General features: G+C 30.5%; 32 protein-coding genes across 48 annotated transcripts; 17 read left to right on the top strand and 15 right to left on the bottom strand.

The window, feature by feature from the left end:
- The first annotated feature begins 4,088 nt into the window (after nt 1–4,088).
- Nucleotides 4,089–12,316, top strand: LOC113849373 (auxin response factor 8-like). 2 transcript variants are annotated; one of them, XM_027479245.1, is made up of 14 exons: nt 4,089–4,728; nt 4,940–5,055; nt 5,211–5,309; nt 5,398–5,454; nt 5,551–5,706; nt 5,784–5,868; nt 6,986–7,076; nt 7,170–7,334; nt 7,420–7,542; nt 8,153–8,228; nt 8,690–8,837; nt 10,292–11,295; nt 11,366–11,556; nt 11,742–12,316. In XM_027479245.1, exons 1-14 carry the CDS (start codon nt 4,686–4,688, stop codon nt 11,917–11,919), a joined length of 2,532 nt encoding a protein of 843 aa, XP_027335046.1. In that variant the 5' UTR covers nt 4,089–4,685; the 3' UTR covers nt 11,920–12,316. The 2 variants fall into 2 exon arrangements, with proteins under 2 accessions (XP_027335046.1, XP_027335047.1); XM_027479246.1 differs by having other exon boundaries at nt 4,146–4,728; nt 4,943–5,055.
- A 1,968-nt stretch (nt 12,317–14,284) lies between these two features.
- LOC113849375 lies at nt 14,285–15,284 on the bottom strand. Its single transcript, XM_027479249.1, has one exon. The coding sequence runs from the start codon at nt 15,147–15,149 to the stop codon at nt 14,589–14,591; it is 561 nt and encodes a 186-aa protein (XP_027335050.1). The 5' UTR covers nt 15,150–15,284; the 3' UTR covers nt 14,285–14,588.
- Nucleotides 15,285–16,580: 1,296 nt separating this feature from the next.
- LOC113849374 lies at nt 16,581–18,258 on the top strand. The gene is made up of 2 exons (XM_027479247.1): nt 16,581–16,749; nt 17,621–18,258. The coding sequence occupies exons 1-2, from the start codon at nt 16,656–16,658 to the stop codon at nt 18,256–18,258; spliced, it is 732 nt and encodes a 243-aa protein (XP_027335048.1). The 5' UTR covers nt 16,581–16,655.
- Nucleotides 18,259–19,218: 960 nt separating this feature from the next.
- LOC113851501 lies at nt 19,219–20,509 on the bottom strand. Its single transcript, XM_027482003.1, has 3 exons — nt 20,339–20,509; nt 19,508–19,599; nt 19,219–19,464 (listed from the first exon to the last, which is right to left on the bottom strand). Exons 1-2 carry the CDS (start codon nt 20,477–20,479, stop codon nt 19,531–19,533), a joined length of 210 nt encoding a protein of 69 aa, XP_027337804.1. The 5' UTR covers nt 20,480–20,509; the 3' UTR covers nt 19,219–19,464; nt 19,508–19,530.
- Nucleotides 20,510–22,242: 1,733 nt separating this feature from the next.
- LOC113851249 (mitogen-activated protein kinase kinase kinase 17-like) lies at nt 22,243–23,067 on the top strand. Its single transcript, XM_027481718.1, has one exon. It carries the CDS (start codon nt 22,243–22,245, stop codon nt 23,065–23,067), a length of 825 nt encoding a protein of 274 aa, XP_027337519.1.
- A 948-nt stretch (nt 23,068–24,015) lies between these two features.
- On the top strand, nt 24,016–27,319 carry LOC113851555. Its single transcript, XM_027482068.1, has 7 exons — nt 24,016–24,357; nt 24,468–24,552; nt 25,374–25,429; nt 25,612–25,776; nt 25,969–26,052; nt 26,923–27,036; nt 27,197–27,319. Exons 1-7 carry the CDS (start codon nt 24,016–24,018, stop codon nt 27,317–27,319), a joined length of 969 nt encoding a protein of 322 aa, XP_027337869.1.
- Nucleotides 27,320–29,884: 2,565 nt separating this feature from the next.
- LOC113850354 (probable metal-nicotianamine transporter YSL7) lies at nt 29,885–35,415 on the top strand. Its single transcript, XM_027480869.1, has 7 exons — nt 29,885–29,911; nt 29,974–30,280; nt 32,393–32,556; nt 32,794–32,891; nt 32,989–33,123; nt 33,426–33,615; nt 34,315–35,415. The coding sequence occupies exons 2-7, from the start codon at nt 30,046–30,048 to the stop codon at nt 35,413–35,415; spliced, it is 1,923 nt and encodes a 640-aa protein (XP_027336670.1). The 5' UTR covers nt 29,885–29,911; nt 29,974–30,045.
- A 746-nt stretch (nt 35,416–36,161) lies between these two features.
- LOC113850353 (lysine-specific demethylase JMJ25-like) lies at nt 36,162–46,228 on the bottom strand. 3 transcript variants are annotated; one of them, XM_027480867.1, is made up of 11 exons: nt 45,490–46,228; nt 44,597–44,696; nt 44,359–44,500; nt 43,836–43,899; nt 43,002–43,743; nt 41,926–42,255; nt 38,481–39,422; nt 38,054–38,126; nt 37,883–37,968; nt 37,579–37,698; nt 36,162–36,824 (listed from the first exon to the last, which is right to left on the bottom strand). In XM_027480867.1, exons 1-11 carry the CDS (start codon nt 46,116–46,118, stop codon nt 36,759–36,761), a joined length of 3,294 nt encoding a protein of 1,097 aa, XP_027336668.1. In that variant the 5' UTR covers nt 46,119–46,228; the 3' UTR covers nt 36,162–36,758. The 3 variants fall into 3 exon arrangements, 2 of the variants coding, with proteins under 2 accessions (XP_027336668.1, XP_027336669.1); XM_027480868.1 differs by having other exon boundaries at nt 36,452–36,824; nt 43,836–43,884; nt 45,490–46,200; XR_003502194.1 differs by lacking the exon at nt 38,054–38,126 and having other exon boundaries at nt 36,609–36,824; nt 45,490–46,200.
- Nucleotides 46,229–47,507: 1,279 nt separating this feature from the next.
- Nucleotides 47,508–47,975, top strand: LOC113851248. Its single transcript, XM_027481717.1, has 2 exons — nt 47,508–47,676; nt 47,761–47,975. Exons 1-2 carry the CDS (start codon nt 47,508–47,510, stop codon nt 47,973–47,975), a joined length of 384 nt encoding a protein of 127 aa, XP_027337518.1.
- A 1,138-nt stretch (nt 47,976–49,113) lies between these two features.
- LOC113850356 (protein ROOT PRIMORDIUM DEFECTIVE 1) lies at nt 49,114–51,590 on the bottom strand. 3 transcript variants are annotated; one of them, XM_027480875.1, is made up of 3 exons: nt 50,065–51,590; nt 49,498–49,825; nt 49,114–49,400 (listed from the first exon to the last, which is right to left on the bottom strand). In XM_027480875.1, exon 1 carries the CDS (start codon nt 51,337–51,339, stop codon nt 50,089–50,091), a length of 1,251 nt encoding a protein of 416 aa, XP_027336676.1. In that variant the 5' UTR covers nt 51,340–51,590; the 3' UTR covers nt 49,114–49,400; nt 49,498–49,825; nt 50,065–50,088. The 3 variants fall into 3 exon arrangements, with proteins under 3 accessions (XP_027336676.1, XP_027336674.1, XP_027336677.1); XM_027480876.1 differs by having other exon boundaries at nt 49,145–49,400; nt 49,498–49,794; XM_027480873.1 differs by having other exon boundaries at nt 49,144–49,400; nt 49,498–51,554.
- Nucleotides 51,591–52,601: 1,011 nt separating this feature from the next.
- Nucleotides 52,602–53,483, bottom strand: LOC113850357 (NDR1/HIN1-like protein 6). The gene has a single exon (XM_027480877.1). It carries the CDS (start codon nt 53,481–53,483, stop codon nt 52,746–52,748), a length of 738 nt encoding a protein of 245 aa, XP_027336678.1. The 3' UTR covers nt 52,602–52,745.
- A 1,957-nt stretch (nt 53,484–55,440) lies between these two features.
- Nucleotides 55,441–59,657, top strand: LOC113850355 (WAT1-related protein At3g02690, chloroplastic). 3 transcript variants are annotated; one of them, XM_027480870.1, is made up of 7 exons: nt 55,441–56,177; nt 56,250–56,297; nt 56,678–56,800; nt 57,086–57,235; nt 57,671–57,842; nt 58,051–58,111; nt 58,486–59,657. In XM_027480870.1, the coding sequence occupies exons 1-7, from the start codon at nt 55,584–55,586 to the stop codon at nt 58,586–58,588; spliced, it is 1,251 nt and encodes a 416-aa protein (XP_027336671.1). In that variant the 5' UTR covers nt 55,441–55,583; the 3' UTR covers nt 58,589–59,657. The 3 variants fall into 3 exon arrangements, with proteins under 3 accessions (XP_027336671.1, XP_027336672.1, XP_027336673.1); XM_027480872.1 differs by having other exon boundaries at nt 55,571–56,177; nt 56,250–56,311; nt 58,486–58,951; XM_027480871.1 differs by lacking the exon at nt 58,051–58,111 and having other exon boundaries at nt 55,474–56,177; nt 58,486–58,844.
- A 636-nt stretch (nt 59,658–60,293) lies between these two features.
- On the bottom strand, nt 60,294–63,345 carry LOC113851545 (uncharacterized protein At1g65710-like). Its single transcript, XM_027482056.1, has 2 exons — nt 61,651–63,345; nt 60,294–61,514 (listed from the first exon to the last, which is right to left on the bottom strand). Exons 1-2 carry the CDS (start codon nt 63,001–63,003, stop codon nt 60,678–60,680), a joined length of 2,190 nt encoding a protein of 729 aa, XP_027337857.1. The 5' UTR covers nt 63,004–63,345; the 3' UTR covers nt 60,294–60,677.
- Nucleotides 63,346–63,500: 155 nt separating this feature from the next.
- Nucleotides 63,501–72,378, bottom strand: LOC113849259 (protein TIC 40, chloroplastic). Of its 2 annotated transcripts, none has more exons than XM_027479029.1 (14): nt 71,921–72,378; nt 71,049–71,160; nt 70,820–70,877; nt 70,714–70,731; nt 69,011–69,287; nt 67,970–68,073; nt 67,823–67,886; nt 67,306–67,378; nt 66,674–66,714; nt 66,252–66,297; nt 65,699–65,793; nt 64,803–64,906; nt 64,684–64,731; nt 63,501–64,270 (listed from the first exon to the last, which is right to left on the bottom strand). In XM_027479029.1, the coding sequence occupies exons 1-14, from the start codon at nt 72,114–72,116 to the stop codon at nt 64,211–64,213; spliced, it is 1,296 nt and encodes a 431-aa protein (XP_027334830.1). In that variant the 5' UTR covers nt 72,117–72,378; the 3' UTR covers nt 63,501–64,210. The 2 variants fall into 2 exon arrangements, with proteins under 2 accessions (XP_027334830.1, XP_027334831.1); XM_027479030.1 differs by having other exon boundaries at nt 63,925–64,270; nt 71,049–71,191; nt 71,921–72,041.
- Nucleotides 72,379–74,587: 2,209 nt separating this feature from the next.
- Nucleotides 74,588–76,979, top strand: LOC113850458 (probable 2-oxoglutarate-dependent dioxygenase At3g111800). Its single transcript, XM_027481013.1, has 2 exons — nt 74,588–75,450; nt 76,480–76,979. Exons 1-2 carry the CDS (start codon nt 74,608–74,610, stop codon nt 76,726–76,728), a joined length of 1,092 nt encoding a protein of 363 aa, XP_027336814.1. The 5' UTR covers nt 74,588–74,607; the 3' UTR covers nt 76,729–76,979.
- Nucleotides 76,980–99,191: 22,212 nt separating this feature from the next.
- LOC113851247 (deoxyuridine 5'-triphosphate nucleotidohydrolase-like) lies at nt 99,192–99,716 on the bottom strand. Its single transcript, XM_027481716.1, has 2 exons — nt 99,509–99,716; nt 99,192–99,436 (listed from the first exon to the last, which is right to left on the bottom strand). Exons 1-2 carry the CDS (start codon nt 99,714–99,716, stop codon nt 99,192–99,194), a joined length of 453 nt encoding a protein of 150 aa, XP_027337517.1.
- Nucleotides 99,717–102,596: 2,880 nt separating this feature from the next.
- LOC113851246 (protein ASPARTIC PROTEASE IN GUARD CELL 1-like) lies at nt 102,597–104,255 on the top strand. Its single transcript, XM_027481715.1, has one exon. The coding sequence runs from the start codon at nt 102,597–102,599 to the stop codon at nt 104,253–104,255; it is 1,659 nt and encodes a 552-aa protein (XP_027337516.1).
- A 13,902-nt stretch (nt 104,256–118,157) lies between these two features.
- LOC113850040 (transmembrane protein 56-B) lies at nt 118,158–123,030 on the top strand. Of its 2 annotated transcripts, none has more exons than XM_027480359.1 (9): nt 118,158–118,279; nt 118,747–118,881; nt 120,155–120,243; nt 120,335–120,473; nt 121,186–121,260; nt 121,411–121,532; nt 121,620–121,695; nt 122,557–122,616; nt 122,717–123,004. In XM_027480359.1, exons 2-9 carry the CDS (start codon nt 118,759–118,761, stop codon nt 122,849–122,851), a joined length of 819 nt encoding a protein of 272 aa, XP_027336160.1. In that variant the 5' UTR covers nt 118,158–118,279; nt 118,747–118,758; the 3' UTR covers nt 122,852–123,004. The 2 variants fall into 2 exon arrangements, with proteins under 2 accessions (XP_027336160.1, XP_027336159.1); XM_027480358.1 differs by having other exon boundaries at nt 118,170–118,397; nt 118,733–118,881; nt 122,717–123,030.
- A 2,574-nt stretch (nt 123,031–125,604) lies between these two features.
- On the top strand, nt 125,605–128,557 carry LOC113850046 (calcium uniporter protein 6, mitochondrial-like). Its single transcript, XM_027480369.1, has 3 exons — nt 125,605–125,662; nt 125,854–126,495; nt 127,926–128,557. The coding sequence occupies exons 2-3, from the start codon at nt 125,986–125,988 to the stop codon at nt 128,409–128,411; spliced, it is 996 nt and encodes a 331-aa protein (XP_027336170.1). The 5' UTR covers nt 125,605–125,662; nt 125,854–125,985; the 3' UTR covers nt 128,412–128,557.
- Nucleotides 128,558–129,854: 1,297 nt separating this feature from the next.
- LOC113849276 (probable ATP-dependent DNA helicase RecQ) lies at nt 129,855–140,547 on the bottom strand. 2 transcript variants are annotated; one of them, XM_027479053.1, is made up of 19 exons: nt 140,453–140,547; nt 140,003–140,115; nt 139,823–139,898; nt 139,562–139,704; nt 138,627–138,797; nt 137,417–137,624; nt 136,709–136,794; nt 136,308–136,539; nt 136,071–136,194; nt 135,617–135,753; nt 134,394–134,502; nt 133,569–133,611; nt 133,230–133,389; nt 132,878–132,948; nt 132,683–132,776; nt 131,522–131,731; nt 131,226–131,432; nt 130,256–130,648; nt 129,855–130,150 (listed from the first exon to the last, which is right to left on the bottom strand). In XM_027479053.1, exons 1-19 carry the CDS (start codon nt 140,477–140,479, stop codon nt 130,025–130,027), a joined length of 2,730 nt encoding a protein of 909 aa, XP_027334854.1. In that variant the 5' UTR covers nt 140,480–140,547; the 3' UTR covers nt 129,855–130,024. The 2 variants fall into 2 exon arrangements, with proteins under 2 accessions (XP_027334854.1, XP_027334856.1); XM_027479055.1 differs by lacking the exon at nt 140,003–140,115 and having other exon boundaries at nt 140,453–140,531.
- Nucleotides 140,548–141,575: 1,028 nt separating this feature from the next.
- Nucleotides 141,576–143,691, bottom strand: LOC113849618 (bifunctional bis(5'-adenosyl)-triphosphatase/adenylylsulfatase FHIT-like). Its single transcript, XM_027479643.1, has 4 exons — nt 143,560–143,691; nt 142,175–142,327; nt 141,814–141,912; nt 141,576–141,692 (listed from the first exon to the last, which is right to left on the bottom strand). The coding sequence occupies exons 1-4, from the start codon at nt 143,689–143,691 to the stop codon at nt 141,576–141,578; spliced, it is 501 nt and encodes a 166-aa protein (XP_027335444.1).
- A 1,592-nt stretch (nt 143,692–145,283) lies between these two features.
- Nucleotides 145,284–147,689, bottom strand: LOC113849617 (bifunctional bis(5'-adenosyl)-triphosphatase/adenylylsulfatase FHIT). Of its 3 annotated transcripts, none has more exons than XM_027479640.1 (5): nt 147,586–147,689; nt 147,400–147,510; nt 146,440–146,588; nt 145,691–145,789; nt 145,284–145,598 (listed from the first exon to the last, which is right to left on the bottom strand). In XM_027479640.1, exons 1-5 carry the CDS (start codon nt 147,677–147,679, stop codon nt 145,482–145,484), a joined length of 570 nt encoding a protein of 189 aa, XP_027335441.1. In that variant the 5' UTR covers nt 147,680–147,689; the 3' UTR covers nt 145,284–145,481. The 3 variants fall into 3 exon arrangements, with proteins under 3 accessions (XP_027335441.1, XP_027335442.1, XP_027335443.1); XM_027479641.1 differs by having other exon boundaries at nt 146,440–146,565; nt 147,425–147,510; XM_027479642.1 differs by having other exon boundaries at nt 146,440–146,565; nt 147,586–147,642.
- A 792-nt stretch (nt 147,690–148,481) lies between these two features.
- On the top strand, nt 148,482–150,354 carry LOC113850018 (50S ribosomal protein L17, chloroplastic). 2 transcript variants are annotated; one of them, XM_027480323.1, is made up of 2 exons: nt 148,482–148,832; nt 149,522–150,354. In XM_027480323.1, exons 1-2 carry the CDS (start codon nt 148,583–148,585, stop codon nt 149,929–149,931), a joined length of 660 nt encoding a protein of 219 aa, XP_027336124.1. In that variant the 5' UTR covers nt 148,482–148,582; the 3' UTR covers nt 149,932–150,354. The 2 variants fall into 2 exon arrangements, with proteins under 2 accessions (XP_027336124.1, XP_027336122.1); XM_027480321.1 differs by having other exon boundaries at nt 148,488–148,830; nt 149,517–150,315.
- Nucleotides 150,355–153,025: 2,671 nt separating this feature from the next.
- LOC113849706 lies at nt 153,026–159,318 on the top strand. Its single transcript, XM_027479799.1, has 3 exons — nt 153,026–153,493; nt 153,880–154,112; nt 154,711–159,318. The coding sequence occupies exons 1-3, from the start codon at nt 153,215–153,217 to the stop codon at nt 154,901–154,903; spliced, it is 705 nt and encodes a 234-aa protein (XP_027335600.1). The 5' UTR covers nt 153,026–153,214; the 3' UTR covers nt 154,904–159,318.
- Nucleotides 156,285–159,263, bottom strand: LOC113849705 (reticulon-like protein B5). The gene is made up of 6 exons (XM_027479797.1): nt 159,063–159,263; nt 158,705–158,885; nt 157,724–157,868; nt 157,572–157,641; nt 157,071–157,236; nt 156,285–156,405 (listed from the first exon to the last, which is right to left on the bottom strand). The coding sequence occupies exons 1-5, from the start codon at nt 159,241–159,243 to the stop codon at nt 157,073–157,075; spliced, it is 741 nt and encodes a 246-aa protein (XP_027335598.1). The 5' UTR covers nt 159,244–159,263; the 3' UTR covers nt 156,285–156,405; nt 157,071–157,072.
- Nucleotides 159,319–160,905: 1,587 nt separating the features above from the next.
- On the bottom strand, nt 160,906–162,944 carry LOC113850195 (NAD(P)H-quinone oxidoreductase subunit N, chloroplastic). The gene is made up of 4 exons (XM_027480611.1): nt 162,398–162,944; nt 161,842–161,958; nt 161,631–161,716; nt 160,906–161,244 (listed from the first exon to the last, which is right to left on the bottom strand). The coding sequence occupies exons 1-4, from the start codon at nt 162,803–162,805 to the stop codon at nt 161,181–161,183; spliced, it is 675 nt and encodes a 224-aa protein (XP_027336412.1). The 5' UTR covers nt 162,806–162,944; the 3' UTR covers nt 160,906–161,180.
- Nucleotides 162,945–198,848: 35,904 nt separating this feature from the next.
- On the top strand, nt 198,849–205,197 carry LOC113849143. The gene is made up of 6 exons (XM_027478817.1): nt 198,849–199,332; nt 200,229–200,405; nt 200,991–201,116; nt 201,686–201,883; nt 203,334–203,498; nt 204,503–205,197. The coding sequence occupies exons 1-6, from the start codon at nt 199,054–199,056 to the stop codon at nt 204,875–204,877; spliced, it is 1,320 nt and encodes a 439-aa protein (XP_027334618.1). The 5' UTR covers nt 198,849–199,053; the 3' UTR covers nt 204,878–205,197.
- A 2,160-nt stretch (nt 205,198–207,357) lies between these two features.
- LOC113851608 lies at nt 207,358–208,302 on the top strand. The gene has a single exon (XM_027482137.1). The coding sequence runs from the start codon at nt 207,358–207,360 to the stop codon at nt 208,300–208,302; it is 945 nt and encodes a 314-aa protein (XP_027337938.1).
- A 5,063-nt stretch (nt 208,303–213,365) lies between these two features.
- LOC113849704 (KH domain-containing protein At3g08620-like) lies at nt 213,366–217,758 on the top strand. Of its 2 annotated transcripts, XM_027479796.1 has the most exons (8): nt 213,391–213,469; nt 214,246–214,438; nt 214,616–214,704; nt 215,507–215,652; nt 215,998–216,114; nt 216,350–216,466; nt 216,621–216,764; nt 217,318–217,758. In XM_027479796.1, exons 2-8 carry the CDS (start codon nt 214,347–214,349, stop codon nt 217,462–217,464), a joined length of 852 nt encoding a protein of 283 aa, XP_027335597.1. In that variant the 5' UTR covers nt 213,391–213,469; nt 214,246–214,346; the 3' UTR covers nt 217,465–217,758. The 2 variants fall into 2 exon arrangements, with proteins under 2 accessions (XP_027335596.1, XP_027335597.1); XM_027479795.1 differs by having other exon boundaries at nt 213,366–214,438; nt 217,318–217,711.
- A 6,111-nt stretch (nt 217,759–223,869) lies between these two features.
- On the top strand, nt 223,870–227,776 carry LOC113849160 (metal tolerance protein 4-like). Its single transcript, XM_027478852.1, has 7 exons — nt 223,870–224,179; nt 224,524–224,693; nt 224,983–225,181; nt 225,845–226,023; nt 226,105–226,255; nt 226,909–227,039; nt 227,410–227,776. The coding sequence occupies exons 1-7, from the start codon at nt 223,960–223,962 to the stop codon at nt 227,587–227,589; spliced, it is 1,230 nt and encodes a 409-aa protein (XP_027334653.1). The 5' UTR covers nt 223,870–223,959; the 3' UTR covers nt 227,590–227,776.
- Nucleotides 227,777–228,267: 491 nt separating this feature from the next.
- LOC113849162 (60S ribosomal protein L10-like) lies at nt 228,268–230,354 on the bottom strand. Of its 2 annotated transcripts, XM_027478854.1 has the most exons (5): nt 230,308–230,339; nt 229,960–230,182; nt 229,681–229,809; nt 229,219–229,300; nt 228,981–229,122 (listed from the first exon to the last, which is right to left on the bottom strand). In XM_027478854.1, the coding sequence occupies exons 1-5, from the start codon at nt 230,315–230,317 to the stop codon at nt 229,054–229,056; spliced, it is 513 nt and encodes a 170-aa protein (XP_027334655.1). In that variant the 5' UTR covers nt 230,318–230,339; the 3' UTR covers nt 228,981–229,053. The 2 variants fall into 2 exon arrangements, with proteins under 2 accessions (XP_027334654.1, XP_027334655.1); XM_027478853.1 differs by having other exon boundaries at nt 228,268–229,122; nt 229,681–230,182; nt 230,308–230,354.
- A 943-nt stretch (nt 230,355–231,297) lies between these two features.
- LOC113851446 (probable LRR receptor-like serine/threonine-protein kinase At1g06840) lies at nt 231,298–242,276 on the bottom strand. 2 transcript variants are annotated; one of them, XM_027481933.1, is made up of 21 exons: nt 241,860–242,276; nt 241,597–241,771; nt 240,870–241,020; nt 240,378–240,449; nt 240,128–240,199; nt 239,710–239,853; nt 239,495–239,566; nt 239,303–239,374; nt 238,681–238,755; nt 238,076–238,144; nt 237,869–237,937; nt 237,643–237,714; nt 237,345–237,431; nt 237,120–237,188; nt 236,438–236,925; nt 234,835–234,993; nt 233,687–233,970; nt 233,197–233,248; nt 232,714–232,964; nt 232,307–232,441; nt 231,298–231,973 (listed from the first exon to the last, which is right to left on the bottom strand). In XM_027481933.1, exons 2-21 carry the CDS (start codon nt 241,700–241,702, stop codon nt 231,617–231,619), a joined length of 2,856 nt encoding a protein of 951 aa, XP_027337734.1. In that variant the 5' UTR covers nt 241,703–241,771; nt 241,860–242,276; the 3' UTR covers nt 231,298–231,616. The 2 variants fall into 2 exon arrangements, 1 of the variants encoding a protein (XP_027337734.1); XR_003502210.1 differs by lacking the exon at nt 241,860–242,276 and having other exon boundaries at nt 231,426–231,973; nt 232,307–232,964; nt 238,076–238,135; nt 241,597–241,842.
- Nucleotides 242,277–244,040: the final 1,764 nt, after the last annotated feature.

The raw sequence follows: 244,040 nt of genomic DNA, 5'->3' as shown, positions 1-244,040 counted from the left end.
AATGAGAATATTTTCCAACTGTATTTTTGTATACATTCAAAATCAAACACAAGACCACATGTTTATGAATCCAAAAACCCTTTTTAGTTGAACTAATTAACAAAATTAGATTGAATAGTTTTCCATTCATTAACTCTTAGAGAAATTTTTGCCACTCAAAATTAATATGATTGAATTATAACTTTCAATGATTAATGTAACTAATTGTTCACCTATATAATTTGTACAAGTAATTTTATTTCTTACTTTGAAATGAAGGAAATTTAATTCGCATTACATCCTGGTTTGAAAAAATTAAAATGATCATTCATTTCTATGTTTAGCTAGATCGTCATATGATCATTTTTACATTGTTAAGAATGCGCCTTATATTCTTATTCAGTTTTACCAAAATATATTTATACATAATTCATTAAATTTACATATTCAATTTTTTAAATTGTAAATTTAAATTTGCTTAAGACTAAAACAAATTAGCTTAGGTGAATTAGGCCCCCACTAGTTAAAATTTAAGGTAGTGTGTGATCTAGTATTTTTTTACTTCCCTTTTTCTGAAACTGGGTCAAACACAACTTTAAAAAAAAAACACAAAACAAAAATATAACTTTTTCTTAATGAACAAATTAAAAGTCTAAGAAATAGAACTTTTATAAAAACTAATATAAAAAACTTCTACTTAAGAAGAAGAAAGATCCCAAAAAGTTGAGTCAAACACTACATTAATCCAATATTGAATAGCCAATTTGCAAATTTTTTAAGACTACAACAATTAGCTTAAACCAACATTTTCAGTTTTCTCACCATTTATTTTTTCCCACCGTCATGGGAAATAAGGAGGACCATCATTTGGCTTTACGTAATTGATTTTCCTTTAAAAATTTATGCTTTCCCTTTTCTCTTCAAAATAGTATATTAAGCAGTAAAAGTAAAATAGAAGTTTCATTAAACACGCCGTTAACTCATTAACTATCATTTATTTAAAACCCCACAACAACTCCACTTATATTTGGTATACGTGAATTAACTAAGATGTTTCCTTAGCAAGGAAAAACGAGCAATGTCTCCTATCAACAGTACCTTTATTAATGCGAAAAGATTGATGGAAACAACGGAGGAGATTACAAAAGTACAGAACTCAATTATTCTTGTTAATGTCATTAGAAACAACATCAAAACCAAATAGTAAACACAAATATCACACTAATTTTTAAGCCAACAAAATCAACCTATTCATGTCTCACACAGCCACGACAACTTTCTTCCTTGCCATGCTTGGTCTTGCAATTTTCACACTTCTAATGCTACTCCAAATTTAAACCACAATAAAAAAGTACTGTTTATGTGCACACTTGGACTAGATTTTCAACAACTTTAACGTTTCTATTTTCATTTTATTAAAAGAAATTGTAACAAATTAAACATTACACTAACATGTTTCCTTGGCATAGATGACAGTTGGAAGTGTTTGGAATGAGTGACCCACAAGACAAAGATGCATGTGAGCCCCAATCCTGTGTTTTTGACTTCTTTTCACTGTTTCCCTCTCTGTAACGTTCAGCATTAAGAAAATAAAATAAAATAAACTGCAATTAACAGTGTTATAAATGTTCAATTTAATTTGTTGCAATTGTTCTTTTTTTAAAAAAATTAAAGAGACAAAGCTAGCATATATTTTCTGAGAGAACTTGACGAAATGAATTTTAGCATATTCTGGATATGCCAGCTTGCATTTAAAACAATTTAAAACAAAAAGGGCTGCAATTAATTGTTACAATTACTTCATATTAATGAATAACAGAGCAATATTATATTATGTGAGAAAAAATTACAAAAATGAAATCAATAAATCTTTACAGATAACTAATGGTGAGTTTTACTGTATTTATTTTGTATTATTTCTTCTTATGAAGCATAATGTCATAAAAACCAAAATTGGTATATTAAGAGAGTGATAACTATAGCAACCCCTTAACATAATTTTGAAGCAAAGGTCGAGCAGTTAATCTATTGTTGTTCTGCGTCATGTTCATGTTAAAAATAAATTCATTACAAATTACTTATTTTTAATTGAAAGTTTTTATAGTTGTCATGCTTGTGGGGTTTCTGGTGTATATTCGTAGGACAGTGTATTGTTCATTTGTTTTTCCAAATATGAGTTTAACTGTTTAAGATTTTGCAAACAATAACGTTCTATTGTAAGATTCTTTTGAAATAAAGCATCGATGCTATTTTTTAGTGGAATTCATGTTATTATTATTATTATTACTGTTATAAATTGCTTATATACCATCATTGAGTTTGTCAAAATCCAAGTTAAATGCTTATTTTAAGGTTGCAAGACAACATGATACAAATATAGTATGCTTTTATAACTTCTCACTATATATTCATCATTTATAAACTTTAGTTTTACGTGGAATGATTGAGTGCATATTTGGTTACAAAATGTTTTTGAGAAATAATTATTCATTTGAAAAAGTTTCAGAAATTTAGTAAAAAGATTATTTAATCAAAACAAGTTAGTCTGAAACACACATTTAGTTGCATGGTTTGAATTAGATTATTTCAATGAATTATTAGTTAACACTATAATTCAATCTTGCATTGACGTTTTATTTCGTTATTGATTTGATTATGCTTACAAATGTACGAGATATTAAATTTCAAATTAAATTTTATGGTTTTTTCATCAACCAAATTTACTCCGTTCAATTTAATTGGAACGTTTAGTAATTTTTTTAATACGACTCGTTTTTTTATAGTTGTAGTTATTTTTTTTAACATCACATTGTCAAGAGAGCTAGACCTCTCAAATATTTTTTTAATAGTAATCAAACTTCATAAAACGGGTTAAAACTTTATTTTCGACACAAATATTAGTAAAATTAATATCTATTTTCTTAATCGCATATTAAATATTACTAATTTCTTTCATAAAATTGTATATTTTACTTTGTTTAACAACACATGCAATGCATTGATATTTTATTTTAAAATAAGTGTATATATGATTTAATAATTGAAGATATTTTATAAATCATTATATATATATATATATAATAAATTTATTTAAAATAGTATTTTTTAAATATTATTTTGATTTAATTTTTTGATTATAAAAAATATGCATAAAAATAATAAATTTAATAAAATAAATAATTTTAAAATATAATTTATTTTAAAAATAATATTTTTTTATCATATAATGTCAATTATTTTAATTAAATATTAACAATCACTATATTAATAATCATAAATTTAAGAGATAATATGCTTAAAATTAAACTTTAATAATTAGTATATATTTATTTGTATTTTGGTAAGAATAATTCTATAAAACATATATTTTTTAGTCTACGAATAATTTTTATTTAAAATAATCATATTTAAATAAGATATAACTGTTATAGACAATGAAAATTTTCTTTTAAATATTATAAAAATATTAAAATTATAACTTATCCATATATATTTAAAATAAGTAAATATAAATTAATAAATCTCATGGATCATAATAGTTAAGATTTTTATTCATATTTTTAATATTTAATTTAACTCTTTTAACCAGCCTAACCTCATTTATGTGTTAAAATATTAAATAATAAAACATGTGAAACAAGAATTAAGTGTAAACTATGGCAAAAGGGGGAAAAAATGGAAGAAAAAGTGGTAAGGGTAGACATAGCTATCAATGATGATAATCTCTCTGCTTTTAACTTTTTCTTCTACTTATTACCCTTCACATCCATTTGCGTAGCACGCGCTTACCCCTCTCTCTAACTTTCTCTTTCTCTTCAGATATTTTAATTTTCTAAAAAACATTTAATATTATTATTATTATTATTATTTTAAGATACTAATAATATTTTTCTCACAATACTCCGTACTCCTGACAGCGACCGGTGAAGGATGGTGGCACATGCCTGCTGTCACATCACACTAAATCAACGGTCGTGATTTTGAAGTACGGATGATCCAACGGTTCAGATTGTTTCTTCAGCTCATAACTCGTTAACATGGATTTTCTCTCTCCTACGCTTTCTCTCTCTACTGTACCCATGTCCAGCTTGGTCGGGACCCCCTTATATATGGCAAAAGACCCTTCTTTTATTTTCTCTCTCTGTCACTTTCTCTCTCCTCTTTCTCTCTCTGCATTGGTTCAAAGCCAAAAATCCTCACTTGGGTCTCAATCGAAAGTGATAGGCCACAAAAGAGAGTCTATAGTTCCAACACCGCACTCCATTCTCAGCTTTCATGGCGATCTCGAAGGACGTGCCACCGTTGCAGGTTAACTCCATTTGGGTTTGCTTTCTGGGGCATGGAGATGCTTGAAATTTGCCAAAAAAAGAAGGGTAAAAAAATAAAGAACTTTGCTTCTTGTTGTTGGAAGTGTGTAGGGCTGTTTCTGGGATTCTAACTGAAGTGGAGTTGTTGGGTTGTTCTGAATTTGTTGGGATGTTGGGGTGTTTGGATTTGGGTTTTGTTTGATTTTTTTAAGGTGATGCTGTTTGTGGGTATGAAGGGTGTGCATTGGCACGGTGGAGGAAGATTTTGTTGGGTAATGCAATGGCTTGAGGCAAATTGAAGGTAGTGGCTTTGAGTTAGGGTTTCGTGTGTTTATGTGATTGCTAAATATACTACTTTGTGTTTAAATAAAAGAGTGATAAAGGGTAAAGCTTGATGATATGAAGCTTTCAACATCAGGGTTGGGTCAGCAGGGACATGAAGGTATCCATTCTAGTTCTCTCTTTTTGCCTTTTTGTTTTTCATGTTAAATTGAGCTAACATTCTGAACTCTTAGTTTGGCTTCTTCTCATACATGTGTGTAAATAATGAATGTCCCTTTCATACCCCTTTTGTGTTGCTTGAACATCCTTGTAAGTGTTTTTTATTTTTTCCTTTTCTCTTTTTGAAAATTTGATGCGAGTAATGATGGTAGGAGGGGAGAAGAAGTGTCTGAATTCTGAGCTATGGCATGCATGCGCGGGGCCCTTAGTGTCCCTACCAAATGCAGGGACTCGTGTGGTTTACTTCCCTCAGGGTCATAGTGAGCAGGTTTTTTGTTTTTTACTCCCTACTCTAATCTAGATTATTTCGATTTGCATAATTCAGAAGTTACAGAAAGTGTCTTGTAACCTTTGGATTGGAACCAATTCTATAAGGATTCTATAAATGGAAATTGAGCTGAATATGTTAAATATTGATTCCAGGTTGCTGCCACAACGAACAGAGAAATTGATGGACACATACCAAATTATCCTAGTTTGCCACCCCAGTTGATTTGCCAACTTCACAATGTGACTATGCATGTGGGTATATTTTGCCTTTCTTTGAGTGTTATATGATAGTTTAAGCTAAGGTTAAACTCAGTGAACTGGAGCATGTGTTAATTTTCAGGCAGATATTGAAACAGATGAAGTATATGCTCAAATGACGTTGCAGCCATTGACTCCGGTATCCTGGTGTTCTTTGATCAGCTTTATTTATATTTTGAGAAGTTCTCTTTTAAGATTCAGGAAATGAAATTTGTGTTTTTAACTTTGGATTTAGCAAGAACAGAAGGATACCTTTCTTCCCATGGAATTGGGTATTCCGAGTAAGCAGCCATCAAATTATTTTTGCAAGACATTAACAGCCAGTGACACCAGCACTCATGGGGGATTCTCTGTTCCTCGTCGTGCAGCTGAGAAAGTTTTCCCTCCACTGGTAGTGTTCATCCTTTGCTTTTGGTGTTTGACTCTGGTTGGATATTGCCGTGTTTCTCTTACATTTGTGCCATACAGGATTTCTCACAGCAACCACCAGCACAGGAACTAATAGCTAGGGATCTCCATGATGTTGAATGGAAATTTCGACATATTTTTCGGGGTAGGATTATATTTTCTTATTGACTCTAGTCTTATAATCTTTATAGTTTATTGTGTAGATTTTGTTGTATTGAATAGAATTTTGATAAAGATATATTTTCCTTCAGAAACATATGCCTTTGGCACCTATAAAATTCTTGGAGTACTACTGGCTTTTGTTGTGTTTATTTACACTGTCATGCCTATTAAGATTCTGCCTTTCAGGGAGGGTTTTATTCTTAAGATTTGGAGGCAACTAAGGCACTCTAGTAGCAGCACCGTCTTGTATATCTTAAAGATTAGTTTGAATCTGACAAGTTCCTTGTACTTTTTTTGGAAATTTATTAACAAGTTCCTTAAGGTTATAAAACTACAAATAGGTCTTATAGTTTTAAAAACGTTTTCAATGGGGTTCCTGAATCTAGATTATTGTTAGGTCCCGAAGGGACTAAATTTAAAAATGTCTGAAACTTAGGACTCATTTATAATTTTTAAACTATAGGTGGACCTAAAGGAAAATTTTCAGAGTACATGGAAGTGCAGATTAATGTAGCCTATCTTAATGACTATGATTTGGGAAGCCTCCTGTTTGTACATGTCAGATATATATTGCTTATTACTTGTGGGCATTTTTCTTCTTACCTTTTAAGAGATTCACAAAAATATATATGCACATCCATCAGCTTCAGGGTTTAATCCTAAATTCTAATATCAACTAGCAGGCACACAATCAGAACCTTAAAATCTTGACTGGTTCCAACAGCGGCTGTCCTCTGTTGTAACTTATAAAAAGTATCACTAGAACTGTTACGAACAAATCTTGATCCTCTTCTAATATATGGTAATTGGTAGTTGTACTGGTTAAGAGAAAATTGAGTCAATAAATGTAAGAATTATGTATTTTAAATGGTTTTTTCCCTTGTTATTAATTAATATAATGAATTTCCTATTTAATTTTTTGTTTCAGAATCATTTATTCTACTACAGCAGAAGCATCAAACTTTAAGTGCATTTTTTTAAAATTAAAATTGTGTGCCAAAGCCATTATTAATTTCCCTACTTATAGGGCACCACAAACTTTTAGATCAATAATACTTTCTGCACTTGTTAATGTGTCTGTTGCTTGCATATTATCTCAGGACAGCCAAAACGACACCTTCTTACTACAGGCTGGAGTATATTTGTTAGTGCCAAGAGACTTGTGGCTGGAGATTCTGTGCTTTTCATATGGTATTTTTACCACTTAGCAACCTTTTCTCCCTGTGCCCCCTGACCGCCTGAGATTGATCCTTTTTAAGTTTTCCTATGTATGCTTGCTTTTAGGAATGAGAAGAATCAACTTCTTTTGGGAATACGTCGTGCCAATCGACCACAAACTGTAATGCCATCATCAGTTCTATCCAGTGATAGTATGCACATTGGACTTCTTGCAGCTGCAGCCCATGCTGCAGCAACTAATAGCTGTTTTACTGTGTTCTATAATCCAAGGTTGTGAATTTTGCCTAAGTTTTCGCTTGTAGTACTTCTTTATACGAGATTATGTTACTTCTTTTGACAGTCACATCATGGGCAGGGCTAGTCCATCTGAGTTTGTCATACCGCTTTCAAAATATATCAAAGCTGTGTACCATACCCGTATTTCTGTTGGAATGCGTTTCAGGATGCTTTTTGAGACTGAAGAGTCAAGTGTTCGCAGGTACATGTACACATCAGTTAATATTTCCTTAATCAACTGTAATTTTTTTTGTTCTTGAAACTCTAGAGATATTTATCCTGCAGCCTTTAAGATAAGTTAATTTTTTTTTTTTTTTGGAGATAGACATACTTAAAATGCAGAAACTGTTCCTTTTAAATAAATCAAGACAGTAATAGCTTGCCTTTGCCTACAAGGTTGGTTTTCATGTGCATGTATACTATCTATTGACACAATTTTAATGAACTAATGAGTAACTTGAGCCTTGTTCAGTTATAAAAGCCATGCAGCAATTGGCATAATAGTGGGAAAGACCAAATTAATAGGTCAGTTTCATAATTGACCAGCTCTAAATTTTGGTATGTGAGAGAAAATAGTTAGGCAGCTGCAATCTGAAGAAGGGAGACGTGAATTGCTATTCTTTGGGAGTCTGGAACTGTACTGTTTTGCCTATAGTCTTACTTTAAATTTTAGTTTTGGGATATGAGACAAAAAACCAAGGGATTGCAATCTAAAGGCAGTGCAGACCTAGTTGAAAAATTTTATTATCTGTTAGTGCTGCATAACACTATTTTGCCTCTACTTATCCATGTGTCACCTTTATTTTTTGCAGGTACATGGGTACTATAACTGGCATAAGTGATCTGGATTCTGTTCGGTGGCCGAATTCTCATTGGCGCTCTGTCAAGGTATGAAGAGTGTAATGCAATGTATTCAAAAAGTTAAATATCAGTATTTGTAAAATTTAATGCCTCTTTGCAATTATTTACCTTGTTCTGTGGACTGTGTATAAGGAGGTAGCCTTCTTAGATATTTAAGAAAAGTGTTATTTGAAGGCTATGAACAACTTTATCTGTTTTTTTACTTGTTTTTGAAAAAAAAAAAAAGTTTATTATTGCTTGTCTGATGCTTCAGAGAACCATGTACCAAATCTAGGTTATTTTTCATTTCCTTTTGTCTTGTGTAATAACCTACACTGAATTTTGGTTCTGATTCCTCTTACCGCTACTACTACTATTACTGCATAAATAAGAAAAATGCTAGGTATAACACTATGGTCCTTTGTGATTGTCCAGAAAGTTTCAGCGTTTGATTTCATTAGATGTTTTAAAAGTTGCTTTTATTTGTTCCTTTTATCTGTTATGGATAGGTTGGTTGGGATGAATCAACAGCTGGAGAGAGACAACCACGAGTGTCATTGTGGGAAATTGAGCCATTAACAACATTCCCGATGTATCCATCATTATTTCCCCTCAGATTGAAACGTCCATGGCATCCTGGGTCCTCATCTTTGAATGGTATGTATATTCTCAATGCTGACTATTTTTACCAACAAAAATGTTGTAAGATACTACATGATATTTTTCAGTAAGAGGTAATTTTATCCAAAGAGGAGGATCACGAGGTGAAAGAGCAAGTATTTTGCTATAACAGTGAAATATTTTCTCTTTTGGATGTAGATGGGGCCATGAATTGTTATTTTACATTATGTAACTGGAAGTTGACTGTTCATTTTTTAATAAAAAATAAATTTCTCCTACTGATCTAAGCACTACATTACCAAAATGTTGACATTTTGGTTCCATGTCTAGCATGGTTAGCTGTGCTGTGTTACCTATCAAAGACATATCCTGTCCTTCTTTGGACCTTTTTCTATTTAATTTTTTTTGTGTGTTACTAAATGCTTAAACAAGCTGAGACAGCCTTCAAATTATCATTTTTTTCATTTTAAATGTTAGTAGTTAGGACCTTTTTAATTAACCCATAAATGTGTTGACTTTTCTAAATATATTTTCTATAAATATATAAACATTTAAACTATGTCTGCCACCAACTGATTATAAGGTCCAGTCTAACATATACTTTTCTAGCATTAATCCACCTTATAATGAGATAGTGATACCATGAGATCAGAAGTGAGATAAGTACACTGCAATAAAACAATGGAATCCCGATTGTGATTTTTTTTTTTTCTATGAAACTGACACTATGTTTGAAGTGACTAAACAGCAATACTTTAACATAGTTATCGAATTGAAATATTTATATTTAGTAATTCAAGTGTACTACTGGATACTTCTAACCTGAATTTTTATATTTTGAATTTTTGTATCAAATCCAGTGAGATACCTCAATGATTAGATAAATCATAGTATTTTGTAATGTACACAATGGCTAAGAGTTATGGAACATTAACATCTTTATTTGACTTATGATTTGAGTTATGTTAATTTCATTTAATTTTTGTTGTGTATTTTGCCATAGCTTCTTATAATTTTTAAATTTTGATATTTTAATTTTTCATATTCCATATTTTATCTTTGCTTTCTGTGTTTGAAGTGAAGAAAAAATTGTCAAATATTGAAATTTTAAAGTTCATATACATATTTACATTCCTGTCTGCCTCCTCCACTCATTTTAGAGTAATTTTTACATTTTAAAGTGTCTTCCTTTTGTCTAAACAAAATATGATTTTTATTATTTATATTTTTGGGGATCAAAAGTTGTGTATACATTGGGAAATGTTCAAATTATGTTTTCTCAATTCTGACAATTTATTATAAATGGAAATCAAGTTAGCCAAATCACGTTTTCTTCGTGTACATAAAACGGGAATTAGATTTTCTTTTCTTAATCGACATATTGGTGTTGTGTTGTCTCTTATCTGTTCTATTTCCAAGCAAATGGATGTGGCTATTTCAGTGGTCTTCTTTTCTCTCTTCTTTCTTTCTTACCAAGGATCTTGTTACAGATGGCAGAGATGAAGCAAATGGGCTAATGTGGTTGAGAGGTGGGCCTGTAGACCAAGGACTCAATTCCATTAATTTTCAAGGAGCTGGTATGTTGCCCTGGATGCAGCAGAGATTGGATCCAACTTTACTAGGAGGAAATGATCCGAATCAACAGTACCAAGCCATGTTGGCAGCTGGTTTGCAGAACCTAGGTAGTGGATATCACATGAAGCAACAAATGATGAGTTTTCAACAGCCTTTCCCTTATCTTCAACAATCAGGAAACAACAATTCTCCCTTGCAACTTCAGCAGCAGCAAGCTATTCAACAATCGGGGTCTTCTAATATTCTGCAACCACATGCCCAAATAATGGGAGAAAACCTGTCTCAGCACCTCCTTCAGAAACCACATAACAACCAAGAAGTCCAAACACAACAGCAGCAACATACTTATCAAGAAACACTTCTAATTCCGAGTGATCAGCTCCATCAGAGACAACACTCAAGCATTCCTTCACCATCATATTCAAAACCTGATTTCTTGGATTCGAGCATAAAGTTCCCTACATCAGTTTCCCCTGGACAAAATGTGCTTAGTTCACTTTGTCCTGAAGGAAGTGGCAGTCTCTTGAATTTATCTAGAAGCAGTCAGTCCTTGCTGACTGAACAGTTACCCCAACAATCATGGACTCCAAAATATGCACCTTTGCAGGTCAACGCCTTTGGCAGCACTGTGCCACATGCACAATATTCTGGAAAAGATTCTGCAATGGTGCTACCACATTGTAATTCAGATGCTCAAAATCCAACTCTCTTTGGTGTCAATATTGATTCATCTGGCCTTCTGCTCCCCACCACTGTTCCTGGTTACACCACTTCATCAGCTGATACCGATTCATCAACAATGCCATTAGCGGAGTCTGGTTTTCAGGGTTCTCTATATGCTTGCATGCAAGATTCATCTGAGTTGTTGCGAAGTGCAGGGCATGTTGACCCGCATAACCAGACTCAAACCTTTGTAAAGGTATGATTTTTAAGTATGGTTGCAGCTTTTATGCTCTTCTTTTTATTTAATCTATTTTGTTATTTCACAGGTTTACAAATCAGGGTCAGTTGGGCGCTCACTTGACATCTCTCGGTTCAGCAGCTATCATGAACTGCGGGAGGAGTTGGCTCAGATGTTTGGAATTGAGGGGAAGTTAGAAGACCCTCTTAGATCAGGCTGGCAGCTTGTATTTGTCGACAGGGAGAACGATGTTCTTCTCCTTGGAGACGATCCGTGGGAGTAAGTACTAGCTTCTAATTTCAATCACACCACTGACACTAGAGTTTTACTCAATGCTCTTGCTTTGTGATTAAAATATTCTATCCTTGATTTTTTCAATAAAAAAGACATACTATAATGATTTATTTAACTCGGTATATGTTTGATGACATTTTCCTTTTTGGCATGCATTTTACCGCTTGTAGATCATTCGTCAATAACGTTTGGTATATCAAAATACTTTCACCTGAAGATATTCAGAAGATGGGAGAACAAGCGGTAGAATCCCTTGCTCTTGGTTCCGGACAAAGGCTAAATGGCACTGGTGCCGAATCTCAGGACATTGTTTCTGGACCACCATCAATTGGCTCACTTGAATACTGAAAAATTTAAACATGTATTCCTTCAGGTCCCTCAGTCAAGACAATCTCTTCATGTTTATTATTTCGGTTCGAATACTCTGTGTATGATCTGTTATCCTTTTTGCCATCTTTATTATTTCTACCAGGGTTGATAAAGAAAATATACATTTATGATAAGAAACATAGGACAAGTTTGTGTGCCATTTGAACTTGGCACACTGCAAGCTAGAATTAGTGTTGCTGTTATTTTAGCATTTGATTAAACTTTTGCATGAACTAATGTAATCTAGATAGCTAGAGAAAGCTCTTTATGCTTGAGCTGTCTTTGTATTCTACAATGGCATTACTTCTTGAGTGGTAGAACTTTTATCTCAATTGTATGAGTAGTATTTTACTATATTGTCATTGAAACCATTACCATATTCCTTTCTGAGATGTCTCCTAATTGCTAATTCACTGTTGTATTTTGTTCAGGGTTGAGTAATATTGTTCATAGCTTTTTATAAAATACTATGTTGAGTAATACTCTTTTGCGAGTATTTTTCATTTTTGAAAGTTACCATCTACGCAATACATGCATGCTGGCTACGTTTTATTGTCGCACTTACCCCATGACTAAATTTTCTGCCGGTATTTTCTGTTTATATTATGGGATATAGCAACGTTATCTGTTACGATGAAAATTATTACGATTAACTAAAACGCAATTATGTGAAGGGAAAAAAAGTAGAGTATACCTTTGATGTGTTGATAGTATATATATTTTTACATTATCATTTTGTTAGAAAAAATAAATACTCGCACAAGCACGTCTGATTTTTACCTTATTTTCTTTTATTTTGTTTTTGGTGGACTTCATCACAGCCTTTTAAATTAAATACGAACAACAGTGTAATTTCTAGATGGGTTAGTGTAACAATCTTTAGGTTAGTGTTAGTACCAGTAGCGTTTCTTGTTAACTTCGCTTGTCAATTTCAAATTCATCTCAAACTAGGCGAAATTAGTTCCATAATTGTATTTAAAAGTGCATGGTTTTGTCATTTACTATTTGCGAGTACATACACACTAATTTTGTCATTTATTATTAACTTTACCAGGCAAAATTTTTGATACGAAAGCTGATCTTACATGTTTGCCAAAATATCTTTTGAACGAATGTCCCCACAACCTAAAGAATACTCCAATTAAACTATAAAAAATAAATTTGTTTGTAATAAAAAAAAGTTCTAGAATGCGATTATTGAATTGAAAATAATCACAATTAAATCGGAGGAGGGTAAATTAAGTAGATTTTTCATAAGGCTTAATGAAATTACATGGACATCTTCGGCTTTCATACTTCAGATTTTTCATCAGATGAATAAATATCCTCTGTATTTAGGTGTTTTTAATCAAGATATGGTGTCCAAATTACAAACACGAAATGGCCAAATAGAGTATAATGCCAGAATGTTAGTGATTGTGTCTTTCCTCTAATATAGTCGACATATTTTCGCCGTATAAAATATATTCTTTCAATTGCTAACGAGTATGAGTTGATAATATAAGAACCAATTCCATGTCATTTTTATATAGCAGATCTGAGAATCAAATTAAGGTTAGCCACATTCATCCTTAACAGAAATTCACACCCAACAGAATTTCTCTGGTTTTCTTTCCTATCAGTAGAGCCTTGCTTGACAGATACTACTACTACGAACTATGAAGGTTTTCCTTACAAGCTGAAATATTCTACCAATGACTTGTGGGTCCCCCCATAAAGATGTTCTAACAAATCCATATATTAAAACATAGCTCCTACTTCTTCCACGTATGATATTTTATTAAATGGCTACTTAGGCCACAACCATAACAAAGAAGGACTTTGCCCTCCATAATAAACAATTCCATCGCAGTGTCTACCAGTACCACACTAACCAAGACGGGTAGGTTTCATATTCTTTAATGTCAACCTTCTATGAACCCAAATAGACCGTTAACCCAAACACACCTCATTTTTAACACCTAACATACCCAAATGCATCTTTCATTTCCTCTATCTTCCCTTCTTATCTTTCTTTTCCCCTAAAATGGTGATCATGGGTGTCAAAAGATCATTTTTCATACTCAAGTAAGATCATTTGTCAATCGTTATTAATGTTATATAAGGCTGCAATTTTCTTCATAGCTTAAGTAGATCATGTCCTCTCACCTGAACTGAAATGCAAAAAACTTGCATTATTTCCTAGATGCTGATTGTCGGGATAGGAACTACTCATAACAAAACTAGATACATGCAAGCAAAAATTAAGACCCCAATATGCGATTCCAGCCACAACTGCTTTACACCAAACATCATCATATTGTAGAAACAATGGAAATGCAAGGCTTCAAGATAAAGCACATGATTAAATAAATAAATACTACTATATATATTACGATTCGTTCCACATCCATGGCTCCAGCATCGAAATAATCAACACAGAAAACCAACTTCATGAAAACCAGGGTTTGGCAATTAAAACTAAAATAACGCAAATACATCAAATTCAAAAGTAAACATGTAATGTAGAAACAAACAGATACAAGGCCAAAGTTTGCACCATTTAGCATTTTTTTTTACCTTTTCTATTCAATTCAACTGTGATTATTAACAATCCACATCAAACACACGGTTATACTACGAAGATATATTCTCAATTTCAGATTTCCTCATACCGAACTCTTAGCCGGTGCCGGAGCGGCGGCTTCCGCGGCCGGAATTTTCACATAGCCTAATTTCTTAGCGCTTTCGATCTCGTCGTCGTCCGAAAAATCGTCATAATCGGCGGTGCGGTAATCGTGGCGGGTGGAGAAGACGGACCAGACCAAGTACATGGTGGCGGCGGTGAGAGCGCCGCAGCCGACGCCGAAGAGCAAGGCGAGCGCGACGCTGAGGATGTCCTTGGTACGGTCGCGGAGGGAGGAGAAGTCATAGGCGGAGGAGAACCCTAAGGGAGCGCGTGGATGCGACGCGCCTTGGTCGTCATCGATTTGAGCTAGGTTTTGGCGAGGGATTGGGTGGAAGAAGAGATCGTAGGGTTTGTCGTTGATGTAGTAGAGAGGGGTGAGGGATCGGATCTCGGTGATGGTGGCGAAGGTGTTGGAGGAAGGGTTGCGGAAGGAGTAGGAGGAGATTATGAAGGTCCTGCAGGGACGCGCCGTCGCGGTGGCGAAGAGAGCGAGGAGAACGATCGCGACGGCGATCGGAAAACGAAGGAGGAGATTGGCCATGGCGGAGAGAGACGAGAAATTGAAATTGAAATTGGAAGAGAAATCAAAAGTGATATTATTCGTTGTTATTGTGGCAGAAGATAAAGGGAAAGAGATAAGAAATTAATGAAAAAGAGAAACGAAGGTGTTGTGTTGTGTTGTGTTGTGCTGTGAGTTCCCAAACATTTTGGTCAAACTCAAAAGGACAAAGTCAAAATTAGTAATTACCCTCCAAAAGGACTTCTGATTCCTGGTTTGATTTTTAATAGTTGGTTTTTATCCTTTTTTTAATGTCTATTTTTTAACACTAAAAGCTCAAAAAAATTAAAATTAATGGTACTAAGATTCAGCTTTATATATACATAAAGGTCTTACTTTATGTTTATATAGGTTTTATTAAGGTTTGTTGCATATTTTAACCTTAAACAGGGTAAACATTATTCACCCCATTTTATTTTAATCCCTTAAAAGAATGTTTAAGAAAATAGACTGTTGGTGTTTATTCTTAACCTTTATATAAATATATATATATATATTCTAGAATATTTTTTTAGAAGTTAAATTACTAAATGAACCTGGCATTACACATTAGGTTAGGTTGGTATCTTTAAAAATAATAAAATAAGAAATTTGTAAGAAAAGTAAGTGTAATTTTTTAATAAAATAATATATAGATATATTTATCACTACCAAGAAAGATCAATGTAATTATTTCATAATATTATGATGCATTACCCAAAGGAACGCAAATTAGTAACTGTTCAAAACATATGACATCCAAAAAAAGAAAGAAAGGAACATAGATATCTTAGCTTAAAATCATCACTTGCATAGGTACACTATGGCGTATAATAAACTTCTTTCCTAATGAAAAGTTCAAAGGAAAAGTGAAGGAATTTTATGTCCTCCAATCATCTTCTTTCATTCTTACAAATACAGATAATAAGACAGTAGCACATCAAAATGTAACTGTAGAAAACAGAATAAAAGCTGAATTCTTTCACATTGTATCATTTATTATTACAATGTTTTTACATGCAACTTTCAATTAATTGTAATTGATACAGAAAATTTGAAATTCAAAAAATAAAATTAATTGTAATTTAATTTGGTAATAAATAGGAGATGATATTGTGCTATGTTAGCACTCCCACAGTAACATAATAGAGCCCTCTTGCACATGTCACAGTTCTTTGCCTTGAAAGCATGTGGCTCATTTATTTATGACTTTTATTAATGAAAGCATGTGTCTCATCGGTTACTGAACTATAATGAATTATGAATGCATCAAATTTAATTTAATAAATTTAATCTTGAAGAAAGTGGAAGGTGCAGAAGCCAAGCAAGCGGTTGCCTGCGTTGGAATCCAAGAACTTGGTTCTCTTTCATATTTATATTTGTAAGTTCATGCTCATGTTCATTCCTTTCTTATTCCATTCATAACCTCTAATAAGCAACACATTGAGATATCTGAATCTGCTAATCTGATTGTTGTTGGTATAATTGGTAATCAACAATCAAAGGGAAATGGGAGTGCTTTCCAATAAGTTTGATCGGAAACAATTGAACCCGGGTGATCACATTTACTCTTGGAGGCAGGCTTACATCTATGCCCACCACGGTCATCTCTTTTCTCTTCTATTAGTCTTATATTTGTTCTAATGTCCCACTTTCTAAGATTTTTTTCTTCTTTATAGATAGATACATAGAAAGAAAGAAGATTTGTTAATACTACGTGCGAAATTAACTCATTTTAATTTTTTTTATTAAATATATCAATTAATAAAATTTTATAAAAAACAAAATTCATAAATATTTCATTATATTATGTTATTTTAACAAATATTATATTTTTAAAATATAAATAAAATCAAATTTTGAATATGATTTTTATAAATATTTAAATTGTGTGAAATTTAATATATACGATTGTAAAAAATTATTAAGAGATGGAAATATTAACAATTCTAACTCACACACGCACATATATATATATATATATATATATATATATATATATATATATTAATCTTAATTTCATGTCTTTTGTGATACCCAGTACACATTCTAAAGACAGTTAATGGCAGAAAAATGTAAGATTTCTGCATCATCGTGTTCAAATTTACTAACTTTGTAAGTTGCCTACTTATATATTGTATCAATATATGAAAAGTATCAACATGGGTCTAAGCAATAAATAATATTAAACTTAGCTGAGATTAACAAAACCCTTATTATATATATAAAAATTCCAAATTCACTTATCTTTGGATGTCAAGAGAATTCAAAATAAAGAAGATATCATTTAGAACAATTCTAGAATAAAAAAGCATTTTTTTAAAATCAAGATTAATGTATGTAAGATTTTGTAATATGTATTTTTCACACCAACTTCAAATTTGACTGGGAACCTATGTTGTCAATTTATAAATGATGGATGATACTGAAATCTTCATCTGTGTTCTGCCAACTGCTTTGGTGTAAGATACCAGGAATATATGTTGGAGAGGGAATGGTGATCCACTTCACTAGAAGAGTAGGCCAAGAAACTGGAACAGGAACTATCTTAGACCGTTTCCTTGTAAGTTCACCACCCTTTGGTGGTACCATTGGCACTTCATGCCCAAAATGTGGTGAACAAGCAAGCACTGATGGAGTCATCTCTTCATGTTTGGATTGTTTTCTTTCTGGTGGTGATCTATACCTCTTTGAATATGGTGTGTCACCTGCATTTTTTCTAGCCAAAGCTAGAGGAGGTACATGCACCACCGCCCCTTCTGATCCAACTGAAGCCATCCTTCACCGTGCTTTCTTTCTTCTTGATAATGGATTTGGTGGCTACCATGTGTTCAAGAATAACTGTGAAGATTTTGCAATTTACTGCAAAACAGGTTTGCTTGTATCCACAAGCATTAGTGTAGGCAGAAGTGGACAAGCAGCATCATGCTTGGCTGCTGCTAGTGCTATAGTTTCTTCTCCACTTCGATTTATGACTGCTAGTTTTGGTGGTCTTGCATTGGTTGGATGTGGCATGTACTGTGTTAGCAGATATGTTTCTGATATTGGAGTACGCAGTGATGTAACTAAAGTTCCAGTGGAGCAGATACATGAGATGGCCAAGGAGGACTAGTGGGGCTGCACAAAACTCCGTTGCGTTTAATGTTAAGATTGGTTATTGTTCTGGAAATGCTTTGGCTAAATATTTACAGGTTAAGTTCCCTGTAATATGTGGAGGTTTCATTTGTTATGTTTTAAGATATCTAAGATGATCTTCACAAAAAGATTGTCATTTTGGTGTTCAGCTTGAGTTAACTTATTTATAGCCATGCCGTAATATAATTTACAGTATTTCTAACATGTGCCCGAGAACATTCAACAAGACCTTATGTATAGTTTATTCATAAAATATTTGAATGAATTTCTGCAAAACATATTAGAATTTTAAAAAAGATTTTTGACTTGCATAAACTCTTGACTTTTTACAACAAGCTTTTGTAGAACACATCAAAATATTTTTTTTATTGAATTTTATAATGAAATTTATGACAAACTTATGTATGAAAATTTATTGACTTAACTCGTAAACAGGCCCTTGAGTCATCTGATCCAGACAATGTAAGTCATAGCTATGTTGTGCATGAACTGTATTCCATTTCACAAACAGATCGAAGTTTTAGTCTGCCTTTCGTACAAGAACACCAATAGAGAAAATTAAAACCTTGGAACACTAGTTGCTATTAAAATGAATAGTCATAAAAAACGGCTAAAACCCGGATTGAATCCACCTTAAACAGTGTCACTTTTTAATTTGGGGACAGAGAATGGGACAATAAATGAGGTCAGTTGCTTCATCAACTTAGATAAACAAAAGGGTCTTGCGGAAATCACGGGTTAAAGTAATTTTCCGATTCAAACATTTTACTTTTGATTCCTTAACGGACATTGGTTAGCATTTGCCATAAACAATTATTACTATAAATGAAAATCTCATAATAAGTTCAAATATTTAGAGTGTTCAGATTTTGCTTCATCCTTTCGCATAAATTATAAGCTTTTCCTTCATCTGGATAGGTTCTAATTAAGGTTTTCAATATCTTAAAACACAGATATGCCACATATCTAGGGGAAAGGAGTAGGAGATTATGAATGAGACAGAAAGCTTCACTTCACCAAAATGAAATAGAGACATGAGAAAAACAAATTCAGCAAACCTTTTCACTCGATTTTGCTATAAATAACTGAAACGGTACTGAACATTATACAAATTTCTTAGTTTCATGTTTTCCAATAAGGTTACATTTACATATAAACACAAAATAAAAAAAATCCACAAATCATCCATTGGTGTGCTAAGAATACCTCTATGGACAAGGACAACAAACCTGACCTAGCATCAATTCTTCTAAAAAGGCCAAAATTCTGGTCCACCAGGTTTCTTCACAAAGATTTGATTGTATTCAGGCCTTGATGTCTGCAGTTGATGTAAATCGGTTATTAGAACTCAATGCCAAAAACACATTGACGAGATAAATGGAACAGGAAGTAGGGGAATTGGGCACAGAAACATGTATCGTGTTGCCAACTGTTTAGGAATGCATTTAAATAAATAGCTTAATTAAACAATAATTTCAGTACTTCTTATCACATTAGAGCTTATGCCAAAACTTTAATCATAAAATTTTTGAAATATGTTAAAAAATTGCAAATTTCATAAGCTCAAATATGCTTATATATAAATTCCTCCAAACGAATTGAATCATCAGATGCTGAAAGTAGAAATAATATCAGGGCTTATTGAAATTTCATGCTGATCCTAGTTTATTAGTTTCGACTTTTTCTAATCTGTTCAACACAGTATACGATTAAAAATTAATAAATAGTATTTTTTTTATTCAAAATCATAGTATTTGAAGCATCACTGCATGAAATTGTAATGATTGGAAAAGCCGTAATTAAATCATTCATTCACGAGACATTTACTGCACTTCCCAAGAATATAATATCAGGTTATAATTTAATTAAAATTTCAATAAATTTCCTATCAAGCGAATTGAGATTCCCACATATGAGGTCAAAATTTCAGCCTAATTTTAATTACATAGCTAAAAACATGAAAATACAAACACGATACCCACATAGAAAAGAATGAAAAATTGAACACAAACGGGTAATCAGAAAACAAAGAGAAGAAGGCTATAATGAGAACTTACAATATCTTTGAAGACGAGATAAGCAATGAAGAAGAAAAGAAAGAAAAGGATCTCAAACTCGGCGTGTCTCACAAAGCCGAAGACCGCCCCAACTGCCCGAGTCAATAACGACTCGTTCCGAGTCTCGACTCGCCTCGCCATCGCCGTTCTCTCTCACTTCAAAATCCAACAATCTCTCTCTTCCTTCTCAATGAAACCATAAAAATTGGCAATGATCCTCTTCAAACGGACTCGGGTCAGTCACCATAATGGCCCAACGCCCTAATGTAGTGTCTACTTAGGCCCAAAACGACGTTAGCGTTTGACGTTTTCTTCGTCCTGAATCGTTATGCCTTTTTTATTTTTCATTTGTGTGTGAGACGTTTGATTAAGGAAACATTTTTTGAACAATAATATGTGTTTAGTGAGGCATTTTTAAGATATATATATATATATATATATATATATATATATATATATATATATCTAGTGTTGCGTATATAGTAATTTTTTAGTGATTTAAATAATAAAAATTTATTTAAAAGTTTTTAATATATATTTTTAAAATAATTATTTTATAAATTTTTTTAGAAAATGAGAGTTTATAAATTGGTCTAATCTAATAATAATTCAAAACATTAATAATTATTTATTTATTAAATTGGATTATTCTTTGAATGCACTTTTGAAAAATAATTCCTTTTGATTAAAATTCAATTTTTGTGTGTATAATATATTATTTGTACAATTATTTTTTTTTACTCACACTTATATAAGTATATATTCACGAAAATTGTAGCATTTAATTTTTTTTTTATGATTTTTTTAATGCATGAAAATCGAGACACGAAATAAATTAAAATAATACTCTGCTGATTGATTCTTGTGTTTGTTAGTAATTAAAGTCTATGTTTTAATTTATATTTAAATAGTTATACATTTATATTTATTTGAATATTATTAATTATAAGTTTTTTAATTTTAGATTATTCAAAATTTGTTCTTGTGTATTATATATTTTATATAATTTTTTCTATAAAAAAATTATTTAACACCTGCTAACAAAATTTAAAAAAATATAAGAATTTGAATGATTCAATATAATTTAAATTGTTTGTTTATCTAATGGAACTGAATTTAAATTATACACGTATTATTTAATTAAAATAAAATTTTAAAATAAAAAATTTAAAATATTAAACAAATATTTTTATATTTTATAAAAATTATAAATATAATATTATAATTACTAACAACAAATATTTTATCATATAAAATTATATTTATAAAAGAGATAAAATTTTTAAAATCAGAAAATTAAAAATTTATATCAACATTGAATTTTAAAAAATAAAAGCTCAATGTGAAAAAGGCTAGATGGCACTTGTGATTTTATATAATTAATAAAATAGGTGGAACTGTGATTTTATTTGTAGTTACTTTTGTATTTTTTTATTAATTAAAAATTTAATTATATATTAAATATTTTATCAGTTTGTTATATTAAATAATAATTTCTGAACCAGAGAAATGTTAAAATAAAAATATTATTTTACTAATTTATAACACTATTATACAATAAAAAAAATATTAAAACATTGGTTATAATAAAAATAAACATACCTAAACGATAGCAAGTAAGTTCAATATATCACAAATTTAGCATTTGTATTATAGTATAATTTCCTATGATTTTATGTTTAAATTTTAAATTTTTATAGAGTAAAATAAAAACTAACTTGATACGGTTTTTTTTGAATTATTTTAAAAAAAAAATTAAAAATGATAAAAGTTTGTTATTTTATATAATATTATTTTAAAATTGTAATCTTTAATTCATATTTTAGATGATATTATCTTAGATGATATAATTAATTATATAAGTAGAGTTTGCTTTCATAGTCGAGTTTGTGAATTAGCAATCAATGGTTAGGTGGGTGAGGACTAAGGTTCTGGGGAGTGGTACCTATGGCACTGTGTATCAAGCTATTTGTGAGGGTTATCACAAGCCCATAGCTCTCAAAACTACAGCACTAAGCTCGTCAGAAACGTTGGAGAAGGAGAACAAAATTTTGGACGCTTTATTTGGTTGCCCAGAAATCATTAATTCACATGGCACAGAGATCACGTGCGAGGATGGAATCATAGTCTCCAATCTCATGATGGAGTACGCCCCTTATGGCACTCTCGGTGACCTTATCAAGAAAGGGCCACTCATGGAAACAAGGACTACCAAAGTGTACATACAAATGCTTTTGAGAGGGCTTTCATTCATGCATCAAAGGGGTTACGTTCATTGTGATCTCAAACCCGATAACATCCTCATGTTTCCACCTTATAAGTATCATGATCAAAGGTTTAATCAACTGAAGATTGCGGACTTTGGATTGTGTAAAACTCCTGAAGAGAGTTTGAATGAGGAGGACTGGAAGTTCTCTTTTAGGGGGACTCCTTCTTACATGTCACCTGAATCCATCGCATGTGGCCAAATTGGACCAGCATTGGATATATGGTCTTTTGGGTGTGTAGTTTTAGAGATGTTCACTGGCTACTCCTGGTGGGTTATGGAACATTGCTCTCTAGAGGACATAATGGTTAGGGTTGGGATCAATAACGAAGCACCAAGCATTCCTAGTGGACTCTCCTCTCTATGCAAAGACTTCTTACAGAAGTGCTTTATCGCCAACCCTAATGAAAGGTGGACTGCCGACATGCTTCTCCATAATCATCCTTTCACTCATATCTGTTAGAACTAGCATTTAAGAAAGTTTGTAGTGAATATTGTTCATTATATATGCATTATGTTTTTGCTTTTAGTTGGTACTCGTTGTTGTTCTTGATAGTACTTTAATCATCAATCGTTTCCCTTTAGGGATCGGATCTATTAAATCACCCTGCAATATATTTCGGCATCTCTTGTTCATATGAATAAACATTTATTATGATAAATTATACTTGAAATCTTCATCACTTTGTCACTTATATTATATATTCTACATTCTATGTGCTTGTAATATAAGCGATTACTCTAAGTATATAATAATAAATCTTAATAAAAATTTATAATACATGAATTCATGTATAATAAGTTAAATTATAATATAAATTTAAAGGTGTATATTATACTAATAAAGGTTGGTGACATTGCTTAAGCAAGATTTCGATTTAAATTTTTGTACATAAAAAAATCTCTAATATAGATTCCCCTATTTATTATTAAAAATTATTATTTAAATAAGTGTCTAAGTATTATTAATAAAAAATCTTTCTGGCAAGATTCCCTACAAGTTTTCAAAGGTAGATCAAATTTACAAGTTGAAAAAGGTAAGAAAAGGCTAAGATAACTGCCTCCGCTAATATTGCGTATAGTTATTGTTTGAGATTATTTTTTTAATCTTGAAAAGAAAATGAAAAGAATTGAAGACATGCGCGCGCTGAGGATAACGGGTTTCTTAAATTAACGGTAGAAACGAACGAACGAGTTTGAGATCTTCAATCTCGGACACATTCTGATCGCAACAAAATCAAAGACATCCCTTAACAAAACATGTTTTAGATCGAAAAGGACCCCGATTTTTCTCATAATAAGATTTAATATTTCATGTAAATTACGTGAAAAATTAGAAAGTTCTTCCACTAAATACATTTAGTTGAATCCGAGGCTTCATTTTTTGCATGGTATTGAATGAAACTACAAAATGGGGTTGTCGCGAAGATCTGTTAGTGATACCGCTTTGTTGCTTCTTGGGTTGTTGTTATTCACTTACAACCTTGACATGGCTTTGGCCTCTTCTGGAGGCGTGATGGGAGGGAATTTCTTCAGTTCAGATTCTGAGTCTTCATCCTCAGAATCTTACACAAGTGATTCAGAATCACAAATGGTGTTGCATGATAACCATCCCACTTCTCACGATGCTGAACTTGCAAGTGGAAGTCACGGTGGAGTGTCTATGTTCTTTCTCATATTCATATTTGGTTTGTTTTTGGTTGGATTTTGTAAAGACACCAATGGAAATACAGTAACTGTTCTCAAGCTTCAGGTGGATATAAAATTTGTTGCTGAGATTACATGCACCACCAAAGTCATGCATGAGTCAAAGTGTTTTTTTTTAAGTTTTAGTTAATCATATTTGGCTGTGCCATATTTAAGGTTGCAATGTCTGGTGGAATGGGAAGCTCAATACAAAGGGATCTAACTAGGATTGCAGAAACTGCAGATACATCCTCTCGAGAAGGTGTGAGCTATCTTTTGACAGGTAGGTTTAGGAATTGCTTTGTTATATTTTCAAATCATCACGAGGGTCTTGTTATGAGCAAGGTAGTGTTCATATCGTTTGTTGAAAATCTGTGTGCTTAGCAGTCTCTGAGTGCATGTATCTATCTGAATTAGTATGCAATAGAATGTTTGAGAATGTCCAATTGCTTTCTAAAATTATTAAACATATTTTGTGTATATTCTGAATATATTAAATAGTAATAATAGACAAATACTACAATGTAGTGGTGGAATAATTCCATGCGACAATGTTATTGATAGTGACTCGGTGTATATAGAACAAAGGCTATACATACTTTAGTCTCTTCCTCCTTAGCCATGCTTAATACTCACTAGTTTTAGTTGATCAACTTCATGATCACTATAATTTTGCAAAATAATGCTTCTTGCACTTCCCTAAGAAACACTTCACATTTGGGTATAGCTACTCAAAACAAGGTGGACACCAATGTGATTAGAAGTGTGAAAAATGTGCAAATTTGAAGTGACGGTGTGAATACCGTGCTCTTGTTTTGGATGTGTTTGTTTTGACTTTTGGGAAAGATATGTCCTTTGTGATGTCAATGTGCACTTGGGAAATTAAATTTTCTTGTCGGTACTCCTACAAACTTTGATTACTACTACAAGCTAGTGTTAAAGGTCTTTGGTAAGAGAAAATTTTAATTGATGATTGGATACTAGAGATAGATTTATATTTTGTTCTATGATTTAGCTAACATTAAACTTTCATTATTTATAAGAGGCTTTGTATTTGATGCATTTTATTTGACCTTCTGACAGAGACAATGCAGAGTTTGGATCGACATCATGGTCATTGTATTTCAGGATATTCATCAGTAAGTCCATTCCTTCTCCCAATATCAAAGTGAAAAAGCAGTTTTTGGTTATAAATTAACATATATATGTATCTATGTTTTATATAGCTTGCAGTTGTTGGCTTGTTAGTGTGTGCATGTACTATGTGGCTTGGAAATTGTTGACTGTTAAGAGGACATCATTGATGAACAATCTTTGGCAGGTGGATTTAAAGCGGAGTAAGGGGGATGGGGAGAAATTCTATAATCAATTGTCAAATGAAGAAAGGGCAAAATTTGATGAAGAGACTCTGGTTAATTTGAACAACACAGAAAAGAAAAGTACAAAAGGCCAAAATGTTGATCTGTTTAGCAATGAATACTCAATGGTATGGTTTTGTTATCAACATACTATTATAAAGTGTGCTTGATTTTTTTAGCATCTAGCATTCAGAATGGTTATTTTGATGCAGCTTGCAATAAGTTTTCACTTCAATTTTAGCTATTGGACAAGTAGATTCATAATTTTGCAACTTAGTTTAGTTATAGAGCTATAACCAACTAATAATACTCTATTGCAGTTTGATGCAAAGGAGAGAAAAGAGGAAAGATATAAATTTGAAGAAGAGAAACTTCTCAGTGGGTTTGGCAATGAGTACATTGTGGTATGGTATGATCTCTTTATGCATATATTATTCCGAATTAAAATTTTTTAGTGTACCATTTTCATTCCTAATTTAAGCATTATAATATTAACTCTCGCTCTGATTGTAGAATTTTGTATACTTCAGTTCCTCAATATTTTCATCCTTGCTTAAATTTTATCATCTAACAACTGAGTGGCACAAGAGAGAGATTTCACATTGGATGCAGAGTTCAATTTGTTTCTAGACGTAACTCATTCCTTAACTTTATTCCACATCTAACCTTTGCTAAAAATGAGGGGATAAAAAAAAAATGAAAGAATAAGAAGAAAAAAGGTTCAAAAGTAGACAAAATATATAATGTTTTGCATGATAAGGAGAAATTTTTCAAATGAGTCTCATCATTTTTTTTTTCTTTTCCTGTATTTTTCTCCACAATCAAGAAAAAAAAAAAAAAGGTGTAATTCTATCATTTCTCCCCCACATCCCTGTTTTTCTTTTTTCATTTTTTAACTCATCCAAATGATGCCTTAGAAAACAAGACTATAAACGCTATATTTCATGAATTTGAATGAGTGAAACATCCATCTTCTATTATATAGACTCATTATTGAGGTACATGTCTACATATCAAAGAGGCAAGTTCCTTGGGTACTTTATAATATCCTCTTATCATCTGAATAAACATTAACAAGAAAGGATGTGGTCCAACTCAATCAATCACCTCATCGTTAGGCACACATTGAAGTTAATTTATGTCACTTTTATATTTGTATTGTGAAATTTGAATCCATAACACATATCTTCCAAAAACCATTTCTTGTCAAAGTTGAACAATTCAAAAAGGGCAAGTAATGATCCGTTTCTTCTTACACTATGTACTTATAACAGATAACAATTTTGGTAGCTGCTAAAGGAGCACACAAGTTTCCTAACATCAATGGAGCTGAAGATTTGAAGGAAGCATCACAAAAGCTTAGATCCCTTCTCTCAAGCAAATTATTAGTAAGATGTCAAAGACACTTTTAAGTTATTCTAATTTTACATTCGAATTATGGAAGTGTTTATTGTCATTATTAATTTAATTAACTAACAAAAATTATTTAAAAAAGAATAACAATCAACATTTTAGAATGATAATAGACTAAAATTAATTTCTCTACAGGCTGGTGAGGTATTATGGACCCCACAAAATGAGGAAGACACTCTTTCAAAACGAAAACTACTTGAAGACTACCCTCAATTGGCAAAGGGCTTGAAAAGCTTTCAATTTAAGAAACATGAATGAGAACAAATGGGCAATGGATATATGTTTACGTTTTGTATGTTAAATTGTTTCCCTTCTTAATTTTTTTAAAAAATTGTACAATAAATTCAATTTCAAAATCTCCTCAGGTTTTAAATGTTAATTTATTTTTCTATTACATATAATTGTAATTTGTATTGCGGATCGTTAAATAAATTTAGCTTATATTGCAAATTTTTATATGGTTGAATTTTCAGTATTAATACTTCATCAAATGATTTATAAACATATTTAGTAAAGAACTGCGTAACTGGAAAATAATTCTCAAGAATTAATTGATAAGGCTGATGAGGCTAAATCTCAAAAAATAATTCTCAAGAATTTGTTCCACAAACGATGTTCTATAACATTATATTTTTCTATTTATTAGTTAAATAATAAATTAAATTAAAATAAGATAGAATAATTTATTTTATTTTCTTTATCTTATCCACCAATCAGAATTTGAATAAATTTAGTAACTAATATTAAAATTGATAATCGTGTATGATTGTAACACCAATATCTTTATTTCAACGGCATGACATATCAAATAAAATTAGCTTTTCTAAAATATTATTACAATATAATAATTTTATTTTTTTAATATCATTAAATTTATTATTAATATTTATTTTTAATTTTTAAATTATATTTATTAAAAATAAATAATAAATAATAAATAATTTATAAAAATTATAAAGTGTCTCACATTCTAAAAGTTTTTAAGTATTTCTAAATTTATTTATTTATTTGATTTTATTTAACATGTATTTAATAATATATGTCAAGAAATAAAAAATATTAATTTATATTAAAATCTGTAATATTTAATATGAATAATGCATTGAATTTTGTTTTTTTTTATTTTAATAAAGATTTATTGTATGTAAATTTTTATTATATACTCTTAAATACATATCCAAAACATTATTATTTAATATAGGAGTGACTTTCTCTGTATAATAATTTACTAATAAATATGTAAAATACGTTTATTTCTTTTAAGCTTATTAAAGAAACCTAATCTTCTTCTATTAGGAAGACAATCACAAAATTCATAGAGAATTAAGAAGTTTATCCTCTTTTAATACATTGATATCTAGAACTTTATTGGAAATTGATAATATCAAGATAAATGCTATTAAATATTCACTTCAATTTTTTCTTTAATTATCTAAGGATATGTCCAAAACTTAAGAAAATAATTTGATAGTCTAAATTTACTAAATATTTTTATGTGATTTTCTAATATACTTTCATCATAAACGTTTTCTTTAATAAATTTGATTGATGGATTTAAAAGTTGTATCCACTGAGCAATACGATTAATGTTGGATTACAAAAATAATTAATGTATAAGATTACACTCTGTTATAAAATTAGTGTGCAATCTAGCTATTTATTGGACAAAACACAAGTTTCTAGTAAATTTACGATAATTTACATGCCAAAAGGTGGTGCACAACCTTTTATTTTCTATATACGCACTTACATGCACACGACTCTTAACCTTAAACAAATCACACTCACACTCAACTTGAGTATCAAAAGAATTTGAGAATTACCTCAAGATCTATGGAGCTAAATCTTTCAATATTGATGAAGTGATTTTCTTTGATACTAAAATGTGGAGTCATGGTATATAAGACAAGAGATTTTTTATATGATAACTTATATAAGACTATAGCCTCACCTCATGTTATAGTTATATGAGAGAAAATACATGTTAAATGATACTAAAATGTTTAATACACTATTACTAAAAGAAAGAAATTTCAAAAGTTTTGGTAGTTAAACCAAAAAGTAAACAGAAACTTTAATAAAGTAGTAAGATATAATTAGGAGTAATATTAGTAAAAAAACTAATTATCTACGTTTTAAACAAATTACATAAGTTACAATGAAAATGATAAAGAATTATAGATTAAATATAAACTTAGTCAAATAAACAACTCATTATTTACCATTTCAAATTAAAAAATAATACATTAACGTAAACTGTAAGTGTAGTATATTTGACGCAAACAAAATCAATTTTATCATTTTTTAAAGCTTCTTAAAAGACACCAAAATTTGAATAAAATTAAGTAAAATTATTCATAATCTATTTACTCACTTCCCAAATCATGTTCGAGGCCAAAAGAATTTATTTGTATAGTTAGTTACTTGGATAATTTTGAGAAAGCCTCGTGTGTTTTTCAAAAAAAGTTGAAAACCTTCGTTATCATTATCTCAAAGCATTTTAGTAATATCCAGAACTCTTTTTCAAACAAATTAAGAAAACAGGACATAATCAATTAATTAATTAATTAATAATAATAATAATAATTATTGACTATGTCTTTGTTTAAACTAAAATCATGACCACACACACACAAACGAATCAACTGAGCTTTTGTTGGCATGATAACAGCAAAGATAAGCTGAAGAGAGAGATTCAAAGATGTCGTCAATCCTAAGAGAAAAATGACCCTGGATTTCAACCAAACACATATTTATTAATTTTAAAAAGAAAAAAAGAAAAAAAGAAAAAGTCAAAATATTTTTGTTAGAAATACAGAAAAAGAAAAGGAGAGTGAAAAGGAAGAGAGAGCGAGTAACAACACAGAATGGCTTTGCGAAACGACGGTGATGTAGAACTCGGCGGCAATGAGGAGCCGTCCGTGGAGAAGACGTTTGAGGGGAAGGTCGTGCCAAGGTGGCAGGCACAAGTCACGTTCAGAGCGATGGTGGTGAGTTTCGTGTTGGCGGTGTTGTTCACGTTCATCGTCATGAAGCTTAATCTAACAACGGGGATTATACCGTCGTTGAATATATCGGCGGGGTTGTTAGGGTTCTTCTTCGTGAAGACGTGGACTAAGCTTCTAAGCAAATCGGGTTGGCTCAAGCAACCGTTCACGCGCCAAGAGAACACCGTCATTCAAACCTGCGTCGTCGCCTCCAGTGGCATTGCATTCAGTGGTAACCTCTCTGTATATAAACATCGGAATATTCTTTCCGATCTAATTCACGTTTTGCAATTTTTTTATTTGTTAAAATTTAAAGAGAAATAGTTAAAATTTAAAATGAAAAGAGTAATCAGCGAAGAGTGTTATTAACATAACAGTTGGTTTGATAACATACTAAAGTAGAAGTGTAATTTTAATGGAATTGGAAGAACAGTGTTGAAAATTTAGAAATGAATTGTGTTCATAAATTTTATTCGAATTAGTGTATTTGGATTTGAATTACAAAATTATTTGGCGTTCATGGTTGTGGGTTTCTGGCTTTTGGGTTCGGCATTGCATGCGTTTTCCTCAGTAGTCACGTTGCGGGTGGGTCCCACTGTAAATTTATAAAATATTTTAACCCAAAAAATGTTGTGTCTAGTATAAACATTTATTCAGGTGTTAAAATAACATGTCTGAATCTCAAATGTCTATTATGTTGAACTGTTGTTTTTTTTTCTTCTTAAAATATAATTATATTATTAAATTCGATTTTTCTAATATATTTAAGGTACATAATAACAATTAATAAATATTAATTTTTTAATTAAATATTTTAATATTCTGTATTATGAATAGATTAATTTTTTTCCTAAAAATTAACTATATATACATTTTTATTATATGTTGTTAAATATACATTAAAAAATTATATTATTTTTCTTAAATGAAGTGATACTCTCTGTTTGTACAGAAAATGATGCAACTGGATGGTAGAAAAAGACGTTGTCTTTCTCTTGATCTTTTTTTTGAAACTGGGAAAGCTAAGAGTATTTATTGATTGTTTTTTAATAGATTCTTAAAAATTGTTATTTGTGATGCTTTGACTTAAAATGTTTTGTTTGTACACATTAATTATCTGATAAAAGCCTATTTGTTTTAAAATTGAAACTCTGTTTGCACAATTTTCTTGCATAAAACTCCTTTTGATACCACGCATATGAAAGGGAGGAAAAAAGGGGTATCCAATTTCTATGTTCGAAGGAAATACAAATAGATCCTTAATAAATTCAAAAAGATATTTTAATAAACAATTTTCTTAAGAGTTAAGACTATCAATAAAAAAATATTTTTTATAAAAAATTATGATAAAAATGTATTAATAATATTTCTTAAAAATATTTTAAATGTTTAATTAATATTTTAGGATATTAGTTAGTATTTGTTGAGAAATAATTTATGCAACTTATGTAACATCTGTTTTAAGAACATATTTATTTTAATTTTTCTCCTTGTTGGCCTTAATAGAATATGTTACCGATTATTGAAGTTGCACTAACGACAAATATCATTTTTACACAATCTATCATTATAATAATAATCATATCACGTGCATTTTTAAAATATAAAATATTATTATTTTACACAATCGACCTAGGATCTATTAATATAACGACGAAAAAGAAAGAGACAAATAAAGAGATATGTCACACAAGGAGTTAGAGGTTTCTGTAGTTTTTTTCTTCTTCTTGTTATCTTACCATTGGTATGTTTATTCTCACACCTATATAATTATTTTATGAGTATTTTTATTTAAAATATTATTTTTTCTCTTACAATGATATTAATAATAAAAAAGTTTTACATAATTTTTTAAAATTAAAATAACAGTAGACAGATGAACGTGAAAACATGAAATCCCACAATTCAATGAACATTATGATGTCCTTTGCATGTAGCCATCCCTATCCTGAGAGAAAAGACTCTATTATTATGATTAATTTACTGTTTAACCCTTGATGGAATGCTGTGTAATGGCGTCAACAAAACAAGAACAGAACTTAAGTGTACTTCCTTAAATTTTTGTGGAGTTTTGAGTGCCTTATAAGTTAAACTATTTTTAAGTATTGGAGTTACATGGATTTTCAGTGTTCTACATTTGCCAATTTAGCCTGTCCATCATTTCACCATATTGAATCTGTGTTGTCTATGTCACGTTTGATGTCATACATTTTGTAGTTTTCACATTCATTTTAGAAGAAAACTGTGCTGAAATTATAGTCAATGCTCTAATGGCTAACTGCAACTCTGATGGAAAGAACCTTCGTAGTATTTGACGCTTCTTTGCCTGGATTTGCTTGGGTAGGTGGTTTTGGTAGCTACATATTTGGAATGAGTTCATCTATTGCAAATCAATCTACTGAAGCTAGCACTGCACGGGATATTAAGGACCCGGGTTTGGGATGGATGATAGGATTTCTATTTGTTGTTAGCTTTCTTGGCCTCTTTTCTGTGGTTCCACTTCGCAAGGTACACACTGTGACAAACCTAATGGCATCAAGTAATGAACACCGTATTCGTGGTAAAATAGTCATAATAGTTACCTTTGTCATTCATTAATTATAACCAGCACCATTACATGTTAGTTAAGGTTGAAATTTGAGTGTATGTTTGCATGGCATATAGCTTTATTATGAATGAAGTTGCTCATCCGTTACTGCATATTGAATTTGACTTCTATGTTTTCTTTAACTTTCCTTGTTACAGATTATGATTGTAGACTTCAAATTAACATATCCTAGTGGTACTGCAACAGCCCATCTTATCAACAGTTTCCACACAACAGAGGGTGCCAAACTGGCAAAGTGAGGATTCAAGCCGTTATTATTGTACAAGTTTCTTTTTCTTTATAAATACATCAATAAGATGTATCATTTTCCTTCTAATTCTTTTCGTTTTTAGGAAGCAAGTACGTGCACTGGGAAAGTTCTTCTCCTTTAGCTTCTTGTGGGGTTTCTTCCAGTGGTTTTTCACTGCTGGCGATGCTTGTGGATTTGCAAGCTTCCCTACATTTGGTCTCAAAGCCTACAAAAACCAGTATGTGACTCTCTATCTTACTAGTGAAATATAAAAGGAAAAATGACTGGAGTCTCTTATTTGAATGAAGGATATTCGATATAAAAATTAGGGAAAACCTATAACTTCTCAAATATAAGCTGAATGGATTAGCAAATGATTTTGTTTTTCTCGTCTCCTCAAAAGGAGAAACAGAGGATTATGCCATTTACCTCTATAGTTTAATAAAAAACAATCAAAAGTATTAAAATTGATTTATTTTTATGCAATTTTATATGTATTTTTGTTCCCTTTATTTTATCATTTATATATCTACGTAACAGGTTCTTCTTCGATTTTTCGGCTACCTATGTGGGGGTTGGGATGATATGCCCATATATAATCAATGTATCCCTGTTGGTTGGTGGAATTCTTTCTTGGGGTATCATGTGGCCTCTCATTAATAATAGAAAGGGAGACTGGTTCTCTGCAGAGCTCAAACCAAGCAGCTTACACGGCCTTCAAGGTTACAAAGTAAGTAGCCTTTCCACGTTTAAAAATTTCAATTGGTGTGATTCATTATGATTGAACAGTCAACTTGCAGTTAATTGGAACAATATATACATGGACAATATTACTTCAGAGTTTTTTTATCTTATAATCTCATGCAGGGTACGCTTTCGAATAAGTAGTGAACTATTTGTAACATTGTCCGGCTGCGTGTCTCAAGGAATCTACAGATATAGATCACAAAATTTAGAAATTTCTTTTGAGATCCTAAGAACTCACTCAGTACTGATAATCAAGTAGGGATTTTCTATTATAGAGTTGTGGTATAACTTCAGGTTTTAGTCAGAACCTATCATAAAAATTGCATTAGCAAGATTAAGATAAAGGCAGGACAGAAAATTTGGATGTTGTTTATTATTGCACCAAAAGTTATTTATGGTTTAAATGAACAATGTGAAATTAACTTTAACAAAGTTATGACTGAACATAAAACATGTATTGAGAAGGTAAGGGAGACACTAGAAACGCTCTCAAATAATAAGAAACCTACCTAAACGACAACAATATAACTTGGACTGAATTGATAGATTTAGTGTCGACATATGACAGAATGTGCTAACTACTAGCGATTTTATCATCCTATCGTTCTCTTAATGACATTGTAACTAATTGGGGAACATTTTGCAGTTGATTGGTCTTATTAATGAATTCTTTAAACTGCAGGTTTTCATAGCCATAGCAATGATTCTTGGTGATGGTCTATACAACTTTGTTAAAGTTCTTGGCCGCACTCTTATTGGTTTGTATGACCAATGCCGCAAAAACATGGACATGGTTCATGCTTCTGATGATCCACAATCAGATATCCCACCAATTTCATATGATGATGAGCGTAGAACCGAGATGTTCCTCAAAGACCAAATTCCGACCTGGTTTGCTATTACTGGCTACGTTATTATTGCAATAATCTCTGTCGTTACCCTTCCCCACATTTTCCACCAGCTAAGGTGGTATTATATAGTTGTGATATACGTTATTGCACCAGCACTAGCATTTTGTAATGCTTACGGGTGTGGACTGACAGATTGGTCCCTTGCATCCACCTATGGAAAATTGGCCATATTCACAATTGGTGCATGGGCAGGGGCCTCTCATGGTGGAGTTCTTGCTGGTTTGGCTGCATGTGGAGTGATGATGAATATTGTTTCCACAGCATCTGATCTCATGCAGGACTTCAAAACAGGTTACATGACACTGGCTTCGCCAAGGTCCATGTTTGTGAGCCAAATTATTGGAACAGCCATGGGCTGCATTATATCTCCTTGTGTTTTCTGGCTTTTTTACAAGGCCTTTGGCAACCTTGGGCTTCCTGACTCAGCTTACCCTGCCCCTTATGCTCTTGTTTATCGTAATATGGCAATACTGGGAGTAGATGGCTTCTCAGCTCTGCCAAAGTTCTGCCTCACCCTTTGCTATATATTCTTTTTTGGAGCAATAGCTATCAATCTTATTCGAGATTTGGTTGGAGAAAAGTGGTCCCAATTTATTCCTGTTCCTATGGCCATGGCAATTCCCTTTTATATTGGAAGTTATTTTGCCATTGATATGTGTATTGGGAGCTTGATATTATTTATTTGGAGGAAAGTTGACAAGGCTAAGGCTGATGCATTTGGACCAGCTGTGGCTTCTGGTTTGATATGTGGGGATGGAATCTGGACGCTTCCTAGCTCATTTCTGGCTCTGGGAGGAGTGAAGCCACCCATCTGCATGAAATTTTTGTCCAGCAGGCAAAATGCAAAGGTCGATGCATTCTTAGGATCTTGAGGTCAACCCATTGGTCGTGCAGATTCTCTTTTCCAATTTCAAAGCTTATTTCATTATGTTTACATATATACATTTATTTCGGCAACATTTTAGAAAATGCAAAAACTTGGATATCAATTCATGAGTATGGAACAATTTTATCTGTTTCTTTTTATGAATTAAGAAAGATAAATGTATAGTGTTATACATACATGTATAGAACAGATATTTGGACGAAATGATCCACATAAGAAAAAGAATCAAATTACTGCCATGAAAGCCACTTTTTTCTGAGTTTCTTTCAGGTGTGTTTTCGTCTTACATATGCTCTTGATGATTAACTCATGAATTGTGCTGTTTGGCATCCTTGATGAATAATCTGTATATACAATAGAAGTATTATTTCAACAAAAATATTATGTTTACGTAAGATGGTCCCTGAAATCGGTGTAAAATTTTCTACCAAACATAGTAATTGATTTCACAAAATCTTTAAGATATATAATGGCCAAGAAGTGCAAATAAAGTGGTATACTTTTGGTCTAAGTTGGCTTTCACTAGAGACTTTTTGCTGGATAGCGGAAGGCCCCATGGCCGTAATTCCTCATTGCTGAATGAAGTACTAGCTTTAGCTATCTCTTCAAGACCGAAAAAAAAAGCTACTTCTCCAGTCCTAATGAATTTTATTTTGTATAAAAAAATATATCTAATGGCCAAGAGGCATGAAGATTGGCATTCGTAATAATGCTTTTTTTTTTTTTTGCTAAACCGTAATAATGCTTAAATAGAACAAGTTGGAGAAAATTTTTAGTACCTGCTTTCTTGCAACAATATTTCTCTATTTAGTAGTTTTTCTTATTTTTTTTATTTTAAAAAATAACCATACATGTCAAATGTCTTATTTTAAAGCAAAAAGTATTTAAGTACCGGTTTGATTTAAAGTCGAGTAAAAATAATTTTGATAAAAATAATTTTAAACCGTTGAATGTAATTGAGATAAGTGCATTATTTAATCTTGAATCACATTTTTATTAAAATGTTTGTGTACATTTTATTAAAAAAATGCAAAAAATAATTCGTATAATTGTAAAACAAGCAAGTCCTTATTTACAATAATTTACAATGGCAAACATTCATTTCAATAGAAAAGATAAACACAAAGGAGAATCTCGAGTTATGCCTTCATTTCTAAAAGAAAAGAAACGCGTTAGGGGCAAAAACACCATTAACTTATCATTCATTCCTTTGCGTGAGGACCATCTACTAACAAGTTGAAAGTTCCAAGTATCAAAATGCAAGATGATGTACGTATCAACCTGGTTATGTACCCGTGCTTCTTAATTACATGTTTATTGCTACCCTACTCATCCTACGAGCTCCTCCAAATTGTCTGCAGCCATGCTTAATGCATGGAGACACATTTTCTTCACCTATATCAAACAAAGAATTAGAAAGAAAAAGGCAATGTCAGTTGCCATTACCATGACATGGAAGAGAGAAAGAGGGATCCACAAAGTAAATTATTCAAATTTCAACATCACCGAATGCCCAGATAATTAGTGTGATTTATAGATGTGAAGAGATGCCCACGTTAAGCAAGGAAAAGAGTTCCTAAAACTCATAAATGATTAAATTCATCAGTAGGTAGCAAAACTGCCTAGTACAAAGTTTTGCGCAGCCCTTTGCCAGTAAATTTGTGTGAACAATGCCCCTTTTAATGTCATCAATGCCTGTAATCGACCATTCTCTGGTATTCTCATTTGTTGCTTTCATATTTGAATGTGTAATTAAAGTCAATGCAGGAATGATCATGACAAAAAGAAAATCACAACTTATGCCCCGTTTAATTGCGATAAATGCAGGATGTAGTAGAAACAGTTCCCAAAGCACATAGCTTTATTTATTTTACAACTTGCTAGATACACAATATCAAATATAAATATCTTTTTGTCAAGGTTGACTCATGGCATACACTATATATATAATCATAGTTTAAGTAGCCAAATACCTCAGTAACCCAGAAAATTCATACCCTCTTATTCCACAAACAAATGAAATGTCAAGAAAATCATGTCACAACATCATGAAGCAAAATTTAAAAAAATAAAGAAAAAAGAAGAACATATTAGAAAAATGTACCAGAAAAGACAAGTCTAGAAAAATACAAGGCAGGAGAATGCATACCCCAAGTTTATCTTCATTTGCTTTATGGCTTGGGGGAAGAGAACGAAATTCCTCAGTCAGACGAATACACTCTTGGACATTTTCAGGAGAGACAAAATCTAAAGCAACCTTTATGCATGACTGCCAATAAAAACATCAATACAAAATTAAAGTGAACATTACAACCAAAAAGCAATTAACATGGAAAAGGACAGACAACCTGGTAATTTACTGTTTATAGGCGTGATTGAAAGGCCCAGAAAAATTAATCACAACACAAAATTGCATCAAGACATAAATGAACATTTAAATTTAGAACTCACACCTTTAAGTTTCTAACTTGATGGGGACACCCAGCCGGAATAAAAACAGCCTCACCAAGGTTTTGTACAAAAGTCCAAGGTTCAACGCCTGCAACAGAGCCCCAAAATTGCATAAATAGGAGGACCATGAAATTCTATCCAAGGCCACAAAATAATATAGAAGAAGTGCTAACCAAATTCTTCCTTGAGTTTCCTTTTATGATGAGAAGTCAGATAAAAAACTTGATCATGAATTGGGTGAAAAACCTATTCCATCAGACAAAGATCACATAACAATCACAACATTCATCCATTAATTGTGAAAATATTCAAATAAAACTAACATTTGAATTGAATCCCAAAATTAAGAAAGACTAGTATGAAGACAAAATCATTCCCAAAAAATAAATTCAAATATATTTTATTTAAACAAGAAAAATTATTATTATAATGAGATGTTGTCAATTAATCATTAAACAAATCAAGAGCAAGTAGAACAGAATTTTGTTTTCTTTTAAAGGTACAGTAAGAAAAGATATATTTAACGGGAGAAAAAAATCAAGAATAAACTATTCAAATGAAAACCTTACCTAACATTATTTTCAAAACTTATAAAATTACCTTCTCCACTTTAGAGCAATGGAGATGCCTGAATTCCTTACAATGCTTTCTAAGGTATTCCTCAAGCTTGTGCACATCTTGTCTCCGAAAAATATCCCAGACAGCACCTCCCTTAGCTAAGTCTTGTTCACTATGCTTATTTCCAGAATCCACTGGTTGACTAAGGCATTCTGCATCCTGCTGCAGCACCTCATTTGTTGAAGTAGGCACAATGGCATATAATTCTGATTTCATATCTAAATCATGCAGTGACTTGACTACATTTTCACTCACAATAACTACATTCCCTTCTTTAGACTTTTTCATTTCACCAGTTTCCTTTTCCCGTAAAATTCCTGAATTTGCTCCTTTTTTGTTAATAATGTCATCCTGCAATTCATCATTTCTTGTCCTACTAACTGAAGAGAGAAACTCTTCCTCGTCATCTCCAACCTTAACGTCCATAGGGCTGCTCCATCTCTTTTTAGCTTCAATACCCATCTTGTTAACATCACACTTGCTGATCTCGTCATTATTAGCAGTTACAGCACTGGAGGAATTTATGCCAATATTCTCATGCAGCCCTAGAGCACTATTGCGTACTAGAACTTCTACTCCAGGTGTAAAAGTTGGTTCTCCTTCAGAAGCCTCAGCCTCGCTGTTTTTTTCAAGAATCCTATCATTTAGTGGTTTAGCAGTTGCATGCTTTCTGTAGAACTCATCATTTTCCATTTTTGACATTTGAATAAGGGAAGACCCATTCATAACTGATTCATCTACTGCCTGCAATGAAATATTTTCTTCTTCTAGTGTTGATTTGCACTTTACCGCAGAATTATCATCCTGTAAAACCTCAAAAAGTTCACTTTGGTCTTGAGTAGCATATTGTTGTTTCAACATCTCTATTTTGGTAAGATGTTTAGAAGTGAAGCTCACATCTTCTGTATGTGTCAAGATATTTACCTACAAAATAAAATAAAAAAACCAATCAAATATGTGCAGAAGCTGGAATTAAACCAAATACAATGTTATGCTAGCCTTGAACCAGTGGTGCTACACTACTGTATGACCAATGATCCAGAATCTTAGTAGAAATAAGTACAAGGTGAGGGAGTATAACATGTATGTCATACCATATCATATCATCACATTCATATATTAATATCATTCAAGCTCCTGTTCTCAGATGTTCCATCTAATCCCCACTAGTTTTTTACATGAAAGTTCAAGGAGTGGGGAGGTTTCCTGATTCCTATATTTCATCTAATCCCTATAATTTTAACAGAAACATACTAAAATGGATGATGAAAGCTTTTTGATTCAAGACAACAAATTGTCAAGCATCATGTAGCAATGTGGAATATATGATACTACCTTAAGTTGGTTTGACATCAAAAAGCTCCATCAGTTACACAATTGACCATTCTTCTTTCAATATTGCATATGGGTAGCCTGCAGCAGTACCTCTTCCTTCATGTTTGCATAAGAATGTATTCATTCACTTGCACACACAAGAAGAAACATAGCAATAGATATGTCAAAAGATGACCAAGCAGCAATGACTGTTATTAGGCAGAGAAGTACACAGAAGATTAGTTCAAAGAACATGTCTTGGTCATGGTTCCCAAGTGGAGCAAGGAATTTGTTTAAGAACTCACGATAACTTGATTCTATAAAGGTTAATACTTCTTAAAGAAGATAAGATTTATGAACAGTGCTTCTGTTATTTCTGCATAGCAAAGCTGCCTCCTTTTTACGCAAAAAGATTTTTGGGATTTTTACAAGCAATGGGTGAGCTCCACTTTAGAGTAGTTTGTGTTGGTTGGATTCAAGCTTTTGGCAAAAGCAAGGAAGACAAAATTCTAGCAGTTGCAATATATGTCATTCTTTGGTGCATTTAGATGAAGAAGAATGCATGCATCTTCAAGGGTGCTGCCATTTCCAATATGAAAAGGCAATGAACAGACCGGCAGTATTCCTAGTCCTCTTCTATATGAAAATTATGAGTGGTTCTAATTACAGGTATAAAGTGGAAATGTATATTGATCATTACAAGATTTGTTGCAGCTATTACAACTTGCAAAAAATCAGTAATTCAATCAATTCTGATAACTACCTCTCTGGTGGCACTTCACATTATCAGCTTAGATGCAAAACAGGTGTACCTTAATGCTTTCAAGTTTCAACAATATTGTTTTACAAATCTACCTAGAACCTGCATGCCCAAAGTTCACAAATAAGCCCCCAAGCCCACTATCGGCACACAGCACACAATTGACAAATACCTTCATTGCCTCCGAAAAATATTGGGTTGGGGGAAAGGAACAACATATATAGGAGGAGGAGAGAAAGGTGAAAGGGCAAGAAGATTTTGGAAGAGTTTGTACATCTTGGAGTGGAGAGAGATTTGTCATGTTCTCCCCTCCTTCACTCAGGAATCACGTTCACTCCTATTCAAAGAGAGGAATCTTCAAACACAACTAAGCCCTTTTTACATGGATCAAACAACACCATAATGCTGCTCTATCATAAATCATTTCTGTAGATAAACTATTGATTTCTAAATCTTTTATAATGGTTTTGTCTACCATATTCCTCGGTCTCCCTCTACCTCTAGCAATAGGTCTACCCTCCATTTAATCTACTCTCCTTATGAGAGCTTCCACAAGTCTCCACACATGACCACCCAAGTTGAACTTCCACCATCTTTTCTACAAAGAGTCTTATCCTAGCTTTCTCTTGAATACATTTATTCCTAATTATCTCATCAAGTATGTCCACTCATCCAATGCAACATACCAACAAATATTCAATTCCATACAACATCACAAGTCTAAATTAAAGCTATGCATTAAAATTTTTCCATAAGCTTGGCTGGTACCTTTCTGTCACAGATAACATCCAAAGCACTCCTCCATTTCTTCCAGCCCTACTTGTGTTCTATGCTTTACCCAAGCCACATACTTAAATCATGTAACTCGCGATATGGTATGATCTCTAATTTTCACCTCTAAGCTAGGAATGACACAACTCCTACTAAACTAACGATTCTTCATTTAATGGTTCTTTCACTTCTATAATTTCTGATTTTCTATCCTGTTCCTATTACATGGTTGTCATCAAGCATCAACTTATATATTTAAACAACTGTTGAGGAAATGTTTGTTGCTGTTGTGTGTGTGTGTGTAGACCTCACAATTGTCACTATGGTTATACTTATAAAACTAGCTTTAAAAGGCCAAATGACTACAGTTAGACTAAAACAATTGATGGTGCTACTGAGCAAAAGCCTTAAACATAAATGCCGACCATGCCTTGCAATGACCTTAAGAACACCAATCTATCTATAAAAGTAAGGCTTGTTGCTAAAAAGAATTACAAATGCAATTAAAATTGTGCATTCACAACTTCAGCTTTTGGTTCATTTAAAATCTAACCAGAGCTCTACTAAATGACTTTTACATACCGCATCTGACATGTCACAATGAAGCTTGGTCACAGAATCTCCACGTCCAAGCTCTTCAGCAAAACCATATGCTATGTATGTCTTGGGCCCCAAGTCAGGTTTCAAATAATTTTCTGGCAGCTTTGTGGCCATGTTAAGAAAACCAGAGCGAGGATGTGTATACTCTTTGTATGGTAAGGCACTAATAAACTCCATACAATGACGTGGTAACCTCTTCTCAAATAGATTGGACGGAGGCCAATCTTTGAGCTTGAGCATCTCAGGCCAGGAGTTACGATGTGCACGACCATCTGAGTATCCCTTGAAAAATTGATGGATATTTATTTCAACCTGTATATCGACAAGGCTTAATATAAAGGTTGCATCCTACCAGTTTAAATTATAATGATTAGCAAATGCAAACAATGCTTACTAAACATTTAAAGAAACTAGATATGGTAGGAAACTCTAAAAAACTAATATTTTTGCATAGAATATTGGGAATTTGTATTTCTAAATCTGGGTATTTACATAATGGAGAGAATGACAACTAACCTAACTTCAGAAATAATCTATCTGTTCCATCAATTACTGGGCTAACAATCTTTTCATATTTCCAAGACTGCAAAGACTTTTAGGGAAGAGACAGTTTAAATCTAGAAGTAAATAGTAAATGCCAAAATCTACAGTATCCTTTTAGGGATAAAAGAATTTGTTAAAGATAGCAAAATTAAAGGATACAAATTTTTTTCTTAAGTCAGCAAGAAAAATTAAGAATTGTTCTTAAGCCAAACTAGAAGGCAGTAGCACAAAAGGGGGAAGGGAAATGCATATGCACATAAAAGTTTTCACATTCCCCTTCATATCAAACAACAAAAGCAGAGACCATGAACAGTTTCTACCTAGTTGTTTACATAAATGCCTCATGCGTTATGAGTGTATCTCCAAAACAGACCAAAGTAAACAATTACAAAGCTCAATTTAAAATCTCTTATCTTTTATTTAAAAATCAATCCTCCGGCTAAACATTAAAGTATCAATCCAAAAGACGACAGCTTATTTAGAATTAATTTCTACAAATATATAATATGACTGACCTCACACCAATCTAGGCAGTCAACTGCTTTCACATTCAGATGTTTGGAACCCTGATTAGTCAATTCACGCATTGCACGCCACATTACCATTGGCTCCCAGCTTAAGCCAGAGGTTAACTCAAGAGCATCCCTAACAATAACTGGTTCTCCCTTAATCCAATGGCCCTGAAAATGTTCCAGATCCCCACATCTGACATCACTTGCTGAAGGACAATACAAATAGTTGTCACTCGATGCTTCTCGAGAGGCAGCTTTTCGCAACTTCCTGTTGCCAGAGTCAATTTCATCACTTGATTTGAAGCAAAAATTACACCGTGTAGAAACTGTGGGCATATTTTCCAAGCCACGTACTTCAACTAAACTTTTCACCTTTTCCCTTAACTTTGAAATCCAATTTTGTGGAAATAAACACTTCAGCTCAAGATATTCATATCCACAACCACCATTATCCGTTGGTGGACAAGGGATGGCACCATTTTTTATTGCCCTCCACACATTTTTTGGTCTCATAGAATTCTTAGAGCTTGATTCATGACAAATGCCTGATGATTCTTTCTTGCATGAGTGCTGGTGTAAAGGTTCTCCACTATCCGAATGAGCATTGGAAACATCAATACATTGCTCAACTATTTCCTCTTGGCAGATATTACCACGAATTTCCCGGCAACAAGCAAGGCAAAGATCATACGAACAGTTTGGGCAGCTCTTATGAAAATCAACTATAGAGGTTTTGCAATTGTTGCTGCACATGATAAGCATTGAGCAGGTGACAAGAAGGTAAAAACACAGCAATTCACTTAAAATAAAATCATTTGATTTTGGATGGAAACTAACCAATAAATACGTTCATATTTGGAACAAACAATTTGGTTTACTTCTACATCTGAAAGCAATAACCCTGCCATTAAAGCAACAAATTAACAGGGATAATGAACTTGCATGTAAGATAACAATCAACTACACTTCTGTAGATTCAATTAAAAAACTACAAAATATGTGTGTGCATGTACACAGTCTAACTCCCCAGTCTCTACAAATAAGTTTGGCTACCCAAAGAACAAGAGATTTGGAGTTATAAGACCAGAGTAAAATTGTACTTAAGATGCAACGAATAATAAAAATACCACACTATCCAGAACCTCCCATATGACAACAATGGCTAACATTGATCATAATATGACCAGTCTTTAATTATTAATAGAAACTGATGCCATTCTTGCTGTAATAAAATCACATGATCAATATTTCAGGCATCATCAAATAGAAAAAAACACACTCTTTTAAGCACAGGTTTACATCACATCAGCATGCTGTTTTTTGTTGGGTTGAAGCTACAACCTACATAATCATTACATACCTTTAGTTTTTGCTTCCATCTCCAATTCTAACTGCTGTTCATGATTGAATTGTTCTAGGAAAGGATATAATGCTCTCACCAAATGCTTCAAATGTCGAATCTTTTCATCTATATTTTGAGGCATCCCTAAATCTTGAGAATCCTAAAGTACATAGTCAGTCAATCACACTATACTTGTTGCTCACATAAGAGAAAAAGTGAAATGGAGAAACAGCATATCCATTCAGCAAGTACTAACCGCAATTGCATCTTTTCTACGTAAACATGCCTTGCAGTTACAATTGCCTTGACAATATGGACAAGATTCTGCTATTTCCTCCTCAGACATTAGCGGATACCTACATTAATTAAACAAGTCAAAATTTTCAGTCAGAAATTTTCAATGAGAAATAAAAAACTAGATTTATATACTCATATTGGAAAAATCAACACACACTTGAACTTCCAGAAACTTGCAGACACGCTACCTCAGAAAAAGCCAACCCACAAATTCTAGCTGTTTAACAGAGTATCTGGATACTCGTTGAAGAAGATGATTCACACTTTTCAAACTCGTAGGCTACTAAGGAGAATGTTTGGATAAACTTAGATTTGGCCAAAAAAAAAAAATATATGAATCCAAACATATACTAAATTGACATCTTAGCTGTAATAAAAGCCCCACTGCCTCTACTATGTTCAGTTTTCTTTTTCATTTTGCTTTAACTACAAATTGTTGCCCAAAATCATACCACAATGAAGTTATACGAGATGACATAAAATACAAGACGCCTTGTATTATTCAGGATCCAACGTGGCTTACAGATACCAATGGTCAGTCTCAAACCAAAAAAATACAAGACAACATAAAAGCCTCACTTCCAGTTGCTAAAATTAGTTCACACGGACACTGTTCAAAGTTCAGTGGTTTAAAACAGAGCACACATTGGAGGAAAACATTGTAAACCATAGAAGCAAACATTCATTCTACTACCGATACCATATTTCAGAATTTCCATTGAAATGATACATCATGCGTCGTTCAAACACCAAACGCCGTTTAATTTCAAGTTTTCAAGCAGCAGCAGATACGAAAACACGAAGAAACAAAGACAAACAAAGTTTAAGAACGTAATAAGTTTGCAGCGATACCATCTCCGAATGCAAGGAACGCAGAATCGTTTGGCGCTGCATTTCCGGCATCGAACAACGGTCCTATCACTCTTCTGACACTGATGACACATCTGAGACTGAGAGAGAGAGACACTTAGCTTTGCATCGTTGGATTTGGAGGAAGAAGACTTGGTCCTCGTTGTTGTGGCTGGTTTTTCATCATCTTCGGTATCGAAATCTTCATCCAACTGAAGAAGCAATCTCCTAATCTTCTCTCTGCTTCTGGATTTCCTGTCCAGTTCCTCCCTCGGTGATTCTTGTTCCGCTTTAAGTTTCATCTTCTTCTTGCTTCTGTTTTTCTCCTGAACACTCGCTTCGTCTTGTTCTCGAAGCCTCTTCGAAATATTCTTCTTCTTCTTCTTCTTCTTCTCATTGTCACTTTGCACGGAAGCGGAAGAAGAAGAAGAAGAAGCTTTAGGTTTCCTTTGTTCATGGTAGTTAACGTGAAAGGACCGAGCTCTGTATGAAAGGTAATGTTCCTCGCAGTAGCTCTGGCCGTGAATCCTCCAGTGGTAGCACCGCCATGACTTGCCGTCGCTCCGCCGGCATCGGAGGTCGTTCGGCGGAGTAATTCTCGGAGGTTTGTTCTCTCCTTCCCTTCCACGCATCACTCACTTCTGCGTTTCTCTTTTTGTGTTTGCCTGTTTGGAATTGATAAATGCCAGACACAGGGTCGCACTATTCCCCTTTGCAAAATTTGATTCGACAAAACATTTATAAATAGTTTAATATTTTCTTTTGGTATTTAAGAATATTCCCTTCGTTTTAAAATTATCAACTTTTTTCTTCAAAATTATTGTGATCTTAAAATCCCGGTTTTTTGAAAAAAAAACATTAAAATAATATAAAAATAAAACTACTAATCAAAATATAGTTTTTCAGTCATATCTTTGTTTAATAATTGCATCAACAATTAATTTAAAAAAATTAAGTAAGGATGTTTTGGTTAAGTAATAGTAATATATTATTTTATTAATATATTTTTAAAATTTCTGACTGACTAGTTAAGAAATAATAATTTTTTTAAAATTTATGTTAACATCTATTAAAAAAAATATCAAAGTGTGTATTTTTTATGTTTTTAAATAAATTTTTTTACTTTTCATTTCTTGATTAATGCTTTTAAATTATTAATTAATTTTTTTCTTAATTTACGTACACGTCAACTTTAAAAAAATAATATTGTAAGCAAAATTTTCTTACATTACGTTTTTTTAATAAAATACATTTTTTATTTTTAATTGACTTGCATTTACTCAATTTATTAAATGATATTTTCAAATATAATATAAATTTATGATATGTCGTATTTTTATTAAGTTTGATAAACAATATATTTTATGAATAAAAAATTTCTTATATTATATGTTATTTAAATATATTTTTACTTGTCTCAAATTATTTATTATTTAAAACATGAAAAAAAATTAATTACTTTTTGATAATGTTAATATTTATTAAGGACAAATTTTGTAAATTAACTATTATCAATTAAGTGTTTTAATAACTTTAGCACTTTTGATAAAATCATTTTAATAAATTAATTTATTTTATCACAATAACTGATTAAAATTAATCTTTTTTCTTAAAATACATGCATCAATACTAAATAACATTCAAAATAGAATAAAGAGATTGTTATCTAATTTTTTTTCTAAATATTATATTAAAAATCATGAAAAAAATATTAATAAATTTTGGTTAATGTTGCACAAGACTTCTCTATACTTATTAGTGTCTAGTCCTTTTTGGCACTGATAAAACTATTAAATTCTCGACCAAATATGTCAATAAATAAATAAGTAACCTCGGAAACCCCAACAGAAGTCGACATAACTTTCCAAATTCCAAAAATCCAATGGCAGTACCCAATGATGATGGTTTGGTATTGGTTTGCCTGTTTTTCTGCCTTTTGTTGCCACTTCCATCACTTCATGCCTTTCGGTCCATATTTTATCAGTGCTTCAAGGTAACGGTAGAGTCACAGATATCAAGTGATGGTAGAGCGTGCAATGGAAGAGTTGAAGATGCTTGAAACCAAATATCCCAATCAACATGAGTTTCTAAAGCAACAACTCAGGTCCTTCATTCTTCAACACCAGGAATCTCAAATGCTTCAAGAAAACAACCACTGCACCACTTTCCTCGCTTTCTGTGATACAGAAGGTCTTTTTCTTTTTCTTCTTTTATTTTGTTGTGTTAAGAGGTGTGGATTTGAGATGTTTTATCATTATTCATTTGTGATTGCAGAGTCCACCAATTATGGTTTGAATCTTGCCTTAGCAGACAGAGTTGTAATGAAGGGGAAGATTGATGAAAGTTCTGAGCTTGAATCTCCAAAGGGTGTTGTAATGTCAAGCAGGAAGAGCAAGAGGAGAGATAGGGTGGATTTGGTTCTCGAGAGAGCACAAACTTGTCTTAAAAAAATACGACATTTGAAAACATCTTTACTATCTCCATCCTGAAATATGGATATGAATATCACATACATGCAAAGTATGGGTTGTTACTGTGACATGGTGCTCTATTTTTTGTGATTGATTGACAGCATTTTGGTGCTATTAAGTTGTAACGTACGGTTCATAGCATAGCCAAGCAATGGTATTAGCATAAAATGGTTCAAAAGATTCTTGTAGCTCTTTTTGGCTTTTTGCCAAGCAACAAAGCTGTCAATTTTCTCTAGTCCCCCGCGGCAAAGGTCCACTGCAACCGTGCATAACAATGGGTCCATATCTGTGTTGTAATACGCTTATGGAAAAGAAAAGCAGGCACAACTTTCTTTTTTTGTAACTCTTTTTGGCTAGACCAACTTGAACCTTAGAATTGGAATGGTAAAAGTTGGCCTCTAATAACGTATTCAAATGAGAAGTGAATTTACAACAGTCAGAAAATGGTGCATTTGACAAATTGGAACCGTTGCATGAACATTGGACGGTTCACATTCTGAGTTTACATTTTAAGTCCGATTAATGAAATTAAAACCTAGGCCCTCTGATCTTCATCGAACGGTTCTAAGTTACTAACTACACCAAATGCATCACTTCTACTGCATGAAAGCCAAATCCATTCTATAACCCTGCTTGTTTTGGCACTGTCACATATTTTTAATAAAAAGCATACCTTTTCATGATTCGTATTAATTTAAATTTAAGCATATATATTAATTATATTTAACAATTAAAAATTAATTTTATTTAACTTCAAAATAAACGGATCTATGATTATAGTATTTGCTTGTCAAAACATATTGCATTATGTTTTACAATAATTGCACATGTATAGTGTGCACAGGGATTAAATTTTGCACACTTCTGGCTGCATCTACGTGGGAAATTCTCCAACATCCAAAATAAAATGATTTTGTTCTCAACCATGATATGGTGACCCCAATTGCACTTAAGAGGGCACCGCTCTACATCATATTCTATGGGGGTGGAATAAAAGTCATTTTTTCAAATTACTAGTATGAAATACCATATTTGTTACCAAAAGATTGACACTTCAATTCTGATGAGATATATTTCTATTTAGGATGTCTAAAACTAAGCTCATAGATGTTGGTCACTGCAACATGTAATTTCAAAATGTGTTGCACATCTCCAGGTCTCAGCAACATTTGTTCAACTTTCATTACCACAAATCTGATAGCACTTCTTATTGAAACATGAAAATTAGAATCCAAGTTCGGACTTCTGACTTTAACTACTTAAAAGGATAAAAAAAAATTTATACTTCGATTCCGTAAGTTTCTCTGATTTACCAAGAAGTCAATTACACCAAAATGCAAACAAACGAAACTTCATCTGTGAACTAAGTATATCAGCAAAACTTGAACAACTGTATTAGGCCAGAATGCTAGCGATGTTGCTGTTCCTTACATGCCTCTCTCGCTGAAAGTTACAACGGCACAGCAAAAAACATTATTATATGTATAAATTAAATATTACAATTAGACATCTAGATTTGAATTGCAAGTTAATAACGCACCTTAACATCAATGAGAAATATAAACTTCCAGCCAAAGAGATGATGAGCACAAACAGTAAAATCCGTGTCCTCAACAGTCACTTCAACTAGTTTACCACTCTCCTCAAGGGCATAAATTCTGCAGATATCAATGAAACCAGAAAAGCTAATGAACTCACGATTGACCTGCTGGTAAATCTCAAATTGGAAAGATAACTTAATGTTTTGCAATCTTGAAAGCCAGTTCCCATTCTTGTTTACTAATGCTCGCCTTGCTTGGACTATTGCCAAATCATCGATCCTCTTCAGTGTCATAAGCTACAGTTTCACAAAATGTTGTCAAATCAAGCTGAAACAAAGTAACATGATGGAGTTAATTTATACAGAGAAATAAATCCATCTAGCTTTTCTAGCACAGAAGAGAGCTTCCCATTAATTAGGACATCTTCATATATATCAAACTTGTCTATGCAGAATTGTATAGCAATTACCCAAGTTAGAATCAAAGTTGTTATTTTTCCATTTATAGGTACATGTATGCCAGAAGCAACACACAAGAAAATAAAAAACTCTAGGCATACAAAGCACCTCAACAAAGCTGTAATGCTTTAGTCAAGATGGTAACAAGCCATGTTTTTGCTGGTTGTCCTCTTGCCCAACCTCATTGCAACTGCTTCTATCCAGCAACTTCGAATTAACAGCAGGCAGACCCCTACGCCCTAAGACAACAAGATCAAGTAGCCTCCTCCTTGCCTCATAGACAGGATTTGGTTCGATTAAACACCCCCGTTCGTAAGCTTCCCTCAAGAAAACGGTATGCTTTTTACCCTTAGTTGACAAATAGAAGATCCCTGGGTGATCCAAGAACAGATCCCTTATATTCAAATCAATTCCAAACCATTTTCTAAATTGGCTGATCTTCTCAACCTCCACCATCTTCTCCACTGTCAAACTTAGGAACTCATGAACAATAGACACCGCTCGCTTCTCCATAGCCATCATTCCAGCCTTAGACTTTTTCCCCTCACCCACCACCTCATACGGCCCCACATATGGCAACCTCTGCCATTCCTTCACCTTGGCCCTGAAATTCTTGGTCAGCCTCATCCCCGGAGGATGCCCATGTTTGAAACTGAACCGCATTTCCATCCTATCAACACTGCAATCCTCCTTGCAGCACTCAACAACCCTCCAATCCTCAACAATCGCCCTAAAACCATTGCTTGGAACACCATCAACCAGCTTCAACAAATGAGTATTCGGTTCATGCGCATCACACAGCTGAAAAACACTAGAATTTGCAGATATAACTGAGTCCTCAAAATCATCAGGCAGGCCAAGTTCCTTCCAAACCTTAAAAATTGCTCTAAGAGGCACCATTTTGGATGCAGACATTGACAATATCCTAACAAGCCTTTCAACAACAACAGGCAAAGAAGCATTAATGGCCTCCGATTCCTGACGCGAAACATCAAGAGCAGCATCAGTTAACCTGCAAAAAGGCTTCAACTTGGAAGGCTCATAGTAAATGTGGAAGATGCGAGGAAACTTGCGGAGGAAGGCAGTGGCACCGCGGTTAAGGTGAAGCTTCTGGGAGAGCTTGGAGAGGAATTCAATGGAGACTGATGGGTTGTTTGGGTTTGCAAGAATGAGGTCTTGAATGGAAATGACTTTGACAAGGTTCTTGTAATTGTCCATGAGTTTCTCAAATGTAGGGTCGCGAAATCTTGATGCTACATACTGAGAAGACGTTGTTTTTGATCGAACACACGTGGAAACACAAAGTGGGTGCTCGAGTTTGGTCACAGTGTGGGTACCCGTTAGTGTCAACAACCCCTTTTTGATGCAAATTCGGTTGGACATTTCGTCGAACACTTGAGAGTCAATTATCAGCAGAACAAACAAAATATTCTTAATGCAGAAAACTATAAATGGAGGGATTACTTCGACTAACACAGTTTTCCCCGGTGAGGAGATGAAGGTTGTGATGCAAAGTTCCCAGCTTTGTTATCGGAGAGTGTTGGGTAACGACCCTTCTGCGCTGAAGATACTGTTTGTGATTTCTGCAGAATTGGCTTCAACAGGAGCCAACACTTGCTGTGTAATCACATTCTGACATGGAATAAAATTATGTAACTATTTATATATAACTTTTTTTTTAATTATAATACTGATATTATATTTTATATTTTCTTTTTATCTTTTTATTCATATTATATGCGTCTTCTGCAAAAGAAAATTTCTTTTATATTGAAAACATTTATGATACAGTAATATTAGCCCTCATATAAGAATTTTTATATATAAAAATATATAATTTAAAATTTTATTTTGAAAATTTAAACATATATATCACGAATCATCGTCGTTAATTTCTTTTTCTTTTTCTTTTTACACTATTTGATCCGGCAGATCCTCCATTCGTAACCTAACAGTCCATTTTCTTTTAAAAAAATTATCACAGAAAATTTAATTTTAATTATGTCCGAGGCAAACAAAATCAGCTCAACATTTGATTTTTTTTACTATGTATTCTGTCATTACTGTGAAGGAAGCACTTTAGAGATAAATACAATAAAATAAAATGCAGTAGAATAGAAAATGAAATAAACTTACGATTCAAATATTTTATGATGAAGCCAAATAAAGTCTTAACTTTATTGTTTGGAATAAATAAAACGATAAAAAATTATATTTTTAATTCTTTTTATCTTTAGTAAACATATCTTTTTATATTAACTTATAATTAAAGTTGTAATAACTACTGCCTTTTTAATTTAAGTAACTGAATATCATTGTGATTTAAAAGTTATTTTTTATTTATGTCAGTACAAGTGGATTTGTTTTAAAAAATATATATTTTAGATAAAATCTTACCATTTGTCTTATAATTCCATCATATTTTCTTCTTCTTTTGGCCCTAAATAAAATATAGCTTTTGACAAGTTTAATACATCGTCCAAACATAGCTGGATGTTATGTTTTATGTTATATAATGCAGAAAAAACCAACAATAATTGGTCTTAAACCATAAAAGATATACAATATTATATGCTAACGTGTGAGTAAGAAATAATGGCTGAAAAATTAGAATCAAAGTACAAGAACTGTATCTCAAAGTGCTGATGGAGAGGAAAACCCACATCTAATCCTCCATCCCTTATGAAAAATCTCAATCAGACAGAAATCATAGAATTGAAACAAATAGTAATATAACAATGACATATAATTCTACTAATTAACACTAATAAATGTATGCACTAAATAATTCACAGCCTAAGCCTGAACTTACACTTACTACTAGCAATTCTAATATCATTATTAGCACCAAGACTATCCACCACAAGCCTGCACCTAACCCTGAACTTGACTTTGAAGAGCTTCAACTTACCAAGCTTAACCCTCACAGGTTGATCCACCTTAAGATTGAGGGGTATACTATTTGTTTGTTGCAATTGCTGCTGCAGTTCATTTTCAAGCCCCGTTGCATCCTGTGTTTGACCAGTCAAAGGAAGATTAAGCACAGTGGTGTTCCTATGACCTTGGTAGAATTTTGGCAAAGACCCTTCACACAATTGTGTGTTCCTATACCAAGCACTTATGTGGCTTCCACCATCATAGAATATTCCAATTTTCTTGTTTGGATTTCTTGCAGTAATAGTCACATTGAAGGTAGCATAAAGACTATTGTTCTCAGAAACATTGAACTGGCTTATACTAAGTTGATCCACTGAGTATTTTGGAAGCTTTGGCCTAAACACAAGGAATAGTATTCCAATTGTGATGGCAAGAGCAATTATAAGAATCAACAACATGCTTAGTGTCCAACACAAGAACCTGCAGCAACAGCTTCTTTTCTTTGGTGGCTTTGAATGCGTCACAGGAAAGACACGTTGAGGAAGAGGTGGATCATAACCTTTATCAGATTTTGCAACATTTCCTGGCACCAAAGGTCTATGTGGTGCCTCCACATCATGAACAGGATGAATTCTTTGATGATCTGCCATAGTTTTTTATATCACAAAAGCAAGAAGAAATTAATATACCATATATTATATATGATCAATGTTTATATATGGTAGACACAGCTCTTGATTATAGATTCCTACTCCTTTTTCTCCTTTTATTTTTTGGTTTGCTATGTATGACTAATATATAGGTGGATGGATCAATAGGATGTAGCAAGAGGGTGTGGGAACATGACTAAGTATAGGAGCAGGTCATGGCATGTGAGAAGGCTTGAAGCTTTCAATTAATGTTTGACTTGAATGGTTAAAAGGGTACTTTATCAATTACAAGTGCCAATTATTCAACCTTGTGTATTTATTATACTAATGCAATATGCAATGCCGTCGAAGTGGTCGATCTAACTTTCTTGCTTTTAAGTATTTTTAGCTAGGGGTTTAAAATGTTTCTACTAGTTTAGTTCTTTGCATATGATTAGTTTATTTCTGCATATGTCATCTTACATTTGCGATCTTATGTAAAATGTCATGATCCAATAGTAAAAAAGTTATTTGAAATAGTAAAATATAATAAATTATATCTATAAATAATACTTTTTATGCATACTATTGATGTAAGATATATCATTTGATTTAACAGTGGCATGTATTATTGAACAACAGAAAAATATTAACGTAATGATTATAATATTTTGTGGTGCTCGTAAATATGATATTTTTCTCTTTTGATCTAAGGCGTTTGGTTCTGAACAATTAGAAAAAAAGGACTATACTATCAGAAAAGGAATTCCCTATGTAATAAACCATTGAAAAGGTGTAGCCGTGCACTCAAAACTGTTCATGAGTTTCAAACCCAAACATCACAAATGTTTAACAAATTATCCCTCGTTGGAATATGGATCAAGTCTTGCACGTATAAGTAATACAATTTTAACTAGATCATAGCTAATTCTATTTCACACGTTCTTTTTATTTCTCCATTTTATCTATGTTGAGAGCCATAACATTTCTATACGTTTAATAAATTATGGGGTCAGTCCAAATATAATGGTTCTCAAAACATTTGAATTGCTTTATAAGCAAAACACAAAAGGAACATCAAACACTAAATTTTAATTTCAACCCATTGCAGAATGTCTTTCTCATCAATAGTAGAGAACAAAGTTCTTTTCTTCGAAGGACCCTCAAATCTAATAATAGATAATATGTTTTCAATTGTTCATAAGTTGAGTGTCACGTTACACTAAAATATATAATTTGAAAATACATATATATATCACATGAGAATTTATTTTTGTTTATTATAATCAACTTGTGATCTCATTGTTGCTTAAGTAAAAGGCATGCACCTATATTTTATGTAAACAAAGGTTTTAGAGATGATTTTTCAGCTCCGAATAACACTTTCAGAAGACAAAGTCATAGGCTCTTACGTTTGATTGTTAGAACTTATAGCTCCAAAAAAGTAAAAAATAAAAGAGAAACCATATAAGCTAGTGAACATGTGTATTAATTTAATTTTAATATATGCTTTCGAGTTTTGACTCACCTAATCATGTGGGTCCAATAATCTCTTGGCAGCCATCATCTCTATGTCTTTTCTTGTGCGTCAATGTGTATAATTATAACCTTATCATCATAAAGACAATAGAAGTTGGATTAAGTAGTGTTTGGAAAACGTCAACTCTTACTTTTTCGTTTCTTTGCTGAACACTTCTTCATTTTATAAGCATTGTTGTTAGACACTGAAAATGAAGTTTTTTTTTTTTAGTTAATAACTGAAAATGAAGATAAATGCATTAGTATTTTTTGGGGGATGGCATTTTTATTCATGAAACTTTGTTGGATTTGGGAAAAGCCTTTTCCTTCTCCAAGCTTAATGGATCAGAATTAGACCCAACTAAATTTGAGACCAAACCAACTAATAAAAAAATATGTAAAATTTAAAAGACTAAAATATTTCATCTGTTTAATCTCAACTACGAATGTGATAATAGTTACTCCCTAAAGAAAATCCATGTTTCATGTTAGAATTTTGGCTTTCCAAAAGTACCCTTACACTAATAACTACCACAATTTTTCTGTTACTGTTTCTGATACAAAACACAACACATCACAGAATACCACCCACTCACTACAGTCATGGCGTCGTGGTGGTGCTCCTCACCCTCTGCCACCGTCAGCGCCACCGTCAGCGCCACCATCCGCCGATACTCTCTCACCCCTCACTCTTCACAATTTCGCATCCAACCCCTCCCATTCTCACCTTCTTCCTCTCCTCGCAAATACACCGCTCCATCTCCGCTTCGATTTAGGGTTCCATGCTCCAACAAAACCGCCTTCAAAACCGGCAAAGAACTCGACCTTCCGGATTCTCCGCCGCCGGCCACGGTGGATTGCGTGGGAACGGGCCAAGACGTGGAGTGCCTTATCGAGGCAGAAGAGAAAGAATCTGAATCATTGTCATCATCATCATCATCAACTCTCTGCCTCGCTGAAGCGTTGTGGGAATGGGCGGTGTTGGTTTCGCCGTTCTTCTTCTGGGGCACTGCTATGGTGGCGATGAAGGAGGTGCTACCGAAATGTGGTCCCTTCTTCGTTTCGGCGTTTCGGCTCATTCCCGCTGGGTTTCTTCTGATTGGGTTCGGTGCTTGGAGAGGAAGAGTTTTTCCATCTGGCTTCAACGCTTGGCTTTCTATCACTCTCTTCGCTCTTGTCGATGCTACTTGCTTTCAGGTCCTTCTTCTTCTAAGTGTTTCTCTTGCTGTATCTTCTTCTTTGTTTTGAACTTTGATTTTGTTGGAACAGGGTTTTCTTGCAGAAGGGTTGCAGAGGACTTCAGCTGGTTTGGGCAGCGTATGTTATTCTCAGTTAATTTCTTTATCATTTTCACTGTCATTAATTATTATTATTAGATAAGTGCTAACTAGTGTTAAAATGTTAAACAGTACTTCTAATGTAATTTTTAATAAAAAATTTCTATTTATTTCTTAACTAATGTCTCCTAACAAGACGTTTATTGTCATTATTTACTCATGACGGATGACTTAAGTTTAATGTTGAAACTGGTGAAATGAGAATAGGTAAAATGCTGTCGTTTTGTATGCGCATTGTAGGGGTAGAAATGAGAATAGAATTACCGGATAAATTTGCTTTGAGTGAACTTCGTGATGATTCAGATTCTACTTCCCCATTCTGACTGCAAGGGTTGTTGCTGACTTTGACTATAATTGCAGGTTATAATTGATTCACAGCCTTTGACTGTGGCTGTGCTCGCAGCTTTGTTGTTTGGCGAGTCCATTGGCATTGTTGGAGCTGCTGGGCTTGTACTTGGTGTCATAGGACTTGTACTACTCGAGGTAAACTTCGATTCTTCATTGAATAAAATTTTATAATGTTGGCCAAAATGCAGTAAATTAATTATTATACCCTTTAAGGCACAACACAAAATTAGCAGTTGGATTCTTATGTATCTAATGTGGAATATTAAGAATATGTTTTGCAATAGTTTCCACCAATACACGTTTCCACAATTACACTTACCTAGTTTAGGTTCTTTATTTTGAATTATGTTATTCCTCTTTGCCGGTCAAATACCTTGTATATATTGTTTAGTAATGCAAGCGCTAATGATTTTGTTGCAGTTACCTGCCCTATCATTTGATGAAAGCAACTTCTCACTGTGGGGAAGTGGTGAGTGGTGGATGCTTCTTGCAGCTCAGAGTATGGCAGTTGGCACGGTCATGGTTCGGTGGGTCTCCAAGTACTCTGATCCTGTCATGGCAACTGGATGGGTGTGTTTCAAATTCCATCTTGTCTTGTAGTGTTTATTAATTATGTTGATCACCATTGTTAAGTACCTATGAACTTAACTGAATGATTAATATTCCGTATTACACTCAAAACCAATATGAATTTATTTAAATCTACAAATATCCATGCTTTTTACAAAACTATGGATATGCTGGACTCTATTTTATGTTTCATGATTGAAGTTGCATTGATACTTATTTCAGCAGATGCATTTGGCCTATCATATATTTTAACAATAAGTTGTATCTGAAATTAGTGAAACGTATTGATAAGTCTTATATTCATTAAAAAAAAATTCTACTGTCTAAGAAAAGAGGAAAGGATGGGCAAATTTAGGAAGCTATATAGCAGATGACATTATGGTTTAAGAAACTCTGTCTAAACATTGCTCATAACTTTACTCTATTCTGATGTAGCATATGGTTATTGGTGGTCTTCCACTCGTGCTGTTCTCAGTTCTTAACAATGACCCAGCTTTAAGTGGGAGTCTTAAAGAGTACAGTTCAACTGATATATTGGCACTCCTCTACACCTCCATTTTTGGAAGTGCCATAAGCTATGGTGTGTTCTTTTATAGTGCAACTAAAGGTCTGTATGTCTGTCCCTCCATGATCTTTCCCTTGCTTTTTTTCATCAATGAATTTCCTTTTATTGTAATCACTATGTTATGGATACATCTTTAGCTATAATTTGTACACTTGCAGTTATAAAGATTCTTTTTGTTTTTGAAATTCTACATTGACCTCATGAAAAAGAAAAAACACCATATTGATGTTGCATTTGTGATGCACTGCAGGTAGCTTGACCAAGCTCAGTTCGCTTACCTTTTTGACCCCAATGTTTGCTTCAATTTTTGGGTAAGGCTGGCTGACAGTGGGACAGAGTCAAAAAGGATTTTCAAGTAATTTTAGATTTTAGAAATCATGTAGCTGAGAAAAAAAATCAGAAATAACAATTGATGGTGATTTAGATATTATCTCTTCTTTACTAGTAAGGTCATTAATGAGAAAAAACGACCACCTTTTGCAACTACAAGATTTTGGAAGCAGTAACATGACAGTAGCATCCTTCATAATTTGTCATAGTTTTGTGCCCTCACCATCATAAATATTTTATGTATACCTTTTGCTACTGGTATTTCATCTGGCAGTTTGCTTTTTCTATCATATATCAGGTTTATGTATCTTTGTGAGGACCTTTCTGTGACTCACATTTTGCTTTGGTATTTCAGGTTTCTATATCTTGGTGAGACCTTCTCACCTGTACAACTAGTTGGGGCCCTTATCACTGTTGCTGGAATATACATGGTTAACTTCAGAAACACTTCTGAATGAATTGTCCATTTTTTAACTGGTTCTTTCAACCCATCAACCCAGTGGAAAAGAATTGTTCGGGAATTACATGTTCACCATAAACTCAAATTGGGAACACGCTAGAAGCAAGTTTGGGCGTGGAGCGGAGAAATTTGAGTGATATACAACTCTCAGCCCTTGGGATCGTGCTTTATAGTGTAAGTACAATTTTGTTTACTTGTTAGTTTAGGCTTCGAGACTCTTGGCAATTATACCGGAAAGTTGGAAGTTACATGGGCAGAACACTAGCCTTTAAAGGTTTTCTTTGCTGTGTAAGATGACTCGAGTGTAAAATTATGCCTGTACAAGAATGTATATATTATTATTATTATGATTGGTTTATGGCTAGTTTTGGGCTTAATGAATTTTTTAATAACTATTTACTAGAATAAAATTAAAAGCAAATATATTCCTTGTTTGGAATAAATTTTTGCCACGTTAGTTATGTTTCGTATTTAAGTGAGATAAAATTAATTTTTTTATTTTTAATTTATTCATTTCATCTAAAATAAAGATGAAATTAGCCAGAATGTGACACGCATTTCGTATACAATATGGACAATTTATTTATTAAAAAAAGTTACGAATACATTTATTTTTTTATTTTTTTTCTTTCTTTTCATTGATATAATTTATTTATTTTTCTTTTTTTTTTACCACAAATCTCATTTAATATCTTTTTATGATTCTACGCGATTTACATAGTATTAACTCATTTATTTTTCTCTTTTTTTCTATTATAAAAATTTATTTAATTTTTTCATCCTCTTCTAATTGAGTCACGTGCATTTATGGAATTGTAAATTTAAATTTAAATTTTTATTTTATTTTTTGTTTTTATTGTATACAAGACATGTTCTGGCTGATTTTGTTCCTATTTTAGATGAAATAAGTAAATTAAAAATAAAAAAATAATTTTTTCACTTAAATATAAAATATAGTCTAATGTGACAAAAATTTATTCCGGACAAAGAATATGTTTGTTTTTAATTTTATTTTAGTAAATAGTTATTAAAAAATTCATTAAGTCCTAGTTTTGTGTTTGGCGAATCTATTAATTTATTAAAGAAATGTACATCTTGGGCCTTGACTATATTCAACAAAGTATCGAGTAGGAAGGCTATAATTGTGATACATGATGGATTGTCGGAGGAATCGCATATGCAAAAATTAGTATTGGCAGTTAGGGTGCTACGAGGCTCTGTTGTGATTTAATCAAACTAACTAAATAATTCTTGCATTGTTAATTTATGCGAATAAGCTGTAGAATACTCGATCAATTAATAATTGTAGTACACATCTTTTCGAGCATTCTTAAGTAGTGATCAAGAATTTGTTTCAACACGTAATTATCTGAATTTATAAGAAGAAAAAAAAAAAAAAAAAAAACTCGTGTCATGTTGATTGCATGATTCAGCAGCACTAATCCAAAGCAACAGCTATATTTTACATAAAGCATTGCAGCAACCCCTTTTAACTTTCATACTAAACCATTTTAGATTGTAGAACAATGCAACTGTTATTGTTTATAATTTATTTGACGTATCAATTTTTATTTCCATTTCTATTAGGAAATTGCAAAATATACTAAATGTATGTTTGGGAACACGTTAAAAAACATGTAAAGATGGATTCAATGCAAAAACTACATCTAATAACGTTTAAACGTAAATCCATATGTATTTAAACGTAAAACCAAACATGTTATTATCCTCATCGGCTTTGAATGATGTGGAGTTGTGGAAGGCCTTAAAGAACTCAATTTGTAGTTATCAGTGTTTGGAAAGCTAGACCATCCTTTTTAAGAGCATAAATGGAGCTGAAAGTGTGGCTGATCATCCTATTTATACAATTCCAATTTGAACAAATAAAAAGCACAAAGCTACAAGAGAGGAGAGGCAAGCAGTGTTAATGTGAACCTTGATTAAATGAGAAGTGGTTGCAAAGTGTGCAACTCCAAACAGAAGGAATGTCAAACTGATTGAGTATTGAAGACACAAGATGAAGGTGATTCATTTAACACTTCTATGTGGATGCAGTAGCAGAGACAACAGGTATGGTGTGAAGAACTTTATTGGCACCAAGCCTGCCACGCCCTTAAACCACTGCCATGCTGGTGATCACACTCTCTCCTTTTGCTGTTCAATTTCTTCCCTTCCAATGAACTTTTCAGACCCTCCTCTCTGGAGTAGTTCAATCTTGAAGTCCAACAATCTTTTGAATCAACAGAACTTGGTTCCCATGAAGAAGAAGAAACACCCCAATGCTGTTGACCACTACTGACAGTGAAGCTATTGCTTCCTGAAGACTCTTGGTCCTCCATGTCCACTCCACCCATATTCATTGTCACATACTTATGCAAGCTTGGTTCCATCACATCATCATCATCCACAACAAACATAGATTCTACAACTGGTTCCTCAGTATCTGTTTCCCTTTTCCCATAATCATTGATACTCAATGGAACATTGTATTCATTCTTACTAGATTGAAAAGCAGGTGGCTTTCTCCTGTCCTCAGCACCACAGAAATTTAAGCTGGTGTTGGAGTTGAGATCAGCAACCGCTTCAAGGATAGAACAAGCTTTGGTGACACAAGCTGGGAGAGAAACAGAAGGTGGGTTCTTTTGATGGAAATTCTGGATATCTTCAAGCAGCAGGGAAGCGTAGGACTGTGGAGGATTCAATAGAGCTTCAGGATTGAGGTCTAAGTCCCGTGATCGCCGAGAAGATCTGCTTCGTGTTAATGAATGAGGTTTTAGATTGTCAATCCCTGGTGGTACCACTGTCTTCACAACAATGTCATCAATCATTGAACACTGCACTTTGACATCTTCCTCTTGTTGCAACTTTGTCTTGCAATTTACACTTACACCCTTGTCCAATGCAATTTTGCTTCCATTTTGTTTCTGCATTGGGGAGAGAAAAACACCATTGCATTACACCAATCACTTAAACAAGACTAATCAATTACTAAATATGAAAGATCAAATCTTTGAAGCTGAGAAAGTCATGACCTCATATTAAAGAGTGAATGAATAATACCTGATTAGCTTCTGTTTCAAATTCCTTTCTGGGTCTGTTTTGCACCCTATTGCTGTTATTATTGACTGTTGATTGTGGAAGAGCAAAGGAGTTTGGTTCAATCTCACTCAGTGGGTTCCTTCTATAAGGTGATTGTTCTGCTTTCCTTGAAGAGTTGCGGCTAAGGGATGGTTGCTGCTGATTCTCATTCAATGCTTTATTAGAATTTGCTGCATTCCCATTTGCTCTTGCAGGAGATTGAGAACGTGGTGATGCAACACCAACATTTCTCCTAACTGTGATCCTCTTGATGCCTGTCGTTGCTGCAGATTCTCCTCCACCAACACAACCATTGTTACTCTTATCCATCACCAAGGATGAAACAGTAGCAGGCACAGAAACCATCTTTCCAGGCCTAGAACTAGTGCTACCATTGTTTCTTGCATTGGCAATTGTGGTTGTCTCTGATGATCTTCTTCCAGGGGATCTACTAACTCTCCTCTCTCTGCTACTTGAACCTTGTTGCTGTTCTCTTTCCCTACTAGGTGTTCTTCTTCTTCTTTCCTGAGAAGAAGGCCTTGAAGACTGGCTGCGATGCCGCGGCCGGTGTTGATGCCTTTCATCAATGGCTTTCTTTTGGTCCTCATCAGTGGAAATGGTGTCATTGTCACAGTTATCAAAATCAAAACTTCTCTTTGAACCTGAGTACTTTCTCCCACGTTCCACAGAAGCAGCAACAGCATTACCTGAAGAGCTTCTGCTGAGTCTCCCACAATGTATAAGAATTGCATCCACCTCTTCTTTGGTGCAGCTGGAAGTTCTTACTCCAACACCCATGTTTGTTGCTGCTGGTGGTGCAGTTTTGTCACCAATAGATTCAGCTGTTTCAACGGTTGTAGTAACTGGTTGTTGTGGTGCATTCTGCTGTGGGAACTTGGAATTTCTCTCTCTATCATCATGGCTCCTCCTGTGCTTGATAATGAATATCTCCTTTTTCACTTGCCCTTCACCTTCTTGCACTGACGCATGGTTCTCTTGCAGTGTCTTATTCTCCTTCTTCAGTTTCACTTGTGGCTCAGTTTCCACTTTGGTTTTGGAAACAGTGACACCACTAAGAGAAGGATTTTTCAGCTCAGACACAACAGGTGCTGTTGTGGAGGAGGAGATGGGAGACCCTTTCTTCTTACTCAAACATGCACCCATGGAACTTTGTGGTTTCGCCTTGAGAAAGAGATGCTTGAAGAAAAATGGAAGGAATTTGGTGTTATGAATGAAAGTTGGTTTTTTTATTACAGAGATAGAAAGAAAGAAAGAAAATGAGAATAGGATTAAATTAGAATAGGGAAGTGGTGTGAAACGCTGCCAAAGAATCATTTTTTATAAAAAAGGTTGTAACTTTTTTATTAATGACAATGACAATGAGAGAAAATATTCAAATTTTGAAAAACAGGGCGGGCTGCAGTTCTGTAACACAGATCCGTTGAGGGGTTGTCTGTGCAGCTGACCCCACTATGTCACTAAGCTTCAATTTCATAACCCCTTTTTATATGAAAAAAGAATGATGGGTCTATTTGACCACGGATAGATGTCTCCCACATTACATTTTCTGCTTGGCCCCTCTATATTTTGTCAGGTTTCAAATTTACACAACGGTTTTGGGTCAACAAAAATTTAACATAAAATTTATGTATGCGTGTAATTTTTTTAATACTCCAATGTAGCATATTTTAATTCAAGTTTAAATAATTATAAATTCACATTTCCTTTGGTACTATTAATTGTAACTCGTGTATTCAATTCATGTTTACAAACTCTTAGAAGTATTAATTAAACACACTGTTGCTAGTTAAACTTGAAGAAATCAACAACGGATACAAACGTTTGGATTTTCATCATGAACGAGAATGTCCACAAGAACCCTCGCAGACGAAAGGATAGAGTTTACCAACATGTCACATAGGCTTTTGGTTTGGCCACATGTCCTTTTTTGGTCTAGTAATTGCCTTTACCAACCAGTCAACCACGAAGTGTGAAATACAACATGAAAGGACAGTCAAACTTCTAAGCTACAAAAATCAATTTTATACTAAGATCATTGATATGTCCAATGAATAATAACCCTTGATTATGTGGTTCGCTATGAAGTATTGAGCAATTGACGCGCGTGTTTGGTCGCTTACAATATAGTTTAATCTCATGCAGCTCATGCTTTATGAAAGATTATGTGAGACATTCACATATTTTTTTTGATACCTAAAGTCCAAATTAACTACGTCTAAGAACTCATCGCAAGTAGAGAAAACTACACTGCATTTGCAATGCCTCAATGATTTTAAATTGATCAATATACAATCTCAACTATTTTAGCAAAACCAAAAATCCAAAAACTATGGCAATAATTAGGCCAGGCCAGCCACAGTTATTGTCCCTATGTCACAACGGAGCTGTAACCATGAGCCTGCAGTGTACAGCCATGAGAAGAGTTTTTCATAGTTCCATGTGGTTAGGCAGAGGAAATCCCATTGTTTCATCAGGGATGGCATGAATAACTTGACCCCGCAAACAGCAACATAAGAATGAATCAAGGTGAACCTGACACTCCAGGGAAGAGTTCTGATATTTTATTGAAGACATCCATGACCTGAAATGTTAAGAGGAAAAAAAATCATCAGATAAAACATACAAGAGCCAAATCTTTAAAAAGGCATTATTTATATTCATCAGGAATTACTGAGAGAGAGTAATTATTATATCTTTATTCATTAGAAAAATAGTGAACCACCCATAAATTCAAAACATTTCTATTAAAAGCTCCTTTCTGCATTAATTCATAAACTATTAATGCACGCCAAACATAAACCTAAAATCATCCAAAATCATTAAAATATTTCACCTGGCATAAACCTGAAACTAACTACAACCTAGACCAAAAATCAGGATCTGGAGGTAGAATGTGGAACAGAGAAAAGGAAACATGCAGAGAGAAAACTAAACCCAGAAAAGTACATTCTTCCAAGAAAGTACCAAATTGAAGTCAGAAAAGTATCAACATACCTCCTTATCATTTTGATATTTAGTAATATTCATTGGATTCTGTGAACACTGCAACCAGAAGAAGATGCAGTTAGAGTTTTGATATGAAATACTAATAAAGTATTTGAATTAGAACGTACATCCATGATAGCTGCTTGAACTTTAGGATTTTGAAATGCCATTGCAACTTCAGGATTGGCCATAATCTTTGAAATGACTTCTTCTGGAGAAAGCCCAATTTGATCTGGTGAAAGTAAAAAATATGTTCAGAAAACACAGAAATGGGAAGAAAGATTCATACTTAAACCATTGACAACATTTGAAGGGAAACATACAAGGTAATATTATCAGACTTTAATCATCATACCTTCTGAAAATTGGATAAACTAAACCAAGAGACCAAAAAAACTGATGACGTTCACAGGCATGCAAAGACTAGAAAAACCATGTTAATGAGCTCAATCACACACCAAATCAAAATACTATTCTTTAATAAATTAGCACAAACTGTGACTGTGTTTCCGAATGAGAACATGGCTAACATGTCAGAATATTCATCAAGTGTGCTTCTAGATGTGATGATACTAGAACATGTAGCATCCACAAGGGGAAGAAAAAGTGATCAATGCCAAACCTCAGCTTTCTGTGTGTGTGACTTAACAGGGCATTTATGAATTCAATAAAAATTCTTATTATGAACAAATATCAGTATCTCACACCATAAAGCAGAATTATAAGCAATGATATGATTAAGAAAATATTTTAATGTTAAGTACAAGCTATGAATAAAGAAAAAGTTATAGGCTCATATGTAACGCAAATTAAAAAAAATGTGATCAATTAGTGTTGATCATCAAGAAACAAGATGATCAACTAACTAGAACATATAACTCCCATAGAATGGAGAATATTTTCAAACCAACAAGAGTAGCAAAAATTGAACTACGTTAAAGTAATCAATTGCATAGTTGATCCTGTTCTCATAGAAGACAGTGTCATATCTTAATAAATGTACGGCATAATGACAAAAACTTACCAAATTGTTGCTTAACTTCAGGACTATTAAGGTCAAAATTCTTTAAGGTGTCCATCATTCGGCTGTCCCATTCAGTGCTTCCGCTCATGTTGTTTCTGAAATCAGATTGCAGAAAAAAAGGAAAAGGATATGTGAATCCATGACCACCATTTTTTTTTATTTCCAAACTGGAGGTCACGACATATAAAGGATAGACAACAAGAATCAAATTTTATCGTTGGTTAATCGAATTCACCAAATGAGAGGCTAATAACTGGACTGTGAGTGTTGGAAAAACTGAGTAAGATGGCCCACAGAAAGCAGAGGCTAACAGCCAGTTGTACTTGAGTGTGTGACAAACTAAAAAGAAAGCCTGAGCTAAATGCCAGAAAATGATGGCTTCTAAAAGAGGAATTCACTATCCTCCGCTGGAGATCTTTTCATTTCACCAGAAAACTAGTTTTTGTTGAAATGTGTTAAACAAGTTTAACACAGGCAAGCATTTCACAGAAGCTTATTTGTCCAAATAAAAATATAACAAAGAAGCTCCCAAGAAACAGTATGAAGAACTTACAGCATTTCTTCAAGTTGTTGACGGTACTGTGGATTCTGCAGCATCCCTATTAAAAACAACAGTACAGCAACTATTACTCATTGGCCAAGTATATTAAGATGTCATGTAGAAATTAATATCTACCAGTCAAATGAAAACAATACTTTTAACCTAAAATCTATTTTTAAACAACATAAAGTATTTCCATTCTATGATATTGGTAACAAATGAAAAAGGCCGTCCATATAGAAGTGCTGTATATAGACAATATTGTACATGTAAACAAATGGTAAGTATATTCAGCCTTGTGGTTACAAATGATTTACATCAGGGAATATGCAAAACAATGAAAATTACAGCTTCCAAAAATAATGAATCTTAAAACTTTGATTAGCACCACAGAGAACTAGGAAGTCAGAAAATTGTTAAAAGTAGAGAATTACATTTGAAGGTAGTAGGGTTCCTCATCTCCTCAGGTAAATAGCTGCAACAGAACCCAAAAAATTAATTTATTTTGGATGACAAGGGAGGAAAGTTCTTAAATAATCTAAACAACCATGTAAATCATCTCTTTAAATTTTCATCAGGTAATATTGATGGAAAAAACATCAGGAATCAGTTTAATGTGAGAATTTAAGAACAAAAACTAAAGTCACTAATCAAGAATTAAAATAGTAGTAAGAGGACACAAAAAAAATTAGAAATGGAAGTGCCAAGAAATAAAAGGAAAGAATACAGAAGTAGAGGTTTCCCGACACAAAAGTTAAGAGCTCAAGTAGAACTTTAGACACGTCCAAACTTTCAAAGTGATTCAATAGCAATAAGTAAAATAATGGAATGGAACTACTTCAAACTCCATTTCTGAGCATCACAGGTGTTACTGTATTAGTACTACCATCATTGGCAATCCTAAGATGAGACTTTTACTGTTTAATGAACCTTTTTCAATATATTTAAACTGGGATCTACTTAAAGCTTAAACATATCCATATTCATATCGACAAAGCTCAAATAAAATATTTATAAGAAATGCAAGAAACATAATCATTATTAAGATGAAAGGAACGAATATTACGGATACACCATCTTCTGCACTGTTGGGTCGTCCATCATTTTTTCCAAAGCATCCACTGATAAGACTGATTTTCCTATCCAAAAATAAACAATGGCACATTTAGGACATTTGGTTAACCCAGAATGCAGACACAATAGATATTTTGTGATAACAAGCAAGGTTTTAATTGATTTCAGCCCATAGTATCAATATGATTAGAAAACAATGCTTCCGGGAATCATATTTAGGAACATCATTTAAATCCAAGGATAAACTTAACAGTAAACAAAGATAGTTGACAAAGACACATGACATGCACATGATCCATCATAAACACAACAATATAGCAACATTAAATCAATATTTACAACCATAATATCAGCCAAAACTCATTTATTTTTAGGAAGGATCTAAAGCCATGTCATGACAATGCATTTCCTTGAATTTGAGGCTTGAATACACTTATCAAAGTACATGGGGTTTTCCCATCAATAAATCCAAATCATAAACATTTGCAATTTCAACTGACTCTACTTACTTGTAGATTGAGAACCAGGTGAAGCACCAAAACCTTGGTTAAAGGGAGCTCCATTTTGAGAAGCCTTCAATAAGTGCACATTACATATTAAGAACAAATCAAATCAATAAAGTTCTTTAGCAATGACTTTTATCTTAAACAACTCACTTCCTCTGGAACATGGGCTTCCTTGACTGAATTTGATTCATCATCTTTAAAACTTTCAAAAGGACTCTTCTGCTCAGTTTCTTCCGGAGAAACATCTACAAAAGCTGTAATAGAAAATGTTAGGAATTTTAACAAGAAAAGTTCCAAATTTTATACAAATATAATAGCTGACAACATCAGATATCATTTTCTACTCTCTTTTTTCTCATTCTTAACTTCCCAATTTCTAATTTATATTTCTCAACATTATCCAATTGTCTATATTATTTTAGTTTCTGAATGTAAGATTGGTGTGGTTCACCCTCTAATTTGTTATAACACTATATAGCCATTACACATCACTATAAAAAACTGTGGGCCAATGAACTGGCATGCAAGCAAGGTAGAGAAAATAATAGGGATGCATACACTTTGAACTCATCTCAAATATTACATGTACATGAATAAGGAAGCTAGAAGACAGATTCATGTGAAGTCTAGGGAAGCACTCAATGCCAAGTTAAACCAGAAGTTTAGGAAGGGTGCTCTAGTTTGTATTAGTTAATACACAGTAACTTGCATTAAAAGTCATTAAGTTAAAAATAATTAAGAACCAATAAACTTGCATGCAGGAAGGATCTCAAACAATAGAGTGACATACATTTGTCTCAAGCACTACAAAAATAAGAAATCTTAAGCATCACTATCAATAGCAACACTAAGGAAGCAATCATGGTAGGCTGATCCAGTCCACAGTACTCTTTGGAAGACCATGTGGAAAAAAAATGATCTCAAGTTCAGCATAGCGATATGAAATCACCCATTGATCTTGTCTAGCATGTCAGTGGAGTTGTACTAATCAAAACAGTGATCCCACTTAAAAGCCAAAACGAAATAACTGTACTAAATCAAATAACTAGGTCAAAATGTAAAAATGAAGAGCCCTTCTTGGCTTTTATTTAATTTACCTACACATACATCTCCTACAGGACACATTACCTCACAAGTAGTATGTCAGTATCCAACGAGAAAGAAATAGGATGCTAAGCAGAGATTAGTTACCAATTCTTTTGGGTTCTTTCTTTACTTCCACTTCATCATTAACATTGGTAGTTGGGCCCGCTTCTACTTTTGCTGCAGGTACATCTACTGTGACAGTAGATTGAGCTGCACTTGGTGCAGAAGGTGCTCGAGATTCAGCAGCTGTAGAAGGCCCTGAAGCTGAAGGCATTGAGAAGGGAAATGGTGATCCAGGAGAAAAGGCAGCACTGTCGAATTGGTTATTTTGTGAACTCATCTGGCCCATCATTGTCTTGAAAGCTTGTTGCATTGCATATTTCTGAAAGAAGATTAAAAGACAAATGTTGAAATTATGTAAACTTTCAGTGTTAGATCTTACAATTCTACAAAGATTCCAATCAAAATCCTTGAAAAATAAGATTAGACAGCACATCTGCAACTAAAAACAATATAAAAATAATCAAAATGAAGGAACCAGATTCTCATGAAAATAAATCAAAATCTAAAATTCAACAAAGCTCTCAGAATCCAGTATACTTGCTAGGCTTCCAAAAAATTAAAAGAGTGAGTTATAAGCAATGTAAATAAAGTACTGCCAAACTGTTAGCTACATGCCGATACATTATTTAAGCATTGTAAATATCCCCCACTACAAATCAGGAAGAAAGGTGAGCCGTTCAACTGCAGAAAAACCTAGAGTTTCTTTTACAAACATTGAAGGTATAACTTGTATTTTTTTTATTTAGTTGCTTAAGTTCCTAAAAATAGATACAGCCAATCTGCATAATATATGCATTTCTGTCTCTAGAAGTTAGACTACAATATGTCTGTGGATACACATCTTTCAACTTCCAAGTAATTTATCATAAAGACAATTCATGAAAAAAATGCACAAACACTTCAAAACTATCATTGTAGTGGTGTTGGATCTTTGGATACACTTAGTGGCATTTAGCCATTTTCTTTATTTTTTGGATGTATATAATAAATTATAGCATCTTATTATGACCACATTGACTCATGCTACCTTTAAAACATTTGATTCAATTTAAGATTTGTGATCTTATGTCAATTTTATACTGATTTTACTTTATGTTAAACTATAGTTTTGCCATGTCCTATAATTTTTTAATTCTGTTGTATCCATGGGTCTGTGTTGTATTGTATGCATCTCATATCATATTTGTGCTTCATAGATTCTAGACAATCCATATAAAACCAGCATTCAATTTGTAACAAAAATAGGATAACACATGTTTTCAAATTATTGATAATTATATATACAACAGACTACACATGAGAAAGTTTTATCAGATTATCATTCAATTTATAATTATCAACTCTTAGTAGTAAAGACTAAATTATCGATTTGTCTTAGCTTAGATGGTATAAAAATGGTTTAATGTGAAAGGTAAGAGGAGCTATTCTTGACATTTAAATCATAACATGATAGTCAAGATTAAAAGTTATTTATAGGTCACATGTCACTTGAAAAGGTCACAAGATGTTACCTTCCTATATTGACTATTCATTTAAGATCTATTGGTGAAGATTTGCTCTTCTCACACTCACAATAAACCACTCCTCTGCCTTGCTACAGTCCTTATACCTTAGAGCAGAACGCAAAGAATGCACCAGCTTATACCAATGACATGCAAATTTTTCTTACATCTTACATCCATAATTACAGTGGAACACAGAGCACACCAGCTTATATCGATGCCTCACAATAAAGTGGCACTCACCTTTAATCTTGTAGCTACCTGCAAAAACACATCATTTATTAAAATTCAGCAAAGATAAACCCTATCATCAGTGTATATAAATTAGAGTTGTGACTATGGTTCTCACCATTGAAAATATTGCAGAAAGCCCAACACCAACACCAATCCAGAAGAGAGGTGACCCTCTAGAAATAGACAAATAAAAATGTGAATCAAACAAAGGACATGAACAAATTTAAATCAGGAAAACATCTATTCAACCCCTCCCCCTGGTAGTTGAACATTATCAAAACATGTGAACAAACAATTTGAAGGATATAAAAATGCAAAAAAAAAAAAAAAAAGTAAATGATTACATAGTTGAAGATGGAGGTGGTGATAATTGTGGATTAACTCCAATTGATGTTGTTTCTTGACCTTTTGAAGAAGAAATGCTGGCAAAATGATTGACTATCAGCTTCTCCTGCACTGTATCCCCCACCATGTATTAATTGTGCTTCTTCAAAAATGAGCAAAAATATTGGCAGATATTTAACTTGTATAGCAAGTATTCGTCCCACCCAAATGCATTTTCAATCATGGATTCAACATGCTATGTACAATTAACTTTGAGCATAGCCTTGCTCCAAAAGTCACGATACACCTTCCCACAAAAGCTATATACTAATCATAGAGCTAATTGCAAAAAGTTTTTTTGTATTTTATATTTAAAAAAAAATAGGGCTAAGGGAAAGAGTGCTTTTTTTTAATTGAAAACATTTTAAAAATAAAATTTTAACATGTTTTTTAAATCAAAAGCTTTGGCTCATAGGACTTACCAAAATCCCAAAAAAAATAAAAATAAAAATAAACTTTTATCAGAAGTTAAAAAATGTTGGTTCCAAAAATATAAAGCTTATACATAACAAAAGTGCCCTCTCTTTAACTGCTTATACAAATACTCCCTAAAACCCTTGAAGATGTAACAGAAGCACTAACACGTCAAATTCGCTTCTTTCTTTTTTTTTCTTTTTCTTTGGTGAATTGAAGAAGAAACAAAAAGATAGACAAACACAGCAATAACATCATTAGACCATTCGACTCAGCTTCAAATTCAATAATATACATTGCATTAGACTCCATCAAACTCCAGTGAATCTTTTCTGCTAAGCATAAATACCAACGAAAAATAATAATTTCCAAAATAAACACACACAACAGAAGAAGAGAGAGTTTCATAAAAGAATACCAGATTTTGGGTCATATTGGGATTTAGAAGCAGCCCTGGTAACATGAGAACGAGAGAAAGCAGAGACACGGTATCTGGAATGGTGAGGGGCAATTAAGACCCTCCCAAAAGAGAAGGGTTTTCTTCTGATTGCAGAAAAATGTCCCAAAAGCAGAGGTTTTGGGGAAGAAACAAGAGCCAAGTTAAGGTTCTCCATTTTCCTTCGGTTTCCAAGCTATGAAACCCAAATTCAAAACTATAAATCAGTGGTAACAGTAGATTTGGGAAGCAAAAGGGGGTCCAAAATTTTGGGAAATTTATGAACTTTGACACAGTTGAGTATGTGAGGTTCCAGTTGAGGTTGTGCAGAGTGAAGGAACAAAGGGGAGTGGCAAGGGAAATGTTGGGTTTTGGCCTCAGCGTTGATAGGGATAAGTGAAAAACCTCAAAAACTTTAGAAAGAATGATGTTTTGTCTTCACAATATACCTCTTTTACTAGCATTTTAATTCCATTTTTATATTTTGTTGTTTAAAATAGTTTTGTATTTTTTTAAAAAAAATAAGATTGTTTTAACTATGAATTGTTGTTAGTATCAAATGATTAAATGGGAACAAATTCCGTTGCTTAATCACAAAAAAGGGTATAAGATAATGCATAATCTAAATTTTAATTTCGTCTCTAAATAAACAAAATACAAATATTTTTTTCTCTTCGTATATTTTAAAAGTTCTTTACCGATAAAATAAATTTATTTATCAGTATGTAATGAAAAGAAAATTTTAGCAGTAGCATTTTTATCGCTTGAAGTCTCAATTATAAAAAATTGTAGGAATATAATGTAAATACTGTTACATAATTAGTTTTAATAGTGAGATCAAATTCTGCATCTCTCGATCACCAATAGTAGAATTTAAATACAACAATAAGATTTTTATAGGAGAATATTATTATCTTTAAATGTTGTTTTAGTTTTATTTTTTAATTTAACTTTTACATTAAAAAAAAAAGGTTTGTAATCAGTCTCAATATAAAAACGTTTTTTAGCACTATCAATAAAGCTCTTGCATGACAGACGAAATATCGACATAACTAATAAATTTGTGTACAAATTCAGAAAATATTGATTTTTTTTTTTTTCATCTTTTGACTTTTTTTCCTTGTTTCTATCTTGACACCCAAAAATAAGAACATAAAGCACTTGGAGACCGTGGAAGGGGTTAAGAATGAATACTAACATAAAAGATTTATTTTTTTTTGTTTAAACGAGAGAGAATAAAAAACATTAACTCACAGAAAAATATTATTCAAATCTTAGGAGAATTATTCTAACATGACTTATAATTAATACAAGATATTTTAATGTACCATTTTCGGGTTTAAAAGACATCTAGTATATAAAGTTTTATAAGGTTCAACATTTATATATAACTTAATGAAATTAGATATATGTAAACAGCTTAATATTCACACTAAATCAGTTCTAATATTATATTTTAAAAAATAAGTCTAACTTATTTTCAAATATTACTTTATAAGAAAAGACCTATTAAAGTCATATAAAACATGTTCTATTTAACTAACGTGAGACAATTTAATAAATTTTTATGAGAATTCATTGTGTCAGTTGATCACAAAATTTTACAATAAGTTATAGGATCATCACCATTGATTACTATGTTTTAGAAGAAGTGAGATATAATATCTTCCCTACCATCTTGTCTGTACCAAATGCTTAAGTCTCAATTGTTACATCATTTAATCTGGCTTGCCCCCTCCATCGTTGATGAGCTTGATCACATGAAGGCGGTGAAGACATATTGCTCCTTTACGGTGGAGTAAAAGCTTTTAGGTGACAATGTTCATGGGTGATAAATTCTGTTTGCACCTTGTAAAAATTGTTTATGTTGATAGATAACATCTTACTTTGCCATAATTATGCTGATAAACTCACTAACTTTGACATCGTCAATTGATTTTTTATGCCAATAACAAAACACATTTCAAATATACTTCTACCTTTTTTTAATAACTACTTAACATTAAAAAGTGATAAGTAGCATTAAAATCAAATTAAGATAGGACAAATAGGTATTTTATTTGCCACACAATGATTTTTGTTAATGTTATTATACCCACTTATAACATGAACTAGAATGAAAACTTTTTAAAATATATACAAATTATACGATAAACTTGTTTTATATAAGAATTACATTGAATTTTTTTGTCAAATATAAAGACAAAAATAATACTTAAATCATTAATATCTGACATTTTTAATTGAATAAGTTTTTAAAAAAACTTTGATATGACAAATAAGTACAACCAGAATGTGATGTGAGCTAGATCATGAGGTTCAAGTGCAACTCATCTTATTTCAAAGATTAAAAAAGTTGTCTCCTATATACGATAAAAAACAATTTAAGTATTCACTTTCTTTTTTTTATAATTTTGGCACCTCAAAATTTGAGACACAATAATTCTTATATTTAATAAATGAAAAAATAAAATAAATCTTATTAATACTTTCAAAGATTTATGTAATATTTTATTTCTAAGAAATGAATTGGATTAAGCAAATTTTTTCAAGAAATGAATACTTGCTCAATCAAAAATACTAATCAAAATTGATCTGAAAAAAGTTTATTATATACCAAACCGTAGACAGCGCCTTACCATTATGATTTGATAAACTCAGTTTCATCAATGCAAGTCGCCGGTGACAGCGAACCCATTAGGGTACAATCCATAGCCCAATCGGGTCTCTTTCGAGTTCCACCCCAATACATCCAACCCCTTCAGAACCGACCCGTTTCCGATGACCCACCCGACCCAAATTCTACAATTCCGGTCATCGATCTCTTCTCCTTCGACCCGAATTACCGCGATTCGACCCGACAAGCCATCGCTCGGGCCTGCCGTGACTGGGGCGCCTTCCACGTCACCAACCACGGCGTTCCGAAGTCTCTCCTCGACGCCGTCCGGCGCGTGGGCCTCACCTTCTTCAACGACTGCCCCATGAACGAGAAGCTCCGATTCTCTTGCCCTGCCGGCGCCGCCGCATCGGAGGGGTACGGCAGCAAGATGCTGGTGAGTTCCGATCAGGAACGAAACGACGCCGTCGCGCAGGTCCTCGATTGGAGGGATTACTTCGACCACCACACTTTTCCCCTTTCTCGCCGGAACACCAATCGGTGGCCCGATTTTCCGTCCGATTACCGGGAAACGGTGGCGAGGTACGGCGATGAGATGAAGGTTCTGGCACAAAAGTTGCTAGCTTTGATATCGGAGAGTGTTGGGTTGCGATCGTCGTGCATTGAAGATGGTGTTGGGGAATTTTATCAGAACATTACTATCAGCTATTACCCTCCGTGTCCTCAACCGGATCTAACGCTTGGTTTGCAATCACACTCTGATATGGGTGCCATTACCCTTTTGATTCAAGACGATGTGGGTGGTCTTCAGGTTCTCAAGAGTGGCGGTGACAAGTGGGTCACTGTTCAGCCCTTGTCAGATGCTGTTCTTGTTCTCTTGGCTGATCAAACTGAGGTATATCAAATCAGTTCAGTGTGTGATTTTAGCATTCTGTGTTGTGTTTTTTTTTTCCCTATGAAGTAAGCGCTTCAGAGAATCTCTTTTGTGTTGGTATTTATCTAAGTGCATTTTTGAGAGTGAAAAACAGCAGCTTTTTGATTCAGTAGAGCATGTTTAAGAACTTTTCGGGAAATATTTTTCTTATAAAATTTAGATTTTAGAGCGTGGCCAAATGGGCTTATGGGAGCAAATCTAATGGCATGTTTGGATTTGCATTTGAATGGGTATGAATTTATATTTACCTCATGCTACAACTTGTAAATTCTGTGTTGAATCCACATAGATTTTTTAACGTGTTTTTGAAACACACCTACAAATATATGTCATGAATATAATTTATCATGAGTTCTTTTGAAAAAGAATACTCGTGACTTGTTTTAACTGAATTGATAACAGTTGCAGTGTTTTTGAGTCTTCAAGAGAGGGGGATTCAAGGGGGTGAAAAGTATTGGTTTTATAAGGGGAGACAAATATTGGTTTTTATGGGGTATTTAAATTTGATATGGACAATAAATTCGATGGGGGTAAAATATATAATTTACTGTAATGTATATGCAATCACTTCAACTCTTCAAGGTCAAGGTGAATGGTAGGGACTAGGGAGCACAGATATGAGTGGATAAGAGATAGTGTTTTTTGTATAACGGTTATTAGAACTGGTAAATGTGGCAGTCCCTCATTATTCATAAGTGGCTAAATTGGCACCATTACTACACCTCTGTTATGGAGAACAATGTTTTGTCTGTATTCTAAGCATTATTTACTGTCATTTTACTTGTAAATATGGTATTCGGTATTCTCTAATGTGGCAGCTTATTTTAGATTTGGATTCTTATGATTTGTGATTTCTATATGCATTCCTGATAAGTCGTTCATTCATGAAAATAAAGTTGTTAACGAAGTTGAATTAATTTGGATTTTAATTTGAACAAGAAATAAATATGATGCAGCTCTTCCTCTAATGGAAATTTCTTTTGGCACCAGATTATAACAAATGGAAAGTACAGGAGCTGTGAGCATAGGGCAATTACTAATCCTGATAGAGCAAGGCTCTCTGTGGCAACATTTCATGATCCAGCTAAGACAGTGAAGATCTCTCCAGCTTCTGAACTGATCAATGAGTCATCACCAGCCAAATACCGAGATGTTGTCTATGGAGACTATGTGTTATCATGGTATACCAAGGGCCCTGAAGGAAAACGAAATATTGATGCACTTGTGCTGGATTCTTAGGTTAGTGTGTTTTTTCTCCTGGCCTTCGGCTGCACCTTGTTTGATTTAGCCTTGTAATCTTTTGGGTAAAAGGAAGTAAAATTACTTTATCATGCAAAAGGTCAGGTTGACAATAATCAATATATTGATTCAATGTACCTAGAAATTAATGGATGGGGTAAGTGCTTTCCACCAGTTTGATGGCTAAGCTTTCCAGATGTTGAAATGATCATCAAGATATTTTCTTGGTATGCGAGAGAACTGAATTCAATGATTTCCACATCGTCAATTGGTTTATATCCAACTATGTGTGGACAACTGAAATTTTTTATGGCTAAAAACTGAATTTTAACTAAAATTGTAACTTTTAATAACAGTAACAACAATTATCACATTATATTCGAGTAAAGAATTACTTATATTGTTCCAAAAGTTCATAGAATGGGTTTCATTTTTTTCAGACTGAGGTTTCAAATATTGAGTTCTACTTCCTTCAAACTTAAGAGAATATAGAGTTTTTTATATTTGAGGTTATAATTTTTTTTATTTCTTTATTTTTTTTTAAAGTCCATAAATGTTATTTTAATGGCCCAGAGCACAAAAGCAATCAACATTAGCTCACTTTTACGAAGATTACAAACGATGAATCTTGATAAACTCCCTTCTTAGTACTACCCCCTTCTGTTTGTATCAGCACAACACGAACAAATTTAGAAATAAGTACTCCTTTCAATCTTTTTTTTAATGTATAAAAAGAACCACTTATAATTTTTAAATCTAATTATAGGAAATAAAAACATATTTTTATTTGCATTAATCATTAAAGTATTTATATATTTATATTGACAAGCTCAGTCGTCCAACATTCAAAGGACATCACTATACTTTTTCAACTAAAAAGGCACCATAAGCCCTCTACTCTCTAGTCGTTCCTCTAAAGAGGTTTATCATAAGTGCTACTTGTTATTTTTTTCTTCAAAGTACAAGGTTTAAAGTTTTTCTCAAGATACAGAGTTCGATGTTTTCTCCATATCCAAATGCACATACTTTATTAAGTTAATGAGAATCTAAAAATGATCCCTAATTGGAAACCAAGCTAATAATATTTTATGTAAAATAGTTCTGCCCCCATGGACACGTATAGCGTTGAAGTCTTTTATACATGCATGCAGCACAAAGTCATGGCTAATTTATTCATGAATGGTTTGTTTTGTTTTATTTTCTATCACCAATTCAGATTGGGTACGTAGTAGTTAAGAAAAAAACTCTTCTAATTGATATATAACTTTAGAATTCCAATTACTGACACTAAAACCAAAATTCATTTAAGATCGTAGTCAATTTCTATTAACACCCTAACCAAACTGCTAACTCTTGTTGTTATGTTATCGTCAATTTTTCTGTTTTGCATAGATAAAATTTCTGATTCATATTCTCACTTTTCCTTATAAATCTTTTCTTTCATTCTTATCATACCACCTACAAAATCCTTTAGCTTTACTTCTTTTCCATTTTGCATTCTCTCTCTCCCTCTCATCTATCTTATAATCTATAATGATTTTAAATTATAGTTTAAAATTAAAATATTTAAATTTAATATGGTATGTAATATTATAAAATTAAAATACTGATACATGAATGTTTGAAATTGATCACTTAGTGTCCTCGATCTTCTTCTTCTTCTTCTTATTTTTATTACTATGACGTTTCCTCTTAATGAGAACGGTATATTTTTATAGCATACGTGTAGAGAATCCTTCCAATACTCACTAGGTTGTATAGAATATAATACTTACATATATGCTACACAGTTAATACTTTAGTTTAATTTTGAACATGAAAATTAAAAAGCAAACCAAATTGCTTATAAAAATGTAATTTTTTTTATTAATTTAGTGGCTTAAAAAGTTAAATTACATCGATTCTTAAACCACCCTAATTGAATATTAACATATTTTAAGATGTAAAAACCATCATATTAGAAGACCAAAAATAAAATAAAATTGGTCAGGTCAAATGAGCTTCACCTTCTCTTAACAAAATCTTTTCTTATGTACAAATGGTTTATAATTGGATTTTCAACAAGTTAGTTATCAATTTTCTACTTCTAAGTAACTTCTTAATTTTCTATTAGTTTACTTTCTAATTTTGCTAAATACATTCTTAATGTATGAAAATAACTATATCCCAAATAGGAAAGGTAGCTCTTGAATTCAGATTTATATGCCACTGCCATACGTTGACCACGAAGCTAAATTGCTCACTGTTCGTTTGGAACTTACAAACGATGAAACTTGATAAACTCCCTGCTTCGTACCATGCCCCTCTGTTTGTAACAGCACAACACAGAATTTTAGAAATAAAATCAATATATATATATATATATATATATATAAGATTGGAATGTGTATACTACTGCTTTGAAGCAAGAGCAACAAAGGCAATATATTAAAGTAAAAAAATTGCTTACTCGCACAAGGTAAGTAGAAACATCCCTTACGTGATTTCCGTAGAGTTGTATGACCTGCATGCACTCAATACCCATACAAAATTCTCATTTAATTAGGCATTCTTTGATTAAGATACTAATATATATGCATTCTTATAACTGAATTTTATTTATGAATTTTTAATACAGAAATGAAATTATTGAAATTAAATATATATTTTTACAAAAATATAATAATTACATTATACATTTTTTATGCAGAAGAAAAACAAACCCTGCCAAAATCTGCGTCGCAGACAATATAACCATCACAGTGGAACTCTATTTTGAGGTCGTCGAGTATTCTGGTGTAGTTGTAATCTTGCTTTAATCCTTGGACAATTGTGACACATGTCCTCGAACTTAAATGTTCTAAGTACACATGAACGTACTTCTTCACTCTAGTATACGGGTTCTCATCCTCATCGTAGGGATCTATTCAATTATGAAATCACATCAGTAATGAATAATCAAATATTAAGGAAAATGTGTTGGAGTTAAGAGTTGAAGTTTTAACAATTAAAAAAATAGAGAAATTAAACATAAATAATTAAAATCACATATAAGGACTAAAAATGCAATTAAATCTATTAAAGGGTTGGAGTTTATTGAGAAATTAATACCGGAATGAGGGCGATGAGTGGCATTGTGATGATAAAAAGAAGGTGGAGGAGGTGGAGGAGGAGGAGGAGGAGGATGATATCTTAATCTTGTATCTCTACCATAGTAAAAAGGGTCATCAACATTGATGTTGTGTCTCAACCTTGATGGGTCATCATCAAAGTTGTATCTTTGACTCGTTCTAATTCTATCTGAAGCAATGAAAGGGTCTTCAAAATCTTGCTTGATATTGCTTTTTCTGTTGAATGAGTCCCTCTTAGAAGTAAAATTAACAGCCCAATTAGGGTCCCATATTTGTCTCCTCCTGCCAGAATCTTCGTCATCAGACAACGTTAGCTCATCGCTATTCCCATGAATGTCCGCAGAAGTGAAATCTTGTTTTCCGCTACCTTTGTTGTTGAATGACCCAGTTGTAGAATTATCATAAAATACATTGTAGTTATAATTGGTAACCATTCGCACTTGCTCACTTCGAGGATCTTTCCACTCCATGTTCATCTTACTCCATTCCCTTGGTTTGTACTTTTTCTTGGACTCCATATTATCTCCCGTGTATTAATTCATTTGTATTTTCATGTTTCCTTTTATAATTATGAACACCACATGTAGCTCTAAGTTGAGAATCCATCACTATATGTCGCTTCAAATCCAAGCTAATTAATATTCTTTTATGCATTCCAATACTTTAATCGCTTCCACGTGGATTGGGTTCTTAAGTCTCGAAGAATATACTTAGCACCCACTCTTAGATAGAGCTCTTAAAAGCCTTGGGACTAGCCGTACCCAACTCAGAAATAATTCATCTAGCCCTGTTTCTATATTTGTTAAAAAAAATTAACTAGGCCTTAGATTATTTAGCCCTTAATATGTGGGTTAGGGTGAGATATTCATGGGTTAACCTTGGACTCGTGTTGTTTTTCATTTTCTCTGTTATATCCTATATTTCATATGCACTTAGTTTTGATGGCCTTTTAGATTTCAGATTCGGTTTGTTCTAAAGCTTGAGTAAGCAGACTTGATGATAAACGAATGGCATCTCCCCAAATTGTGAGGTCGTTAAAAGCCTGCTTCATATACCCACTTGTGTTATCTGCCAATTTTTTCTGTTCTGTATAGATAAAATTTCTGATTCATATACCCACTTTTCTTTGTAGATATTTTATTTTATTTTATTTTTCTTCCATTTTTATCATATACCACCTATAAAAGCTTTTAATTTTACTTCTTTTTCATTTTGCATTCTATCTCTCCCTCTCATCTATCTTATAATTTATAATTAGTTTAACATTATAATTTAAAAATAACATATTTTTTTTATTTAATATGGTATGTCAATATTATAAAATTAAAAAATTAAATTAAATAAACTTAAGAAATAGTATTACAGATCAATAAAAAAATATTAAGTAAAGAATAAATCACACAATTTAATAAAAAAATTCTAAAAAATATCTCCATTCAAGAAAATTTGAATTTGTAAGATACAAGTGGATCATTCTTTAGTGGATTTATTCAAAAAGATAAATGTTTAGAAATGGAAATAAAACATATTCTACCACATAACTCAGCCAACAACCATTCGAACTGGGTATCAGAATCTGATTGCTTGAATTCCGATTAAAAGCTACTGTTATCCATTGAAAATGAAGCAAATTCCTCACTTTTTGTTAGGCCTTACAAACGAAATCTTGATATGCTTCCTCTTTGGTACATAGCCGCTCTGTTTGTGACACAAAAATGTATAAATATATTATGAAACTGTTTTGTTGCAAGACTAACAACGTTAACATATTACACTCAACAATTTGCTTACTTTCAAAAGCAAATTACAAACATCCCTTACGTGATCTCCATAGAGTTTTATGACCTGCATCCATACAAATCTGTCATTTAATCAGCCTTTAAGTGGTAACAATTAATAGTTTTTAAGTATATTTTTTAGTTTTTAATAAATTTTTAGTCAATAATAAAGAGTGTGTTACTAGTATTTTTTTATTAATATATTAAATTTATATAATTATATTTTAAAATTCTATTAAATTAAATATATTTATTTCAAATGAAAATTCATCTTTTTTATTATATTAACCTCTAATTTCAATTACTAAACAGTATTAACTGTGATTAGAAAAACACATTATTTTTTTTCCCACTCATCATAACTACATCATTCTTATGCAAAAGCAAAAGACAAACCTTGCCAAAATCTGCGTGGCAGACAATTTGACCTCGACAGCGTAATTCTTTGATGAGGTCGCCGAGTATTATGCGATAGTCGTAGTCTGGCTTTAATCCTTGAACAATTGTTACAGATGCATTTGAACTTAGATATTCTAAATACACATTAACATACTTTTTCATCCAATCATATGACTCCTCATCAACATCTGAGTTCGAGTCTTCTGAATCCTCTTCGTAAAGATCTATTCAGTAATCAAAACCCGTAACAGAAATTGAAATTTATGATTAACTAAAAAGTATTGAAATTTATGATTAAGAGTTTGGTAAGAAATGAATACCAGAAGGGCAGCGCGTGGCGGCGGCGCGAGGAGGAGGAGGAGGAAGAGAAGGAGGAAAAGGAAGAGAGCGCGGAGGAGAAGGAGGAGGGGAATGTCTGAAACCCCTTGTGTCTCTACCAACATCATAGTAAAAAGGGTTATCAACATTCATGCTATTCCTCCTGGCTAACTCATGTTCATAGTATCTTCGGTTCCACTTATCCTCATAAGACAACCTTTGGTCCCAGCTATTCCCAGGCCCGTCAACGTTTTTATAAGAAAAGTCTTGCAAGTCATTGCCGTTGTTTAATTCGTATGACCCTTTCTTAGTAGATTTAAACCAATTAACATCCCAATATTTTTGGTTCCTTCTGCCGGAATCATCCTCATCATAGGACAGGTTCCTGCTGCCCCCAAAAATCTCTGAAGACCTGAAATCTTGCTTCCCGCCACCTTCGTTGTTGAATGAACCTTCGACCCAATTAATGTTGATGTCTAACCGTGGTTTCCCCCGACCATGTTGTTGTTGTTTCCTCCCCGTGCTCATCTTACTCCATCGCTTAATTTCTGTTTTACTCTATCATCTCTCCACTATGGTTCCTCTTAATTATCATGTTAAATGTAAATTAAGAATCAAGTTCCACTTAGCTTGGAAATTAAGCTAATTATTTATATTCTTTTCTGCAAACCAAACTTCAACCGCTTCCGGTAGAATATATGCTGCATCCACTAACTGCTACAGTTGCCAAGCTGATTTATCCAAACGCTTGTGCAACACTACGGGTGTTTGCTGCTTATTCTTCACTTTTCCTAACCTGTCGGAATTGTTTATTGAAGTTGTCATGAATCTGTGGAATAAGATATATACTCACTTTGATACTTGTCTTGAAATTCTTCTTCTAATAAACTAGTTTTCATACTGGTCTCTTACCACGTGAATGTTGTTAAAGCTTAGTCTCGAATTTCACTTTACCCAATTGTGTTAACTACTTGAAAAAAATAATTTATCATCTACATGATCTGTCTAACTTAAATAGAATTTTTTTAAAAAAATATTTTTAGTTTAAACTAAAAGACCAGTATCTTAGATTAGACTCTCTTACGTGTTTAACTTATAAAAGAAGTATTATTAGTTTTTTATTTCTAGTCGAAGGATTTAGGTTTAAAATTAATTTTTTGTTAAAAAAAATTTTAGGTTTGAACTTGTGTATTTTTTTTAAAGCAATTTCTATTAAGAGGGTGGGTATTTTATGTTCATGTAAAACAATTATTATCGTTAAATTTGTATTAATAAATAGTGAAATTAATAATTTATTTGAAAAATAATATTGTTTAATTTAAAGTAATTGAGAAATCACAATCTCCATTTTAAAGATAATATTAAATGTTCTCTCAAATTCATGAGTAGCATAGCAAGTACACTTTTTTTAATTATAATATTTTACTTAACTGTAAGATTTTTTTTAATTTTTAACATCTATATTTAATTTATTAATTAAATCAACAAAATTAATCATCATATTATTATTATTATAAAATGTGTAAAAGAAAATTTTTTAGGTTTTGTTTAAGAATTTAAAGAAAAAAGAGAAGAATTTGAAAAAAGAAGAAGAATAAAAGTATGAGGGAAAATGATTAATTTAAAAATTTTTAAATTGAAAGAATAAATATACAAGATTAAGAAGATTTATATAAACTCTTTTCATTTTATTTTAAAACTTTCAAATATAGCTAAATGTTACATAAGTTTTTCTCTTCTTTTGCTTTTCTCAAAAAATGAACTTCCAAACATAACTTTAAAAAAATTGTTTGAAATTGCGTGAATTTACAGTGCAACAAACCATTGTATAGATGGCAAAAGGTTGTTTTTTGATTTTATCTTGTTATATCATATCTTCAACTTCTCATTCAGTGACGTAAAACGCGGGGGTAACGTCATATATATTAGTTCTCAAGAAGTACAAAAAATCGACAAATTTTAGGGTCAATCAAAATTTGAAAAGATTTAATGTTATTTAAAATTTTTTAATTAATTTTTTGGTTTAAATTTATAAAAAAAGCAACTACTATAAATTTATGATTTATGATTTATAATTTATGATAAAATTGAATATTTTTAATTAATTTTTTATAATTATTATATATTTTTATTTAATATGAGTTATCTCTTAAATAAAAAATTCGTAACTAACAGAATTTATGTAACTATTAGTCACGTATCCTCAATTATTAATTTAATTAATAAAAAGGTTAAATATATTTTTAATTCCTTTGAAACTATAAAAGTTTATTTTTAATCCCTATAATTTTATTCTATCAATTTTTTTTACACTTTCACTTTTTTCTTTTTTTTTTCTTAGCTTTTTATCAAGATTGTTATCTTTATATATATATATATATATGAGAGACATTTCAAGTAAGAGGAATTTTCTTCTCTCTTACCAATTAATTCTTTTCTTTTCTCTCACTTCTTATAATAATAAAGTCCTTTTACTTGAAATGTCATATATATATATATATATATTCTGTTAATTTTCTTGTAATATTACTGTTACAATCATGTCTGTAAAATTTTGTGCAATTTATTTGTTTGTAGTTATATAATTCAATAATAGTTCTTTATTATATCATTTATTAATATATTAATTAACAATAAAGTGAGTTTATTCATACGTAGAGATGTTTAGGAGCAGAAATATAATCCTACAACATGAACCAGGAAATGATCCTCCCAAAAAGTGACAGAATCTTGCTGAAGCTGAACTTGAATTCAGATTTATAAGGTACTAGTATATATACATTGAACGTGAAGCTAAATTCCTCATTGTTGGTTAGGCCTTACAAACGATGAATCTTGATATAGTCCCTCCTTTGTACTATGCCCTTCTGTTTGAAACAGCACAAGAGAAAGGAGCTTAGAAATAATGTGTAAAACTGATTTGTGGAAAGAGAAACAAAGGCAATAAACAATTGCTTACTCGGACAAGGAAATTACAAACATCACTTACTCGATCTCCATAAAGTTTTATGACCTGCATCCATGCAAAATTATCATTCAATTAATAATTAGGCGTTCGTTGATAACAGATGCTAAGAAATTCTGATGCACCCAATGATACACATGTTCAAAATCACATAAAAAATGAAAAATGCCCCTATATGATAAATATCATGTTATTTTCTTCTCATGTGATTGCAAAAGTATAATAACTATATCATACAATATATTGCATATGGAGAACAAAACACAAAAACACAAACCCTGCCGAAATCTTCGTCCTGGCAAACATAACCATCACAGTAGAATTCCATCCTGAGCACGTCGAGTAAATTGCTATAGCTTTCTTTCTTTAATCCTTGAACAATTGTTATATGATTCTCTGAATATGTTAGATGTCTTAAATACACATGAACATACTCAGTCCTCCTCGCACCTGACTCCTCGTCATCTGATGAGTCCGAATAAGAGGGATATATTCAATTAATTATTAAACCACATTAGTAATCGATAATAAACTATTGTCTAAAATATATTTACAAGTAGGGTGTTGTTAAAGAAGCTGGTTAAGTATTTGAAAGTAATTTTCTTTTTCTTATAAAACAACCTTGAAAGAAATGTTTATTAATTGGATATTTTAACCAATGCTTTTAGTGTAATTGCCTTACATGTGATGTGAGCTCTTGTTGAGGTCATTTAGCAATATTATCCTAGTAATTAATAAACAAAAAGGAACTGAAATTCAAAATCAAGTTAGAGTTTGTTGAGAAATGGATACCTAATCGACGGCGGCGGGTGGCCAGAGAAGGAGGACGGGGATAATAATATTCGTAACCCTTCTTCTCTCTGCGAAAGTAAAAAGAATCCTCAACAGTCATGGTATCCCTGCCAGGAACGAGGGCAACACTAGGAGCTTCAATTCTTGCACGAGAGAAATCTTGATTCCCGGTGCCTTTGTTGTTGAATGAGTCCCTCGTTGAATCATCATTAACCCAATTAAAGTGGCATCCTGCTATACTCATAAGACACGGTGCAATTTTCAAGTGTCTTGGAGAATCTTTCCACTCCATCCCCTATAATTATTTGTGCTTCGTTTCTCTTTTATTGCTACTTTTCTTTATCCATGTTAATTTCCTCCTATTTATCAATCGTATGAACACTCCATGCATGTTACTGTAAATTGAGAATCGGATGCTACGTCGCTTGCAAACCAAGCTAATTATTGATAATTTTGTATGCTATTCAATCACTTGCACTTAGATTGGGTTGTTAAGTCTTTGATGAAGAATATATGCAGCACCCCACTGCTAAAGTTGTCATGCACAGTTTATATCCATCCAATTTTGTGTGTGCCTTTTTTCATCTTTTTGCTTAATTTGTTGTTTTCAAATATTGACATTTATACTTCCCCGCATCGGATTTCTCGAACATTTAATTTAACTTTATAATTGAAAATTATAAAATTTTAATTAACATTATTCAGTTTAAGTGGGTTCACACTATGGGTGATGACTCTCTTTGTAGAATTCTTGAATCAAGTAATAAGGTTGGGAAACAAGAAACAAGACAATGTATACTCTTTTGTTCTTATATGGTTAATACTTTTTTAAGGGAGTGTTGTTGGAGTGTATGGAAAAAAAATTGAAAGAAAAGAGTAAATGATTTGATTGATAATGTAATACAAAAACGATAGGGAGAAATAAAAGGGAAAAGTGGATGAAAATGAAATGTAAGAGAAAAAAATGTGAAAATTATTATTGTTGTTGAAAAATTAATATGGGTGCAGATTATGTGGGAAAAGAGGTGTATAGAAAGAAAAGGAAAAAAAAAAGTGAAATGAAAATATAATCCATGTTGATACAGTAAAAGTAAACAGAAAGATTAAAAAAATATTCAAAAGTAAAATATAAAGGTATATAAGAGTTGAATTGTGTTATATGACATCGTACGTCAACTTTTCTTTGCGTTACGCAATATGGTAAAGTCATATTGACTTTTAAAAATTGATAAAAAGGGACGAATTTTGAAACCAATCAAACTTTTTTGGTATTAACATTAAGACTGCAAAAAATAGGGATCATATAGACCTAGGTTTAATCTTCTTAATTTTACGTAATAGATTTTGTGGGTTTCTAATAATATTTCAAAATTAAATTATTTATTTTACATAAAAAAAATAAAAATTTAGGTCATTAATGACATAATATGAATTTAATAAACATGTTTAATTGTTATTAAGTCATTTAACAAAGTCAATGCCTTTCAAAATTTGTAAAAATCAAAGCCACCAAAATAATACTCAAATTAATTGAAAAATTAAATTTTACATTTAAAATTATTTTTTATATTCATTAATAAATTAATTTTTATTTTTAATGTATTCATTTTACAAACTAAAATTTAATAATTAAAATTTATTCATCTCATTATCACATAAAAATGTTAAATTAAATATGTCATCTATATATATTAGTCAAAATTAAATAAAATTAAGGGTCAAACATTAAAAATTAAAAATACCTTCAATAATTTTTGTTATTAATAATGAATTTTATCAAATTAGATGTTAATTTTTACAATATTATTATGAAAATATTGAATATTGAAAAAATACTACTGTACATACTATATTACAAAAAAAAAAAAAAAAACACATTCTTTACTTTTGAGAGTGTATTTCGCTATTAATAAAAATAAAAATAACTAAAATTGTTTCATTTTCAAGAGTTATAAGTGATAGATATATAATAGAGGTAAATATATATGAAAATATGTCTAATGATAAAACTATTTAATTTATAAGATACGCGAAAAATAAATTTGAACTATAAATCCATACATAAAGTATCAAAATTAAAAGTTATTTAATGTTGATATACTCACTTTAAAAGTATAAAACATTATTTAATGGTTTTGCAAATATATTTTAAAAATGGGATTGTAATCTCAATTATATATATATATGATATTAACATTTATGTTTATTGGGTTAACTTTTTTAATAAAAATATTTATAACTTAATCAAAATATAATGGATAGGTAATTTATATGCAAGTGTATTAATATTTAAATTATAGAACTAAACTTTTAAATCAAATCAGAATGAAATATTTAAATTAAAATATATGGATATTTACATTAAAAGTATTAAAATTTATATTACCATCAAATCATATTAATATCTAAATCACAAAAATTAAATATTTATGTCACATAAGAGTTAAACACTTTACATAAAAATTATATTAATATTTAAATTAAAAGATAAATATTTGCATTACAACAACAACAAATTAAACACATAAGTGTATTATTATTTAGATTATATTCATAAATATTTATATTTCGTATAATATCTTAATAACATAAATAATTATTATTTTAAAATTATTTCTTCATAGCTGTTATGAATTTAACACAATGATATTGCGCACTCCTACGTTATTTTTGTGGTGAAGATTATACTCTAATATTTACTCACCCTTAACAAGAATCACTTATAAATAAAAATATATGATTGGCAAATTAAATATAAAAGTTTACAAACCTTTCTATACATAATAATATTAAGTGCATCACATAGGTCAGTAAATCACCATGCATGCTACTTATATGTAACTGCAGATTAGTTACAATATAAAATTAGGTTAATTCTTTTGACAATAAAGTGAGTTTATTCAAAGAAAGATATTTAGGAGTACCAAATAGCTAGGTAACAGAATGTTTCTGAGATTGAGTGCTTGAATACAGATTCATAAGCTAAATATACTATACATTGAACACATGAAGCTAAAGCTAAATTGTACACTGTTGGTAAGCCCTTACAAACGATGAATCTTTATATAGTCCCTCTTTGATACATAGCCCATCTGTTTGTGACAGCACAACACAAATGAATTTAGAAATTAATATTATAACACTGCTTTGTAGCAACAAAGCCAATAAATTGCTTACCTGGACAAGGGAAGTACAAACATCCCTTACGTGATCTCCATAAAGTTTTATGACCTGCATCCAACAAAATTATCATTTCATTAATTATGAATTCATTGATTACATGCCAAGAAATTTTGATGCATCCAATGGTGCACATATATTTTTTAATAATTTAAAATAATATATTCGTATTAAAAACAGAAAGAAAAATGTGATGATAAATATATCGTGTTTTCTTCTCCTATGATTGCAAAAATTAATATAATAATTACATCATATATACAATATATTGCTTATGGGGAAGAAAACACAAACCCTGCCAAAATCATCGTCCCTGGCAACATAACCATCACAGCTTAACTCCATCATGAAGTCGTCGAGTATTCTGCTATAGCTGTAGTCTTTCTTTATTCCTTGAACAATTGTCACATATTTCTTTGATCTCAGGTGTTTTAGATACACATGAATATACTTTTCCCTCCTCGCACGTGAGTCCTCGTCATCTGAATCTGAGTGTTCTGATGAGTCCAAATCAGGGGGATCTAGTCAATAATCAAACAACAAATGAAATTAATATAAATAAGCTCTTTTGGAAGTACTGATTTAACAAGATTAAGCTAACAATTAATTAAAAAAATGGATTGAAATTTATAATAAAGTTAAGAGTTTGGAGTTTGTAAAGAAGTGCATACCAGAAGAAGGAGGGCGGCGAGTGGTGTTGTGACAAACCATACTTCCGCCGGCGGCATAGGAAAAAGAATGGTCAAGAAGCATGCTACTCCTCTTACCCGATGAGTCAGGTTCAGAGTAACACTTTCTTCTTCTTCTGCCAGAAACAGTGACACGTTCTTCCTCGTAAGACAACCTTTCTCTTCCTCTGCTGCTCCCAATAATGTCTGAAGAAGTGAAATCTTGGTTACCGTTCCCTTCGTTCTTGAATGAATCCGTCGTTGAAGGAGCATTAAGCACATTAAGGTTTATAGTCATAATCATTGGGTGAGGCAAGTCCATTTGTTTGCGTCTCCGAGGATCTTTCAACTCCATGCTCGTTACTCAATCACTCTTTCTATTACTACTTTGATCTTTCCCCTTAATTATCAACACTGCATGTTGCTGTATATTAAGATTCCACTCAATCCACTACTACATCGCTTCCAAACTAAGCTAATTAATATTCTTTTGATGTTACTTATTATCTTTCAATTATTTTGTAAAAAATATTAATAATCTCAACTTTAAAAATTGAAGTTAATAAAATTGCACTTTAGAAAACAGGTCTTAAATGAATATATATTAATTTATTATCTTAATAATATAAAATGTATTTAATTATATCCTTTCTTGCAAGCCAAAGTTCAATGCTGACACGTAGATAGGACAGTCAAGTCTTGAAGAATATATGCAGCAAGCACTGCTACAGTTGCCATGGTTGATAAGTCCATATAATAATTGTGTGCGCCATTTTCCTTATTTACCTTTTGTCTTTCACTTGAGGTATTTATACTTACCCTAGCTAGCACTGCTTATTTTTTTAAGTAAGGAAAAACCTTCTCTTAAATTGTTAGATAAATATAATATATTTTTACTCTCTATGAACATAAGTGAATTTAATTTTTAAATTTTTTATTTTAATTTTCGTAAATTTTTTAATTTTTATTATTACTTATTCATAACATGATATACAACTAAATATGTTATATTACTTTCACGTTTTGAATAATTATTAATGTAATATAATTATGATTTTTTAATGTGTGTCTAATGCATGTTTAAAAATTATATATAAATTTTTATTAATAATAAAAATATTTATTTCAAAATTATAAAAAATATTGTATCTATATTTTTTTATAATCATTTAAAATATTTAATGTGGTTAATATTTCTTAACATATAACTTTTAGTATATATTAAAAAATTAATATAATGAAATACACGGTAAATTATTATATGACAATAGTGAATTTTTAAAAATTTTAAATTTACAAATATTCAAATTAAATTAAAAAATCATATTTGAAAACTAAAATTAATCATATTTATAATGATTAAATAAAAATTTATGTATTTATTCTTTTAAAAATATAAAAAATTATACTTAAGAAATATATGATCATAAAAAGTAAGAAAATTTAAAATATTCCTGATTAATTACTTCTAAACCTCTAATGAAACCTACCGTTAGATTGTCCAAAATGTGGGCTTTTCCTTGTTGTAGTGTGTTATGACATCGTCATTTTTTCTCTGTCTTACGTAACCGTTAAAGTCATACAAATTTTTAAAGTTGAAAAAATGCAAAAAAACGTTGGAATCAGTCATAATTTATTATAAAAAGTTACTTGCACACACTATAACCAAAAAGCTAACTTTAAAGATATTTTTATTTGAAAAGAAATAATTTTTTTAATGTCTTGAAATTAAAATAACTTTTTGTTGCAGTCTGATTGGATATGTTTCCTGTGTATGCATATGTCTCACACTTGCACTAAAAATGGAATACGAAAAACTATCCAAGGAAAAAGGATGGTCCAATGATCATTACAATTTCTGTAGATGATTGATTACCTGAGAGAAGATTGGCATCAGATTCTGAGATTTTCTCAATGGCCGGTGGAGAATGATAGTTGTGTCAAAAAAAATTGAAGAAAAATCATCCGCAGAGAGACAGTGGGAAGGAGAAAAAAATGAAGCAAATGATAAATAATTAAATATAGTTTTCTGTATTCTTCGTGCAAAGAGCACTTTCCAATCTTGTTTTCCATTGTTCATTTAAAAACTTCTGGGATTTTTCCTAAACAACGAGAAAGCAGCACTATGGTCATGAATATTTCCCTTATTACATCAACGTACATTCAGCATTTGAGAGTTTGTACCTAAAGCAGCACTATGGCATTGAAAAAAGAAAATACCATAAACCATGTTAGGATAATTGTTTTCTACATATTTATAAATTATTTTCAAAATTGTAGTTTTAAAAATATGAAAACAAAAAAAAAGTCTTTTATTTTTAAATCTGATCATATTTTTAAATAAATAAATAGATAAACTTTCATTTTAGTTCTTAAAATATGTAATGTCACTAAAGTTAGTACTCAAAATTGTAAACTTAAAATTTTAATTTTTAAAATTAATAAATATTGATCACTTTAATCTATGTCATTAATAAACGTTAAAAATAGATAATAGAATACTAATGTGTCACATCAAGTAATATATAAATATTCACATAAATTCAAATAATGTTATTTTTGTACTTTAATTTAAACATTCAATTTTTTCTTTCGTTGCATTCATGATTTCATTAAGCTAAAGCATTTTGAGTAAGTAATAAAAAATAAAATATTAAGAGTGAAGAACAAAAAGTGGCGTTCCATTAGATTATGAAGGAACTACTTCATTAGGATTGAAGAATTGCTATGATTCTTCTTAAATAGTTTGGATTCTCCGTTGAGAGACACTTTGAAAATATTATCTAAACTCTTCTTTTCTAACTAAATATGATAAAGTCTACAAAATAACGAACTACTATTGTTTCTTTATTATAGATTGAGATCTTCTTTAAATTTAATATATAAATAGATGAAATAGAAGCAAACATATTTCTAGCTTGCATATTTTCCTTAATCAAGTACTTCAAACTATTACTTCTTCTCATCTACGATAAGACTCCAATAATAATATGTATTTTCAGTGATGAATTCTTTGTCTAGCGCATCTCTGCCCAATCTACATCATTGTCTCCTATCATCTAAAGGGGACCGAAAGATAGAAAAAGAAGATCTTTTCTAGGTGGACTCTTAAAATTTATGAGAATTCTATATGCAACATCTACATATATATATCGTTATTGGTTTTTGCATAAATTGACTCATGACTCCAAGAACATAGAAAATGTTGGCTCAACGTCTTTATACTGGTAGAAGGAGGTAAAGCACGAGTGGGTAGAGAATTTGTAGTGACATTGGAATGCTTTGTCACTCAATTTTCCTATCTTAGATGTCATGTTACAGCCATAAACATTAGTCAGTATTTTGGCCATCTCGAGCTTATCTCTTTTGGCTCAAGTTCCGATGAATATGGTATTTCCTTAAGATCTGCAACAAAATCAATTGAATAAAATGGAAAATAGAATGAAAAAGTATAGTAAGCGTATCGATTCAAGCAAGTCTGACTAGTTTAAGGACTACTTTCTAGACTTTTGATGAACTATCGGGTTAATACTTGTGAAGTTGTGAAAGTGATGAAGAAAAAATTCGATGTTTTCCAAGGACACACAAAAATGATGTCGTTTAGATCCATGTGAATGTTTACATGTTATTTAACAGACAAATTAATATTATATTTTCTATTTTTAATGTATTTAATATAAAAAACTAAAATAATCAATGTTTGTTAATTTTTAAAACTAAATTTTTAAATTTATAATTTTAAAAATTTATTTAACTGACCATACATGTTACAGAGACTAGAGTGAACAGTTACTCTAAATAAATTAAATACTTTTTTAACTACAACATACAGTTAATAAATGTTGATGTTCTATATCTAAAAAATATTTTTAAAACTCTTTTCACAAATGTTTTTTTTTTTTTGTATTTAAAACCTATTCTGAAAATAAATTTTAAAAACTGCATGCTTCTAAATAAGTTTTGAAAAAAAAAAACTATGAATCATTTCAAATAAATCCTAAACGTGTCTTTCTTCTCGTTTTTTTAGTTAATTCATAGGAACATTAACAAACTTAATTATTAATTCTCTTAATATTGCTGTGAAATAAAATATTCACGGATTAATTATTGCTATAAGAGTTTTAAAATTAGCACTCTTTCCTTGATTGATTTTCTTAAAATGTTTTTATTTTGAAATTTGAGTTGACAAAGGAAACCAACTTAGACAAAACAGTAGTTAATCATAATGAAACCCCATCGAGAAAGGGCACACAAATTAAGTATAGTGGTTAAGAAGAAGAAAAAAAGTGATTGACGAGCTTAAATCTAATTAGCAAGATCCATTATTATCAAGAAAAATAATAAATTTGTACATTTGGAAATAACATAAGTAAGATTGTCGAAATACTGAGACATCCTATACAAAGGTGACATTGAGACAGAAGAAACATTTGAGCATTGAAGTTCCTTGTGGGTAAGTTAGCAATGTTCCACACGCTCCGCAAAGAGATTGACGCATTTCCATTCCTGTAGGTGTAAAAGTTTAATTTATCACACTTATTTCAATTTTGTTAATATCAATCTTAAAGATCACTAATTTCACTATACAATCATGAAAAGTGCCATGTTAATAATTTTCTTTTTACTAATAGAAACAGGAAACATGCTTACCAGATGAAGGAACAGGTGTTCTTAGTAAACACCGTGGACAACCAACACTGGTTACTCCCCTTATGTAAAACAAAAGGAACCCACAACCCATACACATAATTTGCCTTGGCATTTCTGCAACCACAAAACTCAACCATGTAATGAATCAACCTATGTGTCACACGCAAATATTCATTCAATAATCTAATATCAATTTCATCACATGAGTGCGTCTCATGCAGAATTCAAGCAGTAGAAGGCTTGCTATAACCAATTCAAACCATGCAATATACAGGAATCAAAACAATTTTCATTTGAATTGAAGTTGGTTGAGAAATGGATACCAGGAGAAGGCATGTTCGGAAGACGAGGAAGAGGAAGAGGAAGAGAAAAAGGATTACGAGGAGGAGCACCGGGAAAACTTCCGAATCCATTATTCTGGGCAGGAGGTGGCATATGGTTCCACATGCCTAAATTGTCGTCGTCGTCGTCGTCGTCGTCATCGTCATCATCATATGTATGATATACCCTTTGTTTCCTGATGCGCAAAACTGCATCGGTAATATCTGAAGTAGACAAGTCTCGGTTCTTGTTGCCTTTGTTCTTAACTAAGTTGCGTGAAACAGAACCACCTTTTTTACTGTCTGAATCAGACGGGATTTGTTTCTTGCTACGTGAAACAGAAAGAATGTCTGAAGCAGAGAAATCCTGATTGCCATCTCCTTTGTTGTTGAAGGAGTCGCTTGTAACACTATTACGACTTTCTCCGATCAAAATAAATGCTTTGTCATGGAGGTTTAACTGCACGCGCCCGCGAGATTTTTTTTCCTTCTCGGTGCTCATCTTATGATACTCCAAAAATTGCTCTCTATCTCTCACTGTACTGTTTTCTATTTCAGTCCAAATCCTCACTTTGTTTTGGCGATTTGATGAATGATGATAAGGTTGATCGAGATATATAAATCCATTTAAGGAACACCGCATATTATTACACAGTAAATCCACTACGTTGCTTGGATTCCAAGCTGATTTATGCAAATCAATTTCTGATGCATGGATAAATGTATGGTTGTTGAGTCTTCTTAGTCTTCGAAGAATATATGCACCACCCAAAACTACAGATGCCATGGTTGATTTATTTGCCATTTCAGATTGAAGAATACCTTTTTTTATATATCATTAATCGTATACATAAGTTTAAGTTATAAGAAACTGTAAACATACGATAAAAAAGCTATCACTAATTGATAAATAAAATTTGTTACGTATTAGAATGGCTTTGTTGACGTAGTTCTTATCTTTAGAACTTGAGGGTGCGTTTGGTAAAATGACAAGAAAAGAATGGATAATTTATAAAAATTAGATAAAGATAAAATATAATAAGAATACGAAATAATAGGTTTGTTCAAGGATCGATCGTGCTTTTCTTTTTAACTAGTTGGAGAATCAATTTTAATGGCTACCAAGTATAGACCAAGGCTTAAATTACATTTAAGTCTTTGAATAAGGTTTTATAAAAAGCACTTATAATAAAAAAAAATATAAGAAGAGATAAAATAAGTATATAATTTTAAAATATTAAAATTGTTTTATATGCATTATAGTTTAAAACTGAAATGATATATTTTATGAGATAAGTTTGAGTTGATCCGGTTCAACTAGTTCATTTTATCGATTTTACTTCCTATATTATTATTAAAGTTAATATTTATTGAGACTAGATATTAAATTTATATATTTATATAATGTAATAATTTTATACGTAAAGTTAACTAATATTTTAAATATTAATTATATTATATTATTTTTATAATAATGTATATTAAATTATATGTATATAAATTTAAATGATTGTAAGTATATTATTCAAAATTTGATATTTATTTATATTTTAAAATTATATTATACATTAGGTCCAAAACCACCTTCACCTCTGAGTGTAGAATCCAAGTCCTAAACTTGAGTAGCATCAGGCGTCACAATCTTCACAATATAAACCCAACGTCACCCTCGTCGATCGAATCTTCAAAGCCCACCCTCATCTCGGCGCTGCAACACCCACCAGAAACATTAAAAAATTTCCCGGAAAACCCACCAACAAAAGATGAAAGACCAAATAATATTATACGCAATTTAACTCGAAAAGAATCAGAAGATTGGTTTGCATGGTCGTAAATGCATCATACAAATAGTTGTCTACGATTACAGGAACGTGGGATGTTAGATTAAAATCTTGATATTTGTTTTTATATCAGAATATATTCTTGGTTGACAGCAGTGTTAACGTGTGACCAATATTATCAATTAGTAGGTACGTGTGGCATGTGAAAATGTTAATATAATTGGAATTCTACATTAGTACTTAACAACCTTTGAGGGTCCAAGCAAGAAATTAATCCGAACAACCGAAGCTCTCATGTGATGGCTTATATTTGTATCCTATATACATCGTTGTCGATGCACATGTAACTTTTCCATTGTTTTCTTGGTAGTAATTCTAGTATCGGTTTCAACACAAGCACGGGGTTGTTGATTGACAACTTAGTGATTTCTGCACGTTCAAAAAGTTTGAAAAGGAACCACCCCATTTTAGAAGTAATCGTGATAGCACTCCATTCATTCATTGCGTTGAAAATGTGTTACTAACGAAGGAAATGTTTGGGTTAGAGGCACAAACTCCAGTTTGCATTATTAATAAAAAAATATGATTCTCTTTTTCTATGCTTACTGTTTGAGCGTCATCCTGACCCTACACAGGTTCTCTCTTACAGTGAAGTCCAAACAAGGGAACTGTGTTATTTTCCTCGGAAATCACTTCCCCTTAATTCCTTTTCCTCCAATTACAACAAATCAAACAAGTCATAAGTTAGTCTTGTACTGTTTATAAAGAAGCTCTCCCACCCTATTCTCACAATGTAGTGTGCACAAAAACAAAACAAATCCGTGTAAGGGGGTGCTATAAATGTGTTAAAGAAGTCTCACTTTAATTAAAAATACAATTATAATACTCCTTAAGATATTTAGACAATTTTTTCCCCTCCAGATCGATTTAACTTTTAAAGATAAATTAGATTCCATGTAAGTCCCTAAACTCTAAAAAATTGTAAATAAGTCTTTTATATTTTAAGAGTTTTTAATCAGATGCCTAAACTTTTAAATTATTTTTAATTAAGTCTTTAATTATATTTTCATTAGAGTTTCGTATAATGCCGGGACTTAATTACAAAATTTCAAATACTTATCAGATGACAAGTTTAATTATTCACTAAATATTGAGAAATTTATAATTAAATCTCTACTAAATGGAACTCTGACAAAAATGTAATCAAGAACTTAATTAAATATAATTTTAAAATGTAGAGGTCTGAATATAATTTTTCTAAATATACAATTTTTTAATAACTTTTTCAAGAGTTCAGAAGCTTGCCGTAATCTTTATATATATCCACATAACATTTTTTTTATCGTGTTAATAATAAGAAGAAGAATTAAAAGAAAGCCAATAATATACTTTTTAAAACACTTTCGCTTACTCTTACACACTTTTTTTTAACTAAAATTTATTTTACAAATATACAAAAAAAAAAGACAGTACAATTAATTTTAACTTAATAATAGAAATTGTATTGCTAATGATATTTTTTTTAAGAATTATAGTGATAATGACTATGATAATGAATATGGCGATCATGATGTTGATAAGTAACGCCGCCATACATGTCATGTGAATTAGAATAGGTGGTGATTGTTGCAGAGGCATCATGGATATTGTTGCTGCCGATGGCTGCATGATTGAAGTCTTGGTTGCCGCTACCTCTTTTGCAAAATGACCCGTGTACCTTCACTTGCACCTTCACCCTTTGTAGCTGTGTTCATCCCTTCTACAATCACAGACGTATTTTCGTCCTGGAGGTCTCCGCGAGATTTCTTTACCTTCTTGCTGAAGATCTTATGATGAATATAAGTAAGATTACATTACTGGCAATTGCATCACTCATATTACGATTTGTCGCTTGCAGCAGAGTGTTAATGCCTTCTCCAACAGTTTCTCTCTATTGCTCACTATGCACTGCTTTCTATTTCGTTCAAATCCACACTTTGTTTCAGAGGTTTGATAACATATAGTTCCATTTAAGGAGTACCGTATATTATTGTAAAGTTAACCCACTACTTTGCTTGGAAACCAAGCTGTTTTATATGCAGATAGATAAATGTGAGGTTTCTCTTTGAAGAATATATGCCAAAATAAATATACCATGGTTGACCTCGCAAAAAAAAATTGGACCCATTTCTAATTGGTAAAAATTGTGTCTTGACCATTTTTATCAAGCTTTAGGCAATTTCTATTAAGTTAAATCTAACTTCACCTCAAATTTTAAAACTTGAACTCTTGTTATTTTGTTGCTGTTATCATTATTTGCAATAAAACTAGAGATAATACCTGAAAAAAAAAAAGCAATTATAACCTCACTGTAATATTTCGTAGTTCTCAATATTACATAAGAGAAAACAGAGGCGCCCACATATACTGCATTTGTACAAAAATTGCTCAAAAAGCATTCACCTCGCAGATCGATAATCCTAAAGATTAACAAAAGAAACAACGATCTTAACAGTGAGAGAATCAAACCCCAGTAGATCCAAAACCACCTTCACCTCTGAGTGTAGAATCCAAATCCTCAACTTCAGCAACCTCAGGCGTCACAATCTTTTGAATTATCATCTGAGCAACTCTATCAGCCATTTTCACTTCAAAATCAACATCCGAATGATTCAACAGTATAACCCCAACGGGACCCCTGTAATCCGCGTCGATTACCCCCGCACCCACGTCGATTGAATGCTTCAAGGCCAACCCTGATCTCGGCGCTGCAAAATCCACCAAAAAATTAGAAATTTTCCCGGAAAATCGTAAGAGAAAATTGGGGAAACGGAAATTACCGATTCGGGCATAGGTCCCTTCGGGGATAGAGATGGAAAGATCGGTGGGGACAAGAGCTTTCCCTCTCGCCGGAATCTTTGTCTCCACGGCGCTGGAGAGGTCGTAGCCGGCGGAGAGAGGGGAGGCCCTAGAAGGCAAAACGGCGTTGTCGGAGAGCTTCTTTACTCGGAGAAGAGTGGCCGAAACGACACCGTTTAGCTCAGCCATTTGTAGTTGAAATGTAATGAAACAAACGAAGATAATGGATAGTTGGAGGGTTGGGTTTATATAGAACAGAGTGAGACTCTGTTACTCTCATGGCGCCAAATGTTCCCGCCATTATTTCACTAAATTTTTTACTTTTTTTTTTCATTTTCCTTTCTTGTGTGTATTGTGATCTTGGGTTGGAGGCTTGGAGGGTGGAGCAAATAAAAAAGAAGATGACTACAAGAGTATTTTGAAATTAAAAATTATAATGATTTAACTATTTTATTTTTTTTGGATGTATTTAACTTTTTTTTATTAAAGGGATAAAGTCAATTTAAGTTAGTTCGAGTAAAAAAAAAAAAAACTTTCTTTGACTTAAATTTTTCTAAAATTTGTTTTTAAAATATAAATATACTAGTTTATATTTATATGACTGGTGTCTTGCATGGGTTTTAAAATTTTTCAACGGTTAATGATTAATTTTTTTATGTGAACTCCAAGAATCAAAAAACAATTTTTAACTAAGTTCAAATAATATACCACCTTAATGACCTAGCTTCAACTTCAAAATACCTTCTTTGTTTTTCTATTGTCAACCCAAATTGAAGCTTTTAAACTGATTTGAACCCTTCTCTTTTCTCTTTCCTCAATTTGATTTGATCATATAAAATATCTAGTCACACAAGAGTTGTGTGTGGGTCTTGCCGCAGACTTTATGTCCCATGAGTCATTAAATGTAATGGAAATTGGTCTGATTTCGTGTATAATTGGAATACTATTGAATCTCTTGTTTCCTTTATTGGTTAATTTGAACATGTCCAGAAAGTCTTGACATGTCTTACAACTTTTTGGAGTGAAACAGAATAATTGTCTTTGAAGAACTCCTCAAAACTTGTTGAATCGAACAACTGAGCAAGCAATTGGGATTTTCCAAGAATTACAATGCCAAACTCAAAGGATCAAGGTACTATATGAACAAAAACCACTGTTTTTAGCATCGTAGAGTCAAAAGTCGCTTTGGGTGATGCAATCTCGACGTTGAACGCGCACCAACTCCTCCTGTTTTTCTACATGTTCTTGCCTTATAATATGACTGTTTTAGTTTTCTAGTCTTAGACACTATTAATGCCTAAAACTAGCACATGCTATTAAGATTTGTCGAAGACTTTTTGAAGTTTTAATGTTTAAGCCATAACGTGCCAGTTTCAAATTCAGAAGCATTCCAAAGAGAGAAAAAGGAAAGAACTCAGAGAAGAAACTACGAAGTTCAATTTGTCAACGAAAAGAAACTCTCACTTAAAGTATAGCATTTGATTTATTTTATTATGTTCCATGTAAACATAGATAGAATTCGAAAAGAATTTGAAAATAGAAGAAATTCAGAAGTATATTATATGTCAACAAAATAAGAAAGCAAATAGATTTTAAATTCATATATAATTATTCTTTAAAATAACTTTTATGGGTTAACTAATATCTTGAATCTAACAAGGTGGATTTTTTTAATGGAACTACAAAATTGTAAAAAGCTTTGATATTCTCATTAACAAGTCAAATATTGATTTTTTTTTTATGCCAAAAGAAAAACAGGAAAAGGAAAGAAAGTCAATGACCCAATATCTATTCACCCGTCCTAGATTAGTTTAAGTCTGCCTACGTTTATAATAAATTACAAATGCTGATTACAAAATCTAACAGGCAACACTTGAGTTTGGATTTTATGGATTTCATTTATATGACATCTTTGAGTAGTTTGGGTAACGAAGGTTGACTTATTTTGTGGCATTGGAGATTAAAGAACACAATGTCAAACCAAGAATTAAACCACACATTACTGGGATGAACACACTCGGATAGTGTAATATTGTCCTCTTCAGAAATGGATTTTAGGCTTCTAAAGTTGTAAGAAGACTAATGAAGCTCTTGACTTTTGATGTAAAATTTTTACAAAATTAACTTCACTCACTTATAAAAAATAATTTATCGAAAGAGAATTACTCACACTTTATAAGGTGAATTCTGATAATATTTTTAGCCAATATAAAATATCTTAATATATACTATTCTCATGTTACTAAATATTTAATGTTGGAAGTTTGCAAGTTATGAATGATTCAACATTTCAATTACATAGGATATATACCATATTTAAAAATTGAACATAATTCACAACTAAAAGATAGTTCATAAAAAAAAAGATTATCTAAATTTTGTAAGATATATTCTGACTAATTTTCCAACTACATCTTAACAAAAATTAAATTGAAAAATTGGTCTAGCACTGCTGAACACGAGTCAACAAATAAAGTGACAAGAAAAATCCTTTCCCAAAAATTCCATGTAAAATAATCTAAATTAGTAAGAAAAAAATAATGCAACCACTATCCAAAGTGACAGACAAAACTTGATTTGAAGTCCTTGTCATGTCAGCTTAACCGGCAGATACTTGATTCCCAAATTGGCAAATTCAGACTACCATAATTTTCCACCTCTACCTCTCACTTTCCATGGCTTTTAGCCCTCAGAAGTATATCTGTATCACCTAATCAAAAATGTGTATTCAGGTAAAAGCCTAAAACTTCATTGATTCCCTATTTTCCTTCCCCTTCATGTTTCATGTTCTACTTTGCATTTAAAAGTTTCTTTCTTCTGGGTTTTTTTCTTAGACCTTTAAATAAGTTATACTTCAGCTACTTCCAGAGATTTTTTATCCTTGTTGGTTCTGTTTCTCGATTTTAAATTTGTATCTGTTGTCTCCTAGTAATTGATAGAAAAATCTGTGTCTATTCCCGTTGTTACGATTAGTACCTCAATCTTATTTTCCATTGTTCAGTTATAAATTTTTGGGAATTTTCCTGACTTCATATCGTATATGCCATCAAACAAGGAGAAGGCATCACCATGGTCACGAAAGTTTCCCTTATTTTGGTCTTCCTTGCAATTTTCTCTATCAATTTCAAAGCATACACTGAAGTTGATGATCAAAATGATCACAACAATGATCCACCTCTCACCAACTCAGAGTATACAAACTGCCTGAATTTTGATGCCTTGCCTTGTCTGAATTCTTGTTGTGACAAGAAAGCCAAAAGTTCAGAACCAACAAGATTAAATAAGGAAGAAGATAAAGATGATGCTATATCAACAAAGCCTCACAGAAGGTCAGTGAAGTTACACCTAAAGCGCAGGCCAATCAAGGATAGGAATGAGCCTAAAACACATGTACTGGACTCTACAATCAAGGATTTGGTCAGAATTCAAACTCTTCACAGAAAAGTCTTAGTGAAAAACAACATAAACAACATGTCAAGGGTGAAGGAAGTTAAGGAGCAACTCCAACAGCAGATCAAGCCAGTTAATGCTTCTGTAGAATCATTGGAATCTTCAGAAGATGAGTTTTCAGGTAAGATCATGGCAACCCTTGAATCTGGGGCCTCTCTTGGCTCAGGAGAGTACTTCATAGATATGTTTGTGGGTACACCTCCTAAACATGTTTGTTTGATACTTGATACTGGCAGTGACCTTACTTGGATTCAATGTGTTCCTTGTTATGATTGTTTTGAACAAAATGGATTCCGTTATGATCCCAAGGACTCTAGTTCTTATAGGAATATAACCTGCCATGATCCCCTCTGTCAACTAGTTTCTTCCCTAGACCCTCTTCAGCCTTGCAAAGTTGAAAACCAAACATGTCCTTACTTCTATGGCTATGCAGATGGTTCAAATACAAGAGGAGATTTTGCATTAGAAACATTTACTGTGAATCTAACATGGCCTAATGGGAAGGAAAATTTCAAACATGTAGTAGATGTGATGTTTGGTTGTGGTCATTGGAATACAGGCTTTTTTCATGGAGCTGCTGGATTGCTAGGACTTGGGAGAGGACCTCTCTCCTTTTCCACACAGATGCAATCTATTTATGGAAACTCATTTTCTTATTGTCTGACTGACTTATTCAGCAACACAAGTGTCAGTAGCAAATTGATCTTTGGTGAGGACAAGGAGCTATTGTACCACCCCAATTTGAACTTCACTTCATTGCTTGCTAGAGAAGAAAGTCCATATGATACATTTTACTATCTTGGGATAAAGTCCATCTTGGTTGGAGGGGAAATGCTCGATATTCCTGAACAAACTTGGCATTGGTCATCAGAAGGTGATGGTGGTACAATTATTGATTCTGGCTCTACCTTGACTTTTTCCCCTGGCCAAGCTTATGATGTTATAAAAGAAGCATTTATGAAGAAAATTAAACTGCATCCAATTGCTGAAGATGGTTTTATTATGTCTCCTTGTTACAATGTGTCAGGAGCACTACTGCAAGTGGAGCTACCTGATTTTGGGATTCATTTTGCAGATGGGGCCGTGTGGAATTTCCCAGTTGAGAATTATTTCTACCATTATGAATCAGATGAAGTTCTATGTTTGGCAATATTGAAAAGTCCTAATCATTCTTCTCTCACAATTATTGGAAACCTACTGCAGCAGAATTTTCACATTCTGTATGATACAAAGAAGTCTAGGCTGGGATATTCCCCTAGGAGGTGTGCTGAGGTTTAGCATCATATTATTAGTTGTTAGAAGTTACAAAGAGATGTCAGTGGGTTTTGATTCCCTTTTATTTTCCTATTTTCTTCAAGTTCAGATAATTAGAATAAGATGGAAGACCAAAGTATATTATTATTTGCAATTTCACTCAAAAGCAAAGAATCAGAAGAGTGGTTTGTTTGGTTCTATATGCACCAAACAAATAATTGTCTATAGTTAGAGGAATGTGGGATGTTAGATTAAACAACTGATGTTGGCTTCATATTAGAATATATTCTTGGGTTGACAGAAGTGGTTACGTGTGTGACCAATATTATATAGTAGCACAAGTCAACTAGTAGGTACGTGTGGCATGTGAAAATGTTAATATAATTCAAATTCTACACTAGTATTTTAACAACCTTTAAGGGTCCAAGCAAGAAATTAATCCAAACAACCGAAGCTCTCGTGTGAACTTTTTTAGATTGCTTCTATCTGTATCCTACATTGTTGTTGATGCTCTATTGTTTTCTTGGTAGTAGCTCTTTTATGGGTTTGAACACATGCACGGTGTTGTTGATTGACAACATGGGATTTCTTTGCGTTCATTAAGTTTGAAAAGGAACCCATTTTGGAAATAATCATGATAGCCACTCCTCCATTCATTCACGATGTTATAGTGTTTTCTTGGAAAATGTGTTACTACTAGTGAAAGAAATTATAGCCTTTATAGGCACAAATTAACTCCAGTTTGCATTATTTATAAAAATAACATTTTGTTTCTACGCTTACTATTTGATACACATCATCCTGACCCTCCGCAGGTTCTCTCATTCTCTCTCCCAATTATGTTTATGTTTCATTAAATCAATGTTAAAATTTTGTTCAATAGGTTTTAAATTCTTAAATTGTTTTAAATTAAGTCATTGATTTTTTCTGTTAGAATTCCATTTAGTACTGTAGGACTTAATTACAAATTTTAAATAATTCAAAAATTTATTAAATAATTAAACTTCTAACTTAGTCCCTAAAGCATTTAAAAATAATAGTTAGGTACCCATATTTAGTGAACCTTAATAGAACCCCAATAGAAATGTGATCAGAGATTAGAGTTATTAATTTGAGTTAATCAACTCAGCTTAGCTTAAAATAATTCAAATTTCTGAAATGGTAGTTCAAACTTAGTCCCATATGGGTTTAGATAATAATAATAATAAGTTCAAGAATTGACAAACTGACTTAACCTATGTTCTACTATAAGAAGTACAAGCTAAAAGTATTCCATATTACTTTTTCCCATGGAGAACTTAACTTTATGTTCTATAAAATAAATTTACATCAATTTAGTTGAATACTGATCGAATAGGCTATAATCGGCTCACGGATTGAACTAGTGGTCCTATTTTAATAACAATATGATGATTTTTTTTTAAAATTTGAATTAATACATACCTTTAAACTTAACCAATTTTCAAATCAATTCTATTTATCCAATTTGTTTTTTAAACTAAATAAAGTCACCATAAATAATTATCTAATTCTGCACAATAGCAGATCCAAAAAGACGAAAAGTACAAGTTTTAATTGCAGTTGAGCTCAAAACTAAATAAACACAAGATGTGAATAATTCAAATACGAAAGTAAACTAAAAGAAACACTGACTAAATAAAATTTTACGGTATTTTCCGTAATAAAAAAAGAAAACAATAGATAAAAAGATATTGAAAAAGGATGTAAGTATGAGATAAAATTTTAATGCGAATGATGGAGATTACAAAATATATAAAAGTTTAAAGTGAGAATTCACTCTCTCACATATACACATGTTTAATATTCATTTTCATACTAACATTATTAATAATAATGACGATGACAATGAACATGACAATGATGATTAACCGGAATATGATGTTCAACAGTAACTTCGTTATATCCGTCATGTGACCTATGCAGGCCACTGGTAGGTTTTTCAGATGCATCATCGATCTTGGCTTCATTAGAGAAGTCTTGGTTACTGTTCCTTGCGTTGTAAAATGAACCGTCATGTGGATCAAGATTACCTATTTCTTCATAATCATAATCTACCACTCTTATACTTAACCGTTCCCTCCTTTCTCTAAACCTTCTTCCCTGTGACCAAAGAAATTTGGACATTGTTTTTAGATAATAGCACTTGTGTTTGACGATGTTATGGTGTTAGGCTATACACTATTTTATAAACGCATTATCAATTGCAATTAAGGGAATCCAACTTTTTGCTTAGAAACCAAGCTAACAATGTTTCATGCATAAATTCGTTCACGTGCTGCACACCCAAAAACTTCAAGGCTAATATATCCACCAGTTCTATCATTTGTTTAAATGTGTCGATTTTTTTTTTATCGTGTTATGTTATTATTGAAAATCAAAAGTATTGAATTAAAAATAAAATAAGAATTAAAAAATATTTAAATATATAAAGAATAAAAGAAACAATTTATAGTTGTCTACAAATGTTGATTAAATATATTTGTTTTACCTGTCCATACAAGTTGTTCGTTCCAAGCTGTTATTTGATCATCGATTTTTGTTTGGGTTACATGAGACGGTAAAGTCATACGAATAACAAAATGATGTGACCAAATGCAAACACGAATGGATGGTTATTAGCCTTCTGAAAATAAAGTGGGGGGAATAAAGTAGAAAAAAATGCCATATTTTGGAAATTTTGAAAATACTCTCATTAAATTTATTTTTTAAATCCTTATAATTAATGAAGTATATATTATGATTATTAATAGTGCATTTAATATCAAAGTCCAATTAATTCAAGACTATGAAAAGTTATTAATATTAATATTTTAACATTTATATTATTATAACTAATATACATGCTAAAAGTATTTTATATTTTTTTATAATTTATTAAATATTTTAAATTATTATAAAAATATACATTAAATATTTTTTATTTGAGATTAAATATTTTTATTTTTTATTTGTCTTTTTAATTTTAACTTTTTAACATGTGTTATTAAACATGCATTAATAATCGTTTGTATAATGAGTTCACAGCTGTTTAGTTGAACAACCGATCAAATAGATTATAATCAGTTCATGGGGTAGAACCGTGATCTGACTTTAATTACAATATTGATTTTTAATTTAAATTAATACACTGATATTATAATTTTATTTTCATTAACTGTTTGTTTTATCTTTTCTTACCTAAAAATCCACCAAGTTTTTAAATCAATTTCAGTCATACAATATGTTTCCCAGACCAAATAAATTCACCATAAATAAATATTTTATTATAACACACCAGCTCCAAAAGAACGAAAATTACAAATTTCATTTCACATGAACTCCAAACTAAAACTCAGGACGTGAATAATTAAAATAAAAAAAGTAAACTAGAGGAGAGATTGGGTAAACAAAACTCTACTTATATAAAAGATATAAGGATCATATTGAAAGAAGAAGTACTGAAACATTACAGGAGTTTCACTTTCAAGTGAAAGTTTATTCTTTTACATATAATATGCGGATAATATTAATTTTTTTGACATCGACATTAACGTTAGGGACATGATATTCTTGTGGGGAGAAATTTAAAAAGTTTAAATTAAATATAAAAATTTTTAAATTTAATATTAATAATAATGATAATGACGATCATAATAAATACGATCAGAATGATAATGAGTGTGATGATGATGATGAAAATCGCGAGAGGGAGCATAATGATCACAGTACTGGTTACTAATGCAATGGCTACTTTTGTCAGAAGTATCGAAGTTATCGTAGTTGCTGTTGATGGCTGAATTAGAGAAGTCTTGGTTACCATTTTCTCGGTTGTAAAATGACTTGCGTGAGCTGTAGTATGAATCATCATTTGAATAACGTCTCCCTTCATAATCTACCATTCTCATACTCATCCAGTCCATCCTCTCTGATCTCTGTGTTCGTGACGACACTGTTGTGCTTCGATTTTAGCACTTGTACGTGTTTGATGTGTTTGATGATTTTGTGTTGTTAGAGTACACTCTTATATAGACGCATCGATCATGCAATTTTTGCAACCAAGGGAATCCCATTTCGTTGCTTCAAAACCAAGCTAATGATATTTCATGCCAACCAATGCAATTATTCTAAAAGCATAAATTCATTCATGTGTTTCACTCCAGTTACTGTTCTTGCTGAGGCTAATCTATCCACTGGTTCTATCATTTGTACGACTCAAATTTGATGACTTTTCTTTTATGCATACTTTTTTAAAATATATTTAAGAAAGTTTAAATACAATTTTAGTTTTTATAAATAATTTTGCAAAAACGTAGTTTTAGTCTCTCATTTTTTTAAAAAAAAATTTAACACTTTTAGTTATTGATGAAGTACCAAGCAAAGAAGTTGGCATGTGTTTATTTTTTTATTGTTTATTCTATTTATTTTAATGCAAACCACTATTTCAATTATATTTTTTATTTTTGTATATAAATAAAAAAAATTACTATTATCACTAAATCTCTAATAATAATATTAATTTACTACAATGAAACTTAGTTCCTTTGATATCAAAAACATCACTAGATATGAAAATTTCTTAATTGTAAAGAGTACTATAGATTTTATTTTTTGAAAGAATTATCAAATATTTGTTATAACTCTCAAACAAAAAGGTTAACCTCTTTTAATCCATCCCTTTCTTTTTTTACTACTAAAAAATCTGTAAATATAGATAGATTTACAGATGAATTTTTGTATTATTACAGACAAATTTTAGTATTACTAATGAATTTATAGACAGTTATAGTCTGTCTGTACTATGCGCGTAAGTAAATAATTATAGACAGATTTTTAAATTCATTTATAATTTTAAATTCATCTATAATTTACAAACGGATAAATCCATCCGTAATTCATTTATGAAATTTTAAAAAATTATTTCATTTTTTTATAAATATAATTATTCCTTTCTGTTCTTAATTATCACAATTTATAAATATAATAAAAACTAAAAAATTTATATATTTAAATTAGAAATTATTTATAAAATATAAAATTAAAATATCATTACAAATGAAGAAGTAAACATATAAAAAAATAATATAAAAAATAAAATAACATTGTATATCACTAATAATCGGTGTGATCATTTTCCGAAAAAGTATCGTCATTAGTAGAGGAGGAGTCAGAGGAGGAATGACCCATGGAGCTGAAAATTGATAGTGTTGGAGCTGGTGGAGGAGAAGGAAGAGGTGTAGATATGCTTGCTCTTATGATCTCAAAGTATGAATGCATTTACCGTATCTGCATATGTTGTTGTTACACCTCCTTTTGCATCCTCAATGTTATCATCTTCTCTATCTTTTTCTCCATTTTCTTTGTCTACTTCTTCTTCCATGCACTCTCCTTGGTCTTTCACATCTCCTCATTTTGCTTCTACAATTCTTCATTTAGGGCATGGACCTGACATATCTGAATCAAATATAATACATGTTTAGAGACTAAATACATAAATATACAATATTGTATCAACCTTTTATTATACATTACACAAATTTCTAATGTAAATTTTGGCAGAATTATACCCTAATATATGAATATTTTCTTATATTTGTTTACACTTAATATAACAAATTTCTAATATAAATTTTGACAGAATCTCCTCTAATATATGAATATTTCTTTATATTTGTTTACACTTAATACAACAAATTTTTAATGTAAATTTTGGAAGAATATCTCTTAATATATGAGTATTTCCTTAGATTTGTTTATACGTACTTAATATAAAAATTTAAATTTTCTTTACACATAATCTATATATTATGTAACAATCTATTAATCAATGCATAAAAAACATACACATTACAATTCTAAATTGTTCTAGAGCACATCCCCTTATAACTCTACAACATGCATATTCTACAAATTCCGCAAACATAAACAATCCCACAGCACACAATAATCAAGTTTAGAGAAGGACCTCTACGTCCTTCCCTAGTCATACAATCTCCACTCCTACAACTCTATCTTAAAAATTTTAAGTCTCTAAAATATATCAAAAAAAAAAAAAAAACTAAACTGATTAAAAAGTTAAAGTATCGTATCAAGAATACAATGATGCAAATTATTTTTCAAAAAGATGCTCCAATCACTTGTAAAGGCCAAAAAAACTGAAGTTCCTAGAAAGAGAGGAGAGAGAGAGCAAATTATGTAAAATGAGAAAGGAGAAGGAGGAGGCGCGATTTTAATGATTTTACACATTACAGACAAAAAATTTCATCTGTAAATGATTTAATAAAATAGTGTGTTTTAAAAGTCCAGTTACAAACGCAAAAATCTGTCTGTAAATCACCAAAAAAAAAAGTCGGTCAAAAAAGACAATATTTACAAACGAATTTTCTTATCTGTAACTCCCGTTTCAAAATTTTCTCTCATTTTCAAATTATAGACAGTAAAGTTCGTCTGTAATTCTTGTCTATATTATTTCATGTGAAATAGCGGGTAAACTATCCGTCTGTCATATAGACAAATTTATAGACAAATTTTTTTTAAAAAAAATTTTAAAATTTTTTTTACAAATCTGTCCGTAAAGTTGTTTATAAATAATACTTTTTGGTAGTTGTCTATAACTTGTTTATGGGTTTGAACACATGCACGGGGTTGTTGATTGACAACATGGAGATTTCTTCGGGTTCACGAAGTTTGAAAAGGAACCCAGTTTGGTTGCTTAGAAACCAAGCTAACAGTATTTCATGCATGTCAACCAATTCTTCTATCAGCATAAATTCGTTCACGTGCTGCACACCCAAAAACTACTGTTGTTGCCAAGGCTAATCTATCCACCAGTTCTATCATTTGTTTATATGTGTTGATTTTTTTATCGTGTTTTGTTATTATTGAAAATCCAAAGTATTAAATTTAAAATAAATAAGAAATAAAAATTTTAAACATTTAAAAAATAGAAGAAACAATTTATAGTTGTCTCCAAATGTTGTTTAAATATATATTTTTAACCTATCCATACAAGTTGTTCGTTCCAAGCTGTTATTTGATCATCAATTTTTGTTTGGGTAAAGTCATACGAATAACAAAATGACGTGACCAAATGCAAACACTAATGAAATGGATGGTTATTAGCCTTATGAAAATAAAGTGGGGGTAATAAAGTAGAAAAAAAATGCCACATTTTGAAAATTTTGCTTGTAATGTATGTCCAGAATATATAAATGCAAACAGAAATGGATTATTGATGCTTATTAGCCTTCTCAAATTTTAGTTAGAAATAATAATAATAAAATATTTTAGTCTATACATGTTTGATCAGTTTGAATTTTAGAAAGTATACATGATAATACTTAAAGAAATTAGTCTGAGGGGTAGATGACTCAATATCTCTTAATTAAAGTTTTAAATTTGAATTTTTATATATGTAAAAAGATTTCAATAATAAATTTACTTACCACGTCCAGATGCACGATTCAAGTTAGATCCAGATTAAATTGGATAAAAAAAAGTGTACATAATAACACTTTATATTTATAGATAAATCTTCCTAAAACTTGTTAACATTACATATGCATATCTCATGTATAATTCTTTAGATTAAAGTATTTATTTTAAATTTATTTTTCAAATCTTTAATCTCCTCTCAATCCCATTTCTTTTTGCCATAAAAGCTGAAGATTCTTTTCTCATTCTCAGGAGTAATGTGATTTTTTATATTTTTTTTTTCAAACATGGACTTTGATAGTCCATCTTTAGAAAAAAAAAATACTCTCATTTTAAATTGATCTTTCAAATCCTTAAGCTCCCCTTTCAGTCCCATTTCTTCTTGGCATAAGTGGGCATTAGCTAGTGGCTTCAATCCATTCTTCAGCAAGTAAGAAAGAATATAAAATTTAAAATAGGAGTATTTTATATCGAACACTTTGAAAAAATCATAATCTAAAACTTGCCCGTAATCAAATAAATAGGCAATAAAGCAGATTTTTAATAATAATAATAATAATAATAATAATAATATGTTATTGATGACCAACATACAATTAATTTAAGTGATAAATGTTTAATTTTTTAAAAAACAAAAACTTTACTTTGAATTTTGTGCATAAAAGAAAGAAAAATATTCGTTAACTGTCGAGAAAATTAGCGTCAATGTATTGTGTATCTTTTTTATTTGAGCGAGATTGTCTCTCTTGTAAATTATACACATCTATGGGCGTTATATATAATGAAAAGACTTTTTTTATATGAGAGTGAAAGTAATAAATTTTTTATCATTAGATGAATTATTTAAATTAAAACATATAGTTAAGTCATATTACTTTTTTAGAAGTTCATATCTTTTTAGTGATTAAGTAACTTTTCAAATTTTTTAACTATAATTATAAAATGATTTGGACTTAGGTCTCTCACTCTTTTATATATAAGGACTTCACACTCATTTATTAAGAATAAAATGTATTATGTATACAAATTAACTAAAACCTACAAAAATTCACAAATAGTTTAAACCATAATGCCAACTGAAATTTATTTATTTATTTGTATATCATTTATTATTAATATAACAACTCTCAATTTTTTTTAATAAATATCAATAGTTATTAATTAAATGATTTAAGTTATTATAATATGAGTTTTAAAAAATTAGGATGCTAATAAATTTTGCAATAATTATAAATTTTTATACTGTTAACAAAGATTATTAAAATTTAAAAATAAATTATTATATATATTTATCAATTTATGTATATTACATCAATGTTTTTTTTATTTCTATTTTATAATATGCTTATAAACTGACTTTATTTTAAATACTAATAAAAATAATCAAATTTTTAAATATGCACTTTTAGATATCAAATCTATTAAAAAATAATTTTAGCAATATTTAATTATATAAAGTCACTCACTTAATAAATATATTATAATTAATAGAAATATATTTTATGATTATTAATAGTGCATTTAATATCAAAGTCCAATTAATTCAGGACTATGAAAAATTATTAATATTACTAACTTAACATATATACTATTATAACTAATATACATGCTAAAAGTATTTTATATATTTTGATAATTTATTAAATATTTTAAATTATTAAAAAAAATATATACATGAAATATTTTTATATTTTGAGATTGTAATTTTCCCCTTTGAAAAAACGTGCATTAATAATCGTTTGTAAAATGAGTTTACAGCTGTTTAGTTGAACAACCGATCAAATAGATTATAATCAGTTCAAGGGTAGAACTGTGATCTGATTTTATTAACAATAATGATTTTTAATTTAAATTAATACACTCTTACTATAATGTTTTGGTAGATGAAATTAGGGAACAAAATATGTAATATTATTTTCGTTAACTTTTAGTTTTATCTTTTGGCACCTTAAAAACCAACAAGGTTTTAAATTAATTCCAGTCAAACAATTTGTTTCCTATACCAAATAAATTCACCATAAATAATTATTTTATTACAACATAGCAGCTCCAAAAAAACGAAAATTACAAATTTCAATTTCACGTGTACTCCAAACTAAAGCACACGACGTGAATAATTAAAATAAAAATGTAAACTAGAGGTGATATTGGGTAAACAAAATTCTACAATATTTTTTGTGATTATAAAAAAGGAATATATATATATATATATATATATATATATATATATGATATAAAGATGAGATTGAAAGAAGAAATAGTACAGGGGTTTCAATTTCAAGTGAAAGTTTATTCTTTTACATATAATATGCAGATAATATTAGTTTTGACAATGACATTGACATTGGCACTGACGATCAGAATAATAATGATAATGATAATGATTATGATAATGCTTAGCGGGAGCATAATGATCAACAGTACTTCTGTCAGAATGATCAACAACACTTTTGTCAGAATGATCAACAATACTTTTGTCAGAAGCATCAAAGTTATCGTTGTTGCTGTTGATGTCTGAATTAGTGAAGTCTTGTTTACCATTTCCTTGGTTGTCAAATGTGTTGCGTGAACTGTGGTGTGAATCATCATCTGAATAACCATTCTCTTCATAATCTACCTCTCTTATTCTCAACCTGTCCTTCTTTTCTGATCTAAAATGTCCTCGTGACTCTCTTATTCTCAACCTCTCCCTCCTTCCTGATCTCTGTCTTCGTGACAACATTGTTGTGCTTTGATTTTAGCACTTGTGCCTGTTTGATGATTTTGTGTGTTGTTAGGGTACACTCTTATATAGACGCATCGATCATGCAATGTTTGCAACCAGGGAATCCCACTTCGTTGCTTCAAAACCAAGCTAACGATATTTCATGCCAATCAATGCTATTCTTCTAACAGCATAAATTCGTTCATGTGTTTCACTCCAGTTACTGTTGTTAGTGCCTCCTTGTGGATTTTGGCTGTTGTAGTTGCCTGAATATGCTACCCTTAATTTGAGTCATTTCGCCAGAGAAATTTTTGTTTAGGTAGAAACTGTTGATGGTTGCATTACTGAAGCTTTTAATAAGTGTCTAAAAATATAAAATTACAATGTTTAATATCCACTTGAAGGTGTGATTCGTTCAAAACATGTTTGATGATAAAAACTTTTGTTTGGGTTGCGTAAACGTTGTAACGTCATACCAATTACAAATGACGGCAACATAGCCTGAATAAATGGTTGGATTGCATCGAATATATGGTTAGGAACTATTTTATATACGTATACTTTTTGGCACGTGCCTTTATTCCATATTGTTGATATGCTCTAATTAAACAAATATTATCTCTAATATAATGGAATATCATATACATGTGTAGGAACCAAACCATAATTCATAGTCAATGAAACAAAGCATCCAGAAAGAAAGACATGATACACTTCTGGCTGGTATAAGCATTGAGAAGTTATTATATACATCAAATAAAGAATCAGATAATGGAAGATTGATTTGTATAGTTCTATATGCATCTAATAAATAGTTCTGTTAATGGGGAATTAAAGTGGGACAGTGAGCAAACATAGAAGGAATATATGGTCATTAGTAAATCCTATTTGTGTATAGTACGCAGAAAGAAGACAGTGTGATATAAAATGAAAGATAAAACGAAAGAAAGGAAAGAAAAATTTGTGATAAAATAGGATTTAATAAGAAGAAAAAAGTTAAAGTCAAAGAGGTGTGAGTCAAAGGGGTATGAATATATTACTGATTAAACTATAGAATGAATATTATTTCTTTGAATGTATGCCGTCATGAAAAAGATTGAAAAGGTAATAGATGTGATAAGTAATGTAATGAATATTATCTCTTCAACATTCTAATAATTTCCTATTATTCGTTCTATTTCAAAGTTATGTTTTTTTTAATCAATTTTTCTTTAAAAAATCTAACTATATCGTCACTTAATATTTATACGTGTTTTCTATCCTTTTGTTTGTTTGTATTTAATTTGATTCTTAAAAATTATTTTTCACCCTAATTTACCCTCGTTATCATGTTTATCATGGAATTTAATGGAGCAAACTCGAATAGTGTATTTATATGGAATCATTGAATACACCATAAAAAATGTCCAAATGTCTCTTTCTAAGTAAAAAAGATAAAATAGCATTTCCTAGCAAGCTTAAGCAATTCTCCACCATTGTTCATTTACAGCTTTATAGAGCATTTCTATCATTGTTTTGCAATTTCTAAAGATAAAAATACGAGTTTTTCTAAAAAAAGATTGTGAGTGAGAGTGGTAGATGAGAATTTTGAAAAAATGGATTCTAAAAAATGGATAAAGATTTTGAAAAATAGATCATTTGCAGGTGATGTGAGTCAGGTGAGAAGAATAAATTATAGAGGTGGGTGAAGAGGGTTTTTGGGATGGTTGATACCTAGAGGGTGAATTCTTTGATGGGTAGAGATGAGGGCAACCATTTAACTTAAATTAATGAGTTTTTATGTGGAAGGAAACAATGGTGGTGCTCTCATCTAGATGGTGAGTTTTCTAATGAGTACCTGGAGATCAAAGTGTTGAGAATGGTAAATTTTATTATGATTTTTTTTCTCTTTATCCCATTTTCTTAGCAATTTTGATATTGATATTGTTGTTGCATTTGAAATTTGCTAGCTAGGTTCAATTTTGGATTAACATTGGAATTCCCTTGTCTTTTGTGAATTGGAGGGTTGTTTTGCAGAGAAAGAAAGAAGGGTGAAAATCCAGTCTTAGGTGAATTACTTGATCTTCAGCAAGGTCTTAACGAATTAACGGTAAGATCTAATACTATGTATTTTAATAAAAAGGATGAACGTGGGGCAATCAAATAATTGGAATTTAATTATTGAAATATTCATTTTACTTAAATAATATATATTTAAAAAAAATAATCATAATACTACAAAATAAATTTTCCTAAAGTACTGTATACCACATTTGCTTAAGATAAATTTTAAAATTACCTTTATAATTTTTTTCAAAATGCATCTAAAAATTAATTTTTACACAATTTTTTTAATTTTCTTATTATGTACATACGAGTGCATAATTAAATAAAAGAGTTTTTTTTTTAAATAGATGTTACTTTAATTAATTCAATGTGTATAGATTTGGAATAAAAAAATTAAATTTTATGAGTTTTGGATAGAAGAAAATCAATGGAAAACTATAATTGTATAGTATTAACTAAAAATAAATTTAATTAGCTAAAAAATAGGATATCAAAATTAGCAATAATTTAAATTAGAGAAAAAAATACAATTATGCCTTATTATCAATTACTATATTATTAATACGTGCATTTTTTAGATTAAAATTAATTTAAAATTACACCCTCTTTTATTAAAATTGATTTAATTTTCATTTTTTAATTTTATTTTAAATTTAAAAATAATAATTTTTACTTAATTTTTTATTTAGATTTTTTTATAAATACTTGCGTTTATATTTATAATTTTTTATTATTTTATATTTCATAGTTATAGAGTTAAGTTAAAATGTTTTTTAAAATTAATTTTATTATATATTATTTTAAAAAATTATAAAAGTATATTCTTTAATTATTAAAATATATATTTTTTAAATAAAATGGTTGTGTATTACACATGCTACATACTAGTTATATATAAAATACAAACAAATGACTCTTATATTTGTCCTATTATTACATATTTTATTTTATCTTTTAATATATTTAAGGATATACAATAAATAATAATAAATAACTAAACTTTATTAAAACTTATAACTTTGTTATCAATACATCAAATTTTATAATATCTTATTATTTTAAATAAAAATTTATTATATATATTTATTATGTAATATTAAATATATATCAAAAAGTAATTTTTTAACATGTATATAAGTGCATATATGTTAAGAAAAAATATTTTTTTATAAAAAATAATATTTAATATTATTTATACATTGAATATTATGATACAAAAATTGTTATTGATTGTGATTGGATACTTGTTAGAAAAAGTTGTTAAACTTTTAAATATTTTATTAAATAAAATACAAAACTGTTAGACAACCAATAAATGATTAATTTTTTAATATATTTTTATTATTAAAATAAATTTTATACAAAATTTCCTGAATAGGAGACCCACGCTATTCTCAAGTTTTAAGTGATTTGACGCCTAAGAATGTTAGTTGACAGCCAAAGAAGATATTTTGTATTATTAAAATACAATTTATACAAAATTCTCTAAATAAAAAGGAAAACCACGTTATTTAATCACGAGTTTTAAGTGAATTAAATGTATGAATAGACTATCTGTTTTTATTAAAAAATTTATCATATATTTTTAGAAATATTAATTGCAAAAATTTGTTTTATAAATTTATGTTATCACAAAACATATACTAAAGAATTAATTTTCATTTTGATTTGCACCATTTAATACCTGAAAATATTATAAGATATAGTAAAATAATGTGAAGGGATAACGTGATCAATCACACATTTTGACCGAGTAGTGCGTGACTTTGATGTTGCGTTGAGATTGCCAAATACGCTCTGTTACACAATTCTCTCTCATATCACTCTGTCTAAAATTCCAAGCTTTAAATTGAATGGCTGTTACTGGGTTCCCCAATTTCTCTCTATTTCTTCCCCTCTTTTTTCCAAAATAAAAAACCTTCATTTTTCTTCTGCTTCTCAGTTGCAGCCCTTGTTTCTTTGTCTTTCCTCTTCACTTTTTCTTGGTATGTCACCTTTTTTTTTAATTATTATTATTATTATATGATGTAAGCAACTGAGTCTTGTCTTTGTCCTATTAGCTAATTTCTTTTGATGGGGTTCTGTTTGTTTTCCAAGAACATATGATTGGTCAGTTTTTGGTGAAAGTCATTGAAGTTGGCAAATCAAATAATGACTACTGGTCAAGACTTTTTTTATTTCATGCCTCCTGGATTTTATTATTATATTATTATCGATGTTCTTTGTTGAGTGGGGATTTTTCACTTTCCATTATTGTATGTATTTTATGCTTCAATAGAGTGCGTTTGAATGGACTGATGCACTGTGTGTTTTGATGCAGTTTGGTATTTTCAGCGGGTAGATTTAATGGGAATTGCTGTCTATTTTGCTTTCTTTGTTGGTTCGGTTTCCTCTTATGGGTATGCTATCCCAACCAAAGAGGTTCAATGGTTGGGGTCTGTCTTCGCTGGCATTATCTTCTGTGTTCTTGTAAGTAAAATGAGCTGTTCATCAAATTTTCTGTGTCTTTTATGTAGCAAATGCTTCTTATGACTTGGGAAACTAAGTCTCTGTGAACCTAATTAGGATTTTGAAGTCTTCTTGGAGGGGCAGAAATGTAGAATATCATTTTAATAACATCACAAGGAAAGAAAGAGAGGGGGGGGGGGGGGGCAGTTAGGGATGTGCCTTTTTTCTTAAATTTCACTAAGATGGGTGATAATTCAGTTGAAGGATTGAATATAATATTTGAGGGGATTAATATTTGTCAATAATCATACTGTAGGAATTGCAGTTAATCTTTTCATATTAATACTCTGTAGGGTTTAGGATGTAGTTTGTGAGTACATACTAGATATCTTTGTAATGATGTTATCTGTAGTATAATGACATTGTTTCTAATGGTTTATAAGCGAAGCAAAAAAGTATTTCAATTGTGTAGGAAGAGCTTGTATTCTTGTGCATTTTTATGGTGAAGTTATTGGTTAAGGCTTTGTAGATGCAGGGTCAAGTGAGTAATTTTGATACATCCTTGGACTGAAATTGCAATTTTGCTTACTCTGCTTTGGGAAGAAATATTTCTTTCTAAGTGATCTCTGGTAGCTTCTTCAGTTCAAAGGAATGTGCTTAAGTCTTATTGTTTACTAATAGTTTTATGGTGGGTGACACCATTTCTGTAACAACAATTCGAGAGAAAACTTGATTGCTTTACTTGTTGGCAACAGATTTTATGCAAATATAAATTGTCTTGTCAACATAAATTGGAGATGATATTTAGCACTAGTGTTTCATGCCTTTTACTATGTACAAATAAACTTGCTCTTACTTTATATTTTGAACTTCTAATGAGTAAGAGTATATTCCTTTGTGGCTCCCATATCTAATTGGATTTTGACTTATAACAGCCTGAAAATCTCCTTGAAAGTAATTTTTTATCGACTGTATCTTGGTCTAGGTAGAAAACTAGGAGGTAACCTTCACAATTTGTTGTTGTAGCTTCAGATCCTGAAGTCTTCAACTCTTTTGGTCACTTGTGAGTTGAGAGTGTAAATAAGAAAGGAGTTGAGCTCTTAGGCTTATATAGATACACATAGTGTTCTTTCGTTTCCTTTTCTCTTTGTTCTTTTTGTTAAATATATGTTTAGTTTTAGATGTATGGGGAGGGGAGATAATACTAAATTTTTTAGTCATATGATTATGGAGGTTATTTTTTTAACAATTAACAATTTTGAAACTTGATCCTTTTTTTATTCTCTTCTTGAAGGTTTATAGATTGACTGCTGTTTTGAGTTCTTTGTTGTTCCTGGGATATGGCAAATTGAGCAGTGCACAGAAAATTGAATGGAATAACCGGTAAAATGCCTTTATATAAATATTTCTTTGTTTATTTATTTTGTCCATAATTGAATTCTTATGTTAACTTTAAGATATTTTGCCAATGCAGGGGATTCTCAACATTTCATGCTCTGTTTGCATCATTTACGTCATTTTACCTGTTGATGATATCAGATATCTTCAATAAGGATTCACAAGAAGGGCTAGTTGTTAATAGATCATCTACTTTCTCTAATTCAGTATTGGGGGTATGTTAATGAATATATAAGGAAAATTTAACTTGCTTAATCTGATAAAAGTTTATTTTTAAATTCTTTTACATTCTAACTAGTTTAGCTAAATTGATGATGATGCTTGTGGGGGTATTGATAAAATATACAAACCTATGAAGTGAATGTAATTATTGTAGTATTTTCTGTTTATAATTTAATATGCATGTAGTTCCGTTGTTAATCTACTTCAAGTACTCAGGAAACTACTAAATCTAGCAGCAGTCTTCATTTGTCTAGGTTGTAGTGCTTTTAAGAATGAACCTGTCTCTTCTTTTGGAGCATTCATTTTAGATTGTGTAGCTTTTTTGATAAATGCAAGTGGCACCTTTATGGCCTGCCCTTTCAAAGAGGAAAGTTTCATATGTACGCATGGTGCACCATTCAGTTGTGCACTGTGAATGTTAGGAACTGAGTGTTAGTTTGACAAGTATTGCATGTTGGGACTGAAAATCAGAAATGTCATGCCAACTGCTAGTTCCCCATTGGTCTGATGCACATGCTGGTGGTGGTGCATTCTTAAGTCTTAATCTCCCATTTCACTTATACTTTAATCTTCCAGTTTCTTCTTTTTTGATATCTCTCATCTCATATTTGATTGTAACATTATTTTTCATCCTTATTAAAAAAGATGATTGTCCAGTTGGCTTATTTGTTGATTTGTTTTCTATATTTTCCCCTCATTTTACAGATTTCTATAGGTTATTTTCTAACAGATCTGGCAATGATTCTTTGGCATTTTCCAGCTTTGGGTGGTTTGGAATATGTAAGCCGAAAATATATTACATTTTCTTGCAATTTTTAATATATTATATAGTAACAAACATTATGGTTTTTATTTTTTATGTATATTGAACTCAGTTTCCAGGCTATTTGATTTGGAAGTTGTAAGCTAATATCATCTGTTTGTATTTAGGTTTTACACCATGGGCTGTCCATGTTTTCAATTATCCAAGCTTTGCTAAGTGGTCAAGGACAGATCTACATACTGATGGTTCTTTTCTCTGAGAGCACAACTCCTTTTGTAAATCTAAGATGGTATATCTGATGTTCAGACATTCATTTGATTTCATCATTTCATGAACTTAAGTTAACATTGACTTGTTACTTCAATTACATATACAGGCACTTGGACATTTCTGGTCATAAGAACTCCAAACTGTACATTTTGAATGGCATTGCATTGTTCTTCGGGTGGTTGGTACTGTCAAATATACTCTTAATCTCAATTCTAATTCATTTATAGTACCTGAAGGAATTGCTTATGGTCATGTATGGTTTTATTTTGGTTCTTTCTTCTATTATTGTGTTTTGAACAAGTAGCCATGGTAACAAAGATAACTGGAAGCTATAGTCAATAGGGTTGCGACAAAATGTGTGGTGCATATTGCATGCTTGAGTAGGAAACCTCGTGTAGATTCATTCTCTTGTTTAGTGTTTTTTTAGTACGTTCACAAATAATTTGGACGACTCGCTTAAGCCTTAGAAGGCTTGTAAAAGAATAGCATTAAATTAGGTAGGTTAACTAGGTGTCTAAATATGAATATGGTGCCTTTTCACTCAACTAAAAGCCTTTTCATTCAACTAAAAAACAGTGTTAATATAAAACCATTTAGGTGTCTTTAACAAACATCTTAGGCTTTTCGGGATAGTTGATTCTTAACATGATATCAAAACCTCTGTAACCAGTCTTTGATCATTGTCACTCTCATCCTTCAAACCAAAAGTTTCATTTCAGCACTAGGTAGGTAGTTGGCTTATAAATTATCCATGCTCGAAAACCAAAGGGCTATTTTACTTGAAGGGGACATGTTAGAGATAAAAAAAACTATTTATGCGCGCTCACCTAACAGCTCAACTTTTAAGATAATTTGTTCTTGACACGTAGCATGCTATAAATGCTGAAGTTGAGTGTTTTGATGTTAGCAATTATTCCAAACTTTGTCATGGCCTGTCTCTTAGTTCCTATGATTTTATGGAAAAATGGAAATAGTTTACTTGGCTCTTCTAGTACATATCTTTATATGCTTTAATTAATCCCTTTATACTTTCGGTGCTGCAGATAGCTAGGATTTTCTTATTCATATACTTTTTTATCCACATGTGGATCCATTTTGATGAGGCAAGCATTTTCTGTGATTACCCATTAGATTTTACTTCACAGATCCTCCTCTGATTGTTGTCTAGCAAATAATTTCAAACTTGTTTCTCCACTATTTCAGGTCAAAGAGATCTTCCCATTGGGTTTTTACAGCTTGCTTGCGGTGCCTCCTGTGTTGGCAATAATGAATTTGTTTTGGTTCTGGAAGATTGCCAAGGGTATGGTTAAAACCCTTTCAAAAGCAAAACATAACTAGTGAGCCTACTAAAAATGGCCACTGAACTAATTTGGTACAGTTAACATTTTTGCCCCATTTATCATACTTGTAAGATTCAGCGCAATGGTATGCTGTATATTTGTTTTTACGCAATTGAATATATTTTTCAGTGACTAAATGTATTATAATCAACACGAGCTAAAAGTATCCGAATTAGTACAAAAGGATCTGAGAAATCAAACTTGGTTTAACTCCAATTTTCTGCTCTCATTCTTGCTTAACTAGATGTGTAAGCTCCCAAATAGAATGAAAATCTTTGAAACAAAAAAGCCCACGGGAAGTGTACGTTTGGAACCACAAATTTTCAAATTTGAGTTTGTGTTTAGTTAAGCCTACACAGCAGCATGTGAATGACGGAACAGCTGATTTGTAAGCAAATATATCTCCTTTATTTTTGTCATGTTTTAGTTAAATTATATGAATTAACTTAAATATAAATAAATAATGAATTACTAATAAAAGAACTAAATAAAAATAAAAAATATAGATCAAATACAAAAATTATGTATTTTTAGATAATCAAAATTTTATTTTAAGACTAACAATTTTTAAAATTTTGTTTAAATGTTCTTTAAATATGTTTAAAGATACATAATAGAAAATAATTAAATAATTTTTATTAAACTTATAACATTTAATATTATAAATACATTGAATTTTATAATATTAAATGTTTTAACAAAAAAATTGTTATATTTTTAAGTTGGCACATGCATTAAAAAAAAAGTTGATTAAAGTATGACAATGTTTCGTTAAAATCTGACTTCTCAGTTTTAACGGGTGAGATCTTCTGCAGTTTTATAAAATTAAAAACTATTAATGACCCATTGTGACCTTAAAAAGCCACTCAATAAATGTCTATTTTGTTGCTTATAATGAATTTTAAAAATGGATGATCAATTAACCATGGAACCTGGAATCTAATCTACCCGTATATATTTTTTAATAAATAATAATATTTTAATAGTTATTTTAAATAAAAATATTTATAATAGTTATTCTCTTTTCGCTAAATTATACAGTTAAATAAATATTAAATTTCAAGATAACATATTTATAAATATTTAAATCGTATAAAATTTAATATATATAGTGATGAAAATAATATAAAATAATTAAACGGCTAAATTAATTTTATATTGAAAATTATTAAGAGCTTTAAGTGTTAAAATTTATAATATGATATTTATGGATTTTAACTCGTTTTGATTAATAATATTTTTTTAAAAAAAAGTGTAATATTATGCATGAGAAAAAAATAATAAACAAAAAATTTATATTAAAAACTGCAACATTTAATCAATTATTACATCAGATTGTATTAAATTTTATAATTTTTAATAAAATATTATTATATATAAATTCTTATTTTGTATAATAGTATACAAATTAAAAAATTAACAAAAAATTATTCTTTTTAATTTATAAGTAAATTTTTTATTTACAATACACAAAATTTACTGATGTAGGTCTCAACTCTCAACCATTTTCCTTAACTGATGCAATAAAAGATTCCAATATTGAATTATACCAAAATGTTAGCTTTCTGGCGTTGCCATCTTTGATTTTTGGATTCTGACCAAAACAAAACTCTTTTTATAGTACTTTTTTCTTTCACATGAACCTGACAACTGCTTCTGTTGTCCTCTGCCCAAAATATAAATTATTTTTAAAAACTGCATTTTATTGACATGGGACCTTATTCATTATTTATATTAAAGCTGTAATTATAATAAATATAATTTAAAATATTTGATCTTTTTTATTTTGCACATAATTTATTAATAATTTGTACCCTTACTTTTGTTTTTAAAATTATCTCTCCTGCATGAACAACAAGATGGACAAAATTTAACAATAAACTTTTAAATATATTTTTTATTATTAATTGAAATGTATTTAAATCATAAATATCATGTAAATCTTATTTTTAATTTAATCAAATTCACTAGTATTTTATAACTTTTAATAAATTTTAATCAATAATTAAATTTTTTTAAAAACATTAAAATAAAATATTTCTAAAACACCTGTTAACCTGTTTAGTTTAGTTGTTTTAGCTAAGTTAATCCGACAATGGACTTGTTCAAAACTGATCAGCTCAAGCCTTAAGTTTAAGTAAATAGATTAATGCTCCCTCTCATTTTAATAATTAATAAAAATATAACAAACTTTTAATATATTATTAATCTACAAAAGTTCACAACATAATATGTATAATAAATAAATAATAACTTTTATTATATTTTATATAATTTATTCAGTATTTTATTTACATATTTTAAACTATTTTCTTATTGATATGAGTTCATTTGTTGATATAATATTTTAAAAAATTTATTAAATTATTTTAATTAATAATATATCGTATATTTATTATATTTTTTAATTATTAGATAAAATTAAAAGATTAATTTAAACAATTAAAAATTATGAAAATTTAATATAATTAAAAATGAAAAAACTGAAATTACATATAGACTAAAATATAAAAATTAAAGTGTAAATAAGAAAAATAATTAGAGTGTTAAAAAAAAATCAATAAGAAATACTAGAAAAAATGTCATCTATATTTAAAAAGAAAAAATCGTGTATTTATTGTATGGTCGATTGGTCGTACATGAAAGAATTTCAATCCGAATTCCTGGGACCACTTACACGCTTGACCGTTAGAAGCCGTTACCTACCGTTATTGATGTATAGCAACATTTGCACGAAAAGTAACGGAGCGTCAACTCCGTCAACCTCCTCCTTCTCCTCTCACTGCTTCTTTCTTTCGTTCTCCGCCGAGTTTGCCTCTCTTTCCTCTTTTTCTCTCTCTTCAATTTTTTTTGGTTGGTAACATTATGCATTCAAAGATTCTCTTTTCTTTCTATTTTTTTTCTTACATTAAACTATTTCACGATTTTCTTCATTCCTTTTCTGGAAGTTGCTACCTTTGAGAACCAATTTCATTACCAATTTGGTTCTGAATGTTTCAGATGAGGAAGGAGAAGATGGGTTTTGGATATATAGGATTTTCATGGTGTTAACTTTACTGGGTAGTGTTGATTTTTGTTGATACTTAGATTTTTCACATAAAGTTCCAATTTTGTTTTTCTGGGTTTTGAAAAATGTGGGGTAGGTGGTGGTGTACTAGTAGTGGTTTTGGATTGTTGAGACAAAGGGTATCCTCAATTGTTAATGTTAAACATGGGTATAGGGAAAAGCTTAATCCTTTTGATCCTCCTTTGTTGGGTTTGAGGGGTGTTGTTGCAGTGATGTGTGGTGGAACTAAGTGTGGAGAAGGGACATCTTTATCTGTTGTGGTGAATCAGATTAGGAGGGGTATGTCAACTTCCACCGGGGATGGTATTGGTGGCCATAGCAATGGTAATAGAACAGAAGATTCCATATCATTCTCTGAAGCTAAGAAGCTTATGAGATTGGTGAATGTGGAATCTCTCAAGTTGAAGCTTGGTATGGAAGGGAAGGAAGTTATTCCCTACTCTGAGCTTCTTCAAGCGTGTGAGAGTACGGGTATTGCTAAGAATCATGAGGAGGCTGTAGCATTTGCCAGGGTTCTTGATGAGGCTGGGGTTATTCTACTTTTCAGGGACAAGGTGTATTTGCATCCTGATAAGGTGAGGTTTAACTGTTTTAATGGCCCTCTTTTTGCTTGTTACTTTTTTCTCCTGTTTGAATTGTTTGTGTGTATGTTTGGCATAAGAACATTATTTGTGCCTGTGGGGCTCACGAAAAGCATGACCGGGTCTGTAAGTCTATACTGAGAGGGTGTTTTTTGGGTCTTTTTGTTACATAATCTCTTTTCCAATTGAGGAATATTATATGATTGATTGAATCATATATGCATTTGTACAAAAAAGAGTTGGGATGTGACACAACGAAAATGGAAAGGGGCAGAAAGATAACTGTGTTTCTTTTATGTTGATTGTTGTTTGTATAGCATCACCTTTTCTGAATGATAGTCCAGTAGGACTCATTGATTGTGACTAGTGTAGAGTTTATCCTGCATATACACTTTAGCGCACTTTGTATTCGACCAGTGATACTCTTTGGCTTTATTCCATGGGAGATATACCGGTGTAATTCTATTCTCATTTTTTTATCCGTTGTTTAACGATTTGGATTCAAATTTTCTTATGAAAATTCAACTCCATTCATAGCCACAAAAGTTTTGTGCCATGTGCCCCTTGCTTGATTTCTTTACTTACTCAACGTTTAACCACATACATTACCATATTCTGGAATCTAGTTTTTGGTTGTGGAATTTTAACATTTCTAAATTTAGTTTTTCTTCTCTTCTGTTTCTTTGTTAGCTATTATATATTAGCACTTTGGTTCCTCTCATTTCAGAAGAATACTGATGGGAAAGGATTTCTTTCTGTATATACAAGCACATGCTTTGCTTGCTATCTTTTAGTGTATCTTGTGTGTGTTTGCCATGCCAAAGGTTCCAAGACACCTTTATATTGTAGTCTGTGCTTCTCTTGCCCTCGGTTAAAAATTCCAAAGATTATTTGCCCTTAGTCTGTCTAGCTTATTTATTTAAACAACTTCACTGGTTTGCATGCACTAATGAGACATAATTGGAAGGAAGTAGTGTTCTTGAAAACTTCCAATTTTGTCAAGCATAACTATTACTTATGTTTCAGCTGCACTGTTTCACATCGCATATAATGCCTCATCCTGCACCTAGGCTGAACTATGATTTTTGTTTGAACTGACTAAAAAAATATTGTTTGAATCCACAGCAGAACTAATGGTTTTGCAGTAAAAGAAAAATGTGTCTGCTTGAACTTTCAGATCAGTGTTCAATTCTCTATGATGTGTATGGTATCCTACCATCTCTAGTCGGCAATATGCTTGTTTTGGACATTATCTGCCCAATCAACATTTTGTTGCAGATATAAAGTTATAAACAGTTTACAAAAACACATGAATTATAGTTAAATAAAGTAATTTCCAATTCTATTGTATGTTTTAATGTAAGTAGGTTGGTTCTAAATCCACTGATTCTGATTCTGTTGTTTGGCAATCGAATGTGCCTTAGGTGTTAGATCTGGTTCGAAGAGCTGTTCCACTGGCACTGACATCTGAGAATGATCCAATAAGGGAGGAGTTAAAGAAACTACAGGAGATGAAAAAGGAAATTGATGTGTTGGCACATAAGCAGGTGCGGCGCATCCTGTGGTCAGGACTAGGATTTAGCGTACTTATGGTTGGTTTCTTCTTCCGGCTAACATTCTGGGAATTTTCATGGGATGTAATGGAACCTATTGCATTTTTTATAACAACCACTGGGTTAGTCATAGGCTATGCCTACTTTTTATTCACTTCAAGAGACCCGACTTACCAAGACTTCATGAAGAGGCTATTCCTTTCAAGGCAGGGGAAGCTTTTTAAGAGGCATAATTTTGACATTGAGAGATTCAAGGAGCTCCAATGCAAGTGCAAAACACCTTTACATGCTAGTACTGTCTTAAAAAATCGCATTGGAGTGGAATTGGATCTTGACGATGCTTTACATCGAGATTAACATTTTCATGTGGCTTTACAATTTGTTTCTTTCGAATATATTATGGTTAGCCTTGTTCTTGTTCCCCCTGTTTTAATGTTGTTGGGAAGAAGATTAAACTAACTATAGTTTCTTGGATACACACATTTTCCTTCGTTTTCTTGAATCTTGATACATAGAATAAAGAAAAATGTATAAATATTACGTTCTGTATCCCTTTAAATGATTGCACGTGGTCGTTCTATCAATCGTGTAAAGGTTTTTCAGTGTCGATAATAATTATAATATATGAAAGGTTTAAGAGAGGCCATTAGAAGTTATGCAATGACAAGTGACCTTTCAGACAAAGAAAACCACATATTGAGAAGACGGAGTAAAAGGATACATGAACAAGCTATGTGCATGAATCATTTGGACTTTGGACTGAGTCACAATAAGTATAAGGTGATTGAAAAAAGTCATGGAAATAGTTTAAATTTTCTATGATTTTTTAAGTTAATTTCAATAAATCTTTCAACACAACTTATCACAGTAAGATCTTACTGTAAAAAACTTTAATGGACAGATTTAGAATACGAATTTTCATGTAAAAAAATGTATGAAATAAGTGCTTAATTAAAACTAACGTTACAAACACATCCATGAGTGTTTGATCAATAAAAAATATTAGATAATCATTTAATTAAAGGACAAAAGTAAAATATTCTAAATACTTTTTGTTATTTTTTCAATCAAAATTAAAATTTGCATAATAAAAATTGACATTGAAGAATGGTGCAAGTTATGGAAGTAAATGTTCATTTGGATAATAACATTACAAGCACTTAAAATATGTATAAAGAAATAATTTCCACTTAAACCATATCTGAAATCCTCGTGAAGAAAAAAAATCTTAATTATCTCTAGTTAAAGAAGGTGGAAACTGGATATTCAATTTTATTTTCACTTAAACAAAAATAAATTTGTTTAAGCGAAAAATATAAAAAATAACAAAAAAAAAAATTCATGTTCTTCATGAGAGAGAGTGGAGAGGGACTAGGTGGGTGTGGAGGGATGAGAGAAACAAAAGGAGGGCTGAGTGGGAGTGGGGGAAGAGAAGGAGGACTGAGTGGAGGGAAGAGGGAGGGGGTTGAGTAGGAGATGGGGGTAGTGACTGGGAGTGGGGGTTGAGAAATTGAATAGATATGAGAGTTAGAGGAAGAGAGGAAGAGTTAAGCATGGGAGAAGAGGGGGTGAGAAAAGGAAGAAAGAAGTTGGATACAAAATTGAAATAGGAAGAGAAAGAGAAGAATTGAATACAATAGAAGAAAGAGGCTAGAGGAAGAGTTGAGTATAAGGAGAGGAGAGATTGAGTACAAGGAGAAGAGGGAGGTTGGATAAGCATGGAAGAGAGAAGTTGGGAAGGAGACTTGTAGAAGGTGGGGGACGGGCCAATGTGGAATTCACTCAAGCAAATTTTAAATCCAGTTATCCTGAGAGAGACTCTTATTTCAAATAATATTACCTCCCATAAACAATACCTGTGGAAATCAAAAAGATGGTAGCCAAATGGTTTTCTGAAATGTAAGACCATTGAAACAAACTGTTTTTTACAAGTGCCGTCCATTAAAAAACAACCTGGTGCATCAGCTTTTTTACATAGCCCTATACATATTGCCTTTCTTGTATATTGAAAAGTCACATTCAAGGCAATTCAACAATTCAATCACGGAGTCTTCATTGGATCCTTTGAAGTACTCCAAAATATCAGTCAAAGAAGCCTGAAAACCAATGAAAATTCTCTTACAACTATAATCACAAAGCAAAGCATATGTACATATATATCAGAAAGCTGTGTCAGAAACACAAGTAAGTCTTTCACTAACCCCTTCATCAAGGTTCTTCAACCACTCTACAACAGAACACTCAGTAGCTTTCAATTTAGTTAGATTTATTTTCTCTGTTTCACACAGTTTTTGTCGTTTGCTTGTGAATTCACCCTCAGAGGCTAATGCATGCTTCTGTACCTGGCAACCATTGAGAGATGGAGAAGGAACCTCATTGATTTTTAAGTCACATTTTTCCCTCAAACTTCTGGCAGAAATGTCATCTTCATGTTGCTTTTCTGTGCAGTGTGTTTCTAAGGTAGGGTGTGACAAAGTTGAAGCATTATTTACAGGTTCATCTTTCCCAGTCGGGTGACTTCCAGATTGAATTTCTTCTAAGGATATTCCAGACTTTCGCATCAACAAAAATGTCTTGATATGCTGATAATTTACCTGCACCGTGCAAATTTATTCAATCTCAAGCTCATGGAAGTGATAAGCAGTTTAGCAGCCAGATGCTACAGAACACATATACTTAAGCTCACTTTTTATTGGGTTAACTACTTAGACTCCATGTGTTTTTCATGGAAAATTACCCCTGAATGTTGTCAGGCTCCGGGACACTCGTATATCAGTGGTTAATGAGTAATGTTTATAACATAATAAGAACTTTACATGACAGAGAATATAGCTTCTTGATGATAAAAAATCTGGTGACACTTTAGCCATTGATTACAAATTCTTTCTGAAATTCCTCAGCGGTTGCTACCCTTATCTAGTGATAGTTATACACTCTGACTGATCAATGGATAACATATAATAATATGAGACAATGGTTTAGTAAATGAAAGGACCAGGTATGTACAAGTTAGTATCATTTTGAAGAAAACAAAAGACAAGTAACATATCCAAAAATCAAAGTTGTTGTCGCCAAGGAGAACGGAGCTATAGATAGAAAAACATAGGAATTTTTTTTTTGCATCAATAACAAGATGTACTCAAATCATGATGGTAGGAGATTTGAACTCACATTTTCTGGCAACTCATTTTTTATAGGCTTCAGCTTGTCTGATCCAACCTTTGAAATAGCATTCTGAATTTCTGATATGATCTCTTGGGTCAGTCCTATCATCTCACAGAATCTAGTCCAATTGAAAGGTAAGCCTTCTTGAGCAGCTTCCAGCAGATATTCAACAACAGTTTGTTCCTTTATTGGAGCCGATCTACCTGGATAGTTCTGGTGTTACAAAGAGAGGAAAAGAAGTTATACAGTGAAACATGTGAAGTACAGATCTTTATCAGCAATAACAGACCAGTATGACATACAGCAATCTCTGGAATAGAACGACCATCTTCTTGCCACATTTTCCATGCATCAAACTTTGCTGATGTCAACTTCAATTTGTTGGCTACTGGAGATACTTTCCTTACTTCATTAGTTACCAAACTTGCTTCCCCATCCAATGATAGCTTTAATCCTTGAGACAGTTTCTTAATAACTTGAAGAAAATGATATCCATATTTTGTTACTAGGTGCTGTACAAAATTGTTGGGAGTTAGTATTTCAAACAGACAGAAAAGTAGGAAAAAAAAATGGCTTCAGTTATCTGACGACATGTTTCAGACCAAATATACTTGACAAAGCAAACATGCTCTGAGATATGATTAGTAATCATTAGAATGTAGACCACTGTCAAATGATTGCTTATTCAGATATTTAACTCATGTTCACACTGCACATTACTTCTCCCTTTAAGAAATCTAGAGACGAGAGAACATCATCTTAACATTACAATGACCCTTTGCAATTCGGCAATTTCTCCATGCACCTTAAACTGTAATACCTGCTAAGGATTTTAGAGTTTAGCCCCTACAGGTTTTCTATGTAGGGCTAAGACAAAATTTCTAAGGAAAACAATTTATACAAACACTGAAAAGCTAGAGATGTGTTTTTCAGACAGTCCGGAACTCTGGCAATAGTTAATTATGATGGTGCAAAGACCTTTCATCTGATATATGAAATGAAATAGAAAACAAATTATACTTGGTAGTTCAGAAAATAAGTCACATTCATCTTTCAAAATAAGGCCCAGAATCAAATAATTTGCTAAATAAGGCCTTTTCTCAGAATAGACCAGGCTTTTATAATAAAACATAAAAGATAGTAAAATGCATTGGGTAAGGAACGTCTATCAAATTATAGATTTAGTTTACTGCGAATTTTAAAGTAAGTTAAAAAATATATCAAGATTGAAAATTGAGTAAATAACTTTCAGCCAAAAATAAAAGTGAAGCAAGAAAGAATTCAAACAACGAAATACAAACCAAATTAGGAAATTAAAAAAAATAACATTTCAAGTGACATTTTGATGAGTTCCCCAATTTATTAAGTTAAATTCTATCACATTCAATTGGTTCCAGCTTATTCTTCTTGAACCAGTAAGGCTGGTCCAGTTTGAAGAAATCTTCAGAACTTTGGAGAGTTACCTGATTCACACCATCAATGTTTGCGAGTCTTGCTTTTGTGGATGGCCTTGTCAAAGCAATTTTTCTGATTGTTTGATCACCACATAGAGCATATCTATGAAGTAGGTATAACAGCATTATGAGGAAACCATGAATCAACGAAACTTTTAAGATATTATAGCCTTCGATGTGTTAAAAAGTAAAATAAAACCATACGGAGCTGTTCCAACACTTCTTGCCAGCTTTAATCTTTCTTCTAAAAGCATTTGGTAGAGCTGTCCCTCAGCCTGGGTAGAGAGAAAAACAATACAAATATTAAAATTTAACAGAAATGTACTTCAAAAACAAATGCATATGGTTCATATTTCTTATAAGCAAAACAAATTGAAAACAATAAGACAGTTGCTTACCTTTCATTATCTTTTTTTTTTTCCTTTTATATATAACTTTTATTTATCTTAAATCTACATTTAGTTGTCGACCAGTTATTCAAGAAGCTTCATTAAGGAAATGAGAAAAGAAAGAAAGAAAAGGAGTTAAAGAAACATAAGACTGCTTAATCACCAACCTCTGAAAAACCCTCTGGTGTTGAAGAGGCTAAAGTTTTGAATTCTTGCGTGCTTCTATTTTCCTCTTCTCCAAGCATTTCAGCAGTCAATGACAAAACCAAGGGAGGTTGATAATCTGGTCTAGAAGAGGCCAAAAATTGCTCTCCTTTTGAATTGACACTGATTCATGAAAGAACACAGTTTATGTCTAATTATAGCTTCAGTTATTACTTGTTAGACACTAAAATACAGAGAAACTGTAAAGGTACATAATAGATGGGCTTTGACATTAGATAAAACACTATAATAAAGTACTTCAAATAACTAATGCAATCTACCAAATAACTTGAAGAATTTACCTTATAGTTCTATACATCTCACTAACAATCTCCTTCAAATAACCTGTAGAACATTAAGAGTCAATTATAAATAGCATCTAGCTATTTTTCTCTAATTTAATTTATTGTATAAAATAAAAGATTGTATCATTGTTTTTGTGTAAATTGTGAAGTATGCCATATGTAAAATCTACCACAGCGAGAAATAAACATAAGCTACGAAATAATTAACAAGAAATGCATGAAGAAGTGATTGTGTTTAAAAAAAAAAAAGCCAATTATTTTTCATTTTAATTTGTTTTTTAATATAGATCATATGTTGATACCGCTACTAGGTCAAAAGCTCTGGTCGAAGAAGTGAAAAGGGAACCCATACACTCGGTGGGTTGAATGAAAATGAAAGAAGGGAAGATGAAAATAATGGGGGTCTCCCGCTGTTCTTTATAAAAAATTCACTCAGGTGATCAGACGGAGGCCTCTCACTATTGTAACCTAGTTCTTACAAGTTACAATCCGATCACACCCCAAGACTTTGAAAATGACTACAATGAAAAGTGAACAAGCCAACAATGTAATTAATAGAAAGTGGCAAACAAGATTTCATCATCTCAAGTCTCAACCCACTGAAATCATTTCCAGGATACATAATTTTTTCATCCACAAGTAAAAACTGCCTTCTAATAATTCAAGTCACCAAGTAAAGACAGAACCCACATAGACAGAGCAATAGAAAATGCAATCGATCTACAGAATTCAAACTATGCCTGAAACAAGAATGTCAATGGACAGAACTGTTTGACCATAAGTTATGACTGTAACTGGATAAATTATTTCCACTTAAAATACCTTGAGAAATCAATTGATGTCCAAGAGCTTTCCACCAATTTGCTGGATAAGTTTTCCCCAGTCCATGAACCGGAAGCTTGTCAAACTGGGCATCAAGAATTTTCTTGGCCTACAAGCCACAGGCAAATACAACAATCAGCAGTTGGAAGGACATAATAAAATTTAAAGGTAACAATCAAGGTCAAGGGTGAATGAAAACCTAAATGATATTCATACTTTCAAAGTATACCAAGTAGAAGACATTCTTAAAGCAGTGCAATAATCAGAGGCAGCAAAAAGGGCCCAAATTGCTAGATTCAAAATCGCTTTTGCATATTTGAATATGCTTATTATCTACCATGCCTCGTCTGAATCAGTATACACAAAGGCTTTGATTATTGTCACCAAGAACAAAAGGAAGTATACAGTTTATAGTCTTCTACATTCCACCATGAGACTTTGAGCTAAGAGTGTGCTTTTGTGCATTAGAATAACTGTAATATTCATTATTATGTTTGAACACATTCAGGATTATATTATAAATTAAATCATATCGTGCGTAAATTTAGCATATTTGAAATCAGACTTCCAATGGTGGAGTGAAGACATTTCCATGCTGTTTTCTCTTTTCTTTTCTTTCTTTCTCCTTTGTGCAACTGCAAATTCATGGTGGTCTGTCATTGCATCAGAACCATCACAAATTATTCTTCAGTTCTGCATTCCAGAGACCTAGTTAATCTCCCATCCTTAGACCTATAATCACAAAAATTCCCAAATTTTCTCCTGTCACTCAGTTCTTGATTTGGGCATCAAAATGACTTTTGCAGCTTCATCTTTAAAATATTACATCCAACTTTGACCCTTTTGCAGAAGTTCAATTCTTTTTCTAAAACACATTGATGCAGAACTAGATGAAATTGAATTGACATGTCACATAGGCATACTCGTAAGAAATAAATAAAACAAACCACCACTATCAAGTAAGGCTGAAAAGGGTAAACAACCTACGCTTAAAAGAAAAAGTGACAATAATATGCTAACAATCTACTTATCATAATAAGTGTCAGCAACCACACAAAAATATATTTGTGAATAAAAACACAAGGATAATCAAAAAAGATAAAATGGAGAGAACATGATGAAAAGCACAAGAAACTAAGGCCATCAAACAAGAACACAAAAAGTGAATGAATTCATTCTAAGTGAAACTAAATATTTCCTAATTTTAATTTTGAACAGCTTACTCGAGACCCACGCAGGATGTCAATGGGCATATTGAGGCCCCATTTTCCATTGCATGAATGAATGCAAGCCATCAGAAGAAATGCCTCTCTTGACAAGTCACGCTCCTTCTTTGAAACTTTGCAGTTATCACAGTTTCCTACAAACCACACAAAAGAAACTGAAAATTAGGGCAAAAATGAAAAGTTTATTTTCAAGCAAGCAATATTATTATCAGTTTTGTGAACTAGCCCAGTTAGCTGATATATTAAGTCCCTTAACGAGCCTTGATTTGAATTTCTTTGTAACAACTAACAAGACTGGTGTATACAACATGCATGAGTCATGATCCACCTTGAGGAGGAGTATTAGGATTAAACGCATAATATTCCTCAAATTCTATAAAGTCAACAAAATACTTAAGCTCAAACTTTTCAAGTGGACAATTGTAGTAAAGGATCTAGGTGAAGGACAAACCACATCTATCAGCTGAAAAATTTTCCCCAAAGTATTCAAGCAAGAACTTTCTTCTGCAAGTTGTCAGCATACAGTAGCGTTCAGCAGCCAGCAATGACTCCATGACAGCTTTTCTTTGCTTTTCCTGGTACATTGGAGGCCACACATGCTAGTAAGAGAATGAGGATAACTTTTCCGGGAAATCACAAAAATCATTAGCAAACTTTTTCTGATAAATAATAACAAAAAAACACATACTGTTTTTAAATCTCGACAATAAAAATCTCCCTTTGCAAAGTCACTTCTTGTGTAGTAAAGCCAACAAACAGAAGCTATACCATCTCTACCACATCGCCCACTTTCCTGGTAGTAGGACTCTACACTCTTAGGGCAACCATAATGAATCACTTGCCTTATGTTAGGTTTATCTATGCCCATGCCAAAGGCAATGGTGGCCACCATGATTTTCAGTTCATCTCTAACAAATAATCTGAAGAAATTAGCAAACAGTTCAGTTAGTTTTAAAACACATTGATTCAACATTAGAGAGAGAGAGAGAGAGAGAGGGTGAAGGGAGGGAGAGAAGGAAGGAACATGCTCCACCTTAACAGTGATCAAAGGTGAAAATTTGCTTCATATTCTAAAATAAGAATGTTCACCTATGAGACTCCTCTCGAGCTTCTGCATTCATTTGGCCATGGTACATTCCTGCCTCCATACCTGCTTCTGCAAGTGTCTTGAATATCTATTCAAAAAAGGATCAAGAAAAAAAAAATTAAAATAAAAGAAAAGGCTGCAGTCAATACATACAGACAGAATTTAGACAATAAAAATCCAAACAAGAGTTCCAGTAGGTATTCCAGTTTTTCATATAACATGATGAGAAACCAAGAGATAATCAACTGGAGCAATTGAATAGAAAATGGCAGAAGTTCAGGAATAAATGATACTCAGTGGATGTTTCAATCCAACTACTTTTCTTTTTGCATATCCAAGAAGACATACTTATTGTTAGCAGGAGTTTTACAATTTTTTCCTTCACAAAATGGGTTGAAAGTCCTCATTTTGGTCTTGAATTGTGATCAAATACCCCATACAATACCATGCACCACCGTTTTAAATTATTGTGCCTAAAAACTAAATAATCTTGAGTATCCAGTCAACTATCCCTTCAGCATAGTTTATTAAATATACTTTTGAGTCTCATGACAGTCTTCCATGATCCTTTTACTGAAATCCAAAATATTATTTTCAATACAAGAACCAGATAGAAAATTAACTGAATTTAAGGTTCAAGTGGATATTAGTAACACAATAGCATCGCAACAGTATTTTGGTATTCACTTGTAACATTTATAGCACATTACCTGCTCTACATCTTTGATTGTTGTGCAGTAAATTATAGTTGAACCACCACTAGCAACTTCTTTTGAAATTCCTAGCACAAGCTCATCAATAAAAGCTTGTCCGCGGTTAAATAGTTTGACACCATAGAAAAGATTTGCTCGATCAAATGAACCAACCATAACATAAGGATTATTCATCTTCAGGGAACTGATGATGTCAAATTGAACCCTGGCGTATAAAACAGAAAAGAACATGACAGATTGTTTATCTCATTTTATTAAATAAAGTTAGAGTATACTGTTAAGTAAAAGAATCATGAAGTAAGACAGTGTAAATGGAAGAAGCATCACATAAATTCACTAATTAAATTTTAGAAAGTAGTAGTTATCAATAAATTCTAATCCATTCTTATAACATGCTTAGAATAATGCTCAACACAAGTAACAAAAATACTTTCCTGTTAATGAGAATATGTTATAAAATAGAAAGAGAAAGAAACTACCAGAAGTACACTGTATGGGAAGTACTGGTGGGACTGTTGCATCAGTAAAGATTTAAATGAAATAAAAAATATCTTAGAACAAGACCATCAGCAGCCCTCCCCAATCCTCTAACTGAGTTTATTAGAAAGAAATTAGAATTCTGCAGATGTGGGTCAGTAACTCCAGAACCCGGTAACTTGTTTTTGCCACAAACAGCATCAATTTTAAAACTTAAGTAAATTAATGGGCTTAAATAGAATTGGATCATAATGTCGGAATGTTTATGAACAGAATTCATCTATCTCTGGATCTATATCAACTAGATACCAGATCAGAGAGAAAGATACAAATCAGTGCTTAATAACAGAAGCACTACTCTCCTACCCCAGGATATTCAAATCCTGGCTCTTCTTCCTTCAAATATTGCCCCTGAATAACTCCCTGTATCCTCCCCCCCCCCCCCCCCCCTTAATTCCGTCTCTTATTGCCTGCTAGTAATGGAGAGACAGACAAGCAGATAGAAGGCAGAAATGGACTGAGGCTTGAATCCAATGCTAGCAAAGCATAAAATTAAACACGGTGCTTACCACACTGACTTGAAAGTAAAAGTGAATTTGTCAATAAACAACAGTTTGGAGAGCAAAACATATACAAGATAAAGGAGGCAGAAAATGAGCCTTAGAATCATTATGAAGTACAGAAACGATACGCTTCACTAAGTTTAACAGCCCAAGCAAAAGATACTTACTTTTCAGTAGCAGTGGCAGTTAGACCAACAAAAGGAACATCTAACAGAACCTCACGTAACTTATCTAAATGCTTGTATTCCACCCTAAAATCATGTCCCCATTCTGATATACAATGGGCTTCATCAACAGAAAAATGACTAATTCCAACCTTTAGCAAGTTGGACCAGAAACTGCACAAATAAAATGAAATTTAACAGATCATAATTAGACAAGACAAAGCCTAGACTAAGATTGGTGATATAAAATAATCTTGAAAAGCTACACCCAACTAACAATTAATAGTTAATTGCAAGCATACTTGAGCATTATCACCTCAATCACAAGAAAGATGCATCAGAACACACGCAAGTTCACAAAGGATAAATGAAAACAAACAGAAAAATAATGAAGCGATGCTCATGCCTCATGTATGATAATCTCCCAGACAAACTAATATAGTAAAACTCCAAGCAAATGGTCTCTCCAGATCCTTGGGGAACCAAACCTTGATAAAATAAGGAAAAATACTTTGTTTTTTATCTGGTTATGATTTTCAGTAACTTTTACCACTTTTAGTACAGAATATACAACTTACCTTGGCCACTGAACATAAGAAAGAAAACTACTATTTGAGTAAAATATTTTTAACCATGAAATATGAAATCCATCATACAAAACTTTTTAATTTTCTACAGACTAAAATAACTAAAATTCTTATTCCAGGGTGAGGGATACGATAGGGGGGAAGTTCTTGAAGTTCATCTCCCTATATAAAATATATACCCAAATATTTAAAAGAAAATAAACTAATAAAGTACACAAGTCATATAACTTCTAGAGTCATTCCACACTTCAATTTATTACTAAGCTAAAAAATTAATATTAATGCGCTCAAAATAAGTTCGCAATCTACACTGATGAAGGTTCAAGGTTATGCATAAAATCTTTCCAGTACCTGGTAGGAATTGTGCATGCCTTTTCAGGAGTCATGAACAGAATGTCAAATTGACCACGTTCAGCTTTAGAGTGTACAGTGGAATCCTTCTGAGCACTTCCAAGATATTCAGCTTTAATGCCCCGTTGTTTCAAAGCCATGACCTGTTTGCCCAGTCTTCCGTATTAGATAATCACTATTTGCCAAAACAGACACGCATTTAAAGCATAGATATGTAACAAAAAAAAAAAAGGATGCATCGGGGAGAATTGATCACTTCACCTGGTCTTGCATCAATGATATCAGAGGGCTTACAACTATCCCAGTCTTGTTAACAACCAAGGGAGGTACCTGATAGCTGTTAAAGCAAAAATACAGCTTCAGTTTAAACTCTCCAGTTTAAGGAATTAGCTTCAGGAAGAGGGAAAAACATAAAGTAAGAGAAAATGATGATGTTTTTACCACAAGGACTTCCCACTACCAGTAGCCATGACTACCAAACAATCCCTTTTCTCAATAATTTTCTCAATAACTTCTTTCTGATAAGGCCGAAAATCTGAAAACCCAAAGTATTTCTGGATAACACTAACAAACATATCAGCCTCCAAAAATCATAACACTCAAATAATATTAAAATTGATAACACATAGACAACAATTGATGGAGCAACTCAACAACTTTTCCACTGCACGTTCAATTTACTTTTAATATATGTAAAATGCAACAAAAACCACACTTTTTTCGAACCCACCAACGAAATTGAAAATCAGCACATGAGTATCATAGTTTTCTTACAACAAGTAAAAGAAACGATGAAACTGAAGTTAACAGCATTGTAAAACCAATTTAACTATCTTCACCTTCTACGAAGAAGAAAGAAGTAAAGTGGCAAAGGAGAATGATTACGGTTACCTTGAGAAGGGAAGGCATAGTGTCCATGGTGAAGAGAGGAAGAAGGGAAAACCGTAAGGTTACAAAGTTGGAATGGAAGCCCCTAAAGAAGTGACATGGTTACTGGGGAACACTGATACTCCCGCCAAATCAACAAGAGGCACATACTGATGGGCCTAGGCCCTCACTTGGGCTGGGCTTAACATTGTCATAATCATGAACCATTTATTTTGATTTAAAATAAAAAAATAGGTATGAAAAAAAAAGGATGCTTTTGACAAAAAAAAAATGCTATAATTATATAATATTGATAAATTATTCTAATCTCATAGTCACACCCACTTCATTATTTGGAAAGTCATTTCATTGATGAATTATGCTAATCTGTGTGAAAAGTCATTTTATTAATAAATTATGATAATTTCATAATCATAAGATACTTTAGAAAGTTATTGTTAATTAGAATGAATAACTTTGTTTATTTGAAATCACTTGTTATATCATTAATTTTATTAATTTTTTCCCTTGTTATTAGGGTAAAGCTTAACGGATATACAGTATAACTAAAGTTAGTATTTTAATTTTTAAATTTAATTCTTAAAATTATTAATTATTTATTATTGTAGTGGTGAGAAGAAAATGTCATAAAAATGAAATAGAAAAATAGAAGAAAACAAAGAAATATTATTATTTAAAAATATAAAAAAACGAAGGCTTAGTTTAATCAGATTATCAAACAACCTTCATAAAGCTAAGTTTAAAGAAACTTTTAAAGTCTTTACATAAAGAAAAAAACCAATATAAAAAATAATAAAATTTTTCTTATAATTTAAAAATAATTTATATTTCTTTATTTTATTATAAAAAATTTTATTTAACTTCTCTAAAGTTTAAAGAAATAAATTATTTTTAATTTATAAAAAATTATTCATTTTTTATATTAATTGTTTTCTTTTTTTTTTTTTATAAAAGCTTATTCAAACTGAACCTAAATATGCCACTCAAAAGTTACAAAGCAAGAGATAAATTATTGATCGACTAAATTGTCCAATTATTTTCTTGAGAAAGTTACAACAAAAAACTCTGATACAATATAAATGTTTGTTATGAAACACAGAATCATCAAATTTTGTTCCATTATTTTCTAGAAGACAAATTTTCTGTATTCATCAGCCTCAATAGCCATTTCTTCTAGGCTCCTGTCTCTCCTCTCTTTATCCACCCCAAGCTCTCTATTCAACTCCTTCTCCTTTTCATTTATCTGCATCATTGACAAACATTCACTAAGGAACAATCATCATATCAATGTCAAAGTCAGAATAATTAGAAATAGTGGATGAAACACCCAAATTATTAGCAAGAAATAGAAGTTTTCATCTTACTTCATCATATATGTCATCATTGTTCTCAAAATCATCATTTTTCCTGGGAAGTATATGTATATGAACATGAGGCACCGATTGCCCTGCTTGGGGTCCATCCTATGATTCAAAAAGATTATTTGGTTGGTTCAAAAGCATAACATGGCAAGGGATGGTATCTGTGTTAGTCTTAAGTACGTCTCAATAAGTTCAATAGTAAAATTTATAGTATAAACTCCTTATACAACAAAAATTTATTAAATAAACACTTAATTAAGCTATTATCTAAATAAACCTTAAACAATTACATCAAAAGAATATGACTATAGTACTTATTACAAAGTGAAAAACACACTATTAAAGCTTTCTTCAAGTGTCTTACTTGGATACAAAATGTAAGTGATGATGCCTTATGGTAGCTCTCTAGCTGCCTACCAAGTTTCTTAGCTATGCACCATAAATCAATTGTCTCATCATCAGTTAGATCAGCAACGCGCTTGGCTTCGCGCTTAGGACAAACAAGAACATGTAGATACTGTTAAGTCAACCAAGTTCAGCTTCAAATAGCCAACTAGATTGAAGTTTACATAATGCAAAATAATTGAGCCTAAGTAAGCAACAATGTAAGAAAAACAATATCAAGAAGTGTGGTGGTTCACCGATAAAAAATCTGTGTGTGTATAAATTTCACTGCAGAGGTGTGCAGTGTACAATTTGACCATTCAAATTTATTAAAATATATTATTTAATAAAATTTTACATTATACTAATATAAATTTAATAGTTAAGATTGAATGCAGAGGATGTCTTTCTGATTTTTCTCCGATGAAACAAGTTAATTATGTTCACTTGGGGTGTAAAACATATGAAATATCCCTATGAGTAATTAAGCAGTCACATGAATCTTGTAACAAAATTGTTCATAGTAACCATTTCAATCATATAATGAAGCTACATATGCTGATATGTAGACTAATGATAACAATCCTTCAAAGCTCGTTGTGGAGGATCATCGCATATCTAATGCCATCTTTAGATGGTTTTAGCTTTCCTAACAAATCAGTTCCTCATAAATCATCCCAACTCAGCATGTATTAATAACATCCTATTAAAAAGGATATGACCTGCAAATGGAAAATAAAAATAAAAACATCTAGCAAGTTACCTCGTTGGAAGCAGAAATGATTTAAAAGTAAGTAATTGTTTATAAATTTAAATTTTATTGTTAATTTAATAAATCAATGCAAAACACAGTGCACTAATTACCCGACGAATGCTACAAAAGTTACATAATTTTTTAATCATTAGATTTATCTCAAATTTATGCAGGGATGAATTTATATTCCTTTTCATAACTCTGCATATTAGTTGTTCCTCATTGCTTTTTCTGGCATGCCTAACTGCGTCTTTGATTCAAGATTACCTATTTTCTTATTTTCATAAATAATTACAATATTGTCACTTTATTTTACTGCTTTCAGGGATCTTATTATTTTCACTGTTTTTGCGTAAATCATTGAAGACAAAATAAAATGAAAATAAAGTTACAATTTTGTAATTATTTGTGAAAATATAGAAAGTAAACTAAACAAGATGTCTTAAAATAGACAAGCCTAATAATTTTCTTTGCTAAACAACAAATTTTAAACGAAAGCCTTCAGAAAAACATATATTTATCTATAAAAGAAAATGGAAAAGAGAAAAGAAAAGATTATGCCACTTTGAATAATGGAGATAATGAAGCATGATCACAAGAGAAGTGAGAACAAATAGGTGAGGGAGCAGGATACCCGGCACAGCAGGACGCAGGTTGACAAAGGCAAAAGAAAGGTCACTTGTATGGAACACTGAACTATGGTGGATCTTATGAGGCCCAAAATCATAGTATTCACCAGCCATCTATATTTTCAGCCTAAACAAAATCGTTATTCTCAATATGCAAAAAGGAAATAACAAGGATAATATTTGATGATTTTGGTTAGTTGTCTATCTACCTTGAGGGGCAAAAGAGAAAATAATGATCTGGACAAATGTACAAGAATATGCAGTAGCAGATATGCTTTACAATTTGCATTTTGCTTTGAAATTTATAGGTGTAAAACCAAGTCCTTCTTTTCTTGGTCATTTTTTTATATATATATAATTCTTCTTACTTACTCCCTTAGTCTCTTTCTTTGGAAAAATAATAGAAAAATTACAAATTAAGAAGTGTTCGGAAAAATATATTAAAATATGGGAATGATTGAGATAATGAGTAGTTGATTAAGTCAACATTCAATGTTTGTTAAATGCTTTTCCTTGTTTTGTTTTTCCCCTCTAAAACAGGCTTGAAACCCATGGAACAAGATAATCTCTAATAAGTACACACGCTTCACTAAGGATGGAATAAGTTGAGCAAAAGAAAAATACTAAGGATGGAATAAATGTCATTTGCTTATGTAAAAGTTGTTTCCTTAGTACTCTCCTTACCTCAAAATGTTGTTTCCAAGAAAACCTTTGGAATAATTTGTATAATATTTTGTTGGGATCATTTACCTTCCTTCCACTGCCAATAACTTTTTTAAAAATGACAACTAGTCTAGCGGCAAATATTTATTTTATTTAGAGTTGAAGATAAACAAATAATAATAAAAAAAAATTATTAAAAAAAATATTTATACACTTTTATAACTTTAATATAATAAATATAATTTTTTATTAAAAAATTTTTATTTATGAATGCTTAAACTTAACATTAATGGCTAAAGAATGAATAAAATAAAATAAAAAATTAGAATAACAATAAAAATGTGATAGAAACATTGTTTTTTATAAATACTTTTTATTTTTTATTCTTTAACATATTTTAGGAACATTTTTTTAACATTCTACCATATAAATTCAGACACTTGATATTTTTATTTGGTCATTTACGGACAAAACATTCGGGTAGGCATTTATGTAACTGTGCTGAAATTCGAAGGATTAGGCGTAGGTTTGGAATAGGGTATTGCAGCTAGAAAAAACACGGAACGGATTGAAGTTATAGTTTACAAACTTGGTTCTAAGCAACTGGTTTTATTTCAATACTCAAAGATGTTAATAGACCATAAATTACTTAATATTATCAAATTGACATAGTGTATAAGTTGACTGACTCATTGAGAAAGAAAACACATTATAATGGAAAGATGTGTACACACGGAATGAGGGAGCATTTCTTTATTAAAAATTGTAAATTATGATTCATGAATGGTTTGATGACAATATACTTTTCTTTTGTAATTATGGTAATTGACGGTTTTGTTATTTAACTAGATCACATCACTATCAGACTAGCCAAGACTATACACCTTGAGCTTATGAATAATTGCTCTCTGAGTGGAGGAAGCATAACTTGTGTTGAACCCTTTTATAATTCTCCAACACTACCAAGCAAAGCTGAGGCTAACAGAAAAAGATAAAGCACTAAGTTTTGTTACTTTAAATTGAACCAAATTGTCATCATCCCTTGATATGAGTACAATGCTACATGTAACCATAAATAATAAGTTCCCCTGAGGACTAGAATTTGTGTGATTTGTATGGTTCAGTGCAATGCAAAGTTCTAAAGTGGTGGAATAAACTTTTCTGTGGCTACTAGGAAGTGCATTAAATGATCTATAATGAGAAAATCTGCAGACAGAATTTAAATTCTGCCAGCCAAAAAGTTATAAGAAAAGTTTTCTGTATTCATCTGCCTCCTGAGACATCTCTTCAAAGCTTCTGTCTTTCCTCTCCTTGTCCAAGTCAAGCTTTTCTTTCAATTCCTTCTCCTTCTCATCCATCTGAACCAATTATAAACAGTAGATTAAGAACACATCAAATGAAACAAAATATCAAAACCACATTATAGCCATGAGAAAAAAATTCATCCTACTGCATCGTATATCTCATCGTTCTTCTCAAAATCGCCACCTTTCCGAGGGACAACATGAATGTGAACATGAGGCACTGTCTGTCCTGCTTGGGGGCCATCCTAAGTTACATAAAGATAATTCAATTATTTTTATGAGACACAAGGAGCATTTAATGCAGCCAGCACAGTTCGTAAAAGTAAGGAAAATTTGAATACCAAATACAGGCCAAATTCACAAAATTGAATCGCCCCCCCCCCCCCCCCCAAGTATTTGATCATCTTATCAATATAAAATATGCTGAACATCAAATGATGGAGATCAAATCTATTTTCAAATATCACCACCTAAGAGTAATTACAAAATATTATAGAGAAGCTGTAACATAGAATTTGGAAACAAAATCCAGAGAAAAAAGAAAGTATCATGCACCAATAAACAGTCATATATTTCATACAATTGACAATTTGACATAGGACAATAAGTTCTTCAACATTTCATCTTTTCATCTACCATAATGCTAACATATGAAAGTGTCATCTTGTTTACATTGAAAGAGAGAGAAGTTGTTAACAAGAAGAAGGAAAGAAAAGCAGAAGAAAAGACATGATGGCAAGTTTGCAACACAAACTGCACAACTAGAACTGAACAAGAAATATGAACAATAAATTATCTTCCAGAAAAAAGAAATATGGTTTAAAGAAGAATGAATTTAATAAAAAGTAGTTAGTAAGAGAAATGGTTAAATGGGCATAGTCCACATCAATCTTACTTGGATGGCCAAAGTAAGTGATGAAGCCTTGTGGTAGCTCTCAAGCTGTCTTCCAACTTTTTGTGCAGTGAGCCATAAATCAGAAGTCTCATCAGCGGTGAGATCAACAAATCGTTTAACTTCACGCTTTGGACAGATAAGCACATGTGAAAACTGTTAAGTCAATCATTTTCATAGCCATCTGGATTCAAGCTTTACAACTTCTCACTAAGCATCATAAAAGAATCTCACACTTAAAACTCAACGCTCTTTAGTAAATAACTGTAGAACTAATATAAATATGAAGACTATGCGTGCTTCCACCACTTCCAAACCAACATATGCAGGACACAAATAAACTCCTTATGCTTATATCGTATATCAAACAATTAACTGCATATGGATAATCTATCAACAATTGAATCATTCTAGTGATCATGATGAAACCATAAACCAAAATGGACGCTGATTATATAAAGAAGCTCCATAAGCAGACTCACTAAGATGTTTCTCAGAGTCAAGGACCAAAACCCCAGAATATATTGTGCTGAATTACATGATCTTTGTATATGTTTGTGCTGCAGTATCAGTCAGCAACAAAACTCAACATAACTTGTGCTTATTACTGTTTTTCCAACCAAAACAGTGACAATTGACAAACTATGAAATTCACCCAATTAGAAGTTGCATTCACTGTTTAACTAAAAAAAAGGGATCAACCATCTCAGCCTAGCATTGTGATTTAGAAACCCGTATAAAGGATATGACCTGCAAAGGGACAAAAACGAGTAAATCATCAAAATGGATCGTTTGTAATCACAGAAAAGACAACAATTTCATAAACAACACAGTAAAAAGACAATTTTTTTTGGCTTTACTTTTGTTTTAGCAAATCAATTGGAAAAAGAAAAGGGTACACCAAAATGAACTGAATTATGGGTGTATGAAAAATTAGCCATGACGAGTATTCATAAATCTTACCAGGGAGAAGAGGACGCAGGTTAACCATGGCATAAGAGAGATGGGTGGAGTAGAACACTTCACTGTGGGGAATCTTGTAAGGCCCAAAAGTGTAGTCTTCTGTAGCCATCTGAGTGAAGAGACCAAGGAAAATGGTTAGAGATTGAAAATGGTAAATAAGAGATGATGGATATTCATTCACCTTGATGGTAGAGAACCCGATTGGTCGGATTCGTAACGCTGTTGAAGAGAGTGGCAGAAACCAACGAGGAATGTGGCCAATGCAGGGCAACGACACCATTTGCACCTTCAAACTTTCACATTTAAAAATAAAAAATAAAAAACTCTAAAAGAGAAATCAGTTTAACTGTGTACTGTGTCTTAAAATAAAAATTTAAATAATTTAGAGTTGGGATTTTCTTTAACCAAATAAGAATAAGAATGGAACGTGTGATTTAAGATTTGGGGTCTGTGAAATTTATTATCTAGTGATTTAACACCTGCTCATTGAATATATTTAAATTAACGATTTTTTAAAATTATATTTTAAGTCATAAGTTAAGAATTTATATACAATAAATTTTTATAAAATAATAAAATAGTATAATATTTAATATATTAATAATATTAAAAAATTATCAACGTATACTCACTTATTTTTTAAGTATGAAATAAAATATTTAATTTTCTTAAAATATACATAAAATGTAGGTAATTAAAATATTTTTTTTCTAAACAACAACTAGGTATATGCTAACGAACTCTTATTAAATACAATAATTTTTAATAAAATTTTATTATTTTTAATTTTTAAATTATATTTTAAATATTTATTAAAAATGTTAGATTAAAATGTAAGTTATTGTATATTTAATAATGAATTTTATTTTTTTATAAATATTTCAACGAAATAAAAATAAGGAAAAGAAGAAGAAATAACTTTATTTGAATTTATAAAGAGGATGGATAAAGAGGTGTTAGCAAAAAATATATAATAAAATAGTATTTTGGTCGATGAATAAAATTAATACCAAAAAAAAAAATATTACGTTGAAAATGAAAAGCCCAGTCCAAAAGATGATTAACAAATAAATAAGAAAACAGTGGTGGGCTAAAAGCCCAATCCATAATCTCTCTCTCTCTTTCTCTGACTCTCTCTTTATCCACCGAGTTTATCGTGTGATTGTGGCACTGAGAGACGGCAATGGCGTCCGTTGCGGTTATGGCTACGAGCAGTGACAGCAAACTGTCTATGGCTTCCTTGCTCTCTGCTTTGCCTTCTCATTCTTCTTCTCCAATTTCCTCTTCATTGCACTTTCCTTCATTCAAATCTTCATCATCTTCTTCAATGAAACTCCGAATTTCGAGAACCAAACTCAAATCCCTTCTTACCCCTTTCACTGGACTTGTCCCTCTTAACTCTCTCTTCCTCTCCTCTGCTTCTTCTTCTTCAGGTAACTATGATAACAATTCCTGTACATTGAAAATCTATCACCATTTCGATGTAACATTCTAATTTTTAGTTAATTGTTGTTCATTTATATCATTCCAGAACCTTAGGGCCTGCTATATAGAAAGTGTTTTCTATTTTTTTGTTTTTACTAATAAATATAATTATTATTTCTTTCTCCTATGTTTCAAATATTGGTATGGGAAAATAATTTCTTCACAAGCTTTTAAAATTGAAAATAAAGTAAAAATAATGTGGCATTTTTATAGTTTCTGTGTGTGTGAAAATAGGAAGTATATTTTAAACCAATTACTCTTTAGGATGCATTTGGATATCCAATTTAATTAAGCATTTGTTAGTAAACTTGTTTTAAACGATAGTTTATACAATAAATTTAACCATGGAATTTTTTAGACTAAGATAAAAACAACTTATTGAGCTTAAGAGCTATGAATCATTTTCATAAAGTATCTACAAATCATTCCAGAAGAGCCCTTAATCTGATAGGCCCTATCAATAACTTAGTATTGTTCTTGTTACAACATTGCTGTTGAGGTTGTTGGGTGTGAATGAAATTTGCTTCCTAATTGCGTACCCTTTGAAATTTGGTAGTCCTCTTGTAATATAGAGTAACTTCAATTATGCTTCCCATTGCCATTGACTTCACTTCTGGATTTTATCTTCTTGTTGCAGAATATACTGGCTATGATCACTCTCTTACCATTATTGACAATGGTGGTCGAGTCTATGCCATGAGGCATGGGAGGAGGGTGCCAAAACTCAACCGGCCACCCGATCAGCGCCGCGCACTCATTCGAGGCCTTACAACTCAGCTTCTTAAATATGGCCGCATCAAGACCACCAGAGCAAGGGCCAGTGCAATTAGGAAGTATGTTGATAAAATGATCACTTTGGCAAAGGATGGGTCTCTTCATAAAAGGAGACAAGCCCTTGGGTTCATCTATGAGAAGCAAATTGTTCATGCTTTATTTGCAGAGGTTCAAGAACGTTATGGTGAAAGAAATGGGGGTTATACAAGAATTATAAGAACCCTACCGAGGCGGGGTGATAATGCTCCCATGGCTTACATTGAACTTGTGTAACCATTGCTTTTATTTGGGTGCAATTGTTAGCAATCTCACTGCAATGTTGAGCGTGGGTATGCATCAATGGTAACGATTGATTCTACAGTTTTCCTCCTATTAAGTTGTATTTGATTATTTGTATTATGCCTATTTGACTAGTTCTTGGTCTGCATCTCTTTCTGTACTCATGGACAAACAACCATCTTTGATCTTAAGATATTATCTGTAGAAGGTTATAGATCACTTATTTTTTAAGATTACAGATGCTTTGACTATTAAGTGCGTTTGTATTTGTATTATGCCTTTTTTTATTAGTTCTCTGTTTGCATCGCCTGTACTTATGAGCAAACAATCATCTTTGATATCAAGTGATCATCTGCATAAGGTTATATATTCACTCATTGTTTTGAATTACAGATATTTTAAGCATGTTTTTGACTAATTCTTAGTTTGTATCTCCTTTTGTACTCTGAACAAACCAACCATCTTTGATTTTAAGTGATCCTGTGCAAAAGGCCATATTGTACTTACTTTATATATATAATAGCAATTTGTGCAAAAACGAGTACAATAGTAATACGCTGTTTGATTTAAAGAAAGGAAGGGTAAGTATACATTGTTTGGCTCATGAGGAGAGAGGAGGAGGAAAAATGAAATAATTAACTAATAAATTTCAGATAAGACATGAGTAACACATGAACGCATGACACCTTTCGCATCTGGCAAGGCAAACCATTACTCTATTAGGCTTAGCTTCTGTGTAAATAAGGCATAACTGAAGTAGCAGGGTGCTTACAATCTTGCATGACCCGATCAAAGACAAGCATACTCAAGAGTTACTATTAACAATTTGATTACCATTCTATTGTATGCACACGCAGCCCAATTTGAAATAGATTATTTTTAGTTGGTATTTTATTTGGCTCGTCTACTACTTTGTTTAGTTCTTCAAAAACAAAATTTGAAACTTATGTAGTGTGTTTGAGTGTTTCTGAACTTGTTTTAAATTTTGAAATGAAGTGATTAGTATTTGGAAATAAAAAAAAATAGCTTTAAAGCAATTTGGTAAAAACTAGTATTGAATTCTGAATTTTTCTTTTTTTCTTTTTCATCTGACTCCTTCAAAGTTCAAAAGTCACAATTGTTTTGATTATTTTAAGTCAAGTTAGGTCCCATTTAAGGGGTGAATTTCTCTTAATCCCCATCTCCATTCTCAAAACTAAAACTTTTAACACTTTACTTATAGGGAATTAGACTTCTCATCACTCTGACCAGCAAGGCAAGTGTTCATAAGAAGAGGGGGGGAGGAAGAAACAAAAATAAAAAACGAATATGAAGAGTTAAAAAAACTAATAGAGAACAAAGAAGTTGATTCATTTTAATTTGTTAAAATCAAATGTTTCTTTTTTCTTTTGTAAACTATATTATATGCCTAATTGTTTTATTACATAAAATTTAGGTGAGTTTAGTTTTGAGAGTTAACAAAAGTCAAAACATACTCAAAAGATTTTCATTTCGACAATAAAATTTGCACTCATATTCTCATAGAAGAATCAAATATTTACTGATTAAAACAATCTTTGTTGACATTATACACCTAAGTTGTTTCATGTTTATATTCATCATTTACGAGTTACAATATTTTTATATTAAATTAAAATTAATAACCTCGCAAATTTTATTTGTCGTGCTTATCACAATTGAATTTAAAATTAATTTAAAATAATGTACATTTTTTTACTTATGAAAAAATTATAATTTTTAAATTTATTTTAATAATTTGTATGATCAATATTATAACATGAACTCATATTACAATTAAACTATTTATCTAGACATATCCTTATTTAACAAGTACTGTCCTAATACATTTCGATTTAAGTTATTTAGGAAATTGCCAACGTGGAAATAAAGTCATTAAGAGGAGAATAAAGTTAAGAAATTTTAAATAGTTTGCAGGATATTTAAAATTTAATTTTCTGACTGTCATTAAAAAAATTCCAATGATATAAACTCTATTAAGTAAATAAATTTTAGTTAAAATAGTTTTATTCCTTATAGATAAATTAACCTTGTTAAGATTTTAATAAAGTCTAATCCAAGGCCCAATCCAATATAGGAGAGAGAAGAGTGTTTGGACTAAGTTTGAAAGGTTCTACTCTCTAAGCTGTCTTGACAATTTTAGAGTGGAGCTTTTGAGTTAATTGAGATTTGCATATATTTTTTTAACTTTTTTTTAGTTTGGGGTTGTAATTTCAATTTTTATTGAACTTTTTGTAACTTTTAAGTTTTTATAATGTCGTATCTGAGCTCTAATATTATATTAGAATTTTAGTATAAGATCGATCCAATATTGGAGAAAGAAAAATGTTTTGACTTAAACTTGAAATATTCACTTCTCAACAATACCTTAGTTCTCTCAATTAAATAATGATTAGTTTATTGTTACCCTACCCACTTAAAATTTAATATTTCAACAAACTTTTAAATTTTGAACTATAGCATGTGTTGTTTTAATTTTTTTAATTAAACACATTTAGTTGCTATCATTATCATAGTCTCGTTAAGTTCTCTTGCATTAAATACATTTCCAATTCAGTATTATGGGACAGGTTAGTATTTAATGGAATTTTTTTATGATAAGAATAAATTTCAACTCATTGTTATGAGCATATTTAACGGACTTATTTGACAATAGCAGGGATTATAAAATTTACTTTTAAAAAAACAGCAAAATTTAAATTTACAAAAGGCTAAAACTGTAATTTATTAAAGTTATAGAACATACTTTAGCAACCAATTTGCAATACGATAAGGCGTTTATACGTCACAGATTGTTTTAATTTATCATGTACCAAAACAATATTGATTGGAATATAACGATGGTACAATTTTTTACTAACAAATTATTATACTATCACATATCATTAATTTTTATGATACTTATTTGAAAATTTATTTTTATAATAATTTTTAATTAATAATAACGTAAAAAATTATGCTGACAATATATTAAAATTAAATTAAAAATTTTGATTGAATTTGTTATTTTAGTAACATAAATTACATATACACTAAGGTAATTAAATATTGGGAAAGTAACTAAGAAGGCACGTAACATAGGTAGATTTTAGATAACTAGATAAGGTTGTCGTTGATATCTCCCAACTTGTCCCATTGTCCATGCGCCATTTGCTGTCTTCCCTTCTTCTCCCAAGTCCCATACACAAACACACACACTCTTTCTATCTTCTCCCAATTTAGTAACACACAAATTTTGTGGGTGAAGAAGAAGATCAAGATGCTGGGTATGGCCACTCTAACTTTGGGTTCATCAACTACAGTGGTGGCTCAGAGCCATGCTCAACAACATGCCACCACTCTTGTCTCTGCCAGTGGAAGCAGAAGGCACAGTGTTTCTAATAGGAATTGCTCTTTGCCTGTGAATTTGGTGCTACCCACCAACCAAAATTGCAACTTTTTCTCTTCCTTCAAGGAACCAACACATGCACGACCCTTTAGCACAGCTGTTGCATCTGTTGATTCTGACCAGCTCAATTCTTCTGATCCTCCCACTAAGGTTTCTTCCTCCCTTTTACACCAACCCCACATTGGAATTTGTGTTCAATTTCAGTTTTTTGTAATGCAATTTTGGTGTTCTTGCTAATATTTTCTCTGTTGAGTGATATTATCCTTCTTTCTGAAAATTTGGTTTTTGACCGTGTTAAGATAATAAAGTCCCGCTTTGATGGGTCATCAACAAATCAAACGTTATATAAGCTAAAAAATCCGAGCTCAGTGATATAATGTGATCCATGTAGCTGATCTTACTTAGTGAGATAAACAAAAAGTTGTTGTTGTTGTGAGTGATGTTATCCTTATCCTAAGAGAAAACGGTTGATGATGTAATATTTGAGTTGGGTTTTGGTGGTAGTTAATTTATTCATGTTTTGTTCAACTTTGTAGGATGAAGCCAACAAGTATTATTTTCTTGTTGCAAATGCAAAATTTATGCTGGATGAGGAGGAGCATTTCAAGGAACTCTTATTTGAACGGCTTCGCCTCTATGGAGAGCGTAATAAAGAACAGGATTTCTGGCTTGTCATTGAGCCTAAGTTCTTGGATAAGTTCCCTGACATTACCAAGAGATTGAAGAGACCTGCTGTTGCTCTTGTGTCTACCAATGGTCCTTGGATCACGTAAGAATGACAATTCTTAATCTTTCAGTGGTTGATTCTGCAATTGGTTTTAAGTAGTGTACTTGACAATCTGATGCTTCATTGATACTTGGATTGGATGTCATAAACTGCAAAAGGAGTGAAATTCTTTCAACTTATCTGCTTTACAAATTGTGTATGTGTGCGTGTGAATTCATACATAAGCCAATCTGTAGAACATCTAGACAAAACCCTGTCTACCTATGGCTAACTACCTAGGCCAAGCCCTTGTGGCTAAAATAGATGTCTTTTTATATGCTTGTGACATGGGGGTTCTCACTTCTCAAGCAAGAATTGATCATTTGCTACTTTTTTTGTTTGGCAATGTTGGAGTTGTCAATTATTAACTGTGGTAAAAGGGTTATTGTATATTTTTTTCCTACTACTTTTAGTGTCTGCGCCCTGCTGATAGGAGGTCCAGCCTTTCAAATGATATAATATGAAACAATTATGTTAGACAGAAGTAGTGTATGATCAACAAAATTGCTACAATCAAAGTTGTAAACATAGCTTCAAAATACCCGCTTTTGTTGTTTCAGCCACCTTGTGATTGTCCTTGTGTATTTTGGACTTTTGGCAGATTCATGAAGTTACGACTGGACCGAGTTCTAGCAGAAAGTTTTGAAGCTGAGAGCCTAGAAGAAGCATTAGCTTTCAATCCTACTGATTTGGAGTTTGAGAAGCCTGAAATATGGGTGGCACCCTATCCTAAATATGAATTTGGATGGTGGGAACCCTTCTTGCCCCCTGTCCAGAAAGAGGTGAAGTCGTAAGATATTATCTATCCACTCCGTTCCAGTAATGGGTATTCGTAAATCTTTTTCTCCAATGGTTTTTGTTCATGTATAACTGGATGGTAGTTGAAGTTGGCTAAATTTGCATTCATTTTTGTAATTTTTGGAAGGTAGTATAATTATTTAAATTTGAGGTGTTGTCCTTAGGATCTAAGTTCTAGGAATTGCATTTATGTCTCTCAAATGAGTTAGGTATAGATTTTATTGTGCGATTGACATTCTCTGTTGCTAGAAATATATGTGAAGGCCTGAAATTTACTGTTCATCAAATGAACTTACCTCAAATGTACTCGCTTACTTTACATTGCATTGACATTAAAGGCTTCCTTAAAACAGTCAAAGCCTTGTCCTATCTCCCCAGTCAATGCCTGAAACTCTGAACCTGATGTCTAAGGACTTGGTTGATTTAACTACCAATGATTTTGGAGCTTGTCCTCCACATTACAGACACACTTTGTTGTCCATATTCTGCATTCTAGCATTCTTTTTGATGACCACAGGTTTGGCTATCATAGGTCTTGGAAACTGTTGAGGCCTTGCGTGGCATGCAGGTTTCTTTATGGGGTTGGACATCCTCATTTTAAATGTTTTGAGTCTGAGAAACTGTTGGTTTGGTGGGGGCGTGGAAGGCCTAATGAAAACTTTTGTAACAAATGCTTTTTGGCATTACCTTTGCCTAGAGAGATCCACCTATATCCAACTTCCAATTGCTAATTTGCTCAATCCTCCAGTTATTGTATCTGATTTTCACAGCTTAATTATGTCTCCTCATGTGTAACTGCACACACCGAATTGGGAAGTGGTTAAATGCATCCCATAATGACTAAACAGACTGTACCTCTTACCGTAGAAAACAGGTTTACATGAGAGGCTTCTCATTGTTCCTCTCTTCACTGGGCTGTTTTGTAAGCCTTGTTTTAGCTGAAGGTAGTTTTATTTGGGATGTTCCTATTAATCTTGTCCTACAAGATCCATTTTGATACAAAGAATACTGAACAAGAAAGCCAACTAAAGTACAGGGCTACTGGATTCATGCTGAGATGTGCAAATAAGTTTTATATGGACTTCCACAGATCCACAAGTAAATCACTCTTTTTATATTGTACATCTAGACTTACCTTTTTCCTGATGTGGATGCCCTTTTATTACAGAAAGAAAAATGATCAGATATATGCTGCAAATTTCGTTTGTATAATGAAGTTATGCTTTAAAGAAAAAAGGACCACTAAGTTCCTTTGTAGTTCGTCGAAGTGGAACATGTTTCCTCCATTTCTTGAAGGTTGTAAAATCAGTCTCTTAATTCATCCCTTTCATGAGTCTGTACCGTGCAACTATGATCTGCATCAGTTACCGTATACTTCTAGCCATTGCTAGTCTCCGTCCCCAACCATAGACTAGATTCTGATGATGGATCAGGCTTCTTTCTGCTAACAAATATGGTTTGCTTGTTATGACACACGCCAAAATTTAACCTCTGCGCCCTGTATGACAATAAAATTATCATTATTTTTCCTTTCAAATAGTATTTCGTGTGCTAATCAAATACGAAAAAATATCTCAAACCTCAATGTATAAAATCCTTTGGTACATATGATGGTATCGGTAGATGATATCATTATTGGTGAAACAAACTAAATGGTTAAACGACTACAGAGACAGGTTGTAAATAACTTCTAGAAAGCTTTTGTTTTCCATTTTTGTTACTTTTCTAGTTTTTATATATTAATCAAAATCTGAAATCCAGGACTGTACTGTTTCTAATGAATTTTCAATTAAACCAAACGTGAGGGAAGCGAAGAACGCTAAATTGGACCTATTTCTGCAAGCAAGAGGCGAAGGACAAGTATGTCAAAAACCAATATAATATGATAATGCATACAGTTAAAGAAAGGGGATGTTACATCAATAACCAAAAGCGATCAAATATGGAAAATGATTCTTGCAAACTAATTTTCGTGCATCATTTTTACAATGGTTAACACCTCACAAATTTTTTATTAGTATGTGGTTAAGAGGATGAAATCCATTACTAATAATCAATAGCAGCAGTATCATGAAGTATTGCGTTACCTATATAATACATGTTAACTACAAGCCTTAATATAGAAATAAGCATAAGCTAAAGCACCATGAAGTATTGCATTACCTCTATTGCAGAATGCAGTCTTGAAAGTGTTGCGATTTGCCGAAAAACTTTTTCATCAACGATGCATATAGACTTTTCAATTCAATCAATGTCTTCTCAACAATGATCTCAACAACATCCCCATGCTTTTCATATACTGCTGGCACAGTCAGCAATACAACAAACACTACACCATCAGAGCAAATGAAGAAGCAAATTAGAACTAACTTGCACTTCAGCAGCACCACTGGTGTAATTGGATTAGTGTTAAATCTACCTGAACGTAGATCTATTCCTACACTGTAAGTTATAGTTTTCACATTAAAATGTGGTTTAATGTGATTTTAGTGAGCTTTCAAACACACTAATAATGTGTTTGATTTCGAGTTCACGTATATTCAACATTTCAACATTATTAGTTGTAACTTTTGGATATGGATTCACATATACAAGTATCATTGCATGTGTGGAATGCCACTGCTACGATAGATAGCTGCATAAATATTATACTTTGTGGCTGACCTATGTAGAATAGAGTTGTAGCACTGAACCAAATGCCAAGAACTGAGACAGATCCCAAAGTAACTGTAACCTGCAGATTACTTTCTTGTCAAAGAAAACCAAATGACACTGACAAGATGAGTAAGCAAAGCTTAGGAGGAGCTGAAGGGTACCAATATAAATTTCTTCAAATGTCGTCCAGAAGCTAGGACTCCAAATATAATGAGTAGTTGGTTAAGTTCACGTGTTATTGAAATAGCAGTATCAACAAACGACCCTTCTGGTAAGATGAATGCTGATAATTCAGGTGGTGGTAATCTGAATTAATAAGAAAATAGCATCATTACTTGTTGTAAAACAATAATCCAACAAGCTTTGCGGACAAACACATTGAATGAATGAAAAGAAAAAAATAGATAAGGAAAAAAAATCTAGTACATATTCCATTTCATGTCACTCATTTGGTGAGCTTGACATAAGCATGATTTGCCATATAATGTTCAATCCGGTTGGGGGAAGTGGCTTGTTATGATTCCTTTATTTACTATTTCAAAATATTCAATTAATGTCAAATTGAACCTTACAAAAGTAACGACATAAACAAGAAGGAAACGAGTAAACTAACTCATTGCTACATGCAGCAAATTTGGAAGAAATGCAAAACTATTGGGACTCAATTTGGTCTTTTGTAAAGCAAGTAGTGGTTTCATTACTGAAATTTGATTTGTGTATGGCAAAGATGAATCAGGCCAAGTGAGAGGAAAACATGACGAAATTATCTAATTTCAAATCATTATTATTTCTATCATAGAATGAATAAGTGTACTGGATGCAGTGTTAACTCTAGAATTTCGGATAGTACTTTTAAGTTCCAGACTCGAGTTATGTCATTCAAAGATTGTTATTTCATATTTGAATGTGAATATAATATGATGCAGTGTTGCAAATGACTGTACACTCTTCTATAAAACTAAATAAATAAATTGCACGACACGTAGATTTAGTTGCTGCAGCAATGATATTAAACATAAATAAATATTTGTTTTCAAATAGCAAATCATTAGCTGCTGAGAGTTTCAAATATTTAATTATCTTAACATAGAACGAAAAAGAAAAATAATTAACAACTGATTAATAGAGTGCATTAAACTCACATTTTGATGAATGATGTTAAGTGGGTCCAGAGGAACAGCATTGCCAATAGGAGTATGAGAGAGTCACAAATGAAACTAAGCAGCGTGTAATCCAATCTCTTAAAAAGAAACCATATGAAAGTTACACCAACAAGAATGCTTGCTGAGGTTTTCTTGTTCTTCCAAAGTATAATATCAGCACCTAAGAAGAAAGAAACCAATTTTACCATAAATTTCTATGCAAAACAATACTGCACTATCTAATTCACACCCTCAAACTAGGTTCATATTTTCATTGTAATTTGCAGGATGAATGAAACTTGCAAAACATGTCATGTATGAAGCCATAAAGGAATGGAAAATAAGCAGAAGATCATACTTTTTCCAGAACCTAAGGCAACGTGAAGAGGCCTTTTCTGGCCAAACAAGCGGCTCTTGGCGGCAGAGAAAACAAAGTATTGCTCAAACTCATAGTCAAATTCTGAGTCATCATCATAAAGTTCTTTGTTTATGAGAAAATCAGAGTCTGCTACATCCATGAATTCTGTTGTTTGAGACATTATTTATCCTCCTTCTATATATGTTAGATCTTTTTTCTAAGTTGTTATGTAGTAAAACATAAACCTGTGAACAATAACATTCCCAATGAGAAACAATGTCATGCATTAAAAAATTAATGTTATTTGTCAATTGTTGCATGAACAAACAATGAACGACAAATTTAATGGTCACAATTGCACAACAATTGTGTGTGCATGAATAAAAATTTTAGCATGAAGGTTAGATATTAATTTGCATATATGCACACACTATATATAATCATTTTTTAAGTTTAAAAGATGAAATATGCAGTTTCTTACAATTATGGATCAATCGGTGGAGATTTTATCCTTTTAGAGCTTTCTTTTCTTCAAGACTCCATGGATTCGTTTTAGGAATCTCTGCTTTCTACCTTTGCAATCAGCTACGAATCTCAGGGAGCCATTTTAGAACCCGTCAACATGTGCATGAAAGCAAACATTACTTAAAATAACAAAATTTTTCTACGTTGCACAAATATGGTAAAGAATATCAGCCATGATATATATAATATGTAAATATAATAATTTTTAAAAAATTAGATACATGTAACAACAAAAATATATATTTTATATAGCTGATATTTATATTGATTTGTCATCATTATTGTCTGGTACAAATTTTTAACTTCTTGAAAAAGTTTACTATAACGACATAATTATAATCAATTTTAATAAAAAATTATATTCAAATTATAATAATTCTTTTATTATTAAAGAAAATTTGTATATTAAGAGATTTAAAGCTAATATAATCAAATATTGATGTTGAGGTAGGAATTAAGAAAATAGTTTTTTTATCTTTAAAGTAGGATATCTTTTGGTGTCTTTTTTATCTTTTGATGTTGTGTTAAAATTATATTGAGACCTGATTCAAGTCTTGAATTATAAGAGTGAGGTGAGCTGGCATTCTTTGTAGGACTTATTTGAGTTGTTACTTTATCTAAAATGCTTAAGCTATATTAACAAACTCGGATCTCTTTTACTACACTCATTTGAATCAATGATTTCTTCGTTTTCTAAAACATCCATAATGTATATTAATTCTATTAGTCATAAAGCATTTAGATTCATTAATCCTTTTAATAATTATGATTAATGTTTATTGTTTAAAATCAGGTGGGATTATGTATTTGAAGGACATTATTCGTAGTCAAATTTCATACGAATTAATGTAAAATCTACTCAAAAGTTGAAATTAAATATAGGCAATTATGGAAAATTACGGTTCTGCCCATTGGTTAATCTAGTGGCTTGTGTGTTGCTTTACCCTAAACCTTCCCAAATTTCCACGCTTTTGGTATTATTATTTCAATCGGAAGACAACATTTTTGGCTTGAAATGACGTATGGTTACTCATAAACTCATGGCAAAATTCTGTTGTTACTATTAGAATAGCTGTATATGGCATAGGGTTTTATAGTCAATCTAATTACTGTTAAATATCCTTTCTGTTAGTCAAACCGGTTTGTTTTCTCATTTAGAAATGTCACACTACGAATCTATTGGAAAATGAGTTTGTCTAAGCTACCCAAAAGGGTAAACAACCTCATCCTAAGTGGATTAATGAGATTTTGTCTCTGAAAAATTAAATAAATAATTTATACCATTTTTAATATAATATCTTTACTTCAATGGTCTACATAAGATGCAGTTGTTTATTTAAGGGTAACTTAGACATGCAAAATTTTTGTTGAAATGGAATTTCATGAACACCATGTTGGAGGGCATTTTTGTGTTTTGACAAAATTAAACCTTGAGAATGTGTCACTCATGATTTAAGGCAGATATAATTATTTACATGGAACTTGAATTTTCCTGTATCTTTCTACCGTCCTTTCTTTTCTGCAGTTGTGTAGATATGTACTTCATTGTTGACGGTTGGAAAATCAAAGATGATAAGTAGCAATGTAGCAACATCAAGCTTCCTCACTGGTTGTTAGTCCCGCAATTTCTTTTAGTGGCTTCCACATAAACTTTCTCCTGATCATTTTATAAACATGAGAATGTTATCAAACTACAATAAGCAAAGAAATATAAATTATAAAGATGGATATGTAGGTAGCAATTGGTGTGTATAGAATGGATGTAATATCATATTATGCTTCATTCCCTTGGTTTTGGTCTTTCCAATAGAAATCAAATGCAGCATTTTTTTTTACCCCATGTTATATTTTTAAAATGTATCAAAACATACAATAGAACTCATGCTATGTTTCATCCCATTCTAACAAGTCTAGCAAACTCTCCCTACAAGTTAGGCAAATTCAAGAAACAGGCAACAACAAATAAATAAATTATATAATCTATAAAAAAAATAAAAATACTAACAACAATAAGAAAAGGTTCAGAAAAGTTAGGCTTCATACCAGTTTCCACATTCAGCAATGACCCTCACATTAGGCCTAAGTGAAGGCAGCAAAGCAAGGAATTGCAGTTCTGCCTTAGAGAGAACCTGTGGAAGCCAAAACAACATTTACACCACTACTAGTAAATTTTAATGGGAAATCATAGGTACCCTTTTTTACACAAGGTATTTTATTGAAATACAATCATACAAAAATGTTATAATCCTCACACCTTAGCTTCAATTATCCACACCACCAGCCCTTTGGCATCTGGTGGCAATGCTGCTAATCTGTAATCAACTTCTGGTGGAAAATACCACCTTGCTATTGGCTGCTTGCCAACATGAGGCTGAAATTCATGATAAAATCCTAGGGTAAATTAAACACGAGCAACAACCATCAAGAACGACCAACAAAAGTAGCTACAAGAGTCTTTTAAGCAAATAACAACTATATTCATACACAATATTTTTGACACTTCCCTCACCTTATTTTTCTCTATCTCTTTCTTCCTATCATGGGGTTGTCCAAATTATCTTACGAGATTTTGTCTATATAAAGTTGAATAAAAAGTTAATACAATTTCTTATATAATATTTTAACTTTGTTAATCCACCTAGAATAAGGTTATTTATCTCACAAGGGAACTTAGACAAAATCTCACATATTATATTATCTATCACATTCTTCACTTTCTCTCTCTTCCTTTTTCTTCCCATCTTTCACTTCTTTCCACCTCATACACCCCAAAATCGGACATTATACTTTAAGCTAAAAAAGAAACTCACAGGGCAAACAGGGTGAATCTTGGTGAGGGTGGTTTCAGGATCACCAAGGCCACGAGCTGAAAGGTCAAGGAAATAGTAACCTTGGCGTTTGAGACGTGACAAATAGCGACCTTCATAGCCTCCTTCATGGGGAGAGTATATTGCAAGTGCTTTGTGTTCTTCAACATCTGAAAGCCAACGTCCAATGTCAAATTTCACCAAGTCTCCACCTATGAAATCTCCTAAGCCAATGCACCTTACTACGCCTACCCTTTTGGTTGTGTTATTGCTACCAGGTTTTACTCTCCAACCCTTCATCACCCCAGCATGGTTATGATGTTTAGCCATGAAACTGTTCCTTATTGGTTGCTGCTGAACAGTAAAGAATGTTGGTCCTCCATAACTCAAAAAGCTAGCAGTGTATGCCATTTTTTTTATGATTAATTTTTTGGTCACAAAAATGTGAGAGCTTATTAGAGAATGAGGACCATGGTTTTTTCAATGAGTTTGAAGATGGAAAATATTAGTTAGTAGTAGAAATTGGTGGAAAATTAAGTTGTGGATGTATGAAGTGAGTTTGTATGGTGGAGAAATGAGATAAAGTGATCAGTGAGAAGGAATTTGTCTTCACTTATAACTTTTAATTAGATGTGATACTATGTGGCGGGTATTGACTATTTTTTTCCCACATTTTTTTTATATTATTCATAATTACATATTTATTTTTGCGTGTATATATATAATATTTTGGTTTTTTTATGATCAGTAGAAATGTCAACCGATGAAAAATAAAATATGAGCCTTTATAATTTTGGCCCAACTAAATTTAATGGCAGCCCAAATATTCTAGCCCAACTGCACAAATACAAATCCCCCATTACATATAAATACCCAATGTGATGGAGTGTACTTTTTTTTTGTTTAGATGGATGAAAGTAAGTATAACAGTTAGTCACAAACTTTTTTATAAATGAGGAAATGCAAATAGGACAAATTTTAAGTATAATACTGAATTATTGGTGTTGTTATTTAATTAAAATTAAAATTTTATTTTAATAATCTCTTTGCAAATAATGCATTATAATGTTCACGACTTTCTACGAAATATCATGCAAGTTGATGCAACCTTATGAATACTTTTTTATAAATGTTGTTAATTAGTGTAGTATTAATTCAACATTTAATAAATGTTTTTTATTAAAAAAAATATGTTATGATATAATTGAAAATAAAAAATTATAATATTATATTTTTTAAATGTTTAACTAAAATTTTTAAAATAATTTGCCTTATGTATAATCATGGTACAAGTTGTTGGTTGAGTGTTCTTTGCTAACAAACACTTTTTTGTAGTTTCTTTTGAAAAAATTAAATTCTAAAAATAATTAATATATTTAAGATTTTTTTATAGAAAAAAAAAAGTAGTGTGATTAAAAAATTGTAAAAAAAAAATATATCATGTTTTTACTAACAAATAGCGAAAAAAAGTTAACATTTAATACCTTAACTAAATAAATAATAAAATTCTAATATTAAATATGAGACTATTTTAATATCATAAAATATAATTTTAATCCTTTGAAATTATATGAGAAAAAATATTAATTTAGCCAAAAAAAATTAACTATGTATTACATTACAAAAAATTGTGTCTAATGATGGTTTATTTAATAAAATATTATTTAAATTATGACAACTCATATAAAGACTTTATTAAATAAAATATTCTTTTAATGTTTTAAGTTTAACAGATTACATTTTAAAAAATAAATTAGTATAAGCCTATATTATTTATTTTCATCGTTGATAATGTTTTTTAAAATCAAATTAAATGTATTATTCAAGTTAAGCATTTATTTTTATTTAATTATTTTATCATAAATTATTATATTAAATAATAAATATTATTTTACAATGGTGATATTATTTTTTATTTTATTATTCTTATTATTTACTCATTCAACTTATATATTAATTTATATTTATGGAAAGTTTTAATTAATACACGATACTTTGCATATATTTTTTTTTTTTTAGACTTATATATTAATGATTTTCATGTAAATATTTATTTTATGTAATACAAATGCATATTATATATTTTATACACCAAATGACATTGGATCTATCAACAGCACATACTTTACTTTCTACTGTTATAGTATTTAATATTATTGATATATTAAAATTTATTATTTTAATAAAAAAATTATAAAAAATAATTATTATTAATTTTTTTTACTTAAAATATAGCAAATAAAAATCTAGTTTTAAATATATTAATATTTGATTGTTTTTAAATCTTTATTTATTATAAAATGTATATTAATAAGATAATCATAATTTACTTATATTAATAAATAAATATATTTATTTAATATAATTTTAAAAATATTTTTAAATATTATATATATATATAACATATAAAATACAAAACACTTATTGATGACATAACTAAAACATAACAAAAAGTTTTTACAAAAAGTAAATTATTATTTTTTTAAAAATCATATTGTATAAATGAGTTTTAAATATAAAAATTAAATACATATTTGAATTTATATTCTATTAAAATTTTAATTAACAAACTAATACGTATGTGACATTTTTACTGTTTATTTAATTAAATTATATATATTAGATTATGTTAAAAATAGTTAAAATTAGATTTTTTTAATTTTATCTTTTTTCTAAATCTTAAAAAATTAGAATTTGAAAGGTTAAAAAATGGAGAAGGAAAAGGAATGTTACAAAAAAAATCTACTAATTTTAAAAATTAAAAATACAAATTTATGTATATTTTGAAGTATTTATAAAAATTTTCTCTTATTTTTAAAAATTCTTAAATAAAATTTATTTTCAAATAAATATTATCATTCCTTTTCTTCTCTCTTTAAAAATAACTTACAAATAAATTTTAAGAAATTAAAAAATCTGAAATAATTAGACTTATAAATGGTGAATTTTTTAAATTGTATGATAACTCTAATATTAAATACATAGATCATTTTATTATTATTTTTCTTACATTTAATGAGTTAATAAAGATCCTTCGAAAAGAAATAAGTTTATAAATTTGATTACTTAAACTTTTAAAATAATAATTAAGTTTAATTACTTAATTATTTTAAAATAATTTTTATAAATTACTTAAGTTTGAATTTTTTAATTATTTATATTTACTAAAAATAATAATTTTATATAAAGTTAGATCACTTAAGTTTTTAAAACAAAAATTTTATAAATTATTTATATTTACTAAAAAAATTTATTTTAAACATTGACTATATATGTATATATTTAAAATTATTGAATTTAACTTCTTAAAATAAATGTAAATTTGAATTTTTTTCAGATTATGATTTTGTTTAAAATTATAAACAAACACTTTAGAAGTTTTCTCAGTCTTTGTTTGAAAATTAGAATACTTTTTTATTATAAAAATTTGAAACTATTGAGTTCATTAATGACCTTATAAATAGTCATATTTTAAAATTATGCTGTAACCTTGATACTATATGTATGGAGTATAATATCTCTTGTGAATCAGCCATGGCAAGTAGATCCCATGTCTAGCATGAACCCCTCAAGGGAATTTCCTTTGTCTCAGCCAAACCAAGAAAATTCCCTTTTAAGCGATAATATCTCAGGGTTGACTACTTTGCCTTCACAAGATGCAAATTTTTCAAGCACTGCTTTTGTATGGTTTAGGCACCTTGTATCAGCCAAAGAACTTTCAAGCAATATTAGGTTCAAGTTCAACAAACTTCAACAATAGCACATTCCCAATATGGCTAGAAAGTCATAGGTCCTAAACCAAGCTTCACCATACATTCCACCATCAACTCATGGACCAGCTCCTCCACCACAAGTACTACCAAATTCATCATCAAATCTTCAAGTGGATGGAGGAGGTGCAATGAATTACCATGGAAGAGGTGGTGCTCTAATTGGCCAACCACAAGAAGCTGCTCCACCACCTGTTTGGAATAATGATCTGCCACCTGACTTAGATATTTTGTTTAAAAAAAAAATTTGAAGTAGCTGATGAATAATTTAATTTGAAATATGTAAAATATTATTATTAAAAATTATTTTAGTGTAGTAAAAAATTTTCAAGAATACTACAAACTCTTTTTGTGTAAAAAACAAAACTCTTAAAAACTAACAGATATAAAATTCGTAACCCAAAAAAATTATATAATCAGTAAAGTGTTTACATATTTTGTACATTTTTTTTAAAATATATAAAATATTTTATCCAGTTTAATCGTTCAAGTAAACTTTACATAAAAATTCATGCATATTTTGTATGATTTTCTTAAAATATATAAAATATTTTAATCAGTGTAATTCACTAAAAATATAAGTAATAATAATAATTAATAAATTATTTTTAAATATAATTATATTATTTTTCAACATCTTCAGGTGTAAAGAGTGCAATACTTGTTTGTTAAATAGATATTGTATTTTGCATCTTAGAGTCTATTATTTTGCTTGCTTTGTGTGGATAAACTTTAGTTGTTTTGAGATGAAACTATTTCTGTTTGCTTTGCATCTTAGACAAGTTTGTTGCTTTGCCGTCTTAACTGGTTAATGACACAAGTGCACGATGTGTAAGTGAAGGAGGTTTATTTTATGGTATGGAAATAATTTAAATTATTTTTTTCAAATAATCTAAGTGAACTTTGAATTTTTCCAAATTCAAAGTTTGTTAACCCTCTTTTTTTTCTTCTTTTTTTTCTTTCTTTCTTCCCTTACTTCCTAAATATCTCCTTTCCTTTCCTCTCTATTAAACTCTTAAATAAACCATAAACTAAGAAAGATGTTCAATCTACTTATTATTATATAGATAATTTTTACATTATCTTGTAAATTGAGAGGATATAAAATGTCAATGTAAAATAATTGTTACTGATATTTTTATGTTAACATATAGCTAGGTTAGTAATTTTAAAAAAATAATATAAATATCTTTTAATTTTTAAAATATTAAAAAAACTATGATAGTCAATCAAGAAAGGGTATATAATACTCTTTTAAGTTTATAAATATTGTAATAAGTACTTATTATATAACAATGATAATTGTTTCATATACGAGAACACAAGATGTTCTCTTAATCTGTAAGACATCATAAAAATTATCTTAAAAAATATATTTATGTTTAAAAATGATAATTTAAAATAAAATTAAAAAAATAATTCTTTTAATTGATAAAACATGTTTTTGAAATATAAATAATATATTCACTTTCATGCTTTTAACAAAGTATTTATAACTTGTGTAATATTAAAAATGATCAAATAAATAAATAAATATAAAGTTTTTATTAAAAATTATAAAATTTAATATTATTTAATATATTAATATCATCAAATACTATAATTTCTTTAAAAAATTTACTTTACATGATATTAACCTTGTGCTGTGGCACACAGGTTAGAAATTTTTTATTTTAATATATAACACATCAATTTACTTTTATAATATTATTTTTTATTAATCTTAATGAATTATTATATAAATAAGAGTAGAGATAATATATCTTCTTTCATCTATACAAAATAGTCTTTTTAATTATTTTTATTTTTTAAGAAATAAAAAATATAATTTTAAGATAGAATTAATTGTTTCCTCTAATTTTACCTTTAGATAATTATTATTTAAAATACCTTTTTTTTTATCTTAGCTCATTATTTATTTATTTATTGCACAAACAAATTTTAAAATGAGTAAAATGAAAAATGTTATCTTTTTATAAAAACAAGATAATTAAATAAGTTTTAATTTTTTGTCTTACAACCCTAAACAACTATTTCCTCAATTTTAAAAAAAAAATCTCTTTAGCTAATTTTGTTTAATCTCAAAATAATCATGTTACAATTTGTATCTTCTCTTTATTCATTTATTGTATAATTAAATTCCAAAATGAGTACAATAGAAAATTTTATAATATTTTTAATAAAAATAAATTAATTAAATAAATTTTTATTTATTGCGTAACAACGTAAAATAACTGCTTCCTCTCTCAATTTTTGAAAAAGTCTCTTTAACTACTTTTATTTTTCTGAAAATAATAATCATTTTAAAGTTCAAAGTATTTTTCTTTCAATTATATCCTCAAAATAATTATTATCTCAATATTCATTTTCTACTTCTCTCTATTTATTTATAATTTAATTAAGCATTTAATTCTTATAAAAATTATATAATTTTAACTTAGTGCCTACTAAAGATATTGTTAAAATATAATTATTCTTTTTTATAAATTATTATTTTTAATCTATTTAATTGACAATTTAAACAAAATTTTACTTTTAACATTATTTTAATGAATTGTATAAAAAATTAAATTAAATTTAGATTATTAAATTTTTTGAAGATTAAATTCATAAATAAGCCTTCACTTATCACCTAAATAAAATTTAAAATAGCTATAGTAAAAAATTAAAATACTTTTAATTGAAATAATATAACTAAATACATTTCTTAATTTAAACGAGTATTTTTTTAATTTGTATTTTTAAAGTAAAAAATAGTAATACAGATTAGAAGAAATATAATTTGAAATATACATTATGATAATTTAAGTTTCAACTAAACATTTTTTTTATTGAATGTGCAAGCACCTTTTTATCCTGTGGTCCTGATTCTTGAGTCATTGAAACAAACAATTAAATATAACTGAAAAAATAAGCCTTATTTCATGGATGATGCCCCACATTGAATGATATCCAAAAGAAAACCTTCACTCTTGACCAAAAAACAAAATAAAAATAAGAAGATAAATTCAATTAATAAATCTGATCCTGATTCTTTGCATAATATATGCTTTCATAATAAAGTTGGAGACATTTTTGCATAATTTTATCAAAAAATAGCATTAAAAAACACTGACTTTCTGAGAGTCAGTTGCACATCAGACAAAATAATATAATTGTAGTGGCTTCCACCTCATTTTGAGCTGGTGTTAAAATCAGAAGCTATGTTTTCTCTTGTCCACACCAATTAGATGGTTTTTAAATAAATCTTAAATTAATGTTAGTTTCTATCATTTTTTTTACATTCTTAGTTTTAAAAATTTATTTGAATTCTTATAATATTAAAACAATTTAACTAAATTCTTAACAATTAATATCATTATATCTTTATTTATTATCGATGACATGACATTTTTAATTTATTAACCTACTTTTTTATATATAATTACTTTTTATAAGTATTTTTTTAATTCCTAAATTTTACTATTGTTATATTATAAATAATTTAACACTATAGTTATGTTCATATATTTAATAAGCTTCCATAATAAAGTTGGCGACATCATTGAATAATTTCCTCAAAAAATAACATTAAAAGACACAGACTTTCTGAGAGTTAGTTGTACACAAGACAAAAAATATATAGTTGTAGTGGCTTCTACCTTATCTTGGGTTAGAGATAAAATCACAAGCTATACTTTCCCTTATCCAACACCAATCAGATAATATTAATAGTGTTTTTAAATAAAATTTAAATTAATTTGTTAGTTTCTACTTCTTCTTTTTTTTACATTCTTAATTTTAAAAATTTATTTAGATTATTATAATATTAAAATATTTTAATTAAATTCTTAACAACTAATATCTTTATGTCTTTATTAAATATTACTATAAATATTTATTTTGTATAACATAAATACATATTATATATAAGTTAAATAAAAGATTTAAATTAATACTAAAATCATCGGTGACATTTATCTATAAACAGTACATATTTTGCTTTTCAGTGTTTTAATATTTAATATTTTATTTAATGTAATTAAAAATTTGTTATAAAAATAAAAATTAATAATTTATATTGAAAATATAAAAATTAAAAATCTATTATATATATATATATATATTATATAAAATTTATGTTATTAAAGTACTCATTATTTATTTATATGAATAAATAAATGCATTTATTTAATAGAATTTAAATAATAATTTTAAATGTTATATATATATATATATATATATATATATATATAAATAAGGCACTATTATTTAAGCTTTGAAAAAAAATTGATTTTATGAATCACTAAAAAAATTAATTTTTTTAAAACTATCTTTTTTAATTTTTTCTAAACATCAATGTTTTATTAAAAATAAATTTAAAGTATAAGAAATACTTTAATCTATTACAATTCTAAAAGAAATTAACAATACATATTAAGGGGTCACATATACAATCCATCTTTCAAATATCTTGCTACAAGTCATTTCTAAGAACGATACTTGATAGAATCAAACGTCACTAATATTTAACATACTATTATTAAAGAGAATATTATTTTGCTGAAGTCAAATTATTCATATTACCGCAAATCATATTATTACAACTTTACTCCGTTCTCTTTTTTCACATTAGATTTCACACATGCGTAATAGTGTCTCAGTGCAAATTTTCATATAAGCATAAAGTGACATCAAATCATTCAAACAACATGTACCATAGTTTCATAGAGACACATAATGCAAAAAAATACAATATGAAATTTTTTATAAAACTATAAAATTTCATTTTTTATTTATCTTTATAAAAAAACAATTTATTTTAAAAAGTAGAAAAAAATTTCTAAAAATGTTTAAAATAAAATTTTAAAACAATTAGAAATTTGAATTTTTTTTAATTATGATGCTTTTTTTTTATATTAGACAAACACTTTGAATTTTACTTTTAGATTTTAGCAATAAAATTTTATAAACTTATTTATTTCATTTAAAATATTTTAGATAAAGATTATTATTCACTAAATAAATTTTGTCTGCAAAATAAATTCACATATAAGCTTTAAAGTAAAAAATTTTCAACATTAAAATATTTTTTAATAAAAAAATGAAACTAATGAATTGATAAATGAAATTATAAACGGTCATATATCTTTTAACTATACTTTAACTGTAATATTAAATGCATAAGCATTTCATATATTATATTTTCTATTAATGAATTTATAAAGAACCTCAAGAATGAGAAGATATAATTCACGTTCAATACTTGTATGTTTAATTGTACTTTTCATCTCTACATTTTATTTTATTTTTAATTTTAATTTTTTACATTTAATTTATTTAATATTTTCAAAGTTTAAATTAAATATCTATTCTAGAATAAATTTTTTATTATATTTTTATATTTTATTTTATGATTTTATATAAATATTTTTTATATTTTTATTTATTTTAAAATAATAAAATATCATAATTCTATTTTTCTTAATTACTATTAGATAAATTTTAAAATAAAATACTTAATTTAATATTTGAAAAATTAGAAGAATTTACTATACATAATTAAAACTAGGAAAAGCATTTCACTTGTGATAAAGTGTAAAAATTCAAAGTACAATTAAGTTAGAATTATATCTAACATGTAATATTATTATATTAAATATTTTAGTAATAAAATATAGGTACATGAAGTTTTTCTGACTAATTGTTTAATTATATTATAGGTTTATAAATGACCGACAAGATATTCTTTTTCCATCTCTTTTTATATATAAAGTTCCATTACTTAAGTTTTTAAAATAATAATTTTATAAATTATTTTTTAATAATTTATATTTTAAATATTTTATTTTAAAAATTTATTTTTATTTTTATTTATATTTATTGAAAAGATTTATTCTAAAATTTGATTATATATGTATATATTTAGAATTATTGAATTTAATTTCTTAAAATAAATGTAAATTTAAATTTTCTAAATTATGATTTTGTTTAAAATTGTAAACAAACTTTTTAGAAGTTTTTGTAGTCTTTGTTTGAAAATTTTGAAAAAATAATTTAAAAAGTCAAAAAAAGAAAACAAAAAGTCTCTACTAAAGTTTTTTTTTTGAATTAAAATACTTTTTTATTAAAAAATATGAAACTAATGAATTCATAAATGAATTTATAAATGGTCATATTTTAAAATTGTGCTATAACTTTAATATTAAATGTATGGAGTATTTTATTTTATTTATTTTATTTAACAAAAACACAAAAAAAAATCATAAAGAACTTCTTAAATTAAAAGATATAATAACTGACATTTATTATGCTTGTATAAGTTGTATCAACATATACAATAATTTATTAAAAATAAATTTTTTATTTTATTTTATAGATTTCTAATTTTTCACTAATTTAAAATTTTAAAATATTAATTTATGTAAATTTTAGAAAAGTTATAAAAACTCTCCTTTACCTTTAAAGTCTCTTAAATAAAATTTATTTTCAAATAAATATTATCAGTATTTCTCCTCTATCTCTAAAATTAATTCTCAAATTAGATTTTAAGTATTTTTTAAAAAATAAAATATTTTTTATTAAAAAAATATGAAATAATTAGACTCATAAATGATTATATTTTAAAATTGTATTGCAACTTCAATATTAAATACATGGAATATTTTATTATTTTTTATTATATTTAATGATTTTATAGAGAGCTATGAGAAAAAAAAAGAGTTCACAGAGAACCTCTTAAATAGAAGACCTTAAAACCTCTTAAATGTCAGGATATTACTGACATTATGCATCTTTAAATTTATCAGCATATACAAAAAAATTTATCAAAACATAAATTTTTTATTTATTTTATGTATTCTTAATTTTATAATTTATTCAAAAGCTCATTATTTCATTAACTCTTTTTCATAAGATAAAATAATGAATTTTATTAACTATGAAGAATAAATAATTACACCATAAATAATAAAATTAAAATAACTTGTATTTTATCCCACACATAAATATTGATTATATTCATAAGATCAAACATTTTTCTTGGAGTTAAATGTAAAGTTAATAAAACGGTAATTTTAATTTTTATTATTTACTGTCAGACCAGTTTAAAAGTTAGACATGGTAAAATTTCGTGACTTGGGAATAGAACAATATCAATTTTCTTTGACTTTCAAAAAGTGAAGTACAAGTCATTTTTATTTAATATTTATTTATTAAAATCATTTAGTTTTTTATAAATACAAATTTTGTCTTTCCAAAAAAGATACTCACAAACTCATTGGAGTTATACAAAAAATGAAATGATTTTATGCATGTAACTAAAATGTGAATGTTTGTTTGCATTGTTGGAAAGAGTTTAATCACTTATTAGTTTTCCTCTTTTATATCTAATAAATTTTTGAATGATAAACCAAACAAATTCCATAAGATATTTGTAATTATAAAACTTATGATCTTTTCTTTTTCAATGCCTTATCATTTAAGAGATTATGACATAAATTTGATAATGAAATGCACTTGAATAAGTTAAGAAAATTATTTTGATATGTTACATTGAAAAAACAAGAAAAAAATATTCATAGACTTCATAAATGATTATGTAAACTCATGAGTAAAACATTTTCTTAAAATGCATAAACAACTATTTATAATTATTTGTAAAAATCATTTTTATACATTGTGATATAAGAATTCTTGACTTTCAAAAAGAAAATGAAACGGCTGTTCAACAAATTTTTTTATAATTTATTAAATTTAATTTATACTTTTTGTCGTATTGAAAACGACAAATTCAGAAAATATTTACGTCATAAATTGTAAATTTGTCACTAACAGTCATATACCAAGTTTTAATAATTTTAATTAAAGAAAAACCACTTTTGTTAATCTCAAGACTACTTATAAAGGACTATAAGTTATGCTTGAATGTAGTAAAGTTTTTGCATGTTGAGCAAAGGAGATTTTGTGAATCTTGAGAGATTTTAGCTTTCAAAAGAATCAATTCTTCTTCTTACTCTTTTTATCAACTGTTTTGGTAAATTTCTTTCCTTTCATCTGTTTTTTTCTTTTTTTTTGGGACTTTGGAGTGTTATATGTTGTTTATAGCTCATTGCTGATACTTTCTTCTTCAATTTGTTTTACACAGGTTTGGTGCTATCTATCTATATGGGTATGTTTCTTTAACATCTTGACAATTTTTTGCTGAAAGATTTTCTTTGATAAACCGAATTTTACAATTTATGATCACTTAATTTATTTTATTGCCATACTCATTTTTTTTAACCATCTTCCTAAACTCTCTCTCCTCTTTCTTTCCTTTTCATTTTGGCTGATACATGCATGATCTGACATTTTTATATGCTGTGTATATTAAATATTTAATCTTTTTGTTTCTCTTAATCGTCGTGTTTAATCAACATTATATACTAATTATTTTTTGTGTAGCCCATCAAAGTATTTGATTTAGTGTATTTTTTTTTATTTAAAACTTCTATATTTAGTGGATATCTTTTGTCGCCTTGATTCATTTTCTTAATTTTTCACCTTTTACAAATCTCACTTTCATGGTTGAATTCTATCTGAGGTGGGTAAGAAACATTGACTACATCGAAAACAACTTATCCAAAGTAATGAAAAACTATGTCAAGTGAGTCAAATCAAAAAAGGATCTTCTACATTGACATCATCACTGTAAAAGATCTCAACCATTGAAATTTCAAAAATAGCAAATGTGATTATGGATGGTTATAATTGAAACTAGATCTGGTGTACTGAAAAATTCACTACAAACGATCAAGATCCAGGTCAGATCGGTCATCAAATTATTTAATAATAAAAATAATTTTAAATAATCAAATTTGGTTGAGTACAAATTTAAAAATTTTATTTCATCAATACTCGACCGACTGATAATGACCCGTAAAATAAACTTACCCGACCCGACTTGACCGACAATGAGCCTGTAAATAAAAAACCCTATTTTTGTTTATATATGTTTCCAATTCTGACATCACCACATCTCTTTCACACTTTTCTTCATATCTAATTATATAAACTTAGTGACAAATAAATATGTAGTCACTTTTTTAATTTTCACGAATTTTCAAGATTAATATTAATTGAGCTATTATATGATCATTGTTTGAAAGTTACACCATGTATATATATGTTTAAAATTTTCATTTAATCATTATTTTATGCCATATATATGTTTTAATCTTTATCATAATTCATTCCATTAAGTGATGATATGATAAATAAATAATTAATACATGACATCAATGTGATTATAACATTTAATTACTTAACAAGAGTAAAATTGATGATATGGACTAAAGATATACATTTCAATAGAATTAAGAATCATATGACAAATAGAATGTACAATATAGTCTAGCTTGTCATCATATGCATATCTTGATACATACAGAGCCTCAAAGAAAACGATTGAGATTTCAAGATGATGTATTACAAAATATTGAAAGAAGAAGGAGTAGTAGAATTATTGCTTTGGAAGAGAAGAAACAACAAGAAAAAGAGAAGAAACTGCAAGAAAAAAAGAAGTTGGCTTTGGGATTAGAAAGGAAGAAAAAATCAACCAATCCTGACAATAGAAACAAAGAAAAGGGCAAAGCTATAATTGTTGCGGGTGATGAGTTGAGTGATTTGAATGAGAATGAGGAGGGTCCAATCAAGAAGGATCACAAAGCACTTCATCAATTGATCTCTTCAATTAAGGTTTTTTTTCATAATTTTTCTCATTCTCGTATCTATATACATGTGTGTATTCATAATCTTTTTAATTTTTTAATCGTGTCATAATTAATATGAATAGAAATATATATTGTGATTAAATGTCACTTCTTGAATGTTAGAGTATATACCTCTTTAGTTTTGCTTTTTTTTTTTTACTTATTTTATAGTGTTTGTGATATGGAACTTCTCATTAAACTTGACGCTTAAAAAGACTTGTGAATTGTTGTAGTCTAAAAACGAAACTAAAAATTTTAGTTGCATGAATTGGTATGGAAATATAAATTAATGATTTTTAGGATAACAAAATAAGATTATTTAAAAAATATATATCCATAAAATTTTATGCATGGTTTAGAGATTTGGATCTCTTACAATTTGAGTTGTAGGGTTTTGTCTATACACTTAAGTGAATTCTAATCTTGTTTAATAAAAAATAGAATAAAAAAAAAAGATTTGGATAGAACTAATTTGTTTAAGTGATAATACTTCATTTTTATTTATACGAGTTTAATGTTGTTTAAGCACAAAGTCCTGTATATAATTTTTACCTTTGAATAATTAATACGATAAAAAAAATTTATTTTATTTGTTTATTCAATTTGAATCATTTTAAAGCAAATACAGGAACTAAGAAGACAATATTCCCAGAATGCAAGTACTTCAGCGGCAAATGGTATGCTTATAATTTTATCTCAAGCTAGCACATATACATTTTATTGTTGCACCTACCAATACTTAGCCATTACATGTGATTTTTCTTGAGTATAATGATATCATAACAATTGCAGTTTTCGCTTGCAGTCCCATCCTTCAATGGTATGCCATTAAAGTCCATCCTTGAAGTTATAATTGATTTTTTACAAAGGTGAAAATCATATTAGTTAATTATTATTTATTGTGTCACGTGCCTAGAGTTAGATAAAATATGTTATATATTTCATTTCATGGATCTCATTATAATCTATCCATAAATAACTAAAATGTGGCTTAAATATGCAGAGAAGACGCAGATGAACTATTTGCTGAACCAATTAATCCTGATATGGTTTGTTGTTTACCTTTTGAAGATATTATTAATTACTTCTTGTAAATTAATCATTGAGCTTTGTTAATTATGTTGAATACTTGCTTTTGAAGGTGGAAAATTACTATGAAATTGTCAAGCAGCCAATGGATTTCGGTACCATGAGAGCCAAACTTCATGAGGGCATGTATACAAGCATCGAAGAGTTCAAGGTTTGAAAAACATTGAGGGCTAATTGTTTTACAATTTTGTTTAATTTCTATTTTTATTTTTAATTACAAATTTGTGACATTAGTTTCATTCTATTTTTTATTTTCAAAGATTTGTAAGGAAAGTGTGAAAAATATTTTTAATATTTTCTATACACATTTTTGAAAATATGAATAAAACGACAATTTTATAATTAAAGTATAAATAATAATTTGTATTTTTTAAATCAAACAATATTTTATATTTGTATTCTCACTCTCTCCCCTTTTGTTAACATATATATATATATATAACAATAACAACGTTCAAATTTAAGACCTAGTGATTTCAATAGCATGAAATACGATTATTTTTTAGGATATGCATATTAGTCTTCCTAATCTTAGAGCTAATTACACTAACATCTATTTTATTCAAGTTATTATCTTAAAGATTCTTTTGTGTTGAGTTCGTACATAAACGAACTAGATTTGTGTAGTATTAAAAATTAAATAAGGTTATCAGCTTGTAAAATCAATCCATAAAATAAGAGAATATATTCTACTTGAATTGACTACATCTAGTCTAAAATAATATGACTTGAGGTATCTAGTTTTGTATGTTTGGCCTTTCTTTAAATACATTTCATCTCTTTATTTAATACCTAATTGTGAAACATTTTTTGTATGCCAAACTAATATTTCATTTTATTTCTATGATGAACAGCGTGATGTGTGTCTAATGTGCTCCAATGCTATGAATGCAAACCTCGCAATTTCAAAATATCATACAGTGGTATGACCAAATAAAGTAGAAGTCTTTATTCTTGGAGTTGTGCAATTTCTTTCTATTTATGCAATATATTATCTATATTTACTATAAATTTTAAAACATCTAAGCTTTGTTCAACATAATTTGTTTCAGGCTGAGGTTATTAATGGTTATACTAAGTGGATTTTTGAGCATCTAAGTGCTGCGCCTGAACATCTTGACTTGGATATTCCCCTTAACAAGAAACGTCAAGGTAGAAAGCCACGACTTTCAAAGGGTTCTCTTAAACCTGCAGGTATGAAAACATGTTCCTAATTTAACATCCATGTATAGTCTTAACCATTACTAGTCTTCATGCAGTCCCAATCCTTGTATGTTCATTCTATCATAGTGATAACAAAAATTGTTTGCATATTAGAATCAAAAGGTACTCCTTTCTCTATATTTTTAAAAAATATATATTGATAATATTTAATGGGAGGAAGATTCAACAGCAACTTTTGTTGCCAATTTTGTAATTAAGTTCATTTGTTAATTATTGCATTATCATTCAAAGAATATTGATGAAAATCTCTATTAGTAGTAATTGTGATTAATAATATTACTTTGCTTCTACTTTAACTTACCAACCTCACCTATAGTTAAACCTTTAGAGGAGAAATATTATCTTGCCTACTAATTGAAGCTCTTTAAAATCTGAGAGTGTTTGATATTTGCTAATAGTATAATATGTGAAATGATTAAAACAAAACTCATGCATAATTTGTAAAATAATGGTGTATTTTACTTTTTTATTTTAATGAGTAAGTGTGACATTATATTTTACTCTTGCCTTAATACAGGAAAAAATAATGTTGCTCATTTTACTGCACCTGATATAGAAAAAAGAGGCAGGTACAGGCCTTCAAGTAAGCCCCTGGTTTCAGAATTCTTTTGTACGGACAAGCCTAGTATTCAAGTAAGTTCTATTTTTCTCTTAAAGAATAATTTACGTCGGTGATATGTAAATTACTGTTCAAGTTGAAAATAAATTAGTTAGAAATATTAGTAACACATCCTTTAATATTTTTTTTAACATGCTTTTAATTATTAATTAAAAATTACAAAACTTATATAAAATTCACTCTTAATTTATTGATTTTTTTCATACGTTTATAATTTTTAATAAATTATAATTAATAATTATAAGTGTATTAAAGAGTGTGGAAGTTTCTAGCTATGTGAAAGAGTAGTAGTTAGATTGAATGTGATGCATACGTTAAACGCAAAATCAAGTAGTACATGATTTGAGGTCACGATTTGCCTATAAAACCTCTTTATTTGTGGATGTTACATTACATACATAAGATTTCATCTGACACTGGATACAGATTAGAAATACAAACATGATAGTCCATTCTTGATTCCTTATACTACATTCATATCTCTTCAAATATGTTCTGCAAACTAATACCCATCATAATCATGTTGGCACTGCAGTTGAAAACAAATTTTGTACAGTACAAAGAAAGTCAATTGCAATATGTGAAGGGTTTGGGACCAGTTGCCCAAAGGGTTGCAGCAAGAAAACTAGAAGCACTAAACTTTCTTGAAAACGTTGTTCCGATCCAAAACCTCCTTGAAAATGAGCCAGGCACTCAGATTATCCAACAACCAACATCACAGACACCAACACAACCAAACACTTTCAATGTTCAAACACTTTCTCTTGCCCTTCCTTTTTTTAACAGGCCACCGACAAGATATGCACCTCAGGAAAATAGAAATATAAGCAACACTAATGCAATGAGAGATGGTGCTTATCAAGGAAGCAACAATTGGAATGCTTGTGCTGCTACTCTTTTAGGTAGCTTCTTTTTCAATAATGACAAGGGTAGAAGTTCCAACGGAGTTGAGAGCTCTAATGCAAGGGGTTCCTCAAAGGAGCAAATGGTTTCTCCACTGGAGAATGAGTCTTCTTTCCTTGGGCCATGGAATACCTCAACTAGTATGCCAAACACAGGAGCCACTGGAATCTCCAACAACCGGTATGCTCGCGTCCATCCAACACGTGTGATCTCAGGGCCAGAGCCAAAGTTAGGGATATCAGGCAACAAAAATAACATCTCAGGGTTGTCACTTTTCCCACAACCCAGATCAAAAGATATAATGCCTAGCATTGATATCCCACAATCATCTATTGTGGCTCAACCAAGGCTAGAGGACTCCATTTCTAGCATGCCAAGCAATAACCTCGGAGAGCTATCTCTTGTGCATCATCCAAGGCCAACAGACACCTTTAACCTCATAGATTTGTCTAGTGTGTCTCAACCAAAGCCAAAAGACTCGATGTATGGCACGTCTGGCAGTAACCTTAGACAATTATCTCTTGTGAATCAGCCATGGCAAGTAGATCCCATGTCTAGCATGAATCCCTCAAGGGAATTTCCTTTGTCTCAGCCAAACCAAGAAAATTCCCTTTTAAGCAATAATCTCTCAGGGTTGACTACTTTGCCTTCACAAGATGCAAATTTTTCAAACACTGCTTTGTATGGTTTAGGCACCCCATATCAGCCAAAGAACTTTCAAGCAATATTGGGTTCAAGTTCAACAAACTTCAACAATAGCACATTCCCAATATTGCTAGGAAGTCATCAACAGCTCCTAAACCAAGCTTCACCATACATTCCACTATCAACTCATGGACCAGCTCCTCCACAAGTACCACCAAATTCATCATCAAATCTTGAAGTGGTTGGAGGAGATGCAATGAATTACCATGGAAGAGATGAGGCTCTAATTGGCCAACCACAAGAAGCTACTCCACCACCTGTTTGGAATAATTATCAGCCACCTGACTTGGATCTTCAACTCTAAGGAGTGCAATACTTGTTTGTTAAGCAGATCATTTTGCACATATACCATCCACCAAAAGATAGAGGTGTTTCTATCGTTCCAGCCCACCTTACCCTATTTACAAAATTAGATTTTTCAAACTGTATATGGATAGGCTAACAGGTTAGCTCGCCAAAAGACTTCAAAAATAAAAAATTGATGAGTTAATGAATGAACTCATCTAAAACTAACATAAAATAGAAAAAGCATGTTAACATCAAAATTAGTGGTTTAAATTTTTTTCCTTATCAACTGAGCTTTAATTCTCTCAAAAAATTATGATTATTTTGTTTATTTCCTTTTTTTTTCAAATGAATCATACATAATACTTTTTTTTTACAAAATAGTTCACTGTATTTCTTTTTTTTTTTTTTAAGACGACATATATCTTTCAATTAAAATAATAGTATTTAAGACACGTAAGACTATTATAGATAATGAAACTCTTCTTATACTCAAATTTTAGACTGCAAACTAAATTTCTTGTACCTTTTTTGTTTTTCATTTAGTCTTTCTAAAAATCATTTAAAAAATACTTAAAATTTTCTTATTTCTTATTTCTATAAAATAATTTTCTATTAAAAACAAAAAAAATATATTTCTTGCTAGTATAACTTGTGGAAACTATTTTAAAAAACAGTATCTATTTTTAAAAATTAAAAAAGCTAGACACCTTCTTATATTTTCATTTCTTTATTATTTTTATTTACTCCTTGTACTTCCTTTAAAGAACAGTTTTGTTATGTTTTTACAATATAATTTTTAAAAATTAAAAATCATAAGTATAATCAAGCAGCCCCTCAATCCTCGTAAATAGCATTTTTTTAAACGTGATCACTTAAAATAAAAAAAAAATATATGATATTAAGAAATAAATATAAAAATAAACCTAAAAAAGAAGAAGACTATTTTGCAACAATTTTTTTAATTATAAAAGGATCATTTGAAAACTTTGAAAACAAAGGATCACATAAAAAAAACAAAAATTTAAAGAAACTAACAACATAATTAAACCTTATTAAAATTAGCAAAATTTCATTTTCACCACACACTCATTTTAAAAGAATTTTGTAGAATAAAAGACCTTGGCTTATTGGAAGAGAATGGTGACCTCAGCATAAGCACACATACAAATGGATGGCCCTTACATGAACCATGAATTCAATTGCAAGGCACATCTAGTGCCTTTTTCATGGGTTTCCTTTCAAATAACAACTAATATTATTAACACATTAGTTCAAAAGAAAAAATAAAATAACTATTAAAAAATATTATTAATACATTTATAGTCTTTAATTATATTTTTAACACAAAAATTTAATTTATTAACACCTTCATAATTAGTACCTGTTATTACACATTAGTGTTTTCCCTGTATGAAAATAAGTCATGATTGTTGAATCAAAGAAACTTTTTTTAAAACAAATTTATTTATTTATAAATTTATAATAAAAATTTGTTATATAAAATAAATATTTTTAATAAATTATAATAATTTTTTTAAAAAAGTAATCCGCACATAAGTTAATCCTAACTCACACAAGCCTGCCTGTGGGCTTAAGAGCTTTGCACATGGTGAACATTTTGGCCCTACAATTTTACATTATGGACTTTTTGGGCCTTTATTTACATGAATTAAGAATAAGGTGTTATGACTTAACCATTTGACACCTCTTCTTGCACATTCAAATTCACATTATATTACTTATAGATGGGAATAAGCAAAGATATATATATATATATTAAAACTTATTTGCTAAATTAATTTCTTGGAAGAAGTTTCCTGATAGATTAATCTAGTACTAGATATAAATACAAAAATGAACATATGATAACTTGAGTATGATTTGCCCGTATTAAGCATTCAGCTGCAATAAATTCTGTAATATAATCATATTAAACAAAAAAAGGCATAATTTTGTATCAAACAAAAAATTTCATAAGTAATTGTTAGACTTATTAATTAAATTAATAAAAATAAATTTTCTTTCTCATTAACATGAGCATATCATATGACAAGAAAACATATCCAACATTTAACTCTTTCGAGATGAAAAATATAACTTTAAATAGCAGCTAAGTTATATAACCAAAAATCCAATTCAAATGACAAGAAAACCACTAATTTAAAAAATTAACAGCACATGAACATAATAATAAAACTAGTAAATATATTACATTTTATTTTTAATGATCCATTATAACTATACCCATTACCCAGCCAATTCAGATAAGTCCATATGCTAACTGAAAAAGACACAAGAAGTAGTGGTCCTGCTTTTGAATGACATCAACACCCAATAAACAAAATTAAAATATCAACCAGATTCTAACATAATAGACACAAGTAAGGGGTTAGGGCAAAATCATCTTAAGATTAAGGAGAAATTTTTTAATTACATGGAAGGCCCAACATACCCAATTCTCAAAACATCCAGCACTAAGTAATTAAATAATAAGTAAGAAGTAAAAAAACCAGTTCAAGTGTACTTGCACATCGAAGTACTCCTCAAAGAAACTGGCTTTATTTTTAAGTTAGATCAGTTAAACACATGCAAACTTACTTAAATAATATTATTCTATATTGGAAGCATACCCTGAAGAAAGAGACTGCCAAAACCTTTTTATAACCCCAAAATATCATATCTCAATATGCCAAAAATGGTACTATCAGCAACATGAGATTGGGTTAGAAAATAGATATCCCACGGGTGGTTCCAAAAAGTTCTAAATACATACAATTACAAATTCAAAATACTCCTAACTCATTCTCTTAAGTTATGTTTAAAAGAGATTTTGAAAGAGGAAAAAAATCATTTAATTTTAAAATCAAATTATACATTATTTAAAATGATGTATATATAATTAATATATTAAATTTATGTTAATATATCAATTTATATATTTTATTTTAAATAAATATTAATTTTAAATATATTTATTTGAAATATAAAATTTATCTTCCTCGTCTTTCTTTTTCAAAATTATCCTTTCTAAACAACCCTTTAATAATTATCTTAATCATTAAATAAAATTATCAAATATTTACATTTATAAATATCAATTACATTTTATCTAATTTAAATATTGTTCAAAATGACTAAAATAATACTATCATTTATTAATAATGTTGATCCTAAACATTGCATAAGAAAACTGAATATACACATTTACCAAGACAAAACACCCTGTCAAACTAACAAATAATTTAAGTATAAAATAAAATATTAATATACAATCAATATATTTATGTTAATATAATGCTTTACCTATTAAACTTACAAAAATGTACTAATAATTTAATTCATTAAATAAAATTCACATTAACTAAAGATATTTGAATGCTTAACAATTTATATTTGTTAATAAATAATATTTTAGTAAAAATGAAATATCTTTAATAATTTTAACATATTAAATATATTCTTTGTTTTATAATAGTAAAAGAATTAAAAAGAAAATCTTTAAGGGGATATAACATAATTCATACGTAAAATAAGATGATTGAACCATGTTTATGCAGAGTAAATTCCAATAAATTTCAATACAGATCCTTAAAATTACAAAGGATCACTTCTTTAGTTTCAAACTTAATAAAATTATTCCTTTGGTTGTTAACTTTCGGAAAAATATCATTACTCAAATCTTAGGTGATAATAAGAAAATCAGCTAAAAAAATTAAAAAAAATGCCATATCAAAACTTGACACTTTCCTTACAACCTTAAAAATCCATGAGCAAATTTATTTTATTTTTGAATATTGAAAAGACAAAAATCATTAATGAATAGCTCTCTCCAATGTCATAAAAATCGAACGTTATAGCTCCAAGTTCCAACCTCTGGCTTGGCCCAGAAGAGTGATGGACAAGAAGGCAGCGTTTCTGATTCCAAAATGCATGTCTAATATTTAATTTCAGACTTTGCAAAACTGAAAGATTGATCATAAACCACTCACAATTTTAGTGGTACATTTAGCATAAATTTTAATAAATGTTTTTAACTGAAATTTTAAAAACATTGATTTGCAAAACTACAAAAGAAATCATATATTATTTATCTTTATAAAAAAGGTAGGACAATGACAATGGCAACTTTACAACTAGTTTGCTTGCACTCTCACGTTGAGAAAAATAATAAAAATAGTTTTCTCTTCACCTTTTGTGATGATTGTTCTGGCAAAACACGTACCTGATATTGACACATGAGAATGAGGTCTCACATCTGTGTTCCAATGACCGTCTAACATGGCCATAATGCTGGGTCTTTGAGCCAAACGTGGGGGTAAAGCAAACCGATTTTGTGTTGTTCCACGTTTGTGTTTTAACTGACCAAACTTTGCTTTTGTTTGTGTTTTGGAATAAAGTGATCCGACACACACCTCACTGCAATCAATGTTGTAGGTAGTATATTTCTGAGCTTTGACACTCAGTCTACTGCCAGCTAATATCAATAATAGTTTGAATACCCAGTAAAATTAATTAAAATGATATTTATATAATTTTAAAAAATTATTTAAATTTTTATTATTTTTTCAGTGTAGTTAATTTGAAATTACCCTATACAATATTATTTTATCATCATTTCATAAATAACAATTTTATAATGTTCTTAAAAGTATATTTATTTATACAAAATAAGATTGCTTTTAACTAAATTAAATAAAATAATTCATTCAAAAATACAAAATAAACCTGTACAACCCTGGTATATAACAACTAAACTATATATAAAATTCCCTACACTATAATATTAATATAAAACTAAATAAATATCATTTATACTATAAATTGAAATATATAAGTTTATTTTAAACATTTCATTAATATTATATTTATTAAATACAACTCAATCAACTAAAGTAATATTATATATATTATAAATAAATCTAACATTTTATTATCTTTAATATTGTTCAATATAATATAACAGTTATTATTTGATAAATAATAAATATAATTCTTAAAATTATAATTTTTTATATGTAAGATAAACTTATTTTAATAATTTAAAATAAAATAATTATTTATAAAATATTAATAAATCCATGCAATTCCTGTGCATAACACATCGATGTGTATGATCTATCACATTTACATTAAATTAAGATGCTTCAGTTGAGGTCAACTTGCATACACTAATGTGGGTTGTCCATGCATGTAAAAGTTAAGTACATTAAAAATGAATAAAATGTCACAATGTTGGGTCCACATTGCCAATTGCGATAATGACAACATAATATTAAGAGTATATAAAATATGAACCATTAAAATTATGTGAATTAAAATCATGTGATAGTATGGGTGTGGGTAAGTACTAAGTTCCATAAACCAAGCTATATCTTCCCAGTTGAAGGGCCAAAAAGGCTAAGGACAGAAGTACAGTCTCACTCGAAAAGAAGCAAAATCATTTTTCAAATAAACCACACAAATGAATAAATATATTCAGATGAACTGACAAGAAATTTCAGCCATTCAAGTCATACATATACATATATATGTATTGTCCACTTCAGTTTTTTTACATTTTATTTTACTTCTGCATCTAAATTTTTTTAAACTTTCAGTATATTTTACAACTCATTTTTTCCAAGTCTCTCTCCATCATTTCAGATTCTCTTCTATTTTTGTGAAAAAAAATTGTATAAAGTAATGAGTACATATAATTTATCATATTATAACAGAGTAAGGTAACTTACCAAATATTTCAAGTGTGTGGTGAAAATACCATTATATAAAAAAAATAACTACAAACCAAAACAAGGTGACAAACTGATAATGAAATTTCACAAAATAAAATCATTACCAATTCTTTCTTTCCACACTTGTAAATAACTCCACCCACAAATATTTACACTTGTAGACAACTTTTGGATTAGTAATTGAAATCTTCCCATGCAAGTACGGCATAGACAAAAAAAACACTAGAAAAATACACTCTTAACAATAATATTAGCCAATATAGTTCTGGTTACATGAAAATGAAATAATTCCTATTAAGCATCGTTAGATGGCATTGAACACCACTTCTATGCCAAAGAGGAAGGGGAGAAACATAGAATTCACTGATAAAAATATATAATGATAAACATTCAATACATAAATATCATTAATTAGGGGTTAAAATGTAATCATGATGAAAAAAAAAAAACAGTGAAAGGGAGCTCCCTTCAGTCCAAGCAAAGACAAGAAAAGAAAGAATTTTACCTCCCGCATCATTCACACATTCACAATAGCATACCATGACGCCCAATCTATTGTGTTTGAACGAATGAGTCGGCAGCTAATTCAAACCCTTTTACCCATCTATGAGTGGACTGAAGGAAGCTCTCTTATACTGTTTCTCAGAATAAAATTCAATATCAAGAATATAATAACAAAAATACAAGGATAATTGCAAAAATACCAACACTTATATTTGAAATGACCTTAAGTCCCTGTTTTATGATTAAAAAAAAGTGAATTTTCACACTTTCAAAGTCGAATAGACGTTTCAACAAAAAATCATGACTAAAGATTAATTCTAACATATCCAAATCCCGCTAAATAAGCATGATGGAAATATTCAATAATTAAGCATTCCATTCATGAATTCCACAAGCAATTAATTTAATAAAGACCAAGCCAAAATGCTGCAAACAAAAACAATTGTTAAACAAGTTAAATTACTTAGTCTAACCAGGAAGGTAAGTTAGAACTCCCTGATTAATAGGCACTAAATGAAATCTTACAAACTTTATGCAGTTAAATGTAATGTTTAAAAAAGAATTATATTCCGTTAAGCATGCAAATCCTTCCCAATGTGGATAAATAAATTATTACAATGTTACTCTAATGTTTAAAAAGCCCACTGCAGGTGAAAGTAATGCATAGGCAACACTATGAAGACATTAATTAGATAACAACTTCAGTGAAATTGGCTTAAAAAATATTGAAAAAACAAACTTTTACAAGAACCCTAACCCTAAGTCTTAAAGCTATCAAAGAACACCACTAGAGAAAATACATGTACCACTTTAAAAAAACATTCTTCTCCATTAAAATAGAATGGAAACCCTTTGATTATCATGCAAAATAGATGAACAATATACACTTTAGTACATTGCATACCCCCCCTCCAAGAAAAAATCAAATTAGATCTTTCTGATTAAACCACACATAAGTAAATAATGTGATATTGATGACCATAAAATCAAAGGGTCAACTGGTCATGTAACACAATGCCATCAACACGAATCAAAATCAAAATAACTACATCTTGAACTTACAACTCCACCATTCTCATAAAGTTCCACAAAGCGAACCTATAATCAAAATCTTCAACCAAAGAACAATATCAGAAGCACAGCTAAAACGATGAGACAGAGAAAAGGGCAAACAAAAACATGATGACTTAAAACATCAGAATGGTTCCATATAAGTTAAACCAAACCATAAACAGTACAAAAAACAAAAACAACAAAGAAAAAGAGTGAAGGGTGAAAAGCAAAAATCATGGAAGATGAACTATGTGAAAGAAGTAGCAGAGAGAGAGAGAGAAGGAGGTGAAGTCAATGTCTCCATGAGAGTCAGAGAACGGAAAGCGATTGAAGATCTCACATTCACATAAATCTAGCAAAGCACTACTTCCAAAAAAAATCAAAACAAAGGGTAAGCAAAGCAAAGATCATCTTTTTCTTTTCCCAGCCAGGAAAATTTTCTGCTGCTTAGAGGACTTATAGCAACACATAATCCACATATAGAAAAACCCAGAACTAGCTACCTTCATTTTCTCTCTTTCTTTCTTTCTTTCTTTCTTTCATGTTCCTTCGTCTTTTTCTGAAAGTAAAAACTAAGGAGGACCCTTAACACACACCGACATAAAATCTAACACTGTATAAATAGTGTAAATAAAAAGTAGAAAAAAATATGAGAGTGAAAAGAGAGAGGTGGGGTTCCCGTTACTGCTTTTAATTCTCTTTCTCACTCTTAATGTGGCAGTCACTTCATTGTACTGTTTTGCACTATTCTCTATTAGGGTCTGGTGAGTGACACTACAAATCAATCAATCTACATGTATACAGTGTCTAGTACCAGCACTGCTATTTTCTGGATGTGGTTTTTGCACATAGAAAGTGGTGAGCTTGATGCGTGTATATATAGGGTTTGAGATCACCACTGTGTCTGGCGGAGAAAATAATGAACCAGGGTCCTTTTAATTATATAGTTTACAAGAACATTATTCACTCTTCTGCCGTCCACAGCTTTCCATGTCCACTTCAAGACAGAATCTCACCTTTTTTACTACATTAATATTTCTAAATTTCTTCTTTATTAATGTGTTATTATTATTGTTATAAGTGAAAACTGCTTATTAATTTATTTTATTATTGATACTACATAGATATGGATGTATTTATTCTTTTAAGGGAAAGGATTGTAAATAGAAAGGTCAAATATAATAAATATTGATTTAAAATTTAACAATACAAATTTTATTAATCTCCAGATTTTATTATATATACATAAATTTGATTAATTTTTAAAACATTTTATAAGAATGTAATGTCGTATCCATGGATAATTTTAGGATTTAGTAACTTTGAAACGTTGATTTTTTAAACTTCACATAGGTATTTTATCAAACGTTTAAAAAAGTATTTTAAGGTATACGATTTTCATTTAAAACTAATTAAATCTTTGTAAAAATATATTATATTTTATTCATTTAGATAAACTTAGAATAATGTTTTATGTAGGAAATTTAATTAAAAGTTTACAACTTATGATTATAACGATAAATGAGTTAGAAGTTTATAATTTATTGTTTTATAAGTAAAATATATATTATTATAGAAAGTTTAAAAGAAACTCAAAATTTATATAAAAAAAATTAATATTTACTTAAAAAATAAAAAATATAAACATATTTATGCAAATTTAAGATTGATACAATTTTGTAGATTTAGATGCCAATCATTTAACAAATTGTTAAATTAGTTTTTTTCTTGTGATAGTCATTTTTAAGATTTCAGAATAATAGAATTTAATACTTTCCTCTTATCCAAAATATTATTAAAAATTATTATTCTATTTTTATATAATTACAAAGATTACAATGTACTTACCTAAATAATTAATAAATATATCATTTCTCTTTTACTACAACCAACATCAATTCAAGAAAATAAGTAAGTTGATAATTCTGAAGATAAAACTAGTGAGAATATAAGCCAACGCATAATAAAGTACTAGATTTGATAATTATATAATATTTTTCTAAAATGAGTATTTTGTTAATTAATTGTTAATTGATTCAATTATAATCATGTAAATTTAATTTTAAATATTTAAAATATAAAAATTGTGAAATATTTTTTTTAAATGTGTATTTTAATTAATAATTAATTTTAAAAATTTATATATATTTGTATAATGTAAATTTATTATTATTTTTTAAATGATACTTATTTATTAATTATTATGTGCGGCGCGCATGCATGTATTTAAAAAATAAGTAAAAATAATTTAAAGGTTTACAAAATTTAAAATTGTATATATTAAGAGAAAAAAAAAACAAATTGAATTCCATTTTTCTACAATTTTTTATCAGATAAAAAAGTTTTATAACAAACTCATTTATGCTCCTAAAATAAATAATGACAATTTTTGTGAGTGTAATAATAAATCTGTGAGGATGAACTAGCAAAACAAAATAATTATACACTTCTCTCACCAATTTCTTTTCTTCCGGGTGAAAAAGCTACCAAACAGTCTTTCTGACCGTTTTGTTTCATTATTCAACATTTTTATATTTGTATTTTAACTTAAAAGTTATCATTTTCCTTTTAGAACTTTATTTTAACATCTTATTTTCATCCAAAATTGACTAATAAAAGTTATAAAAATACCCAATCAACTTTTGTTTCTAAAAGATTTAGATTATATACTTTAAGTAGAAATTATTTCAATAATTTTGTTCAAATTTTCACTTGGAAGCTAAAAAATCAAACAAGCTAATACGAGGAGGGATAAGAGCCTTTATTTTCAATATTAGAAAAAGAAAAAAAAATGGATAGGAAGATAATGATGGATGGTTGATAATTGTTTGGTGAGGTAAGTGATTAAGTTCTATGTATCTATCCTCCATTGAGAGCTAATCATTCTAAAAGTAATGGTAAATATACAAATAAAGCCAGTAGTCAAAAGAGAGAAATTCTGCTCTTTTATATGGAAAATATAAAATATTATGAGGGGTTCTTTTAGCCATATAAATCAATCCACGTTTACCATCTAAGCTTATTTCCATAGCCTCCGGGAATAATTATTTCAACATACTAAAATTATATGTACTTTTGTATTCACACACACATATATATATATATATATATATATATATATATATATACATTATCATATTAATCTTAATAAATAAATAATAAAAATATTAGATTAATTTAATTATCAACTAAATCTTTATAAAATAGTTAATTTTCTAACTAATTTTAAATTAATGCAATAACAATGCAAATTTAAAAATTGACTTAGTAATAATTTTGTTTTTATGAACAAAATCATGTATAATTTTAAATTAAAAGAGTGTAAATTTAATTAAAATATACTTGATAATGAAGAAATTTCCATACTGTTATTCAATTATTTATTACTATTGCTATATACTTAAAAATAATTATATTTAAAGTTATTTAATAATTGAAATATATAATTTAAATCATAAAATATATACACATATAATTAATAAAATGTAAAATTATGAAGTCGTATTGTTTTATTTCTATTAATAATTATAGCTGCACTTTAATATCCTAAAATGTAATCTCCACATCTATTCTTGTGCCTACAATGAATGCCAAATATGTTTCTATCTTTAAGGACTCGTGTTTAACTTTGGAGTAATATACTAATTAAACTTATTTTTTAATACTATGTTTTGTAGGATAAGGCTACACACACATACATTTGACTTTTTTTTTTTCCTTTGAATCTTTGTGTATATGTAGCTTCATTATTTTACGCAGCACATGATGCATTATTGGGTGATTTTTTTATTATTATTTTTATGATCAACTGAGAATAATTACCAAATTTTATAATTTTGTTGTTATTATATGCTAAGAAATGACCAAACAAATGAAAGGGACTGTATCTCTGCTGGCTCTGGTCAATGTCCTCAATGAACATATATAGTTTAAAATAAATAAATTATATAGCCTTGTGGGTATCCTAACCAAAGCTGCTTGTTGACTATTATCATTATTATTGCAAATATTAGGTTTTATGAAATATAATAAATAAATATTTTTCTTTTTGTTTTATAAAATTAGTTATTACTGCTTTATTCAATTTTAGTTTTAAACTTCTATTATTGGTTTTAATTTAATCTTTTTTGTCAAATTAATAATTTTAACAACAGTTAAGAATCGTCCATTTTTAAGGCTAATTCGTTGAGATTCGACTACGTATCACTATTTTATGATTTCGTCTCATTGTTATACAAAATTAGAGTCACGTGCCCAAGTGTTTCGTCCTTTTTTTATATGAAATGAGCAAATAAAATATAAAAAAAATTACTTTTGTCTAGCTTTTAGACAAAATTATGTTTGACGTGGCTTAAAATGTCCCAGATAGAGAATTATTTTTTATTTTACCTTATTTTAGTAATTAGTTTTTAAAATTATATTATTTTAGTTTTTAAGCCCATTATAGTTACAAGAATGTCACAATTTCTAATAATGAAAATTTATCATAATTAACTAAAAGAACTAAATTAATATAAAGAAAAGAGATAAAATTTTACAATGAAATAAAAAATATAAAAAACCAAATTTTTTTTGAAAAAATTACTAAGTATACCATAGTTTTAAGTAAAAAAATAAACCACTCTAAAAATTAAAGAAAAAAAGAGGCCGTGCAAGGAAATCTTATGAATATATGGAGGCAATGTGATGGCATTTGACCAGAACAGGGAGGAATTTTTTGTTCTCTCGACAATTATTTATAAATAATACATGAGAATTTAAATTTCAAAATGATAATATTTTTTGTTCAGTTTGAATTTTTTGTTATCTTACACTCAAACCTTATAAACTGTACATTGGGGATGAGAACAGCATGCATGTTAGTCACAAAATGCTTCATTACATGACATGACTAAATAAAATAGTTAATTTAAAATTTAATTGTGTAAGTATAATAGTAAATTCAAAGTAAACTATATGGTAGCACAGCTTGTTTGAAATATTAAAATTATTATTGAAAATTTGATTGATATAATAATATGAAAAAAAGTATACTATTGTTCTATTTAAAACCTTGCCATTTTCCCCCAACAAAACCCCTGTTATTTTTTAAAACTGGGCATCACTGAAGTAAAAATATTATAGCAAAACTTTGTCACTATCCTTGTGATTAGATGCGAGGTAAAATAAAAAGAAAATAAATAAAATAAAAAATATTTAATGTTGTGATGAGTTAAAATACAAGAAAATAAAATGATGATAAATTCATTCCACTTAATTAGACGAGTAAAAGAAGTATAAAAAATATAATTGTGTTGTATTAAAATTATTTATAAAAAATATTTTTTAAAAAAAAATTTAATTAATTTGTTTTTCTTAATAAAATTTTTCATTTTTATTATTTTTATATTATTTTAAAATTTTAAAATATCATTTTAAAAAGAAACTTTACCTCTCCTCTCATGTTATTTTCATATTCCACATTTTTGGGGATTCTTTTTTAGAGCGAGACCCACATAAAAACTTTCCTCCTTTCTTTTCTTAGTCTCAATTTCCATTCAAACCTAAGAAAAAAAATATTTTTTGCTTCCTTTTCTACCTTTTAATTTCACTCCATCCAAACAAAGTGTAAAGTAGATAATAACAAAAGTTGATGATTTTGACTTCATAAAATATGCATTAGAATGGGACAAACTAGTAATTATATAAGTTAAATCCATGCATTAATTCATAAGTATCTAAACTTACAGCTAAAGAGACTTTATTTCCCTTGAAAAGAGATGGAAAGTAAGGAGAAAGTGTAGGGACATTCAATTTTGTTTAAACTTTCACAATATTCGTGTACTTTAGAGATTATATTGTCTATGCTTTTTTCTCCTTTTGCAAACTATGTGAGCTTGGGAGACCCCTTTCCTAGATTCCTTATTGATTGACACTCAAGCATGTGATCAACAAGAACAAAAACAAAAAATGACATGTGATCCTAAGCATGATCTTTCCCTTTGCCATGCATTTTATTTAAGTATAAGGACTCTCAATGTCTTTCTATGCCCACACTTGCCAGTGACACAAATATTTTGTCTAAATTATATACTTTATTTATTTATTTATTTATTTTTACTTGAATAGGCTAACCTTCTTACAATTTGTTAAGTTGGTGTTGTTTAAAATAATTATGATAACTTTAAACCACTAACAAAATTTATAGCAGTTAAAAATTTCACAGTTATACATTGGCAAATAAGAAAAATGAGATAATTTGTATTTCTAAAGTATGACTTACATTTTTTTAATAATATTTTTAAAAGTTATATTAGTTCAATGATTTTTTAAATAAATTATCCCGTGAAAAAACCTAAAGTGTATAGTTTTTTTTAGGAAGAAGAGTTAAATTTCACATTATTTTAATTTAATTAAATATTTAATTCTTACAAATGTTATATAATTTAAACTTAATTCTTAAAAAAATTGTTAGCATATAATTCTTATTTTTTTATAAATTATTATTTTGAGTCTCTTTAATTAATATAATTTAACTAAAAGTTGATATTTTACGGTATCTTAACAGAATAAGTTAATTTGAAGAATTAAAAATAATAATTTGTAAAAAAAATAACAACTGTATTTGAACAAATTTTTGTAATAGAAATGAAATCTTAACTTTTGTGAAGATGAATCCTTTTATTTTGCATAGTTGAACAGCATGGTTGATGGGGATGACTAGGTGGCAATGGCACCAGAGGAAGCCCATGCTGGGTTGTCAAGAAGAGGGTAGCCACCGCCATCCCTCTCCACCTACCAATTGCCAACAACAAAGTTTCATCAAATGTAGTAATGATTGTGTGGAGAATTTTGAGCATAAAGTAGTGTAGACACAATCTTTTATTGGAGCTATGCATGGCTTGTGGTGTTATTTGTTTTTCCCCTGTGGGCTTTTGTTGTTGGGCTATATATTCATAAACAAAAGAAGATCATAGTTGAGTTGAAGGGTTGATTGCCCTTTTAAAAACAAGCAGATTTTAAGCACCAACCACGCGGCTGCATGTTGATAATGCCCATTTCACTACATTATGTGTATTACATAAAGCTGTAAATGAATCAAAAGTAAGAAAGAGCAGAAAGGGGAGTTGAAAAAGAACCAAACTACTTTAGAATTTTATTTAGAATTTAATGGCTTCACTTTTGCTCAATTAAGCCTCCTCATAAGATTCTTCTGTTGATTTTAAATTGGGTTTAAACATTTAAAAAAATATATTTTAAAATAAGTATTTATTTTACTTTACATATCCAATAGAATGAATACTTTTTTTTAATAAAGTTTTACTTTTTATGCTTAAATTCAAGTTTTAGAGTTTATATTAAAAAAAACTTTTTTTTTTGTTTAGATAAATTTTATTGATATATTAGTTAAATAAATAAATTTAATTTTTATTAAACAACATTGTGAATATACTTTTACTGTAATTTTTAATATAACATTAACGTGTTCAAATAAAAACTTTGTTCAGTGTTTAATTAATATTTTAAATATAATAGTTAATAAATTTCATTTTTTTATTGTATATAGTGTCTCAAAAGATTTCACCTTACCATAATTGATAACATATCAATCTTGAATGTTATCTTCTTTTTCCCTTAGTTTCATTTTCTACATATAAAAGTTTAAATGAATAGTGTAAAAGAGAGATATGAAGAAAAAAATTAATAAATATACAATATGAAAAGAATAGAGGGATGAAACAATATATATAAATATAAGAATTGAACAAGTATACAGAAAATCTGCAAAGAACAACTATGGATAATATATATATATATTATCCATAGTTGTTCTTTGCAGAGCAAATGATAACACCAATTCCACCCAGGTGGTTTGATCAGCAAAGCATGTTTCTTAAAGCAACAATTGCACTTTAATTTCACAGATACACAAATATGTATTCGTGGAGCTTAAAATAACAGAGCATACCATACAGCAGAGCATATCATACACAAGATGCAGAGGACTAATTAACACAACTAATAAACAACTATTTGTTATTTTTTAAAAGTGAGCTTATTCATGACCAGCCCTAACCTACTAGACATTATGGATTTTTTTACTTCTTTATTTTTTTAAAAAATTAATTAGAAAAAAATTAACTATACACATGAGTAGTTATTTTCATACATAGGAATGAGTAAGTGATCTAAAAGGACTGAAAATTTTTCATACATTTCTTTTAGTGTAATTGTAGATTGTGGGCCTTGCTGCTAGCACTTCAGTTAACAACAAAGGAAGCCCAAAAACTTAAGAAACTGGCTTTATAATTATTGCAGCATAGCTCACTGGTGAGAGTTAATAGAGAATATGCAGTAAGTACAAGGTTTGAATTATGTGTCTATAAAATTTTCATATCTCCTTCATCCATCCCTATCCCTATGAAAAAAAAGAAAGAAAGAAAAATAAAAAAATAAATATTATCAGTCTTTACATATATCAGTGAAATATTAAGTTTGATAAAAAAAAACTGTAAATAAAATTTATAAGATTAATATTTTAAATTCAAAATGACTATCCAAGTAAAATTATTAAATGGGATAAAAAATTTAAGTTAATGCGTGTATTATAATAACCATTTTATCAAAGCTTATTTTGTTTAGCACCTTTTTATTAAAACAAAAATTTATCTCATATACAGTTCAGACTTAAATAGTTTTTTTGTCAGTAAATTATATAATTTGTATGATATTGGTTTTTTTTTATTTAAATTCTTAAGTTTTTCTCTGATCAGTATCTTTAGAGTAATTACATTTATGTGATTAAAATGAATAACACATTTCATGATAAAAACACTTACAAGGTTCCATTTAGTGCATTGTTTGGATCGTCTTTTAATCATGCAACTATTTTTTTATATTTGCAACTCTCTCTTAATTATTTAGTTAGGTGTATAAATTAAAATTAAAAGTTTAATTTTGAGTCTAATTCCAAATCAAATCAGTCAGACTAAAGAAATTATTGTTCAAAACATATAAGACAAAAGTTAATACCAATATTCTATTGGTTTTACATATTATAAACATAATACGTTTGCTATTACTGTAACCCGACAACTATTGTCATTGACAACTCATATTGTAAGCACACTGTTACTGCTACTTTTAATTAAAATGGTTGCCAGTGTCTGCATATATAACCATTTACTATGCTTGTCCCACATAATTGCTAGCTTCCTATGATCATTGACATGACTCATGGTAACCATTTCTTTTTATCTTCGTGTCTTCTTATTTAATCTTTATGTTATTTCTGGTTCAATTTAATTTTAAAAATATTTTTTAATTTATTTTAAAATTTTGAAAAGAAAAATCAATTATTTTTTAAAATAAAATGAACTCAATATGTTCTTAAATCTCTTGACATTTGACATTATCATAATACCGCCATATATAAATGAGTAGAATTTTGTATTTTTACAGTAATCTTTTACTGTGTACTTATTTTATATGATAATATGAAGATTATTAAGAAAATCTTATATGAAGATATTTACTGAATGTACATCTCGCAGTAATTGAGTGTAGACTTTAATGAAATATTATTTATAATAAAATATTTTTACTATTTATATTTTAACTCACATTTAATTATGTATTTTAATTTTTAATAAATTATCTGAACAATCATGTTTGAAACTTAGAATTATATTTTTACAAATCATTAAATTTAATATTTTCTTAATAATTTGTATAAAAAATAGAAATTTTTTTTCTCTATTTTTGTAAAGTTTTTAATAACAAAAACAAAATAACATTTTTATAATTATAATTTAAAAATATTATTTAAAGCTAAAAGGCACCTCATATCTCAACTATCTATTTATGTTATAAATAAGAGACTAAAAATTAAAATAAATTATAAATGATTCAACTATTATTTTAGTTATTAAAATTTTAAAAATATTATATTAATCTTTAAATTTTATTTTTGGTTGAACAATCAAGTCTTTAAACTTAAATACTTCTTATAAAAAATAACAGAATATTAACATATCATGTTAAGTGACACGTATGATTGATTATGCATAAAAAATAATGTCATATTTAATATAATATTTTTATTTAATTTTTATATTTTAAATTATCATTTATTAAATATTTTAATATTTGATATTATTATTGACAAATATTTTAATTTTTATTTCTTAAATTTTTTTATTTATTTGTTGCTTTAAATTTGAGCCTCATCAATTCTTTTAAATTCTTGCAAATTATTATTTAAGGATAATTTTCAAAATCACTTCTGTGATTGACAACACTGTCAACCTTAAAGTTTAAGGAAGATAAAAATATTTTTACTATTTATATTTTAACCCACATTTAATTATGTGTTTTAAATTTTTGATAAATTATTTGAATATTCCTATTTAAAACTTGAATTATATTTTTACCACTCATTAAATTTAATGTCTTTTTAATAATTTGTATAAAAAACACAATTTTTTTTAATTTTTTCTCTCTATGTTTGTAAAGTTTTAAACAATAAAAACAAAATAATATTTGCATAATTATAAATAAAAACATTATTTGAAGCTAAAAAGTACTTGATATCTTAACTATTTATTTGAGGGATAGACAAAGAATAAATCATTAGTAATTGAAATCAAAATAAAATTATAAACTGTAAGAACATTTCTTAAGTTTCAATTTGATTTACGAGATTTTAAAAGCAAAATTCTTATCTGCATTTGATTTGATTAAGTTATGATTTATCCTTAATTTTGCAAGCCCACACTAGAGACAAAAGAAAAAGCAGGTCAGTGATATTCTAATTTTTATTTTATAAAGTTAAAATAAATTAAAATTGATAAACGCGCTCACAGTGCTACGTTTCATCATCCGTGGTGGTTCTGACTTCTCTGTTTCGTGATCGGATCCGGATTTGAGGGAGACGAAGATTCTCCAAGCATCCAAACGGTGGACTGTGACGCCGGGACGGTGGGGGTGGCGGCGGCGGCGGCGGCGGCGGCGCCAGTTCCGTTTGTTTCCGCGATTCGATCCAAGAACCAAGGTTGATTCGATGGCGTATCGAAGGAGACAACAAGGAATTTCGAAACCTTCTTCGACATTCGAAGACGAAGCAACTCGAAACCCTAACCTCTTTCCACCGCAAAACGACGATGTTGAAGCTTCCGCTTCGTCTTCTTCTTCGTCTTCGCTCGCTGCCAAAGCTATCAGAGCTTCTTCGGCGCGTCGCGATTCTTCTCTCTCCTCTCTCTACGGTCACTCCAACTTCTCCTCCGCTTCTTCTCCAATCTCTCCTTCTCAACCCACTCCAACTCCTCTTCCTTCCTCCAAGGTACCTGTGTATGCGTGTGTTCCCAGAAAATATGAAAATTCGACGGATGTGAAGTGTAGTAATGTTCTCTTGTTTGTATTCAGTTAGTTAGTGTATTGCTTATGAGTTTTCTGTGGATAAGATTTATTGATATTTATTTAATTCTTCGTGCTCTAGTTGTTGATGATATTTATGTATGTATTTTTGAGAGAAAAGAAAATTAGAGAAATGTTTCTATTCATGGGATGCAGTAACTTGGAGCTAGTTGTTGACGGCAAACTGTTGCCCGCACAATCGCAAGTTGCAAAGGGAAATGAAAGCCCTCTTATTATGTTAGGCTTCGGTTTCACAAACATGGGCAGTGTGAAATGATGTCAACTTTATAACGAAACTAGTCGAACTCGAACCCCTAGTGTACTTATTGTTTAAACCCTGCTAACTTTGCATCCTTAGAATACCGTTATATCAGCAACTTCTGGTTTTCAGGATTGTAGTTTTTCTGCATATTTTTGTTTTTTGTGAGTGTGGGGATGCATCCTCTTCTTTTGCATTTCTCTCTCTCGTTGGATGAATTCTTTTATTAGCTAAAATAGCCCAGATGTTAAGGCGCATCTTCTTTTAATTGTTGATGTCTCTATAATTCTAGTTCCTAATTTTGTTTATACTAAAAACTGGCTGGAGTATCTGCTAGATGTATCTGTTACAAACTTACAATAGTGGGTATGAAAGCTGAAGCTAATACTGGATTTTTTTATATGAACGCATTGAAGATTGGAGCTGCGTGTCTAGCATGTGCTTACTTTCTCTCTGTTTCCCACATTCGTTTAATTGGTGTTATTTGGATTCTGCTGAATGTATCATTCTGTTGATTCAAAGTGTAGGGTCATTTTGCTAAACGGGGTACTTTGTATATATAGGACTCAAGAACTTATGAATATACATCTATGAAGAACTTGAATGAGTCCAAGAATGGATTTTGGGGTGTTCTGGCCAGAAAAGCCAAATCAATTATTGAGGATGATAATATACCCCAGCAATCTGAAATGCCAGGGACAACAAGGTCACAATTTACTAGTGTAGGATCTAGGGGCAAGGTGAGTTTATAATTATATCTCAAGTTCTCAGCAAAGATTTTGCTCTGTATGTTTTGCTGGGAAAATAAAAAATCAAAGTTTGATATGATTTCATTGAATTGAAAATTAAGTTTTTAATGCAGTCAAGATTTTGGAAGGCTCATATTCTAGTAAAATATTTTGTTTTAGTTGTTCTCTAGAAAAAGGAGCGCTGCATCTTGTAAGAGATACACATTTTGCACCAGTAAAATTGTAATAATGTAGACTACATTAGAATGTTAAACGTTAGTCCACCAGAGTATCTGTGCTTTATGGAGCTATTTATTTATTTATTTATTTAATAGGAATAGAATATTTATCATGTAAAAAGATAAAAATGGAGGTAAAAATAAAAGATGGATAAGGAATCCTACAAAGTACGAGGAAAAAAAAAATGCAGCAGAACTGCCCAATATGTATCAATGTTTGAAATAGAAACCCTGTTGAAATAACACATAACTATTAGCAGAACTCCAAAGTGGGGCCACATACACCATACACACACTTCAAGTTTTTGAATTTAAATTGTCATTATCTTTTATATGGCCATTGTCATTCTCTGTGTAGTTCCAAAATTTAAATCAGATGGAGGAAAGCAATATCAAAAGGGACAGTCCGGGATTTATGAAGGGATTAGATGCTATCACTTCTTCTCTTACTCATATTGGTGGTACCATTGGTAAATCTTTGGAGGTGAGCTTTGATATGTGCAGTTTTGCTTATGTGTTATATTTCCCTCTAATTTAAATATAAATGTATTCTTTAATGAGTCCTTTCCATCTTTGAAATATTTTTTTTATCTATATTAGCATTCTCTTAGTTGTAATCGGGATGGAGTATTCATCTTTTTATTTCTACTTATGATTTTTTACTTATGCATTTACCCCTGAGAAATGCTAGCAACACACTCTAGCATATTCTTTCAGACACACTTTTTAATTATATGCTAAATGTTGTTGGAAATTACCAATATCATGTTAGTTTCACTCTTAATTTAATGACTTTCACCTATATTTTTTTAGTTTCAAATAAATTTTAGTAAAAAAAAAAAAGAGTGTATTAGATAGCATGTTCTTAGCACTCCACTTTACCTTTTGGACTTGGGCCTTAGGCTGATGTAGATTGGATGTTAAGTAGGTTGTTGGTTCTATTCTTTCTTATCATGCTTCAAGTGAAAATCTCAAAATTCTCTCTCATCCCCTCCCTTCGCCGAAGGACATGTTTTGTGATCTTCTTAGTACCCTGCTATTTCACTTTTGCAGGAAGGTTTAACAATTGTTGAGAATCGAACATCAGATATCATTCAAGAAACTCGTAAACATATCAGGAAAAAGCCTTCCAATTTTGCAGGACAAAATCAGGAGACAAACCACTCCACTACATTGCATCAATCCCAACTGCGAACTCAGATGTCACCAATGCAAACTGATCAAGATCTTCAACTGAAGGCATCTCGCGACGTAAGGTGGCAACTGTGTATCACTTTTTAATGTGGTAAAAGTACTTGTGGGATTAAACTGTGCAGCATCCAAAGTTCAACATTCTAGCTCAAAGTCTTTTGTTTTTAAATTTTCTCCCTTTCATTTTTACTTTATGTTCTCCCTAAAATATACTGCATGCTTATATTTGTTTGTGCTGTTATGTCTTACTTTATCAGATTCAGTAGATCCAATCCAATAATTGATATGATTAAAATTAGAGAATTTTGAATGTGTTCATATATTGAGGCTTCTATGTTAGGATGCATTGAAACTGACTTCTGCCATGAAGCAAACACATGGGGTACAAGATACAATTCGACAATTGACATGATACAGAGCAATCACATCAAAATTCAAAACTTCAACACTTGAAAAAAGTACACATTTATAGACAATGAATTTCTTTTTATCTTTTTAATTTCTAAAATTACAAATCAGATGTCTGTAGTGCTGTGTTGAGTCTAACAAATCTCAAACATAGGCAGCTGGGCTTCATAGATGGCAGTACAATTATACCATGATTTGCAGAAATAGAAGAAAAAAATTCAGTTCTCTTATTTATAGCACTATCTTGTTATGTCTCTTCTGGGACTTTTGTTTTCTTATCTGCATTACTTGAAGGTAATAGATTATTTTCTGACCTTTGTCGCTAAGGGGAGTAAGTGCGACACATAGAAAGCAACCATATTTCTTTTCTTATATGTAGATCCTGGATCATACATCCCTATGAACACTAGAACCTAAAAATTTTCATTTTTTTTCTTATTATTTAGTTATTTTTATATAAATTAATATTTTTATGCTAAATATAGTGGAGTTATAAGAACTTGAAATTCAAATATGTAATGTATCAGAAAGTTTTTAATTTTGTTATGAATCTGAATCTGATTGAACCATAAAACTTTATATTTTAATAACTAATGCTGTCTCACATAAAATTAATTTGCAAACCAATAATCATTTGTTAAAAGCTTGGGGCCCTAAAGGTTGCACATGACCATAATTTTCCTTGGTCAATCTTATGGACATGACAGCTGAAGCAAGAGTAATTCCGAACTAATATTTTGGAATTACTTTTCAGGTTTCTCTCAACCCATTCTTACTTTTGCCTTTACTGTTCTTACATAGTGTGTTTTGGATTATTTCAAAACTAAATAATTATTTTTATGTATTTCCTCTTGTGGTTTTTTTATTTTAAGATAAAGGATCATTTTTAATATTCTTGATTTAGATATCCCATTTCTCCCTCCCGAAAGAAAAAAGGTTGATTTCCAAGTCCATTTGTTTCTTAATCAGAAAATATGAATGTTTGTGACAAAATTGTTCCCAGCCTGGTGCTGAATTGATATCATCCCAAGATACGAGCTTCAATGATGTATCTTAATCTTCTTAATGGGATGCATTGTTTGCATTTTGGTTTTTGTGACAGGTTGCAATGGCAATGGCTGCCAAAGCAAAACTACTACTTCGGGAGTTGAAGACTGTCAAAGCTGATCTGGCTTTTGCAAAGGATCGGTGTGCTCAACTAGAGGAAGAAAATAAAATCCTTCGTGAGAATCGTGAAAGGGGAGATAGCCAAGATGATGATGATTTGGTATGCTTATCTCCTTTTTTTTCATTTTGCATTATAGTATTTCCCCTTGATATGCATGCTCTGCTTCCCAAACTCATTTTGTAAGTACAATTTGCAATTACTTTGCTTTGGTTACGAATTGTAGTATGCTTTTTATAATATGATGCTTTTTGTTGAACTATTCAAATTCTCTCCTCACAGGGTAAAACTTCTTATAATTTAACCCACTTCAAACCCTATAATGGTGGGGAGCTGTGTGCAACTGTGCATTGGCTGGCTTTATTTATGTCATACATTAAGGGGCTTAAACTTATAATGTAGAATGCTACTTTAATAACAAGGCAGCCTGTCTATTTTCTAGTTGTCCTTTTTTCTCACAATTTTAGGATTATTCTTGAATGGTGGTTGACCTTTTTGCTAGCTTGACTTAAAGTTTTATGTAATATGAAAAGAGAAACAAAAATTGGGTATCGAATATCAGGTTGGATCGCCAAAACTGTGCCTTGACGGCAGTGTGTGTGTGTTGGTGTTGGGTCGGTTCTTTGAATTAAAACCTGTATAAATCATGAAAGGTAGCATGCTAAGTAAGATTATAAGAAGAATCTGCATCAAAACAAAAGTGAGGCTGTAATTAACTGAGCAGAATTAAATATCTAATATATGGGTTTGATTCTTTTTTTCTCCTGTTTTATCTACTCGTTTTTAAGTATCTCCGGTTGACCTTCCGATGCTATCTTCTTATGTGCTTCTCTTTTTTATCTACTCGTTTTTAAGTAAAAAAGGAAAAACTTTTATGACTTCCCTACTGTCCTTGCAATGACATTCAAAAAATGGAACCAAGAAACCTTGCATAAATTTAGATAACTGAAATTTGAGGTTTTCTCAGCTTTGGGTCATGTTTAATTCAGTTGATGAAATTATTCAGATTTTAATTCTCCTTATTCCTTACGGAAAATGTGCTTTGAATACTCATTCTCATTTCATAAAAAAAATCTAGATTCTTCATGATAGCATTTCCATTACAGATACGGCTTCAGCTGGAAACTCTTCTGGCTGAAAAAGCTCGTTTGGCCCACGAGAACTCTGTTTATGCCCGTGAGAATCGCTTTCTAAGGGAGGTTGTGGAATATCACCAACTTACAATGCAAGATGTTGTCTACTTTGACGAGAGCAATGAGGAAGTCACTGAAGTTAATCCTCTTAACCTTCCCCAAGTGCCTAATATTCCCCTGGATTCTGTTACTCCATCTGCAGCATCCCTATCACTCCCTCCGGAAGCCAACTTTGGCACGAGTTTAGAATTAACAAGAGGCATCTCAGCTACCATATCTGGAAACGATGCTAAGAGTTCCGAAGTGACTAGAAGTACCTCTTCTGTCACCGGAAAGGATGCCAAATGACATCAAATTCATTTGTTAGAATGGTGATGCACCGTTTTTTAATTTGTTATTATTTATATGCTTCTCGTTTAATGTATCGTGGGTGTACCTTGATGTAATTTTGTACCTTTTATCGTGTAACTTGAGTTTTATTTATTATTTAATTATTTTCATTATATCAGCATACGTAACCTAGATCAGCAAGTGTCTGTATAGCGGCAATATTTGTCAACAAAAAATCATGGCAGTGTTCTTTCGTAGGTTCAATCCGTTGTATTCGTGTGTGCACCGTGATGTGTACGTAAATTGTTGATTCAAGTTAAATTGAAACATGATTAGACTATTTCCTCGATTGCATTTGCTAATACAATTTGCGCAGCCAAGAGTCACTGATTGAGTAACAATATTCGTTTTTCTCTCTTTTATTGATTAGTATTTTGGGACCACACATTCACGGGCGTGGATATTCTAGAGCGTTCTTCCTTTGCAAATTTACAATCTTGCATAGAATAAGTCTCTCTGATTGATTGATTGACTGCCGTTCCTTTGCCCGTGATCAGCTTCTTGAAGGGGGTTTTTAGGGAATAAAAGTGAAGTACTTCTTATTATTAAAAAATTAATGTTAATGAATTTTTAATTTTATTAATTTCAAATGAGTTTATTTTTATTTTTTAACGTTAATGTGATTAAATAAAACTAACGTGGTAGTATCTTAATAAATCTGATCAACATTAAAAAATAAAATTAAAAATTATAAGAAAATTTTGATTGAAGGAATTAAAATTAAAAATTTATTAAAATATGTGGACTAAAAATATATTTAAGCTATAATTAATTTATTTTAAATAATATTATTTTAACATCCGGTTGAAGGGTTTGAAGGTTGATGTTAAACACCATATTCAAATTAAAAAATAGTGGCTCAACAATTATTTTGTAGTAATTTTTTCTAAAACAAATTTCTTATCAATTTTTAAGTTTTGAACACTGCAAAAGACGTCCAATCGCAATCGAATTAAAAAAATCAAGTAAAAAAATAGACGAAAAATTAATATGTTAAATTGTTTGAAGAATATAATAAAAGGAAAAAAAAAAAAAGGTGAGGGTGTAGCACCGCTGGCTGTTGCTGCATGACAGAGATTTATGAAAACAGTCTGTGCTTTAAAATTTGGTTGTACCATAACTATATATTTATGTTCATAATTATAGTTACGGCCAGCAGCAGCAGTTTGACCACATTTCTTAAGTTGGTCTCACCCTTTCTTTCCTATTGAGGCAGTTGAAGAACCCACATAGACATTTGGTTAGTGTGGCATTGACTCATACCTGCGCCCAATAAATTACAGTTGCAATTACTAGCTAATTCCACCTCTGCCAATGTATCAAGTTCACATGCTTTGTACTCTCTCGATTTGACACCCCATTTTACAACGTTTCTCACTTTTTCCCACCTACTTTTCCTTCATTCCCGCATCCTTTCAACCCTGATTATTCTCTCAATTTAATTATAACACTACAAAAATCCAATTTACATATTTTTTAGTAATAAATTCTTTTTTAATAAAAACATTGTTTTAAATATTTAAGAGTTAAAACTGCAAAATTTAACTATATATAGTAATTTTTTATTAAAAATAACAAAATATTATATAATCTAATGCATTAATAACATTAAATGTTATAATTTTTAATATATCTTTAGACACATATTAACATAATATTTTAAAATATTAAATTCCCCTAAAAGATGATGTAATAATTCTTATGATTACCTAAAAAAATAGTAAAAAAAATGAAAGAAAAAGAAACACAAGTTTTTTAAAAAATAAATGTATCAAGAGTTTAGAGAACACTTCAATAATCGGGTGTACCAAAACACACATACCTTGCACATGAACACAAAAACAATCCAAATAGATCCTTAAGAAACATAAATTAGGGGTCCCATAAAACCCAAAACACAACAAAACAGCACCAGGCAGGAATGTGCATGCATTAACATTTAACCTTTACATTACAGTGAATGTTTCCACTCCCAATCTCAAACGGCAACGTTGTCCCCTACATCTCCTCATTCTCACCTGATATTTGTCCCAATTTCTTAATCTCCCTCTCTTTTCTCAACCCATCTTCTAAATTTTTTTTCCACCATTTTCCTCTTCAAAGAGGTTCTGGAACAAGGCCTTACCCTTTTCCTGATTCCATGAATCTCCAACACAAAACTCATTCTTTGGTAACAATTTCAAGAATTTCCCACTAACCCATCACAACAAAGCAACTTGTCTCTTGAAAGATCTGATTTTTATTTCAGCATTGGGATCTTCAGCAGCACATAAACACAATGCCAACAATTTATTGTCATTTTGTGCTGCTTAAACTGTAAAGTCTCTCTCTTTCTCTCTCTAAGTGCTGCATTCTGTGTCTTGCTCTTTGGCTTTGTTTTTCAGTGCTAGATTCTTGGTGGGTTTTGTTTAATTTTTGACTGAACTAATGAGATCTTGATGAGGGTTGGAACCAGTTTCCTCGCACTCTTTTCATTGCTATTGCTTCTTTTTCTGCCACTTTCAAGTTCTCAACTTTTACCAGACACTGGCATCTCATCACGCACCCTTGATGCCATTCTTCAAGATTGTGCCTTTAAGGCATTTTCGAGGCCAAAAACTGGGGTACCTTATGATGCTCAAGTGCCCAGAAACCTAACTGGGGTTAGAGTTTCAGCAATGAGGCTTAGGAGTGGTAGTTTGAGAACAAGGGGTGTTGAAAGCTACAAAGAATTTCAGATCCCAATTGGGGTTGTTGAGCAACCTTATGTAGAGAGGCTTGTTTTAGTGTACCATAACTTAGGCAATTGGTCTGAGAAGTTCTACCCATTGCCTGGTTACTCTTATTTGGCTCCTATTTTGGGCCTAATGTCTTATAGTGGTGCCAAGTTGTCAGCTTATGAGTTGCCTGAATTGGATATTAGAGCTTCAGATAACCCAATTTTGATCAAGTTCAATGATGTGAAAAAAGCACCATCAGGGTCAGTGCCTAAGTGTGTGTACTTTGATCTACATGGTTCAGTGCAATTTGACATCCTAGTACATGGTAATGTGTGTTCAACATTCCAACAAGGACACTTCTCTATTGTTGTGGAATCCAATGCTCCATCACCAGCACCTGCTGCTGTTGCTGTTGCTGCTGATGTTGGGGGATATAGTGGGAAGAACAAATCCAAGGTTTGGATAATTGTTGCATCTTTGGTTGGTGGGTGCATTTTGTTGATCATGTTGAGTCTATTGGTGGGAAAAGTGAGAAGAACCAAACAAGGGATGAAGATTCAGCAATTGGAATGGGTAGCTGAAAGCAATGAAACCTTGCATATGGCATCCATTGGAGGCACCAAAGCACCACTGGCAGTGGGGACTCGCACAAGACCAACAATTGAAAATGATTACATTCCTTAGATTTGAGAGATTTTGTAGAATCAATTTTTCTTTTCTTGCTTGGCCTTGTAATTTTTCTGTTCATAATGATTTTAAAAAAAAAATGCTTTCTTTGTTTGTCCAATGCCCATGTTCTGAAATTCTGTTTCCTTGGTTTAATTTGGTATGATTTGCATGAACCTAATTGGCTATGCTTACATTAAAAGACCAAAAAGCAAAAGTTTTATTAAACCCTCATTTCTTTCACCTCTGATATGTCATCTTAGCTATGAATTCCACTAGCTGTTTTTGGACTCACAGAAATAGGAGAATTCATAAAGCATAATAATTGTGATTGATGTGATATAAAAATATTCTCACATATATGTCACCTTTTACGTTGTCCTATCTTCTAAGCACTCATTTCTTACGATAATTGAAAGATTAAAATAATAATATTTGACATTATATATATTATTAATTTTTAGTAGTTAAAAAAAGAGTAAAATTCATGTTTTCAAGTTCCATTATAGGAAGGGATGTGAGATAGGTGTTAAAAAGAGAAAAAAATAAAGAATATAATAAAAATTAAAAGAAAGATTATAAAAGAGGCAGAATTATGTTATATTAGTAAAGAACTAATCGTAATATAAATGTCAACAATTTTTTATATATGAAAAAAACAGTGAAACATAAGGTTCGGACTCCATGTTTATACACGGTTAAGTGACTTCTGAGGCTTCGCAACTCTTGGGAAGCATGGAATAATTACACACTTTTTAATTAAGATACTTTCATAAATGTTAATGTAAGAATAATCTATTAGACATTATTACTATTAAAACATTTCTAAACAATTACCTTTTTATGGATTTAGATTTTTATCTGCACTTTGTGTAAGGTATTTTACATAAAACCTGCGTTGCTTCAGCTATTTGATCATCAATTTCTAATAATAATGGATAATATAGTAAGTTAAATAATTTATGTAACAAATAATCAAATATGATTAGAACACTATGCTTAATTAAACATCAGATTTGACTTCATATATTGTTTTCCCTTATTTTCCGTTTTGTTAATTCAACCATAATTATTAAAACACATAATAATAATAATCAAAGAATTTAATAGGGGAGTGGAAATAATTTTCTACTTAGCTAAGTTTGGATTTATGTTACAATACCAGATATCTCATACACAAGGTTTAATGAAATGGACAAGTTATATTTAAAGGAAAACAACTCTTACAAAGTAAAAAATGCATTGTGATTGTCCAATGCCCATTTCCCTGTAACTTAATATCAAAAGTTACTATGATTGATAATCAGATTTATAATTATTGGCTTCTTTTCATTAATCAGATTAATCAAATTGCTTCTATTTCAACTTTCGTCTTTCTACGGGTTGTTTTTTTCTTGTAGTCTTAGGACTATTTTCACGAGTGTTATCTCTATTGTCTTTTCCTAAGAGTCTAAGAAATTTCTTGGGACAAGTTTCTTTCTGTTTTTATTTGTCACTTTTCTTAATTCTTATGTAGTCCTTTTTCGATTTCAGTTTCTCAAATTTATATTTGTTTTGTAAGTATACCTCATTCATTGTAGATACAAAGTTTATTTTTGTTATACAGTATTAGTGTACCAACAAAGTTGTATATGATTTTCTTTTTGCTTAAAAGGGAAAGGAATAGACATAGGTAAATTTTCGTAAATAAGAGGATTGGATCGAATAAAAATTAACCGATTCAATTTACTTGATTTTTCTGTTATATTATTTCATTAATTTAATTTAAAATATAAATTTATCAATTTTATCAAATTAAAATATATCAAATATGAATCAAAGTTAATTCGCTGAAACATACTGAATAGAAGTTAAAATAAATACACCAAAATATATCAAAATAAAAATAAAAATAAAAATATAATTTTAAACTAATTGTTTTTCCCCCCAACAAACTAACTGTTAACAGTGCAACATTTGCTCAATATAAAATAGAGAATTAAGTTTGACATGACTTATAATGAGAAAGTTTTAAAATAAACATGATTAGTATAAAAAATGTATGTAATTTCTTTTTCTAAAAAATGATTTATTGGAATTGAATCCCTTGTAAATTTAAAAATTAATCAACTATAGTTTTTTTATTAGTTTTTTGGCACAGGTTTTTTCAGTTTTGATTAAACTAATTAGTTCAATTCAAACCCAAATTAATTAAGACTGGTAAAAACTCTTGTGCTGTATATATCCACACAGATTATATGAAAATATATCATCTATAGTCTAAATTCATTTCACATGAATATATATATATAAAAGATTCATTTCACATGGTATAGTAAAAAATATAACCACTTTTTATACAAAACAACTATATTTATAAGTATTTTTTATAAAATAAAATAAATATTTTAAGACTCATGATGTTATTCAATGATAAAGTTATTAAAGAGAATCTCCATCACCCACTAGTTATGACTCTCTCCTTTCACAAACCCCACTTGGCACAACTAAAATACTCTCCTTTCACATAATATCTCTCACTAGGTATTAACTTATACATTTCTTTTATTAAATATATTGTTTAATTTTTGTATTTTTCATAATAATTTTTTTAAGTGATAAAGACATGATGATCAAAATTACATCACATGATGTTAATATAGTATAATGTTATATTACATAATTTTTTCCTTTTTTATATTTTTAAAAATCTTTAATATCTATAAATATTAAAATACTCATCACTCGTAGAGATACTCGCTAATAAAAATGGGGACCGATAGGAAAGCACAATCCCCACTTGCATTTCCTCTAAGCCTAAAATAATTTTTAAAATAAGTCTTTTAAACAAATAAAAATGATTAATAAAATTATTATCAAATTATTTTATATTTGTATTTTAGCTTTTTTGAGAAACAAAATTATTTATCAAATTATCACGGCTAATTTTGTTTAATAATTTTTTAATCAATAATATATTTATTTATCTTATATACTTCATTACATGTTATATGGTTTAACGAAAATCTTAACAAAATTATTAATTACTGTACTTACTATGACAAAATAGACTTCTTTGCCAAAAATATATTTATTGAAAGAGTTAATTAATTGTAACTATGATATAAATAGTTATATATTTTTTAACATAATAAGTTAAAATCAATATACCTCTCGCTGGATCAGATTCATCAATTTATTATGTCAGGTAGTGATGTAATTACAATAAGTGTTTGGTATTTAATCCTTCTTAAAACACTAATTTTACTTTAAGTTTGTGAAAAATGAGGAAATGTGTGTGGGATAGAACTTGTTTTATGGGAAGAAAAAACAGTCATAATAAGATGAGAGATTTTTTTTCGTTGTTTGTAATAAATTAATATTAGTTATCAAATAATATTAACTACTAACAAGACGAGGAAAAATGGCTCCTTCATTGAATTATTTTCATGTTCAATGTCGATCACTTTGAAGCATTCTGGAAAAAAAATCAATATTTTTGATCGGTTTCTATTTATCCCTTCAATAAAAGTACATATGGAAACAAATTTAATAGTTGATTTTGGTCAAGTTTTCAGATATTTGGAACAATTTAAGTTTTCAGAAAATGGTCTAAATAAAATTAAATAAAGCGAAATAATTTACATCTAAAAAATTTACATCATAAGTAAATCTATAGTAAAATTTAATAATATAAATGTATACACACACTTTTAGTCAAACATACTTTTAACAACATAATCACATATGATTGAAAACTACCAAACATGTATGTTTGCCATATTTTAACGCAATCCAAACACAGCAATAGAAGATGACATGTAAAGCAATTTGATTGAATTAACTTTATTAATTGAGTTTTCAAACATTTTATGCTTTCCATGAAATGCACATTGTTTGCTATCATCTTAATTAATCATTTATTTTATAATGATGTAGGATATCATCATACAACCCAAATGTAATTAATTTGAATTGTGAATGTATTTTGAATAGTCATATGAAGAGATCCCATCTTTGTTTCTACTCAAAATATATTCGGATTTGGATGTGATGCATCCACATTGTATAATATTTTTCAATATTACAAAGTTGCGAAAAATAATACAACATAGCATTGTAGGTTGTGCATTACTCTCATAATTGTCACCTATCTTGTGGCTTATTTGCTCCACACGTTCTTGTCACTGACCCAACATGCCACATTAACATTTTTATTTTTATTTTTCCAAACTCTCCTTGTTGATATAAGAATCCTATGCTCCTTCTCTTCTAAGTTGTAGTACATTTTATTCTATGGTTTGGTTTAGTTGCACGTGATATTGTAAACATGCCATCTCTATATTGTTTAAATTTCTATGCATTAAAATATGGAAAAGAAACAAGTTTTTGTTTTCTGTTTATGTCACCTCGCAATTCAATTGTATTTCATGCATAGATGACAACAAATATTGGAATAAAGCCTATTAAGGAATCCAACATGAGGGCACATAGCCCCACGTCGATACTAATAACAAAACATTATTTCTTTTATTTATAAATTAATCAACATTTAAAATCTTACAACTTTGGCATACCAAAAAAAATAATATTTTTTAACAGTAAAATCACTGTTAAAATTTAAATTATGTCTTGTGTTAATTAAGATTAAATACGAAATATACATATGCAATTTCGAACTTACAAGCATGTGATGAGTTGTACTCCAATTTTTTATTATTCAGATAATATTAAATTTTTATTAAAAAGTTATAAAATGTAATATATTGGATACTAATAAATGATATAAATTTTTAAAAAAAGTAATTGTTTATTAAATTTTGATTATATGCTGTGATAATAATAATATATTTGGCCGATTCCCTAGTAATGATGACTATGGAGTTTCCAATCAAAAGAGAATTGTTTTGGTAGGTGGGTTCGAGTAAGACAAGAAAGGGTGACAGGTGGTTTAAAAAACAAATGTCATAACATTAATACAAACCAGATTTGAAACAAACGAAAGCAAGTTGATTATAGTAATCAATAATAGCGGCTATTAAGCTGTCAAAATTAATAGCAGCATAATAATAAATAATACCTTGATATTTTTTTCCTTCTTTATGAGATTTGATATGCTAATCATAGACTATGCAAATGAAGCTCTAGTTTTTTGATTGATTTCAAGGTAGTTGGAAGATATTTTTCGGTGCTGCTGTTGGTGGCTGTAAATAAAACTTCCAGAGACTTCAGAAGAAGAAGAAATATTTGATTTCATTTGATTTGATTATTGTTTATAGTATATTTGTATGCTATTATGTATAAATATATCATATACTATATATATATAAATATTTACATATGCGTGAGGCATGAGAGTGATTGGTTTCAATCTACATGCTCATGATCTGGTGACAGAGAACCAGTGACCCACATTGGTCATTGGGGTGGCCTCTTTCTTTGCTTCTTCTTTCTAATTGATGGAAGCAAATTCATCTGCACATACCCTTTATTGGAGGGTATATGATTGCTTTGGCATTTTAATTATTCTTCTAGTTGAGAAAGTCTCCAACTGAAGGAAGAAGAGGCCTATTTTGCAATCTGCTTATGAATTCAAATCAATATCTGAAGAGATTTCTTTTGTAGTTTTGACTGTCTTCTTTTTATCTATCTCCCTAATACATATTTGATTAGAGATTTAGAGAGTTCTATTTTGTTTTTTGTGAGCCAAAAAAATCCATAGTGACACCTGTTTGTGTGTGTTAAGGAAAACATAGATACATGATAAAGCCTTGCATATGCAACAGAAGCCAACAAAACAACATTTAAAACACACCCAGAGAGGTACAGAGAGACACCCTTTAAGGCTTGCTTTAACTACTGAGCTACTACTGAAGTGGCCCTCCTTCATATTTCTATTTTTGTACCTTTCTTTCTTCCCCCTTAACATTTTTCTCTCTCTGTCTTTCAAGCATAGGTTATATGATTCTGTTTTTCTAACAGGAATTTTGAACCACAACCAATCTCAAGCAACTCTTAATTCTCCCTCGTTGCCTTCGAATTTTCTCTAATTCTTCTGGGCAACCCTTATCCTTGTAGAATTGATGTCAAATTTGTACAATCATATTTCTTCACCTGCATCCCAAAGGGCCAATTCACCAAATATAAACATGAGAAGCAATTTTGATGTTGATAGGTATGTAGTGGATATGATAATTCTTCTTCCATTTATTCTCAAAGCTTTGATTTTCATTACATATATATATATATATATATATATATATATATATATATATGTCTATGTGTATGTATGTATGTATGTATTGACTTCAATTAATTTCTGGGAATATGTTCATATTCATGTTTGTTCTAGTCAGTACTTAACAGAGCTGTTAGCAGAACACCAGAAGCTTGGACCTTTCATGCAAGTTCTACCCTTGTGCACCAGACTCCTTAATCAAGGTCTGTTTATTTCATTATCCATGTATTCAATTATTCTGCTGTGAATTTTCTCCTTTTATTGTTCAATTCATTTCAACTTATTCTCTCTCTTATTTCATTTTAAATAGGCCAAGTCATAACATAACTCAAATTTTCTGGTTACTTGTATTAGTTTCTTACTGTTCTTTCTCTTTAAAGATGTAGTCTACACTCTACAACATATATTTTGAAATGCAAGTGACTGAATTAGTCTCCTTTATAAATGACAAAGCAAACTTCTCTATGGTTCTCTACAAATCTTATATGTTTAATCAAATCATGAAAAAAGAACAATCTTAGTCTGGGAAATTTTGGATGACCCAAATGGGAAAAAAAACGCAGGAGGACAAAAAATTCATAGGGTACTAAAAGATGGTGGCAATACTAATTAATCATTTACTCTTCTTAGGAGTATGCACGTCTATGTCAGCTCACTTTCAGACCAATGCAAGCATTTTTCTGATATTGATTGTCGACATCTTCCACTCGGGAAATGAAATAAATAGGTCATCGTCTCTTTTGCATGACTAGAGCAAACTCACTGTTTTCAAATGATCAGCTTTATAGTATCAATGCTTTCTTTAACATTCATATTTTTTATGATCAAGATTTCATTTAGACAGCATCCACTGTCACTCTATGTCATGACTTGAATTTGTGTCTACTACTACACTTCCTATCCATAATTTACAATTTGCATCTGAAGGTTACATTACAATTATTACATTCTTTGATTCAGTAGACTTTGCACAAGTTCTTATATTCACTATTACCTTCTTATCAGAGATTTTAAGGGTTTCTGGGAAGAGTGGATTGTTGCAAAACCAAGGGTTTAGTGACTTCGACAGAATGCAATTTATAAGTTCAAGTCATATGGCTTCTTCAGACTTAACACCAAACTTTACTGGTTGGAACAGCTTGTCACATGAGGTATGTATCTCAGTTTTGTTCTATTCAAATGTAAAATCTCTACCACCCCCCAGTCTCCAGTTCCTACATTTTCTTCCACCCCAAATATAAAATTTATTTATCATTTTATGTATCATTGTAAAAAATCTGGTACTTTATTGTGTTTACTGTTTAGGGGAGCAATGTGGCAATATTGCCTCTATTTGTGAAATTTGTATATGCTTTAATCAGTGTTTCATAACACATAGTAACTCCACCAACTTGATTTCTTGCTAACATGCACCATTAGTCCTCTTATGTTTCTGTTTCGTTTTAAGTTATAGTTTCTTTTATTGATTGGTTAATAATAAGTTCATCATACATCAGAGGTTAGCTGGAGCACAGGGACTGAACATGGATTGGCAAACAGCACCTGTTGTTCCAAGTTCTCCCATTGTGAAGAAAATACTGCGCTTGGATATTCTTAAGGATAGCTATCCAAATGTAAGATTTGCAACATTTTTTATAGCAATTTACTATAAGCAATAAATCATGCTGATTTACTTTCTGAAGTTGAACATTGAATCCAATCCTTGTGAACGATACTCTTACTCTCATTTTGTCACTTGATATGACTTGGTGCACTTGCTGATTTTCCATCTATCAATTTTCTTATCATGTTCTTATAGTTTTGCATTCCATTGATCATTTGAGTTAGTAAGGCTATTTTCCATTTCAGTTCAATTTTGTTGGCCGGCTTCTTGGCCCAAGGGGTAATTCACTGAAGCGAGTGGAGGCTACCACAGGTTGCCGTGTATATATCAGAGGGAAAGGTTCAATTAAAGATCTAGACAAGGTATCATCCCTTGCTTATTTCATAGGCTTGTAGCTCCACAGAGCCTAGTTAGGGAGTCATTAAATTTTCTTAGTTTCTCCTTTCAATTTGTTGATAAATTTTTCCAGTTCCATAATCCATAACATGTGATGTTTGTAACATTTAACATTGCTAGGAAGAGTTGTTAAGGGGAAGGCCTGGCTATGAGCACCTGAATGATCCACTTCACATTTTAATTGAAGCTGAACTACCAGCCAGTGTTGTTGATGTAAGGTTGAGGCAAGCACAAGAAATCATTGAAGAGCTACTTAAACCAGTGGTATCTCTCCCTTTCTAAATTCTAACTCTGTTGCTGAGGTCAGGAAATATTCATTAATGAACAGTTTCCCCCTACTCTCCCTCGTGATTGGTGCATTATATATCTATTATCCCCATTTGTCCATATTTAGTTGTTTTGAAAGAACATAATTATAATGAAAAGTTAAGAGAAAATTATCATTTACTAATCACCAAAGTTAAGTAGTGGCTAACGTTGAAAGGAAAATTGTAAAACAACATGAAGAATGCTTGTTTAGTCATGCTCTTGAGCTCAAGAGCATGACTTAACAGTTACACTTGATCATGTTTTTATTTTCCTGAATGGAAGCCTATAACTGGAAATCTTCTACTACTCTTTTTTTGTGCCTTTAAGTATTCTGCTTTGCATATCACTAGAGAAAATGAATCCACTATTTGCTCTATTCCACATGCTACTACATAGCTTTGACAATAGAAATGTATATAAAGTCTTTTGTGGAAAAATAACATTATTGGGAAGTTCTTGGGTTGTTGTTATGAAAGTGTTTCTGATTCTCCTCCCTTTTCATGTGCAGGATGAGTCACAGGACTATTACAAGAGGCAACAACTAAGAGAACTCGCTATGCTCAATTCCAACTTTAGAGAAGAGAGCCCTCAACTGAGTGGTAGTGTCTCGCCATTCACTTCTAATGAAATAAAACGTGCCAAAACTGATCAATAGTGAATTATATAAATTATATGTTGAGAATTGCTGCATTTGATGTTGCTTCCTGTAACTAAATTCTGTAAAGCTGCAATGAGAGAAGGCATTGCTGATATCAATGATGCTGTTGATTTGGAGAACAAAATAAAGCGAAGAAAAACATATTATTAAATTATATTTTGACCTGTCATCTATAATGTGTATAAATATGATATTGTTGGAATTTATACACTGTTTATTGATAGTATTGGAAATATGTGTTTTTCTATCAAATGTGTACTTACTTAGCATAATATTTTAACACTTTGTTCTCAATATCATGACCACTTTGAGACAAGGTGTGGCCATATGAGCACCTAGCAAAAACAATTATGCGAGAAGTACATTTTTAACAAACCCCTTTTGGGGCATAAAGCCAATGACTTAGAGATAACGTCATATATGGTAGGGCCTTTGAATTTATTGTAGATGTGGATAGTATTGACCATAACTTTGCTTAGACAAAGCTACCCTTCTTTTGCGTTGACTTGTAAATGATTGTCTATGTAAAGTGGGGTTATTCTAGATTTCATTTGTCCAACATGGAGCAATCATGTCACTAGTCACCACAAGCTTTCTTTCTCCATCCCTCTTTACTTGACCTCGTTTGCACCTTAAAGATAACCCTTTTCTATTGTGGGAACAATGATGTGCTTAAAGTATGCTTTATAACTTACCAGACTCAAGAATTAAGGTAAGTTGATCCATCATCATCATTATATAAAATATTCAGGTCTCTTTTGTTTTCCTCTAAGAAACATCTTCTTACATCGTGTACGTATTTTTATATAAAATCTGTGGTTGAAATTAGTTTATACACACATTTTAATTATATTTAATAACTTAACATTGATTCAAGTTATCTTTAAAACAAATGGATGTTGAAACACTACATATGATCGCATAGGTTATTAATGTTTTTGTATTCAATTCTCATTGCTTCCAATAAAAATAATAGTAACTTAACATTGGATGAGATAAAACACGGTGTGTTTTATGCTTTACCAATGAATTAATGTTTCAACGTTTCCGTTTTAGTGTCTTTTTCTTTCTTTCTTTTTTCCAGCTGACTAGGTGTAGTAAGGATAGTATTATTAGAAGTTCTTTATTTTTGGTTTTAATTACACAAACTTACACTTAAGAAGATCGAGCCTATCATATTTTGGTTGACTAATTATTAAATAATCGTTCAATTTTGTTATTTTTGAAATTAAATATATGATTGCTTTAAATAATTACTTGGTTTCTTAGTCCTATTTCACTAAAATAAAACAGACGAAATTCACAATTAATTGTAAGTTTCCCTTTCTATGCACATCACTGGCATTCCAAAGCTTCAATTTCAAATGGAATTGGTCATTAATCATTATCAATGATGTATTATATGGAAAACGGTCCTTTTCACCATTTACTTCCACTATTATTTTTTTATACGAAGTGATCTACTTACTTTATGATTGAGTCTTCAGATCTTATATATCGTCATTATTTTTTCTTCTTCTTAGTGGTTCAAATCATGCAATTAATGTAGAAAGGTAACGGGGCACTCTTACATCAACAATCAGAGAGATTAAAAATTACAATATTAATTTAAATAATCTCAATCAATTAGAATATATAGTGTATATAATCTTTTTATTAATTATCATAAATATTATAAAAAGTATTAAAGTCAATAACTAGTTTATCTTTATAGTTGACCCATTAATTAACACAAGCCTGGACAAGTTCATCTGCAGTGCACCACTACCCAACCCAGCTTCCACCCGGATTGGACCGGACTAAACCTCAAATTTCCATTTTTTTGGGGTCAAGTGTTTAATCAACATTTTGCAATTGGATTCGATTAGAGAAAACAAAACGGGACTAAAAGTATATAGCATTTTATTGTTTTAGTTACCATTCTTATGTTATATATAAAAGAGGTAAATGATAAGAGATTTTACATAGGTCAGAAATAGTCACAATACTGTTTTTAATAGCTTCTATAATCTTCTTCTATACTCTTAACATAGTATGAGAGCCTATCTAGTTCTATTAAATCACCTGTAAATATTTTCTGCAAATTTCATACACAATATCTAACTTCAAACGTGAAGATGTGTTAAAATAAAGTCAAAATACTCTTTAAATAATTAAAAAAAATTATAAACCTCTTTTTATTGGCTTAAAACAAGCCTTTTAACTTCAATTAACAAATGGTAATCTAGGGAAAATTTCATTTTGAATTATTAACTTCAATCTGGTCCTAACACATTTCATTGTCGAATATTAATGTGTTAGGGCCAATGACTAATTCAAAAGCTGTACTACTAAAGATACAGAAGAGTAGTGATTGTTTGTAGCTAAAAATATGAGAATCTTATATGTAAAGTGGTCAAACATCAGTTCCTAGAGAAGCCATATGGGAGACAACACTAGCCATCATAAAGATAGTTCTAGCTTAATTTCGATAAACTTTCTGCAATCAGCACGAATCATCCTATGTTGTTCTACTCCCTTGTCATTGTACTAACAACTTCACGTGATCTGCTAATTAGCCCTTGCAATTATTAATTAATGATATATTTGACTTATATGTATTAATTTTTATGCAATAATTTCTCTGAAAAAATTGAGGTATTTGTAGATTTATTTCGTATGCAAATGTTGTAATAATTTATGAACAGTGCATTTGGGCCCCTTCCTACGTTGACATGTGCAGTGTGCACATGCTTACTAGTTTGGTTGTGTTTGTTTTTGGGCCACGTTTGGAGACTCACAGAGAAGACACCTGCACTACTGCATTATCAATTATCATCATTGTCTTCTTCTTCGTATATTAATTTTTTCTAAAAAAATAAACAATTTTATTCAAATATAAAATTAAAATATAAGTACATTAAAAAAAAAAAAATCTTATGCTTATAATTAATCAAAATTACTTATTAATTTTTTTATTTTTCAATATCATTTTTATTCATTATAAAATTAATGTTTTCACCAAATATCTCTACAAATGTAACTACCAGACTAAATTAAAAGTTAAGAATTGTCTGAATTTAAAAATCGTTTTTTATTTTAAATTATAAAATCATTATATTATTTTTATTCTATTTTTATTTTCAAATATTTGTACAAGAAATAGTAAAAATAAAAAAAATCTTATACAAATGTTTAAAATATAAAATAGAATAAAAATAAAATAAAAATCTTACGATTAAAAAAATGAAAACAATTTTTTTTTTTTCAAAATCAAACAACACTTTTCTGTTCAAACTTATTTTAATTATTACAAACAAAGAATATATGTAGATTTTTAAGTGTATGATATAGAATTAGATTTTGAAAATTATAAGAGAAGATGACAAAAATGCAAGGAACAATTGTTGTACCAACCTGAAAGCATAATATGACTATATATATATATATACAGAATTTTTTTATACTAATGTAAATATAAAAAATTTTATATTTAATTTAAAATTTAATTTAATTTAAATACAATTAATTATAATTTATTATTTTACTATCTATTAAATTTAAGTTAAATAAAAAATTTAAAGTATAAGAATTTTTAAACTTACAGTATTTTTTTCATATATATATATATATATATTTGGCTTTCTTGCGATCGTACATAGTCTATGATTTCTCCCGTGAAAAACATTTCCCAATTCTATCATATAAGTGAGAATGAGACAGGCCCAGAGATTTATCTAATCTTCTTTGCATGTGATGTCAATTATATTATTATTTTTTAATGTTCAACAAATGACTAATGATTGAGAAATTTAACTATACGATAAAATTCATTAAAAAAATACTTTATGACTTGTAATTAAATTACATTACACTGTAAATTATTCAGATATCAAGTTTCTACAATCGCAGAAAAAAGTTTATTATGAAAAAAACAGTTAAAAGTAAAGCTTTGTTACTTGTACTAATTTTTTGATTTATATATATTTATTTTTAATAAAAATATTTATGATTTAAATAAAAAAAGGATATCATGTGATTTTTCTTTTATTTTTTTAATATTTATGTTGTTTAAATGGTTTTATTTTTAGTTAAAATTTTATCAATTAATATTTTTAATATAGTTATAAATCTTTTAATTGATTAATAATGCCAAAATATTTATTAAACACAAAGAAATTTTGTACCGGTAAGCATGGTAAATATAGTTGCATGATTTTCACAATGGTTACACACTTCTAATGTGAATTCTAAACATACAAAAATTGGAGGAAAAAAAAAAAATAGAAGTGAGATTAGATTGTAACGAGTCCCTTACATTGTTTTTTAAATCAAAACTTCATTTGTTCATGAAATAATTATTCTCTGTACATTGCATTGGGTATAAAATTAATTATTTGATTCTTTACTATTTTTGTATGACAGGTCTATTAATGCAAAAAAAAAAATGTAAAAAATTGTGACAAATAATGTGAAAAAAAAAGAATGAATAAAAAGTAAATATAAAAATTTAAAATCTTATTCAAAATTATGATCACGTGTCAAACAAGCATGATCAATTGTGAGCTTAATTTAGTTCTTTCCATAAGTCATCAATGTCTTATTATAAAATTACAAGTAGTCACTCATTTTATATTGAATGAATGATAAAGAAAATAGACAAGTAAATAATTTTATTTACATAAATAGTAAAGTAAGTGAATAAAATAATAATAAAATTGATAGCAAAAACATAATTTGACTTTAACGAATAATAATTCTTGAAGTTCTCTTTAGTTTATCGCATAAATCTATAAGTTTTTTTCAATTAAGCCAGAAAAGATAAAATAATATTTTTAGCAATGTTAATTAGATAAAATAATTTTTTTTCAATATATATATATATATATATATTATTTGAAATAAGTCATTCTTGAGTAAGATTTTAAGTTCATCACATCCATTTTTTTTTAAATTGTGAGATATTAATAATAATTTTATTACAATAAAAAATAAAAACAATATTACATATGTGTATATTAATAAGAGAACCTTCATCACTTGTGGAAAATTATATATATCGGAAAAGAAGTGGTCCCTTATAAATAATTTATTATTAATCATTAATGTCCTTAGATTTGTCCAAGAGTGTACTGCATTGTTGATCTGTTTGGAAATTGGACGACTGTGTAAGGAAAATAAAACCAGAAAAGTCGGTATCAGCAGGCCCATTTCTTTTCGGCCTTTCCCTATTATACTTTCCAATTTAATTATTCGATTCAGTCCTCAATTTTTTTTCATTCAGTTTAATATTAATTATTGTTTAAAGTTTTCTATATAGGTTTATAAATTATTAATTATTTTTTAAAATGATAATTTTTTTAAAATATATTAAAACATCTAAACAAAATTATTTTAACTGTCAAACACTTGAATCAACCGTCAATAAATTGATTTATCTTAATTTCTAATCTTAAAATAATGAATAGACTTCCTTTAATCTGATCAAAACTGTGGATATTTGTTAATGTAAATAGTTTATGTTTATTTAGTTTTATAAAAGAAGTTTGACTTGGAAAAATAATATATTTGAAAATATGAGAACGACAAGTTATAAATCTAAAAAAATATGGAAATATGTCTTTTACTTTTGTATTTCTCTATTTATTATTATTACCACTGAATGATAAAGACACAGATTGAGATCTTGAGATCACGATAGTGGTCTGTAACTGGTAAGAAGGAATTTAAAATTTACTAAGTACAAATAATAATAAAAAAACTCTAAATTTAACTTTATTTTAAACTTAAAATCCTCCAATAAAACGTAAAATGCAAACAGTAAATAGTTAAATACTACTCTCTTTCTATACTTTAATAATTCTATTTATTTTTATTGTATATTTTATAGAAAATGATAAACAAATGAGATATTGGTTAACATAGTAAATGAACAAATATATAGAAATTAAGTAATATTTAAAAAAAATTTTAAAAAAAATTTATGAAAAAATTTAAATGTCAAAGAAAAAATGAAGTAATAAAAATAATGTAAATATTTTTATTAAAATCATAAATTATTGTTGATATATTTTATTGTAATCAAAACATTGATATATTTTTTTCATGGACAGTAACTCCCCCAAATAAACCAAGTACTTGAAAAGAAATATTTATTAAATCTTGATGTTACTAAAATATTTATTATAATACATTGTCATTGTATTTTTACTAACATTAAAAATTTAAATAAATAATATGTTATGAAATGAAGAATAAAAACTAAAATCACTTATAACAGTTCGTATATACAGCACCTTTATTTGCGGCTGTGAAAACTGACGATTGGGTGAGTATCAACGGTATAAGTGACGGAATATCGAACTCTTGCAAGAATATTCAAAATGATTTGAATTTTAACAAATGGTGATTACACGAGTGATGCTATATATATAAATATGTATTAGTGTTGCTTTTGACAATCTCAGCGTGTGTTTTATTGCATGGTTCACGACCTTTCTTGAAGATTGATTCATGGACGGGAATTCGGGTTCGGATCCAACGCGGCCACTTCTGGCCAAGCATGATCCGATCTCTGCTGAAAGCGGTAGCCGGAGAGGTCGACTCAGTCGCCGGAACTCGGTTAACTCGCTCAGAGCCTCCTTCCTGTCCAAGCTTCCCAGTAAGGTCCGTTCTGGCCTTGACTCTGAGTCTTCCGACATTGATCTCGCTTCCTCCACCGCCTTAAGCAAAGGTATCTCTCTCTCTCTCTCTCCACACACACGTGCACACACACATAGATGATTGTTCAGAAAGTATTTGATTAATTTGGATAAGAATTTGCGTTGTGCGTTATCATGTTCATAAAGTTTGTGTTATATATATCGTTCTATAATATGGAAGTTTCAATCGGTAACAGAGGAATAATTAAGAGAAATTGTATGTGTATAACATTTTGTACAACAGAGAGATAGGAAGAAAATAAAAGAGAGAGCGTGTTCTAGAAAAGTAAATTATGAATGATATAATCGGTGTTCTTGAATCACAGATTTGTTATAAAAATTTCTTTGAATATATTAGGTGTTTGAATGTTTATAGGGGAGAAAGAATACTATGAAAGGCAGTTCGCTACTCTAAAATCGTTTGAGGAAGTGGACTCAGTGGTGTCATCTGATTACATTGTTGAGGAAGACCACGAGGAACAGGCGCAACAAGAGAGGGCAATGAAGATTTCCAATTATGCAAATATAGCTTTGTTGATATTAAAGGTTATATTCCGTTTCATGTTTCTACAGCATAGACGAAATGCCAATTTTAATAGGAAAACAGCTCTACAACTATATATAGTATTGTATCTAAGATTTATCCTATAATATATATATAACCTATGGTCATAATAGTATTCACTTGAAACTAGTGAGATTTCAGATGAAGCAGTTGTTGACAAATGATTGTTTGAGCTTATTTAACTATTAATTTGCTTCTTTCGTGGTGGTTGTTTTTTGTACTGAATGATAATCGTTCTGTGAAAATAACAATATGCACACCCATATCTAGATTTATGCTACAGTTAGGAGTGGATCAATAGCTATTGCGGCATCGACTTTGGATTCTCTGCTTGATCTCATGGCTGGGGGCATACTTTGGTTCACTCACCTCGCAATGAAGAACATAAATATCTACAAATACCCAATTGGAAAGCTGAGGGTGCAGCCAGTGGGCATAATTATCTTTGCTGCCATCATGGCAACACTTGGTGAGTCAAACTGACTTAAACATTCCTAGCTTCTACACTGTCTATTTGGTTGTTACTCATATGCTTATATAAAGCATTTCGGGAGGTGTATGCTAAGAAATCTGTTTCATTTAAATTAAATTTATATACTTTTTTAGTTAGAAGATGTTTTCAATTTGGATGTACATCTGCACTTTATGCTTATGCTTAACGAAAACCAATCCAAAGGAGTCAAATATCTTTACTATCACTCTTGTCTATAGAATCTGACTGGTTGAAGCTTCTATTATGTCTTCCATAAACTTAAAAGGGCATATCATTTTGTAAACAAATATTGAACATAGTCTGAGAAAGAATGCTGCAGGTGCCACCTCTGTATCTCTCTGAGTTTCTTATACTTGGCATAACTTGTCTTTTGCCTCAAAAAATTGACAACATAGATAGCTTTTTGTCATGATAGAATAAGAGAACTTTAACTTAATTTTGTTAATGAAGTGATGGATTAAAGTGAAATTTGATATATTGAATTATACGTTCAGATGTTAATGGTTAGAATCCTTTTGCTTCTGAAATCACATATTTTGGTAGTTTACAGTTTTCACGAATTTGTTCTCTTAGAATCACTAAAAAGTATTAGTACATTAGCATGCAAGAAAACATGACAATTAATCCATTTTGCTACAGGTTTTCAAGTATTAATCACGGCCGTAGAACAACTAATACAAAACACTCCAGCTGAAAAGATGACTACTGAACAACTAATATGGTTGTACTCTATTATGATATTTGCGACCGTGGTGAAGCTTATGCTCTGGCTTTACTGTAGAAGCTCAGGAAACAAGATTGTTCGTGCCTATGCAGATGTAAGGGTTCTCACTTCTGATCTTTGCTTAATAAATCAAGTTAAAATACAATTAAACCGTCTCAGAAATGCCAACCTGTAGGATCACCACTTTGATGTTGTAACAAACGTGGTTGGATTAGTTGCTGCTGTTCTTGGTGATAAATTTTACTGGTGGATTGATCCGGTTGGAGCTATTTTGCTTGCAATTTATACTATCACAAATTGGTCTCGCACTGTCATGGAAAATGCAGGTATATCCTTATAGGAATTCCAAATAGAAAAAAGTTTCAGTAAGGATACATGCCCAAGAGAGAAAACTATGAATGAGCATTGGTACAAAATAGCAATATCTAGTGTTTCTGTTGGCAAATGGATCGATAAATCAAGGGTTTCTAGGAAGCACGAGTCATAATGTCACATCAATATTAAAACGTAGATTTGTTTTTTTTCACCTCTTGCTCTCACTGCTTTCATCAGTTCTCTTAAATGCTGGTATCAGCCAAAAGCAAAATAGTTTCTAAAACTTCACTAGCACGAAGGAGCTCTGTTTTTCGGTCAACCGTGAAAGTTTTTATACACTGTTGTTCTTTGTCAGTTTAATTTCACTATACCAGCTGAATTATACACTTTTTTCATTTAACTATATTAAAATTGGTGCAATACTATTCGCCAAAACTGGTGTCTAAATTCAAGTTCACTGTATTATACCTAATTTGAATGGAGGCGAAAGTTAAGGGTAGTTGCTTCCATAGGAAGTTCAGCTCCATTGAGTGTCATGACAACAACCCTTCCCCCCCCCCCCCTCTCCGCAAACCCATCCCCCCTAAAACCAAAAAAAAGGACACCTCTGTTGTTTGTAAACAAAGTTGTATATTAACTTGACTCTGGAGAACTTCCTATGCAGTTTCACTAGTGGGACAATCAGCACCTCCTGAAGTTTTGCAGAAGCTGACATATCTTGTTATAAGGCACCCACAAATTAAGCGCATTGACACTGTCCGCGCATACACATTTGGCGTTCTATATTTTGTGGAGGTATGTTGATATTATACAAACCAATTTATAGAAGCACTAGCAACAAACTAACCCTGTTCGCCAAAAAAAAAATATTAATCCTAATTTTTAATTTGACATTCTCTATTAGTGACGAACAAATACTTACTAGAGCATATCCCTAATGTTTTCCTCTTTTAGTATTTAACGTGAGAGAAGTTATTGTCTAGCTTATTTTCGCAATAGCATTCACACTGAGGAATGCATGGCAGTCATGGTATTGGTTACTGTATTGATGAAATGCCTCTAAGTCGGCTCTATTTTATCTTACAAATTACTTGCAAGTGTTATTCTCCACAAAGATAATATCATAATATCCTACGTCTCATCATTTGGATTTGATTTGGAACAGGTTGACATTGAACTGCCAGAAGATTTACCCTTAAAAGTAGCACACGCCATAGGAGAGACCCTACAGATAAAGCTTGAGAAACTTCCAGAAGTTGAGCGAGCATTCGTTCATTTAGACTTTGAATGCGATCACAAACCAGAGCACTCAGTTGTCAGCAAACTGCCCAACAATCAAACTTAAGCACAATTTTTAAGGTCCAGGTATAAGATATGCAAACTTCTGTAATTGAGCCTTTACGTTATTCATGAAGAGTAAATGTGTAAAAGAGCAGGATCCAGTTGTAGCATATATGAAAGTTTATTGTAGGCAAACTTCTAATCTATTTTAAACCAAGCACGCTGTCTGAGTAGTTCTATCAGCAAATTACACAATTTTCAAGGTCATTCAAAGTTCATCAGTTATAGAATTCACTTTGAAACCACACAAAGACACGATGAATAACCTCTAGGCTTAATTACATTTTTTATTCTTACAGTTTCTGTTTATATTTTGGTCTCTACTAGTTTCTGTTTTACAAATTAAGTTTATCCATCTTTTAAAATCAAATAAATGTAGTCCCGTTGTCAAATTTTTTTTCTACTTACAACTCTCAAAATCTTCTTTTATTATTATTCAAATAAGTTGGAATTCATGATAGATTTGATATATAAAATAATTTTAGAAGTTAAAAATTTAGTAAACTTTCAGATAAAATTTGGTTTCAAGAAACAGGAAATTGTGAGATTTTTTATTTTAGATTAAATTTGTTATTTTAGTGAGTTTGGAGCAAGGAAAAGATTTCAAATGATATATAAATTTAATTTATGAAAATTTGAAATTGAAAATGAGAATTAAAGATATTTAAGTCAAACGACAATGATAGAGAATTAATTGCCACATAAAAAAATTTCTCTATTACAATTCTTTCTTTCTTTGGTAGAGCCCTGTTTATAATTCTAATCAAGAAGAATGATTTTTCTCTCTTATACAATATATCTTTTGATGATAAGAACGGAATGTGTGTAAACTAGGTCCCTGTAAGTATACTGACCGCTGCACCTACCCTTCGGAACTAACAAAGTTGATTGTTTCAATTGTGATTTAAATGTAACAAAATTCATTCAAGACATTTTGTTGCTTTTTGTCCACCTGAACTGGCAGATGCCATTTTAGTTTGATCAACACATTGAACTGCAGACTACTCTTCACCAGTAATTATATTCTTCAATTAAACTGTCGTGTAGTTAAAAGTTGTACAAATTGAAATTAAAAAAAAAATCTTGAACGGAGATTATTTTCCGCTATATTTTTTATTGGTCGAAATTTTTTAGCCCCCAAAAGACATAAGGTGCGGGGACCTGGTTTAGTATGTGGGCATCTTGTTTTTTCCGAAATAATACATTTGGTTTTACATTTCGAAACGCCCAGGTTAACAGACGACCAAAAAAACTAAAATAGAAAACAATGTACACAATAAAATAACATATTTATTTATAATACTGTTTCAACTCTAACGGAATAATGAAAATAAAATACAACAAATTTGCATATTTCACGACTGTTAGATACAAAATTCATATACTGATACAGCTTTATAGTTACAGTTCAGACTGTAATAACAGGAGATGAAGAAACATATTTTCCTACTGCTTAGTGCTAAATGGCCTAAGCACTAGCCGGTAAAAACGCTCTTCCGGGTTCACGATTTGCCAAAGGACCATGACACCCAAGCACCTGAAAATGACAGAAAGTTAGTCAATCCACTGATCCAAAATACACTCAAGATTACATTGCGTGCATTCTTTCCAAAACCATTGTCTAAAGACAAACCTTGGCATTGACCCCATCCGCCACAATTCTGTTCTCAGACTTCAACTTCAGATACTCGCTTCTGCTCAACTTAGTAAATCCCCTAAAAATTGGAACACAATTCTTAAAGTCACAAGACCTTACTACTAGTAAATTTCGGTGCAACTTGAGCTTTTTTTAATTTAAAATTACAAGATCTAATATAACAATGATGATAAAATCACATAAAGGAAAAAAAAAACCAAGTAAAAAAGCATTGTAAAAATTTTATAAACAACTTATAACTTTCATAAATTTTTAAAAAATTAACAATTTTTTAAAATTCTTTTATCAGCATTTAACTATTTTTTATTATTTATTAAATAATTATTTTATTTACTTTAATAAATTATAAAATCAAACGTATGACACAGTTTAATATATATAAAAAAAAATTGAATGACAGCTTAATGAAATTATGCAAACAAATGCAGTAAAACTTACCACTTTCTGCTAACAATGATCTTTTGGCGACCGGGGAACTTGAATTTGGCGCGTCGAAGAGCCTCCTGAGCATGATGCGCGTTACTATCCTTACACCGAACCGACAGAAGCACTTGACCGATATTCACCCTCGCACACGTCCCTTGAGGTTTCCCAAACGCGCCTCTCATCCCCGTCTGGAGCCTATCCGCCCCGGCGCACGATAGCATCTTGTTGATGCGCAGCACGTGAAAGGGGTGCACCCTCACGCGGAGGTGAAACGAGTCCTTTCCGGCGAACTTCGCCATGTACTTATTACACGCGATACGCGCCGCCTCAAGCGCCTCACTCGACACGTTCTCCTTCTCCCACGACACAAGGTGCACGCAGAACGGAAACTCATCCACCCCTTTCTTCTTCATTCCCACGTCGTATATCCGAATCTTCGGATCCGGAACTCCCCGGCAGAACCGCGACTTCGGGTATGGTTTGTTCTTTATTTGCCGGTAACACCTCGCCGGTCCTAATCATCACAACCTTCACCGTCAACAGAATTCTAACAGAAATAAAACAAACAAACTACTTCTAACAGAACTAGCAACAGAAATATAAAGAGTTTAACTATGAGAGAGGTATGTTGCTGCTTACTTCTTCCCATGTTGTTAGTTTTGAGGAGATAGAGCTCTTCAAAATGTAGGAAATGGAAAGGAAAGAAGGTAGTGCTCCTTTTATAGGCTTCGGATGCACGCGGTTAGTGTGCGTATGAGCGTGCGTCATGTTTTGAGAGTGGGTCCCACGTGGACTTTTGGACTACGGCCCATTGTCGGCCCAGAATATTCGAGAATGGGTTACCTTGTTGGACCTGATTCTTTACGGCCATAACCGCCATTATCTTTTCTTTTCAAAATTTTAAGCTTCTTCATTGACCAAAATAAAAATAATAATAATAATTCCTGATTGAATAGAGTTTCCCACGCTTCTATCTACCACACTGCAACTAGCAATATTGTTTTGTTTCTTTCTTTCTTTCTTTTACTTTAATGTTTACTTAACTAGATGTTTTGTTTAGAAAATTTTAATTATGAATATATGTCATGATTTGAGTTTTTTTATTTTTTTGAATTTTGAGCATTTATATATGGTATAAAAATTTAATTAGAATATATGAAAATTTTCAATAGCAATCACTCTGCTGTGCGTTATCTTCCTATAGCATTTTTGGCTTTAACAGCTATATGTTGCTATTCAAGATTGACAATTATGTTGTGAATCTGTTTCTTAAAGTGCAGTTTTTTGTTCCATTTTTGAAAAAATAGTACCGCTTTCATATATATTTAATGGTTAAAACATATACTAGGTGCATCTTATAGTCATCCATAATGTAAAGCTTAAAAAACTTTTACATATGCCAATTACTAAATGCTCTGTATCATAAACTTAAACAATTTAAATTATTATTTTCGTAATTTATATGAAAACATAAATCTTAACTCTCGCCGAATTATTTTAAAAACTGTGATAGATTTGAATTTAGCTGAACGTCATATTATTATAGGAAAAAAAAAAGTTAATTTAGTAAAGGTTATTTATTTTAAAATAAAGTAACTGAGAGTTTAATAACCATAGTGTGTAAGATAGATGCCATCATAACTTTCATATTGTTACAAAATTTGCTCTACTTCAAATATCTGAATAAGCTACATCAAACGGAATTAAAGTTCCCAGTACTTAACTATCACTACACAAACCACTCCAAAGCTTAAATGATGCACAAAATCGACATGTTATTTACCAGCCACTGTTCTATTAGTCTATGATATTGTACAACGAAGAGAATACGTAAAGAGTAAAGATGAAAAATAGTACTATTTGGTCTCATTATCAATTCACAGGGTAATGACTACTTCATTTGATTGACCATAATTACAGAAGCTAATCATTTCCAACATTGGTGGTTCTATCTTGGCTTGATGCTTGGTATTACACCACTAACAAGATCACTACCTGACACATCTCCTGATACAAAAGGAGTCTTCATAGCAGATGATGAAGATGGTGTACTGTGAATGTCTATTTTGCCAGAACCAGAATCACTTGTCAAAGATTCAGCCCTCTTGGTATCAGATTCCGGCATAGTAGACCATATGGTTTCAAGTTCTCTAACCACTTCTGCCATTTTTGGCCGTGCATCCGGCTCATCTTCACAACATTTCAAGGCCAAAGCCAAAAATTTCTCCACATGCTCAGATGGATAGGACCCCATACGTCCATCAATAATTGAAAATATCACACCAGATTGGTATGCAACATTAACCTGAAAAAGATTCAGAAAAGCATCAGTGTTATGTCAAGTACTCTTATTATTTGATATCTTAAGATATGAGAAATGATTGAAGGAATATTATTTGCATGACAAAAGGATACACATGGAAATTGTCTAATTTGATTCAAACCTATGATATTGTCAAATACTCAAGAACTGTTTAAAGAAAAATATAATCTGAGGCCGAAGAAAAGATAAGGCATTTTTTTGCTACAATATACAAAAGAAATTACGTAAGTTAAAATTTCCTGTTAATCAAAGTTTGATCCAATCACACTTGATAGGGAATGGGGAGAGAAAATAAGTCCCATGATTAGCAAATACCTCTCTAACAATATTTTTGCCGTGTGAGATAGGTTGCATCCCAGTCAAAAGTTCCAGAAATACAACACCAAGACTATAAACATCACTCTTATCAGTCAACTTGTGAGTTAAGAAGTACTCTGGATCAAGGTAACCCTGCACATGCAAAACAGTGAAAAAAAATAGATAAAAACTCATTGAACAAATAAAATCAACCTCCCAAAACCCATGCACACTTCGAACTGGCAACAAGTGTTGGAATATCAGGGTTGAGAGCCTTGTTATATTAGTGGCATTACAAAGTTGGCTAATATTAGTAGCAATATACTAGTACTTGACTCAGATTAGTAATACAAAAATAAAATTGCTAAACTTGTACTTAATATACCCCTGCACAATTTTAGCAAAACCAAATATGAAAGGCTTACCGGGGTCCCCTTTACCACTGTAGACACATGACCAGGCACAATTCCTTCAATATCAGGAACTGGAGCAAGCCGTGAAAGTCCAAAATCAGCCACTTTTGCAGAGAACTTAGAATCCAATAATATGTTGCTGGCCTTGACATCTCGGTGAAATATTGGAGGATCCGCTTCTGTGTGTAGATACATAAGACCTTTAGCTGCCCCTAGTGCCATCTTCAATCTCATGGCAAAACTTAGAGGTGCTTTTGCTGTAACTGTGGTAAAACATTAAGCACACATTTAAGAGAAACAACATAGAAAGGCACTTAGGCACATAACTGCTGTAAAACAAATTATTTGATTATCATTGAGCTTCAATTGGAGCCAGATAGAGCAAAGGAAATTTACACAGCATCTGTTGTTACAAAGTCATCAGGAAAACGCAATGGAAACCAAAATTTTAATAGATGATTTCAGCAGATTAGAAAATAAGAAAATAAAATATACCAGAAAGGTGATCCCTTAGTGTGCCATTTGACATAAATTCATAAACCAGCATCTGCAAGCATGAAGCAACAACTCAGATGGAAGAAAATAGAATAAAAAGGAGATTATAATACCAAAATATTTTGAGAGGACAATAAGAAAAAAGAACATGGAATTTGACAACACAATCTCCCTACTTTAGAAGCTTAAGAAAACCCTTGTTTCAAGAATGACTTTATAATTATAAAAACACAAATTCAAGAACAACTGGACATGTTTTGCAACTGAGTATAACTTCTTTCGTTTTATTTAAAGTCATCCTGGTCAAGTTGTTAATGTGTGTACATCCTAATTTTGGTAGGAATTATATCCTTCTGGAGTTAAAAGGTGATAACAAGCAATGGGTTTCGTCGATCGCAGAGCTTCCAAAAATGACTTGAAGAGTCCAAGATAATCATTGAAATTACTAAAATAAAATCTAGCAAGTGTTAAATTTTCAGATATAAATTACCTGTTCACCTTCCTCATCACAGTATCCAAGCAGAGACACAAGATTGCGATGATGTAGCCTTGATAATAATGATATCTCTGTAAGAAACTCCTTCTCACCTTGTAGGGATCCCTCTTGTGCACGTTTAATGGCAACAACTGTGCCATCAGAAAGAATACCTTTGTAAACCTTTCCATAGCCCCCTTGTCCAACTTGAGAAGAGCTGCTGAAATTGTTTGTAGCGGTGGACAATTCTCCATAAGTAAAGGCTCTTACACCATCAATTTTTATTGAGATCTTAGATGCTGCGGGTAAATACAAGTATATGTTAATAGATTTTATTAATAAAGTCATTCATCATAACCAATCAAATACGGCTTGTAACAGTAAATTCATAGTACCACACATTTTTTAAATTACAAACATACCAAGTTCAAAACAGAAAGAAAAAGTGGATCGAATTTCACCCTGAAAATCTGTCTGATAGAAAAACCTTGAAAAGTTTTTAATTTCCCAGCTAGTGTGTACTATATCTACAGAGCCTCTAGATTAATATCTGAACTGCAGTTAAATTGTTCTTACATTTTGACATAAAAAACAAGTATAGGAAATGCTGTGGAGTTTGCAACTAGTTATAAAATATTGCGTTCACACAAGGAGAAGGGGATAAAAATGGATGTGTAGCAACATGTAACTCCCCAAATACATAAGCATCTTTAACGTTACAAAGAGTTAACCAGCTACATCAATGTGACTTCTAATATTGCTGTCTGGAGGTAAACCTCTTTTTGATTCTCCAAGTTGTTTTTCAACCTTGATTGAATAAAATTTCTCCTAACATAAAAAACAAAGGGAAAAAGCCAAACGACATTTATCAACAAATGCAATAATAGGCTTTAATAGGAGACTTAACATGGATTTTACAATTCTTTCAAGGAATAAATTTACAAAGGCAAGTCGGCAACTTGCTGACAGTAACAGTCCCAAAGCTTAAAATGAAAACATTAAAACAACTTTAGATTATGTTAAAAGATAATTAAATTTCAAGTATGGTTCAGTCGTAAATAAAACACTACCATTCATCAAGAATTGTGTAAAAGACAAAGAATTTGAGAATAATTAAAGAGAAAAACAGCAATACACTTGCTGATTCATTATACGAAACTCACCATGACGTCGTTTGGAAATTGCACGATAATCTCTCAATCTTATTCTTACTATAAGAATAGTAGCAATTGCAGATAATGCCACAGCACAAGCTATTGAGCCTATGATTATGCCAACCAGTGCACCAGTACTTATCCGTGATTTTGAAGAGGAACCAATCACTACAACAATAATGAGCAGTATGAGGACAATCATACAAAGTTAGCAAATATGATATTCAGTAAATGGATAAGCATGCCACATATTGTCCAGCAGCATGTTCATTGATGTGCTCAAGTGACATTAACTTTCTAATCTTAACTAGCTGTTTGATGTTTCACTTGACTGCAACACATAAAGTATGCTCTTGGACTGAACACTGCATCTGGATCATGCAATTCTCTGTGAACTGTCATATTATAGTTGCTTTATTTTTGCTAAAGGGTCTCTACAAGCATTAGGATGAGCAAATCAGGTTATCTATTGAAGAATAATCAAATCAGGTTATTTATTGAAGAATAATCAAATCGATGTCAACTCACCCAAAATATCGCAAATGGACATAAGTTTAGAAATAGAACAGTCATGTATCAATTTCCAAGAAAGCTAAAACAAAAGCTTTAATCATTTATTCAAACTTTGACATGTGACACATGCATATGGAGAGGGACCTAACTTGTTTGCAGGAAGGAAGAAAATTAACATGTGCTAAAAACACTATGGGGTGGATCTGATGCCCATTAAGGGACAGCAGAAGCATAACATCATAGTACAAGTAGCAGAGTCACAACACAACTTTTTGTCCTGCTGATTAATAATTTGAAGCGCATAAGTTCTAGACAAAAGAATGAACATTTTACTACAAAACTCTATGTGCTGTGTAATGTTTGTTTTGCACTAAGAAAGGCACAACATTTTGACATTTTTATCATTCTAATATTTATCATTCAATTATTTTCACACTTTACGCTTACTTACAATTTAATATTTATCGCCACAAAGCTACAGTAGCTGAATGGAACATATGTAAGGCTAATCAGGACACAGATGGACTAGGTTTTGATTGTAAGAGTGACAGAAATATTCAATTGGAAAGCATTAAGAAACATAAAAGGCCACTGTGTAAAGGGGAAAAAAGGATGAGGAAGAGAAGAGAACTCAGGGAAGAAGGCTATGGAGGAGAGGAAATTGGGAATTGTCCTTTGGTTCATTAAGTAACAAACTTTTAAAATTTTGTCGTGTTTCATCTTTTGTTTTCTTCTGTACCGTGACAATTTATAGAATCAAACACACCAATTATTTTTGTGCTCTCTAGTCCTTCATGTTTTAAAAATCAAATGCACCTACATGAACAACTAAATCAATAGAGAATTATGAGACCTGACGGCACTTAGTGCATCTGCACTATCTTTGTTTCTTCATTCTCGCATCCTTGATCTTGTATTCCACTTATACAGATCAAGAAATAGAGATTTTTTTGTCAACAGTGTTTTTCTTTCTATAATATTCTGGCCTATGTTCTTCCAGCTAAAGAAAATGTTAGCACAATTTTATTGTTAACAGTATGCATTAAATCCAGATTCCACCAAGCACTATATCAGATCATAAGAAGTTTCTGGAACTTACCATCTGCATAAGGACCCAAAAGATTAAATCCAATCAGTTCATAAGGCCCATACAAATCACTGTCAGCAATTAACCATCCTGTGAACATGCCTGTGAGCCGTAGGAGCTCACTACTATTGAAAGTATGATTACTATTCTGATCAACATATGCAGGAAAAAGCTTCAAGTCCATTCTCAGTCGAGGTCCTGCTTGCCAATAAAAATCATATTCTAGCTGATCGGTAGATATTGCAAGACCATTAGTCAGGTAGTGATCAAAATCGTTCAAATACGGACGAAAGTCTGAAAATCCAGGACTTTTCAGCCGATAACCAACAAGCAATGGGAGCCCACAGAAACAATTCACAGAGTATTCATAAGGAGGAGGGCATGATTGAACTTGACAGGAACTGGAGTTTGTTGAAAATGAGCCATTTATTACACTAGCACCTTCAGATCCACAGAACTGAACCAGGGTTGTATTTGGGCAAATGGGATTCCCACCAAGCCTGAAATACAGGAATTTTCAAATAATAACAAAATTATTTAAAAATGATTGAATATGTGCTAATTCTAATGTTCAATTCTTGATCTTAAGCAAAATAACACTTGTCTTTTGAACATGCATAATAAGGAGAAAAATTATGGAAATCTAATGATTTTAATGCAAACTGCATAATAGCAAATAAGGTTAGAACCGTACCCAACTGTGACATTTGGAGGAAGATCAATACTGCCTAATATGGTTGTAATACTATTATTTTCCAACTTCCTGCAAGATCAGAAACCTATGTTCAGCGAACTAAAATGAAAAACACCCAGGAGTCAAATACTCAGTAGCATTTATTCAGAGGGAAGTACAGATGAATCAACTATATTAACATAGTAAAACTCCCAAAATTGTGGAAATTGTCACTTCAGCTCTTACAAGACAAAATTTTCTCTTCCGTTTAAAGTCTTATTCTGCCAAATGGAGGAAGAAATACTGCCATTCAACGAGTTGTTTGCAAGTGACCTGCCCCATAGAAAATTATTAATAAAGAGCCATTGATTTCACAGCATGATTGATTAAATATGAAATGTAATAGTTAATAACATCTCATTAGTAATTCAATATATGATCTGTAAGTGAGATAAGGTGATCTATAGTAGAACTCTTGTTTGGCTTATAGTATGTAATACAGCTTGGTGTAGAAGAAAAAATGATAAAACAGAAAACAACTTACAACATCTGAAGATTTGGAAGATCAGAAAAGTAGGATGGAATATTTCCAGTAAGTTTGTTATTTGATAAATCACTGCATGTATGCCAAGAGGTCAAAAGCTATCATATTATCATATTTTATAAATCTGCTATGACCAATAAACATATGATGAATATGTTGACATGTGGAATCCAAATAATTAAATGTAAAATCAATCAATGACAGATTAAATGATAGAGATTCTCACATGGTTGTGATATTGCCAGAAAGCTTATTGGGAGGAATCGATTCATTCAACTGGTTGAAACTGAGGTCACTAAAATTTACACAAAAATAACAGTCAGTGAACATAGCTACAAACTTCACTAGACTTTTTCTTTTCTAGACATGTACATCAGAATCTTCACTTTTTTCAGGAACAGCCACATCTCTTAATGCAGATAGCTGAACTTACAGATAAAGAAGTTTTGGTATCGTGCTTAAATCAGGAATTGGTCCTTGCAAGCTGCAATTCCTAAGGCTCCTGATAACACCAACAACTTAATAACAACATTTAGATGATCAACCTTGACATCAAACCCTTCTCTAACCATATTTAATTTTCTGCTTTGGAGAGAAATTTTATTAAGCAAAGGACAAGAGAAGTGAACAGAGTGATAGGGTGCCATCATCCAAATAAAACAAAAGAGAATCATTGGCAATGAGTGTTGTATGATACTCATTTGAAGGAAAGATGAGAAAATATCCTTATTGAGTCAAAATACTTCCATGCAAGACATTAAATTGTGTTCTGCTGAGTGGTCAACTGTCTACACTTCATTTCCACAAGAAATTTAAAAATATTATTTTTTCCCTTTGTTTATATTTCTTGGCCAACATTTCTGTCTAACGTAGTTACGTACAATTGCCTATATGTATAAGAAATAAATCACAAAGGTTTAGAGTATCAACTCAAATTACTTCACACCTAAAAATTAAAATAAAGGCTCTAGCACCTCAGCTGCATTCATTGTACTTGCATAACCTATATAAAGACATGGGAGCACGGAATGCACTTACATTTTCAACAACTTTGACATGTTGGCATAGCTATCTGGAATGCTATTTCCACTGAAGTTATTGTTATCAAGTTGACTGCAAGAACAAGATTAAAAAAACAATTTAAAAATATGATTAAACAACAAGGAATATTTATAAAATGAGTCAACAATTTAAAAGTACATGAAAAAAGGATTAAAAAATTCTCCAATGACAAAAGTAGCAAACTTCCAGTATTGATTTATCAAAACTCTATGATGTGATTTCCAACACTTACCAAAAGATTTGATTTCTCTAAACCAAAGATTGATCAGGAACTAAATCATCAAATGGAAAACCCAGTTTGCAGCTTTTCAAATCAGTAGAATTCTAAATATATAGTCATACAATTGTTGTTGTTTAAATCATAGGGGTTTTAGGTATATAGGGAGGAAAAGAAGAGAATAGATATAATACTCTAAAAGTGATATGAACTTGAATGATGTGTTTTAGATAATATAAGAAGTTTGATTCATTTAATCTCTTTGGCTTATTTTATGATCTGCTCTTATAAGATGTTTATCCAAATTAGCTCTATGTTTTTCATCCAAAAATAAACTATATGTGCATGCATAACATGTTACACAAAGAATAAGAAACCTACATGATAAGTAAGCTTGGCATTTTGGACAGCTCAGGGGGAAGATATCCTGATAAATTGTTGTTGTCAAGAAGACTGCAGGCCAGAGATGCATCTTGTGAATGAGATATAGGCATGATAACTAAGGATTAAAAAGGCACAGATAAATATGTTAGTAGCTCCAATTATGTCAATGATATCCAATTACCAACTTACAGGTGAACAAGCTTTGGTAATCGGGAAAGCTCTGGTGGGATTTGCCCGCTAAGTGAATTATTGTTCATGTGACTGTTCCATTGGGGGAAACAAATTAAACATTATTTTCTATCCAGTTTTTTGGTCATAACAACAAAGGTTGATAAATAAGAGTTCATGTAAAAATAGAAAACATGGTCATTCTTAAACTACATTTTCGTCGTAAAGAACCTTACAAGTGCTTAGTCACATTCAGGTTTGCAAATGATGTAGGTATAGGTCCTGAGATGTGGTTCTGATCTATTTGTATTCTATCCAGGTTTGGAAGATAGCCAAGCTCATCTGGTAGTGAACCCGTTAAATTATTTCCATTCAGGAGCCTGCCAAAAAATATATTTAATGAGAAAGAATGCAGAAAAGATGTTACTCATCATGTTAAAACATCACTCCTTTATTTGTACAACCATTTAGATTTATTTTGGAAACAGTATTTAAATTCAACTTATCAGATACAATTCTGAATTCATGCATGACAAGCATGTTTATGCACCAATATGTCTAAAATGAGTCAGAGTATACCAAGATAATAAAACAACTGACTTATTTAATCATATGCTGACTAACATACATGCCAAAAGGGAAGGCTCAACTTACAAAAGCACCAAAGATTTGATATTGCCAATTTCCTTTGGGATACTCCCACTTATGTTGTTCCACATAATGTTCCTTTAAAATACAAAGAAAAACGTGTATCAGAGGAAGAAGGAAATCACAAGTAGCAAAAGGGTGAAAACACTCAAATGATTGAAACCTACAATACAAGCAAAAATGGCATCTCCCGAATGCTAAAATGAAAATTGTTCATATTTTTTTATCTCAAACTTAAAAGCAATTCTTGTCTTACAATCTTTTCAGATAAGTTAATTTGCCAACATCTGGTGCCAAAGTTCCGGACAAGTTCATTCTCAGTAGTTGCCTACAGCCAAGAAAAACAAACTTAATAAAGGAGTAACAGTGAAAAAGAAACTTCTCAATTTCTCAAACAGAGATTGATAGCACTGCACTAAGTAGTATTGAATTATTCATGTCAGAAATATATGGGAATTGATGAACCAGATTGATCAAGAAATGTAAACTCATTGAAATATGTTGAAAAGATCATCATAAAAAATTGCGCACTTGTGGCCCGCAGCTCCCATCCTGTTTAGGTGATTATACTGATTTATAGTGTACAATGTATAAACTAATAAGAATGTGTTTGACCCTCAAAAACATTTATGAACCTATTTGCAACATAAAAGGAGGGAAAGGAAGAGAGAGAGAGAAATGAATATTACATAAATGTTCAAATGTCATTCATAAAACAGAAATGTCTAGTAGAAAATAGAACTCATACAATTCTTCAACATGTAGATAGCCATCGTCTTGTGTTACATTGAAGCACAAAACCCCTTTCCACCTAGACGTACATGGGTCTCCACGATTCCAATTGCTCAAATTTCCATTAGCATCAATCAAACTATTCTTAATGGCATTCAAAGCTTCAACTGCATGTTAATTCAAATGAAAACATCATATCATCAACAGAACCAACAAAAAACAACATTACACATTATAAGCAACACTTTATAGCTTGTGCCCATTTTTTCTTCTTAATTGTAGGGGACACAAGAATATCGTGTTTGCAAATGTTGTAGTAATTCTACTTTTGATCTCTTACACAATTATACACAAAATATATGTCGTGACATTGCAGAAAGTACTCCACAAGAGAAGAGTTACCACTTCCACAAACACTCATACAGCATTAAAGAGAAGCTATCATGAACCAAGTATCCCAAAAGCTAAGTTGTTTGATGAATTCACATGAATGGCTTTAGCAGTGCATCCCTAAGATGTCCCCTCTAGCAAGGGCCATTTAAGCTTAAAGTGTAGTTTATGTGCAGCACCACCTACCTTGTGCTTAAATTCAACCCTAAACCATTTAGTCCAAGAGGTTCATACCATGTCATGAACCAAGTACTGCACAACTTAAGTAGTTACAATAATGCTTTTGAATATTAAGTACATGCACAATAGAAGCAAAGCAACCATGGAAAACCAAAAAAGGAAGCAAAATATACCTTCAGTGGGGTCAGTGATATTATTCTGTGCAGCAGCAAGTGGCAAATAGCAACAGAACCATAAGATGAAAACAACTTCATGCTTGCAACCCTTTGAAAGATACATCCCAGGAAGCCAAAAATCACCAAAACTCTTAAATATCTCTCATGAACTATGAAGGGTACTTTTCTCTCCCTGGTAACAACAAACCAAGTGAGCAACACCAGCCAACCTATGCATCTAAGTTCAACATCCCAACAGCTATCAAACTAAAGAAGAACACCTGAGACAAGGGAAGCAAATTTGAATCCAAAATGGAAAAAGACTCCAACTTCGAACAAAATATTAAGAACAAAGCAGAAAACAACAGATGGGTGTGACAGCTTAAGTAGGAAGCAAGGGTGAAACAAGCTTGAAGTTGAAAATGAAATAACAAAGGGTGTGAGGGCTGGTGGGAATTGTCACTAAGACCAAGTCGCCACAACAAATGCAGCAGAAAATTTGGGTGGTGATGAAGTTGATGATTGATGAGAGAAGCCATCTCTTTCAAAAGCTGTAGCTTTGAACCAAATGCATTAAAAAAATTGGTGAATTAAAAATAAAGAAGCTCCCAAATGGGGTTGGCGATTTTGACTTTACAATACACGAATGAGACATTCACTAAAACATAAATCAACACCAAAAAGCTTGTAGGAACAACGGCCAACTACCATCGTGTCTTGTGGTACGATGAGAGAGAGAGAGAGAGAGAGAGAGAGAGAGATAATAACTAATAAGGACAACTCTTGTAATTTAGAAATCGGTGTGGACTTTTTTCTTCTTCTTAATTTCATACTCAATTAAAGAAGATTTTTATTTTTTAATCAATTCATTTTATTAATGTTCAAATTTCCAGAATTAACGTCACACGCAATGGAAATTTTGTATATTATCAATAGAATAAAACTTTATCAATCAAACTGAATTTTTATTTTTTTAAACTACAATTTTAAATACATATACTTAATTTCAATGTTTTTAATATTTTACCTGCATTTTAATGCACCTGTATTATATATGAATATATATTCTTAATTTTTTTATGAAGCGTATTTTTTTACCGATTATTATTGACATAACTCAACTTTTGTCGTATCCTCGTAGAAGATAAGTCAACAAAGTAAAGTTGGAATTGCGGCTAATTTCATGAAATGATCAATAAATTTTATTACTAATTAATTCCACACGAGTATTAATATTATTAACTTAAAATAAAATTTTATACCTATATATAATTTTCTAAAATATTTTTATGAATAATAAATATGCTCATTATTATTAATAAAACTCTATTATATTAAATAAAACTAAATTAAAGAAATAATTTATTTAAATAAAAAACTAAATTTAAATTACACTTAATTAAAAAAAAACTTAATGTAAGATAAATCACATAGCATAATGAAAAAAATTAATTTTTAAAAATTTCTCATTTATTATAACTTGTTAAAACACTCTTATTTAATATAGATTGTGTTTAGATAATTATTTATTTAAGTTCTTATTCAATAATTTTATAAAAAGTATTTTAAAAATTAAATCTATTAAAATGAGTTGAAAATAATTTGTTTTAATAAATTATACTAATAAATATATTAAAATAAATTAAAAATGATATTACTGAGCACGTAAATTAATTGACAAAAAGTTATTCTAATTAAACATGTAATCTTAAATTTAAATTTTAATAAATACACTGCATTTTTTGTCGTTTATAATTTTTGTGAAGAAATAAATAGATTTATAATCAAATTTTATTAACAAAAAAGTTCTATAATTGTTTTTTTGTTTAGACTTCGGTCTCATTTGTTTTACTTTAAAATAAATTTTAATTATATAAATACAATTTTGACATCACATATTAATATTTATTATTTTAAAATTATTTATAAAAAAAAAAAAAAACCTTGGTGTCATGAAGAATTCATCAAAGGCACCAGAGGAAGCTTCGAATCAACTTTTGGAATTCCCAGTGAATATATACTTAATTTGTTACTTTCGATTACGACCAAATCACAAGAAATGGTAAATGCATTGTTTTAGTCTAAGGAGAAAATCAGGTCAATTAGGTTAACCAATAGCACGAAATTAAGCAAATCTTAATTAAATCTACTTGTGTTGGAAGCAACTTAAAATAATTACTAGTAAGTTGCACCATTTGGTAGTAATTAAATTGGGCTACAATTTTATTAATTTTAACTCTTAAAATTGAATTTAAATATTTTAAAATAATACTATTTTATTATAAACAAATAAATAATTTTTAATAAAATTGTGTTATTATTATTAACCATTTAAAATTAAGCGTAAGCAATGATAATTATTTTTTAATGTTTGATTGGGTAAAATATCGAGTTTTGTCAAACATGTGCGATACCAGAAAGTACACCAAATGCCACTAATAACCAATCTTGAGATGTCTTCT

The sequence above is a fragment of the Abrus precatorius genome, unplaced genomic scaffold (genome assembly GCF_003935025.1).
Source record: "Abrus precatorius isolate BTA unplaced genomic scaffold, Abrus_2018 Scaffold9, whole genome shotgun sequence".
Lineage (NCBI taxonomy): Eukaryota > Viridiplantae > Streptophyta > Magnoliopsida > Fabales > Fabaceae > Abrus > Abrus precatorius.
This window is presented reverse-complemented; position numbering and strand designations above follow the sequence as displayed.

Excerpts from the sequence above, each read along its gene's own strand:
- LOC113849373 (XM_027479245.1), top strand. The coding sequence starts at position 4,686 with ATGAAGCTTTCAACATCAGGGTTGGGTCAGCAGGGACATGAAG. Across the intron at positions 5,310-5,397 it reads TTCACAATGTGACTATGCAT|GCAGATATTGAAACAGATGA; the intron begins GTGGGTATATTT and ends GTTAATTTTCAG. Across the intron at positions 11,296-11,365 it reads AGACTCAAACCTTTGTAAAG|GTTTACAAATCAGGGTCAGT; the intron begins GTATGATTTTTA and ends GTTATTTCACAG.
- LOC113849375 (XM_027479249.1), bottom strand. The coding sequence starts at position 15,149 with ATGGCCAATCTCCTCCTTCGTTTTCCGATCGCCGTCGCGATCGTTCTC.
- LOC113849374 (XM_027479247.1), top strand. The coding sequence starts at position 16,656 with ATGGGAGTGCTTTCCAATAAGTTTGATCGGAAACAATTGAACCCGGGT. Across the intron at positions 16,750-17,620 it reads TTACATCTATGCCCACCACG|GAATATATGTTGGAGAGGGA; the intron begins GTCATCTCTTTT and ends GTAAGATACCAG.
- LOC113851501 (XM_027482003.1), bottom strand. The coding sequence starts at position 20,479 with ATGGCGAGGCGAGTCGAGACTCGGAACGAGTCGTTATTGACTCGGGCA. Across the intron at positions 19,600-20,338 it reads ATCTCGTCTTCAAAGATATT|ACATCAAGGCCTGAATACAA; the intron begins GTAAGTTCTCAT and ends CATCAACTGCAG.
- LOC113851249 (XM_027481718.1), top strand. The coding sequence starts at position 22,243 with ATGGTTAGGTGGGTGAGGACTAAGGTTCTGGGGAGTGGTACCTATGGC.
- LOC113851555 (XM_027482068.1), top strand. The coding sequence starts at position 24,016 with ATGGGGTTGTCGCGAAGATCTGTTAGTGATACCGCTTTGTTGCTTCTT. Across the intron at positions 24,553-25,373 it reads AGATACATCCTCTCGAGAAG|AGACAATGCAGAGTTTGGAT; the intron begins GTGTGAGCTATC and ends ACCTTCTGACAG. Across the intron at positions 27,037-27,196 it reads TTCTCTCAAGCAAATTATTA|GCTGGTGAGGTATTATGGAC; the intron begins GTAAGATGTCAA and ends ATTTCTCTACAG.
- LOC113850354 (XM_027480869.1), top strand. The coding sequence starts at position 30,046 with ATGGTGGTGAGTTTCGTGTTGGCGGTGTTGTTCACGTTCATCGTCATG. Across the intron at positions 30,281-32,392 it reads CAGTGGCATTGCATTCAGTG|GTGGTTTTGGTAGCTACATA; the intron begins GTAACCTCTCTG and ends TTGCTTGGGTAG. Across the intron at positions 33,124-33,425 it reads CTCAAAGCCTACAAAAACCA|GTTCTTCTTCGATTTTTCGG; the intron begins GTATGTGACTCT and ends TCTACGTAACAG.
- LOC113850353 (XM_027480867.1), bottom strand. The coding sequence starts at position 46,118 with ATGCGTGGAAGGGAAGGAGAGAACAAACCTCCGAGAATTACTCCGCCG. Across the intron at positions 43,900-44,358 it reads GATGGAAGCAAAAACTAAAG|GGTTATTGCTTTCAGATGTA; the intron begins GTATGTAATGAT and ends CTTTAATGGCAG. Across the intron at positions 43,744-43,835 it reads AAATATGAACGTATTTATTG|CAACAATTGCAAAACCTCTA; the intron begins GTTAGTTTCCAT and ends TATCATGTGCAG.
- LOC113851248 (XM_027481717.1), top strand. The coding sequence starts at position 47,508 with ATGGTAGAGCGTGCAATGGAAGAGTTGAAGATGCTTGAAACCAAATAT. Across the intron at positions 47,677-47,760 it reads CGCTTTCTGTGATACAGAAG|AGTCCACCAATTATGGTTTG; the intron begins GTCTTTTTCTTT and ends TTGTGATTGCAG.
- LOC113850356 (XM_027480875.1), bottom strand. The coding sequence starts at position 51,339 with ATGTCCAACCGAATTTGCATCAAAAAGGGGTTGTTGACACTAACGGGT.
- LOC113850357 (XM_027480877.1), bottom strand. The coding sequence starts at position 53,483 with ATGGCAGATCATCAAAGAATTCATCCTGTTCATGATGTGGAGGCACCA.
- LOC113850355 (XM_027480870.1), top strand. The coding sequence starts at position 55,584 with ATGGCGTCGTGGTGGTGCTCCTCACCCTCTGCCACCGTCAGCGCCACC. Across the intron at positions 57,843-58,050 it reads CTTTTATAGTGCAACTAAAG|GTAGCTTGACCAAGCTCAGT; the intron begins GTCTGTATGTCT and ends GATGCACTGCAG. Across the intron at positions 58,112-58,485 it reads ATGTTTGCTTCAATTTTTGG|GTTTCTATATCTTGGTGAGA; the intron begins GTAAGGCTGGCT and ends TTGGTATTTCAG.
- LOC113851545 (XM_027482056.1), bottom strand. The coding sequence starts at position 63,003 with ATGATTCTTTGGCAGCGTTTCACACCACTTCCCTATTCTAATTTAATC. Across the intron at positions 61,515-61,650 it reads TTGAAACAGAAGCTAATCAG|AAACAAAATGGAAGCAAAAT; the intron begins GTATTATTCATT and ends TCCCCAATGCAG.
- LOC113849259 (XM_027479029.1), bottom strand. The coding sequence starts at position 72,116 with ATGGAGAACCTTAACTTGGCTCTTGTTTCTTCCCCAAAACCTCTGCTT. Across the intron at positions 70,878-71,048 it reads CCACCTCCATCTTCAACTAT|AGGGTCACCTCTCTTCTGGA; the intron begins GTAATCATTTAC and ends GTCTATTTCTAG. Across the intron at positions 67,887-67,969 it reads AAGCCCATGTTCCAGAGGAA|GCTTCTCAAAATGGAGCTCC; the intron begins GTGAGTTGTTTA and ends CACTTATTGAAG.
- LOC113850458 (XM_027481013.1), top strand. The coding sequence starts at position 74,608 with ATGCAAGTCGCCGGTGACAGCGAACCCATTAGGGTACAATCCATAGCC. Across the intron at positions 75,451-76,479 it reads TCTTGGCTGATCAAACTGAG|ATTATAACAAATGGAAAGTA; the intron begins GTATATCAAATC and ends TTTTGGCACCAG.
- LOC113851247 (XM_027481716.1), bottom strand. The coding sequence starts at position 99,716 with ATGGCTGAGCTAAACGGTGTCGTTTCGGCCACTCTTCTCCGAGTAAAG. Across the intron at positions 99,437-99,508 it reads AGGGACCTATGCCCGAATCG|CGCCGAGATCAGGGTTGGCC; the intron begins GTAATTTCCGTT and ends TGGATTTTGCAG.
- LOC113851246 (XM_027481715.1), top strand. The coding sequence starts at position 102,597 with ATGGTCACGAAAGTTTCCCTTATTTTGGTCTTCCTTGCAATTTTCTCT.
- LOC113850040 (XM_027480358.1), top strand. The coding sequence starts at position 118,759 with ATGGGAATTGCTGTCTATTTTGCTTTCTTTGTTGGTTCGGTTTCCTCT. Across the intron at positions 120,474-121,185 it reads TCTCTAATTCAGTATTGGGG|ATTTCTATAGGTTATTTTCT; the intron begins GTATGTTAATGA and ends CTCATTTTACAG. Across the intron at positions 121,261-121,410 it reads CTTTGGGTGGTTTGGAATAT|GTTTTACACCATGGGCTGTC; the intron begins GTAAGCCGAAAA and ends GTTTGTATTTAG.
- LOC113850046 (XM_027480369.1), top strand. The coding sequence starts at position 125,986 with ATGTGGGGTAGGTGGTGGTGTACTAGTAGTGGTTTTGGATTGTTGAGA. Across the intron at positions 126,496-127,925 it reads TGTATTTGCATCCTGATAAG|GTGTTAGATCTGGTTCGAAG; the intron begins GTGAGGTTTAAC and ends AATGTGCCTTAG.
- LOC113849276 (XM_027479053.1), bottom strand. The coding sequence starts at position 140,479 with ATGGACACTATGCCTTCCCTTCTCAAG. Across the intron at positions 134,503-135,616 it reads ACATCCTGCGTGGGTCTCGA|GCCAAGAAAATTCTTGATGC; the intron begins GTAAGCTGTTCA and ends TGTGGCTTGTAG. Across the intron at positions 132,949-133,229 it reads CACCAGAGGGTTTTTCAGAG|GCTGAGGGACAGCTCTACCA; the intron begins GTTGGTGATTAA and ends CTCTCTACCCAG.
- LOC113849618 (XM_027479643.1), bottom strand. The coding sequence starts at position 143,691 with ATGGCTGGTGAATACTATGATTTTGGGCCTCATAAGATCCACCATAGT. Across the intron at positions 142,328-143,559 it reads TCCTGCTCCCTCACCTATTT|TATCTACATGTTCTTGTTTG; the intron begins GTTCTCACTTCT and ends TTGACTTAACAG. Across the intron at positions 141,693-141,813 it reads ATGATGACATATATGATGAA|ATAAATGAAAAGGAGAAGGA; the intron begins GTAAGATGAAAA and ends TCAATGATGCAG.
- LOC113849617 (XM_027479640.1), bottom strand. The coding sequence starts at position 147,679 with ATGGTGTCGTTGCCCTGCATTGGCCACATTCCTCGTTGGTTTCTGCCA. Across the intron at positions 146,589-147,399 it reads CCTGCGTCCTCTTCTCCCTG|CACATGTGCTTATCTGTCCA; the intron begins GTAAGATTTATG and ends CTTAACAGTTTT. Across the intron at positions 145,790-146,439 it reads CACTTACTTTGGCCATCCAA|GATGGCCCCCAAGCAGGACA; the intron begins GTAAGATTGATG and ends TATGTAACTTAG.
- LOC113850018 (XM_027480321.1), top strand. The coding sequence starts at position 148,583 with ATGGCGTCCGTTGCGGTTATGGCTACGAGCAGTGACAGCAAACTGTCT. Across the intron at positions 148,831-149,516 it reads TCCTCTGCTTCTTCTTCTTC|TGCAGAATATACTGGCTATG; the intron begins AGGTAACTATGA and ends TTATCTTCTTGT.
- LOC113849706 (XM_027479799.1), top strand. The coding sequence starts at position 153,215 with ATGCTGGGTATGGCCACTCTAACTTTGGGTTCATCAACTACAGTGGTG. Across the intron at positions 153,494-153,879 it reads CTTCTGATCCTCCCACTAAG|GATGAAGCCAACAAGTATTA; the intron begins GTTTCTTCCTCC and ends TCAACTTTGTAG. Across the intron at positions 154,113-154,710 it reads ACCAATGGTCCTTGGATCAC|ATTCATGAAGTTACGACTGG; the intron begins GTAAGAATGACA and ends GACTTTTGGCAG.
- LOC113849705 (XM_027479797.1), bottom strand. The coding sequence starts at position 159,243 with ATGTCTCAAACAACAGAATTCATGGATGTAGCAGACTCTGATTTTCTC. Across the intron at positions 157,869-158,704 it reads TTAACATCATTCATCAAAAT|ATTACCACCACCTGAATTAT; the intron begins GTGAGTTTAATG and ends TTATTAATTCAG. Across the intron at positions 157,642-157,723 it reads ATTTGAAGAAATTTATATTG|GTTACAGTTACTTTGGGATC; the intron begins GTACCCTTCAGC and ends AGTAATCTGCAG.
- LOC113850195 (XM_027480611.1), bottom strand. The coding sequence starts at position 162,805 with ATGGCATACACTGCTAGCTTTTTGAGTTATGGAGGACCAACATTCTTT. Across the intron at positions 161,717-161,841 it reads TGTGGATAATTGAAGCTAAG|GTTCTCTCTAAGGCAGAACT; the intron begins GTGTGAGGATTA and ends TGGCTTCCACAG. Across the intron at positions 161,245-161,630 it reads ATTGCTGAATGTGGAAACTG|GAGAAAGTTTATGTGGAAGC; the intron begins GTATGAAGCCTA and ends TAAAATGATCAG.
- LOC113849143 (XM_027478817.1), top strand. The coding sequence starts at position 199,054 with ATGGCGTATCGAAGGAGACAACAAGGAATTTCGAAACCTTCTTCGACA. Across the intron at positions 199,333-200,228 it reads CTCCTCTTCCTTCCTCCAAG|GACTCAAGAACTTATGAATA; the intron begins GTACCTGTGTAT and ends TTGTATATATAG. Across the intron at positions 201,117-201,685 it reads CCATTGGTAAATCTTTGGAG|GAAGGTTTAACAATTGTTGA; the intron begins GTGAGCTTTGAT and ends TCACTTTTGCAG.
- LOC113851608 (XM_027482137.1), top strand. The coding sequence starts at position 207,358 with ATGAGGGTTGGAACCAGTTTCCTCGCACTCTTTTCATTGCTATTGCTT.
- LOC113849704 (XM_027479796.1), top strand. The coding sequence starts at position 214,347 with ATGTCAAATTTGTACAATCATATTTCTTCACCTGCATCCCAAAGGGCC. Across the intron at positions 215,653-215,997 it reads GGAACAGCTTGTCACATGAG|AGGTTAGCTGGAGCACAGGG; the intron begins GTATGTATCTCA and ends ATCATACATCAG. Across the intron at positions 216,467-216,620 it reads CAATTAAAGATCTAGACAAG|GAAGAGTTGTTAAGGGGAAG; the intron begins GTATCATCCCTT and ends TAACATTGCTAG.
- LOC113849160 (XM_027478852.1), top strand. The coding sequence starts at position 223,960 with ATGGACGGGAATTCGGGTTCGGATCCAACGCGGCCACTTCTGGCCAAG. Across the intron at positions 224,694-224,982 it reads TAGCTTTGTTGATATTAAAG|ATTTATGCTACAGTTAGGAG; the intron begins GTTATATTCCGT and ends ACCCATATCTAG. Across the intron at positions 227,040-227,409 it reads GCGTTCTATATTTTGTGGAG|GTTGACATTGAACTGCCAGA; the intron begins GTATGTTGATAT and ends GATTTGGAACAG.
- LOC113849162 (XM_027478853.1), bottom strand. Across the intron at positions 229,301-229,680 it reads ATCATTGTTAGCAGAAAGTG|GGGATTTACTAAGTTGAGCA; the intron begins GTAAGTTTTACT and ends TCCAATTTTTAG. Across the intron at positions 229,123-229,218 it reads CGGATGGGGTCAATGCCAAG|GTGCTTGGGTGTCATGGTCC; the intron begins GTTTGTCTTTAG and ends TGTCATTTTCAG.
- LOC113851446 (XM_027481933.1), bottom strand. The coding sequence starts at position 241,702 with ATGTATCTTTCAAAGGGTTGCAAGCATGAAGTTGTTTTCATCTTATGG. Across the intron at positions 234,994-236,437 it reads TTTGGGTCCTTATGCAGATG|TGATTGGTTCCTCTTCAAAA; the intron begins GTAAGTTCCAGA and ends TTATTGTTGTAG. Across the intron at positions 231,974-232,306 it reads GCAAAAATATTGTTAGAGAG|GTTAATGTTGCATACCAATC; the intron begins GTATTTGCTAAT and ends AATCTTTTTCAG.